Here is a 288,358-nt window from a genome sequence, read left to right on the forward strand (position 1 = left end):
GAAATGCAAGTCAAAACTACAATGAGGTATCACCACACACCGGTCAGAATGGCCATCATCACAAAATCTACAAACAATAAATGTTGTAGTGGGTGTGGAGAAAAGGGAACCCTGTTGCACTGTTGGTGGGAACGTAATTTGATATAGCCACTATGGAGAGCAGTATGGAGGTTCCTTAAAAAACTAAAAATAGAACTACCATATGACCCAGCAATCCCACTGCTGGGCATATACCCTGAGAAAACCATAACTCAAAAGGAGTCATGTACCACAGTGTTCATTGCAGCTCTATTCACAATAGGCAGGACATGGAAGCAACCTAAGTGTCCATGGACAGATGATTGGATAAAGGAGATGTGGCACATTTATACAATGGAATATTATTTAGCCAGAAAAAGAAATGAAATTGAGTTATTTGTAGTGAGGTGGATGGACCTAGAGACTGTCATACAGAGTGAAGTAAGTCAAAAGAGAAAAACAAACACTGTATGCTAACACATATATACGGAATGTAAACAACAACAACAAAAAGGTTCTGAAGAACCTAAGGAGAGGACAGGATTAAAGACACAGTCATAGAGAGTGGCCTTGAGTACACGAGGAGGGGGAAGGGTAAGCTGGGACGAAGTGAGAGAGTGCCATTGATATATATACATTGCCAAATGTTAAATAGATAGCTAGTAGGAAGCAGCTGCATAGCACAGGGAGATCAGCTCAGTGCTCTGTGACCACCTAGAGGGAGGGTGGTTGGGAGACACAAGAGGGAGTGGATATGAGGATATATGTATACGTATAACTGATTCACTTTGTTATACAGCAGAAACTAACACAACATTGTAAAGCAATTATGTTCTAACAGATGTTTAAAAAAAAAGCTAAAAATGTGACATTACCTTGACTCTTTTGCAGCTAGGGTCCTGAACACTGAATAGATTCAGTTATTTGATAAAATTTTGTGAGCTCTAAAAGGCAAAACGATGGGGTTTGTCATCTTGCAGTAGAGTATAGATGGACAATTAGGCTCTAATAGAAATCAATATTAGCAATGGCTGGATTCTGCATCTCACCCTGGTCACTAGCTTTGTGGATGCAAGTAGCTTTGAAATTAGCAGCAGTTGAGATGGCTGTAGCAATATCTGACCTCTGCATCACATTTACAATGATGGGAACTTGGAACCAAACTTCTCCAGCCTTTAAACTGATTTTTTAAGTATTTAATCTTCTTTATTACCTATAGTAATTTCTGTGTTTTGCATTGAATCTTGACTATAACAAACAGCAAGTCATGTCCATAACCTATGTACAATTCAATGCAATGTAATTAACTTGTCATCCCTATCCTGGAATCCTTATATGAATATCATCTGCCCAGCCATTCAAAATGCCATGGAGAATGTATAAAACTGGTGAGTATGTAATTCATTAAGAATGCCCTTCTATCTGTCTGTTTGTAACTGATGATACGTGTACTCTTTATCCTTGATTTCATTCACTACACAAATACTTATTAAATTCTTAATCTTTGTCTAACGTTACTCTAGGGGTTAGACAGGAATTGTTGAACAAGAAAACAGCCTTTGACCATGGGAAGACCCCTTGAGCAAGTAATTACCACTGTGATAATAATAGCTAACATTTTTAACAGTTACCCCCAGGATATTCTGTTGTAGGTCATCCACATACCAAACTTTAATAAGCACTGAACTTGGACTTAATTAATATGTTCCACATAATCAGTAATCTGCAAGTAAGTTTGGATGTGGAACCAGAAGGCACGAAAAAGCATCCTCCATACTGAGCTATGGGTTTGAGAAAGAATATACAGCTAGGATATTTGTTGGAGATAACGGATTTCTTTGATGATTATTTCCAAACATCTGTTTTTCAAAATTCTCTCCCCACAGCCCCCATGCTGCAAATTTTGTTGGGTTTTTTTGTTGTTGTTGTTTTTGCTGGCTTTAAGCAGCTATTTCCCTACTTACTGGCACCTTTAACTTGAAGGATAGATAATATATGTTTTATTTTTGAGAGAAACATATTTGCTAATAGCAACCAACATTTGGTCTGACCAAAATGGAATTTCATAGTTGATTCTCATATTAAATATTAATTAGTAAAGCTTAATGTATTTCCTATTTTTAAAATAAAAACATATAAATAGAGGTTCTACTGTTTTCCTCTAGTTCCTAATTGATTGTCTCATACACAGTCCTTGATGTGTCCACCCATGTTTGGAAACCTATGGCTTAGAGGACAATCTTTGTTGGCCAACTATTTTACCTTTTATATAAAAATTTATGGCCTTTATTCACACAGAATATTCCATTATTGGATAAAGAAGAAGTGGTATATATCTACAATGGAATATTACTCAGCCATAGAAAGAATGAAATAATGCCATTTGCAGCAACATGGATGAACTTAGAGATTATCATACTAAGTGAAATGAGCCAGACAGAGAAAGGTAAATATCATATGATACCACTTATATGTGGAATCTGAAAAAAAAAAAAAGATGCAAATGAACTTATTTACAAAACAGAGATAGACCCACAGACATAGAAAACAAACTTATGGTTACCAAAGGGGAAGGGGTGGGAGGGATAAATTAGGAGGATGGAATTAACATATACACACTACTATATATAAAATAGATAACCAACAAGGATCTACCATATAGCACAGGGAACTATACTCAAAATACTGTAATAACCTATAAGGGAAAAGAATCTGAAAATATATATATGTGTGTATATCTCTATATATTATATCTCTATATATTATATCTCTATATAGCTGAATCACTGTACTATACACCCGAAACTAACACAACATTGGAAATCAACTATACTTCAATAAAAACAAATAAAACAAAAACAAAAAGAATATTTTAATTCTCACCTCTAAGAGCCATGGTTGCCCTCACATTTATTCATTTAATAAATATGTATTAAAAGCCTACTTTATACTATGAGTAATTTTAGGCTCTGAAGATATGTGAGTGAAGAAAACAAAATTCCTGTCCTCATAGAGCTTGCATTCTGGTCTGTATGTGAGCAAACAGACCAGAAATAAATAAAGAAGCAAATATTTAATATGTCAGATAAGTGCTAGAGGGTAAAATAAAGCAGGTTAAAGGGGAAGGGAGTGCCAAGTACAGAAATGTGCTGGAGCTACTCACGTGGGCTCTCAAGAGCCCATTGTGTGCATGTCTTCCCAAGTCAGCACTCAGTGATGTCATGTTGGCAGACTGAAATTAGCCATGATGGGGGTATTTATAGCATGGAAATGAACAAATGCTAGAAATCAGGACTTTTTTTCCCAGAGAACTAATATTTAAACATTTACCGGCACATTACTGGATGAGAGTGAGGGGTTCTATGTTATATAGGGTGATTAGAGCAGGCATCATTGGGCAGAGATAAGAAGGCAGTGAGGGAGTGAGTCATATTGATATCAGAGGTCAGGATGAACAGCATTCTTGGAAGAGGGAACAACAAGACCTTTGATAGTATAATTGGAGAAAGAAAGAAAATCTTCCACACTAGAGCAGTGTGAAATGGAGGCAACAATTGTGGGAGATGTTGTAGGAAATGTAGATGGGGCGGGATCATGTCAAGTCAGAGTTTGCTGCTTCATAGCAACCATTGGCTAAAGTTGAATAGCACAATCTGCTTTGAGAAAGATATGTGCTCTGCAGGTTGCAACAATCCCCCCTACTTGTGACTGTGTTTCACGAAGCTCACCTGCTTCCCTGGTTTAAATTTTCTACCTGGCCCCTCTAGGTGTATTGACCCTATTCAATAGCATTTTCTTCCCTCTATATTATAGCACATATTTTATGTTGCCTTGTGTGTGTGTGTGTGTGTGTGTTTTCAGTCAGTGCAAACAGTTTCCTTAACTGAACTAAAACAAGGACTGTCTTTTTGTCCTTTTTAGTACTTGGAACAATGCCCTTCATGCAGTTGGTGTTTAATACATGTTTGCTGAATAAAATAGGACTAAGGCTCTGTATTTATACTGGTACCTTCTCAGGATGCGCTAACGAATTTTCCTCTGTTTAGTGAAATCCTTATTTTCTCCCAAAATTCTGAGCCTGAACTTATGATCCAGGTTTCATTAGCATTTATAGTATATATTTTAAGCTATTAAAGTTTACCTTCAAGTGATATTATACCACTTTACATATAGTATTAGGATCTCAAAATAGTATAATTCTTTTCCCCTCCTAACCTCTGTGCTATTATAATATTATATGTTACTTTCACATGTATTATAAACTTCACACTACATTGTTATTTTTGTTTTTATAGTCAATTACCTTTTAAGGAGACAATAATAAAATATATCATATATTTACCCATCTACTTACCATATCTGAACTCTTCTTTTGTGTAGATTCATATTTATACATTTCCATCTGGTATCATTTTTCTTCTGCCTGAAGGACTTTCTTTAATATTTCTTATAGTGAGGGTTTGCTGGTGAAAAATTATGTCAGCTTTTGTACGTGTGCAAAAAATCTTTATCTTGTCTTTGCTATTTTTTTCTTAACATCTCTGACCTTGAATCTCTCACATTGTACTTAATTATCCCATATTTGTTCAGAGCATCCTTCCTCAAAACTGTCTCCAGTATCTTAATTTCCTTGCCTTTGAAGCAGAACAAATCATATTTTCCATTTATCACGCTGAAGTGTTCAGAGAGTTAAGAAAATTATGTGAAAAGGTGGAAATAGAAAAAAGGCATTTGTTATGAACAGAATGTTCACCCCCCCCCCCCCCCCAGTTTGTATGTTGAAGCCTTAACTCCCAATGTGATGGTATTTGGAGATAGGGCCTTTGTGAGGTAATTAGGGTTAGAGGAGGTTATGAAGGTGGGGCCCTCATGATAGGATTAATGCCCTTATAAGAAGAGGTACTGGGAGCTTGCTCCCTCTTTCTCTCACTGAGTGCACAGAAAGGGCTCAGTGATGGCTGCCTGCAAGTCAAATCAAGTTAAGAGAAAAGGCTTCAGAATGAAACCAACCTTTGCTGGCACTTTGACCTTGGACTTCTAGCCTCTAGAACTCTAAGGAATAAATTTCTGTAGTTTGAACTACTCAGACTATGGCATTTTGTTATGCCTGTGAAGCTAACTAAGATAGCATTACTGTTTTTTTCAGTACAATATTGCATATTTCTAGCAGACCCACCTCTCCTGGGGACTATCTAATTATCCAGGGGGGTGTATCTTTGTTAAACTTCCTATTTCCTGTTAATTAGGGATTTTCACAACCTTGTAAAAATAGATATTAACTGACAGCATTGCAGATTAGTGTTGGGGGCAAAGCAAGTAATTCCTACCCATAAAGTAGAGGAACCATTGGGTTACCATTTATTGCCTAGTAGGACATTTAGAGTTTTGAAATTATTGGCAAATTTATTTTAGCTTTCTATGGAGTGTCTGACTCTGCTTCCTTATTTATTTATTTAACATCTTTATTGGAGTATAATTGCTTTACAATGGTGTGTTAGTTTCTGCTTTATAACAAAGTGAATCAGCTATACATATACATATATCCCCATATCCCCTCCCTCTTGCCTCTCCCTTCCACCCTCCTTATCCCACCCCTCTAGGTGGTCACAAAGCACTGAACTGATCTCCCTGTGCTATGCAGCTGCTTCCCACTAGCTATCTATTTTACATTTGGTAGTGTGTATATGTCAATGCTACTCTCACTTAGCCCCAGCTTACCCTTCCCCCTCCCTGTGTCCTCAAATCTATTCTCTATGTTGGCATCTTTATTCCTGTTGTGCCCCTAGGTTCTTCTGAACCTTTTTTTTTTTTTTTTTTTTTTTTTTAGATTCCATGTATATGGGTTAGCATACAATATTTGTTTTTCTCTTTCTGACTTACTTCACTCTGTATGACAGTCTCTAGGTCCATCCACCTCACTACAAATAACTCATCTTTGTTTCTTTTTATGGTTGAGTAATATTCCATTGTATATAAGTGCCACATCTTCTATACACATTCATCTGTCGATGGACACTCAGGTTGCTTCTATGTCCTGGCTATTGTAAATAGAGCTGCAATGAACATTGTGGTACATGACTCTTTTTGAATTATGGTTTTCTCATGGTATATGCCCAGTAGTGGGATTGCTGGTTCATATAGTAGTTTTATTTTTAGTTTTTTAAGAAACCTCCGTACTGTTCTCCATAGTGGCTGTACCAATTTACATTCCCACTAACAGTGCAAGAGGGTTTCCTTTTCTCCACACCCTCTCCAGCATTTACTGTTTGTACATTGTTTGATGATGGCCATTCTGACCAGTGTGAAGTGATACCTCATTGTAGTTTTGATTTGCATTTCTCTAATGATTAGTGATGTTGAGCATCCTTTCATATATTTGTTGGAAATCTGTATATCTTCTTTGGAGAAATGTCTATTTAGGTCTTCTGCCCATTTTTGGATTGGATTGTTTGTTTTTTTGAAACTGAGCTGCATGAGCACCTTGTATTTTTTGGAGATTAATCTGTTGTCAGTTGCTTCCTTGGCAAATATTTTCTCCCATTCTGAGGGTTGTCTTTTCATCTTGTTTATGGTTTCCTTTGCTGTGCAAAAGCTTTTAAGTTTCACTAGGTCCCATTTGTTTATTTTTGTTTTTATTTCCATTTCTCTAGGAGATGGGTCAAAAAGGATCTTGCTGTGATTTATGTCATAGAGTGTTCTGCCTATGTTTTCCTCTAAGAGTTTTATACTGTCTGGCCTTACATTTAGGTCTTTAATCCATTCTGAGTTTATTTTTGTGTATGGTGTTAGGGAGTGTTCTAATTTCATTCTTTTACATGTAGTTGTCCAGTTTTCCCAGCACCACTTATTGAAGAGGCTGTCTTTTCTCCATTGTATATCTTGCCTCCTTTATCAAAGATAAGGTGACCATATGGGCATCAGTTTATCTCTGGGCTTTCTATCCTGTTCCACTGATCTATATTTCTGTTTTTTTGCCAGTACCATACTGTCTTGATTACTGTAGCTTTGTAGTATAGTCTAAAGTCAGGGAGCCTGATTCCTCTTCTCCATTTTTTTCCTCAAGATTGCTTTGGCTATCCAGGGTTATTGTGTTTCCATATAAATTGTGAAAATTTTTGTTCTAGTTCTGTGAAAAATGCCATTGGTAGCTTGATAGGGATTGCCTTGAATCTGAAGATTGCTTTGGGTAGTATAGTCATTTTCACAATGTTGATTCTTCCAATCCAAGAGCATAGGTATATATCTCCATCTGTTTGGATCATCTTTAATTTGTTTCATCAGTGTCTTATTGTTTTCTGCATACAGGTCTTTTGTCTCCTTAGGTAGATTTATTCCTAGGTATTTTATTCTTTTTGTTGCAATAGTAAATGGGAGTGTTTCCTTAATTTCTCTTTCAGATTTTTCATCATTTGTGTATAGGCATGCAAGAGATTTCTGTGCATTAATTTTGTATCCTGTTACTTTACCAAATTAATTGATTAGCTCTAGTAGTTTTCTGGTAGCATCTTTAGGATTCTCTATGTATAGTATCATGTCATCTACATTGACAGTTTTACTTCTTCTTTTCTGATTTGTATTCCTTTTATTTCTTTTTCTTCTCTGATTGTTGTAGCTAAAACTTCCAAAACTATGTTGAATAATAGTGGTGAGAGTGGGCATCCTTGTCCTGTTCCTGATTTTTGAGGAAATGGTTTCTGTTTTACACCATTGAGAATGCTGTTGGCTGTGGGTTTGTCATATATGGCCTTTATTGCTGAGGTAAGTTCCCTCTATGCCTACTCTCTGAAGGGTTTTATCATAAACGGTGTTGAATTTTATCAAAAGATTTCTCTGCATCTATTGAGGTGATCATAGGGTTTTTCTCCTTCAATTTGTTAATATGGTTTATCACCCTGATTGATTTGCATATATTGAAGAATCCTTGCATTCCTGGATAAACCCCACTTCATCATGGTGTATGATCCTTTTAATGTGCTGTTGGATTCTGTTTGTAGTATTTTGTTGAGGATTTTTGCATCTATGTTCGTCAGTGATATTGGATGCTAGTTTTCTTTTTTTGTGACATCTTTGTCTGGTTTTGTTTTACAAATTTTGTTTTTCTTCTCAAAGAACCAGTTATAAGTTTTATTGATCTTTGCTATCATTTCCATCATTTGTTTTTCATTTATTTCTGATATAATCTTTATGATTTATTTCCTTCTGCTAAATTTGGGGGTTTTGTTCTTCTTTCTCTAATTGCTTTAAGTGTAAGTTTAGGTTGTTTATTTGAGATGTTTCTTGTTTCTTGAGGTAGGATTGTATTGTGATAAACTTGACTCTTAGAACTTCTTTTGCTACATTCCAGAGGTTTTGGGTCATCGTGTTTTCATTGTCATTTGTTTTTAGGCATTTTTTTACTTCCTCTTTGATTTCTTCAGTGATTTCTTGATTATTAGTAATGTATTGTTTAGTCTCCATGTATTTGTATTTTTTATAGATTTTTTCCTGTAATTGATATCTAGTCTCATAGCCTTGTGGTTGGAAAAGATACTTTATATGATTTCAATTTTCTTAAATTTCCCAGGCTTGATTTGTGACCCAAGCTATGATCTATCCTGGAGAATGTTCCATGAGCACTTGAGAAGAAAGTGTATTCTGTTGTTTTTGGGTGGAATGTCCTATAAATATCAATTAAGTCCATCTTGTTTAATGTATCTTTTAAAGCTTGTGTTTCTTTATTTATTTTCATTTTGGATGATCTGTCCATTGGTGTAAGTGGGGTGTTAAAGTCCCCTACTATGATTGTGTTACTGTCGATTTCCCCTTTTATGGCTGTTAGCATTTGCCTTATGCATTGAGGTGCTCCTATGTTGGGTGTATAAATATTTACAATTGTTATATCTTCTTGGATCGATCCCTTGATCATTATGTAGTGTCCTTCTTGGTCTCCTATAATAGTCTTTATTTTAAAGTCTATTTTATCTGCTATGAGAATTGCTACTCCAGCTTTTCTTTGATTTCCATTTGCATGGAATATCTTTTTCCATCTCCTCACTTTCAGTCTGTATGTGTCCCTAGGTCTGAAGCGGGTCTCTTGTAGACAGCATATATACAGGCCTTTTTTTTGTATCCTTTCAGCCAGTCTATGTCTTTTGGTTGGAGCGTTTAATTCATTTACATTTAAGGTAGTTATTGATATGTATGTTCCTATTACCATTTTCTTAATTGTTTTGGGTTTGTTTTTGTAGGCTCTTTTACTTCTCTTGTGTTTCCTGCCTAGAGAAGACCTTTTAGCATTTGTTGTAAAGCTGGTTTCGTGGTGCTGAATTCTCTCAGCTTTTGCTTGTCTGTAAAGGTTTTGACTTCTCAGTCAAATCTCAATGAGATCCTTGCTGGGTAGAGTAAATTTTGTTTTAGGTTTTTCCCTCTCATCACTTTAAATATGTCCTGCCACTCCCTTCTGGTTTTCAGAGTTTCTGCTGAAAGGTCAGCGTTAACCTTTTGGGGATTCACTTGTATGTTTTTTGTTGCTTTTCCTTTGCTGCTTTTAATATTTTTTGGTTTTGTTTAATTTTTGATAGTTTGATTAATATGTGTCTTGGTGTGTTTCTCTTTGGATTTATCCTGTATGGGACCCTCTGCACTACCTGCACTTGATTGCCTATTTTCTTACCCATATTATGTACGTTTTCAACTATAATCTCTTAAAATATCTTCTAAGTCCCTTTTTTTTCTCTTCTTCTTCTGGGACCCCTATAATTCGAATGTTGGTGTGTTCAATGTTGTCCTAGAAGTCTCTGAGACTGTCCTCAGTTCTTTTCATTCTTTTTTCTTCATTATGCTCTGCGGTAGTTATTTCCACTATTTTATCTTCCAGGTTGCGCATCTGTTCTTCTGCCTCAGTAATTCTGCTATTGATTCCTTCTAGAGTATTTTTTATTTCATTGATTGTGTTGTTCATCATTGTTTGTTTGCTGTTTAGTTCTTCTAGGTCCTTGTTAAACATTTCTTGTATTTTCCTCATTCTATTTCTAAGATTTTGGGTTATCTTTACTATCATCACTCTGAATTCTTTTTCAGGTAGACTGCCTATTTCTTCTTCATTTGTTTGGCCTGGTGGGTTTTACCTTGCTGCATCATCTGCTGCTTATTTCTCTGTCTTCTCATTTTCCTTAACTTACTGTGTTTGGGGTCTCCTTTTTCAGGCTGCAGGCTTGTAGTTTCTATTGTTTTTGGTATCTGCCCCCAGTGGGTAATGTTGGTTCAGTGAGTTCTGTAGGCTTCCTGGTGGATGGGACTGGTGCCTGTGTTCTGGTGGATAAGGCTGTATCTTGTCTTTCTCATGGGCAGGACCACGTCCAGTGGTGTGTTTTGGGGAGTGTGTGAACTTATGGTTTTAGGCAGCCTCTCTGCTGATGGGTGGGTTTGTGTTCCTGTCTTGCTAGTTGTTTGGCATAGGTTGTCCAGCACTGTAGCTTGCTGGTTGTTGAGTGGAGCTGGGTCTTAACATTGAGATGGAGATCTCTGGGAGAGCTTTTGCCATTTGATATTACATGGGGCCGGGAGGTCTCTGGTGGACCAATTTCCTGAACTCAGCTCTCCCAACTCAGAGGCTTAGGCCAGACACCCGGCCAAGCATGAAGACTCTATTAGCCACATGGCTCAGAAGAAAATGGAGAAAAAAGAAAGAAAAAAAGAAAGAAAAAATATATATAAAAATAAAAATTAAAATTAAAATAAAAAAGTAATTAAGAAAAAGAGAGAAAGAAGAGAGCAAGCAAACAAAAAAACAAATCTTCCAGTGATAACAAGTGCTAAAATCTATGCAAAATAAATAAATAATTAAAATACTGACAGATCCCTAGTATAAATGGTAAAAACAAAGCTATACAGTCCAAATCAGATAAAGAACCATACAAATACACACTCACAAAGGAAGAAAAAGGAAAAAATATGTATATATATTTTTAAAAAAATGGAAGAGAGCAACCTAATCAATAAACAAATCTACTAATGATTATAAGCTCTAAATACTAAACTAAGATAAACTTAAAACCAGAAACAAATTAGATGCAGAAAGCAAACCCCAAGTCTACAGTTGCTCCCAAAGTCCACTGCCTCAATTTTGGGATGATTCATTGTCTATTCAGTTATTCCACAGAAGCAGGGTACATCAAGTTGACTATGCAGATTCAGTCTGCTGCTCCTGAGGCTGCTGGGGGAGATTTCCGTTTCTCTTATTTGTTCGCACAGCTCCTGGGGTTCAGCTTTGGATTTGGCCCCAGCTCTGCATGTAGGTTGCCTGGGGGCATCTGTTCTTAGCCCAGGCACGATGAGGTTAAAGGAACAGCTGATTGGGGGTCTCTGGCTCACTCAGGCCGGGGGGAGGGAGGGGTATGGATGCAGGGCGAGCCTGAGGTGGCAGAGGCCAGCGTGATGTTGCACAAGCCTGAGGCGCGTGGTGTGTTCTCCTGGGGAAGTTGTCCCTGGATCATAGGACCCTGGCAGTGGCGGGCTGCACAGGCTCTGGGAGGGGAGGTGTGGATAGTGACCTGTGCTCGCACACAGGCTTCTTGGTGGCGGCAGCAGCAGCCTTAGCGTCTCATGCCCATCTCTGGGGTCCGCGCTTTTAGCCGTGGCTCGTGCCCATCTCTGGAGCTCCTTTAAGCAGCGCTCTTAATTCCCTCTCCTCGCACACCATGAAACAAAGGTCTCTTGCCGCCTTCAGGCTGTGTTCACGCCGCCAACCCCAGTCTTCTCCCTGGGATCCGACCTCCGAAGCCCGAGCCTCAGCTCCCAGCCCCACCTGCCCCGGCGGGTGAGCAGACAAGCCTCTCGGGCTGGTGAGTGCCGGTCGGCACCGATCCTCTGTGCAGGAATCTCTCCGCTTTGCCCTCCGCACCTCCGTGGCTCCGAAGCTTCCCCCTCCGCCACCTGCAGTCTCCGCTCACGAAGGGGCTTCCTAGTGTGTGGAAACCTTTCCTCCTTCACAGCTCCCTCCCACTGGTGCAGGACCCGTCCCTATTCTTTGTCTGTTTTTTCTTCTGCCCTACCCACATATGTGGGGAGTTTCTTGCGTTTTGGGAAGTCTGAGATCTTCTGCCAGCGTTCAGTAGGTGTTCTTTAGGAGTTATTCCATATGTAGATGTATTTTTAATGTATTTGTAGGGAGACAGGGGATCTCCATGTCTTACTCCTCTGCCATCTTGAAGGTCCCTCTACTTCCCCTTTTTTTTTTTTGCCAGTTTTTTTTTTCATTTTAACATCTTTATTGGAGTATAATTGCTTTACAATGTTATGTTAGCTTCAGCTTCACAACAAAATGAATCAGTTGTATATATACATATGTTCCCATATCTCTTCCCGCTTGCATCTCCCTCCCTCCCACCCTCCCTATCCCACCCCTCCAGGCGGTCACAAAGCACCGAGCTGATTTCCCTGTGCTATGCGGCTGCTTCCCACTAGCTATCTACCTTACGTTTGGTAGTGTATATATGTCCATGCCTCTCTCTCACTTTGTCACAGCATACCCTTCCCCCTCCCCATATCCTCAAGTCCATTCTCTAGTAGGTCTGTGTCTTTATTCCTGTCTAACCCCTAGGTTCTTCATGACATTTTTTTTCTTAAATTCCGTATATATGTGTTAGCATATGGTATTTGTCTTTCTCTTTCTGACTTACTTCACTCTGTATGACAGACTCTAGGTCTATCCACCTCATTACAAATAGATCAATTTCGTTTCTTTGTATGGCTGAGTAATATTCCATTGTATATATGTGCCACATCTTCTTTATCCATTCATCTGATGATGGACACTTAGGTTGTTTCCATCTCTGGGCTATTGTAAATAGAGCTGCAATGAACATTTTGGTACATGACTCTTTTTGAATTATGGTTTTCTCAGGGTATATGCCCAATAGTGGGATTGCGGGGTCATATGGTAGTTCTATTTGTAATTTTTTAATGAACCTCCATACTGTTCTCCACAGTGGCTGTATCAATTTACATTCCCACCAACAGTGCAAGAGGGTTCCCTTTTCTCCACACCCTCTCCAGCATTTATTGTTTCCAGACTTTTTGATGATGGCCATTCTGAAGAGTGTGAGATGATATCTCATTGTAGTTTTGATTTGCATTTCTCTAATGATTAATGGTGTTGAGCATTCTTTCATGTGTTTGTTAGCAGTCTGTATATCTTCTTTGGAGAAATGTCTATTCAGGTCTTCTGCCCATTTTTGGATTGGGTTGTTTGTTTTTTTGTTATTGAGCTGCTTATAAATTTTGGAGATTAATCCTTTATCAGTTGCTTCATTTGCAAATATTTTCTCCCATTCTGAGGGTTGTCTTTTTGTCTTGTTTATGGTTTCCTTTGCTGTGCAAAAGCTTTGAAGTTTCATTAGGTCCCATTTGTTTATTTTTGCTTTTATTTCCATTTCTCTTGGAGGTGGGTCAAAAAGGATCTTGCTGTGATTTATGTCATAGAGTGTTCTGCCTATGTTTTCCTCTAAGAGTTTGATAGCTTCTGGCCTTACATTTAGGCCTTTAATCCATTTTGAGCTTATTTTTGTGTATGGTGTTAGGGAGTGATCTAATCTCATACTTTTACATGTAGCTGTCCAGTTTTCCCAGCACCACTTATTGAAGAGGCTGTCCTTTCTCCACTGTACATTCCTGCCTCCTTTATCAAAGATAAGGTGACCATATGTGCGTGGGTTTATCTCTGGGCTTTCTATCCTGTTCCATTGATCTATATTTCTGTTTTTGTGCCAGTACCATACTGTCTTGATTACTGTAGCTTTGTAGTATAATCTGAAGTCAGGAAGCCTGATTCCTCCAGCTCTGTTTTTCGTTCTCAAGATTGCTTTGGCTATTCAGGGTCTTTTGTGTTTCCATACAAATTGTGAAATTTTTTGTTCTAGTTCTGTGAAAAATGCCAGTGGTAGTTTGATAGGGATTGCATTGAATCTGTAGATTGCTTTGGGTAGTAGAGTCATTTTCACAATGTTCATTCTTCCAATCCAAGAACATGGTATATCTCTCCATCTATTTGTATCATCTTTAATTTCTTTCATCAGTGTCTTATAATTTTCTGCATACAGGTCTTTTGTTTCCTTAGGTAGGTTTATTCCTAGATATTTTATTCTTTTTGTTGCAATGGTAAATGGGAGTGTTTTCTTGATTTCACTTTCAGATTTTTCATCCTTAGTGTACAGGAATCCAGAGATTTCTGTGCATTAATTTTGTATCCTGCTACTTTACCAAATTCATTGATTAGCTCTAGTAGTTTTCTGGTAGCATCTTTAGGATTCTCTATGTATAGTATCATCTCATCTGCAAACAGTGACAGCTTTACTTCTTCTTTTCCGATTTGGATTCCTTTTATTTCCTTTTCTTCTCTGATTGCTGTGGCTAAAACTTCCAAAACTATGTTGAATAAGAGTGGTGAGAGTGGGCAACCTTGTCTTGTTCCTGATCTTAGTGGAAATACTTTCAGTTTTTCAACATTGAGGACGATGATGGCTGTGGGTTTGTCATATATGGCCTTTATTATGTTGAGGAAAGTTCCCTCTATGCCTACTTTCTGCAGGGTTTTTATCATAAATGGGTGTTGAATTTTGTCAAAAGCTTTCTCTGCATCTATTGAGATTATCATACAGTTTTTCTCCTTCAATATTTTAATATGGTGTATCACGTTGATTGATTTGCGTATATTGAAGAATCCTTGCATTCCTGGAATAAACTCTACTTGATCATGGTGTATGATCCGTTTACTGTGCTGTTGGATTCTGTTTGCTAGTATTTTGTTGAGGATTTTTGCATCTATGTTCATCAGTGATATTGGCCTGTAGTTTTCTTTCTTTGTGATGTCCTTGTCTGGTTTTGGTGTCAGGGTGATGGTGGCCTCGTAGAATGAGTTGGGGAGTGTTCCTCCCTCTGCTATATTTTGGAAGAGTTTGAGAAGGATAGGTGATAGCTCTTCTCTAAATGTTTGATAGAATTTGCCTGTGAAGCCATCTGGTCCTGGGCTTTTACTTGTTGGAAGATTTTTAATCACAGTTTCAATTTCAGTGCTTGTGATTGGTCTGTTCATATTTTCTATTTCTTCCTGATTCAGCCTTGGCAGGTTGTGCCGTTCTAAGAATTTGTCCATTTCTTCCAGGTTGTCCATTTTATTGGCATAGAGTTGCTTGTAGTAATCTCTCATGATCTTTTGTATTTCTGCAGTGTCAGTTGTTACTTCTCCTTTTTCATTTCTAATTCTATTGATTTGAGTCTTCACCCTTTTTTTCTTGATGAGTCTGGCTAATAGTTTATCAATTTTGTTTATCCTTTCAAAGAACCAGCTTTTAGTTTTATTGATCTTTGCTATGATTTCCTTCATTTCTTTTTCATTTATTTGTGATCTGATTTTTATGATTTCTTTCCTTCTGCTAACTTTGGGGTTTTTTTGTTCTTCTTTCTCTAATTGCTTTAGGTGCAAGGTTAGGTTGTTTATTCGAGATGTTTCCTGTTTCTTAAGGTAGGATTGTATTGCTATAAACTTCCCTCTTAGAACTGCTTTTGCTGCATCCCATAGATTTTGAGTCGTCATGTCTCCATTGTCATTTGTTTCTAGGTATTTTTTGATTTCTTCAGTGATCACTTCGTTATTAAGTAGTGTATTGTTTAGCCTCCATGTGTTTGGATTTTTTACAGATCTTTTCCTGTAATTGATACCTAGTCTCATAGTGTTGTGGTTGGAAAAGATACTTGATGCAATTTCAATTTTCTTAAATTTACCAAGGCCAAGATATGATCTATCCTGGAGAATGCTCCATGAGCACTTGAGAAAAATGTGTATTCTGTTGTTTTGGGATGGAATGTCCTATAAATATCAATTCAGCCCATCTTGTTTAATGTATCATTTAAAGCTTGTGTTTCCTTATTTATTTTCATTTTGGATGATCTGTCCATGGGTGAAAGTGGGGTGTTAAAGTCCCCTACTATGAATGTGTTACTGTTGATTGCCCCTTTTATGGCTGTTAGTATTTGCCTTATGTATTGAGGTGCTCCTATGTTGGGTGCATAAATATTTACAATTGTTATATCTTCTTCTTGGATCGAGCCCTTGATCATTATGTAGTGTTCTTCTTTGTCTCTTCTAATAGTCTTTATTTTAAAGTCTATTTTGTCTGATATGAGAATTGCTACTCCAGCTTTCTTTTGGTTTCCATTTGCATGAAATACCTTTTTCCATCCCCTTACTCTCAGTCTGTATGTGTCTCTAGGTCTGAAGTGGGTCTCTTTTAGACAGCAAATATATGCATATTGTTTTTGTATCCATTCAGCCAATCTGTGTCTTTTGGTGGGAGCATTTAGTCCATTTACATTTAAGGTAATTATCGATATGTATGTTCCCATTCCCATTTTCTTAATTGTTTTGGGTTTGTTATTGTAGGTCTTTTCCTGCTTTTGTGTTTCTTGCCTAGAGAAGTTCCTTTAGCAGTTGCTGTAGAGCTGGTTTGGTGGTGCTGAACTCTCTCAGCTTTTGCTTGTCTGTAAAGGTTTTAATTTCTCCATCAAATCTGAATGAGATCCTTGCTGGGTAGAGTAATCTTGGTTGCAGGTTTTTCTCCTTCAACACTTTCAATATGTCCTGCCACTCCCTTCTGGCTTGCAGAGTTTCTGCTGAAAGATCAGCTGTTAACCTTATCAGCTGTTAACCTTATCAGCTGTTAACCTTCCCTTGTGTGTTATTTTTTGTTTTTCCCTTGCTGCTTTTAATATGCTTTCTTTGTATTTAATTTTTGACAGTTTGATTAATATATGTCTTGGCGTATTTCTCCTTGGATTTATCCTGTATGGGAGTCTCTGTGCTTCCTGGACTTGATTAACTATTTCCTTTCCCATATTAGGGAAGTTTTCAACTATAATCTCTTCAAATATTTTCTCAGTCCCTTTCTTTTTCTCTTCTTCTTCTGGAACCCCTATAATTTGAATGTTGGTGCGTTTAATGTTGTCCCAGAGGTCTCTGAGACTGTCCTCAGTTCTTTTCATTCTTTTTTCTTTATTCTGCTCTGCAGTAGTTATTTCCACTATTTTATCTTCCAGGTCACTTATCTGTTCTTCTGTCTCAGTTATTCTGCTATTGATCCCATCTAGAGTATTTTTCATTTCATTTATTGTGTTGTTCATCATTGTTTGTTTCATCTTTAGTTCTTCTAGGTCCTTGTTAACTGATTCTTGCATTTTGTCTATTCTATTTCCAAAATTTTGGATCATCTTTACTATCATTATTCTGAATTCTTTTTCAGGTAGACTGCCTATTTCCTCTTCATTTGTTAGGTCTGGTGGGTTTTTATCTTGCTCCTTCATCTGCTGTGTATTTTTCTGTCTTTTCATTTTGCTTATCTTACTGTGTTTGGGGTCTCCTTTTTGCAGGCTGAAGGTTCGTAGTTCCTGTTGTTTTTAGTGTCTGTCCCCAGTGGCTAAGGTTGGTTCAGTGGGTTGTGTAGGCTTCCTGGTGGAGGGTACTAGTGCCTGTGTTCTGGTGGATGAGGCTGGATCTTGTCTTTCTGGTGGGCAGGTCCACGTCTGGTGGTGTGTTTTGGGGTGTCTGTAGACTTATTATGATTTGGGGCAGCCTCTCTGCTAATGGGTGGTGTTGTGTTCCTGTCTTGCTAGTTGTTTGGCATAGGATGTCCAGCACTGTAGCTTGCTGGTCGTTGCGTGAAGCTGGGTGTTGGCGTTGAGATGGAGATCTCTGGGAGATTTTCACCATTTGATATTATGTGGAGCTGGGAGACCTCTTGTGGACCAGTGTCCTGAAGTTGGCTCTCCCACCTCAGAGGCACAGCACTAACTCCTGGCTGCAGCACCAAGAGCCTTTCATCCACACAGCTCCTTAATTTGGGATGATTCATTGTCTGTTCATGTATTCCACAGATGCAGGGTACATCAAGTTGATTGTGGAGCTTTAATCCGTTGCTTCTGAGGCTGCTGGGAGAGATTTCCCTTTCCTCTTCTTTGTTCTCACAGCTCCCAGGGGCTCAGCTTTGGATTTGGCCCCGCCTGTGCGTGTAGGTCGCCGGAGGGCGTCTGTTCTTTGCTCAGACAGGACGGGGTTAAAGGAGCCGCTGATTCGGAGGCTCTGGCTCACTCAGGCCGGGGGTAGGGAGGATCACGGAGTGCGGGGCGGGCCTGCGTCAGCAGAGGCCAGCGTGATGTTTCCAGCCTGAGGCGCGCCATGCGTTCTCCCGGGGGAGTTGTCCCTGGATCCCGGGACCCTGGCAGTGGCGGGCTGCACAGGCTCCCCGGAAGGGGGGTGTGGATAGTGACCTGTGGTCGCACACAGGCTTCTTGGTGGCGGCAGCAGCAGCCTTAGCGTCCATGCCCGTCTCTGGGGTCCGCGCTTTTAGCTGCGGCTCGCGCCCGTCTCTGGAGGTCCTTTAAGCAGCGCTCTTAATCCCCTCTCCTCGCGCACCAGGAAACAAAGAGGGAAGAAAAAGTCTCTTGCCTCTTCGGCAGGTCCAGACTTTTCCCCGGACTCCCTCCCGGCTAACCGTGGCGCACTAACCCCCTGCAGGCTGTGTTCACGCCGCCAACCTCAGTCCTCTCCCAGCGCTCCGACTGAAGCCTGAGCCTCAGCTCCCAGCCCTGCCCGCCCCGGCGGGCGAGCAGACAAGCCTCTCGGCTGGTGAGTGCCGGTCGGCCCTGATCCTCTGTGCGGGAATCTCTCCGCTTTGCCCTCCGCACCCCTGTTGCTGTGCTCTCCTTTGCGGCCCCGAAGCTCCCCCATTCCGCCACCCCCAGTCTCCAACCGCGAAGGGGCTTCCTAGTGTGTGGACACCTTTCCTCCTTCACAGCTCCCTCCCGCTGGTGCAGGACCCATCCCTATCCTTTTGTCTCTGTTTATTTTTTTCTTTTGCCCTAACCAGGTACGTGAGGGGTTTCTTGCCTTTTGGGAGGTCTGAGGTCTTCTGCCAGCGTTCAGTAGGTGTTCTGTAGGAGTTGTTCCATGTGTAGATGTATTTCTGGTGTATTCTTGGGGAGGAAGGTGACCTCCGCGTCTTACTCTTCCGCCATCTTCCCGGAAGTCCTACTTCCCTTTTTAATGAGTCAATATCTTACTGGCTCACTCATTTATTGATGAGTGAATGGAAAATTTTACATGTGTTCATTTTGTGTTTATATGAGAATCAGGTTTTTAACTTTTTTGAAAATCATACTTTATTAGGAACATTAATGAGAAATCTCTGGCTGAAATATGTTGCCTCGTTGATATTCATTATAAGAAGGGCACTTGTAAGAGTCACGATTCCTTCCTGAATGGTCTCTAACCTTCTATTTCATAGTTTAGTGTCTTTCATGTACCCTGGTAGCCTTTCTAGAGATTATCTTTTTAGTAGCATACAAGGAAAATCTGGGGCATTAAGGTATGCTCTCTGACAGACCATGACGTGCTTCAGCTGCTTTTTGATTTCTGAAAAATAAACTTTTCACTAATGGTTATCTTTCTTTACAGGGCAAATGAGGTGTTTTAAATTGAGTGTACTGAAATAGGACATTCTATTCACTGCCAATCTGCCAAAATGCTTAAAACAGATAAAATGTCACCAGAGTAATTTAGGGTTGTTAAATTTGCTATTTCTCTAGTTTCACAAATTAATGGAAACAAATCAAATGTCAATCACTCTTAAGGTAGCTTATTCTACCCCAGTCAAACTATGAGATGCCTGTCAGGGTAAATTGTAGAGACAAAGAGTGCTTGGTGACATGGTAAATTATGATGATTTTAGTTTTTTTTCTTTCATTCTTGTTGCAACACCGAACTGAATTTATAGATTTCTCCTATGTGTTAGAAAAGAAACAAACGCATGAAGTTAAGGTAGAACAGTCAATTCCTTAATGCTGAATTTCAGGTCTAAGTTAGTAAAAGTCTTTGGAGTTGAACAATAGGCAGTGGGTAATTTATTAATCCTGTGTAAATAGTTCTCTTTTCTTTGCACAAATCTAACTGAAGTGACTCTTGGTGATTAATAATAAATTACTAAATCTTCTCACACTCAGGCTATTCTGTGTCATCATATATATCATAACAGCCCATGACTGGAAGCATTATCAGAGTGATAGCCACATACTTACAGTTAAGAATTATAGGTACAGTGGAAATGCATTCCCTATAATATTGATTCCCAAGTAATTTTAGACATGATCTTCACCTTTCCAGAGGTTACATTCTAGAAGAGGATATAATCATTAAACAAGTAATTAAATTGTGAGGAAGGCTATGATCTGAGAGTGCAGAGGGCTAGGGAGCATGACCTGTTCTCTTAGGCTCAGTGCTTCTTACATTGTTCTGTCATAATCTTTTTTTTTTCTCTTTTCTTTCACCCAACTACTGAAACAGATTAATCACTAGTTATCTAATGCCTACTACATAGTTAGCACTGGGACGGCTGAGAATTATGAATGCCCTGATCTTTGATGATTAATAGAATAGAAACAAAGTCCATCAACACCCAAGGGTGCCTACCCCAGGAGGAAGGACAAATGAGTAGAAGACATAATGAATATAGCAGATATGTACCAGTGAAGGAACAGAACTCCATCAATTTCATGTGCTATTTGCAGCTGAGAAAGAGAGGGACCACTGTGTGCTTATGTGATAAAGAAGAGATTCATGGGGGAGGTAGGACATGAAGCAGGCAAAGAAAGGTGGAGAGAAGATAGTTATCAGAGCCATTCGGGGGAAGAGGGACAGCATTTTATTTAACTAACACTTTTAGAATGCCTATTATGTTCCAGGATCTGGTCTAAGTGATTCAGAAATGCTAACTCATTTTTTAAAAATATTTTTTCTTATTTAAAAAAAAACTTTTATTTTATTTTTGGCTGCATTGGGCTTTCCTTGCTGCGTGTGGGCTTTCTCTAGTTGTGGAAAGTTGGGGCTACTCTTTGTTGCAGTGCGTGGGCTTCTTATTGCGGTGGCTTCTCTTGTTGCGGAGTGCGGGCTCTAGGCGCGTGGGCTTCAGTAGTTGTGGCTCACGGGCTCAGTAGTTGTGGCTCGGGGGCTTAGTTAATCCATGGCATGTGGGATCTTCCTGGACCAGGGCTCGAACCCAAGTCCCCTGCATTGGCAAGCGGACTCTTAACCACTGCGCCACCAGGGAAGTCCCTAGAAATGCTAACTCATTTAATCCTCATAATAACCCTATGAAATATAATCACGTTCATCTTACAGATGAGAGTATCTGAAGCACAGAGAGGTTAAGAAGACTGTTCAGGTTATGTAGCTGTAAGTGGCAAGGTAGAATTTACAGCTGGGAATTACAACTGATGTGCTTTTAACCACTATATCCTGTTGCCTCCCCAGTATTAACCAAGACAGAGTGTTTGGGAAAAAACCTGAGCTATGGGGAATCAGTTAAACTGTGGGTGTGTTGAGATGATGGGACATCCAGGTGGACTATCAGGTGCCACTTGGGCATGCAAGCTGGCGCTTGTTTTGAAGACAGAAACCTGGAGTAATAGATTGGGAAGTGAGTCATCTGCCAAGTAGTATAGGTGAAGCAAGGAATATTCTGTATAGTTAGCGATCCTTAATTGTGCTCAGATGGAACACTTGCTAAATTCTGCCTACTTGACAGTCCTTAAGCAGAAAGGGGCATTTCCATTGTCTTTTAGGGCATGCCACTTATAGAGAGACTGCAAATCAAAATGAGGGAGAATGCAAAGATATTTGTAGTTGTGAAAAGTACCCATGGAGTGATATCAATCTGCACTGTATTACTATGTCTAAAGTCAACATAAACATAGTCACTATTGGGGAAAGGCTGTCTGAGGAGCAGAGAAGCTTCTATTTTAGCTATTTCTTGTTTTGCTTTGAGAGCAGAGCCTCAGGTTGTTGAAGGAAATGGTTTCCGGGCCTTTTTCAAAGTCACTGCAAGTGAAATTGTTAGAGTGTTGAACTGCTGCTATCATTATTCTGATTAACAATTCAAAACCTGAATTTGAATTATTCATGGTGTTTAAATAACTTATCAACATGAACAAAAGTGATGTGAAACTGTTGCACTTAGAAAAGCTTACTTAAAGCTCGTAAGCAAATCTCGTTAATTAAGTAATATTGCCTGCTGGAGATGGAATTTCCAGGAACCAAAGAGAAATTGGAGAAATGGAAGTCCAAGAGGGTGAAAAAGAGTTGGTGGAAGGGCCCTTTTTGTTATCTCGTGGTTTAGAATGCTTGAGGAGGTATTAGCAGGAGTCTTAGCAGGCCTACTACTGCCTTAGGAGAATCTAGTTAATTAGCAAAACAAAAGTTAGAACAGAATTCATTCAACGTTCAGTTACTTACTGGAAGACTGACGGGAATGGTGGTGCTGATACAAAAATAAAAGTAGCAGAGGGAGCCTCCACCCGCAGGCAGGAGAACTAGGCTAAGGGTGGATGGGACCAGAGCTCAAGAGTGTGGCATCTGAGCACTTAGAGAAATCCTGAAGATCCCTTGTTGTATTTCATATGCTGTTTCTCCATTTCCTTTGGGAAGCATATTATTCTGAAGTCCTCCAAAGTGAGGAAGAGGTTTAGGGGAGATAGGAGACAACTCCATGAATAAGCATGATCAAAAAAAACAAAAACAAAAAAAACATTTATCATGTGCTACTAAGATTGAGTCTGAAGCTCCAAAACCAAATATTACCTATTTCTCGTTTCTTAAAGAGCTCACAGTCATGCTGGGCAGGCAGAAAAGCAGATGGAAGGTCATGGGTGGGACAGCAGAGGCATGCACGAGGTGCTGAGAAAGCACAGCAGAGGAGTACAGCTGTCTGAGGGCCCAGAGTCTGAAGAAACTCAAGGTTACCAGTGTTGGGGGCCCACATGGACAGAATAGATAAGTGACTACACCAGTCAGTGTTCTTGGTTTCCAGCAACACATACCAATGCTGGTTAACTTACGCAGCAATTAATGGAAGGCAGCTCCTTTAAACAATGGGAATTGTAGCCATAAGCTTGGCAAACTGGCAAAACCAGGGGATATTGGAAGATAAGGTCAAGGCGAAGTCACCTCACCATACTAGTTAGTGTGGGTAGCCACCACTGTCTCTTCCCAAATACGATGCTTGTCACCATGCCACTGACTTGCACTCCACATCCTTGAAAACCTGTAACTGTTCCTGCTTCATTGAAACTGTCACCAAGATTCAAAGTGCTCAGTGCTGCTTGGCTAAATTCAGTCAAATGCCCCAAACCCAGATGCCATGGGAAAAGTTGAAAGTGTCTCATCCCCTTTGTTTTACTGGTGTGGCTCCTTTCCAAGCCTGCCTCCCAGCTATTTGGGAATTCTCTCACATGCTAAGGATGTTTGATTCCTGGGTGGCCAACATTTTCACCAGCATCCTCTTCCAGCCCAGTGTCTTGTCCTTCAGCTATGGAGTATTAAGGCTGGCTGAACAGACAATAGGACACTTGTATGCACCCTACTTCTTGGGAGATACCTTGTTTTTCTCCTGGACAAGCTTCTATTATCTCCAGGAGTTGAGAGGAAACATGTCCTCCATGAAACATTGTCATATGCAGACATTTTGAACTTCTCAGCTAAAATTCTAACATGAATCTCCTAACCTGAGCTAATTCTACAAGGACCAGCAAGGGAGCCAGACTGTCACTCCTCCTTCCTTGTGTTGCTGCTTTACTGCTCTGATTCACTCTTGCCCTTCCGACAGAGCCAAGGTAGTGCAAAGTTGTGAACCAACTGTATTAGTTTGCTGGGGCTGCTGTAACAAAAGTACTGAAAACTGAGTGGCATAAACAACAGAAATTTGTCTCACTGTTCTGAAGGCTAGAAGTCCAAGGTCAAGGTGTCAGCAAGGTTGGTTCCTTCTGAGGACTGTGAAGGAGAAGTTTCTTGCATGCTTCCCTCCTGGTTTCCTGTGGTTTCATGACAGTCTTTGGTGTTCCTCGGCTGATAAATGTATCACCCTCATCTCTGCCCTCATGTTCATTTAGCCTCTTTCCTGTGCATGTCTTTCTCCAAATTCCCCCCTTTTAAAGCACACTCGTCATAATGGATTATGGGTGGACTCTGTTCCAGTATGACCTCATCTTAACTAATTATATCTGCAATAACCCTATTTCCAAATAAGTTCTCATTCTGAGGGATGGGAAGTTAGGACTTCAACATAGGAATTTTTAGGGACACAATTCTACCCATAACTCCAGCCATCTAATCTACCAGTCAAATAAATAAGCTGCTCTGTTTAGAAAAATTTAGCCAAAGTTTAGTCAAAAATGTAGTTAATGAGTAAGCCTATTGTCTGGTCAGCAAGAATGGAAAGTTCTATGGTGTGTAAAGCATGGCTAAATCAAAAACTCTCGAGTAAGACCTAAGTGATTTATTGTACATGGACATATGCTAAATTAAAACCTGAAACAAAACAACCAAAAGCAAGCAAACAAGCAAGCAAGTGAATAGAAGTAATAAACCTAAATAGCTCTTGGGAGGGTCTGGTCTATGGTCTAAACAGAACACTTTAGCTGAATCTTTTTTTTTAAAATTAATTAATTAATTAATTAATTAATTTAGTTTTGGCTGTGTTGGGTCTTCGTTTCTGTGCGAGGGCTTTCTCTAGTTGCGGTAAGTGGGGGCCACTCTTCATCGCGATGCACAGACCTCTCACTGTCGCGGCCTCTCTTGTTGCGGAGCACAAGATCCAGACGCACAGGCTCAGTAGTTGTGGCTCATGGGCCTAGTTGCTCCGCGGTATGTGGGATCTTCCCAGACCAGGGCTCAAACCTGTGTCACCTGCATTGGCAGGCAGACTCTCAACCACTGCGCCACCAGGGAAGCCCTAGCTGAATCTTAGACTCTAGATCTTCTACCCTATCAATGCCTGACTTCACTAATACCTATTGAGTGGATCTGTGCTAAAAAGGTTGTGTATATATATTTCTAATAGAATTAGAAAATTATAATTTTTAAGACACTCCTTCTATTATGTTAATCTCCAGTCAAACACCTTTAGTTTTCACCATTTTAATACTAAGTTGCTCTGCTGACTTTCAAGACTTCACTTTCTGGCCTCACCAAGGCTATTCAAACTTATTTAGTATTTGTCAACTATTTTCTGCTCTAGTCAGATGCCTTCCTTATACCAAACACTAATCATTGGCTGAGTTCTTCAGTCTCTATTCTTTCCCTTTCCCTGTTAGAATCTTTCCATACTCTTAAGGCCCCATTCAAGTATATGCAGCCTTTCTTCTTCCCATTATGTTATTGTTGGTGGACTTTTCCACTGAAATCCAAATGGCATTCTAAACCTCCAAATATCTCAACTGTGTTGTGAACTAAAATCTGTCAAGTGCTCCAGGCATGACACCATAGAGAGTTTACAAGCTCTTCAGCTGAAAGGAGAAGGCTTTATACCCACCTCTTGAATTTCCCTCAATTTCAACTTAGCATTGAACACAATCAACCATCAATGGGTCCTTAGTTGGAAGTCATTTTTTGGTTAAAACCTGACCTTTCCTCCCAAATGCCATGAATGGGGAAGCATGACTGAAGTAGCTACCATGGTGTCTTTGAGAAAACTCTATACAATAGATATCTAGCAGATTATGCACTCCAATAATAATAATGCAATAATATGAGAAATGACAGATTTAAAAATAAGTGAGCCAAGCATTATGACATTGAAAAAAAGAGTAGAAGAGAATGAAATTTCCTTAACTTGATTAACTTTGGAAAAAGCCTATGGCGATATTATATATAATAGAGAAGCTATAATGTATTACATCTAAGACCAGAAAAAAGACAAAGATCCTTATACCAGCACTTGTGTTTTCAGAGCACTGGAAGTCCTTCCCCATGTGAAAGTGATATAAGTTCTTAGGAAAAGAAATAAAATTGTTGTTATTTGCAGGTGATATACACCAATCTAAAATAATGCAATCACATCAACATACAAACTTTTTGAACTAACAAAGGATTCAGTAAGTTTAAGGATATAAAATTAAACTCCAAATAGCAATCAGTTTTCTTCTATACTACTACCAAATATAATATAATGAAAATTTAAATACCGTTTATAATAGCAACAAAACCCATAAAGTATTTAGGAATTAACTTTTGCAAAAAGACATAAACTTTTAAACTAAGTACACTGAAAATTATATAAATAAATGAAGAGACATTTTTTTGGATGTAATGACTTAAATTCTCACAAATTAATCTTTAAATTTAATGAATACCATTCAACTTTCCATTTGGACATAAAAAGAATTTGATAAACCTCTAAAATTTATCTTGGAGAAGGAAAATCCAAGAATACCTAAGTTAACCTTTAAAACATTGAGTGCATACTAGCCTTTCCAGAAATCAGAATATCCTACAGTGCTGTTACAATTAAAATGTATGGCATATATTCAAGAATAGATATATAGAGCAGTGAAATACAATGAAAAGCTGAGAAAGAGTCCCATGAATGTATAGAACTTCATATACTACAATAAATGTGGCACCATAAACCAAAGGGGAATTGACAGGTGGTTTAGTAAGTGAGATTGGGAAAAGTGGCTCATTATACGGAGAAAAATAAAACTGGATTTTTACTAATACCACAACTAAAGGTGAACCTTAAAGGGATTAAAGACCTAAACATAAGTGGGAAAACTATAAACTTAAGAGTAAAAAAAAAAAAAAAAAAGCAAACCAACTTTGTGACACAGGGGTAAATGAAATCTTTTAAAATAAAACCTTGGATGACTACCTTAGGATAAAAAATGTTAAATTCAATGACATCCAAATTAAGGATTTATGTTCAGCAAAGAACACTAGAGACAAAGTTTATAGTTGGCAGAAGGGGATAAGATAGTTGCAATGTTTAACACTGACAAGGGATTAATATCCATACTCTACAAGGCAGCAACCACAAAAGAAAAAGAGGTAAAAGATATAAATAGAAAATTTAACCAGAAGAGGAAATCCAAAAGGCCATCAAACATATGGAAGGTTGTTCAAATTCATTAGTAATCAGATAAATGCAAATTAACTTAATGAGATAACATTTTACACATATTAGTTTGGCAAAAAGTGGGAAGCTGGAAGATGCCAAAGGCTTGGCTAGGATGGGAATGTGAAGATAGAGGAGTTCTTAGCCTCTGGAGAGCAATCTGGCCATCAGAAAAATAATATGCACAGATATAAAGGGCTATGCACAGGGATGTCTTCTGCAGCATTGTTTGCAATGATGGAGAGTTGAAAGCAATCAGAGGACCCATCACTGAGTCAGTGGCCAGGTAAGGTGTGGGCATTTATACTGCACGGATTAGATGCATGCGTAAACCATAGAGGTAGAGTGATGAGTGAAAAAAACAGTGCAAGAAATGCAAGGAGGCATCTAACACAATAACATGCACATAAAATAAAAATACATGCATATAAACAATAAAGCCCATTTTGTAAGAATACAAACAAACAAAAAAGATAAACATTAAACATATTAGTATGCTTGCCAATGGGAAGGTAGCAGGTGTTGGGGAATGGGAATGGAGAACGGGGATAAAAGGGAATTAAAAAAAAAAAAAAGAAACTTGCCTTCCAGGAGAGGCAAGCTACTTAATTGGGTTTGGAGAGAGGATCATTTGATGTTATGCTCTCAGGCTGTCAATTAGGAGACAACAAGAGAGGTGTTGGATGCGTCATCTCCCTGGGCTCATCATCTCTGAGGCTGGAAATAGAATCCGGAGCTTGGGAGCCTGCGTCCCACAGATGGGGTCAGAGGTGCTGGATGTTGGGCTTCTAATTGGACATGCTGTGTCAGAGAGCAGAGCAGGGGCTTCCAAAGAAATGCACAGGATGTATGTTTAGCCTCTGTGACGCATTTTAAAGAGAACGCAAGAAGCAACAGTGACACTCTTGCATCCTGTGATTAAGCCCTGGGAGTTGGCTATCAGCACTGTTATTTTATAGTTACAGTTATGTCAACCATCACTCAGACTGTGTTCCTAATTGCCCTTGGGCATCAACGGAATGGCCATATTTCCCAAAACACCCTGCAATGTCCTAAGGGCTTGCTGAGAACACAGTTGCCTTCTTTCAGACAAATATTAAAAGTAAGCTCCTATTATAATCAACAGTGCTGTATTACATACTTGAAAGTTGCTAAGAAACCCGATCTTAAATGTTCTCACCACAGAAAAGAAATGATAATTACGTGATGTGACAAAGGTGTTTGTTCATGTTATGGTTGTAATCATGTTGCCATAGATAAATGTATCAAATCAACACTTTGTATACCTTAAACTTATACAATGTTATATCTCAATTATATGCAATAATAATTAAATAAATAATAAACACATACAAACACACATAAAGGAAGTTCCTGACTACTTATGACTTTCTCCTTGGCAAGGTGGAGCCGCCATGTCCTGCCCCCTCATTCATGCACCATTTTACCATCCTCATGTTGCCCCAGTGGTAGAGACCCTCAGGTGAGGTTAGTGGCTACGGAGGCTCACTCAGGGTACAGCATACTAAAATGTTGATTCAACTGTCAGTTTGACTATGCCTCTCCAAGCCCCCAGACCCTCTCAACAAGTCATTGATGCCTTTAACCTACAGACCAGTGAGCCAAACCTAACTGGAATTAGGCTTATCTCACCAGTTGATGGGCTTTGAGGCTGGTCCTCCTGCCACTCACCTGGAAGCCTCTCTGTCTTGGAGGAGCTCTGCATAGCTTTCTGCTTCATTCTTCCTGTGTAGTTTTGCAAGTTCTTTTCCTGGGACTGGGATATTGGTTCTTTTTCTTAGAGCTTCTCTCAAAAGCTAGGCACTGGGAAACAAAAGGAAGCACAGACAGATATAGAACCTTCTCTTGGGAAGCTTACAATCTAGTGGAGGAATCACAGGAGTGACCAAGAAAAGTCCTATGACAGTAAATGTGTTCAAGTATACCCAGGATATGTTTTCATCAGGTATGGTAAGACAGCAGACTTGGAAAAGATTGTCTTGAAAGAAGGTTTTTTTTCTCCCCCAGTTTTATTGAGATATTTCTGACATATAGAAGTGTATAGGTGTAAGGCGTACAGCATAATGATTTGACTTACATCTACCACAAAATTATTATCACAATAAGTTTCATTTACATCCATCATCTCATATAAATATTAAAAAAAAACAGAAAAAATCTTTTCATAAGTATAAGAAGTTTATACTCACAGATCCCTAAAACCAGAGACACCACATACCAGGAAGGGCCACATGGGGAAGGATTAGGGTCAGTCAGGAGGCAGAGAAGGGGAAAGGGCAGAGCATGGCCCAGAGACTTTATTGGGGTTTTGATTGGAAGGAATGGGGAGAGGCAAGGTAGATATTCTGAGCAAGTTTAGGGTTGAACAATTTGAATAATTTTGGTGGGCTTTGGATGGTAAGTCCCAAATTGCCCAGTACCTGGTTATAGGGTGATTATTAAATTACCCAAGTGCAGGGGGAATACTGATTTGGTATGTGAAAGTTTGATGAGGGAGACAGTAGGGTGTAGGCTCTGGATTGGTCGGTTTCTATATCAAAGGCACACTTCCAAGGGGAGTCATTTACTCTCTCTAGGAGCTAGCTATCCCTGAAAGGGGCAGTCTCTCTAGGACCAAAAATGTCAGAGCATCAATAATACAGAAAATATAGCCAATACAATAGGAAACTGGATTCTTTGAGAGTCTGTGAAACAACAACCTATTTTAACCTGGGGTGTCAGGGATGGCTTCTGATAGGAAATGATGAGTAAAGGGAAGGCTACATACTGAATGGAAGTTAATTAGGAGGGCTTAGGAGATATGCTCCATATTTAGGAAATGGCATGTGCAAAGGTCCTGGGGTGTCAGAAAGCCCTGAATGATTGAGGAACCGAAAGGTAAGACTGGAGTGGAAAGAGATGGATCTTGGGAGACAAGCAGGGGTAGGCTCCACAGGAACTGGTGAGCAGTGTTAGGAATTAGGATATTAATTTGAGAGTAGTGGCTAGCCACTGAAGGATTTTCAGTAGGCAATGGTCAAGAATTCATACTCCACCTGCTTGGTTGGTCTCTCATACTTCACCTGGATATGAGCAGAGCCCTCCTCTGTGTAAGTTGATCCTGTTGCTCTCCCTCTAGATACTAGGATCACCATCAGCTCTGGCACGTTCCTGAGTTGGAATATCACTGACTTACGCCTACCTCATCCAGCAGATGGAAATTCCTTAGTCAAACAGCTGACCAACCATGCCTATGTTTGCTCTTCCTGGCCACCTTTACAGCAGCGGCCCCCAACATTTTCAGCACCAGGGACTGGTTTCATAGAAGACAATTTTTCCATGGAAGGGAGGAATGATTTCGTGATGATTCAAGCACATTACATTGATTGTGCACTTTATTTCTATTACACTGTAATACAAAATGAAATAATTATACAACTCGCCATAATACTGACAGGAAGTGGAGCTCAGGCGGTAATGACGGCAATGGGGAGCGGCTGTAAATACAGATGAAGCTTTGCCTGCTTGCTGCTCACCTCCTGCTGTGCAGCCCGCTTCCCCCTGCTTTACAGCACAGCCTGAGCCAGTGCCCCAGCTCCCTCTGCACAGCTCTGGTCTTCCTGTCTTAGTCCATGTAGCTGCTATCCCAGCAAACAGAGGGGCATTCTAGTGGGGTTACTTTAGTCAAATTTGCAAAATGTTGAATGACTTGATGAAAAGCGGCCCTTCTGTCTGGAAGCACTCTCTCCTCCTAAGACACCCCAGCTAATGAATGAGAGATTGGTATGCAGAGGAGCACAGAGCTGAAATCAGACTGGCTTTTTCCCATTAAAAATGCACAAATAATAAATCAACAAGGCGTTCACGCAATTAGATGTGAAACCTAATTTGGACCAGTTAGGTGTAAGGCCAATAGCTCCATGTGTCCAATCGTAAAATTGCAGAAGGGTAAGTCCCACAGTGGTCTTGAGATTCATTTCTCATTCTTAAGAGTCCTGTGCCTACAGTACAGAAGGAACTTGATCTTCTGTATGGTTCATCTGCCATCCCAACCCGATTTGCTTTAACTCTTCTCTGGGTACTTCTAGATTATTTGCTTTGGTCTAACCTTTGAAGAAAACACATGAGTGGGTGAGAGTGGGAGGCACCCAGGCAGTGGAGGAGTGCACCCTGAAGTAGCCCAGGGGGGCAAGAGGGGCAGTTGACAGTCTCCCCTGTGCTGGAACAGCAACATCACCTGGGCTGGTGGTGTCTCTTGGCCTGGAGGCACCTGGCAGAGGTTGGAAGCTCAGCTCCCACTAGAGGGAAGCTTAAATGCGAGTCATGCAATGGAAAGAACACAGGACTTGGAGAGAGAAGACCCATGTTTGGATCTCTGTTCTGCCACATTCCACCTCTGTGACTCTGGTCAAAACAACAGAGATCTTCTCTCTCCTTATAGAATGAGAAGGGTGGGGTGGGTTCCTCTCCAGTGGAGAGCTACCTTCACTGGACGTGTGGAGAGTCTCTTTCTGCTGACTTTGCCCCCGCCCTGGCTCCATCTGGAGGTCTCTCAGCTCTTAGGCTACCCCAGAGCCTGAACTTCCCTTAGTTAAAAGCTGGAGGCGGTAAACATTCTCATTAGAATGCAAATTAATTCTCTACACAGCTGCCCAAGTTGTTTTCCTGTGTTGTCATTTATTTCCTTTCTCTCCTTAGAAAGTGTGACAATAGGGCTTCCCTGGTGGCAAAGTGGTTAAGAATCCGCCTGCCAATGCAGGGAACACGGGTTCGAGCCCTAGTCTGGGAAGATCCCACATGTTGCAGAGCAACTAAGCCCGTGCGGCAGAACTACTGAGCCTCCACTCTAAAGCCCGCGAGCCACAACTACTGAGCCCATGTGCACAACTACTGAAGCCTGCGTGCCTAAAGGGGGTGCTTCACAACAAGAGAAGCCACCGCAATGAGAAGCCCATGCACCACAGCAAAGAGTAGTCCCTGCTCGCCCCAACTAGAGAAAAGCCCGGGTGCAGGAACAAAGACCCAGTGCAGCCAAAAATAAAATAAATAAATAAATAAATTAAAAAAACACCATTCACTTTACTAAAAAAAAAAAAAAGTGTGACAATAATGAACCCCAAGCCCTTTCACCTGGCATTCCAAGGGTGGGAGGTCTCTGTCAAGATGCTAGACTTGCAGAGCATGCCAGGCAGTTCAGGGGCAGGGTTAGGAGGCAGGCAGCTCCTCCCCTTAGTAAATTCCTGAGCTTGGGAACACTGCTGGATTTATTCCCCTTTTTGTTTCTTCTCTGTAAAGTGAGAATAAGGATACCTATCTCATGAGTTTATTATAAGGATTAAATATTATAACTTATTTTTAAAAACTTCCTGTGGTTGGAACAGGAAAACATTTAATAAATGTTAGTTTTCGTGGTGACAAACCAAATCTATTTTTTCCTACAGACCTGTTTTCTCCCCATTCTGTATCTTGCTCATATTTCTGTCTTTCTTCAAAGTCCTGTTCAAATGCCAACATATACGTGAAGCCTTTCTTGAATTTTGGGAGAATTAATAACTCCTACTCCTCTTGGCCCTTTCCTTGTGACTCTCTTGAGAATGTATTTTTATTCTGTTTTTTTCTGACAATGATTTATGCATGTGCCTTTGTCATCCACCTTCATGCACCCACCCTCTCTCCCACCCACTAGACTGTGAGCTATAAGAGGGCAGGGAACACAGCTCATTCCTTCCTGAATAATTCAATCAGTTCAATAAACATTTGATGAATGAGCAAACGACTGAATGAATGCATGAGTGGAAGGTTACTCAAATGACACTTTCTGTCATTATCACAGATTAGTTTAATTAGGGAGCAGGGCTTCAAGTAACTCAAGTTTCAAAGTGATTGGTGCTCATGGGAAGCTAAGGTCTGAGGTTTGCAATGCAGCCATGGAGGGACAGGCCTGTGTCAGGCCAAGGAAAGTATAAGGTGCCCAAACACGTACTACTTCATTTTTTTTTAACTTAAAAAAATATGCTCTGTGGCCTTGGTTTGTGTTGATGGTGACAAGTAATCCCAAGAGAAATGATGACAAGCACAGCATGTTGAAAATCTGATCCGTCTAGCCGGGTTTGGCACCCCTGAGTAATGGTGGCTCTTGAAGGAGGGAATTGCTTCTATCAAAGATTCATGGGGTGAAGTGGGAGGATGTGGGAGAACACATTCACTATGTAGGCTATGTAAGATCCAGTTACACAAAACTGGGTTCCAGCAATCCCCAATTAGATTTAAATTTGTTCAGTGGGAATTCCACTTTAATTTAAAAGATGGTCACCAAATTCTCAAGCAAATTTATTTCGCTTAAATAATCACCTTTTTGGGTGGGATAAAATAGTGAGACTGTGAGGGTGAAAACTGTAATCTCAGTTCTGATAGGGGGTTGAGAGTTCTTAGCACTGTCTGGCATAATTGCCAGGTGCCAGCTCTCATCTACAGCTAGCCCCAGGGGAGCAAACAGAAGATAGTCGTAGGGGAAGTTTTTTGAGAATCTTTGGAGAGCTTTTCCATTTCCATGGCTTCTGGGAAATCACCATCAGTGACGCCACCAATGGGATGCTCTTGACATTTTAACTCTTTTACTCTCTATGTTCTTTTCATGCTCCATTCCAGTAGTTTTTGTCAACTTCTTGGCATTCACTTTAAGCAGACCTGCTGGCTCATCCCAAGTCTCCAGAAACTCAACCAAAGGCCTCCCTCTCCAGTTTCCTGACCTTGAACTCACTGATTTCTCCAGGTTCTACTCACCACTGAATCCCCTCTTTCAGAGTCTGCTCCTTTAACTTCTAACGCAAACCCTTCCTCTCGTCCAGTTCCCTGGTGTTCATGGTTGATGTAGGATGATTTTTCTTGGCTCCAATCTAGCCTTGTGCTGAAATGCTACCTGCACATGCTTCTGTATTTCCAGATTCTGGGACCTGGGGCAAGCAGGGTCAGATGTGGTGTTCAGCCCAGGGTACCAGGAAGCCCAGTCCCCCATCCCAGTCCCCTGATTGCCTAGGAAATGCGGTCAGTCTATTTCTTATCTTTTTCTCCCTTAAGCAGGGGCTGGTTGTTATAGAAGAAAAAAGCATTAAGATCTCATAATATGCCAGACACTTTGCATTTATTACAGTTTTCCACTTAATCCTCCCGGCGTCCTTGTAAGGATAGGAAACATTAAGTTGTAAAGCCAGATATATAGCCCAGGTAGAATGATCACAGGTCACTTGTGTCTCTTCATGACACCCTCTGAGCCTCATTGTCCTCATCAACAAAATAGTGACGACATTAGTTTGAATCACATAATATTGTCTATATTCAACAATTTTTTACCGAAAAATGACAATTTCAGAGAGTTCAACATATAATATTCCCTACCTTATAGGTTAGTTGTAAAGATACAGTCAAGTGTGTGGCACATAGTAAACTTAATAAACATTAGCTATTCTCACTACCCCACACCCTTCATTTTCCTACTTTATCTTTTTGTGTATGTTTCTATGGCTTTCTGCCCCCTTTATCACAGTTACAGCAGCATCCCTAGTATTTGGCATATAGTAGGAATTATTGGATTGGATTGGATCGAATTTGCGAAGAAAAACAAAGCAAAACTTGTGCTGTATTCTATGAATTCCAGAGTAGATGTCATTTGCGACCAATAATTGTATCCATCAAATTCTGAGCCATCCATATTGGTGTCTGGTATGTACTTTACCTTTTCTCGTCCAAGAATACCTGAAAAGTGGTTCTCTCAGTGTTCTATTGTGGCTACTCGATAAAAACTGCGAGATCACCATTCCAAGGCCCAAAGAGGAGGATATTCTGATAAGTAGAGGAAATCTTGGCTTCTGCCAATCCCTTTCTTACTCTTAAAATAGACTCATTCTTGTACTGGGTTTATTATCTTTGGGTTTGGGAGACAAAGCTAATCTCTGGAACATGCAGTGTCTGCTGGAGTAGCACAGGTGTGGGGAGAGAGACCCTGGACCCAGAGACGAGGCTCCAGAATGGCCACATGCCCTGTGGGTCACGCGCAGAGTACGGGACCAGCCTGCTCTTCAGACGATTGAAGAAAGCGCTGCGTAAAGATCCAGCCTGCTTGGGAGGCTGAGGCGAAGCAAAGGCTTCGATTCTCCTGGCAGCTTCAAACCATCTTAGACGACTTCACACTTCCTGCTATCTGAAATCTTCTCCAGCCCTGCTGTACAGAGCTAACTGTGGTCTCTCTCCACCCACTGCTTCTTGTGTGTACATTTACCCCAGCCCATTACATTTAGCTATGTATAGATGTTTCCCCAAAAGCCATTTTCCCCACTAAACTCCACGTGGGCAGCCCCTGAATCTTATTCATGTTCTATCCTCGATACCTGATGCAGTGCTCAGCAGCAAGAAAATATACAGTAAATGTTTGCTAATAATAATAGTACTACTACTGCGAATAGTACTATGTTTATTAAATGCTTATGGTTCTGGTTGAATTTGCACAAAACCCTATGAGGTGCCTAATATTATGATTAGCCTGATCAGGCCTCCACAGCTGGTAAGCGGCAGAAGCAGGGTTCAAACCCAGGCGGTCTGGCGCCAGAACTTGCCCATTCACTGCCTCTCCCTCCTTTTAACAGATGAATGATTCTCGACTTTTGGTTAAGATGAAGAGTCATGAAGCATAGTTCAGAAGGGAGGAATTCACCGTGGTAGGAGAAAAGCAGGATTTTATCTACTTGCCTTTCGACTGCTGCTGTCAAAAGACCCCCCAGTCCTACTTCGGTTGATGGATACTAGAGAGACAAACACAGGCAATTTAGAGATTTCAGAGTTGAGGTCAGGAAATAAAAGCCCAGAAGGGACTCTGAAGCCTCTCGTTCACTCGGAACACTCTAATTGCCTCAGCCACCGAGATGGCCGGGAGCCTTCGGGACAGCAGTCATTTCGGGGTTTGTGGGTGAAGCACCGTCCCTGGTTCCTCTGAAACGCAGCTGCTGCCTTGTCTGCCTCATCAGCGTCATGCAGTTCTCCCATCAGGAAAAGGCACCGAAGTGTCATGGCCTTTCAGCCTCGTTCCTGAGTCTCATTAGGACAGAGCCCGGGGATGAATGTAATGAACGGCCGCGCCTCTATGAAGGCATAATGGGAAAATTGCTTCCACTGTGCCCCTTCGTGCTGGGCTGTGCGGAGATGCTGATGATTAAACCGTGAACCTGGCCTTGGGCTGAGGCGGCGTCAGCCTGGGCCTGAAAAGAAGTGTTCGCTTTCATTCATGTCTGCCTCTCAGCCCCAGCAAAGCATGACTCACGTCTTATTCCCTATAGCCGTGTGTGTTTTGACTTTCGATTCATCTGTCCGAGGCCACGCCGGGCTTGGCTGCCTGCGCCAGCAGTAGGCTCCCAGAAGAAACTCCACCTCCGCCGGCTGGAGAGCGGAACTTCCTGCCAGCATTTACGAAAACACTTGCGTTTCTTCTCTTCGTTCTAATTGAGGCGAGGTAGCAAAATGACTTGCCTTGAAGCAGGGTCCAAAAATCAATTCTAATCACATTGGTGTAAAGGAAATGATTTCTTTGCTTGGTTACCATCTTAAAATTCAGGGATCGGAAGCTCTGTTTCAGTGAATTCCCAGGGATTGGGAGGTGAATAATAATTAGGCAGCCTGACCGCAGAATGCCTCAAACTTTCCAGAGCATTTCTACAACTATTACGTAACTGGATTCTTGCAGCAACTGTCTGAGGCCCTCAGCCTAGGTCACAGTACCCTCATTTGACAAATGAAGAAGCCGGGGCCCAGGGAGGTTGAGTGATTTGCCTGAAGCCACACAGTTAGACAGAAGCCCAGCATTCTATCTCCTGCCATATGTAACTGCTGCCTGTTGAATCTGTTCTGAGTCAAGTTTTACTGTGGAACTGAAATATTTTTTAAATTAAAAACAAATATTTTGGTCACCGAGTATAGCATTCTCAGAGATGGGAAGTGGAGGAGGGCAATACAACGATACCACCAAAAGTTCTGGACCCCAAAATGAGGACTAAACCTCACTGAAGGTTAAATTACAGAGTAACACAAAATTTCCAAAAAAATTGTCAATCGAAGAATTGTTCTTATCTCTAAGCATTATCAGTACTATTATTTTCTTAATATTATATTTTCTATATTTAAGAAAAAATATAGAAAATTTTGTTCTATAATTTCTTCTTTTGTTAAGCTTAAATATAAGGAGGTATCAGTGCTTCAATTTGAAAATTTTATCACCTACATAAATACGAGGCAACCCAAACCATAAAGTCAATAAAAACATAAAGTTGTTAATAAATGTCTTGTTAGACCCTACAACCTACAGAGAACTCTGAGCCTAAGACCAGAAAGGGAAGATTACCAAGTATTAGAAACGTGGTAAAAACAGACTAGTCCTCAACTGAAATTTTCTTCTTTATATAACCAAGAAATTTGTGCAACGAATACATTTCAGGCTATGACATTCAGTATTACTTGATGCTATGCCTACACCTGGCATAAAATCACTTCCAATAGTGCTGTGGATACACCTTCCATACGTTGGGAAACATAGATGCATCTGATTGGCTCCTTTGAGAACAGGAGTCCCAGGAAAAAGAAGGACAAGATCCTCACTGCAAATTCATCTCATCATTCTTCTCTGGGTAAGTCTATGACTGCAAGGTTATAGACATTGAAGTTACAATAATGTCCCAAACCAGTTGACTTCAATATTTGTATCAGTCAGGACAGGCTAAGTTATAGATGGTAAAAAACAACACTCCCAAAACCAATAAAAGAACTTTATTTCTTGCTCACACTGCATGGCCATGAAAGGTCTGGAAGGCAACTCTGAACATTGCTGGCTGTCACTCAGGGACCAGGGTATGTAAGCAGCCACCATCTCAAACTTTTGCCTGTTGCTGTGGTGAGGGAAAGTGAACTCTGTCATATGTCCGTTCTGGCTCACAGGCTAGAACTTTCATAGGGTGCCACCCCATCATTAGAGTCCAAGAAGTTTAATTCTAAATATGCTCAGAAGAAGGAAGAATCAGAAATATTTTGTGAAGAGCTACAATAAAAAAAAAAAATTAAAGTCGCATATTCACTTGAGCATCTGTGTATGGCTCTGGAGCTGCCTGATTAAAAAACACACTATAATATACATATAAATATTTGTATTCCCTTTCATGGGATTCAATGGACCTCAAGTTAAAAATCTATGCTCTAATAAATGAAGTAACTGCAAACATTTTTTTTAAAGAATCAAAATAGTACAGAAGAGGGGTAGAACATTTTCCGAGCAAGGAGAGTGATGTGAATGAAAATGGGTCTGAAGAGATTAAGTATATCTTCTGGTAGAAAGGTTTACACAACTGAAACAGAAAACCTAAGGATGTGAGACTGGAGAGATTTGGGAGAACATTAAGAAAAAAAATCAGTGAGAAACCTTGGACTATGGAAAGTTAACTTATTTGGTATCAGTTGAGCAGGGGAGACGCATAATGGAAAAATGTTGAAAGATAATTTGCTACTGTGTTTTTAAGGATTAAGCCCCATGGTTTGTACTTAGTAGGCAATTAATATAAACTGGCTGTTTGATTTTGTTTTAAATCAAACACTCCAGTCATTCAGTCAACAGTATTTCTTGAGTGCTGGCTCAGATTAGAAATAGAAATTATTTTCCTTAAGATGCAAACACCTAAGTTCCTGGAGGAAAAGGACATGTGTGGAAGGAGATAAGTGATAAACCTAATCTCCTGCTGGGGAGAGATTCTTAGATAAACCAGATATAAGAGGATGTGAAAATGGATGGATGAATAAGAAAGGAGCAACTGGGAAGACTTATCAATGGTTGGGGGAAGGAGAGGGGCAAGGGAGTGGAGAGGGAGAAAGTGCAGGAATGAGCTGAGGAGATAATGATTCCATGGTTGAAACCAAGGGGCAGAGATGATAATCAGGTGATACCATTGAGAAGGAGATAAGAGATTGGAGAGAATTTGGTTGGCTTGATAGGTTTATTTGTAGATGTTATTATTTTTAAGGTTGGTTTGGATGGCTTTTGGGTATAGGGTAAGAGAAAAAAGGATCCTTGGCTTCATGTCCTCAAAGGGATTATTGTCACCTGGGAAGAGAGTAATCTAAGAATTTCCCAAACAAATGTTGCATTACAACTGTAATAAGTACAAACCAGGAGAGATATGTTGTCCATGAGAGAATATTTTGCTAAGAGGTTCCCAGATGATGCTGATATTCTGATCTGGGACCACACTTTGAGGATCTCTGCTCTAACATGTACTTTACATCACTCCACTTACAGTTCAAACAGCTTCAGTGTCAAAGTAGTTAGATGATTTGACTTGTGCACTAAATTCTGGACCAAAAAATCCTAGAAAAATATTGACTGTGATGTGGAATACAGACACAATGGCTGGATTTGGGGGAGAAGGTTTTAGGTTTTAGGAGATTATTTTCAGCTCTGTACCTTATATCATATATGCAAGTGTCCTATCTCTAGAACTGATATATTCATTTTATCAAAACAACACTCAAATCTATGCAAAGGCTAAGTGAACTGTGAAAGTCATCTGGTAAGGCAGTGGGAGCTCTGGACACAAAATGCTAAACTTAACTGTAATAATGCTAAACTTTGATCTTAAAGACTCTCCTACATCTTACTGGGCTTCTTATTAAAAGGAAGGATAGGAGTATGTACTTGGGTTGTTTCCAAACAGAAAATATCCCTATTAAAACATTTGCATGTAAATCCTTAAAGTGTTGATTCACAAAACAATTATGCCAGGAGAACTTGAAAGATTGAGACATTCAATGTTGTTTTAGGCAAAGTAATTAACTTCTAGTGCACAAACTTCATTCTCCCAAAGCCCACTGAAGGAGCAGATGCTCAAACATGCATGGTATTAGATTAAGAGAATGGTACTTTCTCTTCCTCCAAGCACCAGCTGGTTCCAGAATCCAAAGGCAATGGAGAAGAAAGCCTAAATTTATTTGGTTTAAGTGGTTCTCACTGAGGGTTTATGAGAAAATCATACTTTAGTACCTAGCAGACAAATGCAAAAATAATTTCACAGCTGATCCTCATTTCACAAAGAAAAGAGGCACAGGGTCCAAGGGTTAGAAGGGCCTTAAATGTTATCTAGTCCATATAGGGCCACCAGTAATGTGGTATCTTGATAAGAAGAGCAAAAAAATTACAAAGAATAAACAAATACTAGAATTATAAGTAGCTTACTTTTCTTTATGTATAATTTAAAATTTTAATTCAAATACTAGAAAATGTTTTACAAAATAAGGGAAAGAGTAGAGAAACATAGAGTGCCCCTATAATGAAAGAAAATTTTTCTTAAAAAAATTTTAAACATAATTTGCTAGCAGTGCCTGAAGCTCAAACAAATAAAGGCAGTTCATTTGCATAAGGACACTTTGAAAAGATTAAAAAATTCCAAAATGGAGTGTGTGAAGCTTTGACAGTAGAAATAAGAAAAGGTTAACTCAATTGAACACAATATATTTTCGGCCAGCCATTGTCCAAGGCCTCTTAGAAACTAATGATTTTGTCTGGAAAACTAGGTAGTTACAGTATTAAGTATACCAGTTACTGATTTATACGTTCTCTGACAGGCTCTGCTTTTGCAAGAGAAGTGGAAAAACATTTTACTCTTCTTTGATAGTGAGGTTTTTTGTTTTTGTTTTTTTGCGGTACGTGGGCCTCTCATTGTTGTGACTTCTCCTGTTGTGGAGCACAGGCTCCAGACGCGCAGGCTCAGTGGCTATGGCTCACGGGTCCAGCCGCTCCACGGCATGTGGGATCTTCCCGGATTGGAGCACGAACCTGTGTCCCCTGCATTGGCAGGCGGACTCTCAACCACTGCGCCACCAGGGAAGCCCTGATAGTGAGTTTTTTAAAAAGTCATCTATGTTAGGAAAGAACATTTATTAATAAAAAATTGTACTCTAAAAGAAAGGAGTTTAAGTAAATTTTGGAAGCAACGCATCAGGGTGGTAAAGAGTCAACAAGGAGTATAACGAAGAAAAATAAAAATAAGAGAAGAGAGGAAAACAGGTGAGGAATGAGCAATGAAAAGTATCCCAGTGTAGACCACCCCTATCCCCTGGCAAGTGCTGGAGGACCTTAGGTCACATATGCTGCAGACATGATCCTCCATGAAAGTCTTGTCTTCCAAGGGCGAGAAAGATGAGGGAGGAGGTTAGAGTCAGAGAAGAGGGGAGAGAAAGAGGAGAAGGCAGATGTATTGGCCTTCTGGATCTTAATTGCTTTCATATAAATTGAAACAAAATGAGAAGTGTAATGGAGTGGAAGAGAGATATTTTCAAACTGAAGGATTACTAAGGCAGAAGACTGCATGTACAAATGATAGGAACATCAGAATCCGGTCTAAATGAAATATGAAATTGAATAACAAAGGACAAAATGATTAAGATTTAAGAAAATCTGATCATAAAATGAAATTAGTCCATTCTAATTATTTAGATTTAAGTTGTGAATGATTAGCTTGATCTTAGCACCACTGTGAGGATGCAAGCTAATTTAGTAAAAACCATTATCATAACACAGGACATAATTACTTTGAAAATGTCCAAGATATAGAGCTTTGCTTCTTGGAGGCAATGATAATTGCCAGTTTAGACCTACCAGAAAATTAAAATTTTGTGAAGAACGTTTAAAAAGATCTTACCTCAAGCTTAGTGATAAAAAGATTTATGTTCTCTTTAATATACATACTCTAAAAGATTTCACATCAACATGAAGTTTGCTTTCTCTATGCATATTGCACTTTAACTTCTTCTCCAAATAAATTTCTATTAGAGAAAATAGTTCCCTTTAGAACAAGTAAGTACTGGCAAAAAATTAATGACTTCTAGAGATATGCTAAATATAACTCACTGAAAAGTCTGTAAAACACAGGCCACTGAATAGAATTTTCCAAATTCAAGAACTACTCTCTTATTTGGAACACATTATAATATGCCCCATAGCATCAAGGAAGTGATCTGATGTCGACTCTTGTTTTCTATTTTTGCTGCTGCAGATAGGAGTCTGGGCCTGTGCCATCTGAGCAGTGACCAGGAGAAACAATTGGGACAATCCCTGAGGAATTTTGTCAAAGTGACTATATTCTAGACTTGGATCTTTAATTATTGGATCCATGCCATGGTCATTTCTGTATTCCTATCACCTAGCAGAGTGCCTAAATCATAGTCTTTATTATGGAAACACCTTTGGAAAGAACTAGGTTCAAATCTTACCTCTATCAATTATGAGTGAGGAAACAGTAGCCAATTTAGTTATTTCTGAGTTTCAGTTTCTTCAACTGCAGAATGGAGACAAAAATAACTATCTATTAGAGTTGACATGAGGGCTAAATTAGGTTGCTGAAGCTCCAAGTACAGTGCCTGGAACGTAATGGAACTCAGTAAATTATAGGTGTTTATCATAATCTATAGTAGGCAAGAATTCAGTTACTCACATATGGCTCATAGCTCTCCAACTCCTTTAGCTGATGGAGCCAGTGCATCCCAGTGGCTGCCTCCTGACATCTCACTTCTACTTGGAGCTTTTGAATGAGGTTTTATATGGATTTTGGATGATTAAAGACATTCTCAGGAAAGAGGTTGACTATGGGACCTTGGAAGAACTATAGCTTCTAGTCCTTGCCAAAAAGCTTAGTTCCACATATATGCACTAGCCTGATCAAGAGTGACTTCCTTACAGAACAAAGATGGCAGAGTAGAAGGACGCGCTCTCACTCCCTCTTGTGAGAACACCAGAATCACAACTAACTGCCGAACAATCATTGACAGGAAGACACTGGAACTCACCAAAAAAGGTACCCCACATCCAAAGACAAAGAAGCCTCAATGAGATGGTAAGAGGGGTGCAATCACAATAAAATCAAATCACATAACTGCTGGGTGGGTGACTCACAAACTGGAGAACACTTATACCACAGAAGTCCACACATTGGAGTGAAGGTTCTGAGCCAAACATCAGGCTTCTGAACCTGGGGGTCTGGCAAAGGGAGGAGGAATTCCTAGAGAATCAGACTTTGAAGGTTAGTGGGATTTCAATGCAGGACTCTGACAGGACTGGAGGAAACATAGACTCCACTCTTGGAGGGCACACACAAAGTAGTGTGCACACTGGGACCAAGGGGAAGGAGCAGTGACCCCCTAGGAGACTGAACCAGACCTGCCTGCTAGTGTTGGAGGGTCTCCTGCAGAGGTGAGGGATGGCTGTGTCTCACTATGAGGACAAGGACACTGGCAGCAGAAGTTCTGGGAAATACTCCTTGGCATGAGCCCTCCCAGAGTCTGCCATTAGCCCCACCAAAGAGCCCCTGTATACTCCAGTGTTTGGTTGCCTCAAGCCAAACAACCGACAGGGAGGGAACCCAGCTCCACCCATCAGCAGTCAAGCAGATTAAAGTTTTACTGAGCTCTGTCCGCTAGAGCCAGCTCTATCCACCACCAGTCCCTCCATCAGGAAACTTGCAAAGCCATCTTAGATAGCCTCATCCACCAGAGGGCAGACAACAGCAAGAAGAACTACAATCCTGCAGCTGGTGGAACAAAAAGCACATTCACAGAAAGGTAGAGAAGATGAAAAGGCAGAGGGCTACGTACCAGATGAAGGAACAAGATAAAACTCAAGAAAAACAACAAAATGAAGTGGAGATAGGCATCCTCCCAGAAAAAGAATTCAGAATAATGATACTGAAGATGATCCAGGACCTCAGAAAAAGAATGGAGGCAAAAATCGAGAAGGTGCAAGAAATGTTTAACAAAGACCTAGAAGAATTAAAGAACAAACAAACAGAGATGAACAATACAATAACTGAAATGAAAACTACACTAGAAGGAATCAATAGCAGAATAACTGAGGCAGAAGAACGGATAAGTGACCTGGAAGACAGAAGGGTGGAATTCACTGTTGCGGAACAGAATAAAGGAAAAAGAATTGAAAGAAATGAAGGCAGCCTAAGAGACCTCTGAGACAACATTAAACAGAACAACATTTACATTGTAGGGGTCCCAGAAGTAGAAGAGGGAGAGAAAGGATGAGAGAAAATATTTGAAGAGGTTATACTTGAAAACTTCCCTAGCATGGGAAAAGAAATAGCCATCCAAGTCCAGGAAGTTCAGAGAGTCCCATACAGGAAAAACCCAAGGATAAATGTGCCAAGACATATAATATTCAAATTGGCAAAAAATTAAGACAAAGAAAAATTATTGAGGGCAGCATGGGGAAAATGACAAATAACATACAAGGGAACTCTCATAAGGTTAACAGCTGATTTCTCAACAGAAACTCTACAAGCCAGAAGAGAGTGGCATGATATACTTAAAGTGATGAAAGGGAAGAACGTACAACCAAGATTACTCTACCCAGCAAGGATCTCATTCAGATTCAATGGAGAAATCAAAAGCTTTACATACAAGCAAAAGCTAAGAGAATTCAGCACCAACAAATTAGCTCTATAACAAATGCTAAAGGAACTTCTCTAAATGGGAAACAGAGACAAGAAAAGGACCTACAAAAACACACCCAAAACAATCCAGAAAATGGTCATAGGAACATACATATCGATAATTACCTTAAACGTGAATGGATTAAATGTTCCAACCAAAAGACACAGGCTTGCTGAACGGATACAAAAACAAGACCCATCTATACGCTGTTTCCAAGAGACCCACTTCCACCCTAGGGACACATACAGGTTGAAAGTGAGGGGATGGAAAAAGATATTCCATGCAAATGGAAATCAAAAGAAAGCTAGAGTAGCAATACTCGTATCAGATAAAATAGACTTTAAAATAAAGAATGTTACAAGAAACAAGGAAGGACACTATGGAATGATCAAGGGATCAATCCAAGAAGAAGATAAAACAATTACAAATATATATACACCCTCCATAGGAGCACCTCAATACATAAGGCAACTGCAAACAGCTATAAAAGAGGAAATCAACAGTAACACAATAATAGTAGGGGATTTTAACACCTCACTTACACCAATGGACAGATCATCCAAAATGAAAATAAATAAGGAAAGAGAAGCTTTAAATGACACAATAGACCAGATAGATTTAATGGATATTTATAGGACTTTCCAACCAAAAACAGCCTATTACACTTTCTTCTCAAGTGCACATGGAACATTCTCCAGGATAGGTCATACCTTGGGTCACAAATCAAGCCTCAGTAAATTTAAGAAAATTGAAATCCTATCAAGCATTTTTTTCTGACCACAATGCTATGAGATTAGAAATGAATTACAGGGGAAAAAATGTAAAAAACCACAAACACATGGAGGCTAAAAAATACATTATTATATAACCAGGAGATCACTGAAGAAATCAAAGAGGAAATCAAAAAATACCTAGAGACAAATGACAATGAAAACACGTCAATCCAAAGCCTATGGCATGCAGCAAAAGCAGTTCTAAGAGGGAAGTTTATAGCTATACAAGCTTATCTCAAGAAACAAGAAAATTTCAAACAAACAATCTAACCTTACACCTAAAGCAATTGGAGAAAGAACAAACAAAACCCAAAGTTAGCAGAAGGAAAGAAATCATAAAGATCAGAGCAGAAATAAATGAAATAGAAACAAAGACAACAATAGCAAAGATCAATAAAACTAAAAGCTGGTACTTTGAGAAGATAAACAAAATTGATAAACCATTAGCCAGACTCATCAAGAAAAAGAGGGAGAGGACTCATATCAACAAAATTAGAAATGAAAAAGAAGTTACCACACACTCCGCAGAAATACAAATCATCCTAAGAGACTACTACAAGCAACTCTATGCAAATAAAATGGACAACCTGGAAGAAATGGACACATTCTTAGAAAGAAATAACCTTCCAAGACGGAACCAGGAAGAAATAGAAAATATGAACAGAACAATCACAAGTAATGAAATTGAAACTGTGATTAAAAATCTTCCAACAAACAAAAGTCCAGGACCAGATGGCTTCACAGGTGAATTCTATCAAACATTTAGAGAAGAGCTAACACCCATCCTTCTCAAACTCTTTCAAAAAATTGCAGAGGAAGGAACATTCCCAAACTCATTCTATGAGGCCACCATCACCCTGATACCAAAACCAGACAAAGATACTACAAAAATAGAAAATTACAGACCAATATTACTGATGACTATAGATGCAAAAATCCTCAACAGAATACTAGCAAACAGAATCCAACAACACATTAAAAGGATCATACACCATGATCAAGTGTGATTTATTCCAGGGATGCAAGGATTCTTCAATATGCTGAAATCAATCAATGTGATACACCATATTAACTAATTGAAGAATAAAAACCATGTGATCATCTCAAGAGATGCAGAAAAAGCTTTTGACAAAATTCAACACCATTTATCAAAAAATCTCTCCAGAGAGTAGGCATAGAGGGAACTTTCCTCAACATAATAAAGGCCATATATGACAAACCCACAGCAAACATCATTCTCAATGGTGAAAAACTGAAAGCATTTCCTCTAAGATCAGGAACGAGACAAGGATGTCCACTCTCACCACTATATTTCAACATAGTTTTGGAAGTCCTAGCCATGGCAATCAGAGAAGAAAAAGAAATAAAAGGAATACAAATTGGAAAAGAAGAAGTAAAACTGTCACTGTTTGCAGATGACATGATACTATACATAGATAATCCTTAAGATGCCACCAGAAAAGTACTAGAACTAATCAATGAATTTGGTAAAATGGCAGGATACAAAATTAATGCACAGAAATCTCTGGCATTCATAAATACTAATGATGAATAATCTGAAAGAGAAATTAAGGAAACACTCCCATTTACCATTGCAACAAAAAGAATAAAATACCTAGAAATAAACTTACCTAGAGAGACAAAAGACCTGTATGCAGAAAACTATAAGACACTGATGAAAGAAATTAAAGATGATACCAACTGATGGAGAGATATACCATGTTCTTGGATTGCAAGAATCAATATTGTGAAAATGACTATACTACCCAAAGCAATCTACAGATTTAATGCAATCCCTATCAAATTACTAATGGCATTTTTTACAGAACCAGAACAAAAAATCTTAAAATTTGTACAGAGACACAAAGGACCCTGAATAGCCAAAGCAGTATTGAGGGAAAAATGTGGAGCTGGAGGAATCAGACTCCCTGTCTTCAGACTATAATACAAAGCTATAGTCATCAATACAATATGGTAGTGGCACAAAAACAGAAATATAGATCAATGGAACAAGATAGAAAGCCCAGAGAGAAACCCATGCACCTATGGTCAACTAATCTACAACAAAGGAGGCAAGGATATACAATGGATAAAAGACAATCTCTTCAATAAGTGGTGCTGGGAAAACTGGACAGCTACATGTAAAAGAATGAAATTAGAACACTCCCTAAAACCATACACAAAAATAAATGCAAAATGGATTCGAGACCTAAATGTAAGACCGGACACTATAAAACTCTTAGAGGAAAACATAGGAAGAACACTCTTTGACATAAATCACAGCAAGATCTTTTTTGATCCACCTCCTAGAGTAATAGAAATAAAAACTAAAATAAACACATGTGACCTAATGAAACTTAAAAGCTTTTGCACAGCAAAGGAAATCATAAACAAGACAAAAAGACAACCGTCAGAATGGGAGAAAATATTTGCAAATGAATCAACAGATAAAGGATTAATCTCCAAAATATATAAACAGCTCATGCAGCTCAATATTAAAAAAAAAACAAAACCCAATCCAAAAATGGGCAGAAGACCTAAATAGCCATTTCTCCAAAGAAGACAAACAGATGGCCAAGAGGCACATGAAAAGCTGCTCAAAATCACTAATTATTAGAGAAATGCAAATCAAGACTACAATGAGGTATCGCCTCACACTAGTTAGAATGGGCATCACCAGAAAATCTACAAACAATGAAAATCTACAAACAAACAAATCTACAAACAACCCCTGGAGAGGATGTGGAGAAATGGGAACCCTCTTGTACTGTTGGTGGCAACGTAAATTGATATAGCCACTATGGAGAACAGTATGGAGTTTCCTTAAAAAACTAAAAATAGAATTACCATATGATCCAGCAATCCCACTACTTGGCATATACCCAGAGAAAACTATAATTCAAAAAGACACATGCACCCCAATGTTCATTGTAGCACTATTTACAATAGCCAGGTCTTGGAAGCAACCTAAATGCACATCGACAGACGAATGGATAAAGAAGATATGGTACATATATACAATGATATATTACTCAGCCATAAAAAGGAACGAATCTGGGTCATTTGTGGAGACGTGGTTGGATCTAGAGACCATCGTACAGCATGAAGTAAGTCAGAAAGAGAAAACAAATATCGTATATTAACGCATATATGTGGAATCTAGAAAAATGGTGCAGATGAACCAGTTTGCAGGGCAGAAATTGAGACACAGAGGTAGAGAACAAACGTATGGACACCAAGGGGAGAAAGCTGGGTGGTGGGGGTGTGATGAACTGGGTGATTGGGATTAACATGTATATATTGATGTGTATAAAATGGAGGACTAATAAGAACCTGCTGTATAAAAAAATAAATAAAATAAAATTGAAAAATTAAAAAAAAACTACTCTCTTAGCAACTTTCAAGTATACAATACTGTTAATTTTGGTCGTTACGCTGTGCATTACATCCCCAGAATCTATTCATCTTGTTTAAAAAAAAAAAAAAAAAGAGCGACTTCCTTGAGGGTTGTTGAGCCCTCTGCTGAACGTACTCAACCCTCTAAGAGTAACCTTGTGGAATTTTCTGAGGCTGTGTTGATACTGGTTGGTTTCACTGGCCACACAGAACTACTGGAAAGCAAATCAGGTGAAACTCAGAGTGGCTTATCTTTGTCAAGATCTAAAAAACTATTATCATGTGTGTAAACTAACAAAGATGTCTGCAAATGAGCTGATTTCATTGAGGTGGTGCTTGAGAAATGAGATTTGTTAACTCAGGTCTCTTCAACCTAGCGCTTAACCTTGCTCGAAAATCCCATTATGAGGCATAAATAGATTAGACAAATTGGCCACAGGACTCCAGTTTAAGCCTGTATGAGTTCCATGTCAATCCACAAATGGTGGTCTACCACTCATTAGGAATCAAATAGCTTTACCAGGAGATCAAAGAGAGAGAATGAAGGGCTACTTTTCCCAAGATTATTTTTTTCCCTAAGGTTTTAAACTATCTCTATTTCCTTGAGGAGTTCAAGAGTATTGTGGTTTACCTAGCATCGTTAGAAATCATTAAGTAAAACCCGGTAATGAGTAATCTCAGCTCAGGCTTCTTTTCCCAGGACCCCCACCGAATTTCTAGATTGAACCATGCTCCCTGCTGTCTGTTCTGGCTGACATCTTTCTTAGTACTTTCCAATTTATATAAAGTCAAAATAATCTGTTTGTCTCTCATCCCCACCAGGCCAAAGGATCCTCAAAAGAAAAAAAGAGCATATATATATGTATATATATACATACAAATATATATGTCATCATCTTTGTATCTGGCAGTTAGTAGGCATTACAACTTACTGAATGGATAAATCAGTGGCTGATTATTCATTTAACAGAGACAAAAGGGATCTCTTATACAGCAAGATTCTTTTGTATACTTAAAGTATATTTCAAAATATACTGTTATTAGGAGAATCATATCTTTAATAAAATGAAGTTAAAAATTTAGACTTATATAAATTATTAAAATATATAATCAGGTTACCTGGTAGAGCACAGGAATGATTATGAACTACAAGTCTGAGAGGTTGGAGTTGGAAGTATTATATTATTCCCTAAACTGGTCCCATTTATGGAAGGTATTCAATTCATCTGATTCAACTGGAGAAGGAAAATATTCATAGTATAACTTTAGTTACAAATGAATTACAATTACATATGTGTCACACTTTCCTCAAACAGTGAATATGTTTTTTTTTTTTTCTTATTGGAAGTATTTTCAACTTCTGAACTTCCCTTTTTGAGATCAAATGTTGTAAGAGATGCCAACAGATTCATATAAAATTATTAATTACTAGACCTGAGACCTTAGTAATACTCACTTCAAAATTATATGAAGCTCTAAAGCAAAATTCCAACTCATTAGAGCCTTAAAGGTAACTCACATAAAAAAGAGAAAATTTTTTATTCAAATAAATATGGTTTTAAAAACAATGCTCCTTGTGGTTATGATATAAAATATGATTTCATATTCATAATGTGTCTTCTGTTCCTCTTGGAGCATACTGAGGAATGGTAATGTAATTTCTTTGTGACCACTGAAGGAAAAAAAATAATAGTCCTTGTCTGTAAAACTTTCTTATAACGACGATTACAACAGCAACAGCAACAGGAAACACTTATCACAAGCTATTAGAACATAGACGAGATTATATTGCAATTAGCCATGTCTACCTGATGGATTTTTCTTTCTAAGGGAAATCGTGCAAAGCATTTTATTTCAAGCCTCAAAGATTTTGATAAAAGAAAAAAAAGGAAACTGCAGTTTTTGCCACAAAAAGACAGGTGGCGTAAGCATGCAACGTTTTTTTTTTTTTTTTTTTTTTTTTTTAAGATATATAAAGTGCTTATTTTCTCTCTGAAGAAGCTCGCCTATGCTCGGGTTTGTGGCTGAGCCGGTGACGTCAGTGTGGCAGTGCAGTGTCAGGCGCGGCGGCCCCCTATAAGCCGAGGAGCTGTCCGGGTGCTGAAACGGTCCGAGCAGCTCACGCAGCGGGCCAGGAGGAACGTGCTGTGGACGTTCTCTGCCATATAAAAAAGAGGTAAGACTGCTTTTCCCTTTGATTTACTTGAAAGTTCTAAATTGCGTGTTCTCTCCTTAATTCTTAGCTAAGAAGAAAAAGACCGTTTGGCAAGCTTGTATCTATAGAATAGCTGAACAGCAACCTGCTGCTCATCAGCCAGTGTAAGGACACTATATATGTGTACATATATATGATTGAATCTGTGATTTATACCACTTGCTGTTAGGTATTTACTAACCATAGTGCTATTTACATAATCATATATAAGAAGCATGAAAAAGTTTAGGATATTTGTGTCAATACACATTATTAATGTAAAGTTAACCAAGCCTGATATTTTGTTTTTTTCCTTAATTTATTGTTTCTTCCCCTAAGAACCAGATACAAGGCCAAGGATATAATTTATATGCTTAATATTCTTAACAGTAGGTTTCCAATGATTCAAAGGCTGTTAAACATGTTAGTGATAGAAGTAACCAATTTTGGAATTAGGTTTTTTTCCCCCTTTGACATTTACCTTGCAAGAGCTCAAAGTTAACTAACTATATAAAATTATTTTCCCAATTGGTATACTCTGAAAAGACTTACATTATTATTTCCTAGTTTTAGTCCTAGGAAGGTAAGATTAGAATGGGCTTCCTTGTTTATTCAGGGTGAAATATTATCTTGGGTTACAGGTTGGATATGACCATGGATTACAGAGAGATCATAATTTGGAATGTATGAGGAAACCATTGATAACTGTAAAAACTATTATTATTATGCTTTGGTTGAAAGAGGTTGTGTAATATTTTGCTAAATATTTTGAATGGGACAAGTGTTTCTTTTTTCTGCATCCTAACTAGTTGAATTGCTCAAATTTGATATATCCAACTGCATTTGTTAATGCTCTAGTCTAATTTCAATAGAAAAGACAGTTTAACTTACAAGGCTTTAGTTCAAACTCTATATAAAATATTAGAGCTGTTGAAACCACCTTCACTACTTAGATGAGCTGCTACCTGGGAAAGAAATCCCTTGAGTCTTACTCAAAGGCAATAACTATGTCATCCAAACTGAATCTGAATAAATGACCAAACAGTAGCTCTCGTTAGGCTGTGGTTTAAATAGCTGCATTGGGTATTTTGCCCCAACTCCACAGCGAAGCCCACCTACAAGATAATGATTTTAAAGACCAGCACATAACCATCTGTTAAAAATACTTCAGGATAATGGTCTCAAAGAAAATAAGTTCACTAAGATTCTTAAAACTACTAGTCCAAATGCCAATGTTGAAAATTGATTTCCAAATCTAAATTAATCCTGAAATAGTATAAAGAAGAATGCATAATGTACTTTTACTCAAACCTAAGAATTTATGAATACAATTTCCTTTAGTAAACATTGATTCATAGCAAATATTTTAGAAGTTTTCTCTGACATGCCTTTAAAGATTTTCCTTTCAGTAAATTAAGTAGTCAAGTTAATGGAGATCTTTTAAATAAATGTATATATTTACTAACTAATTTTAATAATCATTTTAAGAAATAAATATGTGCTAAAGAAATTTCTGTAATTACAACTTTTTTTAGGTTCTAAAAACTGAGAACATTATTTAAATACCAATATAATCTAGTGAACAATGATATTTTCTACAATTGATGTCTAAGCTAGTAGATAATTGTACCTACATAACTTAGCTTATATATCACAAAACCATAATTCAGGTAAAATATCATGAACAAACATAAAATTCTTTTACATTTACTTTATTTGTAACAAAAATTGCAACCTAAACCTATTAAAATAGGTTTAAATGCTATCAATGCCAAATATAATATATGTAAAAACTAATCCTTTTGCTAATTCATACATGAGACTATCAGGGCTTGGAGAAAAAAAATGAATGAAAAATTTTAAGTAGGAAGAATTCAACACATTGTCTGTATTTATCTAAATTGGGAGTTTCATAGTGGTTATTTTAAGATTTTCTAACAGTATGAGTCATTTAAGATTTCATAGGTCCACACCCAAATAGACACAGACATAAGTCAAGCTGAATCTGAACGCTCACAAGTTCAGAAATAGACTGGTTAAGAAAGCTTATGTTCTCTCTGTAGCATCTGTTATTATTTACTATACACTCTTGAGGGCTGAGGAAAAATATAACCATGATTGCATTTTACAAGACAGTCACAATAAAATTATTAGAAGAAATATGGAGTGCAGATATTTTAAAACAGTTTATATTTTAGTACATTTACACTGAAATAAACTTCACTGGATATCATGGATTTATTATTTTTTGTAACTCTGGCTATTGTGCTTGTGTATCCTGACAATACCCTGGAGTGTTATTACATGTCAATCAAGATGAGCAATTATAAAATACCGACTTCTAATTTAAATATTTTGGAATTCAATGGGTAAATAAATACTGCTTTGGGGTTATTTAAAGAAAAACTTCATTAGGTTTACTTAGTAGCTGGGACTTGAGAAGACCCATATTCTGGAGGTCATTAAGGTATAGACCTTCCAAAATTAATAGTATGATTTAGTGGCAGAGTGAGAACAAGTTATTTCTGAAAATGTATGTGAATGGGACTCATCCACAAGATAATTCAGTATGATTAACATTAACATGGTGTATCACTTCATCATATATAGTAATGTCACTGCTGCTTTCTGTGTTTCTACAACAAATTAGATGGACAATTCAGGAACTAAATCACATGGTTTTTGATAAGGAGATAACTCTGTGTGTGTGTGTGTGTGTGTGTGTGTGTGTGTGTGTGTGTGTGTACATGCATGTTTTAAATTAAGCCAGCTAATTTTTTTGCCAGTGATTTCAGAAGGAATGCTGTACAAGATAACTAAAACTCATCTTGGAAAGTCTTTATTTAACAGGAACAATGCATACTACAAAACAAACAACATGTTTTATAAATTAAAAAATAAAATTTGAGAAACTTCCTATCAGTGTTTTTGCTATTATTTTAACCAAGAGAATGGCATACAAATTTGATGCAAATGGCTAACAATTTTGCTAAAGATTCCTGTGGTTAGCTTGTGAGGATTGTGTAGGAAATATTTATAGATTTTAAAAAGAGTCATCCTAAATTAATGTGGAATAATCTCTACTATGGTTTCTTTTTCCCCTCAATGGTCAATAACCTCTTTTGCTATAGCGTCTATTAGTCTGTTTCATTTGTGTTAACTCATGTTTTCTGTGCTTTAAGGAAATCTTTCAAACATGGCAGAAGCTAAGACTCACTGGCTTGGAGCAGCCCTGTCTCTCATCTCTTTAATTTTCCTCCTCTCTGAGGCTGAAGCAGCTTCATTTCAGAGAAACAAGCTGCTTCAGAAGGAACCAGATATCAGATTGGAAAACGTCCAAAGGTTTCCCAGTCCTGAAATGATCAGGGCTTTGGAGTACATAGAAAAGCTCCGACAACAAGCTCACAAAGAAGAAAGCAGCCTAGACTACAATCCCTACCAAGGTGTCTCTGTTCCCCTTCAGCAAAAAGAAAATGGTGACTTGCCAGAAAGTTCAAGGGATTCCCTGAGTGAAGATGAGTGGATGAAGATAATACTTGAAGCTTTGAGACAGGCTGAAAATGAGCCCCCGTCTGCACCAAAAGAAAACAAGCCGTATACCTTGAATTCAGAAAAGAACTTTCCAGTGGACATGCCTGATGATTATGAGACTCAACAGTGGCCGGAGAGAAAGCTCAAGCACATGAGATTCCCTCCTACATATGAAGAGAATTCCAGGGACAACCCCTTTAAACGCACAAATGAAATAGTAGAGGAACAATACACTCCTCAAAGCCTTGCTACGTTGGAATCTGTCTTCCAAGAGCTGGGGAAACTGACGGGACCCAACAACCAGAAGCGTGAGAGGGTTGACGAGGAGCAAAAACTTTACACAGATGATGAAGATGATATCTACAAGGCTAATAACATTGCCTATGAAGACGTGGTTGGGGGAGAAGATTGGAACCCAGTAGAGGAAAAAATAGAGAGTCAAACCCAGGAAGAGGTAAGAGACAGCAAAGAGAATACAGAAAAAAATGAACAAATCAATGATGAAATGAAGCGTTCAGGGCAGCTGGGCCTCCAGGATGAAGATTTCCAGAAAGAGAGTAAAGACCAACTCTCAGATGATGTCTCCAAAGTAATTGCCTATCTGAAAAGGTTAGTGAATGTTGCGGGAAGTGGGAGGTCACAGAATGGGGAAAACGGGGAAAGAGCAACCAGGCTTTTTGAGAAACCACTTGATTCTCAATCTATTTATCAGCTGATTGAAATCTCAAGGAATTTACAAATACCCCCTGAAGACTTAATTGACATGCTCAAAACTGGAGAGAAGCCAAATGTATCAGTGGAACCAGAGCAGGAGCTTGAAATTCCCCTTGACCCTGAAGACATCTCAGAGGTTGACTTAGACCATACAGATCTGTTCCAAAATAAGATGTTCTCCAAGAATGGCTACCCCAAAACACCTGGTCGTGCTGTGGCAGAGGCTCTACCAGATGGGCTCAGTGTTGAGGACATTTTAAATCTTTTAGGGATGGAAAATGCAGCAAATCAAAAGCCTCCATATTTTCCCAATCAGTATAACCGAGAGAAGGTTCTGTCAAGACTCCCCTATGGTCCTGGAAGGTCTAAAGCAAACCAACTTCCCAAAGCTGTCTGGATGCCAGATGTTGGAAACAGACAAATGGCATATGAAAAGCTGAATGACAAGGATCAAGAATTAGGAGAATACTTGGCCAAGATGCTAGTTAAATATCCTGAGATCATGAATTCAAACCAAGTGAAGCGAGTTCCTAGTCAAGGCTCATCTGAAGATGATCTACAGGAAGAGAACCAAATCGAGCAGGCCCTCAAAGAGAGTTTGAATCAACACAGCTCTCAGGAGACTGACAAACTGGCCTTGGTAAGCAAAAGGCTCCCTGTGGGGTCCCCGAAGAGTGACGATATCCCCAACAGACAGTACTTGGATGAAGATCTGTTAATGAAAGTGCTGGAATACCTCAACCAAGAAAAGGCAGAAAAGGGAAGGGAGCATATTGCTAAGAGAGCAATGGAAAATATGTAAGCAGCTTTCATTAATTGCCCTACTTTCACCCCTCCCACCCCAAGCAAACACCAACATTTCTCTTTAGTGTGTTGACTTCTATCTTGTTAACACTGTTATACCTTTAAATGATGTACAGGCAGGTGATTCCATTTCACTGGGGTGTCTACTTCACTAGCTCTGAGCTGTTCTCGTGTATGGATATGTGTAAATGTTATGACTTCTGAATAAAAATACTAATCATATCCCTTATTCAAGAAAGATATCTATGATAGTGTTTAATAGTGTATCTAATGGCTGTGGCATTGTTGATGCTCACATATGACAAAGAGTGTCCTATAATTCTCTTGAAAGTTTTTAATACTTATTGAATTATTTTTTACTGTCTGTAGTGTTTTGTGGAGTATTGGAGCAAAAAACAAATAAAGCATTATAAATATATAGTTTTATTTATAAGGCCTTTTCTATTGTGTGTTTTGTTGTTGATTAATAAATGTTATTTCTGGACAACTGTGGGTTATTCATTCTGGAAAACCAGAGACGGTGACTATGGAGCAAGCAGTATGGAGCTAAAAGAGAAAAGCATCACCTTCCACAGTCTATCCAGGTAAGAAATAAGGAATTTAAACATATGACCATACTGCACATTTGTAGAATGCAACATCCTCTAGCAGCCCACTACCTAACGCTTGCCTGTAGTTTTTCTCATATTTATGATTATGGAATAAGACTTTTGGTATCATATTTGTACCTTTTACCCTTGATTTATATAAATGCAAACATTTAAGTCTTCCATAACCAGCACTGAAAAAGAAGAGATGTGTACGGGGTGGTCAGAAACAGTTATAGCAATCTATTATATTGGAAGCAATCTACCTATTCTCAGGTCACCCTGGTCCCCAGAAGACAAGGCTGCTACTATTTTGTATGGTTTGAGAGGGGCCAAAGGATCCCCAAACTGACTGTCAGGTAAGTGAATGGCTTAGGCACGGTGGGAACACCTCAGCTGCCCTCTCTCTTGTCCACGTGTTAGAGAGAATCCTGAGTGGGCTAAGCAGTACATAATTGTTATGATGTGCGTCACTTCAGGGGTAGATGTTATCAGCATCCTGATATATCAACAACAACAGCAGCAAGAAAATATATAGAGCAACAAAGCAACAGTGGTCGTAAAAAACCGAGGAAATAAATCAGAGTTACTATTTACTGAATATTTATTTTGCACCAGGCACGATACTAAACACTTTATCTCATTCAGTTTGTACTGTATCACTGTCAAGGATCACTTATTATCACCCTTTTACATCAGAAAAAGCAAAACTCAGAAAATTTAAATAACTTCCCCCAAGTCACCCAATATTATAAATTGCCAAAGCCTGTGTTCTTAACCACTTCACTACACTGCCTCTCTGGGGAGGGCCGTTTCAGCTGAGGGATGGGGCATTGGATGTGGGGTGGTGGGAGGCTTATGTAGTTTCAGTATGGGTCACTTCCAAGGGAGGCCAGTTGTGTGTGTGTGTGTGTGTGTGTGTGTGTGTGATAGGTGGGGGGGAGGGACAATCCTGGAATGATTAAAAGGCAATGAGAAGGCCCTGCACACCTTGGGGAAAACACTAATTGTAGGGTTTCCTATTTTGTAATTTTGCCCAGACTCTTTTCTGTCCAATTATCATACACTTTCATGGAATTCTAGAATCTATAATCTAAGACCTTAGAGGGGAATTGTCTCTACAGTGTTTCTAATAAGTGGTTTTTACTCAAATACCTCATGGGGCAGTACTATGAATTTAAGATTATGGAGAGATCCAGGATATTTGTGCAGCTTAAAGTCTAAGTACATATTTATATGCCTTGCTTTGCAGATGTTCACATACACCACCTGCCCATTACATTTTCTCTTTGATTTTCTGTTTCATGCAGCCAGCCACTCCTAGTAACCTAAATCAGTCACATGACTCTCTCCATGCTTGCCCTAAGCAAAATGAGACCTTGGCACATGTCCACCCAACAGTGACATGTGATGTGTGAATGTTCTTCACTGTGATGTGTGAATGTTCTACGGGGAGGTTAGAAAACGAGAGCAAGTTAATTGACACAACACAGCTGATGAGGCCCCAGGCTAGGATTTACACACACATTAGTGGGCTGGCAAACCCTGCACTCATTCTGCTACACTGTGCTGCTTTTTCTCAAAGTCTCAGTTACAGTTGAAATTCCCTGATTCTCTAACAGTGACATTTCTGGCATCAGGATTGGCAGTTGGGGAAATATATTAATTTGGGATATATATTCTTTACCTGACTTCTCTCAGACACTAGTCAGCAAGCATCTTTGCCTTTTTGCAGCATCACCATATACCCAGCTATTGAGTCATCAGATTTATTTATTTCTGATCTAAAGGTATTTTTTCGTAAGTGTTTTAGTACATTGCTTACTAGCATAAGAAATTAAGCTCTAAGTATCATTCAAGGATGTGGATGACAAACTAGTTGGGATTAGGGCAACACTGCCCTTTTCCCTGGCAAGAAGACTCCTTCAGCAGAAGTCAGGAAGTAGCTTGAGCCCTCCTCACAAATGCCCCCTACAGGCCACCGTTGGAAGGGTGCACTATGACTGTACCCCTTTGTAGGAGTCCATGCCTTGACAGGAGTCAGATGGCCTAGCACTCTGTATGCTTTTGGCAAGACCACAACCTACCAACCCTTCCCTTCCTTCCAGCCTCTTGACCCTACCTATTTTGGGGACAGTTAGGACTAAGCTGATGGTGCCCTTTATAAAAAGCCTTCCAAGTCATCCCTCATTTCCCATATTGACACCTCCAAACTTTGTATATCACTTCTTTGGACCCCAATTCCCACTCTGTCCCATATCCTATATCTTTTTTCATTTGTCTTTGATACTCAAGGTCAGTCATCAGCAAAATCCCCTGCATCCTCAAACTCTTCTGTGAATGTTTTTTTTAACCTTCTTTCTCTGGGGAAAACCTACCTCTCCTCTGAGTTTCCTGTTTCCCCTGAAACTCTCTTTTTCCTCTTTGCTGCTTACAGTACATCTTCTCTCTTCCATAAAAACATCCGACTTTGAATCTCATGCCATCACTTACTACCCACCCTTTACTCCCCACTGTTGCAGACATCTACTGCCCCAGGTCACTTACCCTTATGCATTAAATATAGGTCCTGATCACTGTCACTTTTTCTAGCACTGCTACTGTGTTCATACTTGTTGTTTTCAATATTCATAAAGATGATCTTTCCAATATTTTCCAGGCTCCATCCTCCATCAGCTATTCACTTGCATGTTATGTCCTTGCTCTTTTCCTTACTAATAACTGCAATGTATCCTAAAACTGAATTCCAAACATTTTACTCTAACAACCACCTTCTATATTTCCATGGTACTGCCTCTAGTACCTTAATACCAGTAATCCCCCACACCCAACAAAAATGTAACCTATGGATCCTACCATCTTTCCACTCTCTCTTATCCCCTTTATTCTTCACCACCCACGTTGCCAAGTTTAAATTTCATGGTTCATCATTATAGTCATTCCTTTGTAAACATTAACTCCCTTCTGTCTCTTGTGTTTCATTGTAAATTCTTTGCTAAACAAGAATTCTAGTAAAGTCCAATTCTCCACCCACTCTTACCTTCTCTCCTACAACTGCATGATCTGGCTCTGAGTTTCCTAGTACTCTCTTCATTACTCTCTTTTCTGCCTGCACTGGCTTTCTCACTGTTCCTTGAATATGCCTCAAGAGTTTTGCAATTGCTGTTTCCTCCTTCAGAAGTGCTATTTCCCCAAATATCTACATGGTTTTCCCTCTTACTTCCTTTAAGTTTTCTGTACAAATATTGACTTCTTGATGCCACTCTTTCTAAAATTTCAACTCCTACACACTTTTCCTGTCTCCATTCATTGCCTGATTTTTTATCCTTAGCACTTTTATCTAACATTCTTAATTTTCACTTTTATTTTTTTTTATTGTCTACTCCTCCACCACTAGCATGTAATCTCCCTGAGGGTAGGTATTGTTTGTTTTATTCATTGTGGTATCTCTAGCTTCCTAGAACAGTTACTGGAATATAAAAAATGTACAGAAAATAGATATTGACCAAATGAATGAATTGAGAATGAAGAAATAAGGGAGAAAAGATAGGAGAGAAGGAAGAATGGAACTTGACTTTAAATTTAGAATAGTGGGACTAGGAACCAAGATGGCAGAGTAGAAGGACTTGCTCTCACTTCCACTTGTGAGAACACCAGAATCACAACTAGCTGTTGGACAATCATTGACAGGAAGACACTGGAACTCACCAAAAAAGATACCCCACATCGAAAAACAAAGGAGAAGCCACAATGAGATGGTAGGATTGGTGCAATCACAGTAAAATCAAACCTCATAACTGCTGGGTGGGTGACTCACAGATGGGAGAACACTTATACCACAGAAGTCCACCCACTGGAATGAAGGTGCTGAGCCCCACAACAGGCTTCCCAACCTGGAGGTCTGGCAACAGGAGGAAGAATTTCTAGAGAATCAGAGTTTGAAGCCTGGTGGGATTTGATTGCAGGACTTCAACAGGACTGGAGAAAACAGAGACTCCACTCTTGGAGGGCACCCACATAGTAGTATGCACATTGGGACCCAGCGGAAGGAGCAGTGACCCCAGGGGAGACTGAACCACACCTACCTGCTAGTGTTGGAGGGTCTCTTGCAGAGGTGGGAGGTGGCTGTGACTCACTGTGGGGACAAGGACACTGGCAGCAGAAGTTCTGGGAAATACTCCTTGGCATGAGCCCTCGCAGAGTCTGTCATTAGACCCAACAAAGAGCCCAAGTAGACTCCAGTGTTGGGTTACCTCAGGCCACACAACCGACAGGGAAGGAACCCAGCCCCACCCATCAGCAGTCAAGTGGATTAAAGTTTTACTGAGCACAACCCAACAGAGCAACAGTCAGCTCTACCCACCACCAGTCCCTCCCATTAGGAAACTTACACAAACCTCTTAGAGAGCCTCATCCACCAGAGGGCAGATAGCAGAAGCAAGAAGAACTACAATCCTGCAGCCTATGGAACAAAAACCACATTCACGGAAAGACAGACAAGACGAAATGGCAGAGGGCTATGTACCAGATGAAGGAACAAGATAAAACCCCAGAAAAACAACTAAATGAAGTGGAGATAGGCAACCTTCCAGAAAAAGAATTCAGAATAATGATAGTGAAGATGATCCAGGACCTCAGAAAAAGAATGGAGGCAAAGATCGAGAAGATGCAAGAAATGTTTAACAAAGACCTAGAAGAATTAAAGAACAAACAAACAGAGATGAACAATACAATAATTGAAATGAAAACTACACTAGAAGGAATCAATAGCAGAATAACTGAGGCAGAAGAACGGATAAGTGACCTGGAAGACAGAATGGTGGAATTCACTGCTGCAGAACAGAATAAAGAAAAAAGAATGAAAAGAAATGAAGACAGCCTAAGAGACCTCTGGGACAACATTAAACAGAACAATATTCACATTGTAGGGGTCTCAGAAGGAGAAGAGGGAGAGAAAGGATGAGAGAAAATATTTGAAGAGGTTATACTCGAAAATTTCCCTAGCATGGGAAAAGAAATCGCCACCCAAGTCCAGGAAGTGCAGTGAGTCACATACAGGGTAAACCCAAGGAGAAACACAATGAGACACATAGTAATCAAATTGGAAAAATTAAAGACAAAGAAAAATTATTGAAAGCAGCAAGGAAAAAAATGACAAATAACATGCAAGAGAACTCCCATAAGTTAACAGCTGATTTCTCAGCAAAAAAGCTACAAGCCAGAAGAGAGTGGCATGATATAATTAAAGTGATGAAAGGGAAGAAACTACAACCAAGATTACTCTACCCAGCAAGGATCTCATTCAGATTTGATGGAGAAATCAAAAGCTTTACAGACAAGTAAAAGCTAAGAGAATTCAGCACCAACAAATTAGCTCTATAACAAATGTTAAAGGAACTTCTCTAAGTGGGAACCACAAGAGAAGAAAAAGACCTACAAAAACAAACCCAAAACAATTAAGAAAATGGTCATAAGAACACACATATCGATAATTACCTTAAACGTGAATGGATTAAATGCTCCAAGTAAAAGACATAGGCTTGCTGAATGGATACAAAAACAAGACCCAGGGCTTCCCTGGTGGCACAGTGGTTGAGAGTCTGCCTACCGATGCAGGGGACATGGGTTTGTGCCCAGGTCCGGGAAGATCCCACATGCCACGGAGTGGCTGGGCCCGTGAGCCATGGCCACTGAGCCTCTGCATCCGGAGCCTGTGCTCTGCAATGGGAGAGGCCACAACAGTGAGAGACCCGCGTACTGCAAAAAAAAAAAAAAGAAATGAAGTACAGGGAAGAAAACGTAAAAAACACAAACACATGGAAGCTAAACAATGTGTTACTAAATAACTAAGAGATCACTGAAGAAATCAAAGAGGAAATCAAAATATACCTAGATACAAATGACAATGAAAACACGATGATCCAAAACCTATGGAATGCAGCAAAGGCAGTTCTAAGAGGGAAGATTATAGCTATACAAGCCTACCTCAAGAAACAAGAAAAATCTCAAATAAAAAATCTAACCTTACACTTAAAGGAACTAGAGAAAGAAGAACAAACAAAACCCAAAGTTAGCAGAAGGAAAGAAATCATAAAAATCAGAGCAGAAATAAATGAAATACAAACAAAGAAAACAATAGCAAAGATCAATAAAACTAAAAGCTGGTTCTTTGAGAAGATAAACAAAATTGATTAGCCAGACTCATCAAGAAAAAGAGGGAGAGGACTCAAATCAGTAAATTAGGAATGAAAAAGGAGAAGTTACAACAGACACTGCAGAAATACAAAACATCCTAAGAGACTACTACAAGCAACTTTATGCGAATAAAATGGACAACCTGGAGGAAATGGACAAATTCTTAGAAAGGTATAACCTTCCAAGACTGAACCAGGAAGAAATAGAAAATATGAACAGAACAATCACAAATAATGAAATTGAAACTGTGATTAAAAAATCTTCCAACAAACAGAAGTCCAGGACCAGATGGCTTCACAGGTGAATTCTATTAAACATTTAGAAAAGAGCTAGCACCCATTCTTCTCAAACTCTTCTAAAAAATTGTGGAGGAAGGGACATTCCCAAACTCATTCTATGAGGCCACCATCACCCTGATACCAAAACCAGACAAAGATACTACAAAAAAAAACCATACAGACCAACATCACTGATGAATATAGATTCAAAAATCTTCAACAAAATACTAGCAAACAGAATCCAACAACACATTAAAGGAATCATACACCATGATCAAGTGGATTTATCCCAGGGATGCAAGGATTCTTCAATATACGCAAATCAGTTAATGTGATACACCATATTAACAAATTGAAGAATAAAAACCATATGATCATCTCAATAGATGCAGAAAAAGCTTTTGACAAAATTCAACACCCATTTATGATAAAAACTCTCCAGAAAGTGGGCATAGAGGGAACCTACCTCAACATAATAAGGCCATATATGACAAACCCACAGCAAACATCATTCTCAATGGTGAAAAAGTGACAACATTTCCTCTAAGATCAGGAATGAGACAAGGATGTCCCCTCTCACCACTATTTTTCAACATAGTTTTGGAAGTCCTAGCCATGGTAATCAGAGAAGAAAAAGAAATAAAAGGAATACAAATTGGAAAAGAAGAAGTAAAACTGTCGCTGTCTGCAGATGACGTGATACTATACATAGATAATCCTTAAGATGCCACCAGAAAACTTCTAGAGCTAATCAATGAATTTGGTAAAGTGGCAGGATACAAAATTAATGTACAGAAATCTCTTGCATTCCTATACACTAATGATGAAAAATCTGAAAGAGAAATTAAGGAAACACTCCCATTTACCATTGTAACAATAAGAATCAAACACCTAGGAATAAACCTACCTAGAGAGACAGAAGACCTGTATGCAGAAACCTATAAGACACTGATGAAAGAAATTAAAGATGATACCAACAGATTGAGAGATATACCATGTTCCTGGATTGCAAGAATCAATATTGTGAAAATGACTATACTACCCAAATCAACCTACAGATTCAATGCAATCCCTATCAAATTACTAATGGAATTTTTTACAGAGCTAGAACAAAATATCTTAAAATTTGTATGGAGACACAAAAGACCCCGAATAGCCCAAGCAGTACTGAGGGAGAAAAGTGGAGCTGGAGGAATCAGACTCCCTGACTTCAGACTATACTACAAAGCTACAGTCATCAATACAATATGGTAGTGGCACAAAAACAGAATTATAGATCAATGGAACAAGATAGAAAACCCAGAGAGAAACCCATGCACCTATGGTCAACTAATCTACAACAAAGGAGGCAAGGATATACAATGGAGAAAGGAGAGTCTCTTCAATAAGTGGTGCTGAGAAAACTGGACAGCTACATGTAAAAGAATGAAATTAGAACACTTCCTAACACCATACACAAAAATAAACTCGAAATGGATTCAAGACCTAAATGTAAGCCTGGACACTGTAAAACACTTAGAGGAAAACAGGAAGAACACTCTTTGACATAAGTCACAGCAAGATCTTTTATGATCCACCTCCTAGAGTAATGGAAATAAAAACAAAAATAAACAAATGGGACCTAATGAAACTTAAAACCTTTTGCTCAGCAAAGGAAACCATAAACAAGACGAATGGGAGAAAATATTTGCTAATGAATCAATGGACAAAGGAGATTAATCTCCAAAATATATAAACAGCTCATGCAGCTCAATATTAAAGAAACAAACAACCCCGCCCAAAAATGGGCCGAAGACCTAAATAGACATTTCTCCAAAGAAGACATACAGTTGACCAGGAAACACATGAAAATGTGCTTAACATAACTAATTATTAGAGAAATGCAAATCAAAACTACAATGAGGTATCACCTCACAGCAGCTAGAATGGGCATTATCAGAATATCTACAAACAACAAATGCTGGAGAGGCTGTGGAGAAAAGGGAACCCTCTTGCACTGTTGGTGGGAATGTAAATTGATACAGCCACTATGGAGAACAGTATGGAGGTTCCTTAGAAAACTAAAAATAGAATTACCATATGATCCAGCAATCCCACTACTGGGCATATATCCATAGAAAACCATAATTCAAAAAGACACATGCACCCCAATTTTCATTGCAGCACTATTTACAATAGCCAGGTCATGGAAGCAACCTAAATGCCCATCGGCAGACGAATGGTTAAAGAAGATGTGGTACATACATACAATGGAATATTACTCAGCCGTAAAAGGAAGGAAATTGGGTCATTTGTTGAGACATGGATGGATCTAGAGACTGTCATACAGAGTGACATAAGTCAGAAAGTGAAAAACAAATAACGTATATTGACGCATGTATGTGGAACCTAGAAAAATAGTACAGATGAACTGGTTTGCAGGGCAGAATTTGAGACACAGATGTAGAGAAGAAACGTATAGACACCAAGGGGGGAAAGCGGTGGGGTGAGGATGGTTGTGTGATGAATTGGGAGATTGGGATTGACATGTATACACTGATGTGTATAAAATTGATGACTAATAAGAACCTACTGTATAAAAAAGTAAATAAAATAAAATAAAAAGAACAAAAAACTAATACTAAACTTTCTTTGGGTTATTTGTATGGAAATATGTTAATATAATCATTTCAGACATTACATGAAATTCCTAAAAATCTTATATGTTCTGGTATAATGTTAAAGTCATAATTCTAGTTATTATTTTAAAATGTATATCTCAGAAATAACTAAATTTCCTTGTCAATTGCATTATTATGAACTTTCATCAAATCTTTAACTGTGGTCATTTTTAAGTCTTTTGTCATTTACAGACAATTTTGGGTGTACTCTGATGCTTTTGCAAAAATGTTCCTATAAAAGGGTTTCATCTTCAAGGAATTCATGGAAAAGACTGACAAGTACAGGTTTCTGGTAACTGACTATACTGCTGAACTGAATGAATAAGCATTTTCAGAACTCTAATGGAAAACTGATGAATTCATTAAAGTGCTAACAAAAGATCAATATAAAAAAAATTAATTACATGGGACTGAGTGAACTGATGAGGATGATTATAATTTTTGTGACTTTCTCTTTGAATAAAAAAAATTTAGAACAGTGAAACAAGGTAAATCTTTGTTGAAAAAATAAATATTAATTTTATTATATCAATATAAATTTGATTAGACTCATTTTAAATTTTTCAGAGTGAAATTAATGAAAATTAATAACATCAGTAAAGTAATTAAATTTTTACAGAATAAAATTAATGAAATAAAAATTTTTGATCCAGATTTCAATATCTTTCTTTGCCAAGTCTTTTACCTTTGCCTAAAGGAAACGTAGCAGCAGCTTTGGAACTCAATTACCTCTGTACCTTAGCATTCACAGAAAGGGGATAGGTAAGAGCTGTCAGCTTGTGACAACTGGACCTAGATATTTTTTTCAGTTTAACTTATGCATTATCAGAAGGGCTGATGCCATGATTAGGCAATCCTCTAAAATGCCATAGTTCTCTACCATTACAAAATTATAGTTATTTTGGTATTTTTATCAATATAAGTGAGAATTATAGTTATTTTACCCCATACAAGAAAAAAAATCACTGCTATTATAAATGCTATGGAAATTGGTCACATGCTGATATAAGTTATGCTAGCCCAAATACGTAGCTATTACGGCTAATGATATTTATGCTGCAACTATTCTTCCTGATGGTTGGAAGGATAGGAAGTCCCATGGGCTTTGATGAGGGAACTTCTGAAGGGTGAAAAGAACCAGGGACTGAAAAGCCAGTGGAGTTTTCCTGGCAGATTTAAAACTTTTGATTTGGAACAAAGATGACAATTTGTCTGCAAGTGTTCAGACAGTGTCTACCTTCTAAGGGGTTTATTACAGCAATCATTAGCAAGTTTCTTTTTCTGGAGGGCCAAAGCCACATGTGTATTTATAGTTAATTTCCATATCATTTACATATGGCTACATCCACTCCACTTTCCATTCTCAAGACTTTTTCAAGTAAGAATGTATTGTTTTGGTAGTGTATATATGTCCATGCCACTCTCTCACTTTGTCCCAGCTTACCCTTTCCCCTCCCTGTGTCCTCAAGTCCATTCTCTATGTCTGTGTCTTTATTCCTGTTCTGCCCCTAGGTTCTTCAAAACCATTTTTTTTTTGTTTTAGATTCCATATATATGTGTTAGCATACGGTATTTGTTTTTCTCTTTCTGACTTACTTCACTCTGTATGACAGTCTCTAGGCCCATCCACTCACTACAAATAACTCAATTTGTTTCTTTTTATGGCTGAGTAATATTCCATTGTATATATGTGCCACGTCTTCTTTACCCATTCCTCTGTCGATGGACAGTTAGGTTGCTTCCATGTCCTGGCTATTGTAAACAGAGATGCAACAAACCTTGTGGTACGTGACTCTTTGAATTATGGTTTTCTCAGGGTATATGCCCAATAGTGGGATTGCTGGGTCGTATGGTAGTAATAGTTTTAGTTTTTTAAGGAAACTCCATACTGTTCTCCATAGTGGCTGTATCAATTTACATTCCCACCAACAGTGCAAGAGGGTTCCCTTTTCTCCACACCCTATCCAGAATTTATTGTTTGTAGAGTTTTTGATGATGGCCATTCTGACTGGTGTGAGGTGATACCTCACTGTAGTTTTGATTTGCATTTCTCTAATGATTAGCGATGTTGAGCATCCTTTCATATGTTTGCTGCCAATCTGTATATCTTCTTTGGAGAAATGTATAGCTAGTGGGAAGCAGCCACATAGCACAGGGAGATCAGCTCAGTGCTTTGTGACCACCTAGAGGGATGAGATAGGGAGGGTGGGAGGGAGACACAAGAGGAAAGAGAAATGGGGATATATGTATATGTATAGCTGATTCACTTTGTTATAAAGCAGAAACTGACCCACTATTGTAAAGCAATTATACTCCAATAAAGATGTTAAAAAATGTATTGTTTATGCCTTGAGGTTTGTTATTTTATCAGATTCCTTCTTTTTTCTTGATGACCTTTTATTAAATCATTATCATTGTTGTGACTTCTAAATGTCATCGGGGAACAGTGGGTGGTAGGGTAGAAGGTCTTGGTGAAGATGGGCTATAAGGTTCATGCTAAGACAAAATGATGTAAGAGCCACATTGGTACTTCCTGTTGCTCCAGCACATATTTATATCTTGATGCTCTTGCTTCCTCAGCCTGCTGGAGTCTTCCAACATTTTAGTCACTTTTCAAGACTTAGTGTACATGCTGCCACCTCCATTAAGAGTGCACTGACTGCTCCTTTCTCTTAGCTCTCACGGTGATTTTCTTTTACCTTTGTTGCAATATTTCTTTTTCTCTTGGTCTTGCTTCATAGCTAGTCATGTTGACCTCTCTGTTTCACCTGTTAAATTATAAGCTTTCTGAAGTCAGAGGCTTGCTCTGAATCCCCTCTGCCTATCCTCTACGATGCCCAACCCATGGCTCTTTCATGTGAGCTGCTCAGTATACATGTGTTGAATAAATGAGAAGATGTTATCTAGCATACCTTCCTCTTTGCTGTCTTGTGTTTTTTGGAATCTGTGCATGGACCTCTGTAACCTCAGCTCAATTTAATAGAAAAGAAAAAAGTGCCTACTGTGCCTCCCACATGGTCATCTGAAGGGCTCTTTAGCCTTGGTGTTTTCAGAACATCTGAAATCCCAGAATAGTACCATGGTTTATGCTTCAAACAGTATCAAATTTAATATTTACCTTAGTTTGAGTTTGAACCCGACTGTAGCTCCCCACACTGGTATCCCTTTTTAACTGGCAGTTTTCTAATCCTGAGGTCTAGAAACACGAGTTTGCTATTTTAAACAATTAAGTTTTCACACATGTTTTACAGGGTGAGTTTGGACCACCACGTAATAGTAGCCTTTCTAATGTTGGCTGGCATATCAATTCCTGTATCACACCTCAAAGAGCATTCAGACTTCAGTTCCAGAAAGTCCCTCTGACCTGATAGATTGGAATATTTACTTGGAGAAGAGCCTTTGGAGCTAATAAATGAAACAAAACAAAACAAAGCTGAGTAAAATTCTGGCCTTGTGATTTATTTGATCAGGCACTTAATCTAGCTGGATCTGAGGAAGGGATAATACTTACCTTACAAGGTTATTGTGAGGTTATTGTGCCCAGAACAAAGTAATTGCTAAATATACAAGGTAGAATTTCCCAGTCAATTAATCAACAACTATTATTAACCATTTGCAATGTGTAAATCCTAGTATTAGACATTATGTAGAGAGAGGGATATAAAGGATACATATAATTTATTTCCACAAAAACAGACCACACTCTGAAGGCACTTTGACTCCATTTACAAACAGGATTATTTCTCATGCTGTGGCTATTTTGAGAAAGTGATTTGTGATTAAGCAACAAGTTCTGATTCCATCTGTCATGAGTTCCAATTTAACTGGGGCCATTTCATGGGAATTGGAATATTCAGAAGTCTGTGGGTGGTATGAACCAACACTTCAGGTTTATTTTAAGCTTAAAATTGCAAATCATGCTAAAGTTCCCCAATATGGGCAGGGAAAACTGACAGATCAAGTTCCAATTTCATATATTGTCCTTTCTGCACACTGCCCAAATCTTTTTTTTAAATGAATTTTCAATGAGATAACGAAGACTTTAATCTGATTTTATTTGTTCTCTACATTCCAATGATGATACAATGATAAACTAACCCCTATAGGTTTAACATGAATAGTTAATAACCACGGTGTGTTTAAAAAGCCACATACATTTTAAAAGAAACAACAGAATTATTTCTTCTTGGTCTTCCCATTCATAGACATTACACAGTAAGCTGACTTAAAAAATAAATAAAGCAGAAGCCCCTTCCCCGTTCCCCTTATTGGTAACTCCACAATTCAATTCATTCTGAACCAACAGGTTGCTATGGTAGCAGGAGAGTCAGGGTTACAGCACCGCTCTGCAGTGTGAAATCAGCACAGCGCTGGAGCCGCTTCAAAATTCATGAGACTGGTGGGAGCAATTTTGTGCTTTAACCTTCCGGCTTCTTGCATCTCTAGGAAAATAAAAATAAGAAGGCTGCAGTGCCAACCTGAGCCTCTTTGGTGGTTTAGCGGCCTTTCCAGAGTGTTGGAGGGAGTAAGCCACGGTGTGTGCTTTCTAGTTATTGAGTTTAAGATCTGATCCTGATGAGACTCGTATTATTATAGGAAAGTTACATGTGACAAAACATAATGAGAAGAGTTTCTAATTTTGTGTTCTATACTTCTATTCATTACCAGCCAGAGCTAAACTAAAGGTTTAATTTTAAAAATGCGTATGTTCAACAGATACACTGCGACTGTATTATAATTGAAATGGTTGGAGCACAGAATTCAATATAATATAAAATGCTCACTTTTGAGTCTGCCCATTATGTGAAAACTGCCTTCTTAATATATGTAAATCTCTGTGATATATATAAGATATGTGATAAGATATGTGAATATATATTATGCACAGGCACATAATATATGCACATTTAAAAGGCATTTTTCACATAATGAACAGACTCATGCGATAAACTCCACATATGTTAATCTTACATGTACACATATGCAAATATACATAAGTATACTGTTTATTTATTTTACTTCTTTAAAGTCTTAACAAGTTTAATAATTGCTAATATCACTTAATATACTCTCCCCATTCTCTCCTCATAAGGAATTGTTGTCTCTCCTTTACCCAGCTGAAATCCTAACCTCTCCTGTGAATGCAGCTGTGACTATAAAATTAAAGAAAAATAGCTATAAAAAGATAGGTAAGCCAACAGACCAGCCTGATTTCTTAAATGCACAGTTTATTCTTACTTGCCATGAATTGGAAGTATCTTAGGACTAAGGGTGCCTTGGAGCTAGAGATGTGTTGTGTCTAGTCCATTAGTCTACCTCTGTGGAAGTGCTCAGATAGGGACTTCAGGGGAGGAATGATGTACCACCAGGATGTTCTATGCCTCAGTGACCTGGCATATTCCATTCCCTCCATCTGGATGGTCCTCCATTTTGTCTTTCTACCAACCTTCTGTTCATTCTTTAAGATGTGACCTTGTGAAGGCTTTTCAGACACGGCTTTGTCCTACTTCCCACCCTGTGTACTCTGCCTTCACTGTCTTCCCAGATTTAGTCTTTTCCTTCTTTGTAGTACTCCTTCACCAGCACCTACTGTATTCTACTGTAATTATCTATTTCTATGTAACTTGATGATAAAATATTGAGCTTCTTAAAAACAGGGAACATGTAGTAAGGAACTGTGTATTTTTTGTTTGTTTTTGTATGCTCAGCACTCCACTCCTTCTTTCTTCTGCTCACACCACCACACCTTGCCTCGCCCCATTTCATATGTATGTGTTGGGGATGGTAACTGTGGTACCTCCCCACCTGCAACCACAGAACCACACGGCATCCTGAGTTTGTTCAATCATGGTACTCCATCCTCTTAGTTATGGCTTAGGGATGGGCATGTGATCCAAGCTGGGCTAATCAGCGTTCTTCCCTAAGAATTTATATATGATGCTATGAGAGAGAATTTATTAGGACTTTGAATATTTTATGCCTGCATATGTCTATTGCCTTGTTGGACTCCCAGGCCTGAGGCTGATGAAAGACATGGCAGAAAGAGGAATGTGTCCAGGGGAAACTGAAGTGAGACTTAATTGACCAGGGGCTACTACCAATCACTGACAAAACTTAGAGAGATCAGACTATGAGTGAGATCAGCCTGGAAAGCCAGCAAGGCAAGCAGCCTTTGGTTGGACAAGGGCCATTGTCCCAGGGTGCCAGTAAACTTCTCCAGGAAGCAGGCCCTGAGATGGAGGTAAGGGTTCAAAATGTTTATTGAGGGGTAACACTCCTGAGAGAAAAAGGGAGTGTTGGTTTGTGCCCTTAGGAGCTGCCCAGGTGAAATCTGAAACTGGCCCCCATACACAGAGGGCAAGGAAGGACAAAAGAAAGAGGCAAACCACACCAGGTTTGTAGGTGGCAGTTTTAATAAGCCAGGGAAAGTTGTCTTGGGAGCTGCAAGATGGGTAGATCTCCACCCCAACCAGCCAGAATCTTAAAAGTCTATATAGAGGCCTTAATGGGCTCAGTCATGTGGTAAGTCCAGATGGGCTCACAATGCCCTACTCTTTCAAGGTTACATGCTTGGAAAACTCCCACTGTGGGAATGGTGGGCAGAAAGCATGTTCCAAGGACAGTCCCGCACTCAGACATTGATCAAGACCACACAAGAAAAGCAGGACCCCAGCCTGAAAGTTGAGTCTGACACCCTGAAGGAGTTAACATCTGGAGGCTGTCAGCTAATGTCTTGCAAATAGGCAGAAAGTTGTTTCTTGCAGTGAGATCTGGGAGCTGCACCTCTGTGTCTGAAACACTTGAAAACAAGAGGGAGATGATGACACTGCAGAGGATTCTAATTATTTCCTGGGGTTTCTAGGGGTTCCTAGTACACATATGTCTTCCTCTGACCCTATAGACACCATTTTAAGGAGAAAATCTGATGAGGTAGGAGATGATCTAAGAGACCCAGTATTTTATTTTTTTTAAAAACAGGATTTTTTTAGATAGTAATTTTTGGGTTAGGGTCTGTTACTGCCCTTTTTCAAGGGGTGGGAGGCTTGTTTGTTTTTGTTTTTTTGCAGTACGCGGGCCTCTCACTGTTGTGGCCTCTCCCGTTGCGGAGCACAGGGTCCCGGCACGCAGGCCCAGCGGTCATGGCTCACGGGCCCAGCTACTCCGCGGCATGTGGGATCTTCCCAGACCGGGTCACGAACCCGTGTCCCCTGCATCGGCAGGCGGACTCTCAACCACTGCACCACCAGGGAAGCCCAGAGACCTAGTATTTTTAACAACTGGAAGGTTATTTCCTGAAGAGACTGTTCAAATTATTGTATTGGATATTGGATATGTTTTTCTGGTAATCTAGTAATGAGGGCCCAGGAGAATGACTGAATTAGTTATAGCAAAATAAAGATTTTTATTCTTTCTCATCACAAAGAAATAGTAATTGAATTTTGTACCCTATCATTAGTGTTATTTTTACCGTCAGATTCATAATGTAGTGCTAGCAAATCGTTACAGAGAAGACCATCTTAGCTGTGAGTGTGTGCAAAGTACTTTCAGGGGATGGTTATTTTTAAGATTTTACATAATTTTAACTTTTTTTTTTTGGTTGGGAGTGTTGTGGGAAAGAAAAAAAATTTCTACCTCTTGTTCCTTTCCTCTGATAATGTGTTTCTTCCCCTGTATATATATTGTAAATCAACAACAGAGCGTAACAAAGAAAATTGGGTCCTTGCAGTGAACGCATGTTGGAGGGTAACTCTCACCTGAGGGTGTCAAAGTGACTTATTGATGACATGTTACGTATTGTATTTCATGTGCTCTGACTGCATCCCAGGACACAGCAACAATTAGGCTGGCTGGCTTCTCTGTAATGGATGCAACAACTGAAGTCATGTGACGAGGTCAAGCTGCAAGAGAAATAATAGCAGAGTGTTGGAGCTGAAAGCAGGAGAATGAGAACTTTACTTTCTGCTTCATTCAGTTCATTCATTTTAAAATCATTCATTATTGTTTGTTTATTAAATGTAGGGCACTAACTGTTAGGATGACAAAGACAAAACATACAGTTTTGCCTTTGAGGGGCTCACAATCCAGTTATGTCAACTGCCCTATGAAAGTGTTTATTTGGAAAAAATTATAAAATAGAGCTATGTGTAAATTACTATAGAGCCAGAAGAATTAGACATTTAGGGGAGAGTCTGTGAAACAGTTTCAAATTTTTCTGGTTCCTGAAGTAAATACAATAACTTGATATGGACAAACGAAACCAAACAAACACATGAAATCAAATCACACAAGATAAAAGAAAGCTGATCTAGGTCATAGGCACAGCTGTAAGGTCCTAGTCACTTGTATCCAGACTGCTGAGGCACTTTTTGGTGTCCTCCCCAGCCTTCATGCATCATGACTCTCCCTTTATCCTCTTTGAGGATTCTGGGTCTATATAAAAAATCCTGGGAGTTGGGGTCTTGAAATAACAAGGTGCTGTGTTAGCCAAGAAGCGGGTCCTGTTTTCTGCAGGAGGAGAGTCTGCAAGGTGGATCTGAGTTGCTGCCTGTGGGCCTTACCTCTTCCTGTGTCTTAGTCCAGCGCTTCTCATACTTTAATGTACACACAAATTACCTGGATATCTTGTACAAATGCAGGTTCTGGTTCAGAAGGTCTGGGGTGGGGCCTGAGATTTTACATTCTAACAGGCTCCTCCACGGGGCTGATGTGGCTGGTCTGAGTTCTATAGTTTGAATAGCAAGCCCAGAATCATACTGACCCTATAAGGAGTCTGGGGAAACAGAGACATAAATGAATTTTCTTGGGCATCATGAGATTTCCTATTTTCTGCCCTTTCTCTTCCTGGGACCCCTTTCTGGCTTTTATTTGTACCTAGTGTCGTCTATACACACCTTTATCTTCTTCCTCTAAGAACAGTGGTGAGGAATTGGAAGGTCTGAGTCCATGTCTCAATCAAAATTACCTGTGTAATTTTTTAAGTTGCTCCAGTCTCAGTTTCCTCATTTGTAAAAAATAATCAGGCATCAGATAATTTATAGACTCATCCACTTCGCATATTTATGGATCTGTGAATGCCTTGCCTTTGAGGACACTATTGTCATTTTATACTGTTGTATCAATTCCTCTCCAGGAGGATTGCATTGGATTTACTCTTATGTCTAATGGTAGAATGAGAGGTTGAAATCTCTGATAATGGATTGCCCCTAACAGCAAATATGTGGTGAGTGGGATGGATGCCCTTCTTAATGTCTCTGAACTTTTAGTATAGAAGCTGTCTCTTCTTCCAAAAGGTGCAGCTGGTGGTTTTGGATGGGAATAAGAAAAGAGGCAGTGGTGCTACTGTTTTTTTGAGGAATAGCATCATTCAGGCTTCTCTCCTTAAGAGTGATAGGGAGGCTGTGGATGTGAAAGTGCAAAAGTCCTGAAGGCATATATTCATGGTTCTAGAATGATATCCTGACTCTGTGGGAATCATATCTGCTGAGTGTAAAAGGAACAAATAAGTGACTCATGAAATCTTCAATAGGTCATTGAGAATCAGGAAGCACAGCATCTTCCACTATTAAGTTCACAGAATTGATTCATCCAATCACACATGCTGCAAGTTGAATATGTTCTCTGTCCCCAGTCTCTCTACCTCATTCGGATGAGCAACTTCCTGCGATCACTGGGGACAAAGAATTCTTCCAGTGATGAGAAGGTTGGTAAGAACATGGAGCTATCCAACCCAAAGGGACATTAAGGAGGAAATAAAGGAGGATGGATATTTCCCATACTTTTCCCATCTGTTGCACACATATTGCCTCCACAAGACTGAGAGCTGCCTCTAGGACAATGTCTGTGCCTTATATGTATGTGTCTTTGACCATATTCAGTCCTTAAACATTTTATATGCAGTGGAATATTAACTGGGATACCTTGGGGTTGAGGGCTTATACCCTTTGTAACCAACACACTAGTCTTCAAAGGGAAGGAAATTGTAGCTGCTGGGACAGAAAGCCTAAGTCTGAAAGCCACAAGTGAGTCTCATCCCAGTGGCTTTCATGGTAATTTATGCCTAGTTATGTTCCCTGCCACTAGACCCTGAGTCCTTGATCTCTGCTAATGGGTCAAGAGCTGAGAATGATCTATCAGGGTGGGGGTGAGGGGCACAAAATAGAAGACCCTATGTCCCAGTTTACCCAGAGCAGTGCAGGTTTGAGCCTATTGTTCTCGTGTCTTATCTGTTTAACATTTCCTTGAATTTTTCATTTTTAATGAAGTTTTCTAATGAGAACTTACATTTAAATATGCTGGGGTGAGTTTTGCAGACCCTCCACTGTGTACTTCCAACTGCTGCCACGGTCACATAGTTTTGAGATTCCTGTGTAGAGAACAGAGTTCTTTAACACGTGGTTAAATCTGAAAGACAATTGGAAGTTAACTCGTTTCTCCTTTCCCAACCGTTTCTAGATGCAGTGTAACAACCACTTTTCTTTCAAAGATAGCATGGAGGATGCTTCCTGATAAAACAAAGTACATTCGAACAAAAGAGATTAGGGGAGGCTAACTCTTCCCAGTATCAGATGGTGGTGGGAGAAGTATATGAAGCTGCTGCACGTGCCAGCTTTGTTGTGCCACCCAGTGATGCTATGACCTTAGCTGTGATCTGTGCGATTCAGATGGTTGCCAGACTGCCATTTGGTGCGGGTTCAGGTCAGTGGAAAAACTCCAAAAATTATAGGTTATGTGACCATGAAATATACATGAGGAAGAGATACTAATCTATTCTGCCATAGAGTGCTTGGAAAGTTATTGGAACATTCTTATTATGGTGGTTTTATAATTTATCCTATGTTGCAAGTCAACAACTGCTTTTTTCTGATGAGTTAAAAAATTTCTATAATATTAGCCTTAAAAACAGAAATGAGCTAATGAATGATGAGTGCATGCTTAATAATAAATTAACTGCTAAGTTTCTATTTCTCAAGAAAGTTGTGATGATCTTTTAATTTGCTTAAAATGTTGCCCATGCTTTTCATTTACCATGGGAACTCTCAAAATAAAACTGACCATAAGAGAGCCAGGAGGCACAAATCTTTTGAGGTAACATGAGCAACTATTTTATTTTTTGAATTTTTATTGAAATATAGTTGATTTACAATGTTGTGTTAGTTTCAGGCCTACAGCAAAGTGATTCAGTTATACGCACGTGTGTGTATGTATATAATTTGTTTTTAGATTCTTTTTCCACTATAGGCTATTAGAAGATATTGAATAGAGTTCCCTGTGTCCTTATTCGTTATCTATGCCAAAGATAGTAGTGTGTATATTTTTACCCCAAACTCCTAATTTATCCCTCCCTCCCTTCCCCCCTTTGTTAACCATAAGTTTGTTTTCTATGTCTTAGAGTCTATTTCTGTTTGGTAAATAAGTTCATTCGTATCATTTTTTTTTTTTTTTAGATTCCACATACAAGCGATATCATATGATATTTGTCCTTTTCTGTCCGACTTACTTCACTCAGTATGATAATCTCTAGATCCGTTCATGGTCTGCAACTATTTTAAAAATCAGTAATTATTTTTTGGGAACTGTGCCCCAAATCAATGTCTTTATATGTGTAGCTGAAGATTTGGGCACATATCATGATTTTTCATTTAGATCAAATTAGTGCATTTTTAAATTAATCTAACTCATTTTAAATTCCAGGTAATAGTTGCCAATGTGTTGGCTTCATGAGCAGAAGGACATTGCAAATAATTCATTACAGTTTAATATCAGTATTATTAGGTATTTTGATAGAAAACAGTTAATTTAATCCCAATATTTTGGTATTTCTTATATCTTTCCCCCCTGAAACCATGGGTATTTAAGCCTTTAAATACACTTCCCTCACTGCAGTTTAGTGAATTTTCAGGAAGGAACAGAGTTTAGCACAGTTTCCAGAGCAACAAGGCCTAGGTTGGGAAGTGGCACAGTGTCACATCTGCCCCTTCTCTTGGTCAGACCAAAGCGTGAAGCCAGCTCAGAGGCCAGGGGTGGAAAGAGAGGTTCCACATTCTGATGGAAGGGGTTGCAAAGCCTCATTGCAGAGGGACCTAGATGTAGAGAAAACACTATTTGTTGCCATTTTATCAAACTGCCACAATCTCCTCTTGAAAGTTATACCCACGGATATTATAGATTCTATGTCCTAAATGTGCCTTAAATGAATATTCTTTCCACTCCCATGGCGTGGTCATGGATTAGGGAAGCCTTATCCTCTCTCTCTTTAACAGATTCTTTGCTGCTCTCTTTGCATCCAATTTGACTCTGCTCCACACCATCATCTCTAGCCTGATTTACACCTCATCTGAATATGTCACTCCACTGTTTAAAAGCTTTTAATAGTTCCTCACAATCTATGAGACAGCGTCCAGAATTATTTTGGCATTGTAAGGTGCTTCATGGTCTTATACCTGTCTCTGTTTCCAGACTTCTCTTCTGCCACTCCCTAAAACGCATCTTTACACTACTGCTGATTTCCCTACTAACTCTCCAAATATGCTATGATTTCTTATTGTATTTGGACTTTACAGATACTGTACCATTGCATGAAAAAAAACCCTCACTACCCCCAACTCCTTAACCCAATAATTTTCCTGTTTGCAAACACTTATCCTTCAAGGTCTAGCTTATGTGTCATCTCTTCCAGGAAGCCTTCCATATACCCTCAGATTTTGAGGACCGTCTTCTGTGTGCTCAATACTCTTTGGAATAATTCTGTGATAGCAGTTATCATGCTGTATCACAATTAATGAGTTACTTCTCTGACTTGCCTGCTGGACTATGAGATCACGGAGGGCAGGAACTATGTCTTAGATTTCTGATTATCTAGTTCTTAATACAGTTGACTAACCTGCAGTTATTTTTGTCGTGTTTTCTTCCAAGAGAAATGAAATTAGAATAAATGTAATTACACAGAGGGTAGACAATTTAAATTAACTGCTTTGAATTATACCTACTCTCTCCCTTGTAATTAATTATTGCTTCTAGAAATCCATTTAAAATTTATCAAACAAGGTGATAATGTAATTTTTCAACAAAGGAGATTATTACTTGTGCTTGTAAGTAGAACAGTAGCTCAACTATTAGTTCAAGTTTTTAAATTTCAAGCATTTAAATTTCAATTTAATTTTAAATTTCAAGCATTTAAAATTCAGGTCAGTTCTTTGATTTGTGCACTGACGGTTTTCTTCTATGAAAAAAAAAGTGGGTTCTCTAAAGATTTTTTTTTCTGATAGTAGTGGGAGGGAGGTGGTAATTCTTTTATATCCAATATAAGAAAAAAGTGTTACAAATATGTTTTTAAAATTTTAATGTTAAATCATGTATTATTTCAAAAAATGAAAACTCATCACCCAGACTTAATTGATGATATCATTTTGTTATATGTGAATCTTAACTCTCTTATAAAGGAAATGTTACAAACGTATCCAAAAGCCTCCCCCATTCAATTCTTTTCATTCTCCCCTAGATATAATAATTTATTCATTCATTTGTTTATTCAAAGATAATTATTGAGTACCTACAATTTGTCAGGAACTCTTCTAGGCATGGGGAATACCTGTAAATAAGTCCCTGTCCTCGTGAAATGTATAGTCTAATTTTTTATTGTAGCCTTCACTTAGCAAATTGATGCATGTCATACCAATGTGTGTGTTTATATATATTTACCATGTGCATATATGTTAATAAATGATATATGTTATATCTTGTATACATTAAAAGTCATGTAGTTAATTAACATATAAAGTTAGCATTCATTATATTAAATGACATATTCTATAAATGATATACTACCTGAATATCTTTTTCAACTTTTTCCATCGTAATTATATAGTGTGATTTTCCTTCGTGATTCTACTTAGTTCATTCATTTCGTAGTATTTCATAATATGCTCAGACCAGAGCATATAAAGTCTCCATTCCCCCGCTGGTGGATAATAAGGTTGTCTTCACTGTTTTGGTATCACAAATAGTACATGCACATCTCTGAATATGTCTCTTTGTCATATGAGTGAGTTTCTCTTGGACAGCAGCATAGACATGAATTGCTGGGTCAAAAGGCATGTACAACCTCAACTTCTAGAGCTTGCCTTACAAAATGGCTGGAACAATTCACAGTCTTATCGACAATGCATGATTCTGCTTTCCTCACATCACTACCAACACCCTACTGATTTTTTTCCCCCAATGTTACCGGTGACTTGAAAATATTTACATTGTTTACTGGTCACTTAATTTTCTCTTCTGAGAAATTCCTGTTGATATTTTTGTTCAGTCTCCTATAGAACTATTTGTCTTTTTCATATTGATTTGTATGCTTTGTTTTATTTTATTTTAAAAATAAATTATGGATTTTCATAATTAATGGTTATAAATGTTTAAAATACCTTCGTTCTTTTAATTTATCTTTTAACTTTATGATGTTTTATGTTGTGCATAGGTTTTTAATTTTTAAGGTAGTTTAATTTTAGTGTTTTCTTCTTTATGGTTTGTACATTTTGCTTCTTGTTTATTAAATTTCCTAATTTTTATGGAAATTCCCTAATATTTCCCTAAAATTTCTATATTTTTTCTTAAAACTGTTGTTGCTTACATTTAGGTTTTTAGCACATCTGGATTTTTAAAAATGATATATTAGATAAGGATCTAGCATTATCCTTTACATGTAGAGATCTACTTATCCCAACATTTTACTTTGGCAAATCCATATTTTCTCCTGAGCTTTGCAATGCCACATTGAATTTTCTTAGGTTTCCCTTTCCCTTTAATAATTCAAGGTCTTGATGGTTCAATCTTGAGTCATTGTATTTGTGTTTGAAGTACAGTCATCCCTTGGTATCCATGTGGGATTGGTTTCAGACTACCCTACAAATACCAAAATCCACAGATGCTCTAATCCCTTATATTAAATGCAGTATTATTTGCATATAACCTATGCACATCCTCTCATATACTTTAAATCATCTCTAGATTACTTATAGTACCTAATACAATGTAAATGTTATGTAAATAGTTGCTGGTACATGACAATTCAAGTTTTGCTTTATGGAAATTTCTGGAATTTTAAAAAATTATTTTTGATCTGTGGTTGGTTGACTCCACAAATGTGGAACTCAGGAATACACAACACAGATGGTATTGTAGAACTTCCTCTACTCTGAATATAACTTGGGTCTTTTTTGCTCCTTAGAGGTTTGAGTAAACTTGGCTGAAATCCTCTTAACTTGGGTGAGTTTTCCATCCTCTTGATTTATTCTTTTTTATTCATACAAGCCAGTTCGTTTCTTTTCTTATCAGTTGGTGCAAAATTCTCTTCCCAAGTGTCCCATGTTCCTTGCTATTTTTACTAGTGGCTTGAGTTGTTGAGTAGAGAGATCATTCAATCTATGTCGCAGCACCCCACATCCATGGAGGTGGGCCCATTCATTCTGTGATAATGCATTCATACTCCCTTCCCTTTCAAAGTCTGTGATTTAGACTTGTGACACACAGCTCTGGGACATGTAGTTCAGTCCCCTGCTTTACCTGCTTTTCTCTCAGATGCCTCCCTTAGAATCTTGGTGAATAACATTTCAAAATATTGCATTACAAACTCTTTTTTTAAGTTATTAATATGCTCCTCTAGAAACTGCTGTTGCACTCAAAGGAACTGGCTTAGAAGTTTTTTGGATACAACTCTCTGAATGGAGTGGTTAATATTCAATGGCTGTGTTAGTTTTATATTGCTACATAAAAATTGCCACAAATTTAGTAGAGTAAAATGACATGTTTTTTATGTTACACTTTCCATGGCATAGTTGGGTTCTCTGTTCAGGGTCTCACCAGCTGAAATCAAAGTGTCAGCAGAGCTAACATCCCATCTGGAGCTTGAGGTCCTCTTCTGCACTCCTTCAGATTGTTTTCAGAATTAAATTCTTTGTGGTTGTAGGACTGAGGTCCCAGCTTTCTTGGTCATTGTTGACCGGGGGTTGTTCTCAGCTTCTTGAGGTTTCCCTCAGTTTCTAAATATGCAGCCTCTCTGTAGACTCTTTACAACACAGCTATCTGTTTTCTTCGGAGCCAGTAGCAGCACATCTCTGGGAGCTTCATCTTCTTTTAGAGAGCACACTTGAATAGTTAGACCCACCAGGATAACCTCCTGTTAATTAACTTATCGCCCATTTATTAGTAACCTAATAACAGCAGCAATAGTCTACACTGTTCAATACATCACTCATACTCAAGGGGAGGGAATTATACAAGTGAGAACCCCAAGGAGTGGGAACCTTGAGGGCCATCTTGAAATTTGGTTTACCAAAATAGGCTTGCATTCTAAATCCAGTTTCCTTAAATTTTGAATACTTGAGTAAGGTTTACTTTCCCTGGCAGGGTTTTTGAGGAAAGACCATTAGATATCACCCTTCCTCCCTGTTCGATTGTTTTTTCAACACATTGAGAAAGCAAACAAAAGAGCCAGCATATGTAGAAACAATGTCACCTTCATTACTTGTAAGTTTAATGGTAAGAATGTAGCTTAGTGACAGAACCAAATAAACTTTTTATCTCCTTTGCTCACCGAATTTAGACTTTGGGACTACTTGTCCAAGGGCAGATTTTGATCTGGAAGGAAATCATTGCCTCACACCAATCTAGGATGGAAGAAGAAGGGGAAAGAGACCCAAATCCCCACGCTTATGGTTTTTGGTAGATTAATTCCACCCAAGGCCTATAATTATTACTCACCAACAAGTAACTGGATCTATTGCCAGAGAAAGTTTTGTGACAGAGGCTTAAAGTGTTTGAGAAAAATTCTTCCTCATGGAAACCAGAGCACAGGGGAGAGAATTTTCACTCTAATACTTATTTATGCTTTCAGTGTGTTTCTAAGGATCAGATTTTCCTGTGCTGAATAATTTGAAAATAATAATACATACCTTTTCTCTTCCAACTAAAACCCTAGAAGCACTTGCTGCTTATTGCTGATCAAGTGAGACAAAAAAACTATTTGGGAAATGTTTACTTCAAAGAGCATAAAAGTTTCACATAAGAATGGGCAACATAAATATTAGATGACATCAATCCAGGATGCATTGAAGCATGGCCAGGATTTCTTAGAATGTGCAGGAGGTGCTCTTTGGGTCCATATTTGAACCCTGAGGGGAGAACTAGTTCATTAGAACTCAAGGTAGAGGAATTATTGTTTCATCCTCACTGCTCTCCCATCTCTGAGCAAAAGGGGCAATCTATTTTCTCTGTATAGAAACTTACTTCTGTAGTCCAAAGTGATTTTAACTTATCACCAAACTGAATTAAAATGACGCTGGCAAAAACAGTGATGTATTTTGCTCTGCTCCAGACTGCCAACAAGAGGAAAATTAGATTTCTTTGGACTTAGAAATGGAAAGAGGGAAAATACTTATATAACTCTGGTCCACTCACTTCACTTTCCTGTCTAATTCTCAGTCTCTTTATTTGTGAAATAGTAAAAATATCCTCACTGTTCAACAGGTTTATTACCAGGGCAAAGTTAATAAATATGAAAGTTATATAATTATAATTTATTATCAATTATTATTTACATGATGTGAATCCAAATTTCTAAAATCTTTCTTAAAACATTGATGTTTGAAGGGTATATTAATTCTATAAAACTTTGATTTAGATCACTTTTAACTTCCATCTGACAAGGTAGGAAAAGTTCTCTTGAACTTCACAAGGGATTAAAAAGATTTTTTAGTGCTTAAGCTAAATTTGTAATTTGGACTTTTACATTTCTTTATGATTTCCTTTTAGTAGTGCATGACACAGTTATCTATATGCCACTTTCTCCTAAATTCAACAGATTTTTAAATTTTCAATTCGAGTCTGTGACATGAGAAATAAAGACAGCTTGGACCTGAAGACTCCCAAAAGACTGATGCCTTCTGGATAAGAAAGGAAACCTATTTGCAAAACTCCTATAGATATTGATGTCAAATTCACCTTTGTAGTTTAGGGTTAAGTGTTTTCCATTCCATTATCCATCTCTCAAACTTTGAAAATTTAATTCAAATCCCTTAAGGATGAGTTTATTTGGTTTACTGCCTTCCCTTTGGCATAATTTGAATTCTTGAGTCATGACTCAGAAGGTGTCCAGAATGTCAACAAAATTCAATAATCTTTGGTTAACCAATTTTTTTGAGGATTTCAGAAAATCAAGGACAGGCTGGAAATATTATTCACAAAACAAATACTCTGGGATGTTTACACAAGAGCCTCAAGAAGAGAGAACAAAATGGTATTCAGGATTTCATAGTTCCCTCCACCTTCTGAAGTGATAAAGGAAATAAAGAGGCAAGCAATTCATCAGACTAGGCAAGACCATAGACCTAATGCTTTACCTGTCTATCTAACCACCAAAGCAACCAGGAGAAAATAATTAAAAATAATTGAAAACTGTAATTAAGGCATTATGTATATACTATAAAACACACATGCAAACGTAAAAAATAATTTAAAAAACTACATTAAATTGGCTGTTAGATCAAATAAGTCATGTAAATCAAGCCCTTGGGTATCTGCTTGGTTGATAACTTCCAAGCTAAACTTACAAGTTTGTCTCAATTTGTTCAGTTTTCTTGACCTATGGGTGAGTACTTCATGGGTGTATGCTAATTTTACTAGCAAAGTGTTTTCCTGAGCAAGATTTATTTCGTGCTTTCATTCATTCAGCCAGCATTTATTAAGTACCTGTGATGTATAAGGTACCACACTAAAAGCTTTGTGATGACTTCCATGTGAAAATGGATAGGCCCTTTTAAACAACAGTTTTTACAGAAGGCACAACATTACTTTATTAACACCAAATTCTGCAATAGTATAAAGAATTACTTTTTAGCTTCCAGGACAATCTTCAGGTGATACCTACAACGTGTCAAAATAAACAACCTACCTCTTAAAGCGGAATATCTCAGGTGAGAAATGAAATATTTAGAATCCTTGAAGTGTGAGAATTTCTGTTAGCAGGGATCATTCAGAACCACCCACCAAGACCAGGCCATCCATTCAATCATTCATTCATTGATTAACTTAGTAAATATAAATGGATACAGAGTATATGGCAGGAACTGTTGCTTCTGAGATACAACCGTGACCCAGGCACAGCCCCGCCTTCAGATAGTCCAGGTAAATGGGCATTTGTAAGGCTTTTATAATGCAATCTGGCCAGTGGTACAACAGTGGTGGGTATAAGGTATCACAGAAGTTCCCAGGTGTGATGTGGACCACAGTCTTGGGTCTCAGGGTAAGCCTCCTGAAGAATATTTAAGTAATAATAAGGAATATCTAAGTCAAGTCAATAGTGGTGTAATCCAGGTGATGGGGAGGAAAAGTGTAGCTCTAAGAAAGAATAGGGCTTCCCTGGTGGCGCAGTGGTTGAGAGTCCGCCTGCCGATGCAGGGCACACGGGTTCGAGCCCCGGTCCGGGAGGATCCCACATGCTGCGGAACGGCTGGGCCCATGCGCCATGGCCGCTGAGCCTGCGCATCCCGCAACGGGAGAGACCACAACAGTGAGAGGCCCGCATACCGAAAAAAAAAAAAAAAAAAGAAAGAATAACATGCAGAAAGTCCTAAATTGAGAGAGAATATGATGCATATTCAGACTCTGCAAGAAATTCAGTATGCTTGAGCATAGTATTGGTGAGGCAGGTATTGACAATGTTGAGAAATGAAGCTGAAGAGCTGGCAGTGTAGGATGAAGGGTCCCTGTTGAGCAGGCTAAGCTATTTGACTTTTATCCTGAGGGCAAAAGGGAGCAACACTCTGAATACTGGGTGCTGATCACCTCTTTTGTGCCCAGCACTGTCCAGGCACTGCTGGAAATTCTAATAACGTGAAAGATCTGTTCTGTGGCCCCTGAAGAGCCTCTGAGTTAGCTGGGGTGATAGGAGAAACAAACGAAATAATTAGGGAACAGTCTCCAACATTAACCAAATACTAGGCCAGCTATGTGGCTCTGACCACCAAGAGTTGCACTGTGGGTGAAAATTGAAGAGGGAGAGGTCAGTGGGGCTGAATGAGGTGGTAGGACACCCGTATTTAGAGAATTAATTTCCATGTGGGTTCATACTGTTTACTGTTCTTCAAGCCAGAGAACTTAGTATCCTCCAGTTTTTTTGGTCTGTATAAGACATCATACAAGCTCTGGCCCTTCCACTTGCAATGGTTGCCCCTCCAAACTGCCTTCTCTAACTAGCCTAACCAGATTGAACTTTGTGAAGGGTTAAAACATGTGTTTAGTGTCTTTATTTTTTTTTTTAAGTTTTCATTTCCTTTTCATAGAAGGGTGTCCAGATCATACAGCTAGAAAATAATTGGATTTGGGTTAAATTCTCACCCCAAGAGTCAGGGTGAAGGACACAGGGTTTAGGAGACCTCATATTATGAAAGCAGCTGTTGAGTTCCTCATTATGGCCAATTGTTTTCTTTTTCCCCTGATTCACCAGATTTCTATACTATTTTTAAGCCTTTGACTCAATAGCAGCTATTTTCTGATCAAAGTAGTCCTCATTCTCACTGCGTGATTACCTAATAAAATAGAATACAAGGAAAGTAATTAATCAAAGTCATAGTGGCTGCCTGGAATGCCCCCAGCCACGGTTGCAACGCGGAAACAACCTTCCAGTAAGAGGGCTATCTCTTATGGATGGTGTGTGCTCTTATGTCCTTAGATTATTATTCTGTGCTGTTCAGTAAAAACCACCAAATTGCCTTCTTCGCAAACACTCTGAAAAAAAAAAATTGTTCCATTAGAGGACATTCCCATAAGCCCTGATTCAACTGCATTGTTGAATCTATTATTTTTGAGGAGGACCTGAAACACAGGTCTCATCTAAAAGACTCTCCATGGTTTGCATTTTACCTTCATTGATTACTTTGGCTTCCTATAATCTGTCTGAATATTAACACATTGTTTCATTTATATTTTTTTCCTTCATGTACAATTTCTTGGTATTTCTCTAAGAAATGTCAATATCTAATCCTGCTTGATCTATGAAAAGTTTTCTTTCACTTGTGTTAGTCAATGGTCTGAAATGACTGGACTCATGGAACATAATTCTAATGATAAACTCTAATGATAGCTTGGGTTCATAAGGAGAATTTTCTAGGTTATTACAGCCAGGCTGCTTATTAATTCATCTTTGCAACATTACAAGTCAAATAATTATATATTGGCAAAATTGTTTGTATAAGTTATTCAATATTCCTAATTCTAAATTAGAGATGAGTGTGTAGGTAGAGGCGTAGAGTCCTTAAACTCAGTTCCTCCCTTCCCAATTCTAGGTGTGATACGTGCTTGCAAGGAACTGAAAGCCCAGTGGGAATGTTTATAAATGGCCAAGTGAGTCTCTTTTATTCACTAAAGTGCAGGGTTTCTGGTTGTATTAAAAAAGGTGGAGTATTCTCTTTTCTGCCTTCCACCTGAAATTGAAAACAGCCAGACAAATGGGGCAGGGACAGACTGATTTACTCACCAGTGTATGGGCAGAGAAGTGATGAGGAGAGGAGAGGGAGGGAGGGGGGAAGGGAGGGAGGGAAGAGAGAGGGAGAGAGAGGAGAAAGAGAGAGAGAGAAACCAGATGGAAAGACACAAAATCTCCCTTTTGTCCTGGATTGTCTCTAAACCATCAGGTGAGTCACTCCTCCTCCCACACATGGAAGCAGTGAGTGATCAATAAACACCAATGATGGAAATGGCCACTCCAAGATGCAAACTGCAGAGAGAAGAGAGGAAGCTCTATCACCTTTAAAATGAGAGGTCTAGCACTTCATGACCCACAATAAGAGAATAAAGGAGTCAATTCCGCTCCTCTGGACTCTGCAGGTTTTCCTTCTTCTTGCGTGCATGGCAAGCAAAAGCAACAATCCTAACCCTCTCTCACTCAGGCAGGAGGTTTATTACTCTTACCCAAAGGATGTATATTACAAACAAATACTATATGCATTACCAAGGTGATATTATCAAACTTGATTTTGAATTTTATTTGAATAGAACATAATTCCTTACTCTAATGGGTGACTCTCATGCCGCATCAATATATTGCTGAAGAAGATTGTGGAATGTGATGATCCTGGCATTTTCCAGTTTTAATCTGTCTCCTCTGGCTGACTTGTTGAGGGCCCGCAGGTGAAAATTCCAGAAAGAAAAAAGGAACAATAATTCAAGGGGAACATTACCTACATCACCAAACAAAGTCTATGGCAGCATGGGATGGAGAGAAAGGTGCTGATGGCTAATTGTGGTCTAACTAAATAATAGGTATGGATTCAAAAATAGGCAGAGAAGGGGGCTGCCCACAAACATAATTTTAGGACTTTTGCAAAGGCCTCTCTGTTCCCCAGATAGTACATCCATCTGTTCACTGATATTCTACTAGCAACAAAAGGAGCAACAAAGACTTATATGGTGCTTACTTTATGTCAGGCAGCATTCTAGCAGCATATATATATATATATATATATATACATATATATAAAATATACTTAATTATCATAACAACCTTTTAAATGGTTATGATAATTCCCATTTTATGAATGAGGAAACTGAGACACACAGCTAGTAAGGGGCAGAACCAAAATTTAAACCCACATGACTAGCCCATTGTATTGTCTAGGCTTTCACCACCTTGATGTACTCTAAATGGAAATTTCCCCAGGGCAGAGAGCTTATTGTCGGAGATTCACACCAAAGGGTAAATGACTTATATTGGCTTCTCACCAAAAAGGAGGTATGAATGCAAGGGAGATAGACCCTTGGGACATTTATACTTTAGTTTCTGGTATTTTCAAATTTCTATTAGGGCAACTTTGAATCATGTTATTTAGAAATGTGTTTTTAAATTTCTAAATATTTAAAGGTTTTTAAAAAGTTATCATTTAAAAAAATAGATTTCAAACTTTATTGCCTTGTGTTGAAAATGCACTTCTTGGGTGTTTATTGGGACTTATTTTGTGACTGAGAATTTTAATTTTTAGTGGTTTTTGCAAGGTTCCATGTATGTTCTTTATTTTTATTATTTATTTATTTATTTAACATCTTTATTGGAGCATAATTGCTTTACAATGTTGCATTAGTTTCTGCTGTATAACAAAGTGAATCAGCTATATGTATACATATATCCCCATATTCCCTCCCTCTTACATCTCCCTCCCATCTTCCCTATCCCACTCCTCTAGGTGGTTACAAAGCACTGAGTTGATCTCCCTGTGCTATGAGGCTGCATGTATGTTCCTTAGATCAAGCTTGTCAATTGTGTTATGTTAATTGGGTGTTATGGATAACAATATACATGTTAACACCTGTAATTTTGGAAGATACATTAAATAACTGTTTTTGTTTGTTAGCCAGAAGAATTTGGAATTTACTTCTTCTCCCTTTACGCATAAAGATGAAATATTCTGATCTCTGACAGAGTCATTATTCTAAAACAACATGTATGAATTATATTTTTCATGTCAGTATGGAATTATTTTTACTTATCCTCCTTGAGACTTAGTCTATTCTGAATCTGATAATTCATTTTTTTCATCAATTCTGGATGATTCTCAGCCATTGTCTCTTTAAATGTACTTCTCCCTATTCTTTCGTCATGTATGAGACTCCAAATAGATAGAGAAATGTTAAAAATTTTCCTTCTTCCCTTTATGTCTTTTAATACAGTAGTTAAAATTGTAGACTTCAGGGCTTCCCTGGTGGTGCAGTGGTTGAGAGTCCACCTGCCGATGCAGGCGACACAGGTTCGTGCCCCGGACCAGGAAGATCCCACATGCCTTGGAGCGGCTAGGCCCGTGAGCCATGGCTGCTGAGCCTGCATGTCCGGATCCTGTGCTGCGCAAAAGGAGAGGCCATGGCAGTGAGAGGCCTGTGTACCGCAAAAATAATAAAATATTAAAACAAACAGATATAAATGGGAAAAATATCTATAACAAAACAAAATGCATTCAAGAAATTTCACAATTTCTTGAATTTCTCATTGTGCTATATGAGATCCCGTTTTCAGAGCCCGTGTTGCTTCTCTGCCGTTAGGACTTTTCTTTGCCCTGTTAAGCCTTCATATTGCCATTGGATTGACATCTACTGAGAAAATCAGCAGTGTGTCTGTGGTCCTGGAATTGTTACTTCCCTTGATGGCCAAATGATTTGCAGAAACTCAGTGGAGGATATTGCTTCTTGAAATGTTGAAATCCCTGGCCTATATCTCGTTAATGTTTCCTTGTTTTCTGTGAGACTTTGGCCATGCATCATTGACATTTTACGTTATGTCATTTCAATTAATAGAACAACTGGCATTCTTCTTTTGGCAACGGGGGATCAACTTTAAATCACTCAGCCCACGTGGACAGTCTAGTGTGACAGGATCCCGGGGTATGAAGCTCTCTGGTGTCTGTTGTATAAACACTCAGCAAACAGATAATAATGGGGGAATAATTAACTTGGGAGCTGCCAGAATTCACTGTTGTTTAAAAGCTCTGCACAAGGGCCTGTGTAGGAGGCAACATGATGAAATGGAAAGAAATTGGAGCAGATAGGTCAGAGTTTAAATCCTGGCCCCTTCCTTAACTGATGTATGTCCTCAGGGAAATGAAGTATGTATATTATCCAAACTTTACTTTCCTCATTTGTAAAATAGATATATCATGTATCTCTTGTAGGATTGAAATAAAGAATAAATGTTAAAAAATATACGAAGGCACCTGGATCATATTAGATTTTTGTTAATTTAGTTCTTCTTGTAGGCTGCTCTCGTAGGAAGCTGCATTTCTTGAGGTGTGTTATTCTTCTTTCTCGACCATTGGATGCTCATTTGTAAAATTTAAAGGTGGAACTAAAAAATTTGTAAGATTTCTTTTGGCTTTAATATCAGTTATCAAAGTTACAGTTCTCGAAAAAATCAAATATAAATGAATATTCAGAATAAAGTTATAATTGAAATATAAGGTTACACATTTTTAGTTATTTTTAAAACTTCAAAAATAACATGTGAAAGGCCTTTAAAAATTAAAACAATTTGAAAGTAAAAAGAGAGAGAGAGAGAAAGGAAATTCCTCATAACCCATATTACTGGACTCGTCTCACCATGGGAAAACAGCTGTACCAGTTATGTTGGGGTAGAACATTAATTTTTTTTTTCTGTATAGCTTCTCTCACATACACATAGACACACACAAGCATATATATAGTATTATAGACTATATACAAACATAATTTAAAAAAACACAAATCAGATTATTTTATACATATTATTCCCCAGCTCCTTCCATTTTCTGTTACACATTTTTTTAGCATATGGCTTTTATCCTCAAGTTCACTACATCATCTAAGAAAGCTACTGGAGCTCTAGCCATTGCAGCCCTATTGCAGAGAAGAATAAAGAAGACAGAGATGGGAAGAATGTAAAAACAAGTTAAAAGACTGAGCCAGTCCCCTTTAACTTTTGTTTATACAGCTTTGGCTATCTCTCTTGCAAGGAAGACTTTATCTGAGTACATTTCTATTTCAAGTGAAATAGAAGTTCAATCAGTAAAGAAAGAGAAGAGAATGGATGTTGGTTAGCTCATATAATAGTCATGATTGGAGTTGCTTTAATCAGTCTTTCTCTATATATATCTTTCTCATTCTTTTGCCTGATGTAGAGTATTCCATAGAATGGATCTACCACACATTATATAACGATTAGACTATTATAGATTATTAGGTTGTTTCCAGTTTTCTATTGCAAATAATACTAACATTGACATCTTCAAACAAATATCTGTATGCATGTGTCTTGGGCAATTTTGTAGGTTAGATATCTAAAATTGGAATTTCTAGGTCAAAAGATAATGTGTACTTTAATTTTGTTATATAACACCAAACTATAGTAGCAATGTTTAGTTTATATTTTCTATCAGAATCTACAATTTCCTATTTGCCTGTATACGTGCCTATGCTGGGTATTATCAGCCTGTTCTATTTTTGCCAGTCTGATGGCATCTGTTGTTGTTTTAATTTGCATTTACCTGATTACTTGCTAGGTTAAGTGTCTTTTCACATGTTACTTGGGTTTTGTATTTTATATTCTGGGAATTACCTATTCAATTGTTTTGCCCATTTTTCTATTAGCTTGTTGACCTTCTTCTTACTAGGAGCTCTTTATATATCCTAGATATCATTATTGTGTCTCCTCCTTATGTTGCCTGTTTTTCCTTTCAGTCATCAGTTGGTTACTACATTTGTTGATCATTTTTCTGTGTGTGAATAATTTTCAAAATTTTATATAATCAAATATTTCAGTCCTTTCTTATATGACATTTTTGGCAGTTATTCTGGTAACCTTTCTTATCTCCACAGTTTTAAATGTGTTCTCTGATATTTTCTTCTAGTATTCTTATGGTATTCATTCTTTTTTTTTTACTTTTAGTTCTTTGATTCATCTAGAAATTCTTTGTTTAAGGTGTGATGTAAGAAATCTCATTTGTTCTATATATCTATATCTCATCAATATCTACATGTGTGTATATATGAGATTTCTTATATATGTGTGTATATATGTATACATATGTATACACATATATGTATACATATATGTGTATATATGTATACACACACATTTCCAAGTAGATGGCTAATGGCTACAACACCATTTAGTATAGAAGACTTTCTTTTCCTAGAGATTTGAAATATAGCTATTTGTATGTTACCATGTATATGTGGGTTTGTTTCTATTAGTTTACTTCTGAGTCAAAACTCTATTTTAAAAATTACCATAGCCTTATCATTTGCTTTGGTATATGTTAGAGCAAGTGACTACATGTATTTGTTGCTCCTTGACAAAATTTTCGTGTCCATTTTTGCACGTTTTTCTCTTCTAGATGAATTTGAGAAACTGCTTACCAAGTTTTATATGCTATTTATAAACATAATGTGTCTCCTCAGAATGTCTTTCATGCTCTTCATAAAAGTAATGCACAAATTTACTGGGATTATTTTCTGGGTGTTTCATAGTTTTTGTTACTATTATTATTGTAATCTTTTTGTTCCATTACATTTTCTAACTGATTATTGCTAATATAATAAAAAGCAATAAATTCTGTCCAGTTCTTTCTTTTTTAATTGAGGTATAGTTGTTTTACAATTTTGTGTTAGTTTCTACTGTACAGTGAAGTGAATTAGCTATATGTATACATACATCCCCTCTTTTTTGGATCTCCTTCCCATTTAGGTCACCACAGAGCATTGAGTAGAGTTCCCTGTACTATATAGCAGGTTCTCATTAGTTATCTATTTTAGACCTATTGGTGTATATATATCAATCCCAATCTCCCAATTCATGTCACTTCTGTCCACTTTTAAAACTTTCTTATTAGTTCTTGTAGGATTTTTTTTCTCATTAAATTCTCTTGGGTCTTCTAGGTACACAGTCATATCATCTAAATAATGAGCTTTTGATTCATTGTTTCTAAAGTGAATAAATACCCTTATATTTTTTCTTACCTTTTCCATTGGCCAGGACTGCCAACAGAATGTCAAAGAGCAATAGTGATGGTGGGCATCCTTATCATCTTCCTGATTTTGATGAACATGCTTCACATGTTTTACCAATAGGTAAAACGTTTGCTCTCAATTTCTCTTAGGCATTGTTTATACAATACGTAAGTTTCTTTTTATTCCTCATTTGTTAATATCAATTTCAAAAATAGAAACATGTTGAATTTTATCAAATGCTGAGTAGAATCTAGTAAGATCTTCTAGAATGATTATATGGATATCTTCTTTAATTTGTTAATGACTGTAATGTAATTGATTGCTCCATAATTTTCTCTTTTTTTTTCTATTTTTGTGGGTTTTGTATCAGGGTTACAGTGGTTTTGTTGAATAAGTTGGAAAATAGTCTATCAATTTTTAAAATTCTGGATCAGAATATAGAAATTTATACAATATGGGTATTATGTTTTCCATGAAGATTTGGGGAAATCTGGGTATGAAATTATGAGTCTGATGCCTTTAACAAAATTTAGTTGTCATTTGACCAACTTTCCATTTTCTCCAGCGTCTATTCATCTATCCATGATTTCTATACCTCTTGTTGAGTTAAATATGTATTTACCTATATATATTAATTTATATATAATACATGTATATTTATATACAAACTTTCTGAGAAAATCATCCTTTTTGTATATATTTTCAAAAATTTTGGCATAACTCTGTATAGAGTATTCTCTTATGACTTAAGGAGTCTTACCTGTATCTGCAGATGGGGTCCCCAAGACATTAGTTATTCTGTGATTCTGTTGGGAAAACTTCCCTTTCCTGGTGAACCTCTTTTTTTGCCTGCATGGAGTTCCTTCAAATGTGAACCACTCCCTTAGAATACGAGCTGTCTCCCACAAGAAGCAGGTTCTTTTTTTTATATATAAATTTATTTTTTTTTTATTTTTATTTTTTCCTGCTTTGGGTCTTTGTTGCTGCGTGCGGGCTTTCTCTGGTTGCCGCGAGCGGGGGTAACTCTTTGTTGCGGTGCGCGGGCTTCTCATTACAGTGGCTTCTCTTGTTGCGGAGCACGGGCTCTAGGCGTGCAGGCTTCAGTAGTTGTGGCATGCGGGCTCAGTAGTTGTGGCACGCAAGCTCTAGGGCACAGGCTCAGTAGTTGTGGCACACGGGCTTAGTTGCTCCGTGGCATGTGGGATCTTCCCGGGCCAGGGCTCAAACCCGTGTCCCCTGTACTGGCAGGTGAATTCTTAACCACTGCGCCACCAGGGAAGCCCCAAGAAACAGGTTCTTAAGAGCAGGGACTTCTGCCTGCTTGGCACACAGTACACACTCATTAGTATTTGTTGGTGAGTAAATGTTGCAGATCATTACCAACTGTTCCATCTTCTGACAACTTTTCTGCCTTTTTTGGAGCTGCGACGACTATGGTTTTATATTTCTTTTGTGACTGTAATGGGATTTGGGATAGAGGAGCACATGTTCTCAACTATCACACAGCAGTGCATGGTGCAGGGCACCATGCAATCTTTCCGGTGGTTTAATGCCTAGCAATAAAGACACACTGTTCCCTTAGGAACAGTGTTTGCCTTTCCTTTTCATTTTATCCCTCCCCCTCCCACAATTCTCAGAAGAGTCATATATTAAAAGATAACTCCATTGAGAGATTTGCTTAATGCTCCTTATCAACTTAATTCTTTATCAATAGTCCCTGGTCATCTTAACTTTTCTTAATGATCATTCCCTCACTCTTTTGAAGTAGAACTCTGTTTTTTCCTTTCTTTCAAAATTCTCACACCATTTCTTCAAATACCACGCTTCCTTTACAGTGTGACAAGATCTGGCTTCCAAATTGAAAAGTGCATATTCTTGGTTAAACAGGCCTCCCTTGTAGCTCTATTCTGATCATTAAGGAAGAAAACCAAAATTCCCATATTACAGAATGTATGAAGCTAAAGGCCACATTATTCAAAAAGAAACAAGCAGCCAAGAAAGTAAGCAAACAAACAGACCAAATTCACAAAAATGTAAATGGTTAATGAATTTGGGTATGGTGTGTACGTGTTCTCTATGTCAGGGGTCCCCCCACCTGTTAGGAACAGGGCTTCACAGCAGGAAGTGAGTGGCAGGCTAGTAAGAGAAGCTTCATCTGCTGTTCCCCATCGCTCACATTCCCGCCTGAACCATCAACCCCCCAACACCACCCCGCGGTCCAAGGAAAAATTGTCTTCCATGAAACCTGTCCCTGGTGACAAAAATGTTGGGGACTGCTGCTCTATGCAATTTTTGCAACTTTTCTGTACATGTGAAATTACATCACAATGAAAAGTTACTAAAAACAGCAAGCAAACATCATCTAAACACCATATATAGGAAACCACCAGAGTTTATCAATTAGGTTGGAAGAACTTTTCTTCTTCACCATCCCCTGGCATTTATAACCAGCTGTTACACTGTAAACTGGAGCTTAGTCTCAGGCTTCAGAGGTAGAGGGAGTTAGGTGTCACTACTCGGGAAGATACCAGGCAAACACAGAAAAATCTGGGTGATAACAAGGGTAATCCTCCTTGACACTCTCTGCCTGACCTCAGAAATCCTTCTCTCCATTACAAGTTAGATTCTAGGAATTCCTTGGTAGTCCAGTGATTAGGACTCCATGCTTCCACCGCGGGGGGCCCGGATTTGATCCATGGTTGGGGAACTAAGATCCTGAATGCCGTGTGGTGTGGCCAAAAATTGAAAAAAGAAAAGATACGTTCTGTGATTAAATGAGAATCATCTGAAATGAAAGAATGTAGTCTTGTTTCCCTGCTAATTGTCATTTTTGTATTATAGTTCCCTGGGTATCAGAGTAATTCCGAATTCTTCCCACTTAGTCCTCTTATTTTAAAGCCATGGGACTAAGAGTGAAGGCTAATGGCTCCATATGAAGTGCTGCAGCCGGCCACAGCTTCTTCAGAGACAAAACTGCTGGTAGAAGATAGTACATATATTGTGAACTTTTAGCTGCATGGGGAGAAGATGGAGGTATCCAGCTTCCAAAACACTCCAAATGTGCTCTATATGTCTACCACAGAGCCTGAGAGGTTGCTAGATGTGAAGAATAATCTTACAAAAGGGTCTTATGCGAAAGGTAAAAAAGAGGGAAGACTTTTAAGGAACCTCTATACTGTTCTCCACAGTGGCTGTATCAATTTACATTCCCACCAACAGTGCAAAAGGGTTCCCTTTTCTCCACACCCTCTCCAGCATTTATTGTTTGTAGACTTTTTGATGATGGCCATTCTGACTGGTGTGGGGTGATACCTCATTGTAGTTTTGATTTGCATTTCTCTGATAATTAGTGATGTTGAGCATTGTTTCATGTGCCTCTTGGCCATCTGTATGTCTTCTTTGGTGAAATGTTTCTTTAGGTCTTCTGCCCATTTCTTAATTGGGTTGTTTGTTTATTGAGCTCCATGGACCTAGAGTCTGTCGTACAGAGTGAAGTAAGCCAGAAAGAGAAAAACAAATATCGTATATTAACGCATATATGTGGAATCTAGAAAAATGGTACAGAAGAACCTATTCGTAGGGCAGGAATAGAGACGTAGACATAGAGAATGGACATGTGGACCCAGGGCGGGGAAGGGGAGGGTGGGATGAATTGGGAGATTAGGTTTGGCATAAATACACTACCATGGGTAAAGCAGGTGGCTAGTGGGAACCTGCTATATAGCACGGGGAGCTCAGCTCGGTGCTCTGTGGTGACCTAGATGGATGGGATGGGGGGCGGAGGGAGGTCCAAGAGGGAGGGGATATAGGTATACATATAGCTGATTCACTTCATTGTACAGCAGAAAGTAACAACATTGTAAAGCAATTTTACTCCAATTAAAAAAAAAAAAGAGGGGAGAGCCATCACTGGCTGCTGGGTGGCCTCATTTGGGCAGCTGCTCCATATTAAGCCACTGGAAAGGGGAGACAGACACAACCACACCATCCGTAGGGGGGGCTATCATGAAAGAGAAATGAAATAAATGGATGATGGCTCAGTTTCCATATGCACATACCTGCCCTTCTCTGAGGCTAAGCCTAGCCCTCCAGTCCCCCTGTCACATCCTGAAGTGGAGGCGTGACCTGCTGACAACCATGGGAGCAGAGCCATATCCCACCTTGAGCACACTGCCTTTCCATCAGATTCCATGGAAATACTGACAGTAGGGCACGGGGTGAATATTGTTTCGAAGATTGCTTTTCGGAGGAAATCAGACTCCAAAAGAAAGTTTGTTGGAAAAAAATATTATTCTTTGAAACCAGGCTGAATGCTGATGCTCTGTTGAGAGTTTTATTTTGACATGTTAAGATGATGAAAGATGATCCATCAACGGTAAAGAGCTTTCTTTTTCATGGCAAAAGCAATCTGATAAACAGGACTTAAGATGAAGAAAAAGATCAGTTAAATGCATATCACTTACAGAAATAGCAAAACAAAACAAAAAGCAAGTACTTGAAGCTTTTTTTTTTTTTACAGGAGTTTTGGAATCTGGTTGCTCTAGCCGGTTAATTAATATGTGCCTCAGCTGCATAGGTTTACCTGGAATTCACTTGGTATGTCCCTCCAGTCTAATCCTTATGAATGAATGATCAACATATAAAATTGAATTGAATAGCTGAACTGTGATTCTGTTCACAGGACACTGTAAGTTCTATAAGGTGCCATCTCCTGTGCCTTCTTTCACTGCTGCATCTCCACCTCTGAGTACAACAGTGACTTGCACGACTCAATGAATATGTTGAATAAGTGACTCGGCTCTGTGGATCCTACTGAAGCTCTACTCTCCAGACCTAAGGTCAGAGGCTGGGACACCCCCTCCTCCTGGTCTTCTGAGGAGTGGAACTCAGCAAACCAACAGCTTTCAGAAACATTCTTCCCAAATTCTCCCTCAATTTCCAGCGTTCTAACCTTTCCCCTCCACCTCCTTATTACAGATAAAAGGTTTAAGAGTTGACTGATCTTGATCACTTAATTAGAAATTTTAACTTTGTGGTCTCCCTTGAATCTACTGTTTTCATGCGTCAGCTAACATGGAGACAGAAACAATCTCATTATATTACAGCATACGGTGTCGTAGAAATTTAATTTGCATTTCACTAACTATGGGTAGATTCAACATTTAAAAATATCGATAGGTCTCGTGTGTGTTTTTCTGTGCGTGCGCATGTGTTTGAGAACTATCTTTTCATATCCTTAGTCAAATTTTGTGTTTGACCTTTCCTTACTGACTTGTAAAAGCTCTTTGTATGTTAAAGAATAAGTTCTTTGTACTATGTCCAGGAGGAACAGAATCTATATTTTATTCATGTATCCCTTGACATGTAATAGGTAAATATTTGTTAAATGAATGAATTAATATGTATTGCAAATATTGTCCACAGGGACATTTTCACTTGTAATTCTCTTCATTTGCATCATGAAACCAGGGTAATAGGGCTACTAGCAATATGAAAATAGAGATAAAGACTGTGTACATTTGAATCAATAATCATTTCCAATACTCCTAAGGTAAACATGGACCTTCTGCTTACCTTTATTAACAATAAAATATTCAACTGACCTATGAGCATATAGATTTTGGATTATCTGGACCAGTCTGAAAAAGCTTGGTGGTATTTTGCTGTAAACAAATATAGAGCATTATTAGTAATAGCTGGCGTTACTGAGTACGTGTTCTGTGCCAGACACAGTGCTAAATGCTTTACACGTATAGCAAAGAAACTCTATTTTGGAGCTTCCCTTATCAGTAAACTGATTTCTTTTCCTGATCTCCTTTTACCTTTATGGTCCCAGAGAGGTAGGCAAGTTGAATGCCACTTCCAAAAGGAAGATATGACATTGCAATGTTCCTTCCAGACAAAGAAAAGAGGTAAAGAGCCTGTGTGAAGAGAGCGTTGTTGGAGGACGACATATGCTTTACTAGCTCTCTCCGGACCAAAGTTCCAAGGAGGACAAGGGTGAGAAGGGTATTCTATGGGTTGAGATACATTTGAAACAAGGACTCTGATCCCATTCTCTCTTTGAAACCCTGGGAGGAAGCTGCTATGCAAGTGGCCCTATATGTTCAAGGGAATGATGGCATAAAATGGAGTAGCCAGACAAGCTAGCTTGCTTTCTTTTTTTTTTTTTCTGGCTGTGCTGTATGGCATGTGGAATCTTAGTACCCCAACCAGGGATCAAACCCATGCCCTCTGCAATGGAAGTGAGGAGTCTTAACCACTGGACCACCAGGGAAGTCCCCAAGCTAACTTTCTTGAGCTGCACTTAGCTCCAGTGGAGCATGCAAGGGACCCATACGTTCCTAGAAGTGAAGGTGAATCTGGCCTCTGTACCCTGACACTAAATAAATCTCAGAGACAGAGTTTTGGTTGAAGTAGAAAAGAATAACTTTATTGCTTTGCCAGGCAAAAGGGGCCACAGCAGGCTAATGCCCTCAAAACTGTGTGTCTCAATGTGGAGGGGGTAGTGAGGAGTTTTATGGTAATGGCTCAGAGAGGATGTGATCAGCTCGTGGACGTTCTCCTGACTGGTTGGTGGTGAGGTAAGTGGGAGTCAGCATCATCAACCTTCTGGTTCCAGCCAGTCTGGGGTCTACTGTTTGCAGGCAGCATACAGTTAAGTTCCCCCACCTGGTGGGGGCTTCAGTATCTGCAAAACAGCTCAAAGATATTGTTATGTGTATCTTTTGAGGGGGAACAAGGATGCTGCCCCAAGGCTGCACTGTTGTCTCTTGACTCCTCCTCCTTTGTCACCCACATCCCCTCCCTTCCCTAATTAGCAACTGTTTGAACCTGCCCTTTGGAACTCAGGGACTGTCACGGAGGTTGAATGATGCCTATTTCCTGTAATCAAGAAATGGAGGACACAGAAAGGCTTTTGTGCCCAGGAGCCCCACAGGATCCTGCTTGGAATCAGGAGCCCTTATCTGGTGGTAAGGAGAAGAGCTAAGAGTTTTCTAGAGTAGCCAGAGACAGAAAAATATGGGAGTCACAACCAGGTGTCATAGCAAACCTGCACACTGAAGCAGGGCTCAGGAAGCAAAGCAAGTCTTGACTCAAAGAAATAGATCACAACTGTGTCAGTTTCAGATGCGCAGTGGACGCAGTAAAGGACGCCCCCAACCAGGGACCCTAATGAAACAGGAGGGAAGGGGGAAGCACAACGTTTAAAAGAATGACATAGCCCTAGGACATAACATAAACTGATTAGAACCAAATAGGTCCAAGATGGCAGACGAGTCGACTTCCACGAGACCTTGAGCCTCAGTATATGCTCACTGTGACACATCAGCACACTAAGTGACACACCCACAGGCGCCATGACAGTTCCAAGGCCACAATAAAAGATCAAAAAGTGGGCAGTGGCCCAATTCCTGGAAATCCCCATCCCTTCCCCAAAATAGCTGGAATACTCCCCCCACTCATTAGCCTATGAAATTACCCACCCCTATAAAAACTGACAACCCCATACCCTGGTGCCATTCTCACCTTCTGAGATGGCCCACACTCTGTGAAGTGTCTTTCTCCCTAAATAAATCCACCTCTTACCCATCGCTTTGTCTCTCACTGAATTCTTTCTTCAATGAGACATCAAGAACCTGAGCTTCATTAAGTCCTGAGACCAAGTGTGTGATCTCAGTTAAAAGACCATGGGTTCAAGTCCCAATCTGGATTTTGGCCAGGTTTGAGGCCCAGCACGTGGGTTCAAGTTCCATCTGAGTTACATGGTTTCACTATCACTGGTACCTCCACCAGAGCCCAAGCCTGGGCAAGACCAGCTCAACCACTATGCAATAGAGAGAGATCAGGGAATACTACAGCTAAGCATTTTCTCCATCTTCCCTGCAAATGTAAGTCTCCCTGGAAATCCATCTTGCAAAAGAGAAGGAGGGTGGGAAGATTCAACAATGTTTACATGAAATATGCTGTGTTATTCAAGAGACTCTTAAACTGGAAAGAATTGAGATCTTTGAGAGCAGAGTTTAGTGTTTTATTATGCTACAGTTGTTTCTTTAACCCCCCACCCCCCATACTCATGGTGGGTTAGGCGTGGGGATCCTTAGGGAAGAAGATTTCAATCAGTTATGGAAATAAGAGCTTACTTTTCTCAGCTCATTGAGTAGTGCTGCCTGAATGCTTATTTGCAACCCTGGTACACCAAGTATCTCTAATTCTTACCAAAAGTCTGTTAGTTGGGTGTTTTACAAATGAAGATACTGAAATTTAGAGAGATTAAGTGATTTTATATGTTTACTCAGCAAGCCAAATGGCTAAATCTACAGTCAAACGAAAATTGGTAGACTTGTAATCCCTACAGCATTTTGTGAACTGTTATGTGAACTATTGCAACAGTAGGCAATCATTTTCCCAGGGCTTGGGGTGCTTTCAGGTTTAGCACCGTGGCAGCAGAGTAACCTGGAAATGGTCTGTTCAGCTTAGAGGGAATGTTTTGAGTTTGAGCTCTGTTGCTGATGCAGCTTGGTGCTGTGGAGTTAGGAACTGTTTTTGGCCAGGCATCAGAGCGGAAATGCATGGGAACACACGGTGTGTTTGTTGGGCTCCTACCCTGGGTGAAAGTGGTGCACATGATCCTACTGACGATGAAATGCCTGCTGGAGAGATATTCAATGGGTTAATTGTGCACATTCACGGATGAGTCAGCCCATGATTGCTGACACCAATATGTTTGCTGTTGCTGCCTCAGGGGCTTGGTGTGTGAGTCAGATGATGGATATGAGGAGAAAGTTGGCCTTATTTCCTGAAATCTTAGCAACTGTATAATAAATTATTGAACTTGGTCTGAGATCAAAATCACTTTAGGGAAAAAAAGTAAAAGCCAGAATGAAAAACTTGTGATTAATATCTCTCTATGCCTTGTGAGGTAACTGAATTGAACAGCTAACTGTAATGTAACCAGCTATTAGTTTTTATGAAGGTGAATGCAATCAGCTTAACCTAATTTAAAATCTCAGTTTTCCTTCCCCAAGCATATATTTTCTATTTACAGCCTCAGAATGAACCTTAGGAAACCAGTGAAGCCCTCAAGCCTGCAGTAATTGCATAGGTCACCCATGGCAAAACAGGTGGGTCTATTCAGTCTGCTGGTATCTTGTGGATTTCTTCATCCTTTTTTTTTTTAATATTTATTTATTTATGTGGTTGTACCAGGTCTTAGTTGTGGCAGATGAGCTCCTTTACTTGCGGCAGGTGGGCTCCTTAGTTGTGGCATATGAACTCTTAGTAGCGGCATGCATGTGGGCTCTAGTTCCCTGACCAGGGATCAAACCTGGACCCCCTGCATTGGGAGTGTGGAGTCTTATCCACTGCACCACCAGGGAAGTCCCTCTGCATCCTTTTTATTTACTTTTATTTTTTGAATATGTAAAGCACTTAGGTGATTCAAAAGGCCTTTGAAAAGGTATATCCATAGAATTATCATTTTCAGTCCTAGCCCTCACACCCTTATCCCACTCACTCCTATAGGTAGCCATGTTCATTTGTTTTATCAATGTTTTTGTTTTATAACACACAAAAGCAACATGGAAACAAAGCGTCCATCAACAGATGAATGGGTAAAAAAGAAAAAAATAGTGGTATATATAAACAATGGACTATTATTAGATCTTAAGAAAGAAGGAAACCCTGCCATTTACACAACACAGATGAACCCAGAGGACATCATGCCAAGTGTAGTAAGTCAGTCACAGAAGTACAAATACTGCATGATTTCACTTATATGAGGTATCTAAGTAGTCAAACTCAGGAATTCCCTGGCGGTCCAGTGGTTCGGACTCTGTGCTTTCACTGCTGAGACCCGAGTTCGATCCGTGGTAGAGGAACTAAGATCCCACAAGCCATGTGAAGTGGCCAATAAAATAAAATAATCAAACTCACAGAAGCAGAGAATACAATAGTGATTGCCAGGAGCTGGGGGTGGGGATGGGGGAAGCAGGGAGTTTTTGTTCAGTGGGTGTGAAGTTTTAGTTTGCTAGATGAATAAACTCTAGAGACCCGCTGTACAACATAGTGGTTAAGGTTGACAATATGTATTGTGCATTTCAAAATTTAAGAGGGTAGATGGCATGTTAACTGTTCTTATCAAAGCAAAACAAAACAAAAACAAATGGATTCATGGAAACTTTGGGAGGTGCTGGATATGTCAATGAGTTTGACTGTGGTGTTGGTATTAAGGTTGTTTGCATATGTCCAAACTCTTAGAATTGTATGTATTAAATACGATCAGTTCTTTGTATATCAGTTATATCTCAATAAAACTGATTTAAAAAAGAAACAAAAGTAGCATAGGCATTATTTTGTATCTTGCCTTTTTTTTTTTTTTTTTTGCGGTACGCGGGCCTCTCACTGTTGTGGCCTCTCCCGTTGCGGAGCATAGGCTCCGGACGCGCAGGCTCAGCGGCTACGACTCACGGGCCCAGCCGCTCCACGGCATGTGGGATTTTTCCGGACCAGGGCACGAACCCGCGTCCGCTGCATCGGCAGGCGGACTCCCAACCACTGCGCCACCAGGGAAGCTCATAGCTTGCATTTTTAACCTTACAATATATATCGGAATCCACTTTGTACCCATCCTTAAAGTTCTTCCTCTTTTTTTTTTTTTTTTAACAGCTGCAAAGTACTTCATTGTGTGGATGTACCATATTTAATTCAACAGGTCCCTAGTTATTGCATATTTGGATTGTTTTCAATCTTTTGTAACTGTACACGATACCTCAATGAATAACCTTATTTTTGTTGTTTCCTTTTGTGGAGGTACGCCCTCAGGTAGATTCCTAGTATTGGGATTGCTAGGTCATAGGGTAAATGCACGTGATTTTGTAAAAATCTGCTGACTGCCCAGCTTAGGTTAGTACCATTTTATATAGAGTTCAGCAACATATCAGCAACATATGACAATACTGTCTGTCACCTCAAACTTGGCCAGGAGGGTGTTTCTCACCCTTTTGCTTTTTGCTAATCTGAGAGGAGAAATGTGGTATCTCAGTATTGTGTTGTGCATTTATCTTACCATAAGCAAAACTGGGCATCTTTTCTGGTTTACATGTTCATTTGTGTGTCTTTTTTATGGAGCTATATATTTATGTCTTCTGTTCATTTTTGTACCTTAGTCCCTTTGCACCGGCTCTTCCCTCTGCTTAGATCACACATGAATAGACCTTCACTAATCAAGTTACCCAAATTACCCCCACCTACTCTCCTTTCACATTATTTAGCTTGATTTTTTCATAGCACCTATCAGTATCTGAGATTGTTCACTTATTGAATCATATCTAATATATGTACGAATGGATTATGGATCATGGATGAATGAATGGATTGGTTTACTAGCGCTACTTACTGGCATGCAAGTTTCATGAAAATTGGGATCCTATCTCATTCGCTACTGCATCTTCAGCCCACGGCTAAATGTCTGACATTGGTTGGTGCTCAATGAATAGTCGTTGAAGGAATGAATGGGTTGTTTCAGAAACTGGATGGGACTGAGTTGGCTTGTTGCAGGTTACTGTGCCTGAAACTGGCAAGGCTAAGCAGGAAAACTTACAAGCTTCAATAATTCTTTTCCAGCTGGTGTGTATTTACAGATCGAGTTGAGCATTTTTATTCTGGCTTTCTTTGCTGAAAACCAAGGATGATGGCAAAAAGCTGGCATAGGATTTGATCCCAGTGGGCTCCTGTTTATGTAACCAGTACTTGTTTCCCCAGTGTTTCACCACAGAAGTTTTTCCTCTCAAGACTAGGGGTGTTTTGCAGAGGTGCATCTGTCCTTTCAAATATTTGCTCGTCTTCCTGCTGGTGCCCATCTCAGTTGCTAAGACAGTTTCTATGGGAAAGGCCCGCCAGCCAAGTGAGGATTACATACAGTAAATATTTTAAACAGATGAACTTGACATAGGAGCATCTGCTTTTCACCAAGCAGAAGGCGTGAGTGTACTGGGATCCGATTGGCAACTTCAGCAGCATTTTGAACCCTTGCTATGGGCCGCAGTGACTGGCTTTGGGGTTTCTGCCGTTGGCCTTTGTGGTGAAAACGTCCATTCGAAGTGTGTGTGCATTTAAGACATTCCAGCTCACTGAAAGGATATATAGAAGCTATTTTACAAAGTGAAAGTTTGGCAGACATTCTACAATAAAAAGGTGATGTAGAACCAGCTGGAGGCCTGCTGCTGATTGCTTGAAAAGTGAGATTCCTGCTAGACCTTAGATGTTAAGAAAAAAAGGCTGTTACAGAGAAGACATGCAGAAAGCCTTGGTTTGGCTTGAGGGTTTCTCATGCAGATCAAAGGTTAGGTTCTTTCCATGATCTAGCATAGGGACCTTGAAGAGTTTTCAGCCACTTTCACTGACAGCTGTGGTCATCAGACATTCTCCAGAGCCACAGATGTACTTACCTAGTTTTCTCTGTAAAGCGGTTATTGCAATCTTTCCCTGCCAGTTCCACATATTCCTTCCACCAATGCTAGAAGCCATTTATACACCAGCCAGATAACACATTTTTGTACAGAAAGTGAAGCTAATCTCAATTAACACTTGAAAATTTGCAGCTTGGTGATATTCAAGTACTAAGACCTTATAAATATCCTTAACTGCAGCTTATACGTGTGAAGTCAGCTCTCACCTTTTCTTCAATTTTCTTTCTTTCTTTTTCTTTTTTTACAGTATTGAGATAAGAGTTGCTTTCTTTATATATCTTACAGTTCCTTTTGGAATCTCCTAGAGATTTCTGGGACCTCCAGTCACCCTCTTTTACCTTTATTCCAAAGAGTTATATTTTGACCCCAGTTGTATGAGGACTTAAAGAGCAGTGGCTTAAGTTCAGAGTTCTCCAGCTCATGGCAAGCATCATGTATGCTCTGCTCTCCTTTATTCCTTTTCAATCAACAAATATTTTTTGATCACTGTCATGTGTAAACTAACCGTGGTGGGCGTTACAGCAGACAAAGACAGCTAAGGTGGCTTACAGCGAACTCATGCTCCAGCAAGTTTTGAAAAATACTTCCAGCACTCAGTGTACTTTTTAACCCTTCTAGGACTGCTGCCGTTTCCCAGGTTCGCTGCAGCCTTCTCTAGTATTATATTATGACACAATACACATGCCTGTGTGTACATGAATCAGTGTCAAATTGTATTTTGAGTAGAGTATCCAGGGAAGTTGGGAATCATGGTTATCTCAGTCATGCTTCTGACTTTATTTCTGATCCTGGTCTGATCCTGGGTTTAAATGAATTATAGGACATCCATACCACAAAATACAATGTAGCTATTTGGAATGAAAATTCAAGCATATGTTTAATAATGTGAAATATATACACACTTTACTGTTGATTGAAGAATAATAAATTATAAAATATGATTCAGGATGATACCTTTTGTAAAAAGAATATATATATATATGTGTGTGTGTGTGTGTGTACATATGTACATGTATGCACATGAAGAGGATGTAGTTCATTTACATGTTTATATGTACCTATTTATATTTCCTAAGATAAGTCTAGAATGTTATAGATAAAATATTAATGATGGCTATCACTGATAGGTAGCATCACAGAAGATTAAGATTTTTCCTAACATTTTCCTCCAAGAAATTTCCACAATGAATGTGTATTTTGTGTAATGGAGGCATAAGTAGGTAATCGGGTTAAAGATATGGGGACACAGGGACATATAAGAGTTTGAGGAGAATTCCATGTCGCAGCGAATCTTCTCATGTACATATCTGAGTCCTCTGTAGGACCTACTCCCCAGAGGAAGGAAAGAAATGGCATCTCAGAACTCAGCTCTCTTTAATGAAACAGTGATATATCCAGTCATTTTCCAGCAGTTAACCTTTCCTCTCTAAAATTGACTTTTTAAATTCAGAGAATACCTACAGTTCTTTCATACTGAAATCCATGCAGGAAAACACACACACACACACATACACGCGCAGTAGAGTGTGAAATGGATAAGACAAGGAAATATCTCTGAAGCTCTTCTTGCAACGTTTTGTCAAGAGAGAGTGTCTGTCGCACTCTGCCTTGGTCCCAGCTAGGTTTGCTGTTTGAGTAAACACCAGCAGTTACTCTCCTTTTCTGCAGTATCCCCAGGTTGCCAAAGGGCTTCGAAAGCTGGGAGAGACTCACCAGTTACAATGGTGTTCACAGTAGCAATGTTTATTTTCCCCCAAGACGATATTCCTGGCTTTGCATACATTTGCTCTTTTCAAGGAACCATGTCCTCTAAATGTCACCTTGCTTGCATTCAGCATGGCCAGTGTTCTGACTGTCCAGGGGCCTCCAGGAACAGCCAGCAGATTGATGGCTTGCTGAAATCTCCCTCATTACCTTTCACTGTACGTTCCTTTCATGAGGGATCTCTTGTGTGCTGAACGCAGAGCTCCTTTGTGTGCGTGCTGTGAAATAAAATCTCAGATAATGTGTGAGGTGATTTTCTAATATTCTCTCTCCCACCCCATTATCCCTGCAATGTGACCTCGGAGTTAACTGTTTATTTAATTACAAAAGCTCAGCTTAGAGACACTAATTGGTGAAGGATGAAAAGTAAAGGATGTTAGCATGTTTAAACAAAGAAAAAGGTGTGCGTGTGTGGTGGGTGTGTATCAGGAAAGAACACTCTTGAAAAACTAGTACTGCAAAGTATATATTTTTATGTTGTAAGAGATTGCTTTTATTATCATTTACCTTAAAAAAAAGAAGGAAAATTGCTTCTTTGCTATAATTTTTACCCCAAAGATGCTCCTAAGACATTTGCCAAATTTTTAAAAATATAAATATACAGGTTATAATCAGCTTCTCTAGAGCAACTCCTATTTAAATCGAATTCAGTATACTCTTCTCCAATTACATATGCAAAAACCTCGAGCTCATACCAACTCCTTCTCCTTTAAACATTAGCCATTTTTTGCAGTAGCATTTGAAGAACTCTGCATTCAAAATTCTCACCTTAAAGAAGGCTCTGGGTTCCTCTATTACTGTTGTCCTGATCTCCTCACCTGCCCCCATCTCTCTGCAGGGATGGGTCATAGTTGAGTGAGGGAGCATTTTCGTGGGCCATGGTGTTTGGGAGAAGAATGTTGACAATCACAAAAAAAGGAGTTGGGACCTGGGGCCGTCAAGACTGTGGCTGCTTCAGCTCTCGCCTCCTTTCTCTGTGGATGCTCTCTCTATGTCTCTCTCACAAGGATGCAGTGCTAAGGAGACCGGGAGCAGGGTAAGCAACGTGTGATGCATACATGCAATAGAATACCATTCAGCAATTAAAAGGAATAAAACACTGGTACATGCTACAACATGGATGAACCAGCAACATGCTAAGCGAGAGAAGCCAGCCACAAAAGACCACATATTATATAATATGAGTCCATTTACATGAAATATCTAGAAAAGACAAATCTATAGAGACAGAAAGTAGATTAGTGCACACTTGGGACTTCACTGGGACAGAAGCGTGGCCATAAACAGGCATAAGAGATCTTTTGAGGTTTATGGAAATGTTCTAAAATTGGATTATAATGATGGCTGCACAAATCTGTAGGTTTACTAAAAATCATTGAATTGTACACCGAATATGAATAAATTTTAGGGTATATAAATTACACCTTCAACAAAGCTGATTCAAGAAATTAGAAGTGGGCTTCCCTCATGGCGCAGTGGTGAAGAATCTGCCTGCCAGTGCGGGGGACACAGGTTTGAGCCCCGGTCCGGGAAGATCCCACATGCCGCAGAGCAACTAAGCCCGTGAGCCACAACTACTGAGCCCGCATGCCACAACTACCGAAACCCGCGTGCCTAGAGCCTGTGCTCCACAACAAGAGAAGCCACCGTAGTGAGAAGCCCACGCACCGCAATGAAGAGTGGCCCACCACTTGCTGCAACTAGAGAAAGCCCACGCGCAGCAACGAAGACCTAACACAGCCAAAAAGAAAAAAAGAAAAGAAATTAGAAGTAAATTTCTAACGGAAAAAGAGAAGACCTGGAGGCCGTCCACTCTGGGGACAGTTCCACGGGGGGGTGCTTGGATGGTCCACCTAGACCTGCTGTGCTCTGGCTGGGGGCCAAACCCCAGATGTTGCTGCTTCTTGCTAAATGGTGCTTATTTTTTATCTTGGCTTTACGAGAAAATCAAGACAGGGTGTCCCAAGGTACTAAGTGCTCAAGGTACAAAGATAAATTTGATATCTTTGGCTTGTTTCTTATCCTTACGGAGATCTGTGGTATGGGAGTCAGATATGTAAACATTCTTTCTGAAGAATAGCCAGTGCTCAGGAGTGGTTGTCCTGCAGGATGGAATTCTGAAAGGCCTCTTACAGGCACTGGGGGAAAGGGGAAAGGATTCATTAGAAATTCATTTAAGGTCCAGTTGATTTGTGTATTTTCTTATCATTTAATTTGTAATTTTTGTTTCAGAAGCAAATATTCATGTTGCCCAAATTTCTGATTGACCTTGATGTAGAGAGACTGATGGGGAAAGTATGATGGGTTTGATTTTTATATCAAATCATCAGGCATGGAGAAATATCTTTTAGAAGTGTTAAAATAAATGTTCCTACTGTATATTTAAAATACCAAATATACAGTAGGAATATTTATTTGAGCTGTCAGTGAATGAGAAGTAAGTGGCCAGGTGGAAAATGCAGAAGTGAGAAAAGTAGAGTAGATAAAAGTTTTTGTTCTTTCTGCATGCCACCCTCCCACTCTTTTCACTCCTTGCCATCTCACCCCCTCTCCCTCAACTCACCCCCAATATCTCCTATCAAGGTTGGGTCCTGATTCACGGTAGATAATCAGGGAACTCATACCTCTGGCACAGAGGTGGATTCATGGGTAGGTGCAGGGCTCAAGCTGTGCTAATCGGAGTTCTCATTGAAATTTAATATAATTGGCTCTCTTTTTTAGTGTCAGGAGCCATAATCATGTAGTTTTATGGCTACCAGCAGCCATATTTTCCTTTGCATGGAGAAAGGCTGTCTGTGGAGTGGTGCTTACTGATGGAGAGAAGCAGGGCAGAGACATGTGATGATGTAACAGAAAGGGGGGTGGCTGTTAGCTTGTGACATCATTCAAAGCCCTGCACCCTAAGCAATAAACACCACTCCCCACTCACCTTTATTTTAAACCTTCTCTACTTTTGGTTGAGTTTCTGTTACCTATAATTTGGAAATCTTAACTAATTTGAAAGGCTTATAAATGGAAAGAATGCCCTTCCCTGAGCCTGCCAGCATGAATGGTCATGGGCTCCTTAGGGAATGGTGAAGAGCAGGTGACGAGAGGTAGCATGCTTCAACTGGGGTATGGTTGTGAGGGGCTCTGATATGTCCCATCACTCTTATTCTGTTTAGCCTCTCTTGAGCCTTCCACTGCAAGATACCTTGCAGTCTTGAGTCACTGGGGAAGGGAAGGACCTCATTGCTATGGGAAGCAGTGGGGAAGGATACACGATCCTCTCCTAAGATGTGGCTCTCCATGGTTATGGTGGCAGCACCCATGGTAGAAACAGAACTACGTTCTCTGAGTGGTATTTAGTTGCACATGTTTCTTCCCTTCATGAGCAGCAACCAAGAGGAAGCTGCCAGGGTTTGTCTTCTCCACAAGCAAGGTGAGAGAAGCGAAGTTTTCTTCTTTCCGACTGGTCTTAGAGGGGCTCATGGCAGGAGTTGGAAGAACAGAAAAAAGTATCTTTCGCTCTTGAAATCCATGCAGGAAGGCATTGCATATTCCAACAAGGTCATATGGAAACTAGGAACCCCTAGAACAAGGTGGTGAGAAAGTAGCTTTTAGGAGACCTGAGGGTGGGACATTCAGTCCTTGTACAATCTGAGGTGAAGATGTCTTAGTGTTGTTGACTAAGTGTTAAGAAGTGGGTCATCTTATTTGGTCAAAGGACTGGGACTGACCAGTGCTTTTCAACGTTTGAACTACAGATTGTCTTCATCGGAATCACCAATATCCTTATTAACTATAGATTCCTGGGCTTTACCCAAAAACTACTGGGGGATGTGTGATATTATGATTTATAAGAAATCTCCCCAAACCCTTGGAACTTCCTGCGTGATAAGAGCAATGCAAGCATCTTTTGTCATAATGTTTGGTCTCTTGTCCTCAATTCCCGGAATTGCTTCAGATGAATTAGGTGTCATTATTCATAACAAGCCACTTTCTACTACAACGGGGCTTATGATAATAAGGTGACTCTTGGAAAGTACCTAAGGATGGGGGCTGGTTGCCAGGGGGAAGTAACCATAAATAGTGTTGGAACTTTCAGTCCCACTTCCCTGACCTCCAAGAAGGAGAGAAGGGCTGGAGGTTGAACCAGTTATTGATGGCCAATGACTTAATCAATCATGCCTATGTTGTAATGAAGCCTCCATTAAAAACCTAAAGGATGAGGTTCAAAGAGCTTCAGGGTTGTTAAACAAGTGGGGAGAACAGTGCACCTGGAGAGGGCATAGAAGCTCCATGCCCTTTCCCCATACCTTGTTCTATGCATCTCTTCCATCTGACTGTTTCTTAGTTACATCCTACTATAATAAACTGGTAATGTAAGTAAAATGATTCTTTGAGTTCTGTGAGCCACTCTGGCAAATTAATCAAGTCCAAGGGGGTTCTTGGACTCTGCAATCTACAGCCAGTGGAAGCACAAGAGATAACCTAGGCTTGAAACTGGCTTCTGAAGTTGGGGAAGGGGTACAGTCTTGTAGGGCTGAGCCCTTAACCTGTGAAATCTGATGCTGTCTTCATGTAGACAGTGTCAGAGTTGAGTTGAATTGTAGGACACCCAGCTGGTGTCAGAGCTTTGCTCGGTGGAGTGGGAATCAATTCCCTCTGCACATCAGAATTGGTGACTAGAATCTGTAGGGTGTGTCTTGAAAATGTGGGCTGTTAACAAACTCTCCAGGTGATTCTATTATGTACATGAACATTTGAGAACAACTAGCAGAGACTCTGGTATGGGCTCATGATTCAGGTTAGGGAACTCAAGAGGTATTGCTCTCCGAGTAAAAATTTCCCCTGTTTACTCACAAAGGGGGCTCTCTAGAACCACACCCCTTTTAGTCTAAAAAGCACAGAAAGTGTAGCAAATTGAGAAGTCTCCACCACACACGTGCAGTGGATAGGCAATGCTTGTATGTTTCAGATAAGATGATCGGACTTGACTGTTCAGCAAACTCACTGGCTTGGGAGCCAGTTCTTAACAATGCACCAGGGACATGACAGCTGGGGAGCTTTGCAGGCAGTAAGGATGCCACTATTCTAATACTTAGGCTTCAAACCTTGGATTTTGTGTGGACATTGTATAATGAAATTCGTTACACTAAACACAAACACTTCACTTTATTTTTTTCTCGTTTTCATATCAGGGCACGCAGATATAAGCAAAATCCAGGAACCAGAAAAACAAAAAGTACTAAAATATTATGTAACTCTCTGCCCTCTTATGATTAAACAGGTTCACAGTATTCAAGCTCTGGAGGTGTTTTCTGTCCATCAGACAAAAGCTCTCTCTATCAAGGTAGTATCTAATACAATTATTTTCAGCTTCTCAAACAAACACACAAGACAAAGAAACAAATAACTCCTGTCCCCATGAAGCAGCGGCCAAGGTCTGATAATGAAAATGACAACTGAATGGCTGTCGACACTGCCTTTTCCCCGGAGTTTGCCTGGTAATTTCTTTTCTCATGAATGACAAATGGAGAGGCAGCTGCTGCAGCAAATAGGATTCAAAACCCCATTAATATCGGTGACTCATCAGCCAGATTCTTTTCCCATATCTGAAAATGTCAGGAAATTAAAAAGACACCGTGGCATCTCCCAGAGACAAGTCCCATGTCAGAGCCGTAATCACTTCTAAATATTCTTGGCCTCATTTGGAAATTGGCTGTCACCTGGGACATGGCCTAGTTTGTAGTCCCATCCACGGGGGCAGGAGAGACTACCCATCTCACCGAATAAACCACCAGTCAGCCCTCCCGCAGAGCTGACATTGTGAGCCTGGGGGTGTTGACACTTATTATGAGATAAAATGGATAGGACAACTACACATGTTCTGGGTACCCGGCTTGGCTTCTTTAAGGGCATCAGAAAAGAGAGTAATAGGTGAGGGCTGAAGTTACATGAACCCCTCGTTTAACTAAACACATTTTTCTTGTTCCTTGTATAAAATATAGGTAGAGAGGGATTTTTTTTATTATTATTTTTAAAATTAATTAATTAATTTTATAGTTAAATCCTTGTTGGTTATCTATGTAAATATAACAGTGTGTACATGTCAATAGAGAGGGATATTTGGAAACGTCTGGATAATTTTGTTTTGATTTTTAGTCTTTCCCTGAAGAGTTAATGTTAACCATTGTCTTCCCAATTGCTTGAAACTCTATAAGCTTATTTTAATTCAACTAGCTTTTTCAGCCTACAATAGGGGGGAGTAGTCACTTTGTGTGTATAGAATGAACAAAAATAAATCTTTGGAAAATGAAATTTCAAATCCTTATTGCAAAACTGGAATGATAAGGATATCTAGAATGGTAATGTGGCTTATATAGTTGTTAGGTTCTTTGGCTATAACTCACTTAATAAACTTATTTTTTGATTGGCATCCCAAACCAGGAACTTGAATGACATGAATCATTACGGGAAGTCCCTGTTCAGGAGGAAAAAAGATATGTATATGAACATCTGTACCAGAGCATGGGCTGTGGGAATCAGGGAAAGTGTAGGGGAATTTGTAGCATTTGAGCCATACTTTGATGAAGCGGCAGCATGGGGGCATGTGGGGATGGTGAGTAAAGCCCTCCGGGGGGCAGTGCAGGAGGAGAGGCTTACAAGTTGGAAAACAGTCAGGCTGAGAGGTTTGGGATCTCATGGGGAAGTGTAATTGGAATGGTGAATTATAGAAAGTGTCTGGGAGGTGGAAATTTACCTCTCTACCCCTCTTGCGTTCTTGAGGCAGGACTAATAATAAAATTGACATAAGACAGATTAACAGGAGAAAAAGAAACACATTTTAATTTATGTGCGTGGAGGTCTCACGTAAATGGAACCTTCAGAAGTGGCCAAATCAGGCAGCTTTTCTACTTTTTAGACAAAGAGGCGATAAATTTGTGAGCGATTGGCAAGACAAAGAAACTCAGGTTTTCAGATGCTCAATTAATGAAGAATCCAAACAAGTTTGTAATTGGGGCAGTAAATTAAAGAAGTGACAAGGTTTGTTTATATTGGGTTCTTGGTTTGAATTACCTATCTGTAGTGATAAGAGTGTCCTTCTACCTCCCGATGCAGGGAGTGCATCTTTCATATGAGAGATTTATTTCCTGCTTGTAGGGAGACAGAAAGGAGGGTCAGAGTGTCCCTTTTTCATTGGCCTTTTCTTAAGTAACTCTAATTCCTACTGTATAGCACAAGGAACTCTGCTCAGTATTCTGTAATAACCTAAATGGGAAAAGAATTTGAAAAAGAATAGATACATGTATAGGTAAATATAACTGAATCACTTTGCTGTATACCTGAAACACAACATTGTTAATCAGCTATACTCCAATATAAAATAAAAATAAAAAAACCCCAAATAATCAATATGTCATTGTGGCATATTTTGGAGTGACCCTCTCTGAGCCCCAACAAAAGACCCTAAAGCTGAAGGGAGCAATTTATGTGTCATTTCACAATGAAACATCATTGAAAGTTTCTCATCAGAGATAAGAGGGTTCTCTTATTTGTTCATTCATTTGCCTGATATTTGTTGAGCTCCTACTATGTGCATTCATAGTCATTGTTGATAAAGAAGTGAAAACCAGGATGCCCTAGTTATCTCAGATTTGGGGAAAGAGTAGAGAAGACAGATAAGAAGCCAACAGAAAATATACACAATCCAGAAGAGTATGTAACTGCTATTTAGGTAAGAGGTCAGGGAAGCCTTTTGGGAGTTGATTCTTTCCATCAAAGTCCTGAAAAAAGTGAGGGAGTGAGTAAGTCATATATGTCTTAAGGAAGGTCATTTCAGCAAATGCTAAGGCCCTGAGGTGGGAGCTTATGCTTGAGGAAGAGCGAGGAAACTGCTACGTCTAGAATAGAATGAACAGGAATAAACAGAAGGAAATAATGTCCAAGACAACTTGGGGGGGGGGTGTCAGATCTTTCTGCTATTTAATGGGCTCTGGCTTTACCCTGAAAGAGACAGGAGTAAATGGACGATTTTGAGTACAAAAGCCAATATGTCTGAGTTGTTTCTAAAGCATCCCTCTAGTTTGTCTCTTGAGAATAGATTTTAGAAAGACAAGGACAGGATGATGAAGAGCAGTTAGGAGACTATTGCAGTAATTCAAAAGGGAGGTCCTGGTGGGTTAAACCCGGGTAGCAGTGAGAAGGCAATGAGCAGTGGTCAGATTCTGGATATAATTTGAAGGAAGAGCCAACAAGATCTGCTGATAGATTGAATGCGTGAAGTGAGAGGAAGAAAATGATCAATAATTACTCCATAGTTTTGTCTTGAATAATAACTAAACGAATGTAGTTGGGATAACTGAGTTGAGAAAAACTGTGCAAGGATAGGTTTGGGGGGTCAGGAATTTGGCCTGGGAAAGTGGGGTACAAGAAAACTATTAACCACCCAAGTGAAGACATGGAGCAGGGAGTTTAGGGGGAGAAGCAAAGGCTGTGTATATACATTCAGGAGTTAACAGTGTACACATGACATTTCAAACATGGGTGTGCTGTGCTCATTTGTGGATTGAGAAAAGATGTAGAAGCTTCCAGAACTGAATTGATGATATTTCAAACTTTAAGAGCCAAGGAACGAGGACTATCCATCCATAGATCCTGATAAGGAGAAATATTTGGATAAAGGAGGAACCAAGAATAGAGTGGGGTTCCTACCAATTCCAAGGAGAGAATCATTATCGTCGTCACCCTTTAAGAAGTGGTCCTAAGTTTACACAGCTTGTAAAGGGCAGTGCCCATACTCCTGACCATTATCCTATTCTGCTTCTAATAGAGTTAAGAGTTACCTGTACTGAGTGGAAACACACAAAAGCATTTTGTTTTATAACTAAGTTTTTGAGTTCCACAGTCAAAAGCTATGCTTGGTTAGTGAATCTGCTCCACTATTGCTGGAAATCCAGGTGGAAACTCAATAATCCTGGCACTGCATCAAAGAGGGAAGAACTCACCTTGAGTTTCCAGAATAAGATTTTAAAAAATTTTATTTTATACTGGAGCACAATTGATTAACAATGTTGTATTCATTTCAGGTGTACAGCAAAGTGATTCAGTTATACATATATATGTATCTATTCTTTTTAAAATTCTTTTCCCATTTAGGTTATTACAGAATATTGAGCACCTTTCCCTGTGCTATTCAGTAGGACCTTGCTGGTTATCTATTTTATATTTTTGGTTACCTATTTTAAATATAACAGTGTGTACATGTCAATCCCAAACTCCCAATCTATCTCTTGCCAGAACCCTTCCCTCCTGGTAACCATAAGTTCATTCTCTAAGTCTTGTGAGTCTGTTTCTGTTTTGTTAATAAGTTCATTTGTATCATTTTTTTTAGATTCCACATATAAATGATATCATATGATACTTGTCTTTCTCTGACTTTCTTCACTTAGTATGATAATCTCCAGGTCCATCAATGTTGCTGCAAATGGCATTATTTCATTCTTTTTAATGGCTGAGTAATATTCCATTGTATATATGTACCACATCTTCTTTATCCATTCATTTGTCAATGGATATTTAGGTTGCTTCCATGTCTTGGCTATTGTAAACAGTGCTGCAATGAACTTTGGGGTGCATATATCCTTTATTATATTTTAACAGTAAAATACATTGTACTATTTATATATATATACAACTAGTCTTCTATTAATTATTGGTCAATTGAAACCACTATAGTATGAAACTAAGATTCATTTTATTCCATTGGGACAGTGAAGACATTGGGCTGCTAATTATATTGAGGCGTGAATAGATATAGTGTCCTGTTTTTATCATCCGGAATGCTCATCTCCATGTCTTGTTGTTCCAACAACCTGAGCTGACTTGTCTCCAGTTTGGTCCTGCACTGCTGGACCCACTGAATGACCTGGGGTAAGTCACTAAACATCTTTGGGCTGCAATATACTCCTCTAAAAATAAGGGGTCATATAAATGAGATCATTTTCAAGACCCCATTCCATCTCTAGCATCAACATCTCACTATTTCTGGCAAATTTATTCATGTATCGAATTCCTGCAATACAGTGCATGATTCCCCAGTGCTGTGTCTGTCAAACCCTGTATTACTTTAAAATATGAATGCTGAAGATATCAGCTTTGCAGATAATTTTAAATGCTCCAAATCAGATTGAACAATTTCTGAAACCTGATGATCTTTCTAAATTTCCTTCTGGCTTTAATTTTCCAGGCACAGGAAAAATACCAACCTCTCCCTCCTTGAGACACTCAGAACACGTTATCTCTGTTTTGCTTAGGACATAAAAAAAAATTCTTTGCACCTACACACGTTAAGTATTTGCATCAGGAAAGTGTGGCTGAACGACAATCTCCTTATATCTTCCAAACCCAGTGTATCAGATTGCTATGGCTGCCATAACAAAGTGCCAAACCACAGACTGGCAGCTTAAACAACAAAGATTCATCTTCTCACAATTCTGGAGGCTATAAGTCTGAGATCAAGGTGTTGGCAGTAGTGGTTTCTTTTGAGGACTTTCTCCTTGGCTAGTAGATCGTCACATTTTCCCTGTGTCTTTTCCTGGTTTTCCATCTGCAGGTTTATGTCCTAATCTCTTTTAATAAGGACACCAGTCATACTGAATTAGAACCCACCCTAAAGACCTCATTTTAATTTGATTACCTCTTTAAAGACCCCATCTCCAAATATAGTCAGATTCTGAGGTATTGGGGATAAGGGCTGCAACACGTAAATTTTGGGAGGACACAGTTCAACCCATAAGACCCAATTCCCTACATGATCCTGCGTCTGTCTACCACAGTGCCAACTGTTCAGCTTCCATCTCTGAGAAGTTGCACGAGTGCTCCAGCTGAGCTATAGGTAAGGCAGCACTCATAAATAACATTAGAAATAAAAGAAATGAAAAACTGACCATTATAATTAAGTCAGTACTCATACTCATCTACCAAGATGTGCTTCACTCTGACTTCTGGTCTTTATGGAGCTTTGCGGCTCTCACCTAAAAGCAGATGGTATATTTTTCATGAGAAAAATTATGGTCTGCTTTAGGGCACCATTTTGCCCTGAAAGGAGTTCTGCTGCTTTGAAACACAGCATTTCATTTGCTCTTTGGGAAGTATATGCCATATCACTTACCTGATGCTTAAAGGTAAACCCATAAAAATCAAGACCCTTTTCATACCTGGTGAAAGCTATAATCCATTTAACATGGTACCTAATTTCTGGAAACCATACCCAAACTTGGCTGATTACATTGCCTTAAAAACTGTGTTCCCTTAAAAAACCCGTTACAGCTCTCCCATCTGAAATTCTCTAAAACACTTTGGAGCCTCTTAGAGAATTTTAAGCCTGAGGAAACTGTTAAGAAGAGTGTTTCCATATTTTGAACTAAAGGTGTTATGTTAATGGCATTTGGGGTACAGCAAATGAGTATAGTTGTATTCATGTTTCAGTTTATGTCCCGTTCTTGGAGTTAGAAGATCAGAGCTTAAGTAGCAGCTAGGCTCGGACCTCAGGAAATAAGCTCAACCACTTTTCAGCCTTAATTCCTGAAATCAGAATTGTGTCACTCCTACATCTTGGATGGCTGAATAACAAAGTGACACAATTTGTTATTGTTTATGAGCTGATGAATTGGCTGGTTCAGCTGATCTCATCTAGACTTGCTTGTGCGTCCGTGGTCAGCTGTTACAGTTCTAGGAGAGCCACAGCTGGACAACTCAGCACTGTTCTCTGTGTTATCTCATCGTCTTTTCTCAGACAAAGGTGGAGGAACTAGAGGGAGAGCAAAGAATGCAAGGTCTTTCGATGCATTGGCCCAGAACTGGCACCTCGTCCCTTCTACCTTCTATTGTCCAAGCAGGTTAAAAGCCAGCCCAATTCTGCAGCCATGTTATGTTGATGATCTCAACACTAACCCTAACTCCTGACTCTACCCCTTTCTGGGCATCATCACTTCCACTCTGGCTGCATCCTGTATCAACCTCCACTTGCCAAAATTCAAATTCAGATATGGCTCATTCACTTCTGCTACATCACTTCCCCTTCCTTACCCCTCTCACATCTCCACAGCCACCTGCTCCCTCCCACACCTCTCCCACTTGCCCTGGGAAGAGGAACAGGAGAGAAGACTCTAGCTCTTGACTGGAGGAACTTCAAAGTCATCTGACAATGGGCGTCGATACAGGGAGGAGTTAGAATTGGGGCCATTTTTGCAATCTACCACAGAGAATAATTGCATAGTAAAGCCCATTTTGCCATACGACTTATGACCACTATTCTTCTTATGACCTCGATGTACACAGTAAAAATATTTCTCATGATTTGATTCTAATTTCTTGCCTGTTTTAGATTTGGAAAACAAGTAGAAAAGTTTTTACTCTAAAAAGTTGCTATTTGGTGTTTTTGGTCACTTCTAATTGAAAAAAATACTGCATTAAAAAAAAAATTGTGAGGTTTGGGATGGCCCAGGGGAAATTTTAAAAGATTTACTAGGCGCTTCATGGGACATACTTTATAGCTGCAATATAAACATAGTGAAAAGTGTACCCTTTATTCTTTCTCTTCTTGGGAAGTTCGTTATTATTTCCATTTCATTGTATTTGAACTGAAATTGTAAACTGCATATTCCTCTAATAGTAAACATGCTGAGTGGAAAATTTCAAATTTAGCCATTTCTCCTGCTTGATAGCATAATTTGTATTGTAAGTCATTGATAGTTAATGAACTGCTTGGACTATTAAACCAGAGGATCACAGAATACATGTATTTGCCACATATGATTTAAATCCCAGCTCTTTTCAAGAGCTCCTAGTTATACACAATGAAAAAAATCTATAGTTAAGTCCTTTAGATAATTATAGAAGCCAGAAGAGGGGGCAAAAGTGAAAATGGAAAAAAATCTGAACCAATGGAATTACTGTAAGTTAGAATTAAATTAGGCTTTATGCTTCATAATTAGAAAGTTCAATTTATTGTCTAGAACAATGAGTGATCTTATCCACGGGTTACTAATATAGTAGATTTTCAAGTAATTTGCTGTTAATAACTGTTAACGTTGTTGAATTATTTCCTTTTAATAATATAAATAGGAAGGAATTGCTTTCACCCACTTACTCTCTTGGGTGGGAAAGAAAAGCATGGTATACAATTAGGTTGCTATTATTTATCTGTTGGAGTTGGGCTACACTTAAAATTTTAAAAAGTCATCTTATACAATTGTCACAGTGGTAGAAAGATTGAAAGCTGCTACTCCAAATGGTGGAGATTCTTTGTGCATGAAACGTTAACGCATACTGGTTCTTTGCGTTAATTTGAGATTGCAGGAGAATATCATAAATTTTCAGGATGTCCCAGCTGTGCAAGGATCACCCATAAGAGATGATATAATGGCCAGCAGCAGCAGATAGAATACTAATGATATCACCACCACCTGGAATAGAACACTTAAAAAAATACACTGTTTTTTTAGAGCAGTTTTAGGTTCACAGAAAAATTAAGAGGAAGGTACAGAGGTTTCCGATATACACCATGCCCACCCCCACATGCATAGCCTGGTCCATTATCAATGTACCCCACCAGAGTGGCACATTTGTTAAAACTGATAAAATTATATTGACACAAATTATCACCCAGAGTCCATAGTTTCCATTAGGATTCACTCTCAGTGTTGTACATCCTATGAGTTTAGAAAATTTTATAATGATATGTATTTACCATTATAATGTCACATGGCATAGTTTCACTGCCCTAAAAATCCTCTATAAGCCACCTATTCATGTCTCCCTATTCCCTGGTAATTCTGATTCTTTTTTTTACCGTCTCCATAGTTTTGACTTTCCAGAATATCATATAATTGGAATCCTACAGTATGTAGCTTTTTAATTGGCTTCTTTCACCTTGCAATATGCATTTAAGATTCCTCCATGTCTTTTCATGGCTTGATAGCTCATTTCTTTTTAGTATTGAATAATATTTAATTACCTAGATGTACCACAGTTTATCCATCACCTACTGAAGGATATCTTAGCTGCTTCCAAGTTTTGGCAATTGTGAATAAAAATGCTATATACATCTGTGTGCAGATTTTGGTGTGGATGGAAGTTTTCAACTCCTTTGTGTAAATACCAAAGGGCACGATTTCTGGAGAGTATGGTAAAAGTATGTTTAATTTTGTAGCAAACCACCTCACTGTCTTCTGAAGTGACTGCATCATTTTGTGTTTCCATCAGCAATGAATGAGAGTTCCTGCTGCTCCAATTCCTTGCCAGCATTTGGTGTTGTCACTGGATTTTGGCCGTTCTAATAAATGCATAGGTGTATATCTCATTGTTTTAATTTCCATTTCCCTAATGACATGTGATGTGGGACATCTTTTAATATGCTGTTTGCCATCTGTATATCTTCTTTGGTGAGGTGTCTATTGAGGTTTTTGCCCCATTTTTTAATCGGGTTGTTTGTTTTCTTACTGTTGAGTTTTAAGTGTTCTTTGCATATTTTAAATAACAGTCCTTTGTCAAATGTGTCACTTGCAAATATTTTCTCCCAGTATATAGCTTTTCATTCTCTTGACAGGGTCTTTTGCAAAGAAATTTTTAATTTTCATGAAGTCCAGCTTATCAATTCTTTCTTTCATGGCTATGTTTGGTGTTTTATCTAAAATGTCATTGCCAAACTCAAGGTCATCCAGATTTTCTTCTAAGCTATATTCTTGGAGTTTTAGACTTTTACATTTTACATTAGGTCTGTCATCCATTCTGAGTTAATTTTTGTGAAGTCTGTGTCTAGATTCATTTTTTTTGCATGTCAATACCCAGTTGTTACAGCACCATTTGTTGGAAAGACTACATTGCTCCATTGTATTGCTTTTCTCTTTTGTCAAAGATCAGTTGGATATATTTACATGGGTTTATTTCTGGGTTCTCTTTTCCGTTCCATTGATCTACTTATCTAGTTTTTCTCCAGTACAGTACCATAGTGACTTAGTTGCTGTAGCTTTATAGTAAGTCTTGAAATTGGCTAGTGTCAGTTCTCCAACTTTGTTCTTCTACTTCAATATTGTATTGGCCATTCTGGGTCTTCTCCTTCTCCATATAAATTTTAGAAGCAGTTTGTCAATTTCCACAAGATAACTTGCTGGGATTCTGATTTGGATTGCATTGAATTTATAGATCAAGTTGGGAAGTACTGTTATCTTGATGATATTGAGTCTTTTTATCCATAAACATGGAATCTCTCTATATTTCATTTAGTTCTTTGATTTCTTTCATCAGAATTTAGTAGTTTTCTTCATATAGATCTTGTACATATTTTGTTAGATAAGTACCTAACTATTTCATTTTTGGGGGTGCTAATGTACATGGTACTTTGGTTTTAATTTCAAATTCCACTTATTCATTGCTGTTATATAGGAAGGTGATTGACTTTTGTATATTAACCTTGTATCCTGCAACCTTGCTGCATAGATGATCATGTCATATGTAAACAAAGAGTTTTATTTCTTCCTTCCCAACTTATTACCTTTTCTTTTCTCTTCTCTTCTCTTCTCTTTTCTGTTCTTATTGCATTAGCTAGGACTTCTACCACGATGTTGAAAATCAGTGGTGAGAGGGAACATCCTTGACTGATTCTTACATTAGTGGGAAAGCTTGGAGTTTCTCACCATTAAGTATGATGGTCACTGTAGGTTTTTTGTAGATATTTTTCAAGTTGAAGAAATTCTTCTCTATTCCTAGTTTACTGAGCGTTTTTTTCATGAATGGGTATTGAATTTCATTAAATATTTCCCTGCCAACTGTTGATATGATCATGTGATTTTTCTCCTTTAGCTTGTTGATATGATGAATTACATTATCTTTGAATGTTGATCCAGGCTTGCATACCTGGGATAAATTCCACTTGGTCATGGTATATAATTATATATACCATGGTATGTAATTATATATACCATGGTATATCATTCTTTTAATACATTGTTGGATTTGATTTGCTAATATTTTGTTGAGGATTTTTGCATCTATGTCCATGAGAGCTATCGGTCTGTAATGTTCTTATACTATTTTTATCTGGTTTTAGTATTCGAGCAATACTGGCTTCATAAAATGAGTCTGGAAGTATTTTCCCTGCTTCTATTTTCAGGAAGAGATTTTAAAGAATTGGTATAATTTCTTCTCTAAAAGTTAGGTAGAATTCACCAGTGAACCCATCTGAGTCTGTACTTTCTCTTTTGTAAGGTTATTAATTATCTTTAAAAATTAACTAATTAATTAATTAATTTTGGCTGTGTTGGGTCTGCACTGCTGTGCGTGGGCTTTTCTATGTTTGTGGTGAGAGGGGGCTACTCTTCGTTGTGGTGCATGGCCTTCTCATTGTGGTGGCTTCTCTTGTTGCAGAGCATCGGCTCTAGACACACAGGCTTCAGTAGTTGTGGTACGTGTGGGCACAGTAGTTGTGGCTTGCAGGCTCTAGAATGCAGGCTCAGTAGTTGTGGTGCAAGGGCTTAGTTGCTCCATGGCATGTGGGATCTTCCCAGAGTAGGGATTGAACCTGTGTCCCCTGCATTGGCAGTCGGATTCTTAACCACTGTGCCACCAGGGAAGTCCTGAAAGATTATTAATTATTGATTCAATTTTTTTAATAGACATAGACCTTTTCAGATTATCCATTACTTCTTTTATTTATTTATTTATTTATTTATGGCTGTGTTAGGTCTTCGTTTTTGTGCGAGGGCTTTCTCCAGTTGCAGCAAGTGGGGGCCACTCTTCATCGCGGTGCGCAGGCCTCTCACTGTCGTGGCCTCTTGTTGCAGAGCACAGGCTCCAGACGCACAGGCTCAGTAGTTGTGGCTCATGGGCCTAGTTGCTCCGCGGCATGTGGGATCTTCCCAGACCAGGGCTCGAACCCGTGTCCGCTGAATCGGCAGGCAGATTCGCAACCACTGTGCCACCAGGGAAGCCCCAATCCATTACTTCTTGTATGAGTTTTGGCAGATTGTGTCTTTCAAGGGATTGTTCCTTTTCATCTAAGTTATCAAATTTGTGTCCCTAGAGTCATTCATAATATTCTTTTTGAGGCTTTTAATGTCCAAGGGGTCTGTAGTGATGTCTCCTCCTTTATTTCTAATTTTACCAATTTGTATCCTTTCCCCGTTTTTCTTTGTTAGCCCAGCTAGAAGCTCATTGATTTTACTGATATGTTCAAAACACCAGATTTTGGTTTCATTGATTTTCTCTATTGATTTCCCTTTTTCAGTTTTATTGATTTCTGCTTTAATTTTTATTATTTATCTTCCTCTGCTTACTATGGATTTAATTTGCTCTTTTTTCTAGTTTCTGAATGTAGAAACTTAGATTATTTATTTCTTCTTTTTTTTTTTTTTCTTTTTTTTTTTTTTTTTTTTGCGGTACGCAGGCCTCTCACTGTTGTGGCCTCTCCCGTTGCGGAGCACAGGCTCCGGATGCGCAGGCTCAGCGGCCATGGCTCACGGGCCCAGCCGCTCCGCGGCATGTGGGACCTTCCCAGACCGGGGCACGAACCCGTGTCCCCTGCATCGGCAGGCAGACTCTCAACCACTGCGCCACCAGGGAAGCCCAGATATTTCTTCTTTTTCCAACATATGCATTCAATTCTGTAAAATTTCCTCTAAACCCTGCTTTTGCTACATCCCACAAATTTTGGTACGTTGTGCTTTTATTTTCAGTTAGTTAAAAATATTTAAAAATTTCTCTTGGGATTTCTTCTTTGACTCACATATTATCTTAAAAGGTATTGTTTAGTCTCCAGTATTTGGGATTTGTCCAGATATCTTTCTGCTATTGATTTCTAGTTTAATTCCATTGTGGCATGATTTCTATTTTAAAATATTTGCTAACATATGTTTTATGGCTCAGAAGGCAATTTATCTTGGTGAATGTTCTTTATAAGCTTGAGAAGAATATGTAGTCTCCTGTTGGATGAAGTAGTCTATAGATGTCCATTATTATTAGTTGATTGATAGTTGTTGAGTTCAGTTATATATGTACTGTCTTTCTGCCTGCTGGATCTGTCCATTTATGATAAAGGGGATGTTGAAGTCTCCAACTATAATAGTGGATTCATCTATTTCTCCTTAAAGTTCTATTAGTTTTTGTTTCATGTGTTCTGATGATTTGTTTTTGGTGCATACACATGCACCTAAAAGACATGGTGTTATGTCTTTTTTGGAGCGTAGACCTTTTTATTATTATGTGATGTTTCTCTTTATCCCTGACAACTTTCTGTATTCTGAAGTCTGCTTTGTCTGAAAAAAAACATAGCTACTCCCAATTTCTTTTGATTTAATATTAGCATGGTATATCCCTTTCCATATATTTACTTTTAATTTATATGTGTCTATATTTAAAGTGCTTTTTTATAGTGAGTTTCTTGTAAAGTGATATGTCTTATAAACATAGAGTGGAATTTTTTTTTTGATTCACTCTTGGTGCATTTACACTATTGATGTTCAAAGTTATTATTGACATAGATTAATATCTGCCATAATTGTTACTGTTTTCTATTTTTTGCTCTTGTTCTTGTCTTTCCCTTGTTTTTGGCTTTTGTGGTTTTGATCAAGCATTTTATATAATTCCATTTTCTTGCCTTTCTTAGCATATTAGTATACTTCCTTTTCAACTTTTTTTGGTCTTGGAGTTTACAATAGACATTTAAAATTAATTCAAGTTTACTTTCAAATAATACTATGCCACTTCATGGGTAGTGTGTATGCCTTATAGTGATAAAATAATCCTAACTTTTTCTGTCCATTGTAACATTGCTGTCTTTTATTTCACTAATGAATAAGTGTACACACACACACACTCAAATAAAATGTTGCTATTATCATTTTGAACAAACTTATATCTTAGATCAATTAAGAATAAGAGAAATAGAAGTTTTGTTTTACCTTCACTTATTCTTTCTTCAATGCTCTTCCTTTCTTTATGTAGATCTGAGGTTCTGACCTATGTCATTTTCCTTCTCTTTGCAGAACTTCTTTTAACATTTTTTGCAAAGCAGTTCTACTGGTAAAAAATTTCCTCACTTTTTGTTTGCCTGAGAAATTCCTCTTCATCACATTTTAAGGATAATTTCACAGGGCACATAATGCTAGATGTTTTTTTTCTTTCTTTCTTCTTTGCGGTACGCGGGCCTCTCACTGCTGTGGCCTCTCCCGCTGCGGAGCACAGGCTCCGGACGCGCAGGCTCAGTGGCCATGGCTCATGGGCCCAGCCGCTCCGCGGCATGTGGGATCTTCCCGGACTGGGGCACGAACCCGCGTCCCCTGCATCGGCAGGCGGACTCTCAACCACTGCGCCACCAGGGAAGCCCTATAATACTAGATTGATAGGTTTTTTTCTCTCAACACTTTAGATATTTCACTCCCCTCTTCTTTCTGAGAAGTCAAATATAATTTTTATCTTTGTTCCTCTATAGTTAAGAAATTTTTCCTCTGGCTTCTTTCAGGATTTTTTCTTTATCTTTGATTTTCGGTAGTTTGAAAATATCCCCAGGTATAGCTTTTTTTGGCATTTATTCTCCTTGATGCTCTCTGAGCTTCCTGGATCTGTAATTTGGTGTGGCATTTATTTGGGGAAATTCTTAGTCATTATTTTTTCAAGAATTTCTTCTGTTCCTTTCTCTGTTTCTTTTCCTTCTGGTATTCCCATTATGTGTATGTTACACATTTTATAGTTGTCTCACAGTTCTTGAATATTCTGTGTCTTTTCTCAGTTTTCTTCTCTTTGCATTTCAGTGTTGGAGATTTCTGTTGTGATATCCTCAAGCTTGAAAATTCTTTCTTCAGCTGTGTTCAGTCTACTAATAAGCTTGTCAAAGGCATTCTTTATTTCTGCAACAGTATTTTTGATTTCTAGCATTACTTTGGGTCCTTTCTTAGTATTTCTATCTCTGCTTATATTGCCCATCTGATATTTCTTGCTGTCTACTTTAAATATTAGTGCCCTTAGCATATTAATCATAGTTGTTTTAAATTCCTAGTTTGATAATTCTAACATCCCTACTATATCTGGGGCAGGTCCTCATACTTTCACTGTCTTTTTAAACTGTGTTTTTTGCCTTTAAGTACATTTTGTAGTTTTTGTCTTGATAGCTGGACACTGTGTACTAGGTAAAAAGAATTACTGTAAATAGACCTTTAGTAATGTGGTGGTATATTCTGGGGGCAAGGAAAGTGTTCTATAGGTCTATAAGTAGGTCGTAATCTTTTAGTGAAACCCTGTGTGTTTCTGGGCTGTAAATTTTATATGTGCATCTCAGTTACCCCTCCCTCTTAGCTGGAACACGTTGGCTAGAGTAGGGCTGGAGTTGGCTATTTCCCTTCTCCCACACGAAAGACCAGAGGGAACTAGAGTTCGATGTTCCTCAACATCGAAGGCTACAGCCAGCTAGAGTTGGATATTTTTCTTTCCCCAAGTTAGTTTGGCTCTGATAAAACCCTGGTAGGTTAGCCTCTGGATAAATAGTTTCTTCTAAGGGCAGACTTCGGTAAAAGAATAGGATGGTCTGGCTTATTTCAAAATCATTGCTTTTCCCTTCCCACTGCCAAAAGCGTGAGAAGATTTTTCTCCAGTTTTCTCTGTGAGAACGTGGTACAGCCCCAGGAGGTAAAATTCACAAGAACTTGGGGTCTCCCTGATGACTGAAACCCTATAGAGTTTTTATCTGTCAGACTTGTCCACCCTGAGCCTCCGGCAATTCATCAATTACAGTTTAGGTTTTCCTTTCCCAGCACTGGTTCCTGTGGAGGTTTCAGCTAGAAGGTTTCTGCTCCAGTAAGCTGGGATTCTTCCTATTTGACTGTGAGTCATTCCAATTTTGGAGGCAGTGGTTTGCCCTCTGACCTATTTTTCTTACGGGTCTAAGAAGAGTTGATGGTTTTTCAGTTTGTTCAGCTTTTTACTTGTTGCTAGGACAGAGTGGGGACTTCTAAGCCGTTCCAGAAACCAGAGTATGTAAAACATGTTTCAAAAGAGTTTTCTCCTCCTTCCTTCACCTGAACCTCACAAATCTGTAAGCATTCTAACAAGGTATTTTCTTCACTTCACCAGCAAGGAATACAAACCCAGAGATATGAAATACCTTGCAGAAAGTAATGCTGTCTCTCAAGCTTTCAGGAATGCGAACCAGTCTGACTATTTTGGCTCAGGAAATTTCTGGAACGCTTGAAATGAGTTTTGTTTTACCTTGGTGGAGACCAAAAGCCCTTCATCTGAGACTCTTCTTGATTGGATCAAACCAGCTGTGGTCTGGGAGAGTTTTTCATACCCATTTTAAACGGTGAGCCATAAGCTTCAGCTGTCAGCAGCAGCTGATCACGGCAGAGACTCTCATGGCCCAAGCTGTCTCTCTGCCCAGGTCATTAATATTCTGAGAAGGTATTCTGAGGAGGTTCCCAGGGCTGGACTGAAAGAGATAAGGTATTTCCCCCAAATGGTCAAAGTTTTGCCAGAATGACTGACTCTAAAAGCTGGCTGATAATTAAAAGGGATGTCCTACCATGTCACAATGTATCTGGACCTCATTACTAAGATGTCACTAGAGAACAAAGAATTATGGTTTCTCTAACTTGTTTTTTCTAGTGATTCACTGGACAGATAATTATTGAATTTAAAGCATTTTTAAGGCCTAAAATGAAAAACTTCATCTAAAGCAAGAGAAAGCAGATGATGTTCATGTAGAAGAGAAGCAGCTCAGAGTCATACACAGCTGTATTGCTTTCTCTCCTGCCACAAGTGGAATTTGATTATGTCTGTGATTCATTTTTAAAATGACACATCCTTAACATCATGGTGTAACTCCAAGCTTTTGGCGACAATGATGCTGTTTTTTTTTGTCCTAGAAATAATGCTGCCTTCTACTTACTCAGGAAGCTAACTCAATGACAAACTAAAGTGTAATGTTCTGAATTGGTACCAAGAATTTACTTAAGAACTAGGGAAAAACCATGAGAATAATAAAAGTATTTATAAAAGTAATCAAATGATGCCAAAATGTAATAATTATTAGATTATGTCAATATCAGATCTGTTTTTGGATAGAGGTATAGTGTGTTAGTTTAAATAATCACCTCTGGCATCAGCCACATGTGAATTTAAATTCTTAATTACTGTGTGAGATCAGGAATTATTTTACTTTTTCTTTTTTAAACTCAGATAATAATATTTATCTTAAGGGACTGTTGTAGGGATTAGATGAGATTATATAAAGATGATAGAAGTAAATCTCTCACCACAGTCCTAGGCATGCAGTAAGTACTGAATAACTGATAAGAAAAAAACAAGCAATCATATGGAATGAAGGATGTGGGCCTCTTACTGGGATTTTCTGATTATCACGTGCATGATTTTGAAGATATTAAATGAAATACAAGACATCCAGAAATATTGGTACTTAAACTTGGAAATTACTATACGATACTCTTAACATCAACATACGCTTCCCTCTACTTTTACCTTCTCTGGTGCTCTCTTCAGCTGCCGATAAATGGTAGGAAATGTAAATGATAAGGTCAAAAGTGGCAATTCTTTCTCTCTCTCATGACAAATGGCATATAATCTACTAGTGCTATTTGAACAAAATGTACTATCTTCAAGCTCTCAACAGGCAAAAACTAAAAGTAAAAGGAGGGGAGTAAGCAGCTGGGCTAAGAATTTAAAGTGTGGACAAAAATTCATAAGGCTTGGAGATTATTAGTGCTGCAGTATCATGATTTTTTTTAAGGTTGTTTATATGAGGGTAGAAGGCTGGTATTTCAACCTATGACTTCATAGCAAGATTTTTTTTTTTTTGCGGTACGCGGGCCCCTCACTGTTGTGGCCTCTCCCGTCGCGGAGCACGGGCTCCGGACGCGCAGGCTCAGCGGCCATGGCTCACGGGCCCAGCCGCTCCGCGGCATGTCGGATCTTCCCAGACCAGGGCACGAACCTGTGTCCCCTGCATCGGCAGGCGGACTCTCAACCACTGCGCCATCAGGGAAGCCCTAAATTTAATTTATTTTTAAATAAAGTATTGGGAACCACCACAGTCTATTCTCTGGTATCTATATACTTCCTAAAACAAAGCAGTTCTTTCCCACAAGTGTTGAAGTGGATTGAGAGATTCCATGCATGTGAATCTCCTTTGCCAAGATCTTACCCTCTTAATAATTTTCAAACACTTTAAGAAGATCCCTGTATGGAACATTAGTATTAAGGAATACCAGTCTTATAAACCAAATGCAGTATGTCATAGCTTTTCTATATGCACATGCTAGGATTCAGGGGATCTAATTTTAGCTATTATATTTCAGAGTATTGGCCATATCTAATAGAATCATGCATTAGGTTTTGTAATTGTTCTTGATGTGGATATAACCAGTGAAGCATTCCAAAATCCAAAAGTTATACATATAAAAAATAAACTAGCTACATTGACAATATACTCCTGGGATTGAGAAGGGCTGAGATTGAGAATAAATTTCTAATTACCTGCCAGTTCCCAAGCATTGCGGTTATTTAAAATTTTTGTAAATTTTCTCTTGTTCTGTTTTTAATGATGTTTCTTACCTTTAATTAGCTGGTGTCTGCTAGTGTTTGCTTAAGTCCCCACATTTCCAATGACCCCTGTGGACAGGATACTTCAGAATAATGAGTCATGGATGTGTTGTTATTCTGTGCAAAATGATGACATTTTTGGTGCTTAGGGTAGCCTTTCTGGATTCCACTGAATGTACAAATAGATGTTCTCAGCTGAAATGAAGGTGGGGTTCCTTAACACCAAGCCACTTGAGCATCTTGTGTGAGACGTCCTTCCTCTGATCTAGAAATCTATATTCTTTCTGTCATTCTGTCTTCCTGTACCAGAGCAAAAATGAGATCAACCCAGCCAGAACTGGCAGATAGATTTGAAGGACCACCTCCATTTCTGATTATAACACCTCTTGTTGAATCTGGAAAGAATATATCTTTATCTCCATCTCTGGAAATTATAAAGTAATATTCAGATACTCGTTGTTTCCAAAGACAACATCAATGGTTCCAGTCATGCTTCCTATATGAGGATCCTGATTATTGGTTATAGCCACAGAGGCACTATCAGCACTTTCTGGGATGAAGATAGATATAAACAAACCAAAAAACCAAGGAGTATAACATTTCCTTGCTTCTTGCTCTCACTCTACATAGGAATAGAAACCATTCCTTCCTTCAAAATATATTCACTGAAATTACAGATGATTTCTGATGTGGAAACATCTATTGAATTCCTATTGGTTCAGGATAGCAAGCTAAATCAAAAAGCAGCACTGAGGAGACTATTGCTAACCTTAATCAAATTCAGCCCACAACAGTAACTCTTTAGAAAGTTAAATGCTGATTGAACCAATTGAAATAATCAGCCATCTTCCTCTGATTAGAGAGAAAAGAGAGAGCTGACAAAAACGGTGATTATATTGGCCTTAGGTTAGGTTGGTGCTCAGATCCTTTACTCAGATAAACTCTACTGACCGACTTGTACTTTCTTAAGGAATCACAGCATGAAACAAAGACAAGACGAGTTATGGTCCTGTGTGATGCTGAACAAACGTGTTAAGTCATGATTCATGAGACTTTAGCTTTGGGAATTGCAAAGTCTTTTCTCATATTCAGAAGTTAAAGGTAAAGAAATTTTAATAGTTGTGATCCTAAGGAAAAACAAAAAAAGTACTTTTATACTATGTTGATTTTTTTATGTTCTAAATTGTATGGAATAAATGATTAAAATTTATAAACTATTTGCTTTAAATCTATAGGAAGTAATTTTCTAGCAGCTTTAACCCTGAGCTAGAAATTAGAAGTATGGAAAGACATTTATTTGATTTTAAAAATAACTTCCATAGTGAGGTGGATGGACTTAGAGTCTGTCATATAGAGTGAAGCTAAGTCAGAAAGAGAGAAACTAATACCGTTTGCTAACATATATACATGGAATCTAAAAAAAAAAATGGTTCTGAAGAACCTAGGGGCAGGACAGGACTAAAGATGCAGATGTGGAGAGTGGATTTGAGGACACAGGGAGGGGGAGGGGTGGGCTGGGATGAGGTGAGAGAGTGGCATGGACATATACACACTACCAAATGTAGAATGGATGGCTGCTGGGAAGCAGCTGTATAGCACAGGGAGATCAGCTCGGTGCTTTGTGACCACCTAGAGGGGTGGGATAGGGAGGGTGGGAGGGAGATGCAAGAGGGAGGGGATATGGGGATATATGTATACATATGGCTGATTCACTTAGTTATACAGCAGAAGTTCATGTACCATTGTAATTATACTCCAATAAAGATGTTGAAAAAAAAAGAACTGCCTTTGTTAAAAAGCCTAGGATACAAGCACTAAGGCATCATTAAGTATAAAAAATATTTAGGCCAAGAGATGACAGTGGTAATGCAAAGAAGAAACCAGGGCAGTTGAAAAACAGCACTCAAATAATGGTGCCTCATTAGTACATTGAAACAGTCAGATTTTTAAATAATGGTCTAAAACAGAAACTAGGCCACTTCATTCACACTGGGGCAAGGGTTATAAAGATGAGGCTCTTCCACAAGAGGAACATTTTTAGAGCAAAAACCTTGGCTCTATTTTCTTGTATTATGAACAAACGAACAAAAAATGGGTGGCACAGTGCCACAACTAGAGAAAAGTGTGATTTCTGAGGCTGCCAGGATTAAAATTATAGCAAGCCTTAAATAAATTCAACAAATATATTGTATGTATAGAGTATTGGGCATTTTTTGACTGATGCTCAACATTTAAATCCAATAGTATTCCAATTTCTTTAGGGAAGGGGTGGTTACATTTCCCTCCTTCTGTGTCTTTGGGTGGAAGGATAATTGCTTCTGCGTGCCTTGATCTGTAAAGCTGAGAGACCTGTAGCATTCATCTTCTCCTTGCTTCCAAAGGAGTGGGTATATGACCTAACTTTGATTGGGTACTTTCTTCCAGGACTTTGAATTTTGAGAGTGTGAATCAAGGGCAGAAGAAACAGTTGAATAGACTTCTTTTTGGTGACAATGATGGAGAAATCATCATACAGATTTTGCTGTGAGCAACTATATATTTCAAAGGCCTAGCCCTCTCATGCTCCCTTACAGTCTGGTCCTTCTACTTCCATCAGTTCTGTGAGACCCTGAATTCTTTCCAATCACTTCCCTTTTGCCTAAGTTAAGAGTCCACTTCTGTTTCTTGTGCTGTGGAACCATAACTATTCCACTGTGGGAGTGAAACGTCGCCAAACTGCAGGGTTAAGCCCCAATGCAATGAGCTCCAAGTTTCCCTGAGGAGCAGGGGTTATTGCATTTTGAACGCTCATGGAGATATTTTAAGAATGAAAGCACTTTGAAAGGAGATGCATAATATTAGTATACATAGACCTTTGATGCCTGATAGTGGTTCTTAACAGGGGATGAACTGCTCCTGGAAAATTTAAAACCTCCTGAAACACAAATAGCCTAGTCCCTACAGGATAGAGAATAGAAACCTATCTTTATACCCAAAGACATATACAGAAGAACACTGTAGTCTTGCTTTATTAGGTAGGTGCTCTTACTGATCCTTTCCACATCTCTTTACTTAAATGTTTACATAATATCTGTCAGAGCAGGGCAGAATGAAATGACAGCATACATCCAAAATCAGAAAATGTCTAGAAATCATGCAGCCCACCCTATTCTCTTTCTTTTTTTTGTAAAATTAATTAATTAATTATTTTTGGCTGGTTTGCGTCTTTGTTGCTGTGTGCGGGCTTTCTCTAGTGGCGATGAGCGGGCGCTACATTCGTTGCGGTGCACGGGCTTGTCGTTGCGGTGGCTTCTCTTGTTGAGGAGCACAGGCTCTAGGCACACGGGCTTCCGTAGTTTTGGCACACGGCTTCAGTAGTTGTGGCTCACAGGTTCTAGAGCACAGGCTCAGTAGTTGTGGTGCACGGGCTTAGTTGTTCTGCGGCATGTGGGATCTTCCTGGACCAGGGCTTGAACCCGTGTCTCCTGCATTGGCAGGTGGATTCTAACCACTGCACCACCAGGGAAGCCCAGTCCCCCCCATTTTCTGATGTTGTAATTCCCTCTATAACACATTCTGAGCAGTTGTGTTGTTGATTTAACACCTACCTTTAGTTATTGAATGTTCACTACCTCACAAGGCAGACTGCTGTGCTACATAACAGCTGCATTTATTAGAATGTTTCTTTTGACTTTGAGCCTGAATATTTTTTCTTTCAAATTTTATGTATTTTTTTATCATAAAATTTATCTCTGGAGATACAAAAAATAGTTTACTTCAAATACTTGCTCATGACCTTGTAAATCCTTTTTTCTTTTTATATCTGTATCACTAATTAGAGATTAAAAATTAAAAATGGGGCAGCACAGATGACATAATCTAATACACAGAAAATCCTAAGAAAGCCACTAAAAATGATTAAAACTAATAAATTCAGCAAGATTGCAGGATATAAGATCAATATTAAAAAATCAGTTCTATTTCTATATAGTAGCAATGAGCAATCCAGAAATTAAATTAAGAAAACAATTCCACTTATAATATCATCAAAAATATTAAAAAGCTAAGGATAAATTTAATAAAAGAAGGGAAAATCTTGTACACTGAAAATTACAAAAGATTGTTGAAATAAATGAAAGAATATCTAAATATGTCTATGAAGTCTTTTGTCATCTCAGTTTAGTGGATCAGAAGACTTAAGTTGTTAAAGTGACAGTGCTCCTTGAATTGATCTATAGATTCAACACAATCCTTATTAAAATGCTAGTTGATTTTTTTGCAGAAGTTGACATGCTGATCCTAAAACTTATTTGGAATGTAAGGGACCCAAGATAACCAGAACTATATTGGAAACAGAAGAAAGTTGTAAGGTTCCCCCTTCCTGATATAAAAAATGTAATATGAAGCTACAGTAATAAAGACAGAGTGGTACTGGCATAAAGATAGACATTTAAATCAATGAAATAAAATTGGCAGTACAGAAATAAACACCTACATTTTTGGTCCATTGATTTTCAGTAAGAGTGCTAAGACAATTTAATGCGGGAAAAAAATCTTTTCAACAAACAGTGCTGGTATAAATGAATAACCACTTTGCAAAATGATGAAGTTGGACCCCTGCGTTACTTACACACAAAAGTTAACTCAAAATGGATTATAAACCTAAATGTTAAATTTTAAAATATAAAATTCTTAAAAGAAAATATAATATTAAATTTCTGTGACCTTTGGTGAAGCCATGCTTCTTTAGATATGACACCAAAAACAGTGTGAAAAAAGCAAAAATAGATACATTGGACTTTGTTAATATTGAAAACTTTGTGCTGTAAATGACAGCATCAAAAAAGTGAAAAGGCAATTATGGAATGGGAGAAAATATTTTCAAGTCATATATCTGATAATGGACTCATTCAGGATATATGAAGAACTCTTACAACCCAATGATAAAAACAAAAGTAGTTCAATTTCAAAAATGGGAAAAGGATACCTTTTCTCCAAAAGACATTATACAAATATGAAAAGTGCTTATTAGCCATTAGGGAAATTCAAATCAAAACCACAATGAGATACCATTTCACACCCACTAGGATGGCTGTTATTAAAAAGACAGTGTAGCAAGTGTTAGAATGTGGAGAAATTTTGGAACTCTCATACACTGCTTGTGGGAGTGTAAATTGGTGTAACTGCTATGGGAAACAATTTAGCAGGTTCTCAAAATCTTAAACATGGAGTTTTATGACTTAACCATTCCATTAATAAGTATATATCCAAAAAATATATGCCCCCACAAAAATTTGTACATGAATGTTCATAGTGGCAATATTCACAGTAGTCCAAAGGTCAAATGACCCACTGTCTATCAACTGATGAATAGATAAATTAAATGTGGTATATCCATGTACCCATGTGATGGAATATTATTCAACCATAAAAAGGAAAGAAAATATTCATACACCAGTGTTCAGAAACAACATTATTCAAGACAGCAAAAAGTGGAAACAACCCAATATTTTTTGGAGCAAGAGATGAATGGATAAACAAAATAGGCATATATATTCAATGGAATATTTTTCAGCCTTAAAAATGAACACCAGGGCTTCCCTGGTGGCGCAGTGGTTGAGAGTCTGCCTGCCGATGCAGGCGACACGGGTTCGTGCCCCAGTCTGGGAAGATCCCACATGCCGCGGAGCGGCTGGGCCCGTGAGCCATGGCCGCTGAGCCTGTGCGTCCGGAGCCTGTGCTCTGCAACGGGAGAGGCCACGGCAGTGAGAGGCCCGTGTACCGCAAAAAAAAAAAAAAAAAAGAACACCATTCTGATACATGCTACATCATAGACGAACCTTGAACACATTATGCTAATGGAATAAGCCAGACACAAAAGACCATATATTGTATGATTCCATTTATATGAAATGTTCAGAATAGCTAATTCTATGAAGAAAATTAGAATAGTGGTTTCCTGGGGGAGCTGAGGGAGGAAATGGGGAGTGGATGCTAATGGGTATGGGATTTTCTTTTTGGAGTGATCAAATGCTCTTAGATTAGATTTTGGGGTTGCACAACTCTGTGAATATACCAAAAACTATTGAGTCAACTCAATACTTCAAATACTCAATACTTTAAATCGGTGAATTTTAGGTATGTGAATTATATCTTATTTAAAATATATTAAAAACAAAAAGCAAACAAAAATGGGGCAGGACCAAGAACAGATCTTTCAATAGGCTAGATACAGAAAAAGGCTATCTCCATCACCCTGTGTGATTTCTTTGCAGCCTTTGCACATTTTGTAATTATTTTGCTTGTTTACTTATTATTGCCTCTTTTATTCACTAACCTCTGAGTTCCTTGAGGGCAGGGATTATTTATGTCCTGTGTATCATTGTATCCTCAGCATAAATACAGTGCTGGAACTTATAGGTACCCAATAAAGATTTGTTATTGTTGGTAGGCCAACTGAAAGCTACTTCTAAGCTGAAATTAATACAGTAAGCAACTTACGCAGTAATGTTTTCCAAATGGTTAAGAACCCACTTTGCCAGTCTAAACTTCTCTATGCTGCTCATGAAAATATTTTGAGAGGCCACATTAACAGCCATGTAAATATTTGCTATCCACAATATTATACTGCAACAATAATAAAGTGAAATGAGCTGAGTTAACATAATGTTCTCAATGAGCCTGAAACAGCATAAGAGTTTCACATGATGAGGCTGAATTTATTAAAGAGTTCAAGAGGCTAAGAGAACAGTACATCTGAAAGAAGTTTTTCACACAGTCCCTAGACCAATGATTCCCATAGTATTGACATGCTAATAATGAGAACGTTATCTTAAATGTGCACAGTGTTGTTCATTTTACAAAAATCTTTCACATATATCTTCATTTGGCCAATAGTCAAGTGAGTATAAGTCCAACCAGAAATCTAAACAACAGACTAGAGTCCCCTCCTAGGAAAGAGTCTAAAGATTCTAATCACTGTATGAAAATGGGATAATGCTGTCAGACGTCAGTAATGGGAACCCTGCATTAACCGCCCATTTTTTTAAACTTCTCAGGGACACTACAAACCCTGGAATAAAGATCCATGCTTCTCTCTTTGGTCTTATACTTTTCTGGATTCTTATGGCATCCTTTGATATAGATCATCTATACATCATCATCTTCTATCAAAGCCTTCTTTTAGAATCCATGTATTACTCAACATTCTTTGATAATAGGAGTATCTCCAGGTGGTTCTCTTCTCCTGTCCAGTTACATGTCACCCATGGTTGACTCACCATTATTGTGGCTACAGTTTCCTAGTGGTGGGACATTATTGCCATTTGGAATGAATAAATATGTGAAATGATTAATTGACTCCAACCTGTAAGTGTGACAGACCAAATGCTGCTCACTCTCAAGACCATTTGATTGGCTGGTAAATGTTTCCTAAGCCTGTACAGGTACAGCTGTGTTTATAAGGAATTCCACAGAAACCTCAACACTGTCTTGAAAGAATAAGATTTGCTAAAGTCTTCACTTCTACATGAATAAATGCCCAAGATCTATAACTGAGACAGACCTCATGCTGGTTTCCTCATAGTTATTTTAAAAATTAAAGAAGTGCTTTGAATCCCTTGACCAGTGAAGGTGGGGGTCAGAATTGAATCTCTTCAGCACTTTGTTGTTTTGATGGTCATTACTTGACTTGTGTTTGGCAGGAAAGAGATAAAAGAAGTTAGAATGACTTCTTCTTGATCATAAACCTAAGAGGTTATAAAGAATAAAGCTTTAATTCAACCTAGGTTTTCCTTCCCAAACACACAATAATCAAGTCCCCCCCACCCCTTGGCCCTTGTAGAATGACTACCATAGGAAAAGGAATCAATGAAATCTCCTGCTGAACAGAATTATTTTGGGGGTAAAATTTTTTATTAAAAAATTCAACCAAACAGTGTTCTTTGCACCATCTCTTTAGCTGTGAAAATTGCTCTGTTCTACAGAATACTTCTTTGCAATGGTATTCGACTGTACTGGCACTCTGATATTCTATTTCTGTTTCATGGTATTAATAACTCTTTCTTCCTAGAGAAAATATTAACAAGGATGAAATTACTTTAAGTTGCTCTGTGATCTCTAAGTACAATATTAAAAGGGATATGATGATTTTATGACTTGGTTTTGGTATGTTACTGTTTCTTTTCCCCAGTTGATTATTATATAGTAGTGGGGAAATTGTTCACTCTTTTCTTTCATAGCAAATCAAGTAATGATATAAGCTGTGGAAATGAGCACTGGATTTGAGGTCAGAAAAGCAGAAGTCGAATCCTACCTCTGGCACCTATTAACTGTGCAAGCTTGAAAAATCCACTTAAATTCTGTGTGTTCTGATTTCTTCATCTGGAGACCATAGACCCTGCCTAATAGAGAGAGGTGCTGTTAGAAACTTAAATGCCATAATGAAAGTGAAAACTCTGGAAACTAGAAAGCACAAATAAGTATTATGTGGCTTTATTATTATGAACAGGTTACCTTCTAAAGGTTCATTTTTCAGTTAGTTATTTGGAACACAAAAGATATTATTTCATAGAAAGTGTACTATACAGAAGAGATTCTCATATGTATTCAGGTGGTGGAGCCCTGAAAGGCATAGTGCTTTTTGAAAGACACCACGAAGTACTGACATATTTAGTTCCATCATAGGAAACAGTAATGTTCAATAATGGAAAATGTGAATTAAGTATATGTATGTATATCAAATATCAATCACGAGCACGTGCTTCCATGAAAGGATCTCTATCCATGTACATCGTGAGTTCCTTGTCTAATCATCATTGGTGCCTTATTATCTGCTAGGCTAATTGCAGATAGGAAGCAATGGTTGGCAAAGATTTAAAAAATATCAATGGAAAATTTTTAATCAACAATATATTCCAAGTATATGGATTCTACTTAAACTCCCTCCCCCATCTCTCCACACCACTGTGACTGAGCCAGGACTAACTTGTGAATCATCATTAAGTGGGAGCAGAGATTGAGAACTACCATCATAAAGGGTGATTATGTACCCAGGCCAGCTCACAAACATCTATTTAATACATAACGTGGCTGTTCTAACAGCAATAACAGTTATTTTATAACTGTATAAAACCAGAGTTTTCAGATTAGAAAATGCTGGTTTTTGAAACGATGATGAAGATAAATTCTAATCATCTTTATGGGTGCTTTTAGGATTAAAGAAAAGCAGCTTATAAAGTCTTTCCTTACATAATAATGAAAACCACTGGGATTGAAAGCCCTAAGAAAGTTACTATTGTTGCTCTTGTGAGAAAGAAATATTCTTGTTAGTCCAGTGAAGACTTGGTTAATGTAAAAATTATACTTTCTTTTCTTCCCTCTCTCCTACTACCTTATCATCTAACACTTAAACATATATATTATTCCTTAAATCTGTGAGACTTTCAGTCAAATAATTCACTGGAATGGAAGAGTCAGACTCCAAAACATGCCTTTCATTTAGGACAATTTAAGAATCTAGCTTCCATCTTTTACTGACACTCACCAATTAATTACTAAGCCATGGAGGTGAGAAGTCAAATTGTTTTCGTTGGGAATGTTTCAGTTTCCATGGCTTGTGCATGAGTTTTTCATCAAGCTTTGCCTTCCTCTCCTCATGACCACAAGCCATCATGGCATAAAACATCTCAGGCTCACGTAAAGGTCACAAAAATGGTGTCAGGAGACTAAATTCGGATCCCAGTACTGCCTCATTAAACTTGTAACTCCACTTATGAGGACGTTGGCTTCCTTATATTTAATATAAGAGGACAAGACTTAGGGATGCTCTCATACTGATCCAGATCTGTGCTCCATCCTGCATAAGCACTGGGACCCTGGGCCTTGAAGAGCTTAGCTCTCCTCCTAGCTATTGTACTCAAAGGCTCATATGCATATCAAGATGTCTTAAGTTCTTGAAATACATGTGTGTCATTCATGGATTTCTCTCATTACAACAGACACAAGGCTTTAGTGTGAGATAGCCAATCACACTGATAATGTCAAAACTTGCCAAAAGATGAGCTCTCGTCAGGTAGTGCTGAAAAGAGGGAGAACAATAAAAGTGGTAACTTAGGGACAAAAATAGTAACGGTAACTTATGCAGGAAAAAGAATGGTCATGAAATCATGGTCTAATGAAGGATAAAGTGTGGTATGTGTTGCCCTTCTCTTAATCAAACTACTTAGGGTCCTGTGACTTTCTGCAGACGGAAACAAAAGGAAACTAAGACATGTACTTTTAAAATGTAAGTATGACATAGTAAGAAGCTGTGTTAAAGACTGAATTACTTTTGAAATTCTTCATGCCCTCTCTGTATCAGAATTAATATCAATGCCCTTTGCCATGTGACTCTGAAGTACCACCAGTAGAGTGGTTGGAATCCTTTTTCCAACCCAGTGATGTTGGAGTGAACTTTGTGATTTACTTCAACTAATAGAATGTGAGTGGAAGTGTCAGTGCCAGTTCAAGACTGAGCCCTGCATTCTGTGATTTGTCATGGGAATATGCCCTTCATTGCTACTGGTCCAAGGAGAATGAAGAGCCAAGTGGAACAGAAGTGAACCCAATCTATAATTTTCAATCAAGCCCAGACTACCTGAAGCCCAATACAAAGCTATTCCAGTCATCCCACAAATTTGTAAGCAAGGAAAATAAATGCTTGAGGTCTGCAAGTCTTGCATTTTGAGGTCACTTTTTACCCAGCCTTACCGTGGCCATAATTGACCAAAGCACTTAGAAAATTTTATTTAATATATTAGAAGATAGAATTAACTATCAATAAATTAGGTAATAAGTCTACCTCGTTTTCTTTCTTCTTCCCTATCTCCCTGTGCTCTTCCCTTTCTTCCTCTCCCTTCTTGCTTTTCTTCCACAAACATTTGTCTACTAAGTGTCCACAACTGTGCTGGCTGAGAAAAAACAGCTGATACAACCCCTGTCCTTAAGAAATGTGAGAGATATAATAAGTGTTATGAAGAAGCAGTGTAATAGAGATGCTTACACCTGAGGAAGTTAACCTATTCTGGAGAGTTTCCCAGAGGGCAGGTAAAGGACAAGCATCAGAGAGGAGGAGGGAAGAGAAAATTCCGGGAGATATAAAAGCATGCACAAATATTTTGAGAAAGGGAAAAGCAGGTTTTAAGAACAAACAAACATCATCATCATCAACAACAAAAACAGAGTACAATGGAAGGCAGAGAAAGGCAGAGAAAGTGATGCCAGAAACAGGGAAGTAGACAGGTTTGTAGTTCTTGGTAGGCATTTTGGGCTGTTTTCATAGATGAATTGAGATTCATTGGAGAACTTGAAGCCCAATGTGCTTTGGTCTTTGGGTTTTAAAAAGAGCCTCTGGCCTCAGAGTAGAGAGCTGATTGGAAGAGAGAAAGGGTGGACCCAGAGGGTTGCGGGCTTTGGCAGTGGAGCGAGTGCAAGGCTCTTGGCTTGCCTAGGAGGAAGGCAGCAGAAATGGTGAGCAGTGGTTGAACTTGAGAGACATGTAGGCATATAAGAAGATTGAACATGGAGGTTGAAGAGGAAAAAATAGTTAAGGGTGCCTCTGGCTTGTTCAAGTTGGTGGAATTGGTGCCTTTTCCTGAGTAAGAGAACACTAGATTAGGAGCAGATGTTGCTGGGGAGGTCATGAGTTCATATCTGAATTTGTTGAGTTTGATGTATGTTTGAGGTATCTAGTAGAGTGTTGAGGCCAGAGACCAATATATTCTAAATGTATTTCTAGATTGAATAGGAATAAACCCTAGAATTGAGTGCCACCCTACCTTCGAACCCCTGACTAATCCCATGTTTGAAAAAATTATCTATCCAAATGAATATAGTACTAAATACACAAAATATAATAAACAACTGAAATGCTCAGAAACTTTTTTTTATTAAAGAAATTAGTTCTTTGATGTAGTATTCAGTTTCTCTGGAAGTTAATAGAATAAGTCCAGAAAGATGCTAAGGGATCCAATAGAGGAGAAAGGCAAATGGAACTCTAAGGTGGATGGTTAAGATGATACCTGTGCAGAGCCAGAAGAGAAATTGGAGCAGAAGGATAGACCCCTGAGGAAGATGTCTCTAAGGAAAAAAAATTGACAGAATATTTAATGAGTGTAAACATATTGAAACTTTCAATCTAGTAGAGGATCAAAAAGAATTAGCAAAAGTACTTAGAAAGTTCAGCTAACAACAACAATAAAAAGGATAATGACTAAATCCACCAGAGGAAAAATGATGATAGTATACTATGTAACTTAACTGGGAATGAAATCTAAATAGTTATAATTATGTAATCAATGAGAATCAATTTACTTTGAAATGGTGATATAACTACTTTGGGAAGATGGAAGATGGTAGAAGGACTTGCAAGAGAGTTAGTGTACCATTTTTTAAGGAGAGAATTTAATATAAAGCATATAAGACTGGAAAAAGCATAAATAGCTTTGTAATTATGTTATTAAAACTCTTGAGGTACTAACCAGAAGAAATAACTAAAAGAAGTAATAATGCATGCCAACAAAAAGGAATAAGGGGAGAAGAGGCGAAGGAATACTGTTTTAGTCATAAACCAGGTAGGATTTGACTTTAGAAGTTATGTGCCTGCATTACTTTTGTTTAAAAAACATACATTTAAAAAAGCAAAAGCAGAAGCAGTTGTTAGGCTTCTGGTAGGTACAACTTTTTTTTACTGGAGTATTTTGGTTGAGCATGAATTTGTAACTTAAACACTCCAACAACCTATGCTTCGACTATTAAATTCTTCAGTGCAGGGAACAGCTTCTATTTCAGAAGGGCAAGAATGATAACCAGTGAACTCGAATCTTCCTTAAAAGCAGTCAAAATACCTGCTAGAGAACAACACCTGTCAGTCAAACTTTGGAGCTCACACCTCTTCCCTGGCCAGTGCCCATGTCCTCTTCTCCTTCTTATGCGCACACATGGGAATTTGTCCAGCTGTTCCCTCTCTGCCACCACCCACTTCTCCACATCAGTCCCACCCTTGCCTCACTGCTGCTGTGACACATACAAAATTTTTCCAGCTTCTGGTCTCCCAGCTGTCTCTGAATTAAGAAAGAAAACCCCTTTTGGTGTTTTGGGCTTTTTATATCTCCCTTCTACAGGGAGTTACAAAAATAGCAAACGTCAGGAGAATGACTGGGCTCTAAGTATCTCACAGAGTAAGTTCTAGCCCCAGCAGTCTTGGTGTTCCTTAAACAGTAACAGAGCTAAGTTTGATAATATCCTACCATTTCCTTGGTTCCATTCTGAGAAGTCCTAAGGCTGCCTGCCCTGAAAACTCTTGAGCAGACCAGTGTCATTTTTCTGTGTCATTTTCAGTTTTATTCTGAAATGAATGAACTCTTGTCATTCAACACATATCACATTATTCATGTAGTTCCAAGCACACTAGTCTCCTGACTGTCACTAGAACACATCAAACACCCTCCCGCCTCAGGGTCCCATCTATCTGGACCCTTCCTCTCGTGGACAGCCACGTGAGGCCATGCCTCACTTCCTTCAGATCTTTTCCCAACCATCACCTTGTTTATGAGGCCTTTCCTGACCACTCTTTTTAAAAGTACAACCCTTTTTGAGCACTCTCTCCACCACACCCATACCACTCACTGCCATTTAAATTTAATATGTACTTATTTTTTTATTGCCTGTCTTTCACTTAGAAGGAAAATACATGACAGCAAGAAATTTTGTCCATTTTGTATCCCAAGTGTCTACAACAGTTTCTAGTATAGGCACTCAATAAGTATTTTTAGAATAAATGAAATAATATCAATTATTAACAGATCTTAATTGGTCCAGTGAATAGTACAACTTTTAAAGCATTTTCCAACAAATAAAGACAATAAACGTGAGAAATACCTTAGATTAATTCAAAATATGCATACTTCTAATCCCAGGTTCAAATGTTAGATGTTGCAAGAGGGAAAATGCCCATTTTCTAATACAGTAGTGGGTAGTCAACAAGTATTTAGTGAATGACACTGTGGAAGTGGTGCATGGCTTTGCAACACTGTTGGCAGGCCCTTAGAATGTTAAGCATGGACTTAACATACGAACCAGAGATCCACTCCTAGGTATCTACCCAATGAAGCTGAAAGAATATGTCCATACAAAAACGGGTGCATGAATGTTATTCATAAGAGCCCCAAAGTGGAAACAACCCAAATATCCATCAACTGATGAATGGATAAACACAATGTGGAATAGCTGTACAATGGAATATTATTGGGCCATAAAGAGGAATAAAATACAGATACATACAACAATGTGGATGAACCTTGAATACATTATGCTAAGTAAAAGGATCCAGTCAGAAAAGACCACTTACTGTATGATTCCATTTATAGGAAATATACAGAACAGGCAAATTCATAGAGACAGAAAATAGATTCATGGTTGCCAGGCACTAGGGGCAGAATACATGGGAGTGACTGTTAACGGGAATAGAGTTTCTTTTCGAGGTAATAAAAATGTTCTTGACTTAGAGCAGGGTGATGGTTGTACAACTTTATGAATATACGAAAACGACTGCATTGTACACTTTAAAAGGGTAATTTTTATGTAATATGAGCTATATCTCAATAAAGCTGCTATTATTTATTTATTATTATTACTATTTTTTGCGGTACGCGGGCCTCTCACTGCTGTGGCCTCTCCCGTTGCGGAGCACAGGTTCCGGACGCGCAGGCTCAGCGGCCATGGCTCACGGGCCCAGCCGCTCCGCGGCATGTGGGATCTTCCCGGACCGGGGCACGAATCCGCGTCCCCTGCATCGGCAGACGGACTCTCAACCACTGTGCCACCAGGGAAGCCCAAAGCTGTTATTTTTTAAAAAGAAATATTCAACAAATAAAATAGACAGACTTTGGTGACATATTAAATGTAAAGGATGAAGGCAAGGGTAAAGTAGAAGGAACTTGAGTCTTTCAGTTTGTATAACTGATGAGAGGATGGTGATATTTTCCCAAAGTAACTTTAGGAAATAAAAGGGGATAGGCAGGGAGATATCAAGAAAAAAATGCGGAGCTGGACAAAGGATGCCTATGGGAAATACATCTATGGGTGGAGTAAATAGCGAAGACTTCTTTGTTTTGTTAAAGTAATTTGAAAAATTATTGCAGGAGGGGAATAAATGATGAAAGATGTACACTGCTTTTTAAAAATATAATCAAACTAGTCAAATTCGGTTAAGAAGGCAAATATAAGTTGCCCAGCCAAGAAATATATAGACAGAAATAACAGCAACAACAGAAAAGTCATTTGGAAGGAATAGGTTTGAAATGGCACAGTTTCAGTGTAGAGAATTATTTTGGCCCATGAAACGGTTAATATTTTGCCACATTCCACTGGGTAACTTGCATGGGCAAAACTGAAAAAGGAGTTCAGGTAAAATTTGATCTTTAAAGACTTTATGGATTAGAGGCTTGGAAGAAATATTGTCAGGCATAAACATGCAGATCTTATATACCTGGTGCCAATACTATCAGCTTTAGAAGCTGATAAGAGCACAGATACTTTGAATAAAATTGACCTCAAGTTGCATGGTTACCACTATGGGCTGCTCCTGACCTAGCCCACCTCACTGCTGTTTGCATCTGCGCAGGGATAGAACAAAGGAGTTTGAACTTGATCTGTCTCCAGTTCTGGATCCTGAAGCTGAGTCCTCCTTCCCAGGACTCCTCCACGTTCACATGGTGTCTTTGAGCCATGAGTACTACCCCTCAATCCCTGTAGTGCAAGGATGGTCTGTTAGAAGAGGTTGGAGCTGATATTTCTATTTTTATGCAGGAAACTGTATCCCTTTCCAATCAGGTGATCTCTTCCATGCCCCAGAGGCCAATCTAAAGTAGTATGAAAGAACCACGTGACTTCAAACCATTGCTCTACACTGAATACCTGTCTTAAAAGCAATGTTAACAGTTATCAATGCTTAGGTATCCACTATATGTCAAATAGAATATAAAACTGAAGTTCAGTCACTCAACCTATGCAGGCCACATGGCTGGTAAAGAGTAGAACTGGAATTAGACCCGGGGCACCAATGCCGGTCATACTCTTTTCACTGCATCACGCTGTTTGTCCACTGAGAATCCCTGTTAGTAATAGCAAACATCTTGGTTTCCCCCGCACATTTTTGCCAGAGTATTATTCCAAAACAGGGCTGTCATGCTACTCAGAAACCCACAGTGCTCTACACCTCCCAGAAACACCGTGTTAGTCCCACAGCCCATTAACACTGCCGCCTTTAAGCACTGTAGCATCTAAACCGTTTAAACAGAATTCCATCCTGAGATGGATTTCATCCATCTTTTCAGCAGTAGTTTCCTTTTCTTTCCAAACTGCCCTTCAGCAACCCAGTCTTGCATATCTAACACACTTGATGTTTGGTACACTGCTGGTAGAACCAAGTTCACGTTCCATTTAGGGATCATTTTATGCAGAAGCATTCAAACTCAACTTTGTGATTTTGGGGACTTGAAACACCAAGAAAATAACTGGCAATACATGATTAACACTGAATAATTCAGAATTAATCAAAATGCATTTTAAGCAGAATGTCTAAGCTAACACATTTAGAATATGAGCTATGTGATTGCGCAGAAAAAAACGAGGAGTTTTTAAGTTCAAACACATTTAGAATCAGTATTTTAATTGTAGCAACACTTCACAGTCTTTTCATTTTCTTTGTCTCCCACGGATGTATTTCCTCCCAACTCCTGATATTTTAATTTTTCTCTGTGGTAGTATTTATTTTCAGCTGTACTATCATGCAGTTTCTTCTCCTTTCTCCACATCAACAGAGAGGTATGTGGCAGCACAGCCCTACAGAGCTAAGGGTGTGGCCAGAGGCAAAATGAGCAGACATTTCTAGGAACGAGAGGTTGTGCAGAGGAAATGCAGTTCTATAAATGTGAGTAGAAGACCGAGGAAGCAACAGGGTGCTGTACCCCAGGATAAGTCGGGACCCCATGAAGCCCGGTCTCTGAAAGCTACAGCAAGTCCCCTACATACGAACAAGATCTGTTCTGGGAGTGCGTTTGTAATTCCAGTTTGTTCATAAGTCCAACAAAGTTAGCCTAGGTGCCCAACTAACAAAATTGGCTCTATAGTACTGCACTGTAATAGGTTTATAATACTTTTCACACAAATAATACATAAAAAGTAAACAAACACAAAAAATAAAGAAAACATTTTTAGTCTTACAGTACAGGACCTTGAAAAGTACAGTAGTACAGTACAACAGCTGGCATACAGGGGCTGGCATCGAGTGAACAGGCAAGAAGGGTTACTGACTGGAGGAGGGAGAGGAGGTGGGAGGTGGTAGAGCTGAAGGATCGTCAGCTATAGGAGATGGAGAGCAAGCTGCATGTCACAATGTAAGCCAGACATGTGAACTAACAAGTGATTGGACATGTGAACGCATGTTCGCATCTTTGAAAGTTTGCAACTTGAAGGTTCGTATGTAGGCAACTTACTGTATTACATACAAAGGAGTATCATCAAGCAAGTGAGAGTAATAAAAATAGTCATATTATTTGTTTATCTATTAAACAATAATTTATAATTCAAAACCATACTTTGCAGTGTCCCCTTTCTCACATTACTCTTCATTCTAGAATTCTCTTATCTCCTTCAACTATATCAACACATCTTTTTCCCCCTTGTTTAGTTCTCAACTCCCCTCCCAATACCCAAGGTGCTCAACAAATGGTGTTTGCCCTTTACTTTCTTACCCTGCCTTCTCACTTTTCCTATCCTCTTCCGCCGTCCCCGATCCTATTTCCCCCAGTTGGCATCACTTGTCTACTACAGAGAACTGTACTTCTGTGGAGTATGGAAATGAAGTCCTTATACCATGAAAGCGACCAAGTCTTGAGATGCTGGATATCATAATTACTTTTCCCAGTGGGCTTTCCTTCTAATGGACAAGGCTCTGTCCTTATAGAATCAACAACTCAGGTGCTGCCAACAAAACTTTATTGACTGCCCACTTAGGCTGTAAGAAAAAAATAGTTCAAAGACCCTTCTCTTGTGTAATTGCCTGAAGCCATAGCTTATACATTTAGTTTGAAGTGGAGCTGGACCTCAAATGGGAAGAGAGTTGTAAACAAATACATTTGTAGAAGCCAAAGATTTTCCTACATTTCCTAGTAACCTAATTTAGCCAAATCTTACCTGCAAAATAACTCAGTAATGAGGTGAATTGAGATTTAAACCACATGTTCCAGAAAGCCTTCTACCCCAGTTATGAGCCCCTAATCTTCCAATCTGTTAAAATATTTAGAAATACACTTAAAATGCTTAAACATATGTTAAAATAATATCATATAAGCTGGATGAGCATGACTGGGAACTTACTATGCAATTATGATCAGGCCCCAAGGCAAGTACAGTAACATCAGCTATTAGGGAACAGATTAGTCACCAGTTAGGTGTGCAAACTTGGGCAAGTAACTTCTCTGAATTTTTTAGTTTTTTAACTTCAAAGTGAAGGGTTAGATAATCTGGTCTCTGAATCTTTTCAGCTACGAGATTTTATTATTTTAAGTTACGTGGGTTGTTTTCAGCTCTCGTTTTCACGTCACCTCTAATAAACTTCTAAAGTTTTCCTACTTCCTCCTCTATATGTTTTGATCTGAAAAGACAAAGAGAATCTAATCTACATTTATTATGCCAGGGAGAAGATCCAGAGGCAACTGGAAGATTAATATCCTTATCCCTAATTACTTTAACAAATGTTGATTTCCCCTGCTATTTTTCTGGACTACCTCTAGCTTTTTATATTTCCAGTACAGTTTAATTTTAAAGCACGTGACATTTTATAAACCTTTGAAGGTTATATTTTCTGTCTGTGTGTGTCTCAAAGAATTATTTTTGTTTTCATTATGTGTTCATGTTGCTTAGTTAAAGGCATTAACAACCGCCTTAACTTCATATGTTCATGAGGCCCCTTTCAAAGGGCCTTATCCCGGTAGTCTGCAGAATGATAGATGAGGTTACTAAACTGCTGAAATGCTAAAAATAAATCTTAGTAAGATTTACAATACAATTACGTAACCTCAAAAGTGAGGGTTCTAAAGGTACCTATTGCAGAAATCTTCTTACCCCAGCTAATTATCTCTATTAATGGATTCATACACTGAATTACTGAAGTTGCTCTTCTGTCACCCCTCTCTAATGCGGGGAAGTAGTTTATGAAGTTACCTTTTGCAGTTGACCAAATTGAAGCAACAGTATTGATATGCAAATTATTTATCTATATTTTAAAAGAATTATTAATTTTCCCTTAATGGCAGTAAGATTAGGGATCTCTTAGACTCTCCAGCCACATGGATTGAATTAGAGTAAACCATGTATACATGCTTGTTTGGGTTTGACCAGTAATTCCACTTACACAAAATTTTGCTTCATATTAGGTAATAGAATGCAACCAGGTACCAGAAAAATGGAAATAATATTTTGAGGCTATAAGACCTAGCCATATTGAAAAATGACTGTTGATACTCCTATTTTTTGGGGGGCCCTCTTTTTTCTTCTTCAGCGCTCTTTTCCATAATATAGGAATGACAATGGCTGCCTGTGGTAGATTGCAAAAATGTCCACAGATTCTTCCCTTGCCTCTGTCCTCCACCTTCGTGATGTGACTTTGTAGCCCCTTCTATCTAGCAGTGAAATCTGTTGCTTCAATCTTTGGATCTGGGCTGGTCTTGTGACTTGCTTTGACCAAAGGAATGTTGTGGAAGCAACGTTGTTCAAGTGCTCAGCCTAGAACCAAACGTATTTTTCATGTTTCCACTTGCTCTTGGATTCCTGCGTGCATCATTTGAGCAAACTTGGGCACATATGCAGAGTCGAGCCCAGGCTCCAGAAATGTGACCTAAAGCAGCCCCAAAATATCCCAAATTAGCCTAGATCAGAAGATTCACTCAGCTGAGCACAATCTACTTGGTCACCCACAGAAATACGAGCTCAACTAATGGTTGTTGTTCATGCTTGTAAGTTTTGAGGAGGTTCTGAAAGCAGCAAGTGTTAACTAACATGATGCCCAAAGTTCCAGGCTGAGATATTCCCCCCACAGTTTATTTTCACCTAAAGCGTCTCAATTTATAAACTTATAGTTCATATGTCTTGTCAACCCAAACTCTCTAAATGGATTAGTTAAAACAAGCTGAGCTGAGAAAGTTCCTATAAGATGTAAGTGACTCTCCCAGAAACAAGTTGCATTTAAAAATGGAACTTTCCCAAGTTAAGCTTGTTAGAATTTGGGGATGAGACATAGACTGTTCCTCCTTCCCCCAAAACACTTCCAGGTTAGATAGTGACAAATGGGGAATAGATATTGTCCACTCTGCCATCTTAGTTTTCATTTCCCTTAATATATGATCTCTATTAGGGAAGATAGAATATATTGATTTTTAATATCTTATTACCTTTTTAACACATTTTGAAGCTAAAGCATTCTCTCCAATTAATGCATTTAGTTTTTAATGAAACCAGTTGTTTTTTATTGAAAAAGAATAATGCATGCCACCCAAGAAAAGCTTACTAACATTACAAAAAGCTTACTTACAAACATTCATCAAGCACTTATTTTAGGCTAGGTATTGTTCTAAATTTGTACACATTGACTTGGCTCACTCTTACAGCAATATTATGCAGGAGATAATATTATTTTCATGTTTTGCAGATGAGGAAACTGAGGCACAGAAGGGCTAGTTGACTTACCCAAGGTTCACAGGTCCCAGAGCCCAAGGTCCAACCCCAGTATTCTACTGTGTAGAATACACCCAGCATCATACCAAACAAATATCACAGCTGTTAACAGTGTATATTTCACTCATCTTTATATACTTTGGATTTTCTTAATGTAGTAAACAGTTTTAGACAAACACAATAAATGCATTGCAGTATTTGGTACATACCTCATTTTATCAAAGACAATTATAAAATATTGACCCCAGGTATCTCTTCCCTAATTTTTATATATCCTTTAATGAGTACAGTTTTGTATGACCTAGATAGTTTCTGGAGCCATTCTCAATCTAACTCAGAGCTTGATCATAGCTTTAATTGATAATATAGAGTAATAGCTCTTTGCTGTGTACATCTTGGAGGACTGATGGGATGATTTTGCACAGAGTGCTTCTCAAGAACAGAAAAATATAGTGTTATATTTCAACACATCTTATTCTTTGTACTATTTTTATCACTGAGTTGAGCAGCAGGCAGATAATGAACTCACTCTTAAAATGATGAAGCTCAATCATCTATTTTAGACAATGAATCGGTCATTCTGTAACGTTCAATGTTAATTTAAATGCAGAGTTTGCTGCAGGAAGAAACCTTCTCTGCCTTTATTAAAGCAGAAACATTTACCAGTAAAATAGACCTTTTATGCAAGAGCTGTAAGGCAATGGTAGCTGTGGTAGTATTATAACATCCCTCATGAGAAAAACTGAATTCAGTTAATTGGTCACATTTATAGCCCATGCAACATCTGCACTTAAGTTATTAAGCATCACTAACGTTCTAGAATCTCCCCCAGAAAGCTAGGAGCCAAGCTGCTTTGCAGGCTCTCAGTGGTGACTCATCTTAGAACTAATGACAGAGACACAGAAGGCAAAAAATCTGGTTTCACTGTACCTGCTCCTGTCCTGCTGCTGGAGAGATCTGTCTGTTAGCAAAGTCTGGGGTAAAAGTGACACCCACAACAAAGACTCACAAAAACTGGAGGCCTTGGCAAATGCCATCCATGTTTCCTGGTCAGCAAGAGTTTGTGGGAATTTGGAACAAGTTCTAAGATTAAAACAAGACTCTGTGGTATTACTATTTAGAGTGGAGACATTACATAGCAGTTGCATAATGGCACCAACTGTCTAACTACCACACCAGCCCAGCCGGCAGGACTAGCTCTAGATAGCAATTATATAGTTCTTTTTTTTCTTTTTTAAATTGTATTTTATTTATTTATTTTTTATATAACAGGTTCTTATTAGTTATATTTTATACATATGAGTGTATACACGTCAATCCCAATCTCCCAATTCATCCCCCCACCCCCACCCCACCACTCTCCCCCCTTGGTGTCCATACGTTTGTTCTCTACATCTGTGTCTCCATTTCTGCACTGCAAACTGGTTCATCTGTAGCAATTATCTAGTTCTACGTTAAGAGATTTAAATTCATTTTACTGAGCCCTTTGTTAGGATGGACCGATGCAATTGTAGTCATTTTTCATCTGATCCCTTGGGTTCTAAGCCCATGGGTTCACAAACATAGAGTCTCAAGTATTTCCCTTGACCTTGATAAGCTTCAAGCACCTCAGTGACCAGCACTAGTTAAGACTGAAGGCTCTGGACCCAGATTTCCTGAGATGAATTCTGGCTCTGCCACTTACTAGCTGTATGGGCTTGGGGATGAAAAGTAAACTCAGTGTCTCTATTTCCTCATCTGTAAAATGGGGATAATAATACCTACCTCACAGGGTTGTTTATGAGATTAGTGCATGTAAAGTACTTGGAACAGTACTGAGCATGTGGAAATCATCCAATTTTTTTTTTTATTATCATAGTAATTATTATGGGCAGAGTGAGAGTGATGATGCTGCACTGCCATATCATTTTCAGGATTAAGTGAGATAATGTATGTCAAATGTTCAGCATGCTGCCAAACATAAACTAGGTACCCAAGAAGAATGACTGATAATGGCTATCATTTGCTATGCGTTCACGGGGTGTCAGTCGTCATAAAAGTACTATAAATACATCCTCCCAACAACCCCTTGAGGTAGGTATTGGTAGCACCCCTATTTTACTGAGGAAATAACTGAGGTGTAGTAAGTTAAGTAATTTGACGGAAGACAGGGAAAAACTGGATGTATTAGTTAAGATAATGTGAGCTGCTCTAAAAAAATAAACCCATAGCTCTTAGTGCTTAATATAATAGGATGTTATTTCTTATGTAAAATCCTGAATGGGTGATCCTTGGTGGGAAACCCTCCTCCAAGCAGTGGTCCAGAGATCCAAGTTCCTTCTGTGCTGCATTTTCAGTCTTTTACACGTGCCCTCCAAGGTCACTATGCTTGTCTGCCTCAAGGAAGCAGAAGGGAAAAAGACATGGTGAATCACACAAGGTTAAGGAAAGCCCAAGGCACATGGCACTTATGTTCATACTTCATTGCTAGACTTTAGTTATAGCCACACTTAACTGCAAGGAAGACCAGCATATATAGTCTAGCTGTGTGCCAAGGAAGCATAGGGTTTGGTGATAAGCCAGCCATGTCTGCCGTGGTGACAGGGATGGGACTCAAATCCAGGGATTTGGACCCCAAGCAATTGACTCTCTTTGTGTCTTTATGTCTCCTCCTTTTCCAAAAAGGCACTTGGAAGCTATAAAACATCATAAAAAGGCAAGTTGTCATCCCCATCCTTAGCTCAGCTTCCATAGAGCTGAATCCTCTGACCCCACTGTAATATAATTTAAATTAAAAATATGTTCCTAGAGCAGGATCATCAAAAAACAGCTTTAATAATCTGATTCATAAGTACTCTAGGTGGCTTCTTAAACTCCATAGCCTTAGATTAACATTTTCCATTCACCAGAATTCACTCTTTGGATCTGCCATCTACTGGGCATTTCTATATTTTCAGATTATGTCTACAAAATACTAAATTCGTTGAATCAACCTTATCCAAAATTCTATTTTTGAAAGGGCTTTAACCAAAAAACAGCAAACAAAAACCAGTAGGGACGGAATTTTTGATTATGAATTTTAGAGGTTGTATTTCCAGCCCGTGACATTTAGATTTGCCCAGAATTAGATTGCCCTTCTATTGAAATCACTTATTGGGAATTGTTTTGGCCCCAGGCTGCATTCACTTGTTTGAGAATACAAAAATGTCTATAAATATCATGGGCAAACCATTTCAGAAATCAAATAGAACATAGTACCCAGCTGTGTCTAGTGCCAAACTTACCTAAACGAGTTACACTTAACAAGGCTCTGCAAGATTATTTGGGGTCTTGTGGATCCACTTTCAGTCATCTCATTCTTCTAGCTCTATATCACCTTGTGGTAAGAATCAGGACTAACAGGTTGATATTTTGTTCTTAGTAGTATGTCCCTTGGTTACCATCCACCATAAAAGGAGAGCTTGAAAATAGTGAAAAATTTTCCTCTTCTAGGGTGTGACATTTTGGAAAAGTTTACTCCATATATCACAATACCAGCATCAGATTCTTCCAAAGAAGAGCAGGCTTAAATAATGAGTAAAAGTGAAAACCAAGAGGAGTGGTTCTTCAAGGTTAATCCTGGCCACTGTGGCTGATGGATTTTTAGATAAAGAAATACCTATCAGGCAGCATGCAGTTCCATTCAGGAAAGAGATGGAATCACATGAGGTCAGGGAGACCATCTCCCAGTGCAGAACAGACCAGCTCTTCATCCTCAGTGTGTGGCCTGGCTGCTACAAAATATTCATCCTCCTCTGGAATGGGAGAAGAACAAACCAATATCATCTATGCTGGGCTGAGAGGTTTCCTTCCCTCAGTAGAAAATGAGAACCATAGAGAGTTGTTCTTACATAGAACATTTGCCTTTAGGAATGTTGAGAAAAAAATGAATGTGAGAACCAAAGGTAATTTTCAGATATGCCCTCTTTTTCATTTTCAACTGGTGGTACTTTTTGGAAATATTCAAAAGTGGAGTTGGTGGAGACCTTTTGGAAGGAAGAGATAAATCACACTGTCATCTACCCTGGAGATTCTGACATGCCCTCCCAAATTGTGCTCTCCTTGCCTGTCCTTATCACCATCATTCCCATACCCTTCAATGAGGTCGTTGTTACTGTCCCTCAGGAAAGTAGAAAAAAATAAGAGTCACTTTAGGTAGCTCTCATTCTCATTGCTAATTCAGAATTTTTCATTGTTTCCCACGTGAATAATAAACTTCTTCAATAGCTTATGTTAGGAGGCAACATACAGTATTGTGTCTTCTTGGCCAGGACACATCCTTAGCAAAATCAGGTAGAATGAAAAAAATGTGTTAATTTTCCTTCATTCATCGTTCACAGTTCCCTGCCGGGTTTGCCAGACAAACAACCTGTCTATTTTCAGTTCTGGCTATAGGATTATGTGACCTAAATGCCATAGAAGTCCAGGGAAGGGTGATATTAATTGAGGCACAAGTATTTGTGAAAAACATCAGGCAGGAGGGCTTGAGGCTAATATATTTGAGTGGGTACAGTGGAGTGGGTGGACATCTCCAATTTACTCTTCAAATACATCTCAGATCCATTCACTTTTCATGGCCATCAACCATAAATTTGAATGGATAGCCAACTGATTGACTTTCAGATGAAAGTGGTGAAAAGCTTTATAACGACGTCTGAAACAAATATTGCGTCATTAAAAACACAGTGAAACAATCTCATTTATATTCCATAAAGTGTCATTCTTATTATTATGAAAAAGAAAGCAATTTTTGTCATTATGAAAATAATGTCTGGTAAAGAAAACTGAACCAAGCTCTGATTCTCTTTTACCTCGGTGTTTTATAGCAGGGGTCCCCAAACCCCGGGCTGAGGACAGGTACCAGTCTGAGGCCAGTTAGGAACCGGGCCGTACAGCAGGAGGTGAGCTGTGGACGAGCAAGCGAAGCTTCATATGCCTCTCCCCATCGCTCCACGTCACTTGTGTTACCTCCTGAACCATTCCCCTACCCCTACCCAACCCCTACCCCCATCTGTGGAAAAATTGCCTTCCACGAAACTGGTCCATGGTGCCAAAATGTTCGGGGACCACTGTTTTATAGAACTAAGGAGATTCAAATAAGAGCTCCAAATACAAAGGCCTGATACTTTAGTATTTTAAATTAAGGTTTCATGATCATTTCCTGATTGTACAACTAAGTCATATGAGAAATAAGAATATATCAAAGAGTATTCTTAATACAATGGAGAAAAGACAGCTGGGATAAGTAGTGCTGGGAAAACTGGACAGCTACATGTAAAATAATGAAATTAGAACACTCCCTAACACCATAAACAAAAGTAAACTCAAAATGGATTAAAGACCTAAATGTAAGTCTAGACACTATAAAACTCTTAGAGGAAAACATAGGCAGAACACTCTATGACATAAATCACAGCAAGATCCTTTTTGACCCACCTCCTAGAGAAATGGTAATAAAAACAAATGGGACCTAATGAAACTTAAAAGCTTTTGCACAGCAAAGGAAACCATAAACAAGACAAAAAAACAACCCTCAGAATGGGGGAAAATATTTGCAAATGAAGCAACTGACAAAGGATTAATCTCCAAAATATACAAGCAGCTCAATATCGAAAAAACAAACAACCTAATCAAAAAATGGGCAGAAGACCTAAATAGACATTTCTCCAAAGAAGATATACAGATTGCCAACAAACACATGAAAGGATGCTCAACATCACTAATCATTAGAGAAATGTAAATCAAAACTACAACAAGGTATCACCTCACACTGGTCAGAATGGCCATTATCGAAAAGTCTACAAACAATAAATGCTGGAGAGGATGTGGAGAAAAGGGAACCCTCTTGCACTGTTGGTGGGAATGTAAATTGATGCAGCCACTATGGAGAACAGTATGGAGGTTCCTTAAAAAACTAAAATTAGAACTACCATGTGACCCAGCAATCCCACTACTGGGCATATACCCTGAGAAAACCATAATTCAAAAAGAGTCATGTACCACAGTGTTCATTGCAGCTCTGTTTACAATAGCCAGGACATGGAAGCAACCTAAGTGTCTATCGACCAATGAATGGATAAAGAAGATGTGGCATATATATACAACAGAATATTACTCAGCCACAAAAAGAAATGAAGTTGAGTTATATGTAGTGAGGTGGATGGACCTAGAGTCTGTCATACAGAGTGAAGTAAGTCAGAAAGAGAAAAGCAAATGCTATATGCTAACATATATATATGGAATGTAAAAATATATATATAGTTCTGAAGAACCTAGGGGCAGGACAGGAGTAAAGACACAGACATAGAGAATGGACTTGCAGACACGGGGAGGGTGAAGGGTAAGCTGGGATGAAGTGAGAGAGTGGCATGGACATATATACACTACCAAGTGTAAAATAGATAACTAGTGGGAAACAGCCGCATAGCACAGTGAGGTCAGCTCAGTGCTTTGTGTCCACCTAGAGGGGTGGGATAGGGATGGTGGGAGGGAGACACAAGAGGGAGGAGATATGAGGATGTATGTATATGTATAGCTGATTCATTTTGTTATACATCAGAAACTAACACACCATTGTATAGCAATTATACTCCAATAAAGATGTTAAAAAAATATTCTTAAATAAAGGGAGAGAGAGGGACCTCCCTGGTGGTCCAGTGGTTAAGACTCCATGCTTCCACTGCAGGGGGAACGGGTTCTGTCCCTGGTTGGGGAAGTAAGATCCTGCATGCTGTGTGGCCAAAAAAAAAAACTAGAGTGGAGGGTGGGAAATAGAAATCATTGGATCTCTCACTCTTAGAAATGATTCTCTGTAATACATACTTTGGTAATCTGCCCAGATCCCTTCTTCCGGGCTACGCACTTATGCCCCAATTATTGAGAATGTGCAGTTGACAGCTTGTAGTTTTGCCCCTCACTGGAAATTGCACTTAGCTTCCGGGAATTGCTTTACCAAGCTTACATCCCCTTCTGGGGGCAGTTCTAGCCAGTGGCTGGTTGATGCAGTTATACAAAATTCTGGCTCCATTGCCTAAATTTGGAATAACTCTGAAGGGCCTTTCCAGTTCCAGAATATCCTATGGGGTTGTTGGAAGCATCGATTGTGACCACATTGCAGGTCAGCTTCTCTCTCTGCCCAATCCTGCTTCCCTCACTTCCATACAGGTGTACCTGAGAGCTCTCCCCAATGAACTTTGTGCAGGCAAAGTCTGTCTATAGGAACTCAGTCTAAGAAAACATGTGTCAACATTTTGGTATATTTTCCCAGTGTATATTTTACAAAATCGGGATCATAGTGAATTTATAATTTTGTATTCTTTCTTTTTTTTAAATTGAAGCATAGTTAATTTACAATGTTGTGCTAGTTTCAAGTATACAGCAAAGTGATTCAGTTATACATATATATAAATACACACATATATATATTCCTTTTCAGATTCTTTTCCATTATAGGTTATGACAAGATATTGAGTATAGTTCCCTGTGCTATACAGTAGGTCCTTGTTGTCAGTTTCTCTTTTTAATGTCATATTTTGCATTTAATTTTGTTGACTCCTTTTTAAGTATATGTTATTTAGTAATTCTATCATATTTCAATAAATGGATGTGCCACATTTATTCAACCACTCTTTATTCAATATTTATGTTGTTGTCAATTATTCCATATTATAAATAATACTATGATGACATCAAATGGTTTTGTTTTTATTTTTTGGCCGCTTCGCTTGGCGAGCAGGATCTTAGTTCCCCGACCAGGGACTGAACCCATGCCCCTTGCAGTGGAAGCACAGAGTCCTAACCACTGGACCACCAGGGAATTCCCCTCAGTTTTATACATAAATCTTTGACAATTTCAGTTTATTTCATGAGGATACATACCCAGAAGAAGAAGTACTGTGTCCAAGAATATGAACCCTGTCAAGAATCTCAACAGATGTTGCTCAATTGCTTTCCAGAAATATTTTTGATATTTTTAATAGATTTACATTTCTACTACCACTTAGGATAGTATTGGTCTCACCATGCTCTTGCCGGAATTGAGTATTTATTATTATACTTAATTCCACTTCGGGCAGTGTTCTTTAACACCAAAATGTTACTCCTGGGTTGAAGTCTAAAATCGACCTTTTCATCTGACTATACCCTCTCTTCTCAGATTCCTGAAAGCTTCTTACCTCCACTGTTTTTCAGTACTCTGCTGTAGGTCCGTGTCATAAAATCTGTATATCAGTGCCATGTTACTGCAGTTTCCTTTACATTATATTAAAATCATTTATGGAGACTTTGTTAACTTCTTGATATTATTAATCTTTATATATTCCCCAGCACCTGGTATGAGTCCTTGTATAACAAGTGTGCAATAAAAATGCTTTGTAAAATAATTCATTGTCAGTGACCATCAGCTTTGCAACTATGTAATTTGCTCACTTTGTGATTCAAAGAACTAGCGTAAATCATCAAAGTATCCAATTAGCTATCTACTGGTCTTTCTCCATTATAGATGCAGAAGAGGCAACTGTAAACCATTTCAATGGGCAAGTCCTTAGATGCTAATATATTTTGTTTTCTATGTTTGGTCCTGAGACAAGGCAGCTGTTGGTTCTTGAAGAGTTCAAAACAGAAGCCACAAAGAATATGATTTTCCCATTTATTTACTTATTTATCATAATATATTTCCATAAATTTATGATCCTAAAGTTATGGTCTTGGATTTATATCTTAGTGGTAATTAATATACCATTCACATAGTTGAGTAAATATCTAGTGATATTTGTTTGGCAACTAAGTAAATTCTATTTTGATCCACTCAAGTCTGCCAGTCCATACCTGAAAAAGATTAATGAGTTAACTAAATTGTGGCGGCTGTGTTTTTCAGGCCACATGGAACTGTATTTTAAGCAGCTCAAACCAGATTCTCCCAACACGCATTTCTCATTCAAGGGGAAAATCCAAAAATCTGCTCTGTTTTCAAGAACGTCAAATTGCAATTTCCTGTCCTGACTCAGATCTCATTCTAGACACTTATTGAGTTCTTTGAAGATAATTCATATTGGCTAAACGCAATGAAGCAATGCAAAACTCCTACACAATACCCTTTAGTACAAAATAATTAACTTCGGGGCTCTACTTTCAGTGGGTGAGCAGACTAATTTTCTTATCCAATATTCAAAAACTCTGTAAGTGTTGGGTAGTAGAAATTCATTTTTGAAAGCCAGTGTTGGATTTAGGGTATTTTTATTTACAAGTTTAGCAGTGGTTATATGGCAGTAAAAATAATTTATAGAACAAGGACTTTCCACTCCCTCTAGTCCGAGGAATGTTAAACTGCTGTGGGTCATTTTGTGATAAATTTAAGATTGGTAGGAATTTAAGACCAAAGTGAGGAAACTCAAGGATAAGAATTACAATCATTTTCTCAAAGTGACTTCCATGAGTCTGTAAGCACCAAGATTAAATGTCTTTACTGTAAACCCCTTAAGTCTCTCTTTTTTAATTTCTATGCAAATAGAAACACAGGCAAGAGAGAAATTAGTTGCCTTCAATAATCAAAACAAATCAAAGTGCTAATAAAAATAAGGGTAGAAGACGTAGATAGAAACTCCATCCCAGGATTGTAAATGGCTGGAATCATAACATCAAAATACTATTGCACTTTATTAATCTAGGCTCATCCATAAACATCTTTCAATAGCAGATGCCTGTACTTTGGTAAGCTTTAATATTTAAAACTCTTGCAAGGAGAGTGGTGAGATAAATCCAAGTTTGTATTATAAATGCTTATATATTGGCTCACATTGGTGAAATTTTTAAAAGATGTCTAAAATGAGAATGTGACATGACTATAGAATGTAAATTGACTTGCTCTCAGAATTAGATAAGGAGGTAAAAACTTGTAGAAACACCAATACAAACCATAGTATCCTGTTGTGGATATATGAACTTGAAATCGTAGACTAAAAGACTGAGTTATTTCTTAAAGCTTTGGTAATTAAGAAATAACTGCTGGCTTACATGAAGAATTCATGATGTTACTCAAACACATCATAATGTTATGATTCTTTCATTTAATCAACCTATTAAAACAAGACAGTTTATTCATAAGATACTGTGTCAGAACACATGAATGATATTGTATTTGGTGGAAATGAGTGGCTAATCATCCCTAAATCAATAGCACCTATTTGCCACATTTGGTTCCAGTTGACTATCACACATCGTGAACCTAACACATTCTGAGTTTACAGACTTTTGCATTATGAGTAATTCTTTAATGTCACTACTGCTGTTGTACAGTCCATTGTTTTTAAGTGTCTCGAGTAGGGTAGAACCAAAAAGTAGGGATACTGTAGGAAGAAACCTTCCTTCTCTCTTAACCCATAAAAATTACAATAAGTATCAACTATTCCCCTAGGGGTGGGAAACTTCATACAGATAAAGATAAATCTAAGTTTACCAAACTATCTTTAGAGAGAAAGGATTTGAATAATTACAAAAAATAATTTAGATTCAGTTATCTTAGATACAATATTCACCTAGGATTGACCTTTCAAGAAACCCAGTAAAATATATAAAATAGATAAACAACAAGGGCCTATTATATAGCACAGGGAACTATACTCAATATCTTGCAATAACCTATAATGGAGGGCTTCCCTAGTGGCACAGTGGTTAAGAATCTGCCAATGCAGGGGACACGGATTCAAGCCCTGGTCCAGGAAGGTCCCACATGCCACGGAGCAACTAAGCCTGTGTGCCACAACTACTGAGCCTGTGTTCTAGAGTCCGCAAGCCACAATTACTGAGCCCATGTGCCACCACTACTGAAGCCCATGCACCTAGAACCTGTGCTCTGCAACAAGAGAAGCCACCGCAATGAGAAGCCCGTGCACCACAACAAAGAGTAGCCCTCGCTCGCTGCAACTAAAGAAGGCCCGTGCGCAGCAACAAGGACTCAACACAGCAATAAATAAATAAATAAATAAATAAATAAATTTATGAAAAAAACCTATAATGGAAAAGAATGTGAAAAATAATATATATGTAAATATATATATATCTCTCTAACCAAATCACTTTTCTGTACACCTGAAACATTGTAAATCAACTATACTTCAATGAAAAGAAATCAAGAATAGAAACAAAGAAACCCAGTAAATGTGCTTCTCCAAAGAATCAGAATTTTTACTCTGATTGCTAACCAAGATTTACCTTCCTAATTCCTCTCTCAAAGTTTCTCTGAACTCTGCATCACACACACACACACACACACACACACACACAGAGCTGTTGTTGATGATATAAGTATTTCAACAGACAAAAGCTATATGTTTCAGGAAACCAGAACAAAGATTAAAAAGGAGAGATTTAAGCATGGGAGATTTCTTTGGAGCCCTCAATTGTCAATTGAAAACATTCTACTGTACCTCTAGGCAGGCCTAGAAAGTTGGGGCTTGGCAAAATTTGCCTCTTCAATCCCATATTACTTAGTTCTTCACCTAGAGTGTAGCAGCCGCAAGGAATTAAATTATTTGGAACAATTCATTGTAAGGCAGTAATGACTTGGAATTTGAATAGGGACTATGGTAGGCAGAATAATGGTCCCCCCCAAAGATGTCCAAGCCCTAATCTCTGGAACCTGTGAATATGTCAGGTTAAATGCCAAAGGGAAAATAAGGTTGTGGATGAAATTAGGATTGCTAATCAGCTGACTTTAAATTGGGAGAGTATCTTGGATTATCTAGGTGGACCCAATGAAATCACAAGGGTTGTTCAATGCAGGACAGGGAGGCAGAAGAATCAGAGTCAGAGATAAAGTGATAACAGAAACAAGGTTGGAGTAATGCAGTGTGAGAAGTACTAGACCTCCACTGCTGGCATTGAGGATGGAGGAAAAGGGCCATGAGCTAAGGCATGTGAGCAGCCTCTAGAAGCTGAAAAGTTAAGAAAATAGATTCTCCACCAAAGCTTCCAGAAGGAAACACAACCTTGCTGATGCATTGATTTTATCCCAGTGAGACTCATGTCAGTCTTTTGACAAAAAGAACTGTAACATATTAACTTTGTATGTGAAGATATTAACTTTGTGACTGTGTACTTTGTACAAGTTATTAAGTATATGGTAACTTGTTATAGTAATATTAGGAAATTAAAATGAATAGATTTTGGTATCAAGTGTGGGTGTGCTGTTCTAACAAATACCAAAAAAAAATGTGGGTGAGGTTTTGGAACTGGGCTGTGGGAAGAGGCTAAAAGAATTTTGAGGAGCACTGTAGAAAATTCCTAGATTGCCTTACACAGACTATAAGTAGAAATATGAATGTTAATGACTCTGCTCGTGAAAGTGTGGAAGGAAATGAACATGTTACTGCAAAATGGAGAAAAGAGGACCTTTGTTTTATAGTGGCAGAAAACGTAGTAGCATTGTGTCTTACAGTTTTGTGGAAAGCAGAACTTGTAAATGATGAAATTGAGGAGATTTCCAAGCAATGTGTTGAAGGCATGGCCTTGTGTCTTCTTGCTGCTGGTAGTAAAATTTGAGAGAAAAAGGATAAATGGGGGAAAAAACTGTTAAATAATAGTAGCCAGGACTTGATGATATGATAAATTCTCAGCCTATACATATTGCAAACAATCAGGGTGTTCAGTACCACAAAAGGCTCTCTGAAGAGATTAAGATTATATACTCCCAGTCATCTCAGCATAAGCCGAAAACTGACATGGGTTTATCTAGAAAAGAAATATTGAGGAGCATCTTGTCTGATGGAGTGAATACTTGTGACATACACAGGAAACCTACAAGTTTCTGAACAATTTTATATAGCAGAAAACAGCTTAGGCTGGAAAAGACAGAATATGAAGTGAAAGTGGATGGTAGAAAATGAAGAGGGAATTCAGTGGCTTCAGCAATAAACAAACCAGAAACAATGAAGTAGATGCTAGTTTATAGGTAGAATTCACCTGAAAATGTCATAGTTTATTCTTTTCTTTGAAAGTTTGATTCAAAGACTCTTGGAAGCAGGAGGAACTAGTAGACAATGAGCTCAATTCCCTTAAAAAAACATCAGACAACGGTGGAGAAAAAATAAAAACGTGAGTTTATAAATGTTTGGGTGATTATATATTGGTGCTATTTAAGATAATAGCAATTATATGACAATTCCATGGAAAAATATGAAAGCTTTTAGTTTAACCAATATTTATCATTTTTTATGTTGGAATAGACAATCCCACAATGGAACTGTTCTATAACAAGCCTGATATGCAAGAATATAAAATGACAAAATGTTTGTAGACAGATTAAAGATGTGATGACTTTATTTTTATTTACTTTTATTTTTTAATGGTTTTTTTTATTGTGGTAAAAGTCACATAATATAAAACATACTACTTTAACCATATTTAACTGTACAGTTCAGTGGCACTAAGTACATTCACACTGTTGTGCAACTCTCACCATCATCCATCCCTTGAATTTTTCACCTTCCTAAACTGAAACTCTGTCCCCATTAAACACTAACTCCCCACTCACTCTCCTCCCTTCCCCAGTCCCCAGCCCCTGGCATCCACCAATGTACTTTCTGACTCTATGAATTTGACTATTCTAGGTATCTTTTATAAGTGGAATCAAACAGTATTTGTACCTAATGTATATTGGAATGCATTTTTAAAGTTAATATATGTCCTGCAAACAAATTGTAGGACAATCTTTTTTTTTCCCCTGTGCAATACAGTAGGCAACCAGTCATTGCTAAATTCCTCAGTTGAAAGAGAGACAGTCTTTGTTTAAAAGAAGAGTGGAAGTAATTCTTTCAAATCGTTTTATTTGTTTGAACTTCCTCCCTCCACCCTTTGGATTCCTAATATAAAAACAGCTAACATTTGTTACATCTCAGGTCCCATGCTTTACACAATTTGGATATCTTATTTCATACATTTTCACAAGACATAATAAGGGATGTATCATCACCTCTGTTTTTCAGATGAGGAAATTAAGTAACTCGTCTATTGTGGTAAGGGGCAAAGTAGGAATTTTAGTTCAACTCTATGCAATTCTGGAAGCACAGCTTTTAGCTACCACATTATCCTTCTTTTTTAGCATCTGAATATTAACTGCTTGTAGTCAAAGATCCCTTACATACCTAGAGAGTAGCATGTCACTTCTGAAGAACAGGTTTCCCAATATAGTAAATATGCATAATATCTTCTTTATAATATTTGTGCTTGAGTTTAGGGAGACTAACTGAATTAAATAGAAAATGCTCTAAGTTGAGACCAATTGGCTATGTGCCTTCAAAAATAAATAGTAGTAATGGTTAATATTTATTGTCTATATGTTATGACCCCAAAACTGGGCCAAGGGCTTTTCATACTTTATCTTATTTAACCTTCACTCATGAGGGATCCTATTTTACAAGAGAAAGAAACTGAGGCATAGAAAGCTCATCAGTCAGCCTGAGATCACACAGCTGATTATAATTGTGAGTCCAGTTTCCAGACCCATACTGAAACCACTATTATTTCCTACTTTGTGTAGCTACATGCATAGAGTCTTGCATAGGACAAAATATGGCAAGTTAAACAATCTGCTCATTTTTTGTTCTATTTAAATGTTGGGTGGGATTCAAGAGAAGAAAAATGTAATTGTGCAGCACAGAAAGGGCATGATGTTTTGTGCCTGAAATATTCTTTGGCAGCTCAAAGTAAGTTCCAGATGGTTCCTGACTGGGCTAATACCTCATAATCTTTCAATGTTGAGTAAGTTTTCCTTGCTTTATTTGTCTGAACCACCTTAAAATCCTGGGACAATTTTCCCCTCATCTATTTTCAACAGGTTAGTATTGTTGTTTCCCCAATCTATATCAAAGTGCAGCTGGTGCTGTAGATCTATGTGGGCCCCTGAGTCATGAAAAGTGGGTACTTAGCAACCAGATCAGATAAGCACAGGATGTTCCATCTTTAATGGCATGATTGGCCTTCCAAATCATTTGTTAACATTTTAGACTCTAAATTGTTCTAAAAACAGTTCAGATTAGGAAATAGATAGGAAAATAATTTCTAATCATAGTCTAACTGACAAATGTTATGGTCTGAAATTTACCTCAACATTTTCATGTTTTTTTTTTCCCTTCCAGGTATTGGAAGTGACTTTTGCTACATCATAATCACAGATTTCAAAGGTTGACTCAATATTTTCCTGTTCTTATTTTCTTCTTCATGTTAGAGAAACAAGAAAGGAGTTGTTGTTGCTAGGAAAATACTAATAGCCACCAACTGGTTTCCTGACATTTGAGCAAGCTTAGAAGTCCATCAATAGTATATTATGAATCAAAGCTGTTTCAGATAATTTCACAGCCACATCAATCACTGACTGTTCTTGACAAACTGCAAAGGGAAAAATACTCATAATATTCTACGGTATACCTCCCAGGCTCCCACCTGGAGAATCAGAATTTCTATTAGCTTACATGCTACTGACATGCACCTATAAGAAGAGAACCTCTGAGAAAATGTCAATATACATCAAATTAGGCTATTGAAAAGAAGACTGTGTCTTAAAACCGATAGGCAGATCAGGCAACTTCCTATGCAGTATAATATACATGACACCATCAGAGAGATTCTCACCTGAAATTCTTCTCCATGGTTTTGCCCACAAAGTTACAACTCCCACATTTCTTAGTTCTTTGGATTAAGATATAGAAGGTATTTGTTAAAATGGAAATATCTGATGGGGTAATACCTGGGTTGATGCAATGACAAATACCAAAGCAGTGCAAGTTTTCAAGGGAAAGAGATCTGAGACTGGAAAGAGGATCAGGAGAAGTACCACACAGGGAAATGGGGATGGAGGAGAAATCAGAGACTGACCTGAGATCCTTGAGAAACTGGGGGCGAGGTGAGGGACGGGGTTGAATGGGAAATAAAGAGAGAAGGGACAACAGAGGGAGAGACAGGCAGAGGGTAAGAGTTTGGGAATAAACACTAGACAAACTGGCAAATCCAAAATTTTGTCAAGAGTTAAGCTTGAATACATAGAGTTGTCAAGTGGGCAATTTGATCAAGAGGCTTAAACTTGTTCATACCGTTGATTTAGTAATTCCATTTTGAAGATTTGGGTCTAGTAAAATGACCCTAAATATAGAAAATTCACATTATTATTTATGATACCAAACACTTGGCAACCAGCAAAATGTCCAACCATGGGTTGATCATTGAATGAACTGTGTTTATGTACTCAATTAAATCTTGCAAATACTTTGAAAGCTATGTTTCAAAGAATATACAACAAAAATATGTATAAGGTTGAGTTTAATAAGAAAAATACAAAACTGAATACATAGAGTAATTGTTATAATAAAAATGCATGAACATATTGACTGGGGCAAATCAGGCTTTTAAGTGAGTGTGTTTTGGTGAAGTGAGTTATAAATGATTAACCCCCCATCGTTATTTCTTTTGACAATCTATATTTTTCAAATGCTCTTTAATAAGCCAGTATTATTTTTGTAATGGAAATACTTCAAGTATCAACATCACTATGATCCCAAGGCTAGACCCCAAGACTTGAGTTTAATCAATGACAACAATCCCAGAGGGAAGAGAGATCCCTTGGATCAAGAATATAAGATTAACTCTCCTAGTAGAGTTTCGAAAAAAGAATTTAAAACTTACTACTAACACATGGAAAAAGAACACATTAGGATTGTTGTATCAGATCAATTAATTGTGCTCTGTCAGGCAAAAAAAAAAGTAAATGTAGCCGGGTTTTGGTGGGAGTTGCGATATCTTCAGAATAATTATTCAAAATTTGCCTAAAATTTATCCAGAAAAATAGGTCCTATTCTAAGGGTAATGTGGGGACACTTAAATCATCTGTCATCTTGGAAGGCCAATACTAAGCTGATCTTGATAGTAAACAGATGAGCAGTTATTGTTACCATAATTGGATTTGTTAGGCTAGGAGACAGAAATAGGGATAGATCTATTTTCTTCCTTAAGAGATTTGACATTTTAAAAGATATCTCTGCCAGGGGAGAATTTGGTGAAGACTGCTCTTTTATAGTGAAAATTTTAGAAAAAAACATGCTGCATGATGATACATGTGAGAGTGCTGGCCTATTTAAATGAGGACAAGGTAGTATTTTAATGCTGAAAGGAGCCTAGGAGTATATCCAATATTTCAGAGGAAAAGTGTTTACAATTGTAGGTGAAATTATTCTTTTCAATACTCATAGATGGGCTGGGCCATCACTGAAATGGCAGGCAGCATGCAGAGTGGGGTGGACATTGGAATTAGGCAGAGCTGGGTTTGAATCCCTTATGCCTTCATAAACCTATTGCATACCTTGAGCATCAATTTGTCTATAAAAGCAAATAATAGTAATATTGACTAGGCACAGTGCCAAATACTTTATATGCATTGACTCATTTAATTCTTATGTTGACTCCATGAGGAAAGTACCATTATGGATAAATAAAGCCATGTCTGTAAGGCAGCTGGCACATTCCACAGCACATATAAAGGGACATCATAAATGTGATCCCTTTCCCTTAACAGTAACACAATCCTGGCCCACAACCCACCATTACATGAAGAGTGAGTTGTTTGTTAGAGTGTGTAGCTTTTGCTGTTCTCTACCCACTTGGACAAATTTGAATAATTTTCATTTTACTAAAAGCAGATCCTGAGACAAGGATTTGGAGGCAAGGAGTTAATTTGGAGGACTGGAGAAGTAATAAAGGAAAAGGGGACAATTCAACAAAGGGTACATTAATAAGTGAGTCACTGCTTTGGGTGTTCAGGTCTCAATCCTACTGGGGCCCTTCCTCAAGACTATTTAAATACCTCAGAGTATCTTTCTAGGAGGTGAGGGAGCTAGAGAATTTATGTCACTGCTTCAGGGTCACCCCAGGGCCATTCATTCTCCTGACTTTTGTTCTTCTCCATACTCACTTTGAGGAAGCTCCCATACTTAGAAAAGCAACAGGCCAGCGGCCAAAGGGGTGAGCGGAGGGAACATTCACAGCGTCTGCTATAGCTATTACATGACAACCTAATGTAATAGGAAAGTGTTAGGCTTACTCTGGAAGGAAAGGGTTACCAAATTTCAGTAATTCTACATTTCCTTCATTTGAGTAGCCCAGATTTCTAACGGCATATGCTTTGCACAGACTCAGCAGAAATCACACCACATTTTGCAGTTACATGAGACGTAGATGCACAGAGGGACCATTTAACAAGTTATTCTAGCTGTTAAGAACAAACAGTTAAGCAAATAGACCTGCTGCTGCTTGCCCCCGGCTGTGTGCCCCAGCCAAGGACACAAGACTCTGAAGCATTAGACAAGGGTGTCATGAAGAAGAGAATGACAGCAGAGAGATGGTAGGAGAAAAAGAGAAAGAAACATGGTTTAAGAAACCTGAGACAAATAGAATTCAAGGCCCTGAAGAACCTGGAAAACAGGCTCTCTGGTAATAGCATAACCATCAAGCAACAAATTCACTTTCCAAATAATGCAATGGCCAAAAGTCAATAAGTATTTGCAACCAGGCAGGTAAACATGCTGAAACAATGGCTCTTGAAGTCTGACAAACCCTGTGTTATGTCAGGATAAAGGTTGAAAGCAATTTGCCAGGACTTTTTACAGCAGGAGATTCAAATTAATACCCATTATGCTAGTCTTCCAGCAAACTGGACATAAAGGGAAGACCCAGTGTGGGGGATTGAGAAGTAGTTAATAGGACAATTAAGGGAGAAATATAGGTCCTGTGGAATGAACCGGCAGTCCAATTCATTCATGGACTCTACAAAGAATGAAGAAGACATGGTCCTTGATCTTAAGAAGCTTGTGTTCTAGTAGGGGAGGCAGATATGCAAGTAGACAATTCTAATCCCCTCTGATAAATGCCATAGTACTGTTAAAAAGAGAATACATTGATATAACAGAGGAGCAACAGTTAATTAGAGCCATGAGAGGTCTGGGAAAGCACCCTCTTGTTGGTAATGCCTTATTGGATATTAGAAGTAGACTCAGCATAAATATTAATCGCTTTGCTGTACCCCTGAAATTAACACAATATTGTAAATCCACTATACTTCAATAAAAAAATACTTAATTGGGGATATGGGCTGGATGGATAAGTTTGTAAATAGAGAGGCTATCAAATGCACGGTGCTCTATTCAATATTCCCTCTTGACAGTGAAGACGAGAACAAGGACAAGATATAGCCCTCTGGGAAGTAAGACACCATCACAGTGGCAAACAAAGCTAAATAAGCCAACATATGGTATCACGTCCCATGGATGTAAAATGAGTCCACTGTTCAATAATAAAATTTCTTTACTCTAGCTTCTAATAATATGTTTCAAAAATTTTTTCAACATTTTCCAGGGAAAGACGGAGTTGCCTTCACTCATTATTGATTTTTTCATATTTAATATATTAAATATTAAAAGCTTCAACGTTTTGGGACTTCCCTAGTAGAGCAGTGGCAGTTAAGAATCTACCTGCCAATGCAGAGGACACGGGTTCGATCCCTGGTCCGGGAAGATCCCACATGACACGGAGTAGCTAAGCCCGTGCACCACAACTACTGAGCCTGTGTACCACAACTACTGAAGCCCACGCGCCTAGAGCCTATGTTCCACAACAAGAGAAGCCACGGCAATGAGAAGCCCACACACCACAATGAAGAGTAGCCCCCGCTCGCCACAACTAGAGAAAGCAACTGCGCAGCAACGAAGACCCAACACAGCCAAAAATAAATGAATATAACAAATAAAAAAAAAAGAGCTCCAAAGCTTTGGGAATACTGGTATACCACCCCTTTATGACCCAAGGATGTGGACTTAGGATGAGAAGGGACATTTGAGAGAAACATCTCTATCTTGAGTGAACCTGATGTGTGTGTGTGTGTGTGTATGTGTGCAGCATCTGGAGAGATTACCTATCAATCTCTCTTTCACTAAAAACTTCACTTGCACTCAAAGGACAACAAACATTTTTTAGCCAAGCCCACTTTCCCTAATCAGAGAGATGTAAGGGAGGTTCTTTTTGCTGTAAACAGTAGGAGAGACACAATGGTGCCCACTTTAATAAATTGCATCATCTAACGGATGTTAGGGTGTGTTCCAGTCAGCTGGCTGGAATACTGAGACAGTTTCTTTAATCAGGATACAACAAATCCATTATTAAGGACCAGAAAACAGCCTGGCTACAGCTTAAGTGCATTCTGATGCTATCAGCTATTACATGGGGGCAGACACAAGTATGTCAAAAGTCCCCTGGGACTCTGGGTGGAGGCGTGTAACACCCAGCCCCCACTCTCTCCTTGACATTGGGAGTCAGAGCAGCCCGAGGAAGTATGGCTATACATTAGGAAGAGATGAGATGGGACTAGAACAGGGAGACAGCTAACAATATTACCTTAAGGATAGCATCAAACTAATTTGATAAGCTCCATCTTATGGTAATTTACCCCCAGTCAACTTAGAGCTGTATTTTGACTGCACTTTATTTTTGGATATTGTGGTCTGGGATGCCCTAAATAAGGATTTAGAAAAAAAAAAAACTTGTATAAATGTTACTGTTTAAAATTTGTTTAAATATGAAAAAAAATCATGAGTGAAGTCAACTTTTGCCTTCTCTGGAAAATGTTCAAAAGAAATTGAAATGCACTATTTGTGGTTAGAATAAAGGCATTCTATTATTCGACAATAGTCTGTATATACAGAGTCACTAAAGTAAGCTTGGAGAAAAATTTAAACTCAGCTGAATTCATTTGAAGATTCCACATAAATGGTTAAGGAGGCCAAAAGTCTTAAATGTGCTTCTTATATTTTATGTGTATATGAACTACCTAGGCATCTTGCTAAATGCAGTAGGTCTTGGGTAAAGCACAAGAATCTGTATTTCTAATATGGTGGATTTCTAACATCTCTAACAGGCAGATGATATTGGTAGGGGGGACATACTTTAAGTAGCAAGGGTCTAAGGTGAGAGCTGGTCTATGCCTCTCCACCATGGACTTTAAGTGCTGTGCCACTCTGACAATGTGACTTTGTGCAGAAAAAGAACTTTGACATCATTGTGCTAATAGGAATATCTGCAAGAAGTCAATAGCAGAAAGTACAAGGTACTTGGCGGCTGTAAAATCTGGGATTGATTCTAAGATTTACACTTATTAATGATGTGACCCCAAATGAGTCATTTAACCTTGCTGAGACTCAGTTTCCATAGTTGTAAAATGTGTAGAATAACCTATCTTCCTACATCTGGGATAGTTTTTAAGATCAAATGGTAGTGGCCAACATTAATTGTGTGCTTAGTATTTGTCAGTCACTGTGATAAGCCCTTTAAATACATTAATTCACTTAATCTTCCCAATAATCCAATGAATTAAATACTACTATTATTGTAGCCTCCCCAAGGGTATGTAGGGCACCTGTATATATTCACAATTTGATTTTAAAATGCATTATGAAGTTCACAAAGAATGCAATTGAAGAGTCAGAATAAGGGGTAGAGAATAGGAACTTATGTATTGTTTATTGCCCAGTCAGAGCATGTGGAGACATTTTTTGTACTGTCTAGGCACTTTCTCTTCCTGTTCAGGTCAAGAAATCTTTTCTTCATGTCCTTTATTGTTAAATGTACCACTCCTGGCAGTTTAATATCTCCTAGCACAGGAAAAAGATAACCCTGCCATCTCTGTTAGTTTTCCATGCTGCATATAAACCTACCTCAAACTTAGTGGCTTAAAACAACACTCATTTATAAGCTCATGGTTCTCTAGGTCAGAAGTACAGTTAAGGCATGGCTGAGTCCTTTGCTCAGGTATCACAGGCTGAAATCAGAGTGTTAGCTGTGCTGTATTCCTTTCTGAAGGTTATGGGGCAAATCTGTTTCTGAGCCCCTTCAGGTAGCTGTGAGGGTCACACCAATGAGTGTTCCTTGCAGCTGCTGGACTAAGATCTTCATTTGCATTCTGGCTCTCAGTCAGGGGTTGGTCTCAGCTCCTACTAGCCACCAATTCCTTGCTACATGGCTCCTTCTATAAGTCCTTTCAACATTTTGAAACGTTTTTTTTTTTTTTTTTTGCAGTACGCGGGCCTCTCACTGTTGTGGCCTCTCCCGTTGCGGAGCACAGGCTCCGGACGCGCAGGCTCAGCGGCCATGGCTCACGCGCCCAGCCGCTCCGCGGCATGTGGGATCCTCCGGACCGGGGCACGAACCCATGTCCCCTGCATCGGCAGGCGGACTCTCAACCACTGCGCCACCAGGGAAGCCCTTGAAACGTTTTTGTCAAGAAGAGACCAGTCACTTTTAAGATCTGGCCTGGCTCCCGGAGGATAATCTCCCTTTCTTAAAGTCAGCTTTGTCATATAGCATAACCTTATCACAGGGGCAAAATTGATCATATTTACAGTCCTAATGATTATGTAGATTATGTTCACCAAGGGGCAGGAATCTTGGGGGCCAGCCCGAATTCTGACTATATCATCATGGTTCTTTGGAACTATACATATCATCTTGTCTTTGTATCTTTATACCTTTCTACTACCATTTATTTAATTCTGGTTATATAATGATTATATAAGGTTATATATTATATATAGGAAAAACGGCACATCACAAGCGCAAGGAGAACAATGATAATATGGCTGATACCTCACTAGAAAGAATGATAGCCAGAAGACGTTGGAACAAGAGGTGTAAAAAAATGACATCAACGCAGAGTTTAATATCCAGCAAAGATAGCCTTCAGGAATGAGTGTTGATAAAGATATTTTCAGATAAAATGTTGATTAAAATTCTGATAAAGATATTTTCAGAAGCTGAGAGAATTAATTACCAACACACAGATTAACATTACAAGAAATGCTAAGGAAAATTCTTTAGGCTGAATGGAAATAACACCAAATAGAAACTCAGATATACAGAAAGAAATGAAGAACACAGCAAATCATATGTATGTGGAAAAATCAAAGAATATTTTTCAAAAAGAAACAATGTTTATTATAAAAATTATAACATTATGTTTGAAGTTTTTAACAAATATTAACACAAAATATATGAAAATTACAGCTTAAATTATGGAGGAGTAAATGGAATTAATTATACTGCTGCAAGGTTTTTATATTTTATGTGAGGTGCTACAATATTAATTCTAAGTAGTGTGATAAATTAATGTGATAAATTAAGGATACATATTTGAAGCCCTGGAGCAACCACTAAATAAATAAAAGTTACTGTTAAAAAGCCAGTAGAAAAATTAAAATGGATACTAAAAATGTACAATCAATTCAGAAAAAGGTAGCAAAAGAGTAATAGAAGTAAAATAGCAGATTAGACTGATAGACAACAAAGAGCTACATATTAGATTTAAATCCAACAATAATGATGCTTTCATTACATAGATACAGTGTAATTTTTCCACTTAAAATACAGAGATTTGCAGACTAAATTAAAAAACAAGATGCAATATATACTGTCTTTAAATAATTCACCTTAAATATAAACACACAGATACGTTAAAACTAAATGAGTAAAAATTTATATTTTATGCAATTAATAGTCACAAAAGTGCTGAAATGGTTATATTAATATCAGACAAAGTAGACTTTAAAGCAAGGACTATTAGCAGAGATGAAGAGGGGCATTTCATTTAGATATTGACAAGCTGATTCTAAAATTTACGTGGAAAGACAAAATATCTAGAATATCCAACACAGTACTAAACAATATGAAGTAAAACAAAATTGGAGGATACTCACTACCAAAATTCAGGACTTACTATAAAGTTACAGTAAACGAAACAGCATGGTATTAGCAGAAGAATAAACACATATATCAGTGGAACAGAATAGAGAGCCCAGAAGATCTATACAATTTTACTCAACTGATTTTTGAAAAGAAACAAATCAATTCAATGGAAAAAGGATAGTCTTTCTCAACAAATAGTGCTGGAAGAGTTGATGTCTATATACAAATAAAATTAACCTAGATGGGTATTTTAGACATTTTACATAAATCATCTCAAAATGTATAAGAAAATTCAATGCAAAATACAAAACTATAAAACTACTTGAAAAACATTAATAGAAAATCTATATGACCTTGATTTTTTAAATAAATACCAACAGCATGATCCATGAAAGAAAAATTGATGAATGTACTTTTCTTAAAATTTTAAAATTCTGCTCTGCAAGATATATTGTTAAGGGAATGAAAAGAAAAGCCTCAGTCTGGTAAAAAGTATTTGCAAACACACATATGAGAAAGGACTATTATCCAAAACATACAAGAACTTTTAAAACTCAGAAATAAAAAAACAAACCACCTAATTTTAAAAATGGCTAAAGATCTAAACAGAAATCTCACTAAAGGGAATTCACTGGCTGTCCTATGGTTAGGACTCAGCGCTTTCACTGCTGTGGACCCAGGGTTCAATCCCTAGTCAGGAAACTAAGATCCTGCAAGTGGTGCAGCACAGCCAAAAAAAAAAAAAAATCTCATTAAGAAGATATGAAAGAAGATATGATGTGTCAGTGTAGGTTCATCAGTAGTAATAAATGTTCTGCTCTGGTGTGGGATGCTGATAATGGGGCAGGTTATGCCCGTGTGGGGGCAGGGGGTGTATGGATAATCTCTGTATCTTCTGCTCAATTTTGCTATGAACCAAAAATTGCTCTAAAAAATAAGGTCTGTTAAAAGAATAAAGTAAAATAAACTGAAAAAAAAAAGAGAAGGGCATTTCAACAATAAAAGGCTAATTTACCAAGAGCATGCAACAATCCTAAATGGTATGTCCCACCAACAGATTTTCAAATGCAAAATAAATAAATAAATAAATAAAAAGACAAAACTAAAGGGAGAAATAAATCCAAAATAGTTGTAGATTTTCAATATTCCTCTTTCTTGTAAATGGCAAAGTAGGAAAAAATATCAGCAAAGATATAGAAAGAACTTTTCTTTTTGACTTTAGTGGAATAACTAGAACTGAATTTGCCATCTGCCTTAACAACTAGAAAACTGGACAACATATATCAAACAACTGTTTTTAGAAGTTGAACAATAGGCAGGACAGGACTGTGATCCCAGAGAGAAAGGAATTAAATGTGGTGAGACTTGTAATATGCAGCTTTCTGTCTGGATGTGCTTTCTGAACCATCTTGCAAGGTGGACTAACTGAAACACATTACAATAATCTCACTCAGTAGAGGAGGCAGAAGTTGTAGTTCAGGAGCTTAAAGGTGGTTGGAAATTGTGAGACAGAGATCCAAAGAGGAGAAATCACACAGAGAAAGAGTTTTAGAATTCTGCATAGGGTTTCCCTTGAATCTCCTGCAGAATACCAAGCCATATAGGTAAAGGATGAAATACCTTGAAGACAGGCAAAAACAGTTGGGGAGCTCCAATCTGAGCAATTCCTAGAGCTCATTCAAATATAGGAGACAGGAGGAGTTTCAAGATGGCGGAAGAGTAAGACGCGGAGATCACCTCCTCTCCACAAATACATCAGAAATATATCTACATGTGGAACAACTCCTACAGAACACCTACTGAACGCTGGCAGAAGACCTCAGACCTCCCAAAAGGCAAGAAACTCCCCACGTACCTGGGTAGGGAAAAAAGAAAAAAGAATAAACAGAGACAAAGATTAGGGATGGGACCTGCACCAGTGGGAGGGAGCTGTGAAGGAGGAAAAGTTTACACACACTAGAAGCCCCTTCATGGGCGGAGACTGTGGGTGGCAGAGGGGGGAGCTAAGGAGCTGCGGAGGAGAGCACAGCAACAGGGGTGCGGAGGGCAAAGCGGAGAGATGCCTGCACAGAGGATCGGTGCTGACCAGCACTCACCAGCCCGAGAGGCTTGTCTGCTCACCCACCGGGGCGGGCGGGGCTGTGAGCTGAGGCTCGGGCTTCGGTCGGAGCACAGGGAGAGGACTGGCGGCATGAACACAGCCTGAAGGGGGCTAGTGTGCCACAGCTAGCTGGGAGGGAGTCCGGGAAAAAGTCTGGACCTGCCGAAGAGGCAAGAGACTTTTTCTTCCCTCTTTGTTTCATGGTGCGCAAGGAGAGGGGATTAAGAGCGCTGCTTAAAGGAGCTCCAGAGACCGGTGCAAGCCGCAGCGATCAGCGTGGACCCCAGAGACGGGGCATGAGACGCTAAGGTTGCTGCTGCCACCACCAAGAAGCCTGTGTGCGAGCACAGGTCACTATCCACACCTCCCTTCAGTTGAGCCTGTGCAGCCACTGCCATGGTCCCGGGATCCAGGGACAACTTCCCCGGGAGAACTCACGGCATGCCTCAGGCTGGTGCAACGTCATGCTGGCCTCTGCAGCTGCAGGCTCCGCCCACATCCATACCCCTCCCTCCCCGCCCCCCCCGGCCTGAGTGAGCCAGAGCCCCCCTAATCAGCTGCTCCTTTAACTCCATCCTGTCTGAGCGAAGAACAGACACCCTCAGGTGACCTACATGCAGATGTGGGTCCAAATCCAAAGCTGAATCCCGGGAGCTGTGCGAACAAAGAAGAGAAAGGGAAATCCTTCCCAGCAGCCTCAGGAGTGGTGGATTAAATCTCCACAATCAACTTGATGTACCCTGCATCTGAGGAACACCTGAAATGACAACCAATCATCCCGAATTGAGGAGGTGGACTTTGGAAGCAACGATATATTATGTATTTTTTTCCATTTTTCTCTTTTTGTAAGTGTGAATGTGTATGCTTCTGTGTGTGATTTTGTCTGTATAGCTTTTACCATTTGTCCTAGGGTTCTGTCTGTCTTTTTTTTTTTTTTTTTTAGTACAGTTTTTAGTGCTTGTTATCACTGGTGGATTTGTTTTTTGGCTTGGTCACTCTCCTCTTTCTTTCCTTTTCTTTAAATAATTATGTTCTAATTTTTATTTTAATAACTTTTTAATTTTATTTGATTTTATCTTCTTCTTTCATTTTTTTTTTCTCCCTTTTATTCTGAGCCATGTGGATGACAGGCTCGTGGTGCTCCAGCCAGGTGTCAGGGCTATGCCTCTGAGGTGGGACAGCCCAGTTCAGGACATTGGTCCACTAGAGACCTCCAAGCTACACGTAATATCAAACGATGAAAATCTCCCAGAGATCTCCATAACAACGTGAAGACCCAGCTACACTCAATGACCAGCAAGCTCCAGTGCTGGGCATCCTAGGCCAAACACCTAGCAAGACAGGGACACAACCCCACCCATTAGAAGAGAGGCTGCCTAAAATCATAATAAGGCCACAGACACCCCAAAACACACCACCAGACTTGAACCTGCCCACCAGAAAGACAAGATCCAGCCTCATCCACCAGAACACAGGCACTAGTCTCCTCCACCAGGAAGCCTACACCACCCACTGAATAAACCTTAGCCACTGGGGGGAGACACCAAAGACAACAGGAACTATGAACCTGCAGCCTGAGAAAAGGAGACCCCAAATACAGTAAGTTAAGCAAAATGAGAAGACAGAGGAACAGCAGATGAAGGAGCAAGATAAAAACCCACCAGACCTAACAAATGAAGAGGAAATAGGCAGTCTACCTGAAAAAGAATTCAGAATAATGATAGTAAAGATGATCCAAAATCTTGGAAATAGAATGGAGAAAATACATGAAACATTTAACAAGGACCTAGAAGAACTAAAGAGCAAACAAACAATGATGAACAACACAATAAATCAAATTAAAAATTCTCTAGAAGGAATCAATAGCAGAATAACTGAGGCAGAAGAATGGATAAGTGACCTGGAAGATAAAATACTGGAAATTACTACTGCAGAACAGAATAAAGAAAAAATAAATAAAAAGAATTGAGGACAGTCTCAGAAACCTCTGGGACAACATTAAACGCACCAACATTCGAATTTCAGGGGTCCCAGGAGAAGAAAAAAAGAAAGGGACTGAGAAAATATTTGAAGAGATTATAGTTGGAAACTCCCCTAATATGGGAAAGGAAATAGTTAATCAACTCCAGGAAGAACAGACAGTCCCACTGAGGATAAATCCAAGGAGAAACATGCCAAGACACATATTAATCAAACTATCAAAAATTAAATACAAAGAAAAAATATTAAAAGCAGCAAGGAAAAAGAGGAAATAACATACAAGGGAATGCCCATAAGATTAACAGCTGATCTTTCAGAAGAAACTCTGCAAGCCAGAAGGGAGTGGCAGGACATATTTAAAGTGATGAAGGGAAAAAACTTACAACCAAGATTACTCTACCCAGTAAGGATCTCATTCAGATTTGATGGAGAAATTAAAACCTTTACAGACAAGGAAAAGCTAGGAGAATTCAGCACCACCAAACCAGCTTTAAAACAAATGCTAAAGGAACTTCTCTAGGCAGGAAACACAAGAGAAGGAAAAGACACACAATAACGAATCCAAAACAATTAAGAAAATGGTCATGGGAACATACATATCAATAATTCCCTTAAATGTAAATGGATTAAATGTTCCAAACAAAAGACATAGACTGGCTGAATGGATACAAAAATAAGACCCGTACATATGCTGCATACAAGAGACTCACTTCAGACCTAGGGACACATACAGACTGAAAGTGAGGGGATGGAAAAAGATATTCCATGCGAAAGGAAATCAGAGGAAAGCTGGAGTAGCAGTTCTCATATCAGACAAAATAGACATTAAAATAAAGACTATTACATGAGACAAAGAAGGCCATTACATAATGATCAAGGGATCAATCCAAGAAGATATAACACATGTAAGTATTTATGCACCCAACATAGGAGCACCTCAATACATAAGGCAAATACTAACAGCCACAAAAGGGAAAATTCACAGTAACAAAATCACAGTAGTGGACTTTAACACCCCACTTTCACCAATGGACAGATGAACCAAAATGAAAACAAATAAGGAAACACAAACTTTAAATGATACATTAAACAAGATGGACTTAACTGATATTTATAGGACATTCCACCCAAAAACAACAGAATACACATTATTCTCAAGTGCTCATGGAACATTCTCCAGGATAGATCATATCTTGGGTCACAAATCAAGCCTTGGTAAATGTAAGAAAATTGAAATCATATCAAGTATCTTTTCTGACCACAATGCTATGAGACTAGATATCAATTACTGGATATAATCTATAAAAAATACAAACACATGGAGGCTTAACAATACACTACTAACTAACCAAGAGATCACAGAAGAAATCAAAGAGGAAATCAAAAAATACCTAGAAACAAATGAAAATGAAAACATGATGACCCAAAACCTATGGGATGCAGCAAAAGCAGTTCTAAGAGGAAAGTCTATAGCAATACAATCCTACCTTAAGAAACAAGAAACATCTCAAATAAACAACCTAACCCTACACCTAAAGGAATTAGAGAAAGAAGAACAAAAACACCCCAGAGTTAGCAGAAGGAAAGAAATCATAAAGATCAGATCAGAAATAAATGAAACAGAAATGAAGGAAACGATAACAAAGATCAATAAAACTAAAAGCTGGTTCTTTGAGAAGATAACAAAATTGATAAACCATTAGCCAGACTCATCAAGAAAAAAAGGGAGAAGACTCAAATCAATAGAAATAGAAATGAAAAAGGAGAAGTAACAACTGACACTGCAGAAATACAAAGAATCATGAGAGTTTACTGCAAGCAACTATATGCCAATAAAATGGACAAGCTGGAAGAAATAGACAAATTCTTGGAAATGCACAACCTTCCGAGACTGAACCAGGAAGAAATAGAAAATATGAACGGACCAATCACAAGCACTGAAACTGAAACTGTGATTAAAAATCTTCCAACAAACAAAAGCCCAGGACCAGATGGCTTCACAGGGGAATTCTATCAAACATTTAGAGAATAGCTAACACCTATCCTTCTCAAACTCTTCTGAAATATAGCAGAGGGAAAAACAGTCCCAAACTCATTCTACGAGGCCACCATCACCTTGATACCAAAACCAGACAAAGATGTCACAAAGAAAGAAAACTACAGGCCAATATCACTGATGAACATAGATGCAAAAATCCTCAACAAAGTACTAGCAAACAGAATCCAACAGCATATTAAAAGGATCATACACCATGATCAAGTGGGGTTTACCCCAGGAATGCAAGGATTCTTCAATATACGCAAATCAATCAATGTGATCCACCATATTAAAAAACTGAAAGAGAAAAAACATATGATCATTGCAATGGATGCAGATAAAACTTTTGACAAAATTCAACACCCATTTATGATAAAAAACCTCCAGAAAGTAGGCATAAAGGGAACTTACCTCAACATAATAAAGGCCATATATGACAAACCCACACCCAACATCATTCTCAATGGTGAAAAACTGAAACCATTTCCACTAAGATCAAGAAAAAGACAAGGTTGCCCACTCTCACCACTATTATTCAACATAGTTTTGGAAGTTTTAGCCACAGCAATCAGAGAAGAAAAAGAAATAAAAGGAATACAAATCAGAATAGAGGAAGTAAAGCTGTCACTGTTTGCAGATGACATGATACTCTACATAGAGAATACTAAAGATGCTACCAGAAAACTACTAGAGCTAATCAATGAATTTGGTAAAGTTGCATGATACAAAATTAATGCGCAGAAATCTCTTGCATTCCTATACACAAATGAAAAATCTGAAAGTGGAATTAAGAAAACACTCCCATTTACCATTTCAATAAAAAGAATAAAATGTCTAGGAATAAACCTACCTAAAGAGACAAAAGACCTATATGCAGAAAATTATAAGACACTGATGAAAGATATTAAATATGATACAAACAGATGGAGAGATATACCATGTTCTTGGATTGGAAGAATCGACATTGTGAAAATGACTATACTACCCAAAGCAATCCACAGATTCAATGCAATCCCTGTCAAACTACCACTGGTATTTTTCACAGAACTAGAACAAAAAATTTCACAATTTGTATGGAAAAACAAAAGACCCCGAATAGCCAAAGCAATCTTGAGAATGAAAAATGGAGCTGGAGGAATCAGGCTTCCTGACTTCAGACTATACTACAAACTTACAGTCATCAAGACAGTACGGTGCTGGCACAAAAACAGAAAGATAGATCAATGGAACAGGATAGAAAGCCCAGAGATAAACCCACGCACATATGGTCACCTTATCTTTGATAAAGGAGGCAGGAATATACAGTGGAGAAAGGACAGCCTCTTCAATAAGTGGTGCTGGGAAAACTGGACAGCTACATGTAAAAGTATGAGATTAGATCACTCCCTAACACCATACACAAAAATAAGCTCAAAATGGATTAAAGACCTAAATGTAATGCCAGAAAATATCAAACTTAGAGGAAAACATAGGCGGAACACTCTATGACATAAATCATAGCAAGGTCCTTTTTGACCCACCTTCTAGCGAAATGGAAATAAAAACAAAAATAAACAAGTGGGACCTAATGAAACTTCAAAGCTTTTGCATAGCAAAGGAAACCATAAAGAAGACCAAAAGACAACCCTCAGAACAGGAGGAGATATTTGCAAATGAAGCAAGGATTAATCTCCAAAATATACAAGCAGCTCATGCAGTTCAATATCAAAAAAACAAACAACCAAATCCAAAAATGGGCAAAAGACCTAAATAGACATTCCTCCAAAGAAGATATACAGATTGCCAACAAACACATGAAAAAATGATCAACATCATTAATCATTAGAGAAATGCAAATCAAAACTACAATGAGATATCATCTCACACTGGTCAGATTGTTCGTCATCAAAAAATCTACAAACAATAAATGCTGGAGAGGGTGTGGAGAAAGGGAACCCGGTTGCGCTGTTGGTGGGAATGTAAATTGATACAGCCACTATGGAGAACAGTATGGAGGTTCCTTAAAAAGCTAAAAATAGAACTACCATATGACCCAGCAATCCCACTACTGGGCATATACCCTGAGAAAACCATATTTCAAAAAGAGTCATGTACCACAATGTTCATTGCAGCTCTGTTTACAATAGCCAGGACATGGAAGCAACCTAAGTGTCCATCAACAGATAAGTGGATAAAGAAGATGTGGCACATATATACAATGGAATATTACTCAGCCATAAAAAGAAACAAAATTGAGGTATTTGTAGTGAGGTGGGTGGACCTAGAGTCTGTCATACAGAGTGAAGTAAGTCAGAAAGAGAAAAACAAATATCGTATGCTAACACATATATATGGAATATAAAAAAACAAACAAAAAAATGGTCATGAAGAACCTCGGGGCATGAAGGGAATAAAGACGCAGACCAACTATAGAATGGACTTGAGGATTTGGGGAGGGGGAAGGGTAAGCTGGGACAAAGTGAGAGAGTGGCATGGACATATATACACTACCAAATTTAAAGTAGATAGCTAGTGGGAAGCAGCGGCATAGCACAGGGAAATCAGCTCGGTGCTTTGTGACTACCTAGAGGGGTGGCGTAGGGAGGGTGGGAGGGAGGGAGACTCAGGAGGGAAGAGATATGGGGATATATATATATGTATAACTGATTCACTTTGTTTTAAAGCAGAAACTAACACACCATTGTAAAGCAAATATACTCTAATAAAGATGTTAGAAAAACCAAAAACAAATATAGGAGACATTGTGTTATGACTAGCTACAGTGCAGTGTCCTCACTGATCACCTAGGGCACTCAGTGGAAACAACACCAGAGGATCATGCCTTCATACTAAAGCTATACTTGCTCCAAAGTAAAGGCTGATCTAGAACCCACCATAAAAAAGCTAAAACTCAAGGCTTGAGACAATCGAGCTAATCAGCAAGAAATTTAATTGTTGGCCAGAACATAGTTTAATACCCTTTAAAGGACAACAACCATAATTTAGACATGCAAAATGTAAAATCATGATACCCAAGGAAGAAATGTCAAGAAGTAGACCATTGTGACCTATAAGCAGGAGGAAAAACAGTCAGCAGCTAAAAATCCAGAAATAAGATAGTTAATAGAATTATAAGACAGAGATTCTTCAATGGCTATTATAAATATGCCCAAAGAATCACAAAAAATCATGATGACAATGAGGAGACAAATGGAGGATATGAACACCAAACAGAAATTCTAAAGGTGAAAATCACAGTATCTGAAATGTAAAATTCACCGTTTTAAAAAGCATTTGACTAAGTTCAGCATGCATGATAAAATATCTCAGCAAATTAGGAATAAAAGTTACCTTCCTCAACCTGTTATAGGGCATTATGAGAAGTCTATAGCTAACATCATACTTAATGGTGAAGGACTGAATACTTTCCCCCATTAAGACTGAAACTAGGCAAGGATATCAACTGTCACACCTTCTATTCAGCATTACATTGGACATGATAGCATATGAAATAAATAAATAAATGGTTGGTGAAGTCTGTGACTTACTTCTTGCATTGAGCCCCAATTGGTTTCACATTAAATACAAAAGTCATAGAATGTTCCCTCCAGACACAGCGAATTCCAATCCTCTCCTCCTATTTATGAAGAATCTATGATATGCCTCATTGCTACAAGGAAACATAGTTCATATATGTTAGGATGATAATGTATTAAAACATATTTCAGTGTTTTTTTTTGGTTTTTTTTGTTTTTGTATTTGTATCAATGTGACCTTCCCCTCCTCCATCCCCATTCTTTCAGAGATATCCATTTGCCTTGGGAGGATTAGGTTTGTTAAAGCTGGGGTACAAAGAGAAAGAGGAGTCATTCAGCTCTTGCATACAAATTAGAATTTTTGAGTCTGCAGCAATAAAATTATCTTAGAAGCCAGGCTTCATAGAAAGAGAAAGTAATTTTTTAAATTTCTTTAGAGATCATTAACATATTATGAGCTAGGTCTGATAGATTAGATCACAGAATTTCTTCCATAGTGTAGAGACAAGATTGATTCTGCCATTAAGACTGCACTGTGAGGCCTGGTGTTCCCAGGAAGATGAATGGTGATCAGTGATACATTTGAGTATAGTCCATGACAGAAAGGGAGATGAGATGGAAACCTGCCTCTATGTTCTGGTCAAGTGTGGAAAGGAGAAGAAGACAGTGAGAGATGAATTAGCTTTTGCTACATAATAAGCTGCCTCAAAATTTACTGTCTTAAAAACTACAATCATTTATTTAGTACATGAGTCTGCAGGTTACAAATTTGGTTGAGCTCAACTAGGTAGTTCTAGTCTTGGCTGTGCTTACTCTCAAGTCTGTGATTAGATACTAGGTTGGCTGGCGGGTCTAGGATGGCCTCAGATGGGCCACCTTCTCTTCATTTTCCAACTTCTTCCCTGTTCCAGCCAGCCAACCTGGCTTGTTCATATTGTGGTGGCAGTGTTCCAAGAAAAAGGGCTGAGGCACTAAGGGCTTTCGTGGCCTACAGTCAGAAATGACATCACTTCTGCTACATTTTATTGGTCAAAGCAAATCACAAGGCCAGCCCAGATTCAAGAGGTAGAGAAAGAGACCTTACCTTTTGATGAGAAGGGCTTCAAAGTCACATTGCAAAGGAGCATGAAGGGGAATAATAGTGGCATTTTTATAGACAATTTTCCACAATGGTCACGTTCCCCTCTACTATTCTATGCCTCTTCTTCCTGCTATCAGAGGGTGTGGATAAATAGGATGAAAGGACGATGAAAACCGTAGAATCTTGTCCTGATTCATGTTTGGGTCTCTAAGAGGAGACCCCAGCACTGACTTGGGGAGGCTAAGATTAGCAGCATGAGATGCTGAGTCGGAAGGAAGTTCTGGGTCTAACCCTCTGAATTCTCTCTTGAGTCCTTGGTGGTAATAGTGGAAGGTATCCAAGAGTTTCAGTGTGCCCTGTTGAGGTATACTAAAGACAGCAGATGGCGCTGGGGAGTAACCTCCCAGACAGGTCATTAAGCTGGAGTCAAAATGAATCTTCGTTGAAGGCTGTGGGATCATGAGTTAGGTCAGGCATCAAGTGAGCATCACCCCCAGACTTCAGAGTGGTACCATCACCAGCAAGAATCCAGGTGGGTTGGGTCAGCAGATAAGACCATGATACCTGACTATACTGAGAGAAGATAAACCACAAACCAACAGGCTGCAGAGTTTAGTAGACAATTCCACCAAGGTGAGCAGTGACCAGTAGACGTGGGAAGATTCCATTGCTACTGAGGGGTATGGTCTGAATGTATCCCCTCAAAATTCATATATTGACATCGTAACCCCCAAGATGATGGTATTCAGAGGCAGGGCCTTTGGGAGATGATTAGTTCGTGAGGGAGGAGCCCTCATGAGTGAGATTAGTGTCCTTATAAAAGAGGCCTGAGAAACCTCCCTTGTCCCTTCTACCTCATGAGGTTACGGTGGGCCCCACCACCAAAGGACACAGTAGACTCCCTATCCATGCATCTTTAGGTGAGTGGGAAGGAAGACTGGCCATTTATCTCAAAGGCACTGCTTAAACCAAAAGAAACTGAGATTTTGTTAGGTTTAAATTGCTTTCTTGCCCCACTCAGAAGAAGCTGCAGAGGAAGACTACGTCAAAAAAAAAAGTTTTGAAAACTATGTTTTCTTTGTGTTTATAGTTTATAGAACAGTCGAGCTGAGTGAGGTACAAATGTGACAAGATTTGATTTGTCTTCAATCACTGACTTCAACCACATTCAGTTAAATCAACCTTTCAGGTAGAACCCATAGATTTCTTGCCACTTTCAACTAATAACTAGTCTAATCCAAATAACTTCATAGTCTTGGAGGTGGTCAAAATTTCTGAACTGGGACATAAAACATATTAATTATAAAAGAAAAATATTAATAAATTGGACTCTATTAAAATTAAGAACTTTATCAAGTTCATCAAGAGACATTATTAAAAGGAAATGAAAAGATAACTGACAGAGGGGAGAGGTTGTTCACTAAATGGAATAGTGGAATTCACACCTGAGTATATAAAGAATTCATGTAAATTGGTAAGAACAAGAAATCAATAAAAAAAATGGACAAAAGATTAAATAGACACTTCACAAAAGATAGTATTCAAATGGCCAATAAACACATGCAAGTTTGCTTACTTTCATTATTCAACAGGAAAATGCAAATTTAAATTACCATGAATATTATTACCAATCCAGTGGAATAGCTAAAATAAAATAGAAACTATCAAGTGTAAAATGAAGATGTGGAGCAACAGAACTGCTCACAAACAGCTACTGCTCTCTAGAAAATCTCATTGATTACTTATCTCAAAACCAAATATATGACCCAAACATCCTAATACTGAGTACATATTCACCAGAAAAGTAAATATATTTTCACCAAAACACATATACTGGAATATACATTGAAGCATTATTTTTGATATCTCCAAACAGAAAGTTATTCTTATATAACTGCCAAGCTGGCTTGGCGAGTGGAAGGGAGCAAGGGGTGTCTGGGAAACTGGAAATATTCTGTTTCTGATCTGAGCACCAGTGTGTTCAATTTGTGAAAATTCAGCCATCTGTACACTCAAGTGAACTTTTCAGTATGTTTATTACATTTCAATAGACAGCTTTTCAAAATCTGAAAACTGCAGTCTCATACTTCCTCATCTTTCCTCCAACCCAGTGTCTTTTTTTTTTAATTTATTTATTTTTGGCTGCCTTTGGTCTTTGTTGCTGCGCGCGGGCTTTCTCTAGTTGCGGCGAGTGGGGACTACTCTTCGTTGCGGTGTGCGGGCTTCTCATTGCGGTGGCTTCTCCCGTTACGGAGCACGGGCTCTAGGTGTGCGGGCTTCAGCAGTTGTGGCTCGCGGGCTCTAGAGCATGGGCTCTAGAACACAGGCTCAGTAGCTGTGGCACAGGGGCTTAGTGGCTCCGCGGCATGTGGGATCTTCCCGGACCAGGGCTCAAACCCGTGTGCCCTGCATTGGCAGGTGGATTCTTAACCACTGCGCCACCAGGGAAGTCCCAACGCAGTGTCTTTTAACCTGAAGTTAGAAGGTCCTGAGTAGAGGTGGAGATATGGTCTACTTTCTCAAGGCACCTGTGCTTTCTGTTCTAGTTCTAGCTCTCTGGATTTGGAGAGATGGAAGATAAGATGAAAGAAAAGCAGGCAACATTTTTTTTTTCCTTAGCTGACCATATGATTGCACTATTGTTGACAGCCATTGCTTTTCTGGCCTTTATGATCATCTCTGATACCCCTGGTGCAGCAGGCAAAACGCTGGCTCTCATGGGCACACATGTGTGTCAATCTGAGGTGCTGAACCTGTGAGGTTTCCCAGTGGACAAGTTCCCTGGCACAGGAGATATAGTTTTGCCCCTTTCATCATTACTCCCGACGTTTACCCCCAGAGTCACACCCCACAGCCTCTACCCTCTTCTCCCAGGGTTCCCGGCCAGCAGAAAGATTCCTCAAGCCTGGTTGCCTTCGGCAGTTCTGCTTATAACCCATAGGAGAAAAGCATCCTCTCCAAACCGAGTTGCACAGTGCAGACTGCTCTTTCTCTCCAGCTTGCCATTTATCTCCCACTATCTCCACCCCTGGTAGGTTAGATTGGGTCAGAATAGTCTAAATTTATGTCCAATTTGAAAATGCCACCCAGTCTCATAGTCACTCCAGATTTATGAATGGCTTTCTTTTTTTTTTTTTTTCGGTACGCGGGCCTCTCACTGTCGTGGCCTCTCCCGCTGCGCAGCACAGGCTCTGGACGCGCAGGCTCAGCGGCCATGGCGCACGGGCCCAGCCGCTCCGCGGCTGAATGGCTTTCTTGAACCTTTCAGTGGTAGACAGAAGAGCGGCCCCACAGATTCGTCCATATCCTAATCCCCAGAACCTATGTCTGTAGTATGCTACAAGGCATGGGGGATTAACATTGCAGATGGAAATATGATGGTTAATCAGCTGAACTTTAGATAAAGAGATTGTTCTGGATTATCCCAGTGTGTCCAGTGTAATCACAAGGGTCCTTAAATGGAAAAGAGGGTGGCAGCAGTCAGTGTGAGAGTGGTGCAATGCTAAAACAACTTGATCAGCCATTGCTGGCTGTGAGCTGGAAGGGGTCCACAATCCAAGGGATACAGGCAGCCTCTGGAAGCTAGAAAAGGCAAGAAAACAGATTTTCCTCCCCGAGCCTCCAGAAAGGAGTGCAGCTCTGCCAACACCTTAATTTTAGCACGGTGAAACCCATTTCAGACTTCTGACCTCCAGAACTATAAGATAATAAATTTGTGTTGTTCTAAATCACTAGGTTTGTGGAAGTTAGTTACAGCAGCAGTAGGAAACTCATGCAACCTGTCTCTTACCTTGAAAGGAGGATGGAAATCATCCCCTCCCCAAAGTTACGTACTTTCTCTAGGTAGGGTCCAAGCTTTTCTCTTCCTCCATCTCTGCTCCTAAGTCCCCTTTCCTTTTATCTCCTGGAGGGAATAGGGAGGGAGGGGGTAGGTATTGAGACAGTGGTCGGGGGTAGCAGGGTCTGTCTTGCTACATCTTGGCAGGTTCTAGAGAGGATGTCAGGTCCTCACCTGCAGGTCTTTTTAGGATGCAGAGTCACTTCCAGGCTCTCAAATCTTACTTTGGCCCACTGTCTCTAATTCTGGGGCAACAGTGTAAGTAAGTCCAACAACATGCTGTCAGATTTGCATCCTGATGGGTGAGATGTACTTTAAAAAATTTTGACCACATACTGCATACATAAGCTACACTGTTTGAGGCACAGATTCAAAGCAGTTCTTTCCTGACATTAATAATTTATTTTTATATTTTAGTGATGAATATACATACATAGGTTAAAAGTCTAATATTATTATGATGCTGGTCATTTAAAATAGAAGTACCTTAGAGGCTGCACCTGGGTATACATCCAAAGAAAATAAAAACACTAATTCAAAAAGATACATGCACCCCAATGTTCACAGCAACATTATTTACAATAGCTGAGATATGATGCTTAATATCAACCTAAGTGTCCATCAACAGATGAATGGATAAAGAAGATATGGTATATATACAATGGAATATTACTCAGCCATAAAAGAGAATGAAATTTTGCCATTTGCAACAACATGGATGGACCTGGAGGGTATGCTTAGTGAAATAAGTCAGAGGAAGATGAATACTGTATGTTACCACTTACATGTGGAATCTAAAAAATAATAAAAATAAATAAATATACCAAAATAGAAACAGGCTCACAGATATAGAGAACTAGTGATTACCAGTGTGGAGAGGGAAGAGGGGGCAAGATAAGGATAAAGGATTAAGAGATATGAACTATTTTGTATAAAATAAATAAGCTACGAGGATATATTGTACAGCACTGGGAATATAGCCAATATTTTATAATAATTTTAAGTGGAGTATGATCTATAAAATATTGAATCGCTATGTTGTACACCTGAAATTAATATAATACTGTGAATCAACTATACTTAATATAAAATAGAAGAACCTTGCCCATTTCCCAAGAAGACTCGTCCCATATCCAGCCTGATTGGTACATGCTGAAAGCTGGACAGCTCAGGGGGCTGGATGTCTGGCTTCCAGTATTCAGATTTTCATTCATGACCCTGTTTTTAGCTCAGTGACCGATTGCTCCCTCAGCTTGCCTTGGAGAGTTACCTATCTCAGGGTGTGGTATGTGAGTTTGGGGATGTGAGAGCTCAATGAACCATGCCCAATATTTTCAGCTCCATTCTATGTCCTGGACTTGATTTGGAAGATTCTAGTCCCTTCTATCCCCGAGCCTTTGAGGATTCTATAGCATGAATCAGCTTGCTTATTATTGTCATTCTCTCTTCCCCCAACCGACAGTTTGATTTTAAGCATCTCTACTCTGCTAAATCAGTTATGACTCATCTATCTATTTTCCAACCTTCAAAATTCTGTTGACAATCTCGCCTGCTGTCATCTCTTCTCCTGATAACTTGTCTTTGTATAAAGACACAAAATTGTATGCCTTATATCCTTTTCCTGTTATTGATAGGGTTCTGGGATGGAGCAGAGATAAGCATATGTGATCCATCTGCCTTATGCATCTGCAAGTCTCCTGTCTTTGTTTCTTTAAATCCTTCTTAAGTCGTGTATGAATATTACTTGCAGGAAATGGTGCAAACATAGCAATTCTACTTCTTTGATAAAAACAAGCCATTTCTCCCATTTTGAACTTCTTCAAGAATGCCCATAATCTAATGCAATTCAAGAAATCTATAAAGCTTGTGTGCTTCCAGTAGCAGTTTATATAAAGTGGCAAGAGTGCGCTGAGTGGGTCAGGTTGTAGAACCTGGTTGCCATGGTCACAGGCTCTATATAAAAGGAGCAAACAATATCAAAATGGGTCTGCTTCTTAAAGGGCACACTTTTGCTATTGGCAGTTAAAGGGACATAAATAAATCAAATTCTTGCTTTTGACAAGCAGGTACTAAAAGAAAACTAAAATATAATCTTTCAGGACTTGATTTTAGTTGACTTTCAGAGACTATTTATTTCTATACAAAAGAGACTGACTTCATTTTTAAATTAGTTATAGATAAGTCCTTTGGTGAATAAGGGACCTAAGATCTTTTCTCTGCTCATTTGCACTTAATAGTAATGACTAGTAACATCAAAGGTAGATTTATGTTATGTCACACAGATGGTAACTTCAATTTGGGATATCCAAGACTTTTTTTTTTTAATTTTAGTTTTTATTTCATTTTGATAAAAACACTTAAATAAGATCTACTTCCTCAGCAGAATTTTAAGTGTACAATGTAATATTCTTCATTATGGAAACAATGTTGTACAGCAGATCTCTAGAAATTACTCATTTTTCATTACACAAACTGTATACTTAGTGATGAACAACTCCCCATTTCTTTCAAATGACTTTCAAATGACTCACTAGTCACCAGCCAACCAATCATTTGTCTCCAAAGATCCTTCCTCTGTACTTTGACTCAGAGAACCTAGAAAATTCTGATGTGATGCTTTAGAAAAATGTAGTAAAATTTAAATCAGAGCATATGCAACAGAGTGCATTCTAGGCTTCTAGAGAGGTACACGAGGTGAATATAATTCTCCAGTTACATTAGTTTCTGTTTCTGTTTTCAATTGGGGGAATTGGATATCCCAAATTGAAGTTACCATCTGTGTGACATAACATAAGTCTACCTTTGATGTTAATAGTCATTAATATTAAATGCTACTGAGCAGAGAAAAGATCTTAGGACCCTTATTCACCAAAGGAACTTTAACTAATCAAAAATTTGTTCTCCAATTTATCACCTACTCACAACTTCCCCCAATTTCTGAGACATATAGAATAGCATGAATCTAAATAAATATTCCAACATTTATCCCAGGCAAAAATTATATAATACAGAATGTATAATTATATAATACGGAACTCAGAAAACAAGTCATTTTTACTTTGGAGCCTGTTGGTCTCTAGATGAACGGAATGATGAGTTCCCTCTGGTGGTGAACTTTGCAATAATAATAATTGAACAAATGTTATTGTTTAACCCTAAAACTGATGGAATTTAAAGGATCTTTGAGTTGTCAACAGTTGTGTCATCCAAATTACCACTTAGATTCTTTCTCAGGCTCTAGACTAGGGAAATAGATCAACATAGAATATTTATTCGTTTATTTTACTAGAGTCATCTGACACTTAAAGTAAAAAGCTGGCTCAGAAATCCAGTGATACTGTTTTCTCATCTAGAGCTTCTCTGAAAATTTGTAGAATCATTCATTCATTCACGCACTCAGGTACTGAGTGTCTTTTATGCAGGAACATTGGAATTCTTGTGGGGTGGGGCTGCGGTGCCAAGGAATTGATATTTCTGCATCATTGCCATACTTCATTGGCATAAACCTACACATACATATTGTCTTTGTGGTAGCTGGGGACAGGATTTACTGCCCTCAACTTCTCTTCTTTTATTTGCAGCCAATAAGATTTTATCCTGTTCCCTTGTCTTTGTATAAAGACATAAAACTGTAAACCTTATTTCCTTTATTGTTATTGAAAAGACTTCTGGAATGAGGTAAATACACATGATCAGACTGCCTTGTATATCTTCTCTTACCATTTTAATTAAAAATGTATTTTTATACAATATTGGGAAGAGACAATACAAATCTTACATTTGGCCTTGAAAAGCATAAAATTGAAACATCTAATATAGGCAGCCTTACAAAGTATGGTATGGTAAGGTTTCCCCACAGCAGCAGCTTTCCTTTTCTAGCCCAAATTTAGAGCCTTGAATGCAGGCTCAGTCATTCAGTTTACATATATACAAAAAACAAACAAACAAACAAAAAAACTAGAATGAAAACTCTGAATTAAAACTTACTCAAGAATCAATCAATTTATAGCCCTTTGGTTAAATTATTTAATTTACCCTATAAATATACTTATTAAAATGAAAAATAATTCTAGGATATTACTGAAAGGAAAAGAGCAAACATTTTAAAGCACCAAGATTTTTCTGAAAACAAAATGTCATTGAGAAGCATATGTTGTCTTGCAGGGTAATTGTGTGCACTTGGTAAACACTCAGAAAACAGTTTTTATTGTTTTTAGATTCAAACAGCAAAAACCTGCTGGACTACCTTGATGTTTCTCTTTCTCAAATGACATTTTTAAAGTTACAACTGGATCCTGTCAATATGTCTAACAAAAAAATATCTGTCTTTGATAGGATAATTATGTGAAGGTAAAGTAGAGTCCATAAAAACAAGAAAGACACATATGGAATCATATGCTGTCAGAACTGTGGAAAGAAAAGAAAGTTGTTTTGGTGAGAATTGAAAAGTAGTCTTCCCTTCATTTTCCCCCTTGTCAGAGTAGGGTAAAGGTTGAGAGGTATATAATTTAAAATTTTATATATCATATCATATATATCAGAAATGTAGACAATCAGGGCTTGAAGCTGAATACAGTGGTTCCAAGAGCTGTCTGTGCATCAAAATAACTTATTAAAATTATAGACTCCTGAGACTCCTCCCTTCCCTGCCACCCTGGAGATTTTAATTCATCAAGTCAGAATGAGGCCAAGGCATCTATGCATTTGACAAGTGTCCTCCAATGATTCTGAAGCAGTGGCTCCACTGGGCAATATTTAAGTACCATTCCCCTTCATGGCTCCCCCTCCTTGACTCAATGTTACCTCCAAATAACGATAACTGTATTGTATTACCACTTTGTCAGAAAGTCCTTCCTTGCCTATCCTAAATGAGGAAAACTCCCCTATCACTCTCCAGTGTATCAGTCAGGACAGGCTTGGTTGTGTTTTGGTAACAAACAGCTCCGCATTTTTATTAGTTTTAAACAACAAAAGTTATTTTTTACTCACATAAACTTTTCATAAACTTAAAGTCCAGGTAATTTTCACCCAAGCCACCTTCTATGTGGTGACCCAGCACTCCAGTCTCCTGTCTCCATATCAACATGTGCTTTCCTGATTGCCACATAAAAGGGAGAAATGCTGGAGAGTCAAATAATAGCAATCCAATAGTGCAGCCTGAGAGTCACATAAGTATTCTACTTACATTTTATCATCCAGAATTAGTCAAATGGCCATGCATGAGGGTAAAGAAGTAAACCTATGTATACTTAGAACTACAAGAGAACCAGATATTCATTAGTAATGTTTATCATATGATATTTAATTTTTGCCTGTCAAACATTTTTTGATAATATCATATATCTACTTGCTTATTTGCTTATTGTCTGTTCTCTCAAAATGGCAAAATTTTTGAGGTCAGGATCTTTATTTTGTTTTACCACCAGTGATTGTTACTCTGCCTGGCACATAGTAAACACTCAAAGAAATTGTTGAATGAATGAATAGATGAAGACAGAGAGCTGTCTAGTAGGATTCTGTGAGTTATTTAAACTAGGTTAGTAGGGAAAAAAAAACAAACAAACCCAGAGACAGTAACTGTTTATTCCTTTAGCCTGGGAGAATTAGACAATTAAACATTTATAGAGTACCTGTAGTTTCTAAGGATTGCAAAACTGATTGAACCAATATAATCACAACCCAAATTCAGAGTATGTGTCAGTAAAGAAGAAAATAAAATACTAAAATCTTGTCACTTAATGATAAACTGGCAGTGATTATCTGTTCTATGAAAGCTTTTTTTTTTTAAGACAATTCTCAAGACTCTTCTTAACAGCAATCTCCCCAGGAAAACTTAAAATATGGTTCAATTTACACATGAGCTCTTAGGAATATAACTACAAAGTCAACCATGGTTGTAGTAATACTTTCATTCTATAGAGGTTCTCAGCAAGAGAAAGGAAATCCAGTCATAGAACTTTAGGAGCCATTTTGGTTCTCCAGCATATTTCATCTCATTTGGAAACTCCCTCTAGTGTCTAAGAAGAATAAAGTTCATTGATAGTGGTAGAGAACACAACCATCAATTTGAAAGAAGCAAATGAAACATTTTGAATATGATTTTGAAGAGAAGTATTTTAATCGTAAAATAGTTATGTGTTAAAATTATATTTCTAAGATATTTTTCTTTTTTTCAGCTTTATTGAGGTATAACTGACAAATAAAACTGTAAGACATTTAAAGTGTACAACTTGATTCGGTATATGTACACATTGTGAAAGGATTCTTTCTGTCAAGTGAATCAACACATCCATCACCTCACATATTTACCTTTTTACCTTTTTTTTTTTTGGTGAGAACATTTAAGTTCTACTCTAAGTTTAAAATTTTTTTTTCAAATACACAAAAAAATCTGAAAGGAAATGTGCACAATGGCTTATTAGTTCATTAACTGTATACAATTTATGCACGTGGTTAGAAATTCAAGGACAATGGGAAGACACAAAACTAAGACAGAAAGGCGTCCTTCTCTCCACCTTCAATTTAATTCCTATTAAAGTCTCCTAATCAATTTCAGGAAAAGCAAACAAACAAAATCATATGCATCTTTCAGCAGGTAGAATGTAGAATGTTGTCTTTTAAAAAAAATCTGTGTAAAAGGGATCAAACTCTACAAAGTATAGTTTGCTTTTATCAGGAATATGGTGATATTTTGAGGGTGAAGTAGAGAAATACTGAAACCAGAGCAGTCTGACATGCAGTAGGACATTTTGACTAAGTCATTTTGACATGACATTTTGACAGCAATGACATTTTAATGTGATCATTTTATCTTGACCACATAAAGCAACTGCTTCAAAATGTAAAATCAGTGTTTTATTACCAAATAAGGTGTGCAGACCAGACATCCCTGAATCTTCCTCACCTTTGAGCAGTATATCCCATGATACCTTCCTACCTTCCTTGGATGTGCATTTCTGTGTTGTGCATATTTTTTATTCTTCCCAGTTTAACTGATAATAAGTATTTTTACCATTGCAATAAAAACAGAAGGACATTTTAAAGATTCTTGGTAGGCTTTTTCACTGTGTTTTCTCACAGTATACTTTGGAGCTGAAGCATTACTAGATGTATACAGTGGTCCCCCCTGATTATCTGAAAAACTTTAAAAGAAGGTATCTCAAGGAAGCTGCTCTGGGGTGAGCTGTAGCTCAGTTCAAATGCAATAAAGCTCTGAACCAAAGATTAATTCTAGATCTAGTCATAAATCAAAACCAAAGACAACTGTGATACATTTCATAGCAAATTGTCAATTACAAATTGGCACTAGCAAAATCATTAAATCATTCATTCTTCTGTCTCCAAAAAAATATAATAAAACACAACTTCAGAAAATGGTACTCGTTAACCATTGGACAAAAGATTGATGGAGAGAATTTAATGATCGATCTGTGGGAAAGCTGTCATATCACTCCTATGAATGAATCTTATACACTACAATGTGAATTGCATACATAGAGGATGTCATTTTTGGAGGTGTGTACTGCAGTGTCTCTAATGCATGATTTCTACACAATAGCCCTATTACTAGATGTTTGAAGTGTGGGTCCGCAGACCTTCTTCTTCCCCATTTAAATTCTCTATCCCTTCTCAGTATTGGTTTTGAGATGGACAAATCTGAGAAGGTGCTGATAAATTCATGTGCCTAAATTTTTCATTTATATGTTTAACGAAATGGGAATTTTTTAAAAAATTAAGAGTGCTAAGCCAATGTTACCTAATAGCCCATTCTTTTGGTGGTGGTGGTGGTGGTGGTTTTTTTTTTTTTTTTTTGCGGTACGCAGGCCTCTCACTGTTGTGGCCTCTTGCACAGGCTCAGCAGCCATAGCTCACAGGCCCAGCTGCTCCGCGGCATGTGGGATCTTCCCGGACCTGGGTACGAACCCGTGTCCCCTGCATCGGCAGGCGGACTCTCAACCCCTGCGCCACCAGGGAAGCCCAATAGCCCATTCTTGAAATCTGTTGATTCCAGGGCAAATTTTATGGCAACGTTCAGCCATAATGTCTTTAAAAGTTTTAACACACCTCAGGACATTTGTCTCTGCTTCAAGAGAGCAAACAAAAAGCACTCAAAAAAAGCAAGCAGAAACACGATTGTCCCCTTGTGCTGAAATGGCTCAGCCTTGCTCAAAGCCCACTGGTGGGTGGGGGGAAGGCAGATGGCCAAGTGGTACAGTTCACAGTCTGCATGGCCACCGAAAAGTCTGTGGCCTAAAGAAAGAGGGCGTCATCCTGTAACTGTAAAATTAGATAACATTCACTTCTGATTCTTAAATTGCTACACCCTAAGCCCCTCCAGACCTAACTTCAATAGACACAAAAATGTCCCTCTCAGAGGACTTCCCTGGTTGCGCAGTGGTTGAGAGTCCGCCTGCCAATGCAGGGGACAGGGGTTCGCGCCCCGGTCTGGGAGAATCCCACATACCGCGGAGCGGCTGGGCCCGTGAGCCATGGCCGCTGAACCTGCGCGTCTGGAGCCTGTGCTCCGCAACGGGAGAGGCCACAACGGTGAGAGGCCCGCATACCGCAAAAATAATAATAATAATGTTCCTCTCAAATGTACCTCCTATTTCCTTGGCCAAATGTCTGCCCCAGGACCTTTGTCTATTGTCTCTTTTCTCTGCTCCTATCTACTTGTCCTGCCACCCACTTCACAGCTGCCCCTGTGCTATATGACCCTTGTACGAACCTTGGCTGGTGAGGACCACTGCCGCGGAAGGTAATGGTACTGATTCCTCTGCTGTGGCTTCCAAATAACAGTGCTTGCCCTTCTCATTCTTCACACCACAGTTAAACCCAGGTGAAACTTTTAACTAGACTTCCTGAAGGCTTGGGAGAGAAAGAGAGAGGGGAGGGATAGAGAGAAAGAGGGCAGGGGGAGAGAGAGAGAGAGAGATTGAGAGAGAGAGAGAGAGATTGAGAGAGAGAGAGAGATTGAGAGATTGAGAGAGAGAGAGAGAGAGAGAGATGCATGCCACCACTCCATTCCCCACCAAAACAACACACACACACACACACACACACACACACACACACAAGAAACCTTAAAAAGATTATCCCTAGATTACATGCTATGCCATAAAAATATGCTTAACAACAACAAAGAGCCCAATATTACATGGACCCCATTCTCTTAGTTTGATAAAACACATTTAGAAATCAGAAATACAAAGAAATTGCAAAAAAAACCCATACATTTTTTAATTAATTAATTAATTTTGGACTGCATTGGGCCTTCGTTGCTGTGCACGGGCTTTCACTAGTTGTGGAGAGCAGGGGTTACTCTTCGTTGCGGTGCGTGGGCTTCTCATTGCGGTGGCTTCTTTTGTTGCGGAGCACAGGCTCTAGGTACATGGGCTTCAGTAGTTGTGGCACACGGGCTCAGTAATTTTGGCTCACAGGCTCTAGAGCACAGGCTCAGTAGTTTGTGGTGCACGGGCTGAGTTGCTCCATGGCCTGTAGGGTCTTCCCGGACCAGGGCTCAAAGCCATGTCCCCTGCAGTGGCAGGCAGATTCTTAACCACTGCGCCTCCTGGGTGGTCCCCTCATACATTTCTATATTTAAAAATCCTCACACTCCTAAATTATCTATGAGTTAAACAAAAAATCATCATAAAAATTATAAAATATATAGCACTAAATGAATAACATGGAAATTAGCATATATCAAATGATAGGAGATGTAGCCAAAACCATTCTTATAATTAGCTCAAGAAACCCTGAACAATCTGAATGGATGAAGTGGTAAACATAACAAAACTCCTGCTCCTTTTAGGGAGCAATGCCAAGTAGTTAGGGTTTTTTACAGATAAGTTTTGCCAAACTTTCTGGAACTAATAATCTTTATACACATTGTTGCTGAGATCTGCAAAGGTCATACCTCATCTCCCTCTGTTATCATTTCTTCTTTGAGCCTATCTGTGAACTCTTGTTTTAGAGAAGCCACAGTTTATTTAATGTATGTGGTTTCATACAGAATTATTTACTGAAAACTTTTAATCATTTCAGATAATACTAATGTATACTTTAGTCTGTCTTTGCTTATCGTTTCTCTTCTTTTCTCTTGAAATATTTTTCCCTTAAGTCCTAAGCTGGCTTGTTTTGTTTTGTTTTAAATTGTTGCTTCTCATGTTTGAATGAGGGTTTCTTCCTGGATCAGCTATTTCCAAGAGAGGAGAGTTGGGAAGGAACCAAACGGTGCTGACAGCTTAGACTTTGGTTCCTTGGTCTGTTGTCTGTGAATATTTTCTCATCAACATTCCTCACCAGGGAGTTTAATTCTACTCAGAGCAGGTGATCTTCCTAGCTTAGATTCAAGTCCCACGTGTGACCAGCCTTGGTGGGTTGCACAACACCTACCATTTCTCCATGCTTTTGCCACGCCATCAGCCTTACTGCAACAATGCCCTGTCTTCTCTCTTCTTGCAGCCCGCCCCTCCTGCCCCTCCAAGATGTCAAAAGAGTGCAAGGAAATCTGCACAGCCCGAAGAATCAGGATTTCTGCTCCACATCTGCAGTGGCAGGTGACATGCGTCCTCACTTTGACCTGTTAAGCTGCTTATCTTCATTTGTATGGCTTGGGGTTACAGTGTTTCATATTTTTAATGAAGAAGAAATTTCTTTGTTTTCTATTCTCTTGGTTCCTTTTGTTGGATTCAGGGAGGAGAGGGAAGAAGAGATATGCTTATACCACCACCTAAAACTGGGAGACCCATCATTGTCGTAGTGACCTAGGACTGTAAGGCATAAGGATTTTCTATCTCACAGATCCACACCTAAGTAATATGTCCCAGGGAGATGGTGTAAGAAATTTTGCCTTTTATTTAATTTAGGGAATTTATTTAAGAAGTAAGTAGAATAAAATATGAGTTAGGGCTGGGTGTATGTCACTACTAATTTTTAAAAAGTGATCTTAAGCCAGATCAAAATGTTCTCATAGCTGGGTCAAAACAGCCTCATCGTAATGTCCTTGACATTAAAGCAAGCATATCAAAACACAGAAGCATCCAAATGTCATGTGCCTGCTGGTAAAGTGCTGAGTGGAGACTGTGGGGGGAATGAACTTTATTCTTTTGTAGGCATGAGCATCTCATTCCAAAGAAATAGGTTCATAATCTCGAAGCAGGTGTCATAAAGGTTGCTTGTCACACATATAAACTTTTCCAAACTCCTACTGGGTTTGCACAAAGGTTTGAAAAGAATATCAACCATGACTCTGCTTGTGCTTCACCAGGCCCTTGGTTAGGACTATTAGGTTTATCCTAAATAATTACAAAAAATACCAAAACCACATCTCTCTTTCTTAATGCACATCTGCCTCTGGGCATGTTGGAGGTCATTTTGCAGAGTTACTGAGAGACAGAATTCATTAAGGTTGACCTGCCAGTGATGACCAATCACAAACTTGGAAATCAGGATTCCCATTGGGACAGTGGGCTAGTTTACATGTGATTAATGTGGCTAGTTTACTTTAGATGTTCGTTAAAAAATCCCTGACTCAAAATACCTCTCTTACTGTCCTTCCTCCTATCCCTTGAATCTCCATACTGTCATTCCTTAAATTATAGGCATCTGAAGTGTTCTTTGAATTGAATAGAAGGGATACATAGTGAAAAAGAGAAGGGCATGGCTCTTGGAATCAGACAACTCTAAGTTCAAATTCTGACTTTGTTGTTTACTAATTGTTCAAATCTCAATTTCCCCAATTGTATGAAGCAGGAATAATAACAACTACCTTGTAATATTGTCAAGAGGAATAAGTAAAATAGTTATGTATGTTCATTATGGTTAGCTGTGAAAATATATAAACAGAATCACATACTTGCATAGTTAAAAGCATAAGCCTTCCTGTTGCTATAGTAATTCCAAGGGCACATCTGTACCAAGGTCCACAAACACAATTATGTTAGCAAAACACTTCGACATAGTTACACTTTACTTTGAATACTTCAAGTTGACGTCTGAAAGTCCTTTGAGCAAAAGTATTTTTTAAAAAGTCTTATTTCTATCAGAAGAGCACACTCTCCTCCAACTGTTCCTCAGAAAATACAGGAAATGAGGGCTTCCCTGGTGGCGCAGTGGTTGAGAGTCCACCTGCCGATGCAGGGAACATGGGTTCGTGCCCCGGTCTGGGAAGATCCCACATGCCACGGAGCGGCTGGGCCCGTGAGCCATGGCCGCTGAGCCTGCACGTCCAGAGCCTGTGCTCCGCAACAGGAGAGGCCACAACAGTGAGAGGCCCACGTACCGCAAAAAAAAAAAAAAAAAAAAAAAAAAAAAAAACCAAATAAAAATTCTAGAACTGAAAAGTTTAACATCTGAAATGAAAAATTCAACAAATAGGCTTAATAGAAAATTGGAGAGGACAGAAGAAAGGATTGATAAACTTGAAAACTTTTCAGTTTGAAAAACAGAGATAAAATAATTGAAATTAAGATGCTCAAGCCTCAATGACCTGTGGGAAATATCAATTTGTCTCATATATTTGTAAATGGAATCTCAGACAAAGAGGGTAAGAGAATGGTACGAAAAAAATCTTGAAGATATAGTAGTCTAATTTCCCTAATGTAGGGAAAAACATCAACCTACAGACCAAAGAAGCTTAACAGGTCGCAGCTAGTTAAATAAAAAGAATCCACAGCTAAATTACATCATAGTCAAACTGCTGAAAATGAAACAAAACAAAAATCCTGAAATCAGTCAGGAAAAACATGACACATTACTTACAGTGAAGAGTATTTGAATTAAGGCCAACTTCTCATCAGAAATATAAAAGGAGAGAAAATTGTAGAATGACAACTTTAAAATGCTGAAAGAAAAAAAAATCAACCCAGAATTCTATGTCCAAGAATAATATCATTCATACATGAGGGTGAAACACTTAGTTCTCAGATAAACAAAAGCTGAGAGAATTTGTCACCAACACACCTGCATTGCAATAAATAGTTAAGAAAATTCTTCAAATTGTAAGAAATACCATATGGAAAATCAAATATACAAGAAATAATGAACACAAGAAACAGTAAATAAGTGGACTAATATAAAAAACTAGTCTATCATTTTCCTCTTAATTTCCTTAAATGAAAATGTCTATCTAAAACAAAAAAATAATGTCATTGCAGGGAGTGATTTTTTAAAGGTATATAGAAGTAAATGTCATACCACTATAGCAGGAATGAAGGGGTAAATAGAATTATATTATGATAAGGTTTTTGTTTGCTTTTTGTTGCACAGCATGTGGCATCTTAGTTCCCTGCCCAGGGGTCAAACCTGCACCCTGTGCATTGGAGGTGCAGAGGCCTAACCACTGAACCACCAGTGAAGTCCCTATGATAAGGTTCTTATGTTAAGAAGTGGTGAGAGTAAACTGTGAAGTGTGGAGTAATACCTAAAGTAGAAAAATATTAAATCTAAGTATATTTTGTTAAGTATGCATGTTATAGTCCTCAGAGCTACCATTTAAAAATGTAATACATGAAGTGAGTTTTAAAACTAATAAAGGAAACAAATGGAATAATTAAAAAGTTGAGTCACCCAAATAAAGGCAAGAAAAGGATAGCAAAGGAACAACAGCAACAAAGCAAACAAAAAAAAACCAGATGGGACAAATAGAAGACAAATAGCAATATGGTAGATTAACTCCCACCATAACAAAAATTATACTAAATGTAAATGGACTATATATTCCAATTAAAAGGAGGAGATGGGCATATTGGAATAAAAACAAGACCCAAATATGTTGAGCTGCACAAAATGCTCCTTAAATATAATGACACTGAAGATCTAAAAGTAAATCTTCAAGTTGAAAGTTGAAAAAAGATAGACCATGCATACAGTCAGCATTAGAAAGCAAACATAAATGAGTATACTAATATCAGACAAAATAGTCTTTAAGAAAAGTAGTATTACCAGGAGGGACATTTCATAATGATAAGCAAAAAATAACAATTTTAAATGTGGAAGCCTATGATAATGGAGATTTAAAATACATAAAGAAAAACAATCCTCTCTCAGTAAATATTTTTTGAAAATAGGTTCATGATAAAGAAGTTATGAATACAGATTTAACCAACTTGACCTAATTGACATTTACAGAACACTATACCTGAAACTTCAGAATAAACATATTTCCAAGTGCATATGAAACCTTCATAATATTTGATGAGTCATAAAATAAGTCTTTACCTATATATAGCAAAATGAATTATTCTCTGACAACAATGAAATTATATTAGAAATAAAAAAGTAATCTAGAAAATCTTGAAATAATTCAAAATTAACAAACTTGTAAATAACTCATGGTTCAAAGTAGAAATCACAATGGAACTTTAAAAATATTTTAACTAAAATAAAATAAAAGCACACTATTTTAAAATGTGTGGGATTTCACTAAAGCCATGCTTAGATGAAAATTTATAGCTTTAATTGCCGAAACTGGAAAAAAATTATTTAAAAACAATGATCTGTTTCTATCTCAAGAAGCTGGAAAAAGAAGAGCAAATTATTTAAACTTGTACATAGAAAAAAAGAAGTAATAAATATAAAAGCAATAAATAATACAATACAGAAAAGACAAAAAATAGAGAAAAATCAATCAAAACAAACACTGGTTCTTTAAAAGGAACAATAAAGTTGATCAACCCCCAGCAAAATTGATAAATCATCAATTGATAATAGAAATTCTCAGCAAAATAAGAAAAGGAACTTTCACAATTTGATAAAGTGCATATAAGAAATATTTACAGCTAACATCATACCTAATCATGCTACACTGAACACTTTATTACTAAATTTGAGAAAAGAACAAGAATACCTGCCCTTACCACCTTTAGTAAGCATTGTATTGGAGGTCTTAGCAAATGTAATAAGGCAAGAAAATGAAACAAAAGGCATAACCCTTGTTAAACAATAATCAAAACTGTCTTTATTCACAAACCACATCATTGTCCTCACAGAATGTCCTAAGGAATCTAAAAAATATTATTAGAATTAATAAGTAGATTTTACTTAGCTAAGAAGCAATATATACAGTTTATATGCAAACATCAACTGTATTTGTGTATATTAGAGAAGAAACCTTGGAAAATAAAATTAAAGACTCATTCTATTTAAAAAAGCATAAAACTTTAAATATCGAGAATAAATTTAACAAAAGGTATGCCACACTTCTACACTGCTGAGATAAATTAAAGCTAAGTAAATGAAGAGCTATACCAAGTTCATATATTTGAACACTCAATATTGTTAAGATGTTCTTTCTATCTAAATTGATCTCTATAAGCAGCAATCCAATCAATGACTTAGTGGGCTTTATTGAAATATGGAAATACAAAGACCCTAGTATAGCCAAAACAATTTTGAAAGAAAAATCAAAATTGCAGGGGTTATACTTTGTGATTTCAAGACTCAGTGTAAAACTTCAGTAGTCAAGAAAGTGTGGTATTTATATGAGGTTATATAATTAAATCAATGGAACAAAATCGAGTCCAGAAATAGACCCACAAGTATATGATGAATTGATTTTGACAAAAATGTCAAAGCAATTTAATACGGTAAGAAGAATCTCTTCAACAAATGATGATACAACTGAATATTATCAAGGAGAACAAGTGCCTCACTCACTCACAAAAGTTAATTCAAGGTGAATCACAGACCTAAAGGTAAAGTGAAAACTATAATGCTTCTAAAAGAAAATGACAACCATAAAACCCTGCAATCTTGATAAAGGCAGATATAAATAGACAATAAATGCACTAAACATAAAAGAAAAATTCATAAATTGGACCTTGTCAAAAGTAAAAATCTCCTGCTCATCAAACGATCATTAAGAAAACAGAAAGGCAGGACAAAATTAGAAGAAAATATTCGTAGTATATCTCATGAAGACCTTGTATCCAGAATATATTAAGAACTCTTACAACTCAAAAGTTTGTTTTGTAAACAGATTCTTCACAAACTAAATTATATAAATGGTTATTAAGGACATGAAAAGATTCACTATCACTAGCCATTGGAAAAGTGTGCATTAAAACTACAATCAGCACATTACACATATTAGAATGACTAAAATTTAAAAGATTAACAACCTCAAATGTTGGTGAAGATGTGGAACATCTGGAAATCTTATCATTGCTGGCTGGAGTGTAGATGATAAAGCCATTGTTGAAGAACTGTCATCTACTGTTTTTTTTTAAGTTAAACATGTCATCCTATGACTCAGCATTTCCACCTCTAGGTATGAATTTACCCAAGAGAAATGAAAATATATGTCCACAAGAAGGCTAGTACATGCCTTTACTTTACTCTTACTCTAAAATGAAAACAATCTAAATGTCTATCAACAGATGAATGGATAGACAAATTGTGGTATATTCATATTACTTCTCAGCAACAAATATGAACAAATTGCCGATACATTAAGCAAGATGGATGCGTTTCATGGACATTATGTTGAGTTAAAGAAACCAAACACAAAATAGTACACACTGTATGCTTTCATTGTTAGGAAGTATCAGGAAAGGTGAAAGTCATCTATAGTGATAGAAATTATATTAGTGATTCTTAGAGCAGGGAATGGGGTGAGGAAGTACTAATTAATTGCAAAGAGTCATGAGTGGACTTTCTGGGTTAAATAAATAGTCTGTATGTTGCTGGATTAGGGACTACATGGTATATACATTTCTCAAATATCATCAAACTTTATACTTAAAATATCTACAATTTATTCTATGTACTATTTAAGTTCTACCTCAGTGTAGTTTCCCGAATGAAAAAATAAAAATCAAACAGCACAGTAGCTAGCATACAGCATTAATAAATATTTATTAGTTTAACAAATAATTTAGCTTTTGCTAGGTGCTTCGAGATAAGAAGATGGAATGACCAATTTTCCTTGTTCTATCTTTCAAGTCTTTTCAGTTCTCAAAATTTTAGGTGCAAAATACTACCCCACATAACTTTGTTACACTCACAATATAGAGAGTTATACAGACAGAAACAGAAGAGTCAGGGAAGTTGCCAGAACAACTCTAGCCCAAATTTCCCTGAGAAATACCATCAAAGCATTAATAATAATGTTTCATTCACCTCTATATACCTGACACGTTAGAGAAGCCAGCATGTAACCATGTTGATGAATCACAGTGAATGAATGAATGAAGGAGTGAATGACAGTCCATATAGCTAATATTAACTACTACCTTATAGTAGTTAGGCTGAATTCTCAAACACTGTTGGCGCATGTGCTCAATTTGGCTATACTCCTCACTACTCTTGTCTATGACGACACATAAGCAAGGGAAACAGGCCTACTTTTTTGGGATAGAGTTTCATGTCCTATTTAATATGGTCCCCACTGAATATTTGTCAAATGTCAACAAATATCACATTTGTCCTTGTGCTCAGCTTGCTCTGAATAATCTTTCAGAGTAGAACAGACCTCAGAGACTAATTTGACTCCTTCATTTTCAGATTAAAACCCTTGGCCTCAAAAAGTGAATTGTTTGGGATTACACGGAGTGTTGATAGAAAATCCAATTCTATTAAAATCCTAGTTTGGTATTTTTACTGGCCTGAAGTGCTCACTATTAGAGAAAAAAAGAATCTCTGACCATCATTTAGAAAGAGAGAAAGAGAGAGAAGGGGGGAAGGAAGGAAAGAAAGAAGAAGGAAGGAAGGAAGGAAAGGAAGAGAAGGAGGGAGAGATAGAGGGAGGGAGAGAGGGAAGAAAGAGAGAAAGCAAGCAAGCAAGTCCTTCCTTGGCTTGCCAAAGCCCTATCACAAAGATAGGAAGAATGAAAGGCCCAGGGAGTAGGAATACAGCAGTCATTTCAGAGCCTAGTTCTCCAATGTTTTGCTTGCTTCCAGACGCTGTTCTTTAAGACTAGTCCAAATCCCTTCCAGGGCTGTGTGACTGTGCTAATTAATTGTTAACTTTAGCCTTGTATTAAAAAGCTGCAGGGCTGGAAGCCAAAAGAGGAGTATTAAAATATTAAATAGCCCTTAAGCCTGGGGCACACGCTGATTAGCAGCAGGAGGCAGAAAGACTATTTCCCCTGGTACTGAGTGGCTAAATTAAGGAAACTGAGTTTGTTACACTCCTTTTGAAATGCTCCTTCTGACTTGTTTCCATTTTCAAAGGCTGGACATCAAAGAATCAGAGCCCCCTCGTCAGCACCATTTTGGATCATCCAGTTCCCTATCATACATACTTACAGTGCCTTGAGAATGATGTGATCATTTCCAAATGAGGCCAAAATTCATTAGATTAAGTGAAAATTGGGGGTGAAACAGATTTAATGCCATTCTTTGCATGGAGCTAAAGTACGATTGAATCCATAAAAAGACCAACGAAACAGGCTCAAATGTAGCCACTCTGCAACCCGTGGTAGATACTACTAAATGACAGTGTGTTGATTTTGATAATTAACTAGGAATTTCATTTGTCTCCTTGCTGGCTGATAAACTACAGATCAGAGGAAATTCTGGCAGAGGAAGAGGAACAGAAAATGCTTTAGCAAAGACAGTTTGATGCCCTTTGCTCTCATTGACTCATGTTTTGAAAATTGTGTTGGGGACTAAGGGAGATATTTCAATAATATTAATGTTGACTGGGGTGAATCATTGTTCTCTGTATGTCATTAAAAGGCAGTGGGTGGAAACATACAACGTGCCTCTTGCCAGAGACTAAAGTCTTAGGAGGGAGAACTTGGTATGTCCCGCTTGTTCTACAAAGAAAGGGGAAAAAAGTATTAGAGAGATCCTTAAGCAAGTATATGCTATGTTCTCATCAAGAGTTTCTGTGAGAATTTTCATCTCATCTTTGACAATACTTCTAATCATGTTCTGAGTGCATTTACAAATATCCAGTGAAAACTAGTTTATTTTTCAAATGGAGATGCCTTCACTTTGATTTTGGGCACTGGAATAGAAAGGTACACTTTTCTTATAGAACAAAGTCACCCAGTAACTGTAAGCCACAAGAAATTCCAGGACACATCTCCAAGAAAAATGATGCTCTTCAAAACATTGCATCTGTCAGTCTCTGGGTAAGAAGTCATTCGCTCCTTATTGGGCCCACCATGTAACCCATGCTGTGTCGTAGGATGTATGACAGGAACTGTTTTGAGGGCTTTACAAATAGTAAGTCATTTAATCTTCATAACATCTCCATGAGGTGAGAACTGATATTATCCCCATTTCACAGAGTGCACTGAGCCTTGCTGTGGATAATGAACTTGCTCAAATTGCACAGCTGGTGAGGATTGAAATTGAGATTCAGACCAGATTGACTGGCTCCAGAGTCCATGTTCTTAAACATAATACCTTCCCAATGTCATCCTGACAGATTAGAAAATTAGGTTGGAAAGAAAGATGCTCCTTGCACTGACAAGTTTTGAACCACGAATGCCAGTGATGCCTGCTTACTTTTAGAATCACTCATACAGCTCTGGATTACTAAACGCTTGAACTCATATTTGCCCATTAGTAAAACGGGATAACAACACCTAAGCTTTAATGTTACTGGGAAGATTAAATAATTTAGGGTACATGTAAAGTGCCTAAAATTTAGTTTAGCAAATCTTTATGTTTGTTGTACCTTTACCAGATGCTGGGGAGACACATATGAGTGAGACATGGCCCATAGGTTGTTGGTTCCAAATGGTAGTCCTCAGGCCATAACCACCGGCTTGGGTGATGTCAGAAACGCACAGTCACCAGGATTCTTGTCAGAAATGCACAATCTCAGCCACGGCTCCAGACCCACAAAAGCAAAATCTACATCTTTAACACCATCCCCCATAATTTGTGGGCATATTAACATTTGAGAAGCACAACGTGATAAACACATGGTTCACCGCCTGCCAGTTTGTTTGCCTATTTCTCTGTAACCTATATGTACAAGGTCCTCTCAAACAGGATTCTCTGGGAAAGTACTAATTTCAAATACTTCTTTTTTTTTTTGGTGGTACGCGGGCCTCTCACTGTTGTGGCCTCTCCCTTGGCGGAGCACAGGCTCCGGACGCGCAGGCTCAGTGGCCATGGCTCACGGGCCCAGCCGCTCCGCGGCATGTGGGATCCTCCTGGACCGGGACACGAACCCGCGTCCCCTGCATCGGCAGGCGGACTCTCAACCACTGTGCCACCAGGGACAAGCGTTCTGGTCTCATGTTTGGAAAAAATGATCTGTGTATATGTTTTGTGTCTCAACATTTTCCAAATTTTTTATGCTACAAAAATGCCTTTAATCTTAACTAATAATTCCATCTTCTGCTCCGTCTGTCTTGGTTCTGCCTGGCCACATTCCTGAGGGGGTTTTCTGGGGGCCGGCCGTGGGATACAGTGCTAGATCTCATGGTAGAGTTACACAATGCAGTCTTCTTTGGAGCACTCAATTCCGTCTCCCAGAGCCCCTCAACGGGGCAGGGAAACCTCGACTCAAATATACACAGAGTTTCAAAAGTTAAAATATAGCCAAAAAACTGAAATACCAGTTCATATCATTAAGAAAGTACAGTGGGATAAGGAGATAAACAAGTAAAAAAGGAACCATAGAAATAGATATGCAACATGGGAGAGGGTTTTGAGATCATCCAAGACCCTGGAGGAGCTCCAGAAAGCACAGTTTCTTAGGAAAAAGAAACAAATGCTGTTTCCTGGTGGACAATGGTATAAATCAGAACAAAAGGAAAAAACCACAAGGTATTTCTTGGAGGTGAAATGGCCCCATGGATGGGATTGCATTTGGGGTACCTTAAAAAAGAATATCTGAAAGTTACTCTCAGCAATAGATTGCTATGAATGACAGGTCCACAGACAAGTTCACCAAATCCTACAGTCTATCTACGCTGAATTTCCCCCCTTATACCATTAAAGTACAACTAAAACTGAACATTGCAGTTTGATATGCAAAGAGCACTGGTTTGGGACTCAGGAGAACCTAAGTTATTCATGGCTGTGTCGTCACCTGGCATTTAACCTCTTTGTGTCTCAGTGTTCTCATCTCTTAAATATGACAGTTTGACAAGTTGGTCTCCACAACTGCTCCAATTCTAAGGTTCTCTGATTTAAAGATTTCACAGTCATCCTCCTTGCAAGGTGCCCCAGGCCCCAGAGCCACTTCTTCTTGCTAATGAACCACACCTGTTGTCCACATTTGCTCATTTCTGCTCAGAGTATTCAGCACACAGAGCATCACCACAGTTCTTCGTCGTTTTAGCTTGTTAGAAGACAGTAGCTCCTGCTGCAAGGAAGAAGTGAAGGAATCTGTTGGGTTTGGGGGGAAAAAAGAGAGAATTAGCATTAGGAGAACAAAATGAGGAGAAGAAAGAGAGAGAAAAATGGAAAGGAAGAGTAGTCAGAATGTTCCACAGAAGTATGGCCCTGATCAGGGGAGAAAGATTACCATTAGGAGGGAAGGAAAGAAGGATGGAAGGAGGGAAGGAAGGAAGGAAAGAAGGAAGGAAGGAAGGAAAGAAGAGAGGAAGGGAGGGAGGGAGGAAAGAAAGAACCAAAGTGTCAGAGAGGAGGGAGGGAAAGACTGAGTCCAAGTAGGTGTCAAGTAAAGGGAGTAGTCATTTAATTTATCCCATCCTCATTTCTACCTCTGCAGTAGATATATACCTCAAAACCCAAAACACAAGCCTTGTTAGAAAACAGTGACCCAAGCAATGATGTTGCTTAATGAAGACGAAATTGGCTTCTTACATCTAATGTTCTTTTCAGTGAAATGGCCCAATTTTGCTTTTGAAGATAATGCCAACTTCCCTTCTCCCTCCCAGGAGAATTTGCTATTTTCATTTGGTATCTTGAATAGTCCTTGCTGCTACAAAAGGCAGAGTTCACATTTATTTAAGAAAAGTGCTGATTTCATGTGGTTTGACACAAGAGCGGTGTTTTAGCTGGAAGCCCAGAGCCACAATCGATTTCAAGGAAACCAGGTGCTATTGACAGAGTATTCCCTGCTACACTTTCTAGAAGCAAGAAATTCAGCTGAAAACAAGATATGCTGGCGTCTGTCAAAGGAGCAGCTGGCGGGCTTCCCTGGTGGCGCAGTTGTTGAGAGTCCGCCTGCTGATGCAGGGGACACGGGTTCGTGCCCCGGTCTGGGAAGATCCCACATGCCGCGGAGCGGCTGGGCCCGTGAGACACGGCCACTGAGCCTGCACGTCCAGAGCCTGTGCTCCACAACGGGAGAGGCCACAACAGTGAGAAGCCCGCGTACCGCAAAAAAAAAAAAAAAAAAAAAGGAGCAGCTGGCAAAGAAATTAAAATATGATGGGGGAGCCAAGACCTGCATCCCTCCCATGCTTTGACGTAAAGTTATTGTTTGATCTTGAGAAAGTCAAACTCTGAACATTAGTTTCCATACAGAAAGATGGAAAAATATCAGGACTTATTTCCTCAAGGATGTTGCAAGTTTCCATCAATCTCCTTAGAAATATGCATTGTCTTAGTACCTATGACTTTCTCCTTCCTGATATTCTCCACCAAATAAGAAATATTTTCCTCTCACTTTTGAAAGGCTTGAAAATTGCTTTACCTTGATATGTCATTTCCAATTCAATTTGAAGAAAATCAAATACATTTCAGTAATATAAGGAGAGATCTTACTGCATAGGAATTGGAAAAAAAAAAAAACCTTGAAACTTTACTTGGTCTTCAAGAGAGAGACTAATCAGAATTGATACAATGGTTACATTATAGAATTCAGAGAGAGAAAATTGGCTTCTTTCTTTTATATTTCACTATAAGTAGGAATTGCCCAGTACAATATTCAATTGACATAACAATTTTGTACATATAATGGTACTTCTAAAGTATTTAAACTGAGTTGGTTTTATTTAAATCCTTGTTTACATGGTCACTCTACTTAGTAAATCTTTTTTTTTTTTTCTCCAGAGTGAAAGCAGCAGAAGAATATCAGGCAATAGTTTGGGCAAATTATCACAAAATTTGAACGTGGAGTCTTAATTTCTAAGATTTCTCACCAAATCCTGTAATTAGAACAGGAAAGAGATCTTAGAAAGAGATCTTAGAGAACATTTTCCTCAAATTTTTATTTCACAAATAGAAAAATTTTAATTCATAAAATCAAGTTAATTGCTTTCAGTTATATGAACAATATATGGAAGTGTCAGAATTTGAAACCCCTTTTCATTAAATTATCCTGTCTCATTGAAAGAGGTTCCTTATTACTAGTGAGAAAAAAATATTTCCACGGATAGTTCCAAGATGGGTTGGGGTTTACAATGGCCACAGTCAACTCTTGACATCAACCAAGAGGAAGTTGTAAGTTACTTTGTATCGATAAAAATGAAGAAAAGAATGTCTAACAGTAAAAAAAGGATGTTAGTAGGGCAACATTATTGGCTCTTTTTTTGTTGTTGCTTGCTGCACTTTCCCTCCCTACACTAACAATGTGGCACTTTAACTAGGGGACCTCTGATTGCTGTTCCCTTAATATAAGCAATGCCTTCTCCAACTGCTACTTTCAACTTCTCCCTTATCATCCAGGACTTCCAACAGCTCACTCTTTTGCTGGCGTCACATCCTTCCAGGTCATCTTCTAGGCAGAGGTTCAACTTACGATAACCCTAAGCAGGCTCTATTCTAGGGTTCCGTATCTGGTGAGAGGGAATCATACCTCTCTAATCCACATTCAGTAGAAGTACAGCTCGCTCCCAATGCAACCTTCTCTCTCTTTGCTCTGCCATCTCCAGCCAGTCTCCTACCTAGAGTAGAGTCACCACTACCTGAATCCCCAAATTCAATGTCAAACTCTCTGAGCAGTTCTCTTGATGCTTTTTCTCTCACTGAGCTTAAAGTGAAAGAGATGCACTCCCTCATCTCTTTAGGGTGAGGTTGCACAGCACGACAAAGGCCTTCTCTATAAAGTCCTCATTGCAGGCCACTTCCATCTCTTTTCATTAACTCATCTGAGCTTTGGGTTTTAGTTTATAAAATGGAGACAATCATATCATCAAACTTTCAATAGTGTTCTGAGGATTACATGAGATTAATAATGTGTCAGTACTTTGCAAAGCATAACCTGCTAGACACATTTCAATTATTACTATAACACTAATTATTTCTCATTGTAGAGTCATCCAAAAATTCAGCTAATTTTTAATCAAATATAGATCCGATATTTGCCCCCAAGCCTCTCTCTATCTCTTTACTGACTTCCTTCATTCGTGTTTCTTCCCTAAAATCCAACCCCATTTTAAATGTGCTAGTGGTTAAAGTACAAAGATAGGGATGTACTGAAACAGTCTGTAATTTGCAAATCCCCACATAAATCTCTGATTTCAGGGTTTTCTAATCGAACCAATGAAATCAGCACACTTGTTTGGCACAGTTAAGCTCAGCCTGGGACTAATCATTTTTCCCTTCATTATATAACACTGATGTGCTTGGAGAAGAGAAAAAAAATGTTATTATGATTTAGTTGTTACAGATGGTGTTTTCTTCATTCTTTCAAAATACTTTTGGTTTTGGAGTAAAAAATAAAAACAAAAAAACAATATAGCATTACCCAACATGGCACAATAAAAAAGAAATCTAGTAAGATTCATGTGCTTTCTCACATGAAGTAATGAGGGTTAAGCAAATTGAGGAGGAAAGCCAATAGTTATATAATGCACTGGTATTATGTTTTAAGGAAAACATAAATATATGATAAATTTGCTTTATATCCACAGACCAATCAGTGTTTAGCTCTACCGAACCTTTAAAATATAGATTGGGTGCTTGTAGACTCCATCATATCCACTGAACCCGGAGAATAAATAGCTTGTGCAAAGCAACTTCTATTTGTTTCTTGTAGACCATCAGAGCTAGGAAACAAAGTGATTATCATTGACCAGTTGGTGGCAAGATTAATTCTTTTATCTAGCTTTGGGTAGTGGTTAATAACACAGGCTCTAAAGAGCCTGGGACTTCCCTGGTGGTGCAGTGGTTAAGAATCCGCCTGTCAATGCAGGGGACACGGGTTCGATCCCTGGTCTGGGAAGATCCCACATGCCACAGAGCAACTAAGCCCCTGTGCCACAGCTACTGAGTCTGCGCTCTAGAACCTGCGAGCCACAACTACTGAAGCCTGCATGCCTAGACCCCATAGTACGCAACAAGAGAAGCCACCACAATGAGAAGCCCACGCACCACAGTGAAGAGTAGCCCCCACTCTCCACAACTAGAGAAAAGCCCACGCGCAGCAACAAAGAGCCAACATAGCCAAAAATAAATAAATAAATAAATGTATAAGAAGAAAAAAGAACTGCCTGACAAATTCTGGGTTACTACCTATGCGACCTCAGGCAAATTCCTTAACCTTCTTGTGTCTCAGCTTTACCTGCAAAAATAGGGCTATCTTACCTGTAAAATAGGATTGCTATGACTACAAAATTGAGTCAATAGATATAAATGATGGAAGATAAGACAAAACAATAGGCTCAGCTCTTCTGGTACTTACAGGTCTGGGAGACAGACATTAAAACACATATATAGGGCTTCCCTGGTGGCGCAGTGGTTGAGAGTCCACCTGCCGATTCAGGAGACATGGGTTCGTGCCCCGGTCCGGGAAGATCCCACATGCCACGGAGCGGCTGGGCCCGTGAGCCATGGCCACTGAGCCGGCGCGTCCGGAGCCTGTGCTCCGCAACGGGAGAGGCCGCAACAGTGAGAGGCCCGCGTACCGCAAAAACAAAACAAAACAAAACAAAAAAACCCCCACATATATAGAATGTGTAATATGTGTTAAAAAGAGAGATATAATGAGATATAAAAGGGAGATAGTCAGAGCCAGGAAGTTGGAGAAATGTTTCCTGAGTATGTGCTGACTTGGCTAAGATATGAAAGATAAGTAGGAGATAGGAGGAGAGAACATTCTAGGCAAAGGGAAAAGCCTGTGCACAAGTTCACTTGTAAGAATGTGAGAATGTGCTAGCTCAGGTGAACCATAATGGGTTAAGGTTGATGGCAAAGGAAATGGAAAGAAGTCAATAATGGGACATACTTAGAGGTAAAATCTTTGGGACTTGGATTGAATAAGATATACAGGGAGAAGGAAGTGTCAGGAGTTTTTCTAAGACTCTGGAATATAAACCAGGTTGACTGGTGATAGTATTCACTAAAACATGAAAGGTGATGCCTCAGATTTTTACTCTATTATTTATTTTTAAAAGGTATATGCTGAGACTATGTCTCATCCATTATATAGCCTTTACTAGTGGTGAAAGGGAATAGGTGATTAACACTATTTGAACCTCTGTACTATGGCCAGGGACCATGTTGGCTCTCGTAACACACAGGAATGCTGCAACTTTGAGTAACAAAAAAATGTGAGAAACAGTAGCTTTATCAGATAAGGGGCTATTGATTTCACATGATAAACCTTGAGAAAACTACTCTAGGTCAGCTCTAGCTGCTCAAGAGTATCATTAAGGAACCAGACCTTTGCTTGTTTCCTTCTGTGCCAGCCTCAGTGTGTGTTTTGTTTTTTTTTGTTTGTTTTTGTTATTTGCGGTTCGCGGGCCTCTCACTGTTGTGGCCTCTCCCATTGCGGAGCACAGGCTCCAGACGTGCAGGCTCAGCAGCCATGGCTCACGGGCCCAGCCACTCTGCGGCATGTGGGATCTTCCCGGACCGGGGCACGAACCCACGTCCCCTGCATCGGCAGGCGGACTCTCAACCACTGCGCCACCAGGGAAGCCCAGTGTGTGTTTTTATACTCATGGTTCTGAAATGGCTGCTCCACCTCCAGGCATAAAATCATCCTCCCAAACAGGAAGAAAAAGGTAGGACCAAATCTTTGTTATTTTATGAGAAGGAAAGAGACTTCCATGTACAAACCCATTGAAAGGTGAAAGGTGGTTAGAAAGAAGAGGATTTGGAACAGCAGTGGATTAGCCAACCAACAGTTTCTGCCACAGTTCTTTTGCATATTTTAGTTAATTTAATCTTTATATTACCCCAGTACATATTTGGAGACAGAAGTTTAGAGATTTTAAGTATTTTACTTGAAATTAATCAGCAAAATAAGTCATAAAGCTGGGGTTCAAACTTTGTACTCCTCAACCCTAAGGCCCACATGCTACCAATCACTCCACACTGTATAAATAGCTTAAAACAAATTCTAGATCAAGTAAGTTAAAAAACAGAAGCAAATGATTTTATACCATAGTGTATGGAGACCATTTGAAGGTATAATCATAAGAGTATATGATTTTTTTTGTCTGGCCTAAGGACACACATATATACATTAAGTACAATGTATAATGACATCCTGAAAAGCCCTCAGTGATGTTAACAAGGTAACTTTGATGGCTTCTGTTTTACCAGTTTTATTCCATAGTAAAATCTTAGAGGAAAGACACATTGCTAATAAACCTGTGTAATAAGAAGAGATCTTATATCCACAGAAAAAACAGAAAGAAGAGCTGAAAAATAGCATCTGTGTTTAGAACTGATGGACAACTCCTTGCAAAGCGTAAATTGCTAAAAAGTAATAATGATAATTAATGTGGAGATTTAAAAGAAAAAGTAAACTTGTAAGTGAAAGAACAAGTACATATTTATTCCATGTGTTTTGTGTCCTCTAAGGATGTGCGTTTTTCTCTGGTATATAGAAAATGGGGTTTGCATTTAGCTTTTTAATGTAAAACTTGAAATGTGCAAATCACATTGTCAACTTAATGCCTGCTTTGAATGTGTATTTTAAAAGCTAAAATTACCAGCAACATTCTCTACCTGACTATATTTGTGGTTTAAATCAGAGGGAATATTTTGTCCATTTATCCCAGCTGCCAAGTGCTGCCATTCCTGCTGGGGAAAAAAAAAAAAAAAAATATATATATATATATATATATATATATATATATTATATATATATATATATATATATAGTCAGAAATAATCCAATTTGTTTTGCTCCTATTTTTGTAAATGAAAACATTATTAAGTAAGAGACAGGATAGGAAGGGAGATTTGCTAATTGCTATCCAAAATCAGTTTGATTCAGCTGGGATAGGATAATTCCTTCTACAAATCCATGTGTGTCTAGAGCACAATCTACGTAGGAGGCTGCCCACATCTTCACCTCATGAAGACAAAGCTTTTGTAAGTGAAAATGGAAACTTCTAACGTGGGGTGGAAAATACCTATAGGTAAAATTTTGTCACAGCAAGTACCATGTCAAAAAGTAATTCTGCCAATAAACATTTTTCCCCTTTTTTTTTCAAGTTTTATTCCATAAGTGAGGAAGGTGAGAAGAGAGCTACCATTTTTTTGAGTTCCTTCTATATTCCAGTTACTGCAACTCCTGGTTTACTCCCCTTTTATAGATAAGAAAACTGAGTCTTTGGTTATGTGACTTGTTCAAAGTTATGTGATTCATCAGCAGAAGTACTAAAAATTGAACTGAGGTATGGATGACTTCAAATCATTTTGTATAAGCCAGTCTAACAGAGCTCACAACTTTCATTAGAAGAGGTGGGGAAGTAAAGGTTAAATGTGTGAGAGTGAACAAGGCTATGGTGTAGGAAAAATGGGAATTTACCTAAGGACTAATAGTCAGAGATAGCTAGAAAGAGGTCAGAACTCTGGACAGCTCTAGACTGCTTTGGAAGTTCATTTCTGACTCTTTTCTCTCCAACACAATCTGTTTTGTTCTTTTTATAGCAATAGCTCTCAGTATTGCTTAAATTCTAATATTATTTGCATATATATACAATTGCATTTGCATATGCAATATAATTGCAACATGGGGACGCAACGTGGTATATTGGATATGGAGTTTGGTTTGGGCTTGAATTTGTAACTTATAGTGAGATATTAAGCAAATCACATAACACAATTTTGTCTCCTCTACCCTCATAAATAAAGAACATATATTAATTAATGAAATAATAGAGTCTAATTTTAGGCCCAGCACATTGCAATAGGTATTTAGAGCAATATTACTTTCTCCTCCCCTCCCCCACATCCCCTTTTCAAGGAAAAGTCTATGCAGTAGTCAGGTTTCATTTGGTTACAAGTGACAGAAAAAACAGAAAGACAGTTGAAACTAGATTAAGCAAAATAAGGAACTTCATTGATTCATGTAACTGAAAAATCAAAAGGGAATATTTTCCTTCAGGCATAGCTCAGTCTAGGGGTACATGGCTCTTGTGCTCTCCATCTCTCAACTAGGGTCATTCCACATGAGAAATCTTTCATGATTGCTCCAGCAGAAAAGGCAGGATTGTAATGGGGATCCCTTTGCTTTCTGCATTCCCAAGCCTTGGAGAAGTTGCTGATTAATAGTCATTCCTTTACTCATCATCCACCAGTGGTAAAGCTACTTTTACCAAGAAATCTGTTTTTTATGGGAGTGCTTATTCCTTTGTGGTAGTACCACAAAGAAAAAATGTGAGGGGGGACTCAGTTACTAGAAAAAGAGGGAAGGGATGCTAAGTAGGTAGGAACAACCAATGGCCACTTCAAGAGGTTCCCTGTATATCTCTGATTTGGAGGAATTTGGATTACTTTCAGAAAAAGAAGAAAATCAATAACTCTTGAATATCTTAGATTTTTAAAAACTTTACCTTCAATATAATCCATTAATATTTGATTAAGTAAATGAAGTCCTCAGAACCCAAAAGCACACTGTAGTTCCAGTGAAGTGAGGCCCTAGTAGAAGAAGGATGATATGACCTTGACAGGAACAGCATGGCTAGTGTTATTATCCCTGAAGTCCCAGCTCTCTTCTGATATAAGGACCAGGTCCTGTGAAGAGTCAAGCGCTGATGAACTCTTAACAGATCAGGTTACATCAAGTTCTCAGCAACAGCCTTCTCTGATGCAAGCTCTTTCCCTAAAGGACTTAACACTGTGATGTCGTTTTGGTTGTGTTTCATAGCAGTAGAAAGCTCAGGCTAAGAAAATCTGAGATAAACCGTGAAATACTAGGCAAATCACATAACCTAATTTTGTCTCCTCTCTCCTCACAAAAGGCTAAGCTTAGTGTCTGGCATATAGTTAAGAGCTCAATAACCCTTATCTCCTTCTTCCACAAAGCTATGAAATTATCATCACTTACTCTTGGTGAGAAGTTAGCCTCTATGACATCATAACCAGAGCAGGCTATAAACTGTGCCTTTGCTATCACCGTCTGTGAGTGTAAGGTATCGTTCTGGTAGAGATGGTCCTAGGAACAGAGCTCTTACCTACCACAAATTCTTAATTTGGTGCTGCACTGCGTCCACCCACCCACCCAATAAGTCATTATAGCAAGAATACATTTTTTCGTTTTTACATTTTTAGTCTTTTTTTCACTTGATAGCATTTTGCAAAGTTTAAAAGATATGTAAACCAGTCAAATAAGGACAAATACTGCATGATTCCCCTCATGAGTTTCCTAAAATAGTCAAACTCATAGAAGCAAAGAATAGGATGGTGATTACCAGGGGCTGAGAGGAGGGGGAAATGGGGAATTGTTCAATTGGCATAAACTTTCAGTTATGCAAGATGAATAAGTTTAGAGATCTGCTGTAGAGCATAGCACCTATCAATACTACTATATTGTGCACTTAAAAAATTAAGATGGTAGAGATCTCACATTGTGTTCTTATGTCCCCTCCTCAAAACAAACATACTCACACACAAAACAACAAAGGGACTCAAAATGTTTAGAGGTGTTGGATATGTCTGTTACCTTGATTGTGATGATAATTTCATGAATGTATATAGATGTCCAAAATCATTAAATCATATACATTAAATATGTGCTTGTATACCAATTAGGTTGTTAAAAAAATAAAATAAATGAAAATATCTTAAAAAAAAAGAAGACAAGTGCGTAAGATTATATCTAGATACCAGGCCTGGACAGCCATTCTTAAAATCTACCATCAATTTGGATGCAATTCACTTATATAATTACCTAGTTCCATACTAGCCTTGCCCTTTAGTGCACTTCCTAAATACCTAACTGGGAACTCCCTGGTGTCCGGTGGTTAGGACTCTGTGCTTTCACTGCCGAGGGCACGGTTCAATCTCTGGTAGGGGAACCAAGTCTTGCGGGGTGGCCAAGGAAAAGAAACCAAAACCCACAAATATTTACCTGTTTTCAGGCACTCTTCTTGCGAGCCCTTGTTCAATTGTCTCCCTACCTGTTAGCCCAGATTCCTGATTCACTCTGGATCCTATTGTTCTCCAATTCTCAGAAATAGAAAATTATGTCCAGTTTTTACCACCGATCAACTTGTCAGCAGTATACCTCTATCCACTGGAAAAACTTAATATAATGCACTCATAGAGACTAGCATTAGGTAGAGGAAGCTGGAGGCAATCCACAGATTCTTCAGTGCCCCTTCCGTCTGTTCAGGTGTGTGGTTGGTAGGGAGATATGCCACCCTGTCTCAGAGCCCCCTTTAGCAGTGGGAAGTGTACTCAGCAGACAGTCTCCAGTTGTCAGCTCCTTTAGAGTCTGTCCTGACTTCAGAGAGCCTCTTTGCCCAAAGACAGACTCTTCCCAGAGTCACCTGCATCTGGCCCAGTGCAGGGCACACTGATAGTTAATACTTCCTCCAGAGCTCCCCCTCCAATTGCCAAGACTTTGTCAGGCCTGTATCAATGTTCAGCTTCATTCTCTGCCCATTTCTTCTTCCTCTTGTTTCCCTTCTCAGGTTTTGATGTCTAATTTTTCACCCCTTACTTACCTCAGTGTCTGTTTCTGTTGAGTCCAACTGCCACAGACCTCAGTCCTTTTAACCACCTGACCAAAACATCACACCCAAATAATCCCTGTACTTTCCAATAACAGATAAGTTTAATGAAATTCCATTATTTTCTAAAAAGAGTAGTTTAGTAAATCCTATAACATTTGCTATATGGAAATTTTATGCATATTTGGTAGTACGGTTTCTGCTCAGTAAGTCAATTCTAACTTTTCAGTGTAGGGATAACACAACTGACACTTGTATTTGCATATTGTATAATGCAAAGCAAACTAATATTCAAGCCATGGCTGTGTCTTTTTAGTGACAATTAGAAACACAGATTCATCATCATCATAATCAACATACGATATTTCAGTCAAATGTCTTAAGAGCCATAACTGCAAAGGAAAGCACAAATATCTTTTTTTGTGTGAAAAAAATGTCTTTTTTTACAGCATACATATTTCTGTAATAATCTTTTTCCAAATATCACCCTGGAGCAACATATTATTTCTGCTAGGAGTCTAATGTATCTTTTCCAGTTTTAGTAATGAAGGCAGAAGCAATTATGTTAGAGCTGAACAATTTGGCCCATCATTAGGTAATATAAGCAGAACCCATCACAATAAACATAACTACAGTAAAAAAAAAAAAATCTAAGCAAGAAAAAACAGTTTCAAAGCCACGGATTGTCCACTTCATTAAAAAAAAGGAATTAATCATTAAAGCAAATATCCCTGAGATCGCAGGCACAGGCCACCTAAGAATTCCTTTTCAGCTTTTGAATTTGTTTCACCATATCATTTAGCCTCTGCAATTCTCTCCACTGGTTCTGATGGTGTTCTTAAACACTCATTTAATTGTGATGAACACTTAATAATAATAAAGATATAACACTAGACATTTATATGGGGACTTGCAATTTATATTTTCACAGATATTACCTCATCAAATCTTTTTGGACCTGAAAGTCATGAAGCCCTTTGCTTGCCTCAACACAACATGCAAGAAAGTGGTAAAAGTGTTCTTCACGTTCATATAGTTTGTCCAGATCATACTGCCCTGCTTCCTTCTCAGAACTATCATAGCACTTATTGAAAGAACTATTTATTTTTTCCTTTAATCATTTATTTTCTGGTATTCCAACTTAAAGGATACACTGAGTATCCTCACCTCGATAAACCTAAAGGGGGCAGGCACTCTATCACTGGAGACACATTTTTCTTTTCCGTTTATTATTGCTGAGTTCATTGTAGAAGCTTAAACTACATTTCCTCTTCTTTTTGACCCAACTGCCTACTTTTTATCCAGGATGCTCTGCTAGGGACTTCTTTTATGAAGTTTCTTCAATGCTATACCCCAGAGTGGCCCTGTTATGTTATCAATCCAATTCTCCCATCCAGTGTTCACATTTAGTGTAGTGAATATTAACTGTCTACACCATTGGCAAAGAGCAAACTATGGTGTCAAAAACATGTTGCTTTTGCCATTCTCTTCCTGAATGATGTATACTGTAAAGAAACTAATAAGTTAATTACTTGTCATTTAGTGTATTATTAAGGAGAAATACTCCAATAATTTAGTAGACACACATTAAAGAAAAAATCTGTAAATTTTTATCTCCTTTGTGGATTTATTACATTTGGTGAATGATTTTGGGGGACTTAAATTTCAACTGACTTAAGATGGGAAATTATTTAGGAAAATCAAGGTGGTACTCAAAGACAGAAATAAAGAAATGCCCCATAAATGCATATAATATACAGTTTAAATAGGAATGATGATTCTCCTCAGTGGCATATCTTGGTTAGGTGTTCTTAGCACCTGAGATGAAAGTCCCTTCAGGGGTCTAGACTCTTCCAAACATTCATCTCCATTGAAATTATTTGTTTCTCTCCTTTAGCTCAACTTTCCTCTCTTATTTTTTTTCTTTAACTATGCCATCTGGAGCTCCCATTTCATCATAGCAAACCAAAATCGTACAACCTTATACTCTTCATGATGCAGTACTCTCATATTCTGCATTAAATGAAACATGGCATGCCTCAGAAGACTCCACCCCCGAAGCTGCCTTCTTTCTTGGAAAGCAACATTCTCACTGCTCATGGTAAGGAAAGGAGGCCACTTTTCTTCTTCTTCAAGATGGCTTCCAGACAATTATTCCTCCGTCTTCATACAAAACTCTCTATTCCTTTGATGCTCATGCCACAAACTACCTTAGTTCGCGTCATGGAACCTTGCCAACAGTCTTCCTCCCCCCCAGTTCTTGCCATAATTTGTAAGTTCATTGTAGAAGCTTGAACTACATTTCCTCTTCTTCTTGACCCAACTGCCTACTTTTTATTCAGGATGCTCTGCTAGGGACTTCTTACATGAAGTTACATTATCATTATATGATAAGTTATCATTCTAGATGATTTTATCTGAACTTTCAAGACTCTGAACTTTTAGTTACTTGACTTCTTCATATCTAATGACCTTCTCCTCAATTCCATGTCAACCATTTACTTTCATGGTCATAACCTGGATCCTGTCATCATCCAGAAGTTTCCTCACTCTGAGATTAGAATAAGAAGACAAAAATTAGTTATTTCTCTCTCTGACAATAGTCACCTCTCTACTCAGCGTTCTCATTCAACTACTCCCAAGATCTTGCTTCTTATCAGAACCTCTCATACATAGACATTGGTTATTCTTTCATATACTTTATGCTATTTCTGCTTCCACTTTCTTTCCTCTGTGGTTTAGAAGGCAAGATCACTGCGTCAATTATGGTATTGGGCGCATTCATTTTACAGCTCCAGATTCATATTCTATGCTTCTCCATCTTTTTCTATTCCTCAAGCTGTATCAGCCAAATAAGGGATGGCCACGGAAATTGGTAAAAAGACTGGTGATAAAGGTTAAATTATTTAACGATGGAACTAAATTTTTTTAAATATGGGATTTAAAGTGACTGACAAGAAAAATGTATTATATGCCCTGACAATATAGAAATTATAACAACTAAAAAAACTGGAGGGAAAGGGGGAAAGACATTGAAGGCAGAATAAATTTGCTGATGTATTATTTGTAAGAGTTGTGTGCAAAAGGATCTTATTTAAAGCCAATAAATCAAGCAATTAAGCTAAAAGAATATTTAATAGTGCAAAATCAAGTAGTAAGAAAAACATTATTGATTAAAACAGGATGGCACTCATACATGAACATACAGCTGACCTATGGACCAGAATAGAAAGCTCAGAAATAGACCCAAATACATGCCAGAATTCAGTGGTAAAACTGGACCCTCAGATCACTGGCAAAAGTTTAGGTTTCACTCTGATGTTATACATCATTTCACTGTATTTTAAAAATAATTTTTAAACCACATGGATATAATACCTGGTTAAAAATTAAACAAGATAATCCAACATTTTACATTTTTTTCAAAGTTAGAAAAAATGCTATGAAAGAAAGTAATATAATGCTGTAACATAAAATGAAGGAACCTTAATCAATTTGGGATCAGCAAAATCTTCCCTAAGGAAATGATTTGTAAACTGAGTTTCTATGGAGGGAAAGTACATCCAGGAAATGAGATGTACTTTTGCTCCAGCAAAAGCAGTGAGAGCAAGAGTGATCTGTGATGAAACTGCTGAGGTATACATGAGTCAGACAAGGCAAGGCCTTATAGGACCTTGACACATTAAGGACTTTATCTTAGGAAGCTATGGATGAGAACCATGGTCAAATTGAAACGATCACTCTGACTACAACTTGGAGACAGTTTGGAGGGTACAGGAACAGACGTAAGGCTATTGTAGTCTTCCAGGCAAGACATAATTATAGTTTGTGTTAGACTGATGGCCACAGAGATAAAGTATAGATCTGATAGATGGTCACCTGAATTATTAAAGCTACTGCTTATTGTCTGTTAATATTTTCATTTAAGTGGGGAATGGGGAAAAAAATCTTGCCAGACAGACTACTACCATGTTGAACCAAAGAAAACTGGCAATATGTTCTTTGGGAAATTACTGAATCATACTAAACATATAAAAATATATTATCCCAAAATTTTATCATTTTTAATCATGTGCCATATCTTGGTGGGTTTTTTTTAATGCTATGCATGATATTCCAGCAGAATTATTCAAGTTAATGGGGCCTCTGCTGTCTTCCACACATAGCTTTCAAGATGGGCCTGAACAAGGACAGCCTAAAGAATGAAAGAAGTGAGAAATAAAAGATTGATTGTAAGGTTTATGTCACAGGCTTGAGAAGGAAGGGCACATATCACTTCCACCCCAAGTCCACTGACCAAAACTGAGGCACAATGCCCCATCTGGTTGAAAAAGTGGCTAGGAAGCCTCTTTCATTATAGGAGAGCAAAAATCTGGTGAAGTATTATCTATCTCCAAGAAAACATTATTTTTGCATCCTTGGAAAATAAATGTATAATCATCATATTGAAGGGCCTAGATATCCATTTCTAATTCAATCTGACTTCAGGAAACTCTCAATTCAAAACCAGCAGCCTGTAGATACATACAATTGTTGGAGATACATACAATTGTTGGAGCTCCTGATAAAATCCTAATTACGTTTCCAGGCATGTCATCTGACATCGTTTATCTTAGGTATACATTTCCTCTGGCCAGTGTACAGCTACAGCAAGTGTCCAACAGTGAATATATTCAAGACTCTCAGCTGGAAATTACAGTACACCCTCTGACCTGAGATTCACATCTCTCCCATATGCAAAATACCATCATACTACTCTCAGAAATCACCAAAATCTCATCCTGTTATAGTGTCTGACTCATGCTTAATATTCAGGATCTCATTACCTAAATCAGCCCAGGTGTAGATGAGACTCTTCAATGCAATTCGTCAAATACAACTCCTCCTGGAAATTCCCTGGTGGTCCAGTGGTTAGGATTCCATTCTTCCACTGCAGAGGGAATGGGTTCCATCCCTGGCCAAGGAGATCCCACATTCTGGGGGCACGGCCAAAAAAACCAAATACACCTCCTCCAGTAAAGTTCTTCTACATCTGCATCCCTGAGATGTCAGAGGCAGGTTATCCGCTCTCCACACCCTCAACATGCAATGCTGGAACTGCAATGGACATTCCTACTCAAAAGAGAAGAGGAAGACAAGGGGCATGTTGCAGTCACTGGCCCATAGTAATTCTAAAATCTAGCCAGGTGCACGTTACTCTGTGTTTGATTAGCACTCAGTTCTCCCTCAGAGTGGTTCTTTGTATCTCTTCCCTTTGCCCTCTGGTCTCTTGGCTCTGCTTTGCTGAGTCATCCTCCCTTTTTTTTTTATAAGAAAGGTCTGTGCTCTTAACTGAGTAGTTTTCTCAGCCTACTGCCTGTCCATAAAAGGGTTGGGGCACTGAAGCCTCTTTTCATCTCGGACTCTTTTTGCCCTTGTCAGTCCAAGCTGATAGTGCCAAAACAAAGTGAGAGAGTGGCATGGACATATACACACTACCAAAGGTAAAATAGATAGCTAGTGGGAAGCAGCCACATAGCACAGGGAGATCAGCTCGGTGCTTTGTGACCACCTAGAGGGGTGGGATAGGGAGGGTGGGAGGGAGGGAGACGCAAGAGGGAAGAGGTATGGGACCATATGTATATGTATAACTGATTCACTTTGTTATAAAGCAGAAACCAGCACACCATTGTAAAGCAATTATACTCCAATAAAGATGTAAAAAAAAAAAAAAAGGTAGGTTGAAAAATAAGATATTTTCAAAAAACATATTAAATTAGCATGGAGAAAAGTGTCTTAAATCTCCAAGCACCTCCTTCAAAGTTTAGTGTTATTTATAATTTGTACTTCATACAAAAGGGAAGACAAAATAATTTACTTCAATAATTATGAATTATTTAGATAATCAAAAATATAAAGGATATTAATGCTTATTTGCTAATCATTTTAATAAATATTTATACAAATATAGATGAGGCCACTCATCTATATTTACCCTATTTACCTTTCCCCACTCTAATTTCTTGTTTCCTTCTCCCTCCCTAGGCACCATATAGCTTAGTAGTTAAAAACATAGAATGATTACTTTCCATATTTACCTTTTCCAAGCTGTTTAATCTTGCACAAAATACTTAACCTCCTTGTGCCTCAGTTCCCTCAGATGTAACATGGAAGTAATAATATTTACTGTATGCACTATATATATGGTATTGCATTGGCACTCAGAAAGTACCATGTAAGTATAAGTTAGTATTATTGTTCAGTGCTTAGGATAACTAAAAGCTTCTAACTGGACCTGTTAGTGAGATAAGAATTCCTTTCCCAAATAGCCAGTGAGGAGTTGGAATGGAGCAAGTCTACCAGTTCTTTACCACCCACTCTTCACAGTCCTACACCTCATGGTCTGCCAATATATGCTAATTGTCTCACTGAATGGTTAGAGTCATTTCAGAAGTAATTCTTGGTATAGAAGGGGAAAACTAGAACTCTCACTAACTTGTATTTACCCTGACAACTCAAAGTGAATAGACCCATGACTCTACCCATCCCGTGAGGATGACTCATCCTTCCCCTTAACAGAGAACTTACTCCCTAAGGTCATCATCTTCCTTTCATCTCCATGCAATTAATCTAGAGCAGCACCCCCATAATTCACTTAGACGTCCACTCGGTGTTGACTACATCATAGAGCAATCAGTGGGGAAAAAGCACTCCGGGTCTCAAGGCCAAGGATGACAAGGGAGTCCCTAGATTGTTTTTTCTTTTCAATATCCACATCACTCTGGCTTGTAGGAATATCTGTTATATAAAGTAGTGGACTAGTTAGCATACTTATACATTTGATATAGAGAGTCAATTTCTGAACTACATCTAAATCCACAATGGGAAACAAAAATATCTCTTCTGATTAGAATTTTAAAATAACTCTGGTGCTACAGAGATAGTATCACATGTAAAATTCATTTAATGTGTAATTCATGAGAGAACCATTACAGTGAAAATTTGAGTCAGAAGGTCCAAAATGTTACAGGTCACCAATGATTTGTAAATTTTATCAGAAAAATACTTTTAAAAGAGACTAAAGTATTAATAGTGTTTGTAAATAATTGGGAAATGACCAGAGATTTGCTGGTTATTCCAGGTGGTTTAGTATAATGATTAAGAGCATGGGGTCTGTAGCCACACTGCTTGGGTTTAATCTTGGTTATGTCATTTACTAGCTACAGTAAATGCTAACAGCAATTCACTTAGATCCTCTTACATACATTTGAAAGGTTCTTTGTGCATAGCCTCCAGCTTCTATGTGCTTTTCTTTTAAAGACATGTGCTTGTGACTCCCTTTAGAGAAAAGGGCCCAAGAAGACTACAAAAGCCTCCTTCTTACCAGACCTGTTAGAAAGCTTGCTTAAGAATTCATCCTTCTAGGTGGTGGACTTACTGAGTGGACTAGATTATGAAAACCCACATCTATGCCTTGAAGTTGAGCAAACTCTGTGCAATTTATACTCAAGAGATACCTTCATAATCAGACAAGGGCTGAGATTTTGTTGAAACTGTACCCTTCTTGGCTTCTTGGCTTATTTTTCCTGCTTCCCCCACTCCCTTACCCATGAATCCTGGGAACACTTTCTTAATAAGTCACTTGCACAAACACATCTTCATCTTGGGACTCTTCAACTGAAAAATCTGACCTAAAACACTTTCTAGGTGATCTTGGGCAAGCAACTTAACCACTCTGCTAAATCCAGTTTCCTTACTTGGAAAATAAGAGGGATGATAGGGTAATTATGAAGAATAATAGGAGATGAAGTATCTGAAGAACACACTGCACTGCCTGGTACATGGTGAGCACTCACAAAATGTTAACTATCAATTTTATGGCAAAGCATTTAAAGGTTATTGAACTTAAATCTGAGTCATGATTTTCTTTTGATCAAAATGATTAGTAGTCCAAACTTTCTGACCTTTCCTATGATGGCAAATGGCTTCTAACACTATGTTACCTTGCAGATATTTCTGAAAAATATAAACACATTCTATCTGTCTTTTCAAGGTAAAGACATTTTAATAGAAAGGGGGAAACTTATGTAACAGAAAGATCATTTTGAAAAAGAATATTTAAAATATTTTTATCACCATGCTGAAAGTAAAGTATCACTCATAAAAATGTCACATCTGAATATTTACAAACTTGGAACAGAATTTTCAATTTAACAATTTTCAAAAGAGTTTCAATGATTTCTTCATTCAATTTTAACAATATAAAAAATGTAATTCCTTCTGATTAGTGCTCAAGGACAACATTTACATCATGAATGAAGGAAACGTACTCCAAAATTAAAAAAAAAAAAAAATCTTTGTCTAATTTAATGTGGGAATTAAAGTGAGCATCATTATTCAGCAAGCACAATCCGTAATGTGATTTTTTTCATTTGTATCTAAATTTCTTCATGAGATATAATTATAGCACTTATTAAAACAATTATTAAACTTCTAGAACTTCAAATTGTTATATCAAAAGTATTAATCCAAGATTTTAAGATATATTTAATCCTATTTGTTCCACTTAAACATACTTAATAATATTTTACTGAGAGCAAAAATTATTTTATAATATAAAATATAATTAACTGTATTATGATATTGTTTATTTAGTCTTTATCCAGTTCTTACTAAATTTAATTGTTGTATATGGCTTATAATTTTAATATAGTTATATAAATAATATTTGCCAATTATTTATATAGAGACATAGTTAAATAGATAAAGAAAAAGAGAGAAAGATTTTTTATTCCTCGAAAGTTTGTGTGATCAAAAGTTTGGTGGACTAAGCTGTTTCTAAGATTCTAAAGATCCAAAAGAATGACCTCAACGCCCCAGTGAAAAAACGGATTGTCAGAGTGGATCATAAGACAATTGTCTACAGCAAATCTGCTTTAAATATAAAGACTTATATAGTTTAAAAGTAAAGCAATGGAGAAAATGTACCATAGTAACACTAACCAAAAGAAATCTAGACGAATTATATTAATTTTAGTCAAAGCTAACTTTAGAACAAAGAAAGTCATCAGGTGTAAGAGGACCATTACATAATGATAAAGGAGTCAATTTTTCTAGAGTATATAATAATTATAACTTTATATACACCTAACAACAAAGCATCAAAATATATTAAGCAAAACTGATTGAACTGAAAGGAAAAATAAACAAATCCACTGTTAAAGTGGAGACTATAGTAGTTGGAGACTTCAACCATTTGTCAGTAATTGAAAGATCAAACGGGCAGAGAATCAGTATGTATAGGTGACTTGACTATAGTAGTTGGAGACTTCAACCATTTGTCAGTAATTGAAAGATCAAACGGGCAGAGAATCAGTATGTATAGGTGACTTGACTATCACTATCAGCCAACTTGATCTAACTGATATATTTATAGACTACTCTAATCAATTATAGCAGAACACACAATCTTCTCAAAATTTTTTGGAACATTCACTGAGATAGACTGCATTCTGGGCCATGAAACATGCCTTAACAAATTTAAAACACTAGTAATCATATAAAATATATTATCTGGCCAAAGTGGAATTAAACTAGAAATCAAGAATTTAAAAAAAAATGTTGGAAAAATCCCCAACTATTTGGAAATGAAACAAAACTCTCCTAAATAATTCATGGGTCAAAGAAGGAGTCTCAAGGTAAATTTCTAAATATTTTGAACTTAGTAAAAATGAAAATACAAATTACCAAAATTGGTGGGGTACAGTGAAAGCACTTCTTAGAGGGAAATTTATAGCATGCATTTAATATACTATAAAAGAAGAAATATCTAAAATCAATAATAATCTTATACCTTAGAAAAGTAGAGGAAGAACCCTTAAAGCATAACATATGTAGAAGAAAAGATATAGTAAAACTAGATCAGAAATAAATGAAATTTATAACAAGTAAACAATAAAGAAAATCAATGAAATCAATACTTGGTTCTTTGAAAAGATAAACAAATTTGATAAACTTCTAGTTAGACTAACCAAGAAAAAGAGAAAGGAGCCATAAATTACCAATATCATAAATTAAAGATGGGTCATCACAGCTGATCTTATGAACATTAAACCTATAATAAAGGAATAATGTGAATAAGTCTATGCCCATAAATTTGATAAATGAAATGAGCCAATTCCTACACAAACTACCAAAATGCACACAAGGAGGCATAGATTAACAGAATAAGTTCTTTATCTATTAAATAAGTTGAATCAATAATTAATAATCTTCCAAAAAGGAATGCTCCAAGCCCAGATTATTTCACTGGTGCATTCTACTAAACTTTTAAGAAAGAAATAAAACCTATTCTCTACAATTCATTCCAGACAATAGAAGCAGAGGAAACATTTTATAATTCATTTTATGAGCCAGGATTACTCTATTACCAAAACCAGATAAAGAAATTACAAGACAGGAACACAGACTAGGATCTCTCATAAACAATCAATAACAAAATCCTGGAAATAATAAGTGACATAAGATACAAAGCAAGGATATAAGGTTGATAAAAGTTGCTTTCTTATATACCAGCAATGGGCAATTAGAATTGGAAATAAATAAAAAATTCAGTAGCACCAAAAAGAAAGGAAGAAGAAAGAAAGAAATGAAAGAAAGAAAGAAAGGGAAAGAAAAAAAGAAAGAAAGAGAGGAAGGGTGGTGGAGGGAGGGAGGGAAAGAGAAAGAGTGAAAGTGAAATATGTACAGGACCTGAATGCAAAAAAACTACAAAAAATGACGGAAGAAATAAAACTAGATCTAAATAAATTTACAGAGATTACATGTTCACTTGAGTTGGGACATGGAATAGTTAGTAGAAGACTAAATATCTAAGATGTATTATTTTCCAACTCAATCTATAGATCCAAAGCAATCCCCATCAAATTTCAGAAAGCATTTTTGTATATATCATCAAAATGATTCTAAAGTTATATGGAAAGGCAAAGCACCAAGAATATCCAACACAATACTGAAAAAGAACAAAATCAAAGGACTCACAACCTGACTTCAAGACAGCACAAAGATTATGTATTAATGACAGTGTGATACTGGCAAAAGAACAAGTGCATAGATCAATGGAAGAGAACTGAGAGGCTAAAAATAGACCCATACCAATATAATTAACGAATTTTGGCAAAGTGCAAAGGCAATCCAGTAGAGACAGAATAGTATTTTTGATAAATGATACTGGAATAATTGAATGTCCATATCCAAAAATATAAACCTCAACACATATCTTATACAAAAGTTGTGCATCTTACACAGGATGCTTCATAGATCTAAATGCCAAATGGGAAGAAAATATAGATCTCTCATGCAGAGGAATTACAAATAATTTATGTAGATGGGTCACCCTCAAGGAAATGGAGCATAAAGCTCCACTCCTTAAGTGTGCACTGCATATACTGACTTCCTTCTAAAGATGACATTTGGAAATGGGGGGGAGGGTAACTTTACAAAGAAGAAATCTGACAAACACTACCTCAGCCAGTGATGAGGTCAACATCAACAATAAGTCATATTGATGGTATGCATCCTTGGTACACTGTGATAAGAATGGTACTTTAACTCTGTGGTCTTCCCCCTCACCCCCAAATAGTCCCTGTCTAACCCTGAGAGAAATATCAGACAACTCCTGATTGAGGTACATTCTACCAAAAACATGACCAGTACTCCTAACTGTCAGGGTGATGTATACATGGAAATCTGAGAAACTGTCACAGCCAAGAGGAGCCTGAGGAGACTTGTTGACTAAAAATAATATGGTATCCTAGATGGGATCCTGAAGTAGAAAAAGGACATTAGGTAAAAACTAAGCAAATCTGAATAAAGTGTGGACTTCAATTAACAGTAGGGTTACAAAATTATTTCACCAATTGTGACAAATGTACCACAATAACACTAGATATTAATAATAGGGGAAAGTTGGTGCAGGGTATGTGGAAACTTTTTGTACTGTCTTTGCAATTTTTCTGTAAATCTAAACTATTTTTAAATACAAAGTTTATTTTAAAAACTTTTAAAAAGAGCTAATAAAAATAATAAGTAGAAAAATACTTTTGAAAATTAAGCAACATACTGCTAAATAACTCATGGATAAAGAAATCACAATGGAAATTAGAAATGGAAATTATTCAAAATGACTATTTTGAAATGACTAATAATGAACATAACTACATAACTAACATTGTAGGACGTAAATAAAGCTTTGTTTTATGATGTTAAAAGAACAAGAAAGTCTGAGAACAACTGCATAATCTAAATATCCATCCAAAAAAATGTGAAAAGAAAAATAGAAAAACAAATTCTGAGTAAAAGGGAGAGAATAATAAATAACCATGGCAGAATTTGTGAAATAGAAAATTAGCATGTATTAGAGGCTCAATAGAACCAAAAATTTGGTTTTGAAAAAATTAATAAAACTTATAAACCCTTAACAAATCTGATCAAGAACAAAGAAGAAACAAATAACAAAAATCAGGAGTAAAAAATGTGTATCACAGAAATCCTAGACATTAGAAATATAATAAGTGATTATCCTGACCAGCTTCATGCCAATAACATTTAAAATGTGGATGAAGTAGACAAATACCTAGAAAAGCACAAGCTTCTAAAACTGAAGCACAAGAAAAAGAAAATCTGATCTGTCCTATAGCTATTAAAGAAATTGAATTTGTAATTAAAACTTTCCCACAACAAATCAGCAGGCCCAGATGGCCTCCCTGATAATTTCAACAAAACATTTAGGGAAAAAAATAACTCAAACACATCAGGGAATTAAGAAAAGAAGAAACATTTCTCAACTAACTTTATGAGGTCAGCATAACCTTGATTCTAAAACTTGAAAAGACTTTACCAGAAAAGAAAATTAAAAACAAAGATCTCAAATGAATATAGATGCAAAAATTCTAAACAAAGTATTATCAAATAAAGTACAATAATTTATAAAATCACCACCAAGTTGGGTTAATTTGTTAGCCACAGTTGGCTTAATATTTTTAAGTGTATCAATATATTTTACCACATTAAAATCAAATAAAAGGAGAAAATCATATAATAATTTCAATTAAGGCAGAAAAAGCACTTGCAAAATTCAACACTGATTTATAATTTTATAAAAATGCATAAACAGGGAAGGAAACTTTTTAAATCTGATAAAGAAAACCTACATTAAAAAAAAAAACCACAGGGCTTCCCTGGTGGCGCAGTGGTTGAGAGTCTGCCTGCCAATGCAGGGGACACGGGTTCATGCCCCAGTCTGGGAAGATCCCACATGCCATGGAGCAGCTGGGCCCATGAGCCATGGCTGCTGAGCCTGCGCGTCTGAAACCTGTGCTCCGCAACGGGAGAGGCCACAACAGTGAGACGCCCGCGTACCACAAAAAACAACAACAACAAAAAAAAAACTACAACACTAACAATGAATTATTTGAAAGAAAATTGAGAAAACAATTCATTTGTAATAGCATCAAAAATAATAATTACTTAGGAATAAACTTAACAAAGGGGAAAGAATGTATACTGAACCTGTAAAACATTGATGAAAGAAATTAAAGTGCACACAAATATATGGAAAGATACCTCATGGATGGAAGAATTAATATGCTAAAATATCCATATTACCCAAAGAAATCTACAGATTCAGTGCAATCCTATCAAAATTTCACTGGCATTTTTTTTCACAGAAATAGAAAAAGCAATGCTAAAAATTTATATGGAACCACAAGAGACCCCGAATAGCCAAAGCAATATTGAGCAAGAAGAACAGAGGCAGAGGCATCAAATTTCTGACTTCAAAATATATTACAAAGATTCAATAATCAAAACAGCATGACATTGGCATAAAACAGATGTAAAGACCAATGAAAGAGAATAGAAAGCTCAGAAATAACCCCATGCATATATAGTCAACTGATCTTTGAAAAGAATGCCAAGAATACATAATGCGGAAATGTTAGTTTCTTCAATAAATGATGTTGGGAAAACTGGATATTCATGCACAAAAGAATGAAATTGGACTGTTATCTCACAGTATACACAACAATCAACTCAAAATGAATTAAATACAGAAACATAAGACTTGAACCTGTAAAACTACTAAAAAAAAAGGGGGGGAAAGCTTCTGGACGTTGGTTTTGACAATGATTTCTTGGATATGAGACTAAAATCCCAGGTAACTAAACCAAAAATAGACTTCTACACAGTTAAGGGTAAAAAAAAACTTCTACATAGTAAAAGAAACAAATAAAATGAAAAGGCAATTTATAGCATGGGGAGAAATATTTGCAAACCTTACATGTGATAAAGGGTTAATATTCAAAATATATAAGGAACTCCTACAATTCAATAGCCGGAAAAAAAAATAACCCAATTTTAAAATGGGCAAAGAAACTGAATAGACATTTCTCTGAAGAAGGCATGCAAATGGCCAGCAGGTATATGAAAAGGTGCTAAAAACGTCATTAATCGTCAAGGAAATCCAAATCAAAACCGTGAGGTATCACCTCACACCTGTTAGAATGGATTTATCAAAACCCAAAAGATAAATATTGGTCAGAATGTGAAGAAAAGGGAACCCTTGTTCAGTGTTGGTAGGAATGTAAATTGGTGAAGCCATTATGGAGAACAGGAGGTTTTCTTGGAGGTTCCTCAAGAAACTAAAAATAGAACTACCATATGATCCACAAATCCTACTTCTGGGTATAAATCCACAGGAATTGAAATCAGGATCTTGAGGAGACATTTGCATTTCAATGTTCATTGCAGCATTATTTGCAATAGCCAAGACTTAAAAACATTTAGCATGGAAACAACCCAAGTGTCCATTGACTGACGAATGGATAATGAAATGTGGTATACACACACAATCGAATAGTATAAGAGAAATAAGAGAGGACGATTTTATAGAGTTTGTATGACCAGCAAGCATATCACTGAACTTGAAATACTCACTTGTTGACCCCCCCTTTTTTTTTTTTTTTTTGCAGTACGCGGGCCTCTCACTGTTGTGTCCTCTCCTGTTGTGGAGCACAGGCTCCGGACGCACAGGCTCAGCGGCCATGGCTCACGGGGCCAGCCGCTCCACGGCATGTGGGATCTTCCTGGACCGGGGCACGAACCCGTGTTCCCTGCATCGGCGGCGGACTCTCAACCACTGTGCCACCAGGGAAGCCCCTTGTTGACCCCTTTTAATTGTGATGAAGCTTGAAGAACATGTCCAAAGCTGGAAGCTTGAGCACCTGGGCACACGTTGATGGGCAAGAGTTTAAGACAGTAGTTGGCTGGCTGCATATTAAAATCATCTTGGACCTCATTGTTGGAAATTCTGAACGAATTGCTTGGTATGGGGTGAGACACAGTAGTTTTTTTAGAAGCTCCCAGGTGATTTGGTATAAAACTGGTCTAAGGATGCTGTTCTCCTTTTGCTTCATCTCCCCCAGGAAGACTTGTGCTATGGGGACATGGTGAGAATTTCTTAATAAGGTCTTCTGCCACTTGCCTGCGTTCACTGGGTTTCCAGTGTTAATGTTTTTATTTCATAGCTCTATCAAGAGTTTCTGTATTAATTTAAAAGGGAAGTAAAGCCATAAAACAAATAGCATTAAGTTACCTCTACATTTTTTTAGTACATTTTGGTGCGTAGATTTATTTTGCTTTGGTTTTTCTTTCATCGTTTCTCCTACATTTTATCATCTGTCTTCATTTTAATGCCCCAAGTTTCTTGATTTGAAACTCCTCATTTTTATTATTTATTCATTTCATAGTACTTTTAATGTTTGTTGTGTCTTGTTTTAAATTATTTTACAACCTTCTGGTTTCTTATAATCTAGTTTTTTATTTTCTTTTCATAACTCAAAAGTTGATACTTTCATTATGTGTCTTGGGCCCCTTAATTTTTAATAGCTCTGGTTTTAGCTTCCTACGTCCTTTTCCATTTAAGTTTCATTTTATTCTCAGCCATTTTAAGTGTCAATCTTTATTTTTTCTTACTTTTCCACCCCTTACCCAAGGAAGGATAGAAAATATCTTCATGGTGGTTATCCCTTCATTTCCCCTTTAAAGATTTCCCACCTGGTCCAATGTTGGCTCTACAAAATATCTTACTCCTCATTTCTCAGGATACTCATGACAAGCCAGTTACTCAGGACAACTGTGATTCTACCCATTTGATGTGTCAAAAAATACTGGAACAGTGCTTTCCTTGACATCTTATATTTACCAGTCTTTTCACAGAGTACTAAATTTTGGAACCAATGGTCTTAACATATGGAACTATTGAACTTAGGAGAAGGCATGCCACCCAAAAGGAGGTGGAAGAGGCTGCAGTTTGATTACATGACAGTAAGAAACCCAAGGCAAAATTTCTCCTGGCTTTCATGAAGATTCCCTGCTAGTACATTTCCCCAAGAGAACAACAGTATCAGCTTCCTAGTATCAGGTTCCTACTCTCTGTTATACATTCACTGGCCTTTACTATATATCTAATTTGGTTATTGCTTTTTTCCTTTATAAAATTATAGGAGCAGCTTTCTGGTTTGTGAGTCTTCTCATTTCCATCCTCCAGTACTGATGTGGTGGGAATGCTTGTCAGAGCTGACATAATTGCCAGCAGGTTGTGGTTTTAGATGGATCCATCTGGACTTTTGCAAAGTGATTCTCATTGTTCCATTTTCTCCTTAGTGGAGATTCCATGACTGATGAGACTGCTGGAGTCCAGGGAGAAGGGAATGATCATCCTGGCCTTTGGCCCTGGGTCTTTTCCGCCTTTGGAAAACATCTCAAGACTTTGGGGAGTGGCTGAGATGGGCTTCTCTTATTTGTTGTCCATCTTCCCACGGTGGAGAAATAGTATTGGGGGAAACATTAAAGTCTTTAAATGTAGACTTAGTCATTCTTCAGGCTTTGGGTCATTATAGCCTGTGTTGTGGAAACCTTATTGCTAACAATACATTGCTTTAGTTCAAGAGGTATGTTACAATCAAGACCACACAACCCAGCAGCCAAAAATAATTTTAAAGTAGCTGAAATCATTTGCTCACACTTAATATAAACCACAAAGGAACACAAAACACATGTTTAACAGCAACACTCTTACTTTCTCCCCTTTTTCATACATATCACATCCCACATCTGCTTGGACCAACTCTCTCTCATGGTTTCAACTTCCTTGTTACCTAATGAGCGTTACCTCCTTGTTACTTAATGAATGAAGATGTTCATTTCTCCCCTCTCCCCCAGCTCCTCATCCCCTTGCCTTTATTATGAGGAAAGGCATAGCCTCCATTTTAAGGAGGTGGTAGCACTAGTCTAGCAATTATGACTCTTCTTGAAAAGTTGAAAGAGGCATAGGAGAGAAAAATTATGAACACTCAACAATGAGTTGTTTTTATCTTGTCACAACCCTTTTAATTGGGGAGAGCTTGTTTGTTCTATATTGGCAAATACACGAGTCTGTTTTTTCTTTCCCCTTTGGTGACATTTTCTCCTCAACCACACAATACAAGAGATGAGATTTCCCACCCTGTCTCATAAAGTGACTCTTTCTCGGTTCCTTCCTCTTGAGGTCCTCACCTGCCCCCTTTCATTTTACAAGGGCAGTCTGTGAGAACTCTCTTCACCTGGCTGATGAACCAAAGAGCCTTGCCCTGTGAAGGTGACTTGATCTAGAACCTACTCCATTTTGAGAAGCTGGTAACTGTGCCATGTGCTAAGATTAATTTGGCCACTCAACTGACAAGGATGGGTGTAGCTTATGCTATGATACAGTGGAATGTATGCTATATTAACTAGAATGTACTAAATCATGAGAAGGCCATGATTGTAATATTTCTGGTCTGATAGATTCTCTGGTGCATCCTTCTCAAGGACCAAGATCTCTCCCCAAATGTGGTTAATTGAACCCTAAATGTACGACGGCTTTTCTTATTTGAGGAAGAGTAAGGGCATTTCAAATGGAATATTTTGCTGGGTTATCCCAACCACTGAGGTTATTGGAAATGTATTTTTGTCATTTTAATTTTCAGATAAGAATATGGAGGACTAGAGAGACAGAATAACTTGTCAAAGGTTACAAGTTACAGGTAGCAGAGGAGATATTAAAACCTCAGCAGTCTGACTCAGAGGCAACATTCTTACCAACAACCTACACTGAATAGGGTAACAATTCTGATCTCTCAGTCCAAGAGTTTGCCTCCAAGCTCCTAAGCTGGAATCCATTCCATTCCTTCTAACCCTGATTTCTTTCTTAAATTGGCTACTATTTTCCTCAATACTCCATATGCACATTCTGTCTCCTTAGGTATACAGTAATATTTCAGTGACGTTTTATTCTCCAGGTTGGACTTAATTTCAGTTCTTTTGAGGTAATCAATGAAGTAGAAGTTTCAGGGCAACAAGAGACCTAGAGACCAAGTGGTCTGTTGTCTCTTTATTCTCTATTTAAAACAGCATTACATGACATTTAGTTACCACCTTATAGACTTTAGGACTTGGCTTTCTTTTGAAAAAGTTTTTTCTTACCTGAGAAGAGATGGGACACCACTTCACATCCCAACTTCTAGAAGAGGAACACAAGATTTTGCCCTTAGCTGGGTATTTTATTCCACAGTGGGACATATTCTGGCCCCTTTAATAACCCCAATTCCAGCAGAAATGATTGGCAGTAATAAGACCAAATCACAATTCCATTAGCTCTTTTGAGAAGGGTTCTTTCAGCAGATCCCTCTCTGGTTACTTAGTACCAACATTTTAAAACAAGCTGGCATGATTTTTGGATAAAGATTACTCAAAGGAGCTTAAAGTACTGACATTTCATTCATTGAAATAAGAACTCACAGTTCTTGGTGTGAATAAATTGAGAATAGTACCTAACTATAACAATTTGTCTTTTCCATCTCTCTCTCTTTTTTTTTTTTTTTCTTGAAAGGGAAACTGTAAAAATCATTAAGTATAGGGCAAGTGTCAAGGGGTCTGCATGCCTGTGACTAGAAATTTGATGAGTCCTCTTGGGAAAGTATCATGGTGAAACTATCTCTAGAACCCTGAAACTTAAGATCTTGGCAGATGTTTTGAGGACTAACTTGAAGTACCTACACAATGGATATTTGATTTTCCAGGGAAAATTCCTCCAACAAAGTTATTCAAAGTGCAATCCAATAAACACCCATCTTAGGATCACCTGAAGGTCTGGTTTCAAACATAGATCCTTGGACCCCTGCCCACATCTCTTGAAACACAATCTCTGGGAGTGGATCTTAAGAATCTACAATTTTAGCAAAAGTTCCTTAGGTGATTCTTCAGCACATTAAAATTTGAGAAACCTTTTCTTTTTTTTTTGGAGGGATAGTGGTGTCAACTTAATGGAAAATCCCTCACTGTATGTACTACTAAGGAAAATGTGGTAATGAATGGAAGTGTGTCCAGGGGAAAATCTGGAAGGAACTGTGCTTATTTCTCTAAGCTTCAGCCTAATGTCATAGTCCATGGTTAAGGTAGATATTTTGGCTTAGTTAGAAAGTGATTATTTTCTCTAGACCTTAATTCTTAGTTTAATAGTTGGCAATTGTTAGTATTGATGGTGAGAAGGAGCTGAGAGGAATGAGATACCAAAGTCAGGTTTTTAACTCTACTGATAGATTTCCTGTCTGAGGAAAGTTTTAAACTTGGTATAGTAAGAAAAAATTTCCCCTCTTATATATCTTAGCCATGGATTGTTGTAAACATAAAATCATTTTTGTGCATTCCATGTTTGGGCAAATGTGGAGGTCACCTAGTTGATAAGAACTATTGAACAGCTAACATGAAATCTTGGCCAGGTGTAAAACCCTTGCGAATCAAAACTCCAAAGTCCGAATGGGAAATTACCAAATTTAAATCTTATTGTAAACTCACTATTGGGTACTCAAACTCCATTAAGAAAAAATATTGTGGGAGAACATGTCTTGACTATCAGAACGAGTAATGAGACAAATTCTGAGAGGTGTTTACCCATTTGTGATTCTGGAGAGTGGAGTTTAAGGTTACTTAATGAGAAATCTCTCAAGAATATTATAATAATGCAGAGGTTCCCAAACTTTCTCAGTCCAGCATGCCCTCCGTGTCTCAGTAATTCTTTCATAGTGTTCCTGGGTCCAACGTAGTACATAACACTTCTGCTTATAAAGTAGTTAGGTCCAGACGACTTGATAATAGCTATCCAACAGCATTTGACAGACGTTGCGGGGTTTCTCTTGAAAATGTAAAAAATCCCTCAGCGTCCCTGTGTATTTGATGCAGCACCTCGGGACCCCCACCTCTGACAGATCTGAGAACCACAAAAATAGTGTTTACAGCATTTATTGTTCTTTTCCTGCCTTTGTGAATAACAGGTGAATATGATCAATTACAGACATTTAACTGATGAGAGTTTATAGGAACTTCTCCTTAAACCCACCCTAAGTAACAAGGTGCATCACACCACTGAACAGTACAGAGTATAAGTGATGACTTCTGGTCCTTCTTCTATCCTACTGACTTAAAATATTTTTAAGTACTATACTCTCATCCCTTTCTCCCTCATCTCAGGAAATTCAACATGTTCAAAACTGTCTTGCTTTTTCTTCTGTATTCCTAATCTTGGTGAATGACACCACCATCCACCTTTGAAGCTGGAAACCCTGTGCTCACCTATGCTTTCCCTTCCCCAACATGTTCTACACTGGTGGACAAGTCTTGTTGATTCATCTTCCTTTAAAATGCTTATATCCATTCTCTCATTTTCACCCTTAGTTTATCACTGTATAAGTTTCCAGTTTTGGTGTCTTCCTGCAGCCAATTTTATCTCTCTACAATATCCTTTTTATAAAAATTGCTAGAATGAAGCTTTCTAAAGACACAAGTCCGATTATATCACTCATTCTCTTACTTAAAGCCCTTCAGTAACTCCTTGAATCTATCTCTCTACTGGTTGAGTCTAATTCCCTCAGCATTAGCCATGCCTTCATCTTAGGCCTCATTTCTAAGAAATCTGTGCACTGCCCTTCCTCTCATCACCTCTACTTGTGCAGTGACCCCATTTGAACTCTGCTACCAATTATGCTAATCCACTAACAACTACTGTTAGAGACCAGGCCAAGTAAGCCTCTTGTTTTGCTCATTTTGTCTCTTGGCAAGGTCTTCTTTCCTCCATGTGCTTCCCATTTTGCCACTTATGATTCTTTCTTTTAAATACACATATTTAGTATAAATATTTCTGTAAGTCACTCCTTGTCATCTTGGGAACAAAATTGATTATAAGTAACAAGCATACAAGCTCTAACTTATTACTAATGCTTCCCAGGTACTATGCCAAGAGAAATGGACAGCTGATAGTAGCCATGAATATTGACTAGAAAAAGTAATGCTTCTGAGTTATAAATCAATCAATAGGAAATTCCCATCCTGGGAATTAGGAGGTAGAAGAACAGCTTCACACTGATGCTTCACCCCTGGACCACAGGAGCCTCACTCAGGGTATGTAATCAGATTACGTCTGTTTATCTGTTGAGCCATCCAAGAGGGTAAAATTTTCAATGCAATAAGCATTTACTGAGCACCCGTGCTTTGGCACGTACTCTGCTAAGCGCTGGCAACACCCATCTAAGATGCTTCTCCTGCCTTGAGCAAAGTCACACGCAGTGGGAAAGAAGATGTGTGCCGGTCAAACCAGCCTCAGCACGGTAGTTGGCAAGGATAGTCAGTACAAAGAGTAAAGTCCTTGAGAAATGGAAAGGTAGCTCAAGACAGTTCAAAAGCACTTTATTGCCCATGAAAAAAACATTCGGCATTTCCTTTGGAAAGCTAAACTTGTTAGTACATTTAAAAATGAATAGCTGGAGAAAGAACATCCATTTGTAGTTCTGTTTTTATAAGCAAATCTCAAATGCAGGTTAACAAAGATTGTAACTTCCTTAACTCAGTTATCTACGCCTTTGGGAGAACTTTCTTTTCAAACCACAAAATCACACATATTCTGGGCCCCAGAGCATCTAGGAAGAAATTATGTAAAACACAGCCTTGAAAACATACTGCAAAATCACACCAGAGGTCAGAGATCCACAACATCTAGCCTAGCTTCCAATGTTTAACTTGCACCACCCACTTTGGTCTAAACACTGATTGTTATAACAGTAATTCAGAGCATTGTTTCACTAGGATTAGATTTAGAGAGTCAGTGTGATTCAACAATAGGAGGAAGAATTTCATGTACTTTTTTCCTTATCCTTCTATAATCCCTGATAATTCATAATGTGTGACCCATTCCTGGGGCACTGAGCTCTCTCCTCTTGAGGTTCCCCCCCTTTCAGACACCAGTGTGAGTTTTTCATTTTCTTCTATTTAAGGTGAAACCCTGCAGAATATGAGAGTCACAGGTTTCTAGCCCGAGATACATGAAAACAGAGAAGAGTAGGAGTCACACTGGGAAGAGTTAAAGGACAGATTATCACCAATGGGTGATGGGGGAAAACCAAAGGTCAGCATCTCCTGCCTCATGAGAGGGACTGTGTGTGAGGGTCTCATTTTCATCTGAATTAAAATTCTGACTTCTCCACAGTAAGACTTCTTTCAGGCTTTGAATCAGTGAGAGTTTATATTCTCATAAATAACTGAAGTAGAAAGAAAGAGATACTGATTCTAGCTTCATATCATGAAGTAGAAAAAAACATCAATAAGAGTATCAGGTACATGATCTCTAAAATATTCATTGTTAACAGACCAAAGGGAAGAAGCTGGGATAACCATAGCAACACTGAAACATACAAGCCATAAATTCTGCAAAACAGATAAACCAGCAGCAGCTGATTACAGTGGAGAGCAAAAAAAATTATTCTAAATTATGCTTTTAGCATGAGATTCTGGGGCCAATTATTTTCTCAGCTAAATAAAGAGGCTGCAATTAGGAATTAAGAACTCAGTTTAATGAGTTCATCATCTCTGTGTTCTTCCAGATTGGAGAATAAAGGGAAACAAATGTTATGGAAAGATTAGAATGAAGAGGAAATTGTAAAATTAAGTTACTTCCATGTGAATCAACTTTCCGTTTTCTATGCTGAAGAAGGTCTTGCTTACTTCTCTGTGCCTTTTGTAATCTTTTACTCTCTTTTGTTGGCAGATATTCTACCTCTTCCATGAAACTTTCCCCAATTCACCAGCCCACCTGAGGTCTCCTCTCTCTAAACACGCATAGTACGCACAGTCCATTCTACCCATGAAACATTAATTATACTATACTTTGGATTGGAGAGGTCTGCAAAGAAATGGAATGAGGGCAACTGATTTCTGGGAGTAAAAGGATTCAGAGGAAATTTCAACCCTCCCACCCCTGATTCTCAGTCTGGCCTACATTCTTCTCCCCACTGCTTTTTCCCCAAGAAAACTATCTTTCCAAATCATTAAGACACTTTCCAACATCTTATATTCTTGGTGAAATTCTGCATCCTGTTTGAAATTAGAAAGTGTCATAGTCTCTTATGCATGATAAGCATAGAGTCAGAGATGTAATTTCTGACCTTTGCTTGGTCAGGACTATGCATCTAAGATGTTTGTCCTGTGTACTAATGCTAGGTTTTGGGGAGGAAGACATGTCTACTGAATAGGATCATTGGCACCAAGGTGTTGGTGGCAAGTTTGATTGGCTAGAAAACAGATTTTCACTTTTCAGGAGGACTTGAGGTCCCAGATTATATCAACAAAGCCAAAACCAATGTTTCCTTTTCCCTTATGGCAATGGCCTCTATTGCTTTTTATGGGCTATACATCATTATATAATGGGCAAGGGGAGTTATTGAATTGGAAGGGGAATATGAAGACAGTTATGATAGAGGGAAAATCTTATATGAAGATTCTGAAGTTTATAAATCTTGGAGATTTTGTATACTTCATTACCTTAATCTTGTAACTAGAAGACTGCCACTCCTGGGTACAGAGCTGGGAATGATGGCTCCTGTGGTTAACAGCATTTTTCAGCAGCTTATAAATGTTCTTATTGTGTTTCTTATGTATGATACACCTTCCTATTGTGATCATAAGCTTTAAGGATAGGGATACTCTCTCTGTTATTTTAATAAGGTCTTATCTTTAGCAGAGTTCAGGAAATATGGTTAGATGGCCAACAGATGACTGAAGGTGATAAAGAATGGGATGATAAATTCTTAACAACAACAAAATTTTAATCTGCTCTTCAAGTTCTCATCTTAAGTTTTTTTATATTCTACAGTACAATTTTGGTAACGTTTAAATTTTGATGTAGACCCATATATAGGAAATGGCCATTGTAGTAGAAAAATCCTCTCCATTGTGGCTCTGGCTTTACCACAGGGAACAGAAGGATCCCTACATGAAGTGAAACTATTAAAATAGAATGATCACCTGGAAAGATAAATATTTAAAGAAGACCTTATCTAAATCATACAATTACGAAGTTTAAATGCACAGAGTACCTTCATCAGATCTCAGAGGAACAGAATTTGATGATATACTTTCATTAAGTTAGAAAAAAATAGAGTTTCAGAAAAATATATAGAGAAATATTACTTTGCAGAGTGGATAAATGGAAAGGAGGGTTTGATATTGGTGAAATGCTTCATAAAATTTCTCATTTAATTGCACAACAATCCTAAGAGTGCAGAAATTATTTTTTCCTCTTAGGAATGAGACAACAGAGATTCACAGAGATTAAAAGACTTGTCCAAGCTGGTAGTGAAGAACAATCTTGAACCCTGATTTAGTGATCGCAAGTCTAATTTGTTTTGTGACATGCACGGCTACCAAAAACTCATTATCTCAAAAGATGGTTCACCCTTACAACATAGTTGTGTGCAAAGAGGTTTTGGAAAATTTTCTGAAAGATAATTCCAAAATGGATTCTTAAGGAAATTTAGGAATATAGTGTTAATATACACTCTTATGATGTTACAGAGGAAAGCCATAAATTCCCATAAAGCATATGCCTTGGTGCTACTGAGAAAGACTGAGTAGCGTGGTACCACTTGCCCAACACAGGATGACATTTCTAAGGTTCTTAGAAAGGATCATAAGAATGAGCCTCAGAACTTTTTCTAGATGAAGTCAGAAATCACTTCAATATCACCTGAGACAAGTTCCAAGCATAAGTCTAATTATCAGAACAAAGGGCAGGGAGGTGGCAGAGTGAGGAAGGACTTGGAAAGGAAAAAGGCATAAAATTGGAGGGATCCTCTCTGCTAGATGTTCATCGTGTTCGCTCTTCAGGCAACACGGGTGTTATTACTTCTTAATATCTATACTAGGCTCCTAGATTCTGCATTTTTGCTACCATTTCCGTTGTATATTCTAGAGCCTCCTGAGGCCATGCAATTTGGAATCATATTATTTCCTATATTTATAGTTTATCTTTAGTGTTTCCTTTATGAAAACTTCTAGTCTTTGTCTTCCAAAGCCTTCATTTTTGTTATATTTGGAAAATCCTGACGGATGGCATTATAAAACCTAATGTAATATAGTCAATAGCTGTTCTATTATTTACTTAAAACTCACAATATTGCATTGGGGTTTCCCTTCCTGTTCAGAGCTAAACCCCACCACCGGCTGCTGCTCAGAGAATGCTCTAGTCAGAAATAGCCTCAGGTTATTTCAAAGGTAGTTAGCTTTGAGCCTGGAGAAGGCCCAAGGGCTCCTGCATCAGCCCCAAAATGGAGTCCCACAGGATCCCAAGAGAATAATGCCTCCTAGTCAAGAGCCACTTGGGGTCAGGACATGCCGTAGCTCATTTAGCGCTATTTTCTGTTCATTTTTTTTTATTATAGAAGTAATGCATATTCATGAGAACATTTTGGAAATAGTAAAGATGAAAATAGGAATAAAATTAAAACCATGCATAACCTCACCACCTAGGGATAATTACTGAGAGTTTGTTGATGGATGTTTATATTTTCAGTGCGTATAATATGTAGGGTTTTTTTTTTTCAGAATTGAAATTCACCTCACCTATCATTCAATAGTATTCTTCTGTAAAATGAATTTTAGTGGTATGTAATATTGCACTATACAGGAAACACAAATAGTTCATGTAGCAAAACTACCTTGTGTAAGGCATTGGGCTGGAATGGCAGGATGCCATTTTAACCCCATGACTTTCCCTACAAGGATTTTCCAGATACGAGAATAAAAGTATCGTGTTTGAGATGACAGTTCAAAAGCCTCCGCCTGGTTATATAGAGTACATGGAAGAAAGATATTGAATGATTACTTGCCAAGCCAGTTTTTACTTTCACTCCTATGCCCTCACCCCTACCTCTCAGCCCACAAAAGCAAAATACTCTTTTAGACCAGAGAAGGATGGGAAGCGTTAGATGCTGGTGAGAGTGGAAAAGGGGCTCTGCCCCCTGCCCCCATCTCACAGCCTGTAGTTAGCCTCAAGCAAGGGAGACAACCGAATCTAGAAAAGTTTGTGAATCTGAGAATTGAGGAGTCTGTGCTCCTCTCTCAGTCTAGAATTTAGAAGTAGGGACCCTAGCGGATGGAATTCCCAGAGCCACTTTGGCTACAGAAAGGCCAGAGGTAGGTATCCTCAGCCTCAGAAACGTGAAGAGACACAGCCACATCTTCCCTGTGTCCTGAGAAGGGCGTGAAAGACCATTATTTCATAATTTCCGTGTCCTTTTTGATTGTTTTGTTTCCTAATATTATGATCCAAAATCTGGCATGAGGCAAAGGATGACCAGATATCTTTTTAATATCATAGCAAAACACTGAATATCACTTGCTTACAGATTGTTTAATTCTCTAAGGAATTATACCTATGTCTGACTTACTATTTGCTATTGGTTAGGGCTCAGACTCTGTGAAGGTATATGTTAACTTGTAGATGCCTGTCAAATCTTACATTAAAAGCTTAATTCACATATATTTTCTCTTTTGTACTAAAGTTACTGAAAGTAGGCTTTTACCAGATTGCTACCTCAATCGTATCTTATAGGTTTTGCTGTGATGGTGCTTTTATTTTTATTGTCGGCAATTGTTCTAAGCAAGTGTCTAGGCTGGGTTTCTCCAATTGCCATGCAGACCCTGGAGTGCTCACTGGTTTACCCAGAAGGTTCTGGGGATGACGTCTGCTTCTCTTGCTACCTCCCATTTTCTTCCAGTTTCAATCTTTCCTTCTCTTCCAGCTTGCCCACTGAAATAACTGTTTCTTCTCTGCAGAATGTCTCAGAAATATTAGCTTATTTACAGAGGAAGCTAAGACTGGCATGAATTCATTAACCATTACTAGGCTCAGGTTACCTGTTCTTATCATATCTCCTATCCTCAGGGAATCTGGATTCTTTCATTAGAATTCTACAGAACCAAGATTCCTTGGGCACATATTTAAAAATAATGATCAAAAGACAGACCAAAGAGAAGGCAATTTATCACCCATCATGTGAGAGCAATCAGTGTTTTGACAAATGGCCATGTGACCAGTGCCTCTGGAATATAAGTAATTCACAAAGCAACCCACAACACTACCCTCGTGTGTAATATTATCTCCAGTGGCAACTTGAAAAGGATATTTCTCTGTGCAACGTTGAGCTGTAGAGTCAGACAGATCTGACTGCAAATTCTGGCCTCACTACTTACTATTTGCTTTTCAAAGGTTCGAATGAAAAGTACATAGCTCAGTATATGGCCCTTTCAGGTGCTAAATAAATAGTAAGTATGATTGTCTTTATTCTAACACTAACCTGTTGGTGGCCTGCATACATAAAATATACCACGGAGAAAGCGAAATTCTGTAGCATAAATGTCCTTTTGAAATGGTCATGTGACTCAAAACTCTATTTTATAAAAAATGAAAGAAAATTTACTAGTATGTTCTTTCTTCCATTAAATGAAAAATCACATTGAATCAGACTTCAACTCCCTCCCCTTGCAAATTATAATAGAAGATAAGGTGCCTTTCATCTAAACTAGGAAGAACATTGGAAAAATGGATATCCAATTTGATGGGGCAATATTTCTTTTATCTTGTTCTAAACAGCAGTAGTTATTAGGACCACAAAGTAGCTGCTCATTAGACAGAAAAGAGGATCCTGATCTGAACTGTCACTAAGAACTTGGCTCAAAAATGGGTACTGAGAAACGTGCCCATGTGGCTGCTTGCAGTTGAGCATAGATCGGCATGATGCTGTGAGAGCGTCTAAGGAACTTTATAACCTTTTCGGATGTCCTTAGAGACTGTTATCTCTATTCACACAAAAAGTTCCAGGGTGGAATCATCATACTTGAGTCAAGAAAGATATCCTAGTCCAGTTTTCTCATTTCATAGATGAAAGAAATAAAAAGTTAAGAAAATTGCCCAAGGTCACGTAATTAACTCCAAAATGTCTCCATGATTACCCCCATCAATGTTTGGCAATTCACCTTTAGAGTCTTTCCTTTAGTCCTTATTAAAATGCAGGTATGCCCAGGAGACATGATATCTGCAATGTGCATAACTGAAGAGTGAGTGTTCAATGAAACCTCCAGGAAAGAGAGTAGGCTGTGTGGAATGAGCCACAGACCATTTGTGGCAAAGGGACATGCAAAACTGGAGAGAATAGTGATGGGGAAAAGAAACAGACAGACGTCTGAATGTGGGCAGAAGCACAATCAAGGAAGAAGCCAGAAACCCCATATCTTCTTTGTAAGTTCTCCGGGATGACTGTGATGATTGATACTGATTTTTCTAAGGACTTCCTAACATTTTTGTATGTCATCTAAAAGTCTGACTGATTTCCTTTTTTCTTAACGCTGGCTAAAGAAAATGCAGAAGCATATCTTTGCTTTTTCTAAAACAGGGTAAAACATAAAATGCACCGTGGTTCAAAAGTGCTGGTATTGCCTAAGCTCAAATTCCACCTATTAGGTATTGTGGTTGCTTTGAAACATGTCTGAAAATTGTTTGATATGTCTCCCATTAAGAGGCAAGGTTTATGCCCCCATCTGGGTCAATCTCTACTGCCTTCAGTGACTCCTCTGTGAAAAATAGACTGTGGTGGCAATGGCTGTGTGTCACTTCTGCAGCTGGGTCAGAAAATGTTGTGCAGCCTCCATTTGATTCTTTCCAGACACTTGCTTTAAGTGATATCAGCCGCTATGTAAGAAATCCCTCTTCACCAAGACTAAATACTGATGAGATCATGTGCAGGTGCCCCAGCTTCCAGCCTACAGCAAGCATCAGTTGCCTGCCACGTGAGTGCACCACTTTGGATGCCCAGCTTAGTGAAGCCTTCAGATGACCACAATGCCAACTGATATGTAACTCCAACCCCAAGTGAGAACTGCTAAGCTGCATCCTTCCTGCATTCCTGACATACAAAATCATAAACAGAAAAAAACAGTTGTTTACACTAGTATGTTTTGGGGTTATTTGTTACATAACAGTAGTAACTGAAACAGATATGTTTCCTTGGGTTGTGTACATTAATATTCCTAAGTCTCTCTGTCCTTATGAACATAAGAAGGATGATCACTGATCTAGAATATTCCATCCATGTTTTCATCTGCTCCTCTCTTAGACCACCTTTTTTCATTAAAAATAAATTCTCTACATACCACACCTTCCATTCACAATAAAGCAAATGAGGAAATGAAAAAAATCATCAACAGATTGATATAATCAAATTTACTTTGACATTATAATCAAAAGGAAAAACAATTTTCAAAAGAAAGAACCCCGGAAAGACTCTTTAGAATTCCATGACATTTCATGTGATGGTTGGATGTTCTCTAGGTTATGAGGTGAAAACTCTATTGTGGGTACAGATCCCAGGTGATGCTGATGTGCTGGTTCCTGAACCATACATTGAGTGGAAAGGCTAAAACAGCACTGTGCAATTGATTTTCTGCAAAAATAGTAGGAATATTCTTTATCTGCACTGTTCAGTTCAGTAGCCACTGGCCACACTTGGCTATGAGTCCTTAAAATGTGGCCAGGGCAACTGAAGGACTAATCAGTTAATTAAAATTAAAATTTAAATAGCCATATGTGGCAAGTAGCTACTATATTGGTAGCACAATTCTAGAACTTGATTGCTAATCAAGTTCACAGCTTGGTACCTAAAGTGATAAGGAACTTTCTGCCTGACTCAGCTCACTCCACTCACAGCATTATAATTTTAACCCAACTGGTAGTAAATCTGATCTGTAACTACAGAGAACAAGCACAGTAGGCAGATAATCACCCCTCACCCCTGCAAAGTAGCCACTTTCTAAATCCCAGGATGTATCAATATGTTATATTATGCAGCGAAGGGCAATTAAGGTTGAAAATGGAATTAAAATTGCTAATCAGCAGATAAAAAGATTATCCTGGATTATATATGCTGTGCCAATATAATCACAAGGGCCGTTAAAGAGGAGAAAAGAGGAAGAGGATGGTCAGAGGATGGCAGTAGGGACAGAGAAATGCTACATTTCTGACTTTGAAAATGGAGAAAAGGGGACATGAGCCAAGGAATGTGAGCAGCCTTTAGAAACCAGAAAAAAAACAAGGAAATGGAGTAGTACCTAGAGCATCCAGCAGGAATGCAGCCTGGCTGACACTTTGATTTTAACCCATTAATACCCACGTCAGACATCTAACGTCCAGCACTGTAAGATAATAAATTTGTATTGTTCTAAGCTGCTAAGTTGTAGGTAATATGTTAGGGCAGCAGTGGAAAATGAAGTACATAGTAAATGTCGCCTCTTATCCAGAGGGAAGTCTGGACAGCATTATTCTGTTTCCCTGATCGTTTTCTTCTCACTTTAAACCTCCCTGCGTTCTCCAACAACTGCTCAAATGTTATGGATCCATCTCCCCAAACCATTCTGATCGGTGTCCTTTGGACAGAAATCTGCTTGGCTGACATGGCACTTACAGCATGTCACCCAGCATGGGACACAAAGGTCCATCTGTAGGGACTATACACACTACCTGGACCTTATTTCTATCTATAAAGGCTAAGAATCTCTTAGCTTTGGGGGGAGACATGTTATTGAATAAACAGAGCTTTCAGTTAACCAACTCCCTCACCCTCACACACTCTTATCTCACATGTAAAACAATACCTGCCCCAATTCTCTAGTAATATTTTGTCCATCATCAAGTGTGTAAAACGATTATGGGATTTGGATTCCAAGGTATCTGCTCTCTCTTTCAACTTTTTGTTTTCTACAAATTTGACTTTTGTCCTATTCATATCCTCATCCAGGTAATTAACAAAGCCCTGGAAGAGGGCAGGCATGAGGACAGGGCTCTGTGACACAACCTTCAGACTCCCTCTGGCTTCATTTACTCGTTCCTCAAAATAGAATGAGTACCCGCAGTTGGGTGACCAGTTGTCCCGACTTGCTTGAGGTGGAGGAGTTTTCTGGGATTAGGGACTTTCAGTGTTAAAACTGGGACAATCTTGGGCAAACAGGAGTCCTTGGCCACCTTACATTTCAGTGTGCCTCATTTTGTGTTGGGCACTAGAAAAGGAACCCAAAATAAAGTGCAGTCTCCGCTGTCAAGAATCTCACAAGCTAGAATCCAGTTTTCCCCAAACTTTCTTGAGATTTCCTTTTATGTTCTACTTTTCCCTGACAGCCAAGAAGACTGATTTAGTTTTACTCTCTGTAGTTTATGTTAAGAAAAAATAGATATGTCCAGGTTTTTCCTTTTCAAAGTATACCCACTTACCACTTGGGAATTATATTCAGCTCCTAGTTGCAGTAACAAGAAACTTCAAAATAGTGAAAAGTTATCTTTTTCTCATGTAACTAGAAATCTGGAAGAGGCTGCTTAGGGCTCTTATAATAGTTCCATGATGGAATCAGGGGTCCAGACTCTTTCTCTCTTTCAACCCAGCCATCTTTGCTTGTGTTTTTCTTCTCATGGTTATAAAGGGGGTGATCCATGTTTCTGTTTTAGGTAGGAAGACAGAATAGAGCAAGGGACAATTAGAGCATGCCAGCCAAAGAGAGGCTCCTATTAAGGACTTTTGTTTTCTCAATGCCCTACCCAACAAATTTCACTTGCATCTCATTGAGCAGAATTTAGTTGTTTAATGGATTTTACCTGCAAAAAGCCTGGGAGATACCTTTTTTTTTTTAGCTGGACACATTGCTATCATCACCACCACCTCTCAATAATTAATTATATCATTGAGAAAGAAGGGGGAATTAGATATTGGGTATTCAGCTATCCAAAGCAGACTGTCTCTCTTAAAACTGTGACCCTGTTCCTCCTCATGAAATCTCTCCTGTCAAATGCCTTTTTGAAATCTATTTTTACAATGTCAATGAGATACTGCTAATCTACTATTGTAATTATAATTCTATCATCAAGATCTGTAGCCAGCTCCCAGCTAAACTAATGGAATTGCATGAATTTATAAATGACCAGAAACGGGATGGCTATCACTTAATATTTACAATCTAGAAACTAAAGTAACCAAATTATTTTTCACAGCTCATTTATTTTTTTTACATTCAGAGTTATATTATTTAAGGAAAACTGCAGCTATTAAACCAAAGTTATTATTAAGCATGTAAATATTTTAAATTACATATTTAAAGGGAATATAAAGACATTTTATTAGTCTGTTTTGAGTAATGTGTATCATATCATTAAAACAGAAATACTGTTTAAGACACTGCATTTCTTTGAGGTTAAGCTAGCACTATTCCCTTCAAATGTACCCAATAAAACAGGGATATTACCTGACCTTTCTGTGAAAGCTGAGTAATTACTTGGTTATAAAGCATCAAGTAGATTAGCTAAAAGATGCAGTCATGGGCTTGTGCCATTTCAACACTTAACTAAAGATTTTTAAGTAGAGCTGTTTTAACTAAAAAGGTACTTGGTATGTGGAACCCATTGTTAAAATACACTTGTCATGCTTCAGTTGAAATAAAAGTGAAGTTGAGGAAGAGAACAATGAAGTATGGTTCCTGGACCTCTTGTTCCCACAGGTAAACGAACCCCTTATAATCTATACCTAATTTAAGTAATGCATTCAGGTAATGCATTACTGACGCTATCGGTACTAGTGATTATAACCATCTTTCATTTTGATGTGCCACGCATTGTGAGAGGAATGTTAATCCATTATCTCTAACCCACATGGCACATGTATGGCAGAGACATAATCTCCATTTTACAGTTAAGGAAACTAAAATCAGAAAAGTCATGTAACTTGCCCAATGCCATGATTCAAACTTATGTGCATGAGTCTCCAAAGCATAGCCTGTCTTTCCAGGACAGTTTTCTGCCTTATTCACTGGTCCTGTGAGAGGCCTTCAGCGAACAGATTGTCTGAGTATTTGTTGTTTCTCTTTTAGAGGCTTAAAAAAGCACCAGACTTAGAAAAGGAAAAGCCAGTTGAGAATCTTGACTCAATTTGCCTCTTACCAGCTGTGGGCCTGGATTTGTCTTTTCAGTTCTCTGAGCCTCAATGTCCTCAACTGCAAAGTGGTATTATAATATCTAGAAATATCAATAGTAGTATCTACCATATAAAGTTGTTGATAGAATTAAAGAAGATAACATGTTTAAGATAGGGAAAATAGTAGTTACTCAATAAATATTGTTTGAATCACATACTTATCACTGCAGGGGAAAAAGAGAGGTAAAGAGATAGAACCAAAATTTACAGAGTTTATAATTAAATGACTTACATTTATGTAACTTATTAGGAAAGTCAACACGGTTGGAGGTTAATTTATTTGACTAACTTCTTAACTGTCTTTATGATATCAGTAAGGTCTAAAGGAATGGGATTTTGGAGAAATGAGTTTTATTAGGACAGTGTGGTATAATAGAAAAATCATAACCTTTAGAATTAGTGGGTGGGGGAACCAGGATTTGAACTTGGGATATGAACTTCAGTATGAAGTTCATAGGGTAGTGGGGCACCTGGTGGCAATATAGAAATGGTGACCTGGGATTTAAGGAGAATGTAGTTCTGAAAGACAGTATAAAGAAATACCAACTTTATAATATTGTTTAGAGGAGACAGACTTAATGGATTAAGGGGCCAATCAAAGCTTGGGATCTCCAGAAGCAGGCATTTAGATGGAGTTTTGGATGCAAGCTATTTATTAGGGATCAACACCAGTGAAAGGAAAAGAGAATAAGCAGAAATGAGCAGAGGATGAAATTAAACTGGGTTCAACTGGGTTCAAAATATTGGCAAATCCAACAAGTATGGCTTGTCAGATTGCCCCACGTGGAGCAGAAATGGCCAGGCCTTTCTACAACCCACAATGTAGAAGCATCCCTAGGAAAATTATATCTCATTTGAGGGGCTTATTTACAGACCCTAAAAAGTTAATCTGCCTGCTATTACAGCAAATCCTTCCTTGGAGTGGGACCTGGGTGGCATAGCTCAGTTTCAACCTCAAGACCATATTTAGTTCTGGACTTATGAGACCAGGAGGCCAAGAGCACTAATTTGGGATCATGAGATTAGATATGAGTTTTAGATGCTTCTCCATCATTCTACAATCTCTGACCTTGAATGTGTCACTTGAAGATGTAATCCTTAACAGTTTCCCTGTCTATAGGGATTTGGCCTCCATGATCTCTGAATTTCATTTAGTCCCTAATATTCTGCAGTTCTACGGTTTTATTCATTTGTTTATTCAACATGCATTTACTGAAGGCTACTATACTGTGCCAGCCACTTCTGGGCATACCAGTGAAGACCATTGACAAAGCTCTGTGCCCTGGTTGAGTGGATATCCTAATGGTTTTAAAGTTCTCTTCATTATGAGAGAAAGCAATGAGGTAAGAACCAAAATTCTTTAGTTAAATCACTATAACATTCCATAATACTGCTTCAAAGCAGAGGAATTTTGTACTGCAGGTGCCAGGGAAAATATATTATATTCTAAAAGTAATTTAACAACTTATTTACTGGGTCATATCGTAGCTTCCACACGCTGTTCAATCAGTAAGATATTCTTTCCACCTTTTTTCTATGAGAGCTAATAAAATTATTGACAATCTTTCCTTGCTGGCAAGGGCCAGGAAGAAAATTAAGGTCCAGAGGGAAGAAAATAAAATACATTTTCAGAAATTTGGACTGAAAACATGTCAATGCTCTTCTCAGTGATTCATCCAGAAAGTTATTAAAACCACAATCATAACACAATATATGGCAACAAGTGAAGAATATTTCACTTTATCTCATGTGTGCCTCAATATTACATTTTTCATTTCTGCTGTTGTGACGGGGGGGGTAGAAAACATTCCATGAACCTGTCACTTAACTACTGCATATTCCTTTTAAATTAGACCAACAATCCTATTTGTGCTAGCTAGTTGATTAAAAAGTTAGGTAAAGCCAAGATTATTTTTTGAGGGAAGGGGGGTCTTGATTTACTAGGATTTAATCACTCAACTTAAATGAATGTTAAATTAACAAATGGGTTTTTGACAGCATGATTGTAATGTGTGATTCAACAATAATAAACTCCTTTTTTCAAAAAAAAGATAAAAGCTCATGACCTCAAGTTATGAACCAGATTTAGGAAAATCATTCTAGCATATTTCAACATCTTATTGAGTTTTTGTTTTCCTAGTTGGAGCAGAGGAGACAGCATGAACTCTGCCCAAATGTTGCTGCTGCTTCCTTGGTTCATGTCCCAGTGAAACTCATCTCATCCTCTGGGCCCTGAAGAACTTGATTCTGGCCCAGAAATGTGTCCTTCTCTGGCAGAAGCTCAGCTAGATCTGAGGCTGACTGGGTTTCCAGTCCTGTCCGTGATTAGTGGAATGCATCAAGAGCACACATATGGAGGAATCCAATTCTAGAAATGGCAGACTGGGTAATCCAGACTGGCTTTCCTGCTGAGAATAACTAGCAAAGTTGAACAACAAAAATCCACTTGAAGGTATTAAACAGCTACTAAAACAGTGAAGAACTACAGAGCCAAGAGCCCAGAGAAGAAGAAAACCCAGAGAGGTGAGCCAGGCAGGAGGCAGCTTGTGCCTAGAAATGTGTGTGAGTCCCTGGGAGACTGAGATGTGGATAAGAGCATCAGGAAGAATCACACAGGGCAGGTGGATCAGAAGTGAATTTCAGGTTCCACATAGGAGTGGAGGCCTGAGAGAAACACCCAGAATCATGGTTGGGACCAAAAAGGGCTATCACCCAAGACAGAACCATAAATAGAAGTCCATAGTCCATAGAGAGTAAAGACCAGCATGGAATGTGTTCCATCTCTGATTGCATGAGGTAATGTGAGAGACTGCCAATGCCTTTCTTCTCCTTCCAGAAACAAACTCATACTACAGAAGACACAGTGCAGGCTTCTATTTATATGAAGTCCCAAACAGGCACCACTCATTTATGGTATAGGAAGTCAGCACGATTGCCTTGGAGGATGAGCAAGGCTGGTGATTGGAAGAGGAATTGAGGCACTTCTGGGGAGCTGATTAGTTTCTATTTCTTAATTTGGATGGTGTTTACATGAGACTAAGAATTTTCTGATAGTTCTCCAAGCTTCCAGATCTCACTGACAATGAGTCTATCCAGTCGAGTAGATGAAGTTCCCTGCAAACTACTCCTACTTAGACTAGCTTTGTGCAGTTTCCACCTTGCTGTCCTGTGAAGATGAGCAGTCTATCTGCCTTGCCCATGAGCTTAGAGCTTCTCAGACTTCCCCTGACACCAAGAGGCGCTATTCCTTTCTCTGTTAGGCAGAGTACAAACCAACTCCCCAAAGCTGTTCCTGTGCCCGTCTCCCAGCTAGGGCTGCTATATTTAGCAACTAAAATTCTAAGATGCACAATTAAATTTAAATTTCAGATAAACAACTAATAATGCCTTTAGTATAATGTCCCCCAAATTTACATAGGGGACATATCTATGCCCCCCCCCAAAAATTATTTATCTTAAATTTAACTGGGCATCCTGTATTTTCTCTGATGACCCTACTCCCAGCCCATTTCCTTTGCTCTTTGGATGGAGGGAGGTGAGGCTAAGAGGGAGGAACAATAAAGCATCTGCTAAAGGAAGCACACACCACTTTAACTGTTTTTTTTCTCTTTCTGCTATATTGAATTAAACATTAGTTTTAACGAACATGCAAGAAAATGTGAATACGATTTTAAGATTCAAAACCAGTGACATGTGCTTCCATTAGCATTATGATCCAACATAGCAGAAAGTCTCTAACTCCAAAAGTAGTGAGGGCTGCTTATATTTTTCTCCTTTTTTCAAAGACGGGCAAGATCCCCTTGTGGTCTGGCCTGAGTTGTCAAATATAGTAACCACTAGCCACTTGTGGCTATTTAAATTTAAATTAAAGTTCAACTAAATTAAAAAGTCCTTAGTCTCAGCAGCTACATTTCAAGCGCTCAGTAGCCACATGTGTCTAATGCTACCCTGTTAGACAGTGTTAATTAGAAAACATTTCTATTAATGCAGGACATCCTATTGGACAGCACTGCTCTAGATTATCTATCTTATTAACATCTGATTATGGAGACAGAAGTGACAAGTGGGGTGTCAAGCACTGTGGTTTTGAGGCTGCCCAGGGAAGAGGTCTTCCCATTGAGCAGCACCTAGCTTCACCTGGCATCTTTTCTTGGGGCTTTCTTTTATTGTCTGCAGTGGCAAAACTGTGTCTAGATTTTACACATATTAGAAGCATTTTTCACTGAGGTTTCCTTGGGAACTCACACATATATTACCAAATTACAGTTCTTGGTCTGAGACTTCTGGAGAGGTGGAAAGGTCTCCGGGGTGGGAATCAAGAGGTGAGGGTTCTAGTAGCTTCTCTGCCATTGTCCATCCTGAAACCTGGATCAAGGCACTTCCCTCTCTGGGTTTCATATTTCCTTCCGTAAAGGCACATTTTGTTCTCATTAAAATAAAACTCAAAACCGAAACTTGAAAAAACTAATATTATCATCTCCAGAGTGAAATTCAATCTAAGTGATTTTTTTCATTGTGTGATTACCTCTGAAAACACCAAGTCTCTCCCAGTGTGAATTTCCCAAAAGTAAAGCAATATTCACTCCTCGGAAGAGTAATGGCCTCAGAATTCAAAAACTGGGCCTGATACTTCCAGATTTGGATTTTGGTTTATTATTTCAGTCTGGCCTGAGTGTCCTGGAAAAGAGCCTGGAATTGAAATGTGAAGGCATTGATTTAAATCTGACTGTGAAATATTAAATACAATTACTTAACCACTTTAGACTTCAGTTTCCTCTTTAGTAAAACAGAGGTAATAACAGCAGTATCATATATTTATTAAGATGATTAAATTAGGTAACATGGTGAGAATGCTAATGGGAATAAAGCAGTAGAAAATATTAATAAATAGAATATGTTATTGATAATGATTTTTCCTCTTTTTTGTGCAATAGAAAAAAAAGATAAAATAGTATTGATTCCATTAATTTCAACTCAGCTATAAGTGCTGCCCAATATCAAGTATTATTTACTATCTAATTAGGAAAACACTTTTATATTTTTAAAATATTGTACTTAATATTGACCAGAAAGGTACACAGTATCTCTTTGTTTATCCACTAATGTACTCTGTTGATGAAAATTTGTCACCTTCTAAAAATTTCTCAGATAAATATTTCAGTTATCAATTGCAAAATAAACTATCCACAAACTTAGCAGCTTAAAACAACAATTTATTATTATTTATCACCATTATATATGTTAGTTATCTCAACTGGAAGGTTCCCACTTTGGGTATCTCACTGTGTTGCAGTCAGCTGTGGTTATAGTCAGCTGAAAGTTCAACTGGGTTGAAATGTTATTTAAAAAGACCAGAACCTGATAGTAGTTAAAGAAGTAAAAACAGATTTTTTATTAAGAAACTATTGCAATGGGGAAAAGAAACCTTGGTAGAGAATTAGATTCAATTCCGAACACTACAAGAACAAGTGTGGATTTGTAGTAAATTGTGGGACCTGGGTGAGGGGAAATTACTAGGATGTTACTGGAAAGTTACTAAGAGAGGACATCAAGAATAGAAGGAATCCTTGCTAAAATGACCAAACAGGATTCTTTCTGAGGGCAGACCAGAGCGATCAGATATCAAGAGTACGGAATGAGGAATTTGATTAGATATCAAGAGTGATCAGATATCAAGGCAGGGGGAGGAGGATTCTCTCCAAACTGACTTTGCAGTATTCTTGCTAATACTGGGTTATGCAGGTCTGGCAAGGATGAGGCCAAGGCTGAAGGCTGACCTGGAAGAGGACTCTGAAGAGCTTGACTAATGTTTGGTTAAGGAGAGTCTTTGCCAATGTCCCAGATGGGTCACTTGAATGACTGTCAGTTTGTGATGACTGTTGGCTGGAAGTCCAACAGGGGCAGTTAAATCACCAAAAGTGGCTTCTCCAGGTGGCTTGAGCTTCTCACAGCATGCTGTCTGGGTTCTAAGAGAGAGTGTCCAAAGATCAATCATTCCAAGAGACTTGGGCAGAAGCTGCAAGTTTTCTTATGACCTGGCCTCAGAAGTCTTAGAAAGTCATATCCAACGCATGTTACTGGTCAACAAGTCACTAGGATCAGCCTAGATTCAAGAGGAAGGAAATTATCCTCTTCACCTCTTGAAGTGAGGAACAGAGGGAAAGAACTAATGCCAGTCATCTTTGGAGACTATCACGATATCCACACTTCAGCTTGTACACTGTCCAGTGACTTCTACACCCTAGTGTCTGAAACTTCAGAAACAGAAGGCGGAGGAAACTCAAACAGTTCACCTATATCCATACAACTTAACAGGAAGTATTCTAAAAATCATGTTTCTTTTGGTAAATGGGTATGGATGTTCCAATGAGAGCTAAACAAAGTTGAAAATATGATAAAGCTGCTCACTACGTCAGAAACATACCTCCCACATCTCTGATCAGAGTTTGAAATATATCTAGTTAGTTCAGAGAAACACCCAAATACATGTCAAAGACATCTCTTTCCTTGCCGCTACATAGAATTAAGCATCAGATGCTTTTATAATTTTAAATGTATGTATCCCTTAGTAACATTGCCAGATAAAATGCACTATGTCCACTTAAATTTGAATTTCAAATAAATAACAAATATTGTTTTAGAATAAGTATATTCCAGTTATTGCATGGAACATGCTTATGCTAAAAATAATTTACTGTTTTTATGAAATTCAAATTTAACTGGGCATCCTGTACTTGTATTTGCTAAATCTGCAACACTATCCCCAAATAATATTATGTTTTTTTCAGACATTTTCCTCAAGTATATCAAGTGAAGAATAACTTTTACATTTAGTTTCAGAATTACAGTATTTTACTAAATCCCCAGTATAATTTAATCCTTCCCTGCAACTAGGTAATCTATACCTAACTAAAAATAATCAAGGGCAAATTGATTATGAGCTTTCTGTAGGAATGAGGCCAGGCAGATAGATATCAAGGATACACGGAACGCTTTCTTAAAGACATTGAGATAAATGTTATTTAACGTTTCCCAGTAACTTTAGCATCATGACACATTTGCAGAATTAGTAAAGACTTTTTTCCCCTTGGCAACCATAAATTCCACCTTGTTACAATTAATGTTATTTTCTTCTCTTTTGGGTAGAGATGAAAACAGCTGGTCACCACATGAAAATACTTCATCTATTTAAAGGCAAATGTTATCTCTGAGCTTTCTCTTTTTCGGGCCAAATTATGTCTGCTCATTTATCTTCTTTGGTTCTAGTTCCAACCCTTTTATCATTTGTTTTTCTCTTCTGGCACCCGGTAAATTTTCCACATTTCTAAAACTATACAGATTGAAATGAGATTTTATAATTTAATAAGACCTTAGTAATAAATATAACCATACATATTGATTTGTTTATATAATTCTGATCTTTAAATATACTATTTTAAATGCATAAATTATACTTAAAATGCATTGACCAAATATAGCTAAAAGCCAATAGATAAACTAAAGTGGAATTCTATAAAAGTCAAATAATACCAAAGAAGTCAGTAAAAGAGAAACAGGGGAACAAAAGACAGAAGTAATGACTGAAAATAAATAATAAGCCACCTAAAATAATAAGATAAAAGAAGGTCTAAATCCAACCATAGCAATAATTACATAAATATTAATATACTAATACTCCAATTAAAAGGTAGAGACACTCAGAATGAATCATAAAGCAAGACTCAACTAGATGATGTCTATAAGAGATACTCTTTAATATAAAGATACCGGTAGGTTGAATAAATGGATGGAAAGTCTATATATAGTCTATACTATACATGCTATACAGCATGAAAACAGAAAGTATAAGAAGGCTGGAGGGGCTATTTTAATATCGGAAAAAAGACTTCAAGACAAATATATAAGCTATAAAGAGGAATATTTCATAATGATAAAAGGGTAAATTCTTCTCAAGACCTAAAAAATTTAAACGTGTTAGCACTTAAAAACACACTTCCTATATATGAATCAAAAATTGACAAATTGAAGAGATAAGTAGACAATTCTGTGACGATAGTAGGAGACTTTAACACCAATTGTTCAACAATTTATAGGATTAGTAGACCAAAAAAATCCTGTAAAAATAGAGGATCTAAACAACACTGTCAACAATCTTGACCTTATTGATATTTACAGAACACTACACTCAACCATAGAAGAATACACATCCTTTGTACTTTCACCAATGTAGACCATATGCTGGGTCATAAAATCAGTCTCAATAAATTTAAAAGAATTGAAATCATGTGGAGATTATCCTCTGACAACATGATTAAGTTAACATGCATAAACATTGTCTTTCAGAAATTTTGGTTATCATTCACATTTTCCCACTTTTATTAACACAGTTTACATTTTCCTCTGGGTACAACCATCCTGCTTATTTGGGCATTTCTTCAATGAACCCAGGCTCATTAATACTTTCAGGTATCTTCCTATGGGACACTCCCTTCTATTTGAATGTTCTTTATAAATTAAAGAATACAACTTGCTTGATAGTGCACAGTCAATATGCATGAACTGGCATAAAAGAAAACACCAACACTCTCTTAAATTGCAGCTCCAATGTCCTGTCTCGGACCACATCAAACTCTGCAGCATTTGGTACACGGAAGCATCATTTTCTTGGACACTCTTACCCTTGACCATGGCTTTCATAACACAGTGTTACCTATGGTCTCTAACCAACTTTCCCTCTCTACCTCATGGATCCCCACCCCCTGATTCTCTCCTTGGAACTCTTCTCCCTGTGTATTTCCCCAAAAGGATCTCATCATCCCTGTACCTTCCACCCTATTTATGCAGATCAATTTCATTTTTACATTTAGTTCCAATCTTCTTCTTGAGCTTCAAGTTCATAATCCCCATGTGGCTGTGTTGTGCATATACACCCTACACTATAATTCCATATGTGGCAGAAATAATTATATTTCTAGATTTCTCTTCGTTAAGTTGCCTGAAGCTTACTCTGAGTACCCAGGCCTGTGGGAAATCAATCTCAGTCGTTATTGCCATTTCTTGCTCCATGAAGATAAGGCACAGTCCCAAATCATCTGGAAGCCTTTCCAGTCATCTCTCATAAGGCTTTAGAATGCCATTTGAATGTGAGATGCCTTTTGAATGCCCTCTGTCTCAGATCAGAGGTTTCATCAAGTAGAGGTGCATTACTGTTTACAGACTACATACACTTGGGGCAGAATAATATTTAGTAAATCTAGATACCCCACCCCCAGTCTAGGTCCTACTTCCTCAGGCAAATCTTGTCCTCCACCCCAAAGTGCTGACAGATAGCAGCTCTAGATCTCCAACTCTCTGCACAATCCATAAACCTCCAACTTCTTCCAAGTGTGAGGAACAAAATCATTTATCTTCTTTTCTTGACCTCGAAAACACTTAATCCCTCTATTTGTTCTTTCTCTGGGACAGTCAGCATTACCTCTTCAATAAACTTGGGCTTTGTACAATAAAGAACGTGTAACAGTTTTTGAGCAATATTTGATTTCTGCTGGACAAAAAAAAAATTTCTGGGGCAAGGAAATGCTGAAGTTTGTCTGTTTGCTAGAACAAGAAAGTGAGGAAAATACACGGTGGGCACTTATAGATTAAGATCTCAACAAATTATAGAGTGCTTTCTTGATGACTTCTCCTACCATAAGCATTTATAGACAATTCACTTTGTGCCAGATATCTAATTTATTCATCACACCCCTCTTCTGTAACATAGACATACTTCTATCCTTTTACATCATCATTTTTTTCAGCTAACATTTATTGTGCATCTCCTGTGTGTTAAAAATTTTATAAGAAGTAACTAATTTCATGCCTGCAACAACCTTATGTCAGAATTGCTATTATTATCCTTATTTTGAGATGGAGACACTTAAGTTTAGAAAGACTAAGCCACATACACAAGCAGTAAGTAGCAGAGTTAGGATTTTAAATTCAAGATGATTAACACCAGCAACATCTCTCTTAACTCTTAACCACCATGCAATATTGCCCTTCTCCTTCATATGTTACATATGTTTTAATGTATGTCCAGAATTGACCTGAAAACAATTCTTTTTCCTGTTTCCCTGTTTCTGTTATTGATACCACTAATTCTAGGTTCTTGGAGTTCCCACTCTGAAATTATGTTTGACTTCTCTTGCTCCATCCAGATTCAGTCTTAGAAGTGCTACCTGAACCATATCTTGTCAATTTTTCCTCTTCTCCATTTTTTTCAGATTCTTATGATATTTTTATTCAACTGTTCTAATATCTTCCAAATGCTTTCTGGGTTTCTCATCTCTCCTTTCTCTAGTTCATCCTACATACTGTGCAAAGGAATCCTCACTAAGACACACATCCGGTTACTACCCCATTGTCAACTAAACTTGTTCTACATGTTTTGTTCTAGATATCAAGTCCCTGCAGTACTTCTGGGCCTGCTTTTCCATTCTGATCTCTTGCATTATCCTCTACCCACTTATTTCATGTCACGGTGAATGTTGGCTATAAACAATTTCCTGAGTAGAATCTTCAGCCCCTCTTCATTCTTTGCTTGTGTACCTGTTATTTTCTCTCTTGGGAATACCCAAATATCCATTCTCTCTCCAAGGATCATATTAAATCCCCGTAACCTACTTCAGAAAAAAGTTTTTGGAAAAGATTGCTGGTGCTCGCCTATGTCCAGTGCTCCTTTCTTTCCTGGACACACAGAAACACTATATTCAACAGGCTTTTGCAGTTAAACAGCCAGCGAAATGTAGGTGGAAATAAGATCCCACATGCTGTGCGGTGCTGCCAAAAAAAATGTTTTTAAATAACAATGGAATAAAATAAATTTTAAAAAAAATCAAGGCAGATGTAATGAATCATAATTCTCTTTTAAAAGTCTGACTAAGAGGACTTCCCTGGCGGTCTGTGGTTAAGATTCTGGGCTTTCACTGCCGAGGGCCCAGGTTCGATGCCTGGTCGGGGAACTAAGATCCCACAAGCCATGTGGCCATAGGTAAACACAACTTTCTAAATCCCCCTTTTCCAAGTATAATTTTCCCTCCTTTAAATCCAGAAATTTACTTAAAGTTTTCTCACGGCAAGTCTTATGCCATGTATGATAGTTATTTGTTTAGGTATCTAATCCTCTATATGAATAAGTCAGTCCCTATTGGTCAAAAGGCTGTCTCTTAATCACTTTTTATTGAATTCCTACTATTTGAGAGGCACTAAGCTATGGTGTCAGTGATTCAGTGTCCATTATATGAATAATAGTACACACTTAATGAATGTTTCTTAAATTGAAAATAATATGATATTTGGAATAAGAGAAAGAGGATCCATAATTCATTCAGGTAAAGTCATAATCTCAGCAAATTAAAAGAAACATTGCCTTTTTCTCCTTAAGGCTGTGATTTATATTCAACAAAACCAAATTACGGAAGTATCACAATTTTAGATATAAAAATATTTGACACTATAGATTTTGCATACTATCAAACTCCTGGAACTCTACAATGTCAAAATCTTTCTTTTACTCTCTAGAATTTAACTCATAATCCTCAGTATAATTATCATCTCAGGTGGCATGTACATAATTAGATAGCAAAGGCAGAATTAGACAATGAACAAGAGATAATAAAAGGAACAAAATCACCCTCTAGTTTGATTGAGATCTCTATGCGAGCAAAATGTGTATGTGATATTCTCTTAAATGGCTTGAGTGAGATTGATTTCACTCATTTCTGCCTTTTCACAGAGTTAGGTGTATTGGGTATGGTTCAGGGCAGAATCTAATAGAATTTGTGACATGCCAATTCAATCACCTACTGCTGTAGTTGTAAACATTCATCCATTTTGAATTGCCCAGAATTTATTTAGCTGTTAATAAGAGATCAATAAACCAATAAATATTTATTGAGCACTTGCTATGTCAAATCTGTACAGGAACATTGGCTCCAGGCAATTAAAAGGAATTGGTGAATTACTAGTCCTTGAAGAAAAGGCCATAAAGTATTGAAATAACCTGATAGACAATTTTCGAGGGGAAAAGAAAATTCTGTTGAGAGATGAGAACACAGTGTCCATAGAAGTTCATTGAGATATATCTTCTGTTAAGAAAAAAACTCTCCACACTGAAGTGTCAAGATGATCTGTTACCCCAGGAATGAATCAGAAATTAAGGCAAAGACCATAAATAATTAAATATAATGTATGTCTATAAGGCTCTTTAAAAAAAAAAAAGAAGTAGAAGTAGAGTGTTTGATTCAGGTCCTTGAGAATCAGGAGGCAGGTTGTTTCCACCTGCTGACTCACTGAGGGACACTGGGCAACTCAATTTGCTGATTCTGGGTGTATTATGTTCTCTGTTGAAAGGCATGGAAACAAACTCTGGAGTCTCTTAAGAAAAACAATAAATTTAGTGGAAGGATACTGACTACCTCTAGAATCAAGAAGAATATTGAGCCAACAGGGTTTAAGAGGAAGAGGACTTGGGGGTAACTGCCAGGGTCACAGGAGCAGGAACTCAGGGGCAGTGTCTCTAGAACTCTGACGTGAAAGGGCTTGGTCACAACCAGCTTCCATCCTTCTATCACCCTGGAATGAAGACCCTTTTCAGCCTCACTTGGGTCTAGGTTTGAGCTGGTAAGGTACCCATTTGGCATTCCTCTGGATATTCTGGTTACCAAAGAAGGACAAAAGGGGAATAATATTGGGCTCCCTAAAACCATACTGAGCCCCAATTTTCTCATCTCCTTTAGCAATGAGTCTAGACTAGAAGAGCTCTTGGATCCCTTAAAACTTTCATATTACTTGATTTCTTTCATTAAAGACAGAAAGTCCCATACACCTAAGATCTATTTTAGGAGGTACATTAATCAATGGCAACTGAAAGAAATACCCAGATTTGAAAGAACCAAAAAGACACATACTACCCATCGTAATTTGTTTGTCAATAATTAGTTGTGTGATCATGGGTAAACCCCGTAAGAATTTCAGTGTTCAACTGAAGTACAAATATCCTAAATAGATTGATATGAAGCCCATTACTCATCTAAGATTCTACATCAAATCGATATAGCCTTAACCATAAACACCTGACTTCCTATAGGGTAGTCTAGAATAAACATTTTGCATCCTAAGTTATCTTCTGTTTTGATCCCAGATTTTAAGCACTTCTACTTAAACTACTGGTAAAAACTCTCTAACATTAGACCACTTTTTCTAATAAAATGAGGGATTAATTGCTTCTGCAGGCAAGGGCTATAATCCACACACAAGCAGAGGTTTTAAATTCAAATGGTTTTTATGAGAACACAGCTCTAGACAGACCATGCAGCCTTAAGTATGTGACAGCTAAAAATAGCAGTAAGTGCACAAGGGCAGAGGTTTGATGTTTGGAGGTAAAACATCAGAATGTATTTTGAACTGAATAATGCCATCTGTTCTACATCAAACAACCATAAAAGACAACATTTTGATGTTTTTATGCTGTGTTCACTCACCTTTCCTCTTCAAACCATCTCAATTACAATGTTCCTTCCAGAAGCAGGGATTGTTCCTCCCCTCAATTCTGCCAGGCCTATTTTAGGCTCTGCCTTTCAGTGTGAAATTATCTGGCTGCTTGTGTACCCAAGGATCATCTACTGGGTTTGAAATTAGCCTTCAGAATAGTGCTTTATACTTTTATTTTTTTTAAGATAATAGATGATGTTCATTTTTGTGATTGCAAAGCACATACTCATAGGAAATTTGGAAAGTAAGGAAAAACAGATCATCTCCAGTATTAAATACTATTTATAAAGATATTCCCTTCTACTAGTGGATGTGTGTGTGTGTGTGGTGTGTAACATTTAAAAGTTGAATCATACAGAAAGTAGTCTTTATGTTTTTAATGGCTGTATGGTACTCCTCCCTAGGGATTATTTACTAGTTTTCAAACTGTTTTGGAAGACTCTTCTCAACAGTAAAAAATTGATAAAAACAAGCATTATTTCTAAAACATGAGCTGAATACATATTGAAATTAATAACGCAGCTTATTAAAATCTTTCCATACTCCTCAGTTTTTCAGTCTCCACCTAAAAAGACTCAATGTCTTTTCTGCTGATAAAATCTATGCTGAAGATTGGCCAACTCTTACTGTAAAAAACCAAAGAAAAGGAAAACATAAGTATTTCTTATAATTTATTTAGTCAACTGCCATTGGATGATAAGTTAACATTTTAAATGGGTTTTATACAATGATCTGGTTAGAACTAAAAATGCTGGTATATCTACCATTACACATCAAGCTTAAACTACTTACAGATGCTTATATAAGAGACAAAAAGGAAAAGGAAAAATAATTTCTGATCCTGAGAATTAGGAGAAGGGCACAAACACACACATGCAACACACGCACACACACACATTAGCAACAGAATTAACTCAACAAGACCTTCAAGGAATGAAGATCAATATGTGATTATTTCTGCCCAGAGGTATATACTAAAGCCATGAATGATATTTGTATTAACAGACTAATTATTAATCTTTTACTATAGACGTCTTTAAAGTCTTCACCTCCTCCTACTACTTCTGAAAAGGGTTATCGGTTCCTTTATTTGGCTACAAGGATAAATGAGAGATTTGGGCAGAGTTTTGAAGAAGTGGTTGGAAAACGGGATTTTGGTGAGGTTTTACTTTGGATTGTGTGCTGTAATTTTCTTCTACCTTTGCTTCCCACCTAAACCAGATCTTTAGTAAAGATCTACATTATAACTAAAAGCTTTTGGATTCCAGTAGTTTTTCTTAAGGATGCATTGATGTACTGAATTGACCCTGATGCAAGAGTAAGTGCTCTCTGAACAATACTTTTTTGAAATTTGGATGGTTAAGAATTTCCAGTAAATGTGTAATTCTGTCCCTGAGGAATGGTGCAGTAAAGTATAAACAGAAAACAGAAGTAAAAATCACAGAATGAGCAGTTAGAAAATTGAAAAGCCAGTGTCTTTGGGTACATCACTTAAACTCTTTGCTTCAGATTTATTATCTGTAAAATGGGGGAAATAATCTTTGAAACTTATTTACCCTGATTTTTTTGTGAGTACTCAATGGGAGAATATTTTTAATTGCTTTGTAGACTAGTGAGTGAGTGCCTCATAGTGTAAATGTTTATAACTGTTTATAATGAAGACTATCTGTTATTAGTATTTCCCAGTTGGGATCCCTTTGCTTCTCTGATAGTCTATCACTAATATCTCTTTTAAAGTCTGCTGCTCATAAATTGGACCAGAGATGTCTTGAATAAATATCCTCTGTTGGCAACCCTGTTTCTCCTCATTCACACTCTGTCCATCTCCACCCTACTCCACGCCCAGCGTCCAGGGAGATTGACCCAATTGGACTGTATCAATGGGTTCGCTGTCTCCTCTTCAACTCCTCTGCTTTCTGGAGGCACTGGCAGAAGACCAGAGGGTGGAAGGAGAATGAGGGGACAGTATTCATTCCCTGCTTTCCTCTGGCTGGTTATCGTGGGCTGACTGTGTCTCTTCTTCAGAGAACAGGTCCTGTCTGGGGGCCTCTCCATACAGCTGCTCTTTCCAGGGTCCAGTCACTGCTTCTTCCATTTGCCCCTTCAGACCTAGTGGTGTTTGCTGCTCCTCACTTTAACCAGCCCCGAGGCACTTCACTGTCCCTTGTTTCCTTAAATCTTGTCCATGCCTTTGTAAATAGTCCCTTTATTAAATCTCTTCAAATTACTCCATTTAAATGTGCCATCTGTGTTTCTTCCCAAACCCCAATTGGTACAGGTCTCACCACCAAATATATTTATATCTTCACCTGTTTTTCTCCCTTAATCTTTCATCATCAATTCCTCCAACCAGAGTCTATATTGTTTTCCAGCCAGTGTTCCGGTTTTAGTTTCCAAAAAAGACAATTTTATTTTGTAATGGGGAAGTTTATGCTTTTCTTCTGTATTACACAGAAGTATACAAGTGAAAAGCTATAAAGGTAGAACCTCAAATATGAAACATTACACAAATGCAAGTGATTGAAAGTTTCCCCAAAACATATAACCATATCCCTCCTATTACTTCACCATATCCACTCTCACTAGTACAATCACACACACACACACACACACACACACACACACACACACACACCTGATTCGAAGTAGGTGACACAGGCCCAGAACAGTGGCCTCACTAAGTTGCAACCTTGGTTTTTAAGGAGTAGATATGTCTGCTGCCTACCCAACTCTTCCAAATGCTCAGGAAACAAGGAGAAGAACCCTGCCAACCTAGTATGCAAATACACAGTCAGGAGTATGCAGAGAGGAGCGTACAAGATAGGAAGAAAGTGGTGGATACCACTTGTTTGTGGCTATACATGGAACACCTCCCAGAAACTTCCAGAAATAGCTAGACAGAATGATTTTGGTTTTTTAGCGTTCTGGATTGTCTGCAAAAGTAGAAGAGCATTAACACTATAAAAATATCACCTTTCCAAAGAACTGGGAAAACAAAAGTTATATAAGTTTGAGATGGCAGAGGAAAAATAATGAGAACAAAAGAAGCATATCATGATCCCTCAATACCAACGAACCTTCAGAAAGGAAGTGGGGAAAACTGCTCTGTGATAGTTACTGAAATGGTCAGGACCCTCTCCAGAGTATGATATGGTAGGAGAGAAGGGCACATGTTTTCTCCAAAGCTCGCTAATGAATCATGTTTAGGTTTAGGATACCCTGGTCAGACTCTCTGGCTGATTTAATGATGAGTCTATTGCTATTTAATGTTTTCATTACATTTTTAAGGAGTACAAAAGTTCATCCTTTTGAAAAGGCCAAGGGTGCACAGAATGCCTACAACACAATTACGAAAAGGACAAAATGGGAATATTTTCAAAGCCATAGAGAGAAAATACGTTAACAAAGATTTCAAATTGTTCTACTAAAACTCCAGGACATAATTTTCTCAGTTAACAGATGAATAGAAGACTGATCACCATCAATCTCTCTTCTACCTGGTAAATGGGGATAAAAAACTGAAATGATCTTCCAACTACCAAAACAGGAAAAAGCCCCAACCAATAAACAGACGTCATATAAAATGTCAGGGTGATTGAGAATGAGAACAAGCATCCGCTTCCATACTCAGAAGTTAAAGCCAGTTACTTAACTCATCATAATGTTCTCAAAATACTTGAGTTTCTTCAGCCCATGTGTATCCCACGTTGCTTCACTCTATCTACGTGGATACTCTGTATTGTGTATTGTACTCTGATGGGAGTTGAATCACCTGTCACTACTTACTGTTGACTTCAGCCAAACATCCTTATCTCTAAGCCCATCTCAACACATTCCTAAATAGAAAGTCTCGGTACCATAAATTCCACCTTCAAGCACTGATACCTTGGGCTAAGGACTGTCCCTTCAGGAGTTCTCAATTCAACTGCCCAGTGAAGCCCAGGGCAGCATTTTTTTTCTTTTTTGTGATACACGGGCCTCTCACTGTTGTGGCCTCTCCCATTGCGGAGCACAGGCTCCGGACGCGCAGGCTCAGAGGCCATGGCTCACGGGCCCAGCCGCTCCACTGCATGTGGGATCTTCCCGGACCGGGGCACAAACCCATGTACCCTGCATCGGCAGGCGGACTCTCAACCCCTGCGCAGGGCAGCATTTTGTTTTACAAAATCGTTCATATAAGTTAATGAAAGAACTGGAGCTCCACAACTTTCTTTCTCTCCAAGCCCTCATCTCTACTGCCTTACCTACTCAGAGCTCCTAGGGCTTACAGCTTGAAAATCACTTCTCTAAGCCACTAAAGTATTGATTTCTCACATTGTCCAAAGACATGAGGCTAAAATACAACAGATAAATGCATTAGGAATTAGAGATAGAGAAATAGGGAGAAATATCCAGAAGAAAACAAAACTCATGTTTTTGCTTTCCTAATACACGCCAAGTATCATGTTACTCACTTTATATACATAATCTCATTTATTCTTACCCTCATCAGGCAGGGATTTTTATCTTCATTTTCCAGGTAAAGGAAACAAACTCAGGAGATTTGGGTAAATAACCCAAAAGGCTACGGCTGGTAACTAAACACAAGAAGTTGAGCCCAGGTCTATATCCCAAAGACTCTGTTTTCTCCATAGAGCCCTCCAGTTTCCCAAAGACTTTGCTATTACTTCTGAAGATTTAAAAAAATAAATAAATAAAATACTAGTTTCAGGTCAGAGAATATTCTTATCGATTCATTAAGATAGTTAACTTAAAGTGAAAATTTTTAGTTTAAATTTGTATAAGACTTTATAAAAACTGTTCATTTTGGCTTATAATTAGTTCTTTCAAAAAATAATACTTTAATTTAGAACTCAATGTGTTGGTTGTAGTTTAAGAAACAGGGTGCCAGGTCAAGAGTCAGATCTGGATCCTGGATCTCAGTCTATCATGTGCAGGTTGTATGATATCAGATAAGTAACTAGCTTCCCTAAACCTTAGTTTGGTGTATGAAAAATGAGGAGTTGGACCACACTAGAAGAATTTCTTGAAGCTGATTGACCCTGATGCATGGCTGTATGAGAAGTGGGAGCCGCAGCACTGCTTCAGAAATCCAGTAAATGACTTTGAAAAAATCCAATGCTTGTTTAGGATAACATCAGAAAGGCCAATGCAATGGTGTATGGACAAGAATTAATTTATCTTGCTAGCCTTTTAAATGTATCTAGTAGAATATAAATCCCATATTAATTTGATGTATAGCATCATCTGTTTTTAAATACATGAAAAAGTTTTTCATTAAAAGGCAGAAATATGGTATGGTCCCTTTATAGCTTTGACTCCTACTCCCATTCTACTTCCCATAAAGAATCGTATCCCAAATAAATATATTTTGTGCTTAGAAATATTTTATTGATCATTATATAAATTTCCTCTGTAATAACAATATGTATATAAGTGAAATTTATTTTTTCCAAAGGTTCTTTCTAAGGTTCTGTGTGTTAAATTTTTTTCTTCTGGATTGAATTGTCATTACAACTACTAGAAATACACAATTAACCAAAACAACATGATCGCATCATAAAATCTGATATTTTTTAAACATAAATTTTTACTCAAAATGCATTTACACGAATGATACATATATATGAGGTTTTTTCTTAATTAGCTCATGTATCTGTGAATGAGAATTGCTTAATTATAGAATAAATTGTAGCCCAGCATCAATATTATTTCTATTTTTCATTTTTAGGAATGCAAGCCCTGAGAAATATTGTTCTCAAAAATATGTAGCTGAGAATGGAAGTTTCATTAGAACAATTTCATCCAATTCTTTAAACCCCATTATAGTTCCATGCTAAAAATCACACAGTGATATCTCATCAAAAATTGCTTTTACGTTCAATTAATTGGCAACTCAGATCCCTCCTTCAGGTTTGTTGAAATAGTTTAAAAATTGGGAACAATCTTACTTACAAAATTATTTGTTATCCATCTTTGGAGTAATTTCTCAGTTTACCACAGAAGGTTTACTAAGCTCTGTAAAATGACTATTAAATGTACTCATGACTAGGAGTGATACCCAAATATTAGCTTATAGTAAGATATGTAGTCAACCAGTCCAATTGGACTAGATGCAGGCCTCAGTGCTAGAGCAGGGCCTTACAGACACCTAATTGTGCAGGGTATTAACCTTACGGTTGCTGGATCATGAAGAAGTCTTACAGGTCTCAGGTCCCAGGGGAGGGCTGGGGTAGGTCCACTCTAGGATTCAGAGAGGTAAATATTTATCAACGAATTTGAAAGTATGTCAATATTTTAACAAAAGAATGACTTCCTGTTATGCTTTCCTTCAAGAACTGTTTATTACAATTTGATAATTGTTTATTACTCAAACAACTGTTTATTACTCAGAAAGGGTGGAGAAAATTGAAATGTTACATTTCACCTTTGCCAGTACAATTTTTTTTTGCAAGATATACCAACTGATTTTAATGTTACAAAATGTTACTTAGTACAGTTTCAGATCCACATTGCAACTTAGCTTTTTTTAAAATTAATTTTTATTGGAGTATAGTTGATTTACAGTGTTGTGTTAGTTTCTGCTGTACAGAAAAGTGAATCAGTTATACATGTACATATATTCACAATTTTTTGGACTCTTTTCCCATATAGGTCATTACAGAGTATTGAGTAGAGTTACCTGTGCTGTACAATAGGTAGTAGGTTCTTATTAGTTATCTATTTTATATAGTGTGTATATTTTTGATAAAACACTTTTGTCTTATTCTGTTTTCGATATTTTCACCATAACTTTGGAGCTGCTGATTTAGCTCAATCACTTTATAGACAATATCCACAACCAATCTTATTGAAAAAGCCAGTCCTAATTTTCAGCAAAACCAGACTAACTTTTCAGCAGGAAAAGTCTAACCTTCTCTTTTCGATTTAAATGACTGCATTGAGATGCCTTCCCATGATGGTCATCTCATTTCCTGACACTAATTTTAACACTAATGGATAAAACATGGCACTTGGCCATGTTGAAATAAGGCACAGTCCCCTTCAGTGCTTTTCACCAATCATCTTTATCTTTGCTTCACTCTGAAGGGAACCCCTCCCCAGAGGGACACATTCTGTAGCAATAGCCAAGGGGTGGGAGAAGAGAGGTTAGTAGAAGGAAATATCAGCATTCCTGCTTTCTCTTTCTTAAGTGTATGTGAATTCTGGCTATGTCCACATGAGTCAAGTTATCCCATATCTAACTCCATGCTTTACACTTAAAAGAATCATGTATAAGACAAGGAAAAACACAGAGCTGGACTTCAGGATTTCAAATTGTCCATTTGTTTTTGGTCTGGAGGTTTGTACATCCAAAAGTACAATGTAATAGTCGAAAACATGCTAGATGAATGGGAGGTATGCCTTTCTTTTGCTAAGTGGAAGGAAGGAGACTGTGAAAAGGGAAGGTAAAAAAGGAAAAACAGCCAGATGTTTTGACCATCACAAGCTTGTTCTTCTATTATAGGATACAAGTTAGGGATCTGGAAATTCCTTATTCATTCTTAGGTAACTCTTATGAAGTTTCAGTGTACCTCTTGAGGTATGTGGGCTCCAGTCTGAAGGCTACTAGACTAGATGGTCTTTAGAATTTTCCTTTTGGGGGTCATGTTTTAGACAAGATCTTAATCATTTTCTCTAATGTAATCATAACCGAAAATTTGAAGCAAAAATCCCATCAAGGACTATGTTGGCCAAAATAGGCTATCCTGCACATAGACACTTGGGCTGCTGTTGTGAACTGCTTTCAGTGGTGGAAACAAGTTTTCCCGTGGGTGATTCCCACTCTCCCTCAGGAACAAATTTGTCAGGTGCTGGTAAAAGGAACCATAGCCTCTGGAATACAACAGAACAAAGCTCTATGGCAACTATAGTAATAAGATGGGTGTCCTGATATTCTGGAACAGACACAAAAACAAGTAGAGGATGCCGTGAGGTTACAAGGCTGTGTACTTAGCCCATTAGGAGATGTCAGAGAAAGAGACTGTGCTAAGTCTTGAAGGATGAGTAAAAGAGTTACCCAGGTGACAGAGATGGGGGTGGCTGGAGATAGAAGTGTGTGAGGTGGGGTGGGGGGGAGTAGGTAATAGTATGCAACAATATGCAAATAATCCACATGATATGCTAGATAAGGCCAGGATAGGTCTATTTTATTCCTGGCCTCTCAAATTCAATAAACCTTGATGGAGTCACTAAGGTCCTGGGTCAAAAATCTGAGCCTTGCTTCATCAAAATCATTTCATTTCATGGAATCTAAGAAGCAATTGACTTCAGACATGTTAAGACATGATGAAAAAAAGAAGAAACCATGTATGATTTGGCAGTTCACGTGGGGATGGTTGACTAAGTTCTGGCTGTCTGATTTATAACCACCCATCACATGACTGAGAAATAAATCAGATGGGAAATACGGAGACTGTTCTAGGAATGGCATGTTCATGTCCATGTCCCAGAAGGATCCTCCTTGCTATCTCTCTTGATAAGTAAATGCCTGGGAAACTCTATCAGGCATCTGAAGATTGCTAAGTGATTGAAAATCAGAACAAAGGGATTCAGTTGATCTTGACCATAGTTTGCATCTTCAACAATGGATAATACAAAGTTTGATGGGTTAGTTTTACTTCACTCCTGGAGACCTCATTCGAACAGCTGGAATGTCTATATCTGACTGATTCATGGTTTTTGATAAATATTAGACACGTATATGTCCTTGGAAAAATGGATGCATTTTTGAACAGGCATATCCATAATTTTCATAAATCGTGTTATTAAGTTTTTTTCAAAAGCTTGCTAGATGACAGCGTAAAATGGTGAAGTCGCTATGGAAAGGAGTTTGACAGTTCCTCAGTAAGTTAAACAATAATTTGCCTTATAACCCAGAAATTCCACTCCTGGGTCTATACCCAAAAGAATTGAAAACAGGTGTTCAGACAAAAACTTGAGCACAAGTATATATAGCAGCACTATTCACAATAACCAAAGATGACAATAACCCAAATGTCCATCAACTGATTAATGGGTAAACAAAGTGTGGTGTACTCATACGATGGAATATTATTCAGTCATAGAGAGGAATAAAGTGCTAGTACAGGCTACAAAATGGATGAACCTTGAGAATGTTACACTAACTGAAAGAAGCTAGGCACAAAAGGTCACATGTTGTATGATTCCATTTACTTGAAATATCCAGACAAGTCCAAAGAGACATAATGCAGGTTGGAGGTTAACAGTGCCTGGGGCAGAGAAGAATGGGAAGTGACTGCTAATGGACATGGATTTCCTTTGGAGTGATGAAATATTCTGAAACTCAATAGCAGTGATGGTTGCTCAACATTATGAATGTACTAAATGTCACTGAATTTTACACTTTAACCTGGTTAAAATAGTAGATTTTATATTATGTGGAGTTTACCACAATTTTTAAAAATCACACATAAAAAAAACACTTGCTAGATATCTCAATCCTTCTTTCTCCCACTCAGGAACAAATTACCAAACTCTACGTTACTTTTAAAATGCCATTTGTGTTTAAGAGCAGCATTACTTCTTATTTAACAAGGAACAAAACAAAAAGACCTGAATTACCCACATTTAACCTCTACAGGAGGGACTTCCCTGGCGGTCCAGTGGTTAGGACTACGCGCTTCCAGTGCCGAAGGTACAGGTGCCATCCCTGGTCGGGGAACTAAGATCCCACATGCCACGTGGCACAGCCAAAACACACACACACACACACACACAAGTCTATAGGAAATAACAGAATATCATAAGCTGGATTGATATATAAATGCCCATTACCAGGGGTTGATAGAATTGATCTTTCTCCCTCTCAAGGGGATGATGATGTTAGCGAAACTCTTCTGTTAAAAGCAGGATACATTGCCCCCTTTTAAACTCTCTCCTCCATATAGCTCCGATTACACTGGTTTCTGATGTGATTCTTTTTTGGGGGTTTCACTTAGATAATATTATTTTGATTTATGTAATTCTTCAAGCTCTTCAATGTATGTTTTTAATTTGCTTGGCTTTTAGGCAGAGCAGAATCTATCAAGGGAAATGAAAAACAAGATCAACACTTCTCTGTTGCTGTGTAGAGCCTCTTGACTGTGTCCTGCACTATTTGACAGTATTTGGGGTTGGTTTGTGGAGCAGGTGATAAGTGTGTGTACATTACATCAATGTTAGTGCAGGGTTCCAACAAGAGACAGAGAGAAAGTGTGCTGCTTACGTACCAGCAATTTTAAAGGCACGAAGGTCTGAAGAAGACTGAAAACAATACTCTTCAACAGGCAGGTTAGAAACAGGAGCAATTTAGATTGTTGAAGGTAAAGTAACCTTTTGTTCCAAATTATTAATTAAGGATGATTTTTTTTTAAAGCTCATGAAATAAGATACAAACCTGACCAGTCTTCAAATAAAAGCAAAACAAAACAAAAAAATTCTTGGCCTTATCACAAGCTCTTGCTCTTTATTTAATTTCCAATAAAACAGAAAACTGGAACCATTCTGAGTAAAAAGCACATTTTTCTTCTCTGAAAAGAATCAAATGTGTTCTATGGGTTTCTATGAAAATGGCAGTTCAGGTGTCATCTCCTTCCATTTTGCCAGAAATTCTTGAATGGGTTACTTAAATTTACTAATCCTGGTCATAACATGACCAGCTCACTGAGTTATTGTGAGCATAAAATTAAATAACTATAACAATTGCTGACATGTACTGAATGTCCATTATGTGTCAGGCACAGTTCTAAGCACTTCACATGTATTATTCTTCATATCAACCTCACTTGGTGGACCCTATTAATATCCCGGTTTGAGGGTGAATAATTCACCCAAAACCACACAGCTAGCAAGTGCTTGGACCAGAATTTGGAGCAGACAGTCTGGCTTCAGAATTTGTGCCCTTTGACAACTCTGCTATGTCTCATGGTGTCCTGCAGACAGGATGTACTTTGGGACATTGGCTCCTTTCCTCCCTATTTGTAGAACTGTGACAGCAGCTTTGCAGATGCCAGTCTTCAGGTGGTGACAAGAGCATCTTAAAGAACAAATGTTATTTCACCTCTGATTTTCATAGATCTGAACCCCATTCTGAAGGAAGAGATTTTACTAAGCTATTCTCCACCTGGACAAGGGCTGGTAAGGCAGGAGAAGAGAGCTGGCCAGAATAGCAGTAGCAGGAATAAGCAGCCGTTTCCTGAGGCTGCCCATGCCGCTATGGAGCAGACCAGCAGGACGTGCTTCAGGACAGAGCAGAACAGCAGGTCACTGGGAGCACTGAGAAGCTGGGAAACAACAGGAGGTGAAAAGATAGTGCTTTACCAGCCATACTGTAGTTGAGGCAAAAAAAAGAAAAAGAAAAAAATCACTAGCAGTGAACCTCTCTTTATTTAAAATTGTGCTATTTTTGATTTTTAGAAATTTTGCATTAAAATGTTAGTTGTCTTGATCACTGAGTTTTTTGGTACAATGTGAATACCTCACTTGCCTCACCCTAGTCCCAGCCTTGACACTGCTCTCGTTGCTGGATGACCTGGGTTTCCTGCTGACCCTTCAACATAGCTGCAGGTACTTGAGCAAACTCCTTGACTTGTGTTCTCACCTATGGAATGGACATAAACCCCCTCCACCACAGAAGGCTTTGGTGATAATCAAAGGAGCTGATGTGGCAGAAGTGCTTTGGGCTATACAGATGTGAGTGAGAGGGAAATAATGCAAAAATGTATTATTCCCTGTACAGTTAGACTAGAAATTAGTGGTGCCCCAAATGGACCACTGGTGACAGAGAGGGAGAGGGAAATACTCTGATGAAAAGAGACCAGACCCTCAGGTGAGGAGGGTCTAGAAGGAAGACCTGCTGACCCTTCCATCTGCCCTGGTGAAAGTAGAGACCCTGGAGCAGGGGCTTCTGCTTTAGCAGTTACATAGTCCTTCTCTCACTTCCTTATAGCTCTAGTTTATTCTCCAGGGACTTTTCTAGGGCCTCTAATCCCCAGCCTTAAAGGAGTTAGACTGTACCAAGTAAAAATATTGACAAAGATCTAAGTCCTGACCCACTGTCCTTGTGTTGATGCGCTAATGGCTGAAAGGGTCACCAGATGTTTCTTCTTACCCATTTCAACCCAGCCTCTCAGGACTGGCCGGGGGGGGACCTCAATCTCCTTTTACTACAGGGACTTAACGCATACCTGGTAAACTACAAGAAGGAGTTTGTGGATGAGGGTGTAAATGAATAAACAAGGTAAAAAATTTTCGGAAGGGTCTAAACAATGTCTACCATCATCATATTGTTTCTAAATTATTCCAAGATGACTTGTGCAAAAAGCACAATTTTAAAAAATCAGATAACACCACATCCATTTTGGTGTATTTGTCCTATTTTTAGTTTTTGAATGAATGTCCCCCAACTTTGAGCAATCTAGTCCCCTTCTCTATAGCTAAGATGCTGAAATGGAGGCCAGAGGAAGGGCTGATGAGTTTCAGCTTGTTGGAGAAAATAAGCTTGTGCACAAGAGTCAAGGGTCTCAGAACAAACTGGTGACTTGACGGGTGGCTGAAGGCAGAGTCTACTAAGCAGATCTTTGTTTGGACGCTTGCTTCTGCTGCTAAGTTTACAGCCAGTGAAACGACTTGATTGGGTGCTATAAATTATTGAGAATGTGTCCTCAGATTAGTCCTTCACCCACTTTATTGTGTCAATTCGTTTAACCATTCAAGACTAAGCCAAGGTTGAAAGAAATCCTAAGTTAGACTTCCAATTGAATTTTCTTTTCTTTTTTTTTTTTCTTGCGGTATGCAGGCCTCTCACTATTGTGGCCTCTCCCGTTGCGGAGCACAGGCTCCGGACGCACAGCCTCAGCGGCCATGGCTCACGGGCCCAGCCACTCCGCGGCTTGTGGGATCTTCCCGGACCGGGGCACGAACCCGTGAACCCCTGCATCAGCAGGCAGACTCTCAACCACTGCGCCACCAGGGAAGCCCCTGAATTTTCTTTTTCTTTTTTTTCACGTTTTTGTTTACATTGACATTTAAATTTTTTTTAATTTAATTTTATTTATTTTTTTGTACAGCAGGTTATTAGTCATAAATTTTATACACGTCAGTGTATACATGTCGATCCCAATCGCCCAATTCATCACACCACCATCCCCACCCCGCCATGGCTTTCCCCACTTGGTGTTCATACGTTTTTTCTCTACATCTGAGTCTCTACTTCTGCCCTGCGAACCGGTTCATCTATATCATCTTTCTAGGTTTCACATACATGCATTAATATATGATATTTGTTTTTCTTTTTCTGACTTACCTCACTCTGTATGACAGTCTCTAGGTCCATCCACGTCTCAACAAAAGACTCAATTTCATTCCTTTTTATAGCTGAGGAATACTCCATTGTATATATGTACCACATCTTCTTTACCCATTTGTCTATCAATGGGCATTTAGGTTGCTTTAATGACCTGGCTATTGTAAATAGTGCTGCAATGAACATTGGGGTGCATGTGTCTTTTTGAATTATGGTTTTCTATGGATATATGCCCAGTAGTGGGATTGTTGGATCATATGGTAATTCTATTTTTAGTTTTTTAAGGAACCTCCATACTGTTCTCCATAGTGGCTGTATCAATTTACATTCCCACCAACAGGGCAAAAGGGTTCCCTTTCTCCACATTCTCTCCAGCATTTGTTGTAGATTTTCTGATGATGCCCATTCTAACTGGTGTGAGGTGATACCTCACTGTAGTTTTGATTTGCATTTCTCTAATAATTAGTGATGTTGAGCAGCTTTTCATGTGCTTCTTGGCCATCTGTATGTCTTCTTTGGAGAAATGTCTATTTAGGTCTTATGCCCATTTTTGGATTGGATTGTTTGTTTCTTTAATATTGAGCTGCATGAGCTGTTTATGTATTTTGGAGATCAATCCTTTGTCCGTTGATTTGTTTGCAAATATTTTCTCCCATTCTGAGGGTTGTCTTTTCGTCTTGTTTATGGCTTCCTTTGCTGTGCAAAAGCTTTTAAGCTTCATTAGGTCCCATTTGTTTATTTTTGTTTCTATTTCCATTACTCTAGGAGGTGGATCAAAAAAGATCTTGCTGTGATTTATGTCAAAGAGTGTTCTTCCTATGTTTACCTCTAAGAGTTTTATAGTGTCCGGTCTTACATTTAGGTCTTGAATTCATTTTGAGTGTATTTTTGTGTATGGTATTAGGGAGTGTTCTAATTTCATTCTTTTACACGTAGCTGCCCAGTTTTCCCAGCACCACTTATTGAAGAGGATGTCTTTTCTCCATTGTATATCCTTGCCTCATTTGTCATAGATTAGTTGATCATAGGTGCATGGGTTTGTCTCTGGGCTTTCTATCTTGTTCCATTGATCTATGTTTCTGTTTTTGTGCCAGTACCATATTGTATTGATGACTATAGCTTTGTAGTATAGTTTGAAGTCAGGGAGTCTGATTCCTCCAGCTCTGTTTTGTTCCCTCAAGACTGCTTTGGCTACTCGGGGTCTTTTGTGTCTCCACACAAATTTTAAGATTTTTTGTTCTAGTTCCGTAAAAAATGCCATTGGTAATTTGATAGGGATTGCATTGAATCTGTAGATTGCTTTTGGTAGTATAGTCATTTTCACAATATTGATTCTTCCAATCCAAGAACATGGTATATCTCTCCATCTGTTGGTATCATCTTTAATTTCTTTCATCAGTGTCATAGTTTTCTGCATACAGGTCTTTTGTCTCCTTAGGGAGGTTTATTCCTAGATATTTTATTCTTTTTGTTGCAATGGTAAATGGGAGTGTTTCCTTAATTTCTCTTTCAGATTTTTCATCATTAGTGTATAGGAATGCAAGAGATTTCTGTGCATTAATTTTGTATCCTGCAACTTTACCAAATTCATTGATTAGCTCTAGTAGTTTTCTGGTAGCATCTTTAGGATTCTCTATGTATAGTATCATGTCATCTGCAAACAGTGACAGTTTTACTTCTTCTTTTCCAATTTGTATTCTTTTTATTTCTTTTTCTTCTCTGCTTGCCATGGCTAGAACTTCCAAAACTATGTTGAATAATAGTGGTGAGAGTGGGCATCCTTGTCTTTTTCCTGATCTTAGAGGAAATGCTTTCAGTTTTTCACCATTGATAATGATGTTTGCTGTGGGTTTGTCGTAGATGGCCTTTATTATGTTGAGGCAGGCTCCCTCTATGCCCACTTTCTGGAGAGTTTTTATCATAGATGGGTGTGGAATTTTGTCAGAAGCTTTTTCTGCATCTACTGAGATGATCATATGGTTTTTATTCTTCAATTTGTTAATATGGTGTATCACATTGATTGATTTGCATATATTGAAGAATCCTTGCATCCCTGGGATAAATCCCACTTGATCATGGTGTATGATCCTTTTAATGTGTTGTTGGATTCTGTTTGCTAGTATTTTGTTGAGGATTTTTCCATCTATATTCATCAGTGATATTGCTCTGTAATCTTCTGTTTTTGTAGTATCTTTGCCTGGTTTTGGTATCAGGATGATGGTGGGCTCATAGAATGAGTTTGGGAGTGTTCCTCCCTCTGCAATTTTTTGGAAGAGTTTGAGAGGGGTGGGTGTTAGCTCTTCTCTAAATGTTTGATAGGATTCACCTGTGAAGCTATCTGGTCCTGGACTCTTGTTTGTTAGAAGATTTTTAATCACAATTTCATTACTTGTGATTGGTCTGTTCATATTTTCTGCTTCTTCCTGGTTCAGTCTTAGAAGGTTATACCTTTCTAAGAATTTGTCCATTTCTTCCAGGTTGTCCATTTTTTTGGCATAGAGTTGCTTGTAGTAGTCTCTTAGGATGCTTTGTATTTCTGCAGTGTCTATTGTAACTTCTCCTGTTTCATTTCCAATTTTATTGGTTTGAGCCCTCTCCCTCCTTTTCTTGATGAGTCTGGCTAATGGTTTATCAATTTTGTTTATCTTCTCAAAGAACCAGCTTTTAGTTTTATTGATCTTTGCTATTGTTTTCTTTGTTTGTATTTCATTTATTTCTGCTCTGATCTTTATGATTTCTTTCCTTCTGCTAACTTGGGTTTTGTTTGTTCTTCTTTCTCTAGTTCCTTTAGGTGTAAGGTTAGATTGTTTATTTGAGATTTTTCTTGTTTCTTGAGGTAGGCTTGTATTGCTATAAACTTCCTTCTTAGAACTGCTTTTGCTGCATCCCATAGGTTTTGGATCGTCGTGTGTTCATTGTCATTTGTCTCTAGGTATTTTCTGATTTCCTCTTTGCTTTCTTCAGTGATCTCTTGGTTATTTAGTAACGTATTGTTTAGCCTCCATGTGTTTGTGTGTTTTACGATTTTTCCCCTGTAATTCATTTCTAATCTCATAGTGTTGTGGTCAGAAAAGATGCTTGATAGGATTTCAATTTTCTTAAATTTACTGAGGCTTGATTTGTGACCCAAGATGTGATCTATCCTGGAGAATGTTCCGTGAGCACTTGAGTAGAAAGTGTAATATGCTGTTTTTGGATGGTATGTCCTATAAATATCTTTAAATCTCTCTGGTCTATTGTGTCATTTAAAGCTTCTGTTTCTTTATTTATTTTCATTTTGGATGATCTGTCCATTGGTGTAAGTGAGGTGTTAAAGTCCCCCACTATTATTGTGTTACTGTCAATTTCCTCTTTTATAGCTGTTAGCAGTTGCTTTATGTATTGATGTGCTCCTATGTCGGGGGCATATATATTAATACTTGTTATATCTTCTTCTTGGATTGACCCCTTGATCATTATGTAGCGTCCTTCCTTGTCTCCTGTAACATTCTTTATTTTAAAGTCTATTTTATCTGATATGAGTATTGCTACTCCAGCCTTCTTTTGATTTCCATTTGCATGGAATATCTTTTCCCATCCCCTCACTTTCACCAACTGAATTTTCATATGCCGTATTCCTCTGTTTCAAGGACTGCATTAGTAAATCCTACAGCTGATTTCTGTATTTCAGCTGCATCCCGCAGACCTGACATCGAGTCTGTGCTCCTGTTAGGAATGACACATTTTGTTTCTAACGCACTGATTTTTCATATGGATAGTCAATATTGTTAGAAAAATAAGTTATACCTCTCTCCATCCCCGGAAGTGCTTCAGGATCTGTCTTCACTAATATTATATAGTTAATCACAACAGAAAATGGGGAGGAGGCTAATGAACTTATTCATGACAGGATAAATAAAGATATCAGACAAACAAGTAAGCAGCTCTGCCCAGGGCCAACTACATGGAGTTTGCAGGGTTCTCCTGGCTACAGAGTTTTTCCTGAAATATGCATACATGAGGACAAACAGAGATTGAGGCAGAAGATTCTAAGCATCTGATTCTAAGCTCCTTGATGAAGAATGTTCTGCTTTAGCATAGGAGAAAGGGATTAAGCAATGGAACATCTTCTAGGATTCCTAAGGTGTCTAAATTTGAACTGCTCTAGCAGCTTGGCTACAGCCAACTACAGTGTTATCCAAACATCTTCAAATCCAGACTTCTCACTGTCATTATGAACCCTCTATCAACTGAACAAAGAATAAGTAAATACCTGTGCCTAGTCTTCTTCATTCAGTCATTCCTCGAATACCCATTGAGTGCCTACTTGTGTTAGTAATCTATTGCCCCATAAAAAATGATCCATTTGTAGCCAAGTAAGCCAACCGTGCTCTTTTCTACATGGGGGTCTGGCATGTAATGGCTGCAAAGAACAGTCTCCTCAGTAGTGCCTGTAAGGGTTGCTCTAATGGACCTTGGAAACAGCCCTTTCCAGCAGTCATTTGTGACTGGCATGCTGTCCCCAAAATAGGCTCCAGACAGGTATGCATGGTGCCTTTGGAAAGCCCCAGGGCACAGTGGCCAGGGTCCATATTGGCCAAATCATAATGTGAATCTGCACCAAGCTGCAGAAAAAGAAGCATGTGATTGAGGCCCTACACAGGGCCAAGGTCAAGTTCCCTGGCCACCAGAAGAGCCACATTTCCAAGAAGTGGGGATTCACTAAGCTTAATATAGATGAATTTGAAAACATTGTGGCAGAAAAGCGGCTCATCCCAGATGGCTGTGGGGTCAAACACATCCCTAATTGTGGCCCCTGGACACATGGAGGGCCCTGCACTGAGAGCCTTGATGCCATCCCCTCCTCATACATGCCCACCAATAAATCCTACTTTCCTGTCAAAAAAAAAAAATCCAAACCTGCGTGGCTTAAAGCAATAAACATTGATTATCTCACATGTTCTTTAGGTCAGATATCTGGGCACAGCTTACCTGGGTCCTCTGCTCCAGAATCTCTCACAGACTGTAAAGAAGGCATCTGTGGCTATAGTCATCTCAAGGCTTGACTGGGGAAGGACTTACCTCCACGCTCATGTAGTTTTTGGCATCCCCAAGTTCCTTGTAAGCTGTTGTCGAGAAGCCACCCTCAGTTTCTTGCTCCATGGGCTTCTCCAATATGGCAGCCTGTTCATTGAACATGTAAGCCAAGAAAACAAGAGTGAGAGTCTGCTAGCAAGAGAGGGGTCAAAATCTTTTGTAACGTAATCATAAATGTGACACCCCATTTTTCTGCTACTGTCAGAAGCAAGGCACTAACTAGGTCCTTCCTACATTCAAGGGTAGGGGATTACACAAGGAGGTGAATACTAAGTCAGGGGTATCACTGGAAGCCAGGTCAGAAGTCACCAACCACACTTCTCTAAGGCAGACTCTGTGCTTTGTGATGAAAATAAGGTGATGAACCAGAAAAATAAGGCTGTCTCCCTCCTGAAGCTCACTGTATGGGTTTGAGATACTGAATCATGAAACTCCAGGAGACATCTGTAATACGGAGACAAGGGAAAAAGCAGGAGGGTAGAGAGATTCAGCCATGCTTTCTTAGAGGTCCTTAGAGGTCAGGTGGATGAATGAGAAGTGGGTCTCTGAAAATTCCTTTAGAACTCACTAGGGCAATTTCCAGTATAGATGGAGTATATGGATGCTAACAGGAAGTAATTAAAAAGGCGCAAAATAACTTCTCTAATAAAACTGCTGCTTAAAATCTCTTTACAAGAAGAGAATGCCTTTCATGTCTTAATTACAAATGTGTTCTAATGCAAATAGTTCTGAAACCGGTCATAGCTTGTCACACGGTCAAACTAAAGTGCAAATACCTGGATGTCAGATTCTCCATGAAAGCAAATTTGGTAGGGGAGGCCCCTGCCATGGTGGGGAATCTCAAGAACAAGGGGAACTTGGTGGGTTGCTATTTCTGTCATTATTTCAGAGAGTAGTCCCTGCTTGCAAAATAGGGATAACAGTAGTACTTTATGTGACAGGGAGAATAATGACCCCTCCCAAAGATGTGCACACCCTAATCCCCAGACTTTGTGACTATGTTACTTTACATGGCAAAAGGGACTTTTCAGATGTGAGTAAGATTATGAACCTTGAAATGGGACGATTATCCTGGATTATCTTTGTGGATACAATTTAGTCACGAGAGTCCTTAAAGTGGAAGAGGAAGGCAGAAGAGCAGGAGAGGGAGATGCAAAGA

At 38.3% G+C, this 288,358-nt stretch overlaps 1 protein-coding gene and 1 pseudogene across 1 annotated transcript; both read left to right on the forward strand.

Annotated features, from left to right (window-relative positions):
• Positions 1–50,688: 50,688 nt before the first annotated feature.
• Positions 50,689–56,333, forward strand: SCG2 (secretogranin II). The gene is made up of 2 exons (XM_067740409.1): positions 50,689–50,846; positions 54,047–56,333. Exon 2 carries the CDS (start codon positions 54,061–54,063, stop codon positions 55,909–55,911), a length of 1,851 nt encoding a protein of 616 aa, XP_067596510.1. The 5' UTR covers positions 50,689–50,846; positions 54,047–54,060; the 3' UTR covers positions 55,912–56,333.
• A 230,135-nt stretch (positions 56,334–286,468) lies between these two features.
• Positions 286,469–286,589, forward strand: LOC137226847 (small nucleolar RNA SNORA70; annotated as a pseudogene).
• The last annotated feature ends 1,769 nt before the right edge of the window (positions 286,590–288,358 follow it).

The sequence above is a fragment of the Pseudorca crassidens genome, chromosome 6, assembly GCF_039906515.1.
Source record: "Pseudorca crassidens isolate mPseCra1 chromosome 6, mPseCra1.hap1, whole genome shotgun sequence".
NCBI classification, from domain to species: domain Eukaryota; kingdom Metazoa; phylum Chordata; class Mammalia; order Artiodactyla; family Delphinidae; genus Pseudorca; species Pseudorca crassidens.

Coding starts and splice junctions, on each gene's coding strand:
- SCG2 (XM_067740409.1), top strand. CDS start 54,061: ATGGCAGAAGCTAAGACTCACTGGCTTGGAGCAGCCCTGTCTCTCATC.